The 226,728-nt window shown below is 43.9% G+C and overlaps 5 protein-coding genes, 4 long non-coding RNA genes, 1 other non-coding gene and 2 pseudogenes across 22 annotated transcripts; 8 read left to right on the top strand and 4 right to left on the bottom strand.

The window, feature by feature from the left end:
• The first annotated feature begins 6,755 nt into the window (after positions 1 to 6,755).
• POLR1B (RNA polymerase I subunit B) lies at positions 6,756 to 33,572 on the top strand. 2 transcript variants are annotated; one of them, XR_006703604.1, is made up of 16 exons: positions 6,756 to 7,033; positions 11,178 to 11,345; positions 11,598 to 11,744; positions 13,413 to 13,545; positions 14,632 to 14,768; positions 15,539 to 15,762; positions 16,504 to 16,675; positions 19,045 to 19,216; positions 20,312 to 20,593; positions 21,506 to 21,639; positions 26,138 to 26,308; positions 26,916 to 27,072; positions 29,940 to 30,136; positions 31,287 to 31,540; positions 32,184 to 33,144; positions 33,177 to 33,572. XR_006703604.1 is itself a non-coding variant. In XM_045446853.1 (15 exons), the coding sequence occupies exons 1-15, from the start codon at positions 6,857 to 6,859 to the stop codon at positions 33,064 to 33,066; spliced, it is 3,408 nt and encodes a 1,135-aa protein (XP_045302809.1). In that variant the 5' UTR covers positions 6,770 to 6,856; the 3' UTR covers positions 33,067 to 33,572. The 2 variants fall into 2 exon arrangements, 1 of the variants encoding a protein (XP_045302809.1); XM_045446853.1 differs by having other exon boundaries at positions 6,770 to 7,033; positions 32,184 to 33,572.
• Positions 8,394 to 9,217, top strand: LOC123581121 (annotated as a pseudogene).
• Positions 33,573 to 34,061: 489 nt separating the features above from the next.
• On the bottom strand, positions 34,062 to 41,862 carry LOC123581124. Of its 2 annotated transcripts, XR_006703612.1 has the most exons (5): positions 41,601 to 41,862; positions 40,226 to 40,272; positions 39,271 to 39,446; positions 38,414 to 38,470; positions 34,062 to 34,406 (listed from the first exon to the last, which is right to left on the bottom strand). It is a non-coding gene; the product is annotated as an uncharacterized LOC123581124 (long non-coding RNA). The 2 variants fall into 2 exon arrangements; XR_006703611.1 differs by lacking the exon at positions 34,062 to 34,406 and having other exon boundaries at positions 37,684 to 38,470.
• Positions 41,239 to 85,133, top strand: CHCHD5 (coiled-coil-helix-coiled-coil-helix domain containing 5). Of its 4 annotated transcripts, XR_006703606.1 has the most exons (6): positions 41,239 to 41,479; positions 42,550 to 42,690; positions 42,791 to 42,956; positions 50,939 to 51,097; positions 51,466 to 51,773; positions 84,398 to 85,133. XR_006703606.1 is itself a non-coding variant. In XM_045446858.1 (4 exons), coding segments are annotated over exons 1-4 (333 nt in total). In that variant the 5' UTR covers positions 41,246 to 41,477; the 3' UTR covers positions 45,837 to 45,989. The 4 variants fall into 4 exon arrangements, 2 of the variants coding, with proteins under 2 accessions (XP_045302814.1, XP_045302813.1); XR_006703605.1 differs by lacking the exon at positions 84,398 to 85,133 and having other exon boundaries at positions 42,533 to 42,690; XM_045446858.1 differs by lacking the exons at positions 50,939 to 51,097; positions 51,466 to 51,773; positions 84,398 to 85,133 and adding an exon at positions 45,813 to 45,989 and having other exon boundaries at positions 41,246 to 41,479.
• On the top strand, positions 49,842 to 49,914 carry TRNAK-CUU. The gene has a single exon. It is a non-coding gene; the product is annotated as a tRNA-Lys (tRNA).
• LOC123581123 lies at positions 69,973 to 101,727 on the bottom strand. Of its 4 annotated transcripts, XR_006703609.1 has the most exons (6): positions 101,623 to 101,727; positions 99,401 to 99,566; positions 98,237 to 98,505; positions 98,018 to 98,112; positions 84,346 to 84,431; positions 69,973 to 72,262 (listed from the first exon to the last, which is right to left on the bottom strand). It is a non-coding gene; the product is annotated as an uncharacterized LOC123581123 (long non-coding RNA). The 4 variants fall into 4 exon arrangements; XR_006703608.1 differs by having other exon boundaries at positions 98,018 to 98,505; XR_006703607.1 differs by lacking the exon at positions 98,237 to 98,505.
• On the top strand, positions 101,686 to 118,289 carry SLC20A1 (solute carrier family 20 member 1). Of its 2 annotated transcripts, none has more exons than XM_045446854.1 (11): positions 101,686 to 101,961; positions 102,415 to 103,028; positions 103,175 to 103,315; positions 103,502 to 103,587; positions 108,199 to 108,295; positions 110,973 to 111,092; positions 112,876 to 113,145; positions 113,267 to 113,825; positions 115,065 to 115,250; positions 116,233 to 116,317; positions 117,323 to 118,289. In XM_045446854.1, exons 2-11 carry the CDS (start codon positions 102,683 to 102,685, stop codon positions 117,476 to 117,478), a joined length of 2,046 nt encoding a protein of 681 aa, XP_045302810.1. In that variant the 5' UTR covers positions 101,686 to 101,961; positions 102,415 to 102,682; the 3' UTR covers positions 117,479 to 118,289. The 2 variants fall into 2 exon arrangements, with proteins under 2 accessions (XP_045302810.1, XP_045302811.1); XM_045446855.1 differs by having other exon boundaries at positions 101,756 to 101,893.
• A 50,623-nt stretch (positions 118,290 to 168,912) lies between these two features.
• Positions 168,913 to 180,423, top strand: NT5DC4 (5'-nucleotidase domain containing 4). The gene is given in 17 exon segments (XM_045446852.1): positions 168,913 to 169,510; positions 170,046 to 170,317; positions 170,402 to 170,501; positions 170,720 to 170,826; positions 170,936 to 170,993; positions 171,328 to 171,421; positions 171,709 to 171,762; positions 172,001 to 172,084; positions 172,679 to 172,711; positions 173,465 to 173,590; positions 173,817 to 173,883; positions 174,010 to 174,180; positions 175,139 to 175,190; positions 175,408 to 175,606; positions 175,701 to 177,052; positions 178,185 to 178,262; positions 179,689 to 180,423. Coding segments are annotated over 15 exon segments (1,641 nt in total). The 5' UTR covers positions 168,913 to 169,409; the 3' UTR covers positions 175,824 to 177,052; positions 178,185 to 178,262; positions 179,689 to 180,423.
• Positions 180,424 to 181,489: 1,066 nt separating this feature from the next.
• Positions 181,490 to 185,989, top strand: LOC123581115. Its single transcript, XR_006703601.1, has 3 exons — positions 181,490 to 182,524; positions 183,886 to 184,038; positions 185,766 to 185,989. It is a non-coding gene; the product is annotated as an uncharacterized LOC123581115 (long non-coding RNA).
• CKAP2L (cytoskeleton associated protein 2 like) lies at positions 183,676 to 213,177 on the bottom strand. Of its 4 annotated transcripts, none has more exons than XM_045446834.1 (9): positions 213,050 to 213,177; positions 211,034 to 211,100; positions 209,347 to 209,398; positions 200,469 to 201,724; positions 196,476 to 196,683; positions 191,621 to 191,776; positions 187,231 to 187,294; positions 185,668 to 185,857; positions 183,676 to 184,021 (listed from the first exon to the last, which is right to left on the bottom strand). In XM_045446834.1, the coding sequence occupies exons 1-9, from the start codon at positions 213,078 to 213,080 to the stop codon at positions 183,796 to 183,798; spliced, it is 2,250 nt and encodes a 749-aa protein (XP_045302790.1). In that variant the 5' UTR covers positions 213,081 to 213,177; the 3' UTR covers positions 183,676 to 183,795. The 4 variants fall into 4 exon arrangements, with proteins under 4 accessions (XP_045302790.1, XP_045302793.1, XP_045302792.1 ...); XM_045446837.1 differs by lacking the exon at positions 213,050 to 213,177 and adding an exon at positions 212,979 to 213,028; XM_045446836.1 differs by lacking the exon at positions 213,050 to 213,177 and adding an exon at positions 212,875 to 212,972.
• Positions 190,536 to 194,504, top strand: LOC123581117. The gene is made up of 2 exons (XR_006703603.1): positions 190,536 to 190,946; positions 192,781 to 194,504. It is a non-coding gene; the product is annotated as an uncharacterized LOC123581117 (long non-coding RNA).
• An 11,410-nt stretch (positions 213,178 to 224,587) lies between the features above and the next one.
• LOC123581111 lies at positions 224,588 to 225,475 on the bottom strand (annotated as a pseudogene).
• Positions 225,476 to 226,728: the final 1,253 nt, after the last annotated feature.

Below are 226,728 nucleotides of genomic sequence, written 5' to 3'. Positions count from 1 at the left end.
GAGGCTGGTCCTGCTTGCTGTCAGTAGCTGCCCCTTCTCCTTAAAGAAGCTGGGGTTATCCCATTAGCCCCAGAGGTTCAGTGATATTTTAAAGATGTCTTCCCCAAAGCATCCCCAAAGGCAGATTGAGTGTTGGTGTCCTCTGAAAATTGTCTCTCCATGAAAGCAATGGGAACACTGGCAAAAACTGTCTGGAAGTTAACCAAAGGTTTGCAACAATCCAGAAATATTTATTAAAGAAAAATGGTTGCACTTTGGTAAGAACAGCAAGTTTTGTGATGTTTTAAATCGCTCTATTTTCATCCCCCTTTTCCTAGCTTCATGGTAGCCTTGGAAATGAAAAGCCCCACAATCATGGTGAAACCCAGGAGTTTAGCAACCATGGGAGGGTACAGAGTGGGGTTGGAGCTCCTCCAAAGCCCCTTTCCCAGTGAATTGTCATTATTTGACCTGTCTGGCAGTTCCATCTAAGTCCTTATCTCAGGGCTTGTCTTTGACATTTCTCAAAGTGTGCTCAGTGTAAACAACCTTTTCCCTGGGTGAGTTTGTTAAAAATAATCAGCAGCAATTGTTTATTTAGCACCTCAATTTCCTGAGTAGACTACACAAGTTGGAACGAACAACAAGCCAAGCAAAAAACTTAGAAGGAAAAGGTGAGGAATGAGATGTCCATTGGAAGTTGTGAAAAGTTTCTGAAGACTATAGAAGGCCACACACATGTATAGGGCTCTGTGCATGCCTGGGGAGACCTAAATTGCCTCAGTTTATATGACCAGGAGGATCTTCAGAAGCAGGAAGGATTAATGCAGAGCTGTAAACTGCCTTCCTGGGCATGAAGGCATGCCCAATACACACACACACACACACACACACACACACACACACACACACACACCCTTGGCAAAGGCTGGGAGACTTACTAGTCCAAGTGTTTAAGGAAATCTGTCAATCATTAGTTAACCACTAAGCTAACAGCAGAGACTTCACTGGCCACACATCAAAGAATATAGCCTTTACAGAATTATTTCAGGAAACTCTAAAGAATAAACAGCAACTATAAACCCTGCAGAGGATAGAGTATCTGGCTTCCAAAGTTGCCCCATTATATTATTAAAATTTTCCGATATTCAACCCGAATTATGGGGCATGCAAAGAAATAAGAAAGTATGGCCCATGGAAGGAAAAGGCAATCAGTAGAAACCATCCCTGAGGAAGCCCAGGCATTGGTCTTATACACAAGACTATCTAAAATGTTTAAAGAACTGAAAGAATGATGAGAATGATGTGTCAGCAGAGAGAGAATATCATTAAAGAGATACAAATTGTTTTTTAAATAGAACCTGGTAGGAATTTTGACATTAAAGAGTACATTAGTGCAAATGAAAAATTCAGTGGAGGTGTTCAAAGGCAGGTTTGAGCTGGCAAAAGGAAGAATCAGTGAATCTGAAATCAATCAAGATCATCCAGTCTGAGGAACGAAAAGAATGAAGAAAAATGAACAGTGCTCCAGATATGTATATGTTTACCAACATATATATAACAAGAATCCTAGAAGAGAGGAAAGAGGCAGGAATCATATTGAAAGAAATTGCAGCCCAAAACTTTCCACTTTGATGAAAAACATTAAATGCATCCAAGAATGAACACCTGGGTGGCTCAGTCAGCCGAGTGTCTAACTTTTTTTTTTTAATTTTTAAATGTTTATTTTTGAGAGAGAGGGAGACACAGAATCTGAAATAGGATCCAGGCTCTGAGCTGTCAGCACAGAGCCTGACATGGGGCTCAAACTCATGAACCATGAGATCATGACCTGAGCTGAAGTTGGATGCTTAACCAACTGAGCCACCCAGGTGCCCCCCAAGTGTCCAACTCTTGATTTTGGCTTGGGTCATGATCTCAGGGTCATGGGATCAAGCCCCACATTGGGCTCCATGCTGACTGAGGAGCCTGCTTAAGACTCTGTCCCTCTCCCTCTGCCCCTCTCCCCCATTCATATATATGCTCTCTCTCTCTCAAATAAAAAATAAATAAAAAAAATTTTAAATGCATCCAAAAAGGCCAACAAACTCTAAGTGGGACAGACTCAAAGAGATCTACACCAAGACACATCAACCACTGAGAAAATAACTTTAAATATACAGTAAAAGAAACAAGGGACCTAAAACGTACCCTAGAAAATATCTATTTAACAAAAAAGGAATAATGAAGAAATAGGGGAAGTAGATATAAAGCATATAGAAAACAAATAGCAAAATTACAGACATAAATCCTACCTTCTCAGTAATTTCATTAAATATAAATGGATTAAATACTATGACCAAAAAAGCAGAGACTGGCAAAATAAATAACAAATCAACCATAATCCAACTTTATATTATCTACAAGAGACACAGTTTAGATGCAAAGATACAAATAAGGGAAAGTAAAAATATGGGAACTATGTTTTTTGCATGGGAATTATGCAAATAGTAGCTCAAAGAGAGCTTGAGTGGCCATGGTAATATTAGACAAAATAGACTTTAAGAAAAAAAATTGTTACTACAGGCAAAGAAGGACATTTATAATGGTTAAGAGATCAATCCATCAAGCAGGTATAACAGTTATAAAAATATGCACCTAGCAACAGAACCCCAAGAAACATGAAGTAAAAACTGGCAGAATTGAGGAGAGAAGTAGTTCAACAATATTTGGAATAGTTGGAATAGTTCCAACAATAGTTGGAATTTTCAGCCCCTCATTTTCAGTAACTGAAAAGCAAGTCAGAAGATCAGCAAGGAAATAGAAAACACTGTAAACCAACTAGATCTAAGAAATATCTATAGATGATAATTCCACCCAACAAAGTAAAATACACATTCTTCTCGAGTGCACATGGAACATTCTCTGGAATAAACCATATGGTATACCATAAAGCCTCAGTAAATTAAAAAATTGTTGAAATTAGGGGCCCTGTCTGGCTCAGTCAGTGGAATGTGCTACTCTTGATCTTGGGGTAATGGGTTTGAGTCACACTTTGGATGTAGATACTGCTTTTAAGAAAAATTTTAAGAAAAATAAAAATTACTGAAATAATACATATGTTTTCTGACTATAATGGAATAAAATTAGAAATCGTTAACAAAGAAATTTGGGAAAATCACAAATATGTGGGAATTAAAAACAGTCCTAAGTAACCATGGATCAAAGAAGTAACAAGGAAAATTAAAAAGTACTTTGAGATAAATGAAAATGGAAACACAACATACTAATACTTATGAAACTCAGCTAAAGTCATGCCTAAAGGGGGATTTTTTTTTAATGACCATATTTAAAAAATATCTCAAATCGGGATGCAGAAAAAGAGGATCTCTTCTGCATTGCTAGTGGGAATGCAAACTGGTGCAGCCACTCTGGAAAAAAGTATGGACGTTCCTCAAAAAATTAAAAATAGAACTACCCTATGACCCAGCAATTGTACTACTAGGCATTTATCCAAGGGATACAGGTATCCTGTTTTGAAGGGGCACATGCACCCAAATGTTTATAGCAGCACTATCAACAATAGCCAAAGTATGGAAAGAGCCCAAGTGTCCATCGATGGATGAATGGATAAAGAAGAGGTGGTATATATATACAATGGAGTATTATTTGGCAATAAAAAAGAATGAAATCCTGCCATTTGCAACTACATGGGTGGAACTAGAGGGTATTATGCTAGAGAGGGCATTTGTCAGAGAAAGACAAATATCATATGACTTCACTCATATGAGGACTTTAAGACACAGAACAGATGAACATAGGGAAGGGAAGCAAAAATAATATAAAAACGGGGGGGGGGGACAAAACATAAGAGACTCTTAAACATGGAGAACAAACAGAAGGCTACTGGAGGAGTTGTGGGAGGAGGGATGGTCTCAATGGGTAAGGGGCATTAAGGAATCTACTCCTGAAATCGTTGTTGCACTATATGCTAACTAATTTGGATGTAAATTTTAAAAAAATAAAACAAAAAAAATATCTCAAATCGGGGCACCTGGGTGGCTCAGTACGTTAAGTGTCCAACTTTGGCTCAAGTCATAATCTTACAGTTGGTGAGTTCAAGCTCCACATCTGGCTCTCTGCTGTCAACACAGAGCCCAATTTGGAGCCTCTGTCCCCTTCTGTTTCTGCCCCTACTCCACTCTCTATCAAAAATAAATAAACATAAAAAAAAAAAAAAAGATATGTCTCAGGGACCTTGGTGGCTCAGTCGGTTAGGTGTGCAACTCTTGATTTCGGCTCAGGTCATGATCTCACAGTTTGTAAGGTTGAGCCCCAAGTGGGGCTTGAGCTGGTGGTGTGGAACCTGCTTGGAATTCTCAATAAACTAACTTCTACCTTAAGAAATTAGAAAAAGAAAAAGAAAGAAATTAGAAAAAGAAGAGTTTAAATACAAAGCAATAATAAAGATGAGAGTAGAATTAAATGATATAGAGAATAGAAAAACAAATGAGACCTTTTCAAAACAAATGAAAATGGATGAGACCAAAAGCACAAACTTTGAAGATGGTCCTTCAAAAAGATCAACAAAATTGACAAAGCATTAGCTAGACTGACCAAGAAAAAAAAAATAATGAACTCAGATTACTAAAATAAGGAACAAAAAGGAGACATTCCTAAAGCATAGATAAAAAGGGATTAGGAGGATCTATGAATGATTTTATGCCAACAAATAGATAACCTACATGAAATGCACACATTTCTAAAAAGACACAAAACTGATGAACCTGACTCAAGAAGATAAAATCTGAACAGACCTAACAAGTAGATTGAATTAATAATAATAAATCTTTTCATAGAGAAAAGCCCAGTAACAGATAGCTTCAGTGTTGAATTCTAAGTGTTAAAAATGTAATGCATCCATACAATGGATTCTTAGTTATGAAAGAAATGAAGTATTGAAAGGTGCTGTAACATGGATAATCCTTGAAAGCAGTGGAGAGATAGGATGATCAACCCTTTTAAAACTTGTATTCTAAAGAGACTTGGTAGTTGAAGAGAGACAAGTGATCAGTGAGTTATTTTGTTGTTTTGTTTTGTGTAACAGCTTTTCCAGCAAATTTGTATGCTGATGCAAATGGTTGCCCCAGCAATAATCTCCTCCTTCTCTGGCCTTCTAGGAGTCCTTGACTAGGGGAGAGGAAATTAAGGAGAGTTTTCCTTAAAAGGAGCAGAGATAGTAAAGGGGAGAAGACAGAACTTAGGTTACAGCTGCACACATCTTGGTAGGTTTAATGGTGTCAACATAGAAACAGAAGGTAACTTAAAAAAAAAACAAAACTTTTTTTTAACGTTTATTCATTTTTGAGAGACAGAGCCTGAGCGGGGAAGGGGCAGAGAGAGAGGGAGACACAGAATCCAAAGCAGGCTCCAGGTTCTGAGCTGTCAGCACAGAGCCAGATGCGGGGCTCGAACTCACAAACTTCAAGATCATGACCTAAGCCAAAGTCGGATGCTCAACCAACTGAGCCACGCAGGTGCCCTAAACGGTAACTTTTAAAAGTGATATAGGAATGAAAACAACCAGCTGACCTAGGTAAAGGTGAAATGGACAGGAGGGATGGATTCCCAAGGGGCAGGAGGACATTTTTAGGAGGTGGATTAATTCATTATCTTAATTATGATGGTATTGCAGGATTTTTTACTACAATACCCAGGATTCATTGTCCTGCCACTTTGAAGAATGAAGAGGTGGAGGGGTGCCTGGGTGGCTCACTCGGTTGAGTGCTTTCCCTTCCCTCTTGTTCCTTCTCAGATTCTACCCTTATTGGTTTCATAGCTCTAGGTGCTGGGTTGTCCATTCCTAATTGGCTCCTCTACATTGTATGAGGGGTGGTCTATGGCCATACTTAGGTCTTTTGTCAAATTCCTGAGGGAAACCTGAGGGGGAGTAGGTAGGCTCTGTTACTTTTCTTAAGAGGAACCTCATGCCTGAGGGTGTTGCTGTGGTCAGACACTCCCAGCATTGTTCCAAAATATGTTTTTCCCCACTGAGGGACCTCAGGCCTTAATCTTTCCCTTTCCGCCTACTGAATCCTATCTTCTATCGTAATGGCCTCATGGGTTGTACACATAGGTCAAAACTTAACATTTACACTTGAAATGTATTTTATGTCAATTGTGTCGCAATACAGAATACAACTGTTAAGACACACACACACACACAAAGTTGAGAAACAACTGCAGGCATTCCTTGATAAACCCATATTCTGGGCTGGTAAGGGATTCATAGCACTCATAGAAACTTAAAGCTGGACGTCTCCTTGGACCTCCCCTTGGATGTACGGCCTCCCCCTCCCCCCAGGCCTCGGATCTAGATGTAGAGAGGGGGTAGAGAGGGCAGAGCACTCCTTCCCATTCACTGTGAAGAGTCTTCACGACTTCAGAGTTGGGTAGAGACAGCAGTCTGGTGCCCAACATCTGCTTTTTTCCTGAAGCCAAGGTCAGCATCAGGCATCAGCCTCAGAAAACGATCAAGGAGAATAGGAAGGGAATGAATCTCTGATGACAGCTCTCCTCCGGGCCTAATCAACAGTGCGAATTTACGTTGAACAGATCACACGCTGAATTGGGCTCAGAGCTAGCATGAAGCCGACTTCTGCCTTCCTTCCCGCGGTAGGGGAAATGGGTGGGGAGATCACATTCTGGCTCCGTACAGCTTTATCCCGGCCCGTTCACTCCAAGGTTTAGGTTTCAAGTCGGCGCAGGAAAATCGAAGGGCCAAGGCTGGCGGAACCAGAAGAACTACATTTCCCAGCAGGCCGTGGGCACCGGGGCGCCTGCCGTTCTTCCCGGCGCGTGCGGAGCCGTCGCTGGCGCCCGGTGTGCAGGAGGACACATGGATCCCGCCGGCCGGTGGCAGAACCTGCCCAAGGGGCCCAGCTTAAAGCATTTGACTGACCCGTCTTATGGGATCCCGCGGGAGCAGCAAAAGCCAGCGTTGCAGGAACTGACGCGGGCGCATGTCGAGTCCTTCAACTACGCTGTGCGCGAGGGCCTCAGCCACGCGGTGCAGGTGAGCGCGGCGTCCTTCCAGGCTGCAGTCGCTCTGCGATCTCCGGTGCCACTTGCTCCGACGAGGCCCCAGATGAGGCGAAACTCGAGGCGGGCACAGGAGAAGGACCCCGCGGGCTGGACGAGGTGGGTGGGTGGGAGGATGCTTGTGTGGCGAGGGGTGCGGGATAGATCCAAGATGCTGGGGTAAGTAGGGCAGTGGCCTTGGGTAGGGTTCCCAGAGAGATGGCTGGGAGATCACAGTATAATCCCAAATAGTTCTCCCAGATCGTGCCAGGCTCGGCGGGGGGCCTGGCACTTGTCGTCTAATCGACTGGGGGAGTACTAGATGTATTTGTGATTTCTGGATTTCTTTGTGGTTGGAACCTTAGTGTTTTGTAGCCAGTGTCTGCTTGCGTGAGAGTGAGGAAGGCGCTATGCTATGGTGGGTGTGCCATTCGCACCGCACATGCTTTCATGTCACTGAAGTTTTACCTCTCGGAAACTTACCTGAAAAGATTCTGAACCTATTTGTACATAGACTGTACATGTGAGGTCATCCTTCCACGGTGTTCTTCTTAGCTTTAAAGGGAGAAACTACTGGGCACCTGCTCTGAATTAGGTGGGTGTTGAGGAAGATATAAATGAGGCCTGAGGGGCGCCTGGGTGGCTCAGTCGGTTAAGCGTCCGACTTCGGCTCAGGTCATGATCTCGCGGTTCGTGAGTTCAAGCCCCGCGTCGGGCTCTGTGCTGGTGGCTCAGAGCCTGGAGCCTGTTTCAGATTCTGTGTCTCCCTCTCTCTCTGACCCTCCCCTGTTCATGCTCTGTCTCTCTCTGTCTCAAAAATAAATAAAGGTTAAAAAAAAATTTTTAAATGAGGCCTGAAAGCGAGACTGAGTAGTAGTGACACTTATTCAACATTAAGTGATTTGATCTAAAGGATACGGTAGCAGAGTTCAAATGAAGATGGTGGGGGAAGGTCTCATTTGGTTAGCATCGCCAGCATCTCCCAGGCAGTGGGCTCTGAGGGTGCCAGTAATACATAGACTGGAAGTTCTCAAAACTTTTTGGTTCCAGGACCCCCTTCCACTCTTAAAATTTTTGAGGGGTCCTAAAGAGCTTTGTTTATCAGTATTTACTCTATTAGATATTAAAATTGAGAAAATTTTAAAGGATGAATTCATTTAAAAGACAAACCAATGATATATTAACATTTTTATTAAAAATATTTTTGGAGAGGGGCGCCTGGGTGACTCAGTTAAGCGTCCAACTTCGGCTCAGATCATGATCTGAGGTCCGTGAGTTTGAGCCCCGCTTCCGGCTCTGTGCTGACAGCGCAGAGCCTGGAACCTGCTTCAGATTCTGAGTCTTCCTCTCTCTCTGCTCCTCCCCTGCTCGCGCTCTCTCTCTCTTTCTCTCTCTCTCAAAATAAATTAACATTAAAAAAAAATTGGGGGGGGGTGAAGGAGAAGATGGCAGTGACCAGGGCACAGGTCCTGGTAGTCCGATGGCTCAAAGGGCAGCTGGGACCCTGGTGCCATTAGGTGCACAGAGAGCCTCCCACATTACCAAGGACATGCTCCAGGGCACTATCCCAAGATCCCAGAAGAACAGGCTGCCGTTGCCAAGAAGGATAATATGTGGGTGGAAGACTACCTACCAACCACATCCGGGTGATGGCATGGGGTAAGGCAACTCCTGGAAGCTTCCTGATGGCTTGCAACAGGAGAGGGATCCATGGTCTGACTGGGACCACCCAGACCTGAGGTTGAACTGGGGTGAACCGATGCACTGGGGCCTTGACATGTATATCAGGAACCGTGCGGGCACATCCCCCCACGCCTGTTTCCTGGAATCTCATGTGTAAGCATTTCTTGGGCTTCATGGCCTTCATGTTGTTCATGTTTTGGGTTGGGGAAACCTACCCGACCTACTAGTCTGTGGGGCCAAAACAGTATCCTTAAAATAATTTGTAGGTGGAACGAGGCAGTGATACAGCCAAAGAGCCTGCTAAGCTGGTGGTTCGTTATGAGATCTGAGGAAGCTTCGTCAGCTTTGTGCCCCCTAAGTGACTCCCTTATTGCTAGAGACTTAACCTGAATAAATCCCTAATAAAACAGTGGTATGGTTAAAAAAATTTTTTCTAGGGGCGTCTGTGTGGCTCAGTCAGTTGGGCGTCCGACTTGGGCTCAGGTCATGATCTCACAGCTTGAGTTCGAGCCCTGCGTTGGGCTCTGTGCTGACAGCTCGGAGCCTGGAGCCTGCTTCGGATTCTGTGTCTCCGTCTCTCTCTGCCCCTCCCCGACTTGCGCTCTGTCTCTCTCTCAAAAATAAACATTAAAAAAATTTTTTTTCTAGAGCAGAAAAATTAATAGGTAAATGATATTTTTCCTGTTTTTTGAATGTCTGGCTTATTAGAAGACAGCTGGATTTGCATTTCTGCTTCTGTATTCAGCCTCTTGTGATAAGTTGTTTTGATTAAGTACATGTAGAAAGTGTGGTCAGCACAGATAGTGATGCTGCAACTTAGTATTAGTACCAGAATACTGTATGAAAATGTTGTTACATGAAACAGTAAAGTAAACGACTAACATTTATAAAGTCAAGGGAAAGATAGCCTTTGTCATATTTTGGTTTATTTACAGTTTTGCCCAATATGGGGGGGGGGGATATACTTCTTCATTCTGTGAGTCTAAATTGATAAGTCTCAACAGTCATCTTTTCAGAATACATTCGATCTCATTATTCAGGAATTCGTATTTGTGAATTGCCTAACTCATTAATATCTATTCATAGCCCACAAGTCAGTACATACCACCACGTGCAGAATGGTGAAAATTTTGAATAGCCCAGTGTGCACCATTTCAACTAAGGTCCAAGAAGGTGATGCTCTATTTCTTGTTTCAAGTTCCATACTATAAACAAGTATCCTTTTCTAAATCTGTCCAATTTTTCTCCTTCTGGTGCTTTTTGTTGGTGATTTCACTCTTTAAAATAGCCCTCAAGCATAGTGCTGAAGTGCTATCTCATGTTCTAAGTGCAAAAAGGCTGTGATGTACCCCTTAAGAGAAATATGTATTAAATAACCTTTGTTCAGTCATGAGTTAGTGCTGTTGGCTGTGAGTTCAGTGTTAATGAACAAACGATATATATTAAGTAAGGTGTCTTTAAATAGAAATGTACATAAAACAAGCTTATGTATTGATCAGTTGACAAAAGTGTGATCAGAGACAGGAACCTAACTTTCCCCTAAGAACAGTTCAGTGTTTGTGGCAACTTTATAGACCTTAACTATCTCAAATAACAAGATTGTATTGTGATATAGATAGTGTAGCTGCGACTTGAGAAAGAAAATCTTCTGATCTCCCTTTTGCAAATTGATGCTTCATCCTTAAATAAAAAATACATGAAAATTTTATGTTAGAATAAAATACTAAATCCTAAAACAATGCCAGCTTTAGATAACATTTGAAAATGGAGACAAGGTCAGTTGAACTGACATGGGGGTAGAGAACCTTCTCTATACTCTTGGCTCCATTTCTGGCATTCTTGTTCTAACGCTAAGGCTAGGAGGTTGTTCCTAGTTAATATGTAGGAGAGCTCAGCGATGCCCCTTCCTCGGAACAGGAGAGCTTCCCCAGGGAGTGGTGCAGAGAAGCAGCTGTTGTGCAACGGGAAGAACCACTGTGGCCACCACCTGTGAGGCTCTGGTTTCAGCATGAGGCCACCATGGAATGAAATGTACAAATATCAGCGTAAAGAATGATGGCATTAGAGTGCCCGGTCCTAAATCAGGAGGATGTTTCCGTATCCTCTCCTGTTAGGAGCAGTCCCATTTGTCTTGCTGTGCACGTTGCAGGTACCACGTACAATAGAGAAGTCAGGCACTTGGTTCACAGAACAGTTTTGTTCTGAACACAACTGTACCCTAGAGCCTACTACAAATGTGACGTGTTGCAGACACTCACAAGCTGAATTAGTTCATTGTAGTTGCAGGTACTTAGCGAGGGTATGAGTAGACCGGATGTAGTTTTAACCGTCTTTTTAGATATGTCATATTTGGCATTTTGGGCATCAGTGCTTGTAGAACACGTGAGCTTTGGAAGAATCTTGGAGAAAGAGGGCCTTGGAAATGCAAGCAGTTCATCGTGTGGATTGTATTTCAGGCTATACCTCCCTTTGAATTTGCTTTCAAAGATGAGCGGATCTCTCTTACTATTGTGGATGCTGTCATCAGTCCACCGATGGTTCCAAAAGGAAACATCTGCAAAGAGCTCAACATTTATCCCGCAGAATGTCGGGGCCGGAGGAGTACCTACCGGGGCAAGTTGACAGTGAGTACAAGTGACAGCGTGTGACTCTTAGGTTGTACGTTTTTGAGAATAAGGCTGGTGCCTAATAAAACTTCTACCAGAATTCTGCTTTCTTAGTACTGTCATTTAAAGATGCTATCTTTTAAATCCAAAGGATAAAATCATTTACCTGATGGTCTTCTTCTTTACTCTTTTAAAATACTTACTTCCTTTGGTAGATCCAGGTAGTTTCTTTTTATTATTAAGTAATTTTCTTCTCTCATTTTCATTTAGGCTGATATCAGCTGGGCAGTGAATGGCATCTCAAAAGGAGTCATTAAACAGTTTCTTGGCTATGTTCCCATCATGGTGAAGTCTAAGCTTTGCAACTTATACAACCTTCCTCCAAAAGCCCTCATTGAGCACCATGAAGAAGCAGAGGTAATTGCGGGCATCCAGGTGATGGTAGAAAAGGCCTGAGATGGGGGTGAGAAGATAGAAACTTGCCAGTGAGAGTCAGTTTTTCTTTCTCCGCTTCCAAGTTCTGGATAGGTAAAATGGGGCTTGGTATCTTGTGTGCTGCATACTTCGTAGGCTCAGAATGAGTCTCAGATGAGACCGTGTGTGAAAAGTGGCCGCACAGTTAGAGAATATTATTATTATGGGGGAAGTATTGATAGGTTGTTCCCCAATTTCCTGCATGATACACTTTCCGTATGAGATGCATGCTTTACCAACAGTAAGATTCCGTGAGCATATTGAATTGCTTCCTGTACCTCTCCTTCGGCATTGTTTTCATCTGCGATACGTGGTTTTGCGGTATTGAGTTGAAGTACTCAAGACGTATAGACTCTGCTGGCAGTAGGGAGACTGTGTTTTGTGATGGGATGAGGGTTATGGTGTCAGATCTGGGTTTGACACCCAAGTGCTCCACTTACCAGTTATGTGGCTTTGGGAATTTTCTTTTTTTTTTTTAACGTTTATTTATTTTTGAGACAGAGAGCATGAACGGGGGGAGGGGCAGAGAGAGAGGGAGACACAGAATCGGAAGCAGGCTCCAGGCTCTGAGCCGTCAGCCCAAAGCCCAACGCGGGGCTCGAACTCACGGACCATGAGATCGTGACCTGAGCTGAAGTCAGACGCTTAACCGACTGAGCCACCCAGGCGCCCCATGGGAATTTTCATCTTTCTACGCCTCAGTTTCCTCTTCTCGGCATAATAACTGTGCCACTTATTGTTAAGAGGATTAACGGGGCTGGTAACATAGAGCACCCAGCATGATATACCTGCTTCATAGTATCAATGTGTAGTAGCTTTTTATTTATTATAGAACTATGATACCAGAGGGGCACCTGGGTGGCTCAGTCAGTTAAGTGTCCAACTCTTGGTTTCAGCTCAGGTCATGATCTCACGGTTTGTGAGTTTGAGCCCCACATCAGACTCTGTGCTGACAGTGCAGAGCCTGCTTGGGATTCTCTCTCCTCTCTGTCTGCCCCGTGTTCTGCCCCTGCCCCTGCCCGTGTTCTGTCTGTCTCTTTCTCTTTCTCTCTCTCTGTCTCTCTCTCTCAAAAATAAATAAATAAGCATGAAAAAAAATTTTTTTAGTTAAAAAAAAAAAAGTGTGATATCAGAACTATGAAAAACAGTTTCCTCTTTAGCTAATCTGAATTTCTGGTTTCCAGAGTTTTTGTACAGTCAGAATTTTTTAACTTATTTGGGAACCATATTCACCTGGAAGCAAAATGGCTATTATCTCTTATCTCTTTCAAGTAAGGTTTGTTTTTTTTTTTTTTCTTTTTTTTAAATATCATTTGAAGACTAAATCATGAAATCATTTTAGGGGGACAGAAAGGCAAGTTAGTTTGAGGCTGTCTAGTAGAGGAAAGTATCCTGATCCTTCCATACTTTTCTGCCAGGTCCCTAGAACCTTTTTAGTGCACTTGAGAGAAGACTTAATTCACACACTGACAGTTTCCATGAAGTTTCCAGGGGACCTGTAGACCCTTTCGCCTCCGCATGCCTCTTCTGCACGTTGCACTGCGTCTGGCAGTTATCTTCATGTTGACAGTGTATCTTTGTTTAACAAATTATAATTCATCTGTTTGGCAGGAAATGGGAGGCTATTTTATAATCAATGGCATTGAAAAAGTCATCCGAATGTTAATTATGCCTCGGAGAAATTTCCCCATTGCAATGGTAAGACCAAAATGGAAAACCAGAGGGCCTGGCTATACTCAGTATGGTAAGTTGTAGTGACCTTTAGAATGTTCTTTTAGAAAAGTTTTGTTTTTCTAGTAAGCATTTCTGTTAAGTTAGTAAGCATGTTATAGCAGGAAGCCTGCTTTTATTATGTTTAGTTTTTTTCACATTGAAAGAACACATGTATGGGTCGCCTGGGTGGCTCAGTCGGTTAAGCATCTGACTTCATTTCAGGTCATAATCTCTCAGTTTGTGGGTTCAAGCCTCATATTGGGCTCTCTGCTGTCAGCCCAGAGCCTGCTTTGGATCCTCTGTCTCCTGCTCTCGGAAAAATAATAAACATTTAGCAACAAAGAAAGAAAGAATGCATGTACTGATGTTCTTATTTATGGAGACGAAGGCTGGCCTGACTCTACCAGAGGGGGGGTGTGGACCTCAGAAGTCTCCTATGTAGGTTTCCTCTTCCGTGGCATTCCTCTTGGAGTCCCTGGCTGACAGCCACCGGCCTCTGAGTGCTCACTGTGACAGAGCCTGGCTTCATAAGACAACATTTTCATTCTTTGGTAACCCTGCAAGTGAATAACTTGTTTTTATAATTGAGCTAAAAATCAGCCTCTAATGATAGCCATATATACTATCCCTAGAATAATAGCATCTCAGCAAGTCAAAACGGCTAGTCGTTTATTCTTTTGCATCACTGATGTGGAATGCCGTTCCAGGCTTTGTTAAAGCTGAAACAAAATCTAAAATTCTGCTTTTTCTCCATTTGGACTCTTGGATGAAGCCATTTTCTCTTGATCGGATTCCACAGAGTACAGGGGATATAAAGTGCTGTATGATGAGGCTCTGCAATATAACGTGTTATAACACACGGACCCAGCTCTACAAGGAAACTTTGAAGTTTCATTAAATTTGTAGTTTCAGTTACTTGTAGTGGTTTTCAGCCTAGGGAGATTGTGTGCCCTAGGGGATTTGGCAAGGTCTGGAGACATCTTTGGTTGCCAGTCTTGGCTAACCTTAGTGATTTGGCTCTATTTTTAAGAGGGTTAAAAATAATTTAGGGAAAAAAGTAATTATCAAAGCAGTTACAGGATTACTGAGTTTTTGACTTTTTGCTTTGTTTCAATAGGAGTTTCAATGCACTGTGTCAGGGAAGAACATTCTGCTGTCAACATGAACCTTCACTACCTGGAAAATGGCACGGTTATGTTGAACTTTATTTACCGGAAAGAACTGTTTTTCCTTCCTTTGGGATTTGCACTGAAGGTGTGACTTAACGAATGTGTTTCTTTTGCTATGAAGAGGTTCAGTGGAGGTCACATTCTGTGCAGAATGGATAGGTTCTCCCGAGTGGAATTGATGGCTGTATCAGCTGTACACTGCTCCAAAACAAATTACCCAAAATGCAGTGGCTCAAAATATCAATAACCATTCCTCTCTCACTATTTCTGTGGTCAGGAATTTGGAAGTGGCTGGGATTTGGGGCACTTGTGCCTCAAGGTCTCTGGAGGTAGCAGTGAGATGTCAGCAGGGGCTGCAGTCATGTAGAAGGCTAGCAGGGCCGGAGGATCCACTTCCAAGGTGGTCACTCATGGCTGGCAGGTCATTGCAGGCTGGTGGCAGCAGGTCCTGGTTCCTGTGCACGTGGGCCTTTCCACAGGCTGCTGGAAGCGGCTGTCTTCCCCGAGAGGGTTAGCCAGGAGAGTGAGGCCGAAGCCACAGTCCCTTTTGGGACCTGACCTTGAGAATCACACATCAACTTTTTTACCATGTTGTCTTGGTCACACAGGCCAGTGCTGACTTAGTGTGAGCGGAGACTCTACAAGGCTGTGAATACCAGAAAGCAAGGATGATGATGGGGCCATCTTGCTGTCTTACCATACAAGCCATGCCTTGTTTTGGAGAGTTCATTTGGATTTGCCAGTAGTGGAGTGCTAAATCTTCTCAGGGAAATAGAATGGCTAAAATTGTTTAGTTATGACTAGTGATTAAAAAGAAAACCTTGGTTGTTTTTTTCTTTTTTTCTTCTATTCTAGGCACTTGTCAACTTCTCCGATTACCAGATTTTTCAGGAGCTCATCAAAGGCAAAGAAGAGGACTCTTTCTTTAGGAACTCCATTTCTCAGATGTTAAGGATCGTAACGGAAGAGGGTTGTTCCACACAAAAACAGGTCCTTAATTATCTAGGTGAATGCTTCAGAGTGAAGCTCAGTCTCCCTGACTGGTACCCAAATGAACAGGCTGCAGAGTTTCTGTTTAAGTACGTGCTTTTGCCTAAACGGTTGTCTGTGGGGCGGGAGGTTGTAGTTAGGGCTATGAGTCATCTGGGAATCAGGATGGACCTGGGGGTAACATTCTGGTCTAAGGAAGCAGGGCCCAGCTCAGTTCCTCTGGCCATCCACACCTTTCTTTCTATAGTAGTTTCGTTTTATTTTATTGTGCTTTTAAACTTTTATTTTGAAACAACTCCAGACTTCCAGAATTGCTGCAAAAATAGTACCGTGGACACTTCACATTCACTAGTTGTTACCGTTTTTATTACGTTTGCTCTCTTGATTTCTCTTTACGTAGGTCAGCATTCTTCCTGTAACATTTGAAAGTTGTAGGCATCCTGTCCCTTTATTTCCCCAAGGCAAGGACTCTGTTATATAACCATGTACAGTTACTAGCGTTTAAAGTAGTATGTAGGCACAGGTCACATGTTGAGCACCTGAATGGCCAATGCCACTGAGAAACGGAATTCTTAATTTTATTTAGTTGTAGTTAATTTACATTTAAATAACCACATTCTGCATGTCATGCCATGTGGTCCAGCACAGCTCTAGACCCTGTGAGTATGTACTGTCCTTTTGCTAATGTTGCCAGTAAAGAGGAAAAGCAGTTGTCTTTAAAAATGAGTAAGAACTTTTAAGTAAACAGGAATCGGGAACCTGGGTTCGTAGGACATCAAGTTCTAGTAGCAGCTCAGTCGTTTTAAGCTTCGCTTTCTGTTTTGACACAGCCAATGCATCTGTATCCACTTGAAATCCAGTACTGAAAAGTTTTACATGCTTTGTCTCATGACCCGGAAGCTCTTTGCTTTAGCCAAAGGAGAGTGCATGGAGGAGAATCCTGACAGTTTAGTGAATCAAGAAGTCCTTACACCTGGTCAGCTCTTCCTTATGTTTCTGAAGGTAAACGCTTGCTGCTTTCACCCTTGGGCCAGTCGGCCCTCTTGTGGAATGGTGAGACGGTTTCCGGCAGCACTGTTTTCTGCATGTTTGCAATTTGTAGTTTCGGCACTTTACGTTAGCCTGCCTTTTTAATTTTTTGTTTGTTCGGCAGTAAGGATTTAATCCAAGATCTTAAGTTTATACCAAATTCAGAAACTTCTTTAATATTTCTAAGAGGTTAAAGGCAACATCAAATCTCGGTCATAACATTAATGATAACATGTAACTGGCCAAACGTGTGTGATTTCCGTACTTTTTTTTTTTTTAATGTTATTTATTTTTGAGAGAGAGAGAGAGAGAAAGAGAGAGCAAGCAGGAGAGGGGCAGAGAGAGAGGGAGACACAGAATCCAAAGCAGGCTCCAGGCTCTGAGCTGTCAGCACAGAGCCCGACGTGGGGCTCGAACTCACGAACTGTGAGATCATGACCTGAGCCGAAGTCAGATAGTTAACTGAGCCACCCGGGCGCCCCAGGTTTCCATACTTTTATACCAGCTTTGTTTTAAGCTTCTGAACCCCTGACTCTGGGACACAGTAAGAATCTTCCGGAAGGTACGGGACAGTGACATAATCCGGACTACAGACTTCAGTAGCCATTTCACTGAATATCACAGCAGAGATTGAGGTGTCCTGTGATTTCCGTGCTTGGTTCTGAGGGCTTCTTAATAGGGAGCGAGAGATACTGAAGAGCTGCCCTCTCTGAACTTTAGAACAGCTCTGGTGAACGCTGTTCATCGTCCTTTGTGGTGTCTGCCCTCCCTGCCAGAGGCACTGTCTGCTCAGCTTTATACCCCTGAACCTTTTACCAGAAAGGCTGGGGACCTCATAGGAAGGCTTCTTAGAGGCCTCTTCTCACTTCTGTTGCACTGTTGTGTGCAGGCCTTACATACAGGTCTCCAGTCACTCGACTGCATTTCTGAAGTCAAAAAGTGCTAGAACTCCAAAAATGCAAGTTGGGGGGAGAACCTGACCTGCACTGACGGGAGGCTATTTATAATTTTCATTTATTCTACTTAGTGTGATAGTTTGCCTCTCTGTAGAAGTGTGTTTGATTACAAGCCGGCACCTCAGTCTTCATAATGAGTTTATGTACCTGCTACCTTTGGAAAGTCTGGAAAATTCTTAAGACAGAAATAAATTGGGCCCAGGTCATCCTATAATGCACTGCTCTTTGAAGAAAAGTTTGTTGTGAGGCTTAAATAAATATGCAGAGTGCCAGCTTATAGTATGTGCCCCATGCTAGTTGCTCACCTTAGCAAGTTAACTACAAAGTGACAATAGACAGACCTCTTACCAGGGAGAGACCGTTTTGGTCCTCATTCCTCCGGTCTCCTGTCTCAGGTCACAGAGCTGCTACCTGGGTCTCTGGTCCTCAGGTCTGTGGCTTTTCTTTCCCGTTTTCTGACTCTGCTATCTCACTTCTTTTCCATTTTGCTTCAGACTTACAGGAGAAGAGAGTGTCACTCTTTCCTACCAGTTTGTCAGCTGTCTTGTGTGTTGAGCGTCATTTGGGGACTTGGACTCTTCTTAGTTGTTTTTACTGTTAAGAGAGTGGCTGCTGCTTTAAAGCTTAGCACTCGTTGCCTGTTTCTGGGGTTGAAGCTGTTCTGACTTCTTGATGAGAGCATTTTAATGAAAAACTTTTCTAAAGCCAAAGCAAATGTGATTTTTGGTTTTGTTTTAATTTTATTTTTTAATTTGAGAGAGTGTGTGCACGAGTGGGGGTGGGGGGGAGAGAGAGAGAATGAATGAATGAATGAATGAATGAATGAACGAACGAATCTCAAGCAGAGCCCAACGCGGGGCTTGATCCCATGACCCTGAGATCATGACCTGAGCCAAAATCAAGACTCTGACACTCAACTGACTGAGCCACCCAGGCGCTTCCTCCCAGAGCAAACTTTTGATTCTTTTCGTGAATGTGGATAATCTTTACTAGGAGCAGTTTTTGCCTCACTCCAAGGGACATTTGACTGTGCCTGGAAACATTTTTGGTTGTCACAGCTTGCAGGATGCTACTGGCATCCTGTGGGTCAGGGCCAGGGATAGTGCTAAATATCCTGCATGCAGGGTCTGGCCCCTCACTACAAAGAACTATCTAGCCAAAATGTCAGTGGTGCTGAGGTTGAGAAACCTTGATATGCAGGAGTTTGTGGCTTCTGCCTGAACAGGAATAGTGTGATGAAAGACTGTTTTTCAGGCTTATAGGCCAGACGTTCTCCATGTCAACTGTATAAATTAGTGGGCCTTTGTTATGGACATGGGATTATTATTTGGGAGTAAGTATGAAATGTGAGTAATTTAAATGTAATAGTTTCAATGTTTATTTCAGGAAAAAATGGAAGCTTGGTTAGTGTCTATAAAAATTGCTCTAGACAAGAGGGCTCAGAAGGCCAATGTGTCCATAAACACTGAAAATTTGATGAAGATTTTTAATATGGGAACAGACCTTACAAAACCATTTGAATATCTTCTTGCTACTGGGAATCTGCGTTCTAAAACAGGTGAAATTAAATAGATTGGCTTCAGGGGTTGTGGGAGGGGGGATGGGCTAAATGGGGAAGGGGCATTAAGGAATCTATTCCTGAAATCATTGTTGCCTACATGCTAACTAACTTGGATGTAAATTAAAAAAATAAAAATAAAAAATAAAAATAGATAGACTTCATTTTAGGTACAGTTTTAAAGTTATTTGATCAATATGGATTTATATATTGCTGAGAGAGGTTCTCTTTAAAAGTGAACTCATCCCTTGGGGCACCTGGGTGGTTAAGTTGGTTAAGCATCAGACTCTTGATCTCAGCTCAGGTCTTGATCTCGGGGCATGAGTTCAAGACCCATGTTGAGCTCTGTGCTGGGTGTGAAGCCTACTTAAAAAAAAAAAAGAAAAAAGAAAAAAGGCCTTTAAAAAAGTGCATTTGTCCCTTTCACTAAAGACGGATTTCATGTTGTAAATTTGACAAGTGTGCATCAGTGTGCATCAATCTGAAGGGCTTGAGACAAGGCATCTGTAGAGCTTAAATCCACTTCTTATCATCACATGCATCTCTGTGCCTCCTTCTAGAATTCTAAAGATAGCTTAGATCTGTGAGGAACCGTTACAGGTAGTCCGGGGGGGGGGGGGGGGGGGCGGGGGTGCGTGTAAACCCGTCCCTAAACCAGGTGCATCAGAAAGGCCTGAAAAACTTAAGTAGTCATTGAGGGCCCAGAAGTAATACTGTTGGCTTTTTTTTACACAGATAGTACCGATGCAGATTTTTTTTTACGACTAACAACTTCTTACATATTTTCCATCCCTCTCTGATGAATCCCGTTTAGTTACTTGCTGTTTCACACTCATTTAACGTTTCCCACAAAGGAGGTAGTAGTAGAAGGAGAGAGGGAACCAGTGGGGCTAATATAACTTGGGAAATCTGGTGGGGGGGTTACTGCCTTTTTACTACTAATTTTGTAAATCCCTCCCACTCGTCAGCGCTAATAAACTTTATAACTCACTCTGATTTATAGTGTGCTCTGAGGTTTTGTCCTCAGAGCCTCACATCGAAATACACTTGTTTTTTAAGTTTAGCCTGTTTTTGAATGACTTTTGTTTCGTTAAGGTCTTGGCTTCCTGCAAGATTCTGGACTTTGTGTTGTGGCTGATAAGCTGAACTTCATACGCTATCTCTCCCATTTCCGCTGTGTGCACAGAGGGGCTGATTTTGCTAAGATGAGGACCACCACAGTACGCAGGCTGCTGCCGGAGTCCTGGGGTTTCCTTTGTCCTGTGCACACCCCAGATGGGGAGCCCTGTGGCCTGATGAACCACCTGACTGCCGTGTGTGAGGTCGTCACACAGTTTGTGTATACAGCATCTATTCCGGCTTTGCTCTGCAGCTTGGGTATGTGATAGACAGTGATAAACAGTCTTGTTTGGGTGTGGGGGTTTTAACAGGTGCAAACTGTCAAGTTATGCTTCTTTGGGAACTAAGCAGGGAATTCCTGCAAGAATTCTGTTTACTCTTGTGTGCAGGAGTCGGGCTGGTTTCCTGGCTCGTCTGTAGGTCAGGTGCATTTTTTTGAGAATGAGTGAGGGAGAAATTAAATGCTATAGTTTTATTTTATTTTTTGCAAAAATAAAAATGTCAAAACATTTCAAATACACCAGCATTCAGCATTATCGTTAATGCATTAACATTCAGCAATATCAGAAATAACATTTTGGGTCACTCCCTGTATCTGGTGACTTGACCACTGCATCTTTAAGTAGGAAACAGTGTCAGTTTGCAGGAAGACCATTAAAAAGAGGTTGTCTAGTAGTCTGTACCCTGATGTCATAAGAGACAGAGCCTTTGTTCTGGGGGACTCACAGCTGCTATCTCTGCTTTGGCTGAATGTCCTGGAATAAACACAAAAGCACCACTAGTCTTGATGCTGAGGTTACAGATAAATTTTAGCAAGTAGGCAAATTCACAGATGTGGAATCCGCAAATAAGGAGGATCAAGTGCAGTTGAGGTTTTGGGGAAAAGTTTATCTATTTACATGGTTCTAATCAAAACATAGAAGATATACATAGGAAAGCCTCTCTTATACCCTTGTCCCCCAGCTGCTCTACCCCAAAGACAGTCCGAGTCACCAGTTTCTTGTGTATCCTTGCTGAAAGGGCTTGGAAACATGTAAGCAATATAAAAATGTTCTGGTTTGGAGGCAAGATCTCTAAAATGATGAAGCGGTTGTCGAGCCTATCTGGAGGGACTTTTTAACATAGGAGAAAGCACTCTGGTGTGAGCATTTGGTCTGTTCACTTCCCCAGGGGTCACTCCAGTTGATGGAGCGCCACACCGGCCGTACAGTGAGTGCTACCCTGTCCTGCTGGACGGCGTCATGGTTGGCTGGGTGGATAAGGACCTTGCTCCTGGTGTTGCAGATTCTCTCCGACACTTTAAGGTGATCTTGTGTCTTTGTGAACTATTCTGTCCCTTACTCCTAGGTTGTCTGTCCTTTTCTCGTTGTCGAGGTAGCCCCAGGGCAGCGTAGACTGGCCAGGGGGTCTGGAGGTCAGAAGCTGATTCCGAAAGTGCCTCCACATCCCCTGTAGTGTCACAGTCTTGTCTTGTGCTGGCTTCAGAGGTTAGGGTCAGTGACAGATACTTTGACCTGCATGCATTTTTTTGGTAGTTTCATTGAGGCCCTAGTCTGCTAATCTTACAAATTTTTAACTTTTTTTGTTTTGTTAATACTAGTGGCATACAGGGGGCCTCAAAATACGTCCTTTATATTTCAAGTAATGTTGAAGGTATGCAAGGTATAAGTCACACCCTGTTACCTTCTGGCTCTTAAAAGTGGATTTCTATTTATTTATTTTTTATTATTATTAAACAATTTTTTTTAAGTTTATTTATTTTTGAGAGACACAGGGAGGGAGAGGGCAGAGAGGAAGAGAAAGGATCCCAAGCAGACTCTGCATTCTCAGCACAGAGCCTGATGGGCTGGAACTCACAAACCGTGAGGTCATGACTGAGCCAAAACCAAGAGTCGAATGCTTAACCGACTGAGCCACGCAGGCGCCCCATGAAAGTGTGTTTTTAAAAAGTCAGGTATGGGTGCCTGGGTGGCTCTGTTGGTTAAGCATCCAGCTTCGGCTCAGGTCATGATCTCACAGCTCGTGAATTCAAGCCCCATACTGGGCTCCGTGCTGACAGTTCAAAGCCTTGGAGCCTGCTCCCGATTCTGTGTCTCCCTCTCTCTCTGCCCCTCCCCCACTTGTGCTCTGTCTCTCTCTTTCAAAAATAAGTAAAACATTAAAAAAAAAAAAAAAGTAGAATAACATTCTTTGACTAACTTATATTTGGAATTTTCCTAACAAGAGTTTTGGTATGAGACAATGGGCATTGAAGAATTGTTCTCTGGCAACAGGATGAATTACAGTTCGTGCTGTGGTTTATCTCAAACTGTACTCTGGTTCAGTTTTCGGTATTTTTAGTTTTCAAATTGTTCAATACAATTTTTTTTTTAATTTTTTTTACATTTATTTATTTTTTGAGAGACATAGAGAGACAGCACAAGTGGGGGAGGGGCAGAGAGAGGAGGAGACACAGAATCCGAAGGAGGCTCCAGGCTCCGAGCTGTTGGCACAGAACCTGACGCGGGGCTCGAACTCACAAACCGTGAGATCATGACCTGAGCCGAAGTCAGTCGCTGAACCGACTGAGCCACCCAGGTGCCCCTGTTCAATACAATTTTAAATGTAAAGGTGTTCGAACACCACAGAGAACTCCCATCTGCCCATTACCTAGATCCACCAGTTGTTAGGTTTTGCCCCACATGCTTTATCCATTTGTATGCCCTTTATAAACCTGTATAGTTTTTTCTTCTGAACCATTTGAGGGTGGTATCCAGACCAATCCCCTTTTCCATGAAGATTGCCACCATCAAGTGTATTCTTCCTGAGAACAAGGGCTTTTCCTCCTCAATAATCCCAGTACACTTTTCAACATCAGGGAAGGTCAGGGTGGTGGAGTCCACAGCTGGCACTCAGATTATGCCAGTTGTCTCAGGAATGACTTCCACAGCAATTTTTTCTCTATCCTGGTTTGGGACCCAGTCCAGCATCATGTATTACATGTAATTATCATGTTTCTTTAGTCTCCTTTAATCATGAATGGCCCTTCAGCTCTTTGTGTCTTGACTTTTTTAAAAACGACAGGCCAGTTATTGTATAGCTATCCTTTATTTATGTTGGTGTGTAGCTTTCTGATGATGAAATTCAGGATATCCTTTCAAGAGGCACATGATCTTGGGGCCCCTGGGTGGCTCAGTCGGTTAAGCGGCCAACTTAAGCTCAGGTCATGATCTCACAGTTTGTGAGTTCAAGCCCCACATTGGGCTCTGTGCTGACAGCTCAGAGCCTGGAGCCTGCTTCAGGTTCTGTGTGTGTCTCTCTCTCTGCCCCTCCCCCACTCATTCTCAATCTCTCTCTCTCTCTCTCTCTCTCTCTCTTTCTCTTTCAAATAAATAAGCATTTAAAAAATGAAAAAAAAAGAGGCACATGATGTTGACTTGTCCCGCAACTAGTGATGCTAATTATGATCGCGGTAAGGTTGTGTTCTTTAGGTTGATGCACTGTGCTGTTGCTAATTTTCTGGGTAATTAGTAATTTGTGGAGAGATATTTGGAAGAAGCTATGTGAAAGCCTCATCAAGTTTTTACCTGCAAGTTGGCGAATTCTTTGCAGAATTATTACTCTCCCATTGATGATTCTTTCCTGAGGGAATGATTATTGTGATGGCTGCCCTGTGATTGTTTCCTAGCTCTATCATTCCTTCTGTGTTTGTGAGTTGCTATTTTGTAAGGTAGAGTTTTCCTTTCTCTTCCATTTATTTGTTTTTTTATTCACAGCAGCATAGATTTACAGATGCCTGTTTTATTTCATGAGTCTTCTGTTGCTGTTGCTTATTTTGATGCTCAAATTGTATGATTTCACTTTTTCCAGAGGTCCCTGTGGTTTTGTTTTGTTCATAAATGCATATAACAGAATTTACCATTGTAACCATTTTTAAGCTTCTAGTTCAGTGGCATTAAGTATGTTCAGGTTGTTGTGCAACCACCACCCTCTCCATCTCCTGAAGTCTTCCATCATCCCAGACTGGAAGTCTGTACTCATTCAACAGGAGCTCCCCATTTCCTCCTTCCCTGGTTGCCACTGTTCTCCTTTTCTTCATGAACTTTGACTTTGCTAGGTACCTCATGTAAGTGGAATCATGCAGGATTTGTCCCTTTGTGTCTGGCTTATTTCGCTTAGCGCAGTGTTTCAAGTTCATCCCTGTTGCAGCCTGTGTCAGAATTTCATTCCTTTTTGGAGCACCTGGCTGGCTCAGTTGGAAGAGCATGTGACTCTTGATGTCACAGTCATGAGTTTGAACCTTACGTTGGCTGTAAAGGTTACATGGATAAATAAACGTAAAAATAATTGCATTCCTTTTTTTAAGACTGAAGAATATTCCATTGGGTATACTACCACATTTTGCTTATCCATTCGTTCATTGATGGACACTTAGCTTGCTTCCACCTTTTGTGTTGTTGTTGTTGTTTTTTTTTTTTAAGCTTATTTATTTTGAGTGACAGGGCTGAGGGACAAAAATGGGAGAGAAAAAATTCCAAGCAGGCTCCGTGCTGGAAGCGCGGAGCCCAATGCAGGACCTGATCCCACAAACTGTGAGATCATAACCTGAGCCGAAATCAAGAGTCAGATGCTTAACCAATTGAGCCACCTAGGTGCCCCAGGTTGCTCCTACCTTTTGGCTACCACGAATAATGCTGCTGTGAACATGGATATACAAGTACCTGTTTGAGTTCCTGCTTTCAGTCCTTTGGCGTGTATGCCTAGAATTAGAATTGCTGGATCATACGGTAATTCTGTATTTCATTCTTTGATGTGTTCTGGGGGAAATCTGTAGTATTTTCTTTTAGATATACTAAGTGTATTATATTACTTTATTCCCTGATCATCATTCTCTAGTACTAGTGATGAATAATGAACCCTCAATTCCTGGAATAAATCCCACTTGGTCACGGTGTATCATTTTCTTAATATTTAAGAAATACCAGTTAAATAGTAAAAATTTATTTTTTTCTTAATAGATACATTTCTGCTTTATAAAAAGAATTAGAAAGTTTTCCTTTGTTTTCAGTGCCCTGGAACAGTTTGTAGAAATTGGGTTATCTGGTCCTAAGTCTGCAAAATTCCCCTATGAAACCATCTGGCTCTAGTGCTTTCTTTGGGGATAGTTTCTAGATACGTTTATTTCTAATATGGAACACGATCATCTTTAAAAAGGTTTTCTACCTCTGTTGAGGTCTGTTTTGGTAACCTGCATTTTATCCATTTCATCTTGATTTCTTAGAGTAGACCCATGATTTTAAATTTTAGTTTCACTGGGGTTTTTTTTGTTTTTTTTTTTTGTTTTTTTTTTTCATTTCTTACTCCATACATTTGTTTCCCCCCCCCCTCCCCCCCCCCCCCCCCCCCACACACACACACACTGCCAGCTTTTTTTCTTGGTTAGGTTAAGCAGTGGGTATTTGAGAGAATGCAGAATTTTGATTTATTGCCTTGAACCTTTTTCAGTATTAATTTCAGGTTTTATCTTTGTTAACTTGTGGGGGTTTTGTGTGTGTGCTTTTTTTTGTTTTGTTTTGTTTTTTGGCCTTTGTGTTAAGAACTTAATCCATTTAGGGGAGCCTGGTTGGTGGCTCAGTTGAGAGTAAGAGAGTCAGAGCATGAGCAGGAGAGGGGCAGAGAGAGACAGAGACAGAATCTGAAGCAGGCTCCAGCTGTCAGCACAGAGCCTGACGCGGGGGTTCGAACCCACAAATCATGAGATCATGACCCCCAAGTGCCCACCCCTACATCACTTCTTAATTGAACTCTTTTTGTTGAAAACAGGTGTTGAGAGAAAAAAGAATTCCTCCCTGGATGGAAGTGGCCCTTATCCCCATGACGGGAAAACCAAGTCTATACCCAGGGTTATTCCTGTTTACCACTCCTTGTAGACTTGTGCGGCCTGTGCAGAACTTGGAATTAGGCAAAGAAGAACTAATTGGAACTATGGAACAGGTACACAAAGCATTGTGTTGGTGCCTGAACCTACTCGTGTGGTATATGAGTTCTGAAGACTTAATCACTGCTACTTTTTAAAAATGTTAGCGCTGTTTGATAACCATCAGGAGTTTGAGAGAAAATCAGAACTTACCTCTGTCTCCTCTATGATGAACACAAAGCCGTTTTCACATTTCCTCCCTCCGCTCACCTATCGAGAGAGAGGGTTGATGGTCATGTTACCTGCCTTCCCATCCTGCCCAGCTCCTATGCACCTGACTCTGCCTCAGGTGTGAGGTGGGAACATTCCATTAGACCCACTCACCGCCTTTGCCTCCATCTTTGCAGTTGGGAAACTGTGGGCTTTGTGCTACCAAAAAATTTCTTTCTTCCAATCTTCCACAGTTGAACCAGGGTGGATTTAGAGTGACACGGGTCAGGTAAGCGATATTTCTAATGGAAGCTTCCCCGTGCTTCCCAGTGGATCCTGTCCGTGTTCATGATGTTGAGTGGGGAAGGTTTTCGTTCAAGGCTTTGAGTCCTAAACTCTGAGAGATAAGATGAGTTAATATGCTAACAGTCAGTTATTTTGTGCCTTGAACTTCTCGCCCTTCCTTTTTTCCAGATCTTCATGAACATTGCCATCTTCGAGGATGAGGTTTTGGCCGGAGTTACCACCCACCAAGAGCTCTTCCCTCACAGCCTGCTGAGTGTGATCGCCAACTTCATCCCTTTCTCTGATCACAACCAGAGTCCTCGGAACATGTACCAGTGCCAGATGGGTAAGAGGGGGTAGAGAGTGGTGGTGGTATTCATACAGAAGAAAAGCACTTGTAACTTTTTTTATTTTGAAATACTTTCAAACTCAGAAAACTTGCAAGAATGGTACAAAGATTTCCTATAAACCCTTTATCTAGATTCTGTTAACATTGTGTCTCATCTGCCCTGCTTTCCATTTGAAGGGAAGTTACAGACACGATGCCCCTTTACCCCTAAATATTTCATTGTGTATTTCCTAACAGCAAGGATGTTCGCTTACATAACCAGGGGCAAGCGTTTAAATCAGGAAATTTAACATTGATGTTGTTATACTATTTTATAGTCCTTACTCAAATTTTGACTGATTGTCCCAAAAATATGGCTTGTGGCAGTTTTTTTTTTCTGCGTAGCACCTAGTCCAGGATAACAAGTTGCATTTAGTTGTCATGTCTCTTTAGTCTTTTAAATTAGAACAGATCCTTAGCCTTTGTCACTTTTGACATTGATGTTTTTGAACCAAAAGGTAATTTATTTTGTACAACATTTGTCAATTTGGATTTGTTTGAGGTCTTGTGATTTGACTTTTGAAGAATACAAACCATGTAGTCACCCACATCTTATCACTTGCAGTATTCTTCATTCCTGCCTGATGATTCCGTGTTCTGTTGAATACCTCCAAGTAATATCTCTTGAGCCTGAAAAGCTTCCTTTAGCATTTTTTATAGTTTAGGTGGCTGGCTACAAATCCTCTTAGTTTTTATTTCTCTGAAAATGTCTTTGTTTGATCTTCACTTGAAGGAAATAGATGTACATTTCTAAATTGAGAGTTATGTTTGTTCAGCACTTAAAAGGTATCAAACTGTCTCTTCTTGGTCTCTCATTTTTACTAGCAGTCAGTAGTTACGTGTATGGTTGATTGCTTGTAGATAACGTGTTCCTCCCCCCACCCCCCCACCCTCCCCTGTCCTTAAGATTTTTACTTTATATTTTATTTGTAGCAGATTGAGTAGATATGATGTTCTTTGTGCTTGGAGTGTATTGGTCTTCTTAAATCTGGTTTTAAAGAGTTAATCGGGGCGCCTGGGTGGCTCCGTCAATTAAGCATCCAACTCTTGATTTTGGCTCAGGTCATCTCAGGGTCCTGAGAACGAGCCCCACAGCCTTGGTCTCCCTGCTAGACATGGAGCCTGCTTAAGATTCTCTCTCTCTCTGTCTCCCTCCCCCCGCCTGCCCCCTCCCCCTGCTACCACTCTGTCAAAAAATAAATAAAAAATAAAAGATGTAATTAAATTAGTAGTTTTTGCCATTAATTGTAAAAACACTGCTTCTGCCCCATTCTCTCATACCTCTCCTGAGATTTCACTTATGTGTCATGTATATTAAAACTTTAGGTATTGTTCTATAAGCCATTGGTTTATAATCTCCTTTTCTATCTTTTTTTTCCTCTTCGGGTTGGATCATTTTGTTGATCTGTTGTTAATTTCACTGATTTTTCATTCTATGTCAGATATTTAGTTTTTTAGCCTAGCATTTCTGTTTGTTTCTTTTTTATAGTTTCTATTTTCTCTGAGGTTGTTGTCTTCATTGTGAACATATTTTCCTTTATGTTTTTGAGCATTGTTATTACAGGTTTTTAAAAATCACCGTCTTCTGATTCTAACATCTGGGTCATCTCAGGATCCATCTGCATTGATTACATTTTTCTTAAGTATGGGTTGTGTTTTCCTATTTCCTTGTATTTCTAGTAATATTGGATTGTATCCATGACATCGTGAATGATAGATTTTAAAGATTGTCGGTTCTATTATGGTCCTTCAAAAAGATGGGTTTTTAGATTTAATTGGTAGATAGCTGAACACAGCAGTTGAAGTATGTTCTTTTAGCCTCAGGTGGCCTGCTTGGATCTGTCACAGGCATAGTTTAGTCTGCCAAGGATTTGGACTCCGTTTATTTGCAGAATTTAAGGCTCTTCATGGTTCTTTCCTTTCTAAAATCTACCCCCTTACTTTCCAGTTGCTGTTGTGTTCTGAACTCTGTTCCTTGGTTCTGTAGGCTGGTAAGACTGTAGGTTTCTATCTAAGTTGTAGCCGCTACAGTGACTGAACCATCAGGCAAAAACATTAAAAACTGAAAAAGCTAGTAGTTCCCTCTGTACTGTTTCTTTTGTCCAAGTGTGAATTCCTCTCCAGTTTCTGACTCCAGTGCTTTCATACTGTGTGTGTTTGGGGGGGGGGGGGCTGTTTTGCATTGTTCTGGATCTTAATGTGCTGAGGTGTAGCTTTCTCTTACTGGAAGCTGGAAGTCTCCTTTTCTAGATTTTAAAATTCACTGTGTATGTATGCATACACATACGGTCTTATAAATCATTTTGTTTCAGGTTGATTCTCTGTAATGTGAAGTAGTACAAAGAAGAGTCTCACTTCCCTACCCTCTGTACCCCACACCCAGAATTAGCAGATACTGACATTGTGTTCTGTGTGTGTGTAAGGAAGTAATCTAAGTAGATAGATAATAGTTACTGTCTGCTTTTCACCCCGTCTGTCCCCCAACTAGTAATATCCTGTAATTTATATGCATCCTTTTTATGCTTTTCTTACATTATACACATGTCCATAAACTAGGAGTGGAATTATCTGGGATGTGTACCTAAATCGTATAATATTAAATGTCATTCTGTGCTTTTCCCCTCTCAGCATCGTTTTCATGGTCTGGCTACATAGATACACATGGTCTGCTTCATTTTCATGCTGTGTATTAGTCTGTAGTGAGCAGAACCACCATGATTGATTTATTCATTCCCTGATGATGAATGTTTTATTGTTACCAATTTTATATATGACCTTTATAGTCAAGGGGAAAACGATGCTAAGGGTTTTTTTTTCCTTTGTAGGGAAGCAAACTATGGGCTTTCCACTTCTCACTTACCAAGCTCGATCAGATAATAAACTGTATCGTCTGCAGACTCCACAAAGCCCTTTAGTGAGACCATACATGTATGATTATTATGATATGGATAACTATCCAATTGGGACAAATGCCATTGTTGCTGTTATTTCTTACACTGGCTACGATATGGAAGATGCCATGGTGAGTTCTGCCAAGAGAATGTAGTTTCATTTCTTTTTAAAAAAAATTTTTTTTTAATGTTTATATTATTGGGAGACAGACAGAGACAGAACATGAGCATGGGAGGGGCAGAGAGAAGAGTAGACACAGAATCCGAAGCAGGCTCCAGGCTCTGAGCTGTCAGCACAGAGCCCGACGTGGGGTTCAAACTCAACAAACCGCAAGATCATGACCGGAGCTGAAGTCGGATGCTTAACTGACTGAGCCACCCAGGCACCCCTCATTTCTTTTCATTTTAACTTTTTTGTTTACTGTGGGGTTACTGAAGGAATATTTTCATGTCCTGGCACCAGAGTGTTCTGTTAAATGATGAATTCCTAGTCTCCATTGAAAATGGCAAGCCTTGGGGCGCCTGGGTGGCGCAGTCGGTTGAGCGTCCGACTTCGGCTCAGGTCATGATCTCGCAGTCTGTGAGTTTGAGCCCCACGTCGGTCTCTGTGCTGACAGCTCAGAGCCTGGAGCCTGCTTCAGATTCTGTGTCTTCCTCTCTCTCTGCCCCTCCCCTGCTCATACTCTTTCTCTCTGTCAAAAATAAACATTAAAAAAAAAAAAAAAAAAAAAAGAAAGAAAGAAAATGGCAAGCCTTGAGGGATATTTACTAAATATTCAAATATGCATATATCATAGATATTTGAGTGCATGTGTGAGTAGATGCTGAGTGAATAAGGTCTTGGATAGGTCTACATTTCATATTTATTTATTTTTAAGTTTATTTATTTTAAGCGAGGGAGTGCACACATATGTGAGCGGGGGAGGGGCAAAGAGAGAGGGAGAGAGAATCCTAAGCAGTCTCTGTGCTGTCAACACAGAGCCCGATGTGGGGCTTGATCTCATGAACTGTGAGATCACAACCTGAGCTGAAATCAAGAGTCAGATGCTTAACTGACTGAGCCACCAAAGTGCCCCTATCATTTATATTTATGTATGATTAGGTCTGAAGCCATTTACAAGTGTCTGGGTTTTATTAGTGTAGGTGACTTGGAAAATTTGGAGTTTTAAAATTAGAATGGCAGTTATCATAAACCCAGTATATTAATTCTAACTAGTTTTAATTTTGAAAATCCCCATTTGGCCTCAGTCTCTTAAATTAATGATTTTTTTGACCTCACAGATTGTGAATAAGGCCTCTTGGGAACGAGGCTTTGCCCATGGAAGTGTCTACAAGTCTGAGTTCATAGATCTCTCTGAAAAAATTAAACAAGGAGATGATAGTTTGGTGTTTGGAGTCAAACCTGGTGACCCACGGGTTTTGCAGAAGTTAGATGATGATGGCTTGCCATTTATTGGAGCACAGTTGCAGTATGGAGATCCGTATTATGGCTACCTGAACCTCAACACCGGGGAAAACTTTGTGATCTACTATAAGTAAGTTCGGATACCCAATACTACTTTGTGAAGGCTGTTTCTCAATGAAATTGCTGGTGGTCAGTGAATGTTATCTTTTAACAGGAGAATTCTGGAGAAGACAGAAGTGATGGTTTTAGTCACTGACTCAGTCATAACTGAAGTTCGTTTCTTAAATGATACAAAGTTCTGTGTCTGCTGTATGGCCTTTGTTTTTCTACTTCTCTTGTCAGTCTCATAGTTTGATAAGTTACCTGTGATTGATTTCAAAACTGTATTATTCAAACTTGATCATCTCTCTCAGGCATGTTGTTAGGAATTTTCCTAGCTAAAATGTCAAGTTCACTGTGCCTTTTATTAAAATTAAAAATTTTTTAGCTTATTTTACATCCAAAAAATTGTTTCAACAGTAGGTCTTCATCATAGTTTTTCAGTTGCCTCTGTCGCCGTTCTTTCAGATGGGCATAGTTATGTAGTGAACGTAATCAGTAGCCCTGTTCGTAAATACTCGTAGGGACACCATCTCTATTTGTACTGGAGAGTAGAGGTAGGAATAAGTTTTGCAAATATCCTATATGACACACTAATTATATCAATAACACTTAAGTGTCTTTGTAAGTTTAAAGAACATAGTTTGACCTCCCGTCTGCTTATTTTTTCCTAGGAGTAAAGAAAATTGCATTGTGGATAACATCAAAGTGTGCAGTAATGACACGGGCAGTGGGAAATTCAAGTGTATTTGCATCACGATGAGAGTCCCTCGGAACCCAACTATCGGAGATAAATTTGCCAGTCGTCATGGGCAGAAGGGCATCTTGAGCCGGTTGTGGCCAGCTGAGGACATGCCATTTTCTGAGAGTGGGATGGTCCCAGACATTTTGTTCAATCCTCATGGTTTTCCCTCCCGCATGACCATTGGTATGTTAATTGAGAGTATGGCGGGGAAGTCTGCTGCTTTGCACGGTCTCTGCCACGATGCTACACCCTTCACCTTTTCAGAGGAGAACTCAGCCTTAGAATACTTCGGTGAGATGTTGAAAGCTGCTGGCTACAATTTCTATGGCACCGAGAGGCTGTATAGTGGCATCAGTGGGATAGAACTAGAAGCAGACATCTTCATAGGCGTGGTTTATTATCAGCGTTTACGCCACATGGTCTCAGACAAATTCCAGGTTAGAACAACGGGAGCCAGAGACAAAGTCACTAACCAGCCTATTGGGGGAAGAAACGTCCAGGGCGGAATCCGTTTTGGGGAAATGGAGCGGGATGCTCTTTTAGCCCACGGTACATCTTTTCTCCTTCATGACCGCCTCTTCAACTGTTCGGATCGATCGGTAGCCCACGTGTGCGTGGAGTGTGGTAGTTTGCTCTCTCCACTGTTGGAGAAGCCACCGCCTTCTTGGTCTGCCATGCGCAACAGAAAGTACAACTGTACTTTGTGTAATCGCAGCGATACTATTGACACTGTTTCTGTGCCTTACGTTTTCCGGTATTTTGTAGCCGAACTGGCAGCTATGAACATCAAAGTGAAATTGGATGTCATTTAACCTGATGTGGCCTTTTGGGTTAGGAAAACTATCAGATTAAAATAAGATGTAACTTCAGTTTAGTGAAGATATTACTTGGTTACTGTGGAGTTTTTCCAAGGGTGTTAGAGTTTTCAACCAAGACCTAGCAACTGAGAATTCAGGATTTCTGAGTCTATCCAGTATAAGAACTACTGAAGTTGATTTTTAATACATTATGTTCAAAAAATGATACACTGGTAAGTAGACGGATATACAGGGAAGTCTTTGTATCCTATTTTCAGCAGGCAGTGACCATCAAACATTTCTCTGGCTAGAGCAGAGCAGTCCAATGCAAATACAATGCAAGCCATAGATGTAATTTTATATTTTCTTCTATCTCCATTAAAGACAAAAGGTGGCTCTACTGAAATGTAGTTGTTCTACAAAACTGCACGTATTTAATGTATACAATCTGATGGGTTTGAACACATGCATACACCTGTGAAATGATTGTAATCAAGGTAATAAACGCCACTTCCAGAAGATTCCTTGTGCCCTTTGGGGTCGTGTGTGTTCATTTTTGGTAAAAACACTGAACTTGACATCCATCCTGACATCCATCCTCTTAACAGATGTTTATGTGTACATGGTAGTATTGTTAATGACAGGCACAACGTTGTATAGGTATCTAGAATTCACTCGTCTTGTGTTAAGTGGAATCTGACACCCGTTCAACAGCAACTGCCCGTTTTCCTCGGGCCGTCATTCTAGTTTCTGTGAGTGACTAGATACCTCGTATGAGTGAGATCATGGCATAGTTTGTGCTTCTGTGACTGGCTCATTTCACTTAGCATAATGTCCTTCAGGTTTACTTGTGTCGCATGTGGCAGAATTTTTTTTTTTTCTGAATAATATTCCATTATATGTAGATAGCACATTTTATCTGTTCATCTCTCGATGGACATTTAGGTTGTTTCCGTATCTCAGAAATAATGTTCATATACTATATTTAATGTAATATCATCAAAATACCATTTCCATATGTAATAAACTTATTGAGATATTTTACATTCTTTTTTCATACCAGTCTCTAAAATCCAGTGGCTGTTTTTCCTGTGGACAGTATTTCAGTGCATGGATATACTGTCGTCCCCTGTTGATGGGTATTTGGAAAATTCCATTCTTTGGCTATTATAAACAGTGTTTGCAATACATAACTTTGTTGTATTCACTTGTGAATGCATGCTCTTTGATGTTAAACTTCACTAATAATTCTTTCTTGAGTCTGGCTTTAGGTGTTTATTACTAACTGTAAGACAGATCAGGGTAGACTGAGAAGAATATCCATTCAAAGGATATCCTGGCTTTGCTTCATGAGACTGTTGGAAAAAAATAAGGAAAAATACATTGTACCTATTGGCTGATACTTCCACCTACTGTTAGTATCCCAGCTAAACTTTTTAGATTCATCACTAAAATTGACATTGGGGCAACTCATAGAGCTTAGACATATTTCACCAGTTTTACATGCATTCATTTGTATCTGTGTGTACAGTTTTGTTCCGTTTCATTCATGTGTAGGTTGGTGTAACCACCAACATAATCAAGACACACAACTATTCGATCACAAGGCTCTTTCAAGCTTTTACTTTATAACTACCTACCTCTGTCTCCCATCTTTAACCCCTGGCCACCACTAATCTGTTCTCCAGCTCTAGAATTTAGTTATTTCAAGAATATCAGAAAAAAATATATTGCATAAATGGAATCGCACAGTATGGGACCTTTTGAAATTGGCTGTTAACAGTCAATGCAATTCCCCTGAGATCCATTCAAGTTGTTGCATGTGTCTGTCAGTAGTTTATTCCTTCTTACTGCCACTCAGCATTCCATGATATGGAGCACAGTTCATCATTTGCTTTTGGGTTTTGGTGGATCATGCTTTTTGGTGTCCTAAGAACTCTTCAACCCTAAAGATGTTCTCCTATGTTACCTTCTAAACATTTTACAGTTTTATGCTTTACATTTAAATCTATGATCCATTTATCCATTTTGAGTTTTTGTGTAAGATGTGAGGTTCAGATCAAGATTCTCTTTTTTTTTTTTTTTTTTTTTGTGACAGGATTGGGTGATATATTCTGTATCTCTTGGAATGTTGGGTTGGTACAACACAAATCACTATATGCAGTGACAGGATACAGGTATAGACAAGATACGCATATGAATGGAATGTTGTTATAAAACAAGTGTCTTTTTTTTTTTCAAGATTAATATTTAGTTAAAAAGTTCATTCATTTTGAGAGAGAGAGAAAGCATGAGTTGGGGAGGGGCAGAGAGAGGGAGACAGAATCCCAAGCAGGTTCCACATTGTCAGCGCAGAGCCCGAGTGGGGCTTGAACCCAAGAATGGTGAGGTCATGATCTGAGCCGAGTCAAGACACTTAACCAACTGAGCCACCCAGGTGCCCCCCCCGCCCAAAAGTGCATTTTTAATCAAAGAGCTATACACAAGATGAAGTAAATTATTTGTCTCTGTCAAGAATGTTGATATAACAAAAATGAATTGCTCTGCTGTGGTCTTTGAAAGTAACCTGAGTTTTATTTAATGGACATGCCATACACCCAAGTGGTTGTAACAGGTACTACAAGATCTATTTATGAAAAAGCTTTCAAGTATGTGTAGTACATCTTTTGATGGTAAGAAGCATTCCTGTTGGGAAAATGTTACAATGAGGACAGTGTCAGTGGGAGCAGTACCCAGTACCCATGTGGGACCCACCAGGTGCCCCAGCCCAGCCCTGTGGTGTGGGTAAGGCAGTACAGGACTGGGGAAGAGACCACCGCACTGATGGAAGAGCTGGTACAGGCAGGAGTGCTTCACACATTCCCACAGGCTGTCCACACTGCCCTCGGCCTCTGATCAGTCTCAGTAAGTCTTTTGACAAAACTGCAAGTATTAATTACTGACAATGATACAGAGGGCGGCCTGTGGCAAAGGGATGTAGGGTTTTTGGCCTTGGTGTCCCAAGAGGAGAGGACAGACACACCCAGGTGATGCGAGTGGAGGCAGAGATGGGAATAATGCATCTACTAGCCAAGGAACTCCAAGGACTGCCTGCGACCACCAGAAGCTGAGAGACAGGCATAAAACAGATTCTTCGGAGCCTCCAGAAGGAGATCAACTGCCAGCCAGCACCTTGATTTTGGACTTCCGGCTTCCTGAACGTGAAAATGCATTTCCGTTGTTTTAATCCACCAGGTTTGTGGTAGTTTGTTATAGCAACCTCAGGAATCTAATCCCGCTGAGGCTCAGCTCCCTATGGAGCACAGGTTAGATGGCATGAGTTCTAAGTGTGCCGTTTCCCAGGGTGCCTCCATGTGGACAGAGATTGGTGAGGAAGCCCAGACTGGCTGTAAGGGAACCAAACCACTTAATTAATCCTTTCCATGCTTCCTTTTCCTTCCCAAGTGGTGTAGGGTCTTACTTGAAACATCAAATATCACTTTTTTTTTTTTTTTTTTTTTTAAGGGAGAGAGAGAGAGAATCTCAAACAGGCTCCTCACTCAGCACAGGGCCTGATGTAGGACTTGATCCAATGATCCTGCGATCATGACCTGAGCTGAAATCAAGAGTCAGATGCTCAACAGAGAGCCGCCCAGGTACCCCTCAAATACCACTTCTTGAAGGCAAAGCCAAGAAGTGAGGGCAATGTTCTCTAATCTAGGATGGGTTTCTGCACACTTCCCTTTCAGCCTGTGGCCCACAGCTCTGGAGGACCTGGAAGAAATTGTCACTGGGACCCATTCATCAGCTGCAGCTTCTGAATCTGTATCTCCTATGCCTCAAACCCCATGAATCTGCAGTGGATGAGGAAGGCACAGGCAGTGCTGAGGAGGTGGCCAGGCCCACTGGGAACCCCAGCACCAGGCAGCAGCCCAGGGCAGGAGGAAAGAATTGCCCTGAGTGAGCGGTCAAGGTCTTGCCTAAGACCAGTCCCCGGGAGGCAGAACAGAGCCCAGCAGACCTCACCACGAGGGCACCACACCCTCTGTTCTGCAGCACACCCATCATCACCTAGGTTGTTAAGCTAGTACTTGTCAGTTTCTCTAGGACAGAGCCATGACTTTCACCTCTTCCCAAACCCTCCCTCACCCAACACCCTTAATACAGGCCTGTGTGGAGCACGGCAGGACCCAACAAGTGGACCCTCTTCCAAGCCTCACTGGCCACTGTATAGACTGACAAATGGCTGGAATCCAGAAGCAAGAGGCAGGGATGGGATTCATTGCAGTTCCCAAGAATCCTAAGTCTTTGGGCTCCGGAAGAAAAAACCTGGGAGACATGGGATCCAGGAGACACTGGTGAAGTGAAAGTTAAGCTTCAAGGAAGGCATTCCTTTTTCTCCGTCTTTTTTTTTTTGTTTTTTTTTTTTTTTAAACTAAGGAGCTTAAGTGGCGCCTGGGTGGCTCAGCCGGTTAAGCGTCTGACTCTTGATTTCAGCTCAGGTCACGGTCTCAGTTTTCATCAGGGTCTGCGCTGACAGTGAGGAGCCTGCCTGGGACTCTGTCTTTCCCTCTCTGCCCCTCCCCTGCTCTCTCTCTCAAAATAAATAAATAGATCTTAAAAAAAAAAAACCTGAAATTATTTTTAAAAATATGGAGAAAAGAAGCCAGGAGACACCCCCCCACCCCGATTCAGAGTGTATGGTTTCCTCTAACAATTACCTGTGCCACTATTTCCAGAGGAGGAGTGGTCCTGAAGCTCTACGTCACTAGCCACCTGACCAGTGAGAAAAGATGTAATGTGGCTGGAAGAGCGTGACTGCTCACTGCCGTCCTCAGCCTGGAGATTTCACGTGTATTGGGCTTGTCAGGATCTGCCTCCCACCCACCATGTCCTATAAACTTAAGATCAAGAGGGAGAGCTTCTAGAAAAGGCAAAATAGAAAAGCCCAGAAGATGAAGGTGGCAGTAAAGCCACCTGAGGGGACAGAAGGAGCTCTCAGGAGTCCAGGAGACCCTCTCCTAATTACAGTGCTCTTCTCATAACTCCATTAGGAAATCACTGACACACTCAGGCACCATCCCTTCCTGCCACGTGGGCCCCTCGGGGGATCAAGAGTCAGGACTCACTTTGTTGCCAGCTCACAGATCATCTGGTCAAAGTTGTTTCTGTGCTGCCATTAGTGGTGGCTCTTACTCTGGCCAGGGATCAAAGCACTGAACAACTCCTTCCAAGTCAGTCACATTCAACAAGTGCACTCTCCCATCCACCACCCGGTACCCACCCATCACACTCCCTGCCTCTCATCAAATCTGACATGCCCTATCTGGAGGACTATATCCTCAGTGACATACACAGAAAGACAAACACCACGTGATCTCACTTACATGTGGAACCTGAAACAGCTGAACTCATGGAAACAGAATGGTAACTGCCAGGCCTGGGGTGTGGGGGAAATGGGGAGACGTTGGTCAAAGGGTATAAACTCAGTTGTAAGATGAGTCAAGTTCTGGAGACCTCACTTGAAGTCTGCTAAGAGATCAGATCTCAAATGTTCTCATCACACTTAAGAAATGGTAACTACATGAGCTGATGGATATGTTAATCAGCTTGAATGCAGTAATCATTTCACAATGCCTACGTATATCAAAACATCACACCATATACCCCCCTTTTTTTTTTTAGTTTAGTTTTTTTTTGAGAGAGAGCAAGCAAGCAGGGAAGGGGCAGAGAGAGAGGGAGAGAGAGAATCCTAAGCAGGCTCTATACTGTCAGTGTAGAGTGCAATGCAGGGCTTGAACTCACGAACTGTGAGATCATGACCTGAGCTGAAATCAAGAGTCAGACACTTAACCGACTGAGCCACCCAGGCGCCCCATTCCTTTTTTAACAGTATAAATTTTTGTCTATTTTAGTCGCTGCTGTTTCCCCAACAGCTAAAACAGTTCCTGGCACATAAAGCAGCACTTAATAAGTACCATTCGAGTCAATGACTGGGTCTCATCTTATCCTCACGCAATCCTGCGAGCATATGGTTTCATTCATTCCATCACTACTCTGCCAGACCCCATGCTATGGGTGGGTGGGTGGGAGGAAATCCAGTGGTGACCCTAAGATAGATACAAGGCCCCTTCCCTTGTAAAGTTCCAGGGTCTTAAAGCAGGCAGAAAATAAGAAAACAATTACAATACTAACAAATTCTGATAAGGCTAGAAAGGGAAAGTACAAAGTGCTCCATACCATCTGCTCTGCAGATGTCACTTCGGTTTCTGCTCACAAGGGCATCCTGAAGCAGCTGTTCTGGAGGAAACTGAAACCCAGAGAGCAGAGAGATTCTGTCCAAGATCTCTGATTCAAACCCAGGTCTGCTTCACGCCAAATCCCATCGTCACTTAGGTTTGCCTGACATTCGATCCCTAGAGAGAAATTTAGTTACACTCTTGTGCTATAGGCCAAAAACAACCTAGAAGCTTGGGGGCATAGGTGTCACACTCCCCAGAATGTATCTCTTGCTGGGGTCTTCATCTTCTCTACTTATGAACCCAGATCTTTGAACCCCTTCCCTTGAGGAAGCACATTACCCAGACTTCGAGATTAGACTCGAGAAGTGGCAAGGGACAGGTTAAGATTTCACTTAAATGTGAAACATGAGGATTCAGTCCACATTTGAAGCCAAAATATTCTCTGTCACTTATGGGGTTTCCTCCCCTTTTCTCCTACCAGAAATACACTTGGAGGTTTTTGCAAGTAAGGAGGGCTTTGGGTGAAAAGCTTTCCTCCCGTGCCCATGGCTCCAAACCTGTCATCTGAGGCAGGTTCAGATGGCCAGTGGCACAATCTTATACCAAGGGCCAACCAAGAGCAGCAAAACCGTAATAGCCTCCTCCAACAGCTCTCACTTTTCCAGAACTCCTGAGGGTCCAGGCTGTGCCCTAAACTGTTCACATGCACTATGCTCTATGTAAAAGATGTCACTATCATCATCCCCACTTTACAGATGAGCAAGTACACAATACTCCAAGTAATTGTCACTTGCTCACAAGTAGCTCTTGCTCCTCAAACACCAAGATGAAGTGCATTTTATGTTCATTTTGGCCAGAGTCTGGGAAGACCCCTACATATTAGACTGCTGGGCTGATGCTTAGTCTTTGCCCAAGGGATACTTGCGCCCAACCTCACAGGTGGGGAAACATACCATCAGGGCCCACACTGGAGGACAGGACAGGAGGTGGAAACAATACCCTGCCAGGAGAAATCAGAAAGAATTGCGCATTAAAAAAAAAAAAAAAAAAAAAAAAAAAAAAAAATTAAAAAAGAAAGAAGGGTTGCCTGGGTGGCTCTGTCGGTTAAGCGACCGACTTCAGCTCAGGTCATGATCTCACAGTTCGTGTGTTTGAGCCCCGCATCGGGCTCTGTGCTGACAGCTCAGAGCCTGGAACCTGCTTTGGATTCTGTGTGTGTGTGTGTCTCTCTGCCCCTCCCCTGTTCACACTCTCTCTCAAAAATAAACATTAAAAAATAAAAATAAAAGAATTACGCATGCCCATAATCACGTGGAGACATTATTAAAATCAAGTCCGGGGGCGCCTGGGTGGCTCAGTCGGTTAAGCGTCCGACTTCGGCTCAGGTCATGATCTCGCGGTCCGTGAGTTCGAGCCCCGCATCGGGCTCTGTGCTGACAGCTCAGAGCCTGGAGCCTGTTTCGGATTCTGTGTCTCTCTCTCTCTGACCCTCCCCCGTTCATGCTCTGTCTCTATCTCAAAAAATATACGTTAAAAAAAAAAAATTAAAAAAAAAAATAAAATCAAGTCCGGCCTGGCTCCTGGGCTTATACCTAGAAGGAAGGGGTCTGGTCTGGGTAACCCCGGTACAGCCGGTGGTTCGTCCAGGCCGGCTGGTCCCACTCTTGCGACCCCTATTCCCGCCGCTCCGTGCGCGCGCACGAACCAGCACCCCGAGGGTACAGGGAGCGCTTGTGCAAAACAGATGGTGGCATCGCGGCGCTATGCATCAGACTCCCAGCGCCCAGCAGCCCGCAGCCACGGTGCCCAACCTAGCCACGAACGGGGCCACGCTGATAGACTGCGGTAACCACTCTCCACCAAATCCCAGTGGGTGGCTAAGAGCGCGCGCAGTAGCGGCCACGCCTTACTTCCGGTGCATTGCGGCACCGCCCCCGCAATCCGGAAGTAGAAAGAGGCACAACAACCGAGTCAGACTGGGAGCCCGCGGTGGCTGCGCAGGCGCTGCCAATACAGGCGGGACCGGAAGGAGACACAGGGCGCCGCCATGACAGGTTGGTCCTAAAGGGAACGAGGCAACTTGCCGGTTCTGTAACCGGAAAAAACGAGGCAGGGACCGCTGACCTGGGCGCCGCCATGACAGCCTGCACCGGAAAAGGCGGGGCTCTTCTCCCTGACTGATTTCCCTCCGGCACCGGCCTCGAGATGTGAGTAGTGGGAGCGCCTACCTCCGATCTGCCGCTTCGCCCCTTCCCTTCCCCAGTGACCTAAACCTAGGCCCGCACTCCGGGAAGAAGGATTGGCCTCTTTGTTCCTCGGAGAACCTACCCTTAGGGCCCAGCGCCGTCTATTACAAGCTCCATCTCCGCGTGGAAGAGAGAGGGAGGTCCCGCCCTCTGAACGTTTAGGCTCCGCCCCTGTTTCTCGTAGTAACTGAGGACTTTCAGGCCCATCCCTAACACCCAGTCCCTGCCCCCAGGATCTAAGGTCTGGTCCCTCACTCACCCTGCAGACTTCAGGATTGTCTCAGGACTTTTACGGTTTTTATACCCGTTCTTAGAGCTGCGGGCTCGTCCCCCTAGCTCACCTGACCATACCTTTTTGAACCTGCAGATCTGTGCAGTACCCCAGATCTGCCTTGTAGTGCCCGCAGACTTTTTCTTAGATTTCTGATTCCGCTCTGGATTTCTAGATCTTGTTCCCAAGAGCTTCTAGGACCCTCCAGAGCTGTCCCAGAGCCCCATCTTAATCCAGGACTTCCACATCTCTAGAACTCTGAGACCCACCCCAGGATCCCCAAACCTACCCCAGGGCCTCAAGTCTCACCTTCAGTAACCCTGTCCTCAGGCCTAATCTTGAAGACTCTCTGGTCAAGAGACGCTTCCCCAGGACCCAAGATCTCACCACGTGGGCTTACAAACCTCTTTTTAGGACCTCCAAATCCTTTAGGGTTCCCAGGTTTTTTCCCCCTAGAATTCAGTATATTTAGGGCCCTGTTGAGGGATGCCTGGACTCCCAAGACCCTTCTTGCACGATCCCAAGGCTTGCCTTTGAATAATTAGGTCTTTTTTGGAAAAGATCTCCGCTCTCTTCCCAGAAGCCCTCCAACCTGTTCCACATTCCCCAGGGCTCATGCCTTACCTCTCCCTCCACTTCCCTGACCCTATCCCAGGATCCTTCAGACTCCCTAGTGTTCCTGCTTCCACCTCCAACTCAGACCAGAACTCCCTTTCTTGTCTGTTGCTTGGAATTATCCTCAGCCCATTATGTTCCACAGGCAGGCGGCCCTGGAGGTCACTGCTCGCTACTGTGGCCGGGAGCTGGAGCAATATGGCCAGTGTGTGGCGGCCAAGCCTGAGTCATGGCAGCGGGACTGCCACCACCTTAAGATGAGTATCGCTCAATGCACATCCTCCCAGTGAGTGTGGGCAAGTATGAGACAATGTGTGGCGGGAGGTAGGGGGCGAGGTGGGCAGTGGAATGGAAGTCTGAATGCCTGAAATGCCCTACCTCCACAGCCCAATCATCCGGCAGATCCGCCAGGCCTGTGCTGAGCCTTTTGAGGCCTTTGAGGAGTGTCTTCGACAGAATGAGGCAGCAGTGGGCAACTGTGCAGAGCACGTGCGCCGCTTCCTGCAGTGTGCTGACCAGGTGCAGCCACCACGCTCACCCTCGAATGTGGAGGTGAGGCAGGGGCTTATCAGTTCTAGTTGCTCTGACTAAAGACCTGGGAGTTATCCCCAGCCCCACCCTACCCCCACACAGACCTGCACTGTGTGCATCCAGAATCCAGAACAGGATCATTTCCTGCCCCTTCCCATAGCCCCTGCTTTAGTCCAGCCACTTTCCTGACCTGTTCACCTCCAGGATCCCTGCTCCAGCCTTTTCCTTGGTCTCCCTGAATCTCGTCTTACTTGCCTCCATACAGTGGCCAGAGAGAGCATAGAGGAACTAAAAATGAATCACATTACATGTTTGCTTACATGTTTGCTCTTCAATAGCTTCCCATTCACATTGAGAACAAAATCCCAGGTCCTTGCTGGGTTCTCTGTGTTCTTCCTCAGGCTTCCTTACCTGCTCTCTGTTCCCTTCCTCACTGCCCCTCAGCTGTACTGGGATGGGGGTGAGGGGGGTAAGTCTTACTCTCTTTAATGAATATAGTACATAAACAGATATGCAGTATAACTATGGTATTAAAATTTTGTGGGTGACTGCAATTTTTTAAAAAAATGCCTGTAAAGACCTCATGGGGAGCAGTAATAAAAACAAAGTTGAGGGGTGCCTGGGTGGCTTAGTTGGTTACGCATCCAGCTTCAGCTCAGGTCATGATCATGCGGTTTGTGAGTTTGAGCCCTGCATCGGGCTCTGTGGTGACAGCTTGGAGCCTAGAGCCTGCTTCAGATTCTGTATCTCCCTCTCTCTCTGCCCCTTCCCTGTTCCCTCTCTCTCTCTCTCTCTCAAAAATAAATAAATGTTTAAAAAAACAAAGTTGAGAAACACTACTTTAGATGTTCACTGTCTCCCCCCCCGGATGGACTGTGAGCTCCTAAGACAAAAGTCACATTTTGTACCACCTCCCTCTTAACACCCTCTCATTTGGGCCTCCATGGCTCTGTATTATCCCTTTTAATCTATTCTCTCTGATGATTCCAGAGCAGTCCCAGAGGAAATCTGACCATGTTCTGCTTCCCTTAAAAAACTTTTCCATGACTCCTCATTTCCACCAGGCCAGATCTCAGTTCTGGAACAGCTTATAGGTCCCTGCATGGTGTGGACTCTGGCCCCACCACTCCCTACTTTCCATCTCAAGCTCTGCGTTCCAGCCCCAGTGAACGTGCATTATTCGAGTGCATGCATGTCTGTCCTGCTGGCAGGCTGTTACCCAACTGTTTCCTTCTGCCTGGATTGCCCTTCTAGGCCACCTGGCTACTTGCTATTCCAACTTAGATATCACCTCCCTCTGGAAATCTCCCATGCTGGCCTATCCCCATCCCCAGGCACCCATGGTCTCTGAGCTCCCTCCATCATGGCTTATATCTTACTGCCTGTCACTGCTTCATTCCTATTGCCTGTTGCAGAGAAGTTCTTGGCTAAAGGTTGAGATACCTTTCTGACAGGCCCTGTAGTCCTTGTTTTGTTTTGTTTTGTTTTGTTTTGTTTTGTTTCATTTTGATAAGACAGCAATAAATGAAAAGTTCAGCCGACACTAGCACGACTTTTAATTGTTTTTTTTTTAATGAATATAATTTATTGTCAAATTGGCTTCTATACAACACCCAGTGCTCATCCCAACAAGTGCCCTCCTCATTGCCCATCACCTACTTTCCCTCTCCCCCACACTCCCACCCTTCTTCAGTTGTTCTCTGTATTTAAGAGTCTCTTGTGGTTTGCCTCCCTCCCTCTGTGTTTGTAACTATTTTTTTGTCCCCTTCCCCCATGGTCTTCTGTTCAGTTTCTCAAGATCCACATATGAGTGAAAACATACGATATCTGTCCTTCTCTGACTTACTTCACTCAGCATAATACCTTCCAGTTCCATCCACGTTGCTGCCAATGGCAGGATTTCATTATTTCTCATTGCCAAGTAGTATTCCATTGTATATATAAACCATATCTTCTTTATCAGGACTTTTAATTCTTAGAAAATATTTAGTAATTTCATACCGTTCACATAGTTTATTAGTCTATATGTTGGTCATACGTTAGCATTGTTTTTTTTTTTTTTTTTTTTTCTGAGTTGTTTGGGCATGTGAACAGTAAAGACCTCACCTTCCCATCTTAGGGCTAGTTGTTCCCTCCCTACATAAGCAGCCAGCCTCTCCCTGGTCTTCCCTGTGGCCATCCTGCCCCGCCCCCCAAGTCTACTCTCCCCTGGCGGCCAGAGGAACTTGTAAAAATGGCAATTAGGTCACATCTCTCCCCTTTACAGCCTTGTCATAGCTCTTCAGTGCACTCAGAATAATTACCACCACACCCGCTCCTCCTCCCCATCCTCTTCCTTCTGGGTAATAGCATCCCAGGTGCAGGTTTCCCCACCTGATTGCGGGCAGCGAGATGCCAGTCTCTTCTATTCTCTGGTCTGCAAAGTGGCAAACATGTAGCCAGTCTCATCTCAGAAAACATGATATAAGGACGTCTTATGTTCATGTAGCTGACAGAAGTGCTACCTCTACCTCCCCCTCCACACACCCTGATTTACTTTTCTTTGTAGAACTTACCCAGTTGACATATTTTTAGTTGTTTGTTTGTTGTCTGTCTCTTCCTTGAGTTAGAGATTTATGCCTGCTTCATTCAGTGCCCTGTAACAATGTTACAGAGGAGGTGCTCAGTAAATATAGTAATTGGAGCCTTCCCTGCTCCCAGTGACAATTCACTGTGTCTCACGCGTTCACATGGCAGATGGCATGGTCCTCACTTAATACTTTCCCCCTCCAGACTGTGGACTTGGCAAGGGCAGCCTCTGCTGCAATCTCCCCGGTGGTGGTTCCAGGGCTGGGCACAAAGTAGGTGCTAGTAGATATTGATGTGTTTTTTCTATAGGCACAGCCGCTTCCTGCCTCCTGAGGACTCTTTGAGCCATAGGAAAACTAGACGTGAGTGGCCACTTGATGCCCCCACCCCTGAAGAGTGGCCAGGTGAAGTCATGAGGACCCTGGATGTGGGTCTTGCTTCTCTGGACAGCAGGACTTACAATAAATAAAGACTCTATATACCGGGCTTTGATTCCTGCCTTCAGCACCTGAGGGGCCCCTGAGAGCTGGCTGGGCAGAAACCCTGCTCCTCTGTTCCCCAGCTTCACTTACTGTGCCAAAGAAGGACGTGTTCACCAGGGTTAAGCTGACTCCTCTTCTTCCCTTGTTAACTCTGCCAACGGCCACTTCCTGTCTCCTGCACAGACATGGGAAAAGGCTCTCTCTCCCTTCCACTTTAGCATTTACCAAGTCTTTATTGAGTGTTTACCTGAGGCTTGGAGGGCAATAAATATCACACTTCTTTTCCTTCTGAGTTTTGAGCCAGTTGTGTGATAGACATGCACACTAGGCAATGGGGCTAAAAATAGTGGCTTTATTATTGAAAACGGCTGCATTGTGGAATGTGGCTTAGAGTCTGCTGCCCTGGACTTCTGCCTTTGTTTGTGTTCTTCCAGAGTACAACCCTGAGAACCGGAGAGCAGATAGTATATTTGGAATGTGTGATTCCAGAAGCATTTGGAAGGGAGTGGGGAGGTGAGACAGGAAGGCAGCCAATAAAAGGTGCATTATCAGGCCAGTCACCACCATGGTCAGTGGGCTCAATCCAAGGGGCAAGGAAGTTGGGCTATAGATCAACTCCCCATCTGTCATTGGGGCTGTTACCATGGGTGTTGACCATCTAGCACCTCTGCCTGCCCCATGTGTTGTCATGTGCCCTGCCATCAAAAAAGCCCTGAGCAGAGAGTAGTGGAGAATCAAGTAAGCATTCAGGGCCCAGAAGAATGCTGAGTGGATGTGGGCAGGGACCAGCAATGGCTGCTGCAGCTCCTGAGCATTTCTCCTCAGGAGTCCGTGTTCTGTGGGCCCAGCTATTTGATTACACGCTCCCCAGTAGGGGCATGTCCTAAAGGACAGAAGGCAGACAGACACGTATGTAGGAGAAAGAACCCCAGGTGCCTAGTTGGTGTGCCCAGGACCTGTAGCCAGATTCATTCAGACATGTCGCTTCCCCCTGTGGGTGACTCCAGACTTCCAGAAATTAGAAGTGACTGACCAGTAATGACTGGACTGACTATTTGAAGCCTAAGTCTTGTGCTCTGGCTTGGAAAAATGAGCTAGAGTGTCTCCTTAGGATTTGATCGTTAAGACAAAGAAAGTTGTCACTTGGCTTGGGAGCTAAGGTAGAAGTCCTGCCATCAGGGTTGTAAGAGCTAACAGATGCCAGGAAGCCCAAAGCAGGGAAAACCCAGGTAGAGGGAGGATTGTGATTAGCTTCTGTGGTCCCTAAAAGGGCTGCTTGGGTCTTGCTGGCTTTCTGTTCGCAGCTCCAGTTTTCTTGGGCTGTGGATTGAGTCCTCAGATTCTTTGTATTCAGCCAACCCCACTTTGCCTGGGTAAGCTTGAGTGGGGTTCTGCTCCATGTAGCTAAAGGAACTGTGATAAGAACAGACAAAACAGGTCGAGACTATGTAGAACCTCTCAAAGTGGCCTCTCTCCCAATAGGCTAGACCAGCTTCCTTATCTGGTGGTATCAAGGGTCCAAGAGAGCAAAAATGGAACCGTCAAAGTCCGTTTTTACCACTTTCTGTTGGTCAATGCAAGTCACAAGGTCAACCCAGGTTAAAGGGGTAGGAGACTCCACCTCTTGATGGCATTTGGCTGCAAGGAATTTTGCCCACATTTAAACTACCATAGGAACTTTAATAGTTTCTATTCCTGTGGTGAATTGCGTTTAGGAATTTTTCACATGATCTAAAATTTCAAACTGCCATCGAGTTGTTTATAATAACCTCATATAATCTTTTTAATGTCTACAGAATCTGCAGTGAAAGCTGCTTTCTCATTTCTGACATTGGTTATTTGTACCCTCTTTGTTTTCTACTTATTCAGTCTTGATTAGTTTACCAATTTTAATCTACACAGAATTTACTTTTGGCTTTGTCGATGTTCTTTGTGTTGTGTATTTGTTTTTAATTTAATTATCTTCTTTATAATTACCTTTTTTGGATTTAATTTTGTTTTCTACCTTTTAAAGTTTATCTTTCTGAGAGGGAGAGTACGTGTGTGCGCACGAACACACGCATGCACACACACACACACACACACACACACACACAGCAAATGAGGGAGGGGCAGAGAGAGAGAGAGAATCCCAAGCAGGCTCTGCACTTTCAGCACTGAGCCCAATGTGGGGCTCATGAATGGTGACATTATGACCTGAGCTGAAATCAGGAGTCAGTCACTTATCTGACTGAGCCATCCAGGCACCCCTGTTTTCTACCTTTTTGAAATGGAAGCTTAGCTCACTGAATTTTAGCCTTTTTTTTCTTTAATGTTTATTTTTGAGAGAGTACAAGCGGGGGAGGGACAGAGGGAGAAAGACACAGAATCTAAAGCAGGCTCCAGGCTCTGAGCTGTCAGCACAGAGCCCAATGCGGGGCTCGAAATCATGAACAGTGAGATCATGACCTAAGCCGAAGTTAGATGCTTAACCAACTGAGCCACCCAGGCACCTCATCTTTCTTCTTTTCTAATGTATGTATTTAAATTTCCCACAAAGCAAGCCTTTCTGTTTTGCATTTTTCATTGATCCCAGCTTATTTAGAAATTTAAAACTGTATTTTTAAATTCCTAAGCATATGGGGATTTTTCTAGTTATCTTGCCTAATTGCAGTTGGGCTGGGAACACATTTTATATGGTTTCAATCTTTTGAAATATGTTGAGACTTTATGGCTTGGCATAGGGTCAGCTTTTGTTAATGTGCCATCTGTGCTTGGATCATAATCCTTGGTTCATGATGCACTATCTTAGGTTGGGTTCCCCCAGAAATAGACTTTGAGGCAAGGCATTGGGAGATGACCCCAGAAAGCACTGGTAAGGCTGAGGGAAGTGAAACAGGAAGGGAAAGCATACATCAAGGCTGCATTATCAAGCAGATTATCACTGGGCAACAGCTTAATTCTCTGGGGAACTCTGGGAAACAGTGGAGAACATACCTTCCCACTCAAGAGGTGGGGGGTATTTATACACTAACCCCCATCAGTCATTTAGTTCAGGGTCACTTAGGGGACTGGAGTTTCAAATTCCCTGCTGCTTCCTGTTTGTCAGATACAGAGGCAGAGTGGACTTTGGTGGAGAGAAAGCTCTCTAGCAAAGAGCAGCTGCCTCAGTGCAGTTCACTTCAGTGGTAGCCACCCTGTGGCCATTCATCACAATGGCCACCACCCATTGCCGCAGCCGCCATTGCCCCAGCCTGTCACGGCTGCCTTAACAGCAGCCACCATCATCTCAACTTCCTTTGCTGCCTGTCGATGCTGCTGCCACCCATCACTGCATCCTGTCACAACTGCCATTGGTGGAGGTATTGCAATAACAGGAATGCTTTCAAAATGCTTGACTAAGTTCACAAAGAATGACTACCTTCAACCAAGTAGGCCACCTAGAAGTGGTGGGCATGAAGGCTGAGGGAGTATTGAGAACAGTGTGGGGAGGGACAGGTGGCGGTGTATGGGGATGTGTGCAGATGCTGAAGTGGTTGAGTGAGCCGATGACCCTCAGGATTCTGAGGAGGCAGAAAATGGCAGTCAAGGGAGTGCAGAGGTGAGGAGGTAGGGTTTGTTAAGCAGAAAGCAGATGTTCAGCAATCTCCATTTCACCTTGGTGGTTGAACTGAGGATCTGTGCTTGCCTTCGAATACACTGACTTTGTTGATAAAGTCATCAGAATAAGAAATAAGTATTTCAGTCAGTACTTCCCTTCAGTGGGCAAGCAAGCACCTTATTTATGCTGTGAATAGCTTTCAGTCAGAATATGCACAAACAGAACCAGATTCTCTAAGGAAGTTTATAATCCTGAAAGAAAGCAAGTTGGCAGGGCACCTGGCTGGCTCAGTTGGTAAAGCATGTGACTCTTGATCTCAAGGTCATGGGTTCAAACCCCATGCTGGGCATAAAGCTTTAAAAAAAAAAAAAAAAGAAAAAGAAAGAAAAAAAAAAGCCAGCTGGCTTCTACCATAAAGTATGCTGCTTTTAAAAAGTCTGAGCCCACACCCTACAGCAATTAAATCAGAATGTCTTAGGGTGAGACCCAGACTTTGGTATTAAAAAATATATACCAAGGGGCACCTGGCTGGCTCAATCAGTAGAGCATGTGACTCTTGATCTCTGGGTTATGGATTCAAGCCCCATGTTGGGCATGGAGCCTACTTTAAAAAAATGTCTATACTGATTTGAAAATCTATTTCAATGTGCAGGCAAGGATGAAAAGCGCTGTCCTAGTGGAATTTCTCAATTTTGGTTGACTGTGTTTTATAATATTAACGTGCTTGGAATTAAGGTTTGAAAGCTGTTGAGCCTATCTGGAAGCCCCTGATGACACAGAGAGCTGACGAGTGTCACAGTAGTCTTTCTTTTTTAACCCAATAAATATTTGCCAGTGAGGTGGTGACGTGAAACAAGGTCAGACCCAAATAATTTGAATCCCTTCTTTCTTCTCTGATGGGCCAGACATTATTGGATGCATGGTATGTCAGGTCAGCTGGACAGAAGGAAAGAGTGTCACTTTGAAAAGTATTAAGAAGCGGCAAGAGCGTCAAGGATGTGGGGCACCTGGGTGGCTCAATCGGTTGTGTGGCTGACTTAAGCTCAGGTCATGATCTCATGGCTTGTGAGTTTGAGCCCCGCATCGAGATTTGCGCTGACAGCTTGGAGCCTGGAGCCTGCCTCAGATTCTGTGTCCCTCTCTTGCTCTGCTCCTCCCCCACTCATACTCTGTCTCTCTCTCTGTCTCTCTCTCTCTCAAGAATAAAAAAAAAAATAAATAAATAAATGCCAAGGACATGGACAAGATTGTGTAACAAAGGGATCTGCCCTCCTGAGGCTCCCAAGGGCAGATGCCTGGACGGTTGATGGAGCTGCTCTTGCTGCAGAGTGTGGGCAGATAGTCTAGTCCAAGGCAAATCTCGTACTTTCCAGGAGAAGCCACTGAGAATAACACCAGGACTGTGGAGGAGCAGTGCACAGTGCTGGTGAGAAAAAGGGGTAAATGCAGACCAGAAAATGAAGACCAGAACAACCCCAAGCATCTGTACCCAGCAGAGCACAAGTCCCATGGAACCAGGCCCAGGCAAACGTGTATGTTCTTGAGATACATAAATGAATGTTCATTTATTTTGAGAGGGAGAGAGTACACATGAGCATGAGTGGGGGAGGGAGAGAGAGAGAATCCCAAGCGGGCCCTATGCCGACAGAGGGTTCAATATGAGTTGAGTTTGGGGCTCACTCCCATGAATCACGAGATCTGACCTGAGCCAAAATCAAGACGTGGACACTTAACTGACTAAGCCACCCAGGCACCCCTTTAAATGAAAGACTTTAAAAAAGAGAATGTAAACCCAATGGTACTGATTAAAAAGCAAATTATCTAGGTTGAAGAAAAAATAACGACATATTTTTTTCTTCTGACAATACGGTAAGTTTGCTTTTTCTCTTTCCTTTTACAGTAAGAATTCTCTAAACTGCCTGCAGTCATGAGGACACCCTTCTTTTCTTCTATGTGGTGGTGAAACCAAAAATCCTAATTATTCCATGATCAGTGCTTTTGTCAAGAGGATACTGAGCTTGATGTCATCACATCGGACTGACACCAGGAATTAGTGCGATGTGGGCTTGCTGAGCTGCGCGTCAAAGCAGATTTTACGTAATGAAATAAAAGCGATCAAGTAAAAAAAATCTCATTAAATGCTTCTGTGAATTTTGAGGAAATGGAAATGTGACCAAAATGCACATTATGAACACCTCAATGTCACAGGTAAGTAAATTACATCTCTGTTTTAGCAATGTTGTGCAGAAGATGTCCAGGATGTCTAACAAGTAAGGTCTTTTCACTTTCCTTGCTAAGAAACAGAGACTGAATGGGATGGGTTGCATGCCCGCCAAATATGCAGAGAAATAAGGAAAGTCTAGTTTGTCTTTGGATAAAGGATCAGCAATCTTCTACGTCTTCTGTGATTGCATTGCAGTAGTCATAGGAGTTGAGAAAGTTGATTGAAACTCCATTTTTCGAATCGAAGTACCTGAGAGCTAGGGGGCACATTTGTTGTTGCTGCCACGCTGCAGTGGACTAACTATAGGAAGACTAACTATAGCATGAATAACTAACTATAGGAAGACCTGACAGAATCGGTTTTGCACCCTCAGGGGCCAACACATCTGTTTCCAGAATTTCCCCCTTTTGTTAGCCCACAGGACATTTGAGCTGCACTATCTGAATCTGGAAATGTGCAATATCTGAATCCTTAAGGGAAGGATACTGTATGATAATGCCTGCTTGTTTGTGTGGTGTGCCCACCCCAGTTCAGTGGCGGCTAGTTTCCACTGAGCATTGGTGTCTTTGGGGGAGACCGAAAAGCCCCCATTTTTGATAGATTTAGAAGTACTCGCCCATCTTATCCTGAACTTGTGAGATTCAGTCTCCGTGGGTGCTTTCATGTCTGCGCACTGTGCGCGAGCTCACATTCCTTTCTGCACAGTTGCTTTCCTAATCCAGTTATACGCATCCTCCCATTTGTCATCCACCTGCCTCAATCACTGGATCTGTGTTTCAGTGACATCTATGTCATGCTGGTGTTGTTACGTAATCATTCTCATTTTCATTGTCCGAACTCCTAGAAAACACAGTCACGCTACTCAAAGTGCTAAAAGTTAGACTAGTGTGGTCTCTCTAGAGAGCACAACAGTTAACCCACAGTCGAAGACAAACTGTTGGCGCACCCGGGGGGCTCCGTTGCTTGGGCGTCTGACTCTTGATTTCAGCTCAGGTCATGATCTCAACGTTTGTGGGATTGGGCCTGGCGTCTGGCTCTGCATTGACAGTGCGAAGCCTTCTTGAGATTGATTCTTTCTCTCCCTCTCTCTCTCTGCCCCTCTCCACACGTGCACATGCTCTCTCTCTCTCTCTCTCTCTGAAAGATAAATACACATTAAAAAAAAAAAGACTATTAACACACAACTACAGTGCTCCTCAGCTGCACACATAAGTCCTATCATTCAGAGTGATGTGGCCATGCATGATTCATTATTTTGAGTCACAAAATATAGACCAGGGGTGGGGTGGGGGTGGGGACAGCAACAGCAACTATGGAAAGTAGTCAACTTCTGAAGTTCAGTCTCCACTCAGACTTTTCTCCCAAACTCCATGCTTGCAATCGACTGCCTACCCAGTGTCTCTATTTTGATGTCTTGAAACTTCTCAGCCTTACCAAGTTCAGACCTGAGTCCCCGATGCTGCTCCTAGAACCACTCCACCTTCAGCCTTCCCTAATTCATGTGGTTCCATTCTTCCAGCTCTTCAGGCCGGCTTGGAAGGCTCCTTGATTCCTGTTTTCTCAGCAGCCAGTGCGGTAGGAGATCCTGTTGGCCCCATCTTCAAACAGAGCCACACTTCCTGTTACCAAATCCAGCACCAGCCACTGTCACTCTCCCTGGGTTTCTGCAGCAGCCTCCTCCCTACTCTCCCAATTTCTACTCAGCTCCCACCCCTGGGCAGGTTCTTAGTACGATGACCAGAGGGATCCCTTTGAATATGTAAGTCAGAATAGGGGCGCCTGGGTGGCTCAGTCAGTTGACCTTCTGACTTCGGCTCAGGTCATTATCTCAAGGTTTGTGAGTCTGAGCCCCATGTCGGGCTCTGTACTTTCAGCACAGAACTTCGGATCCTCTGTCCCCCCTCTCTCTGCTCCCCTATGCACGCATACACACTCTCTCTCTCAAAAATAAATAAACGTTAAAAAAATTGCTTTAAAATGTGTAAGTCAGAATAGACGTCACTTCTCTAAAACTGCCAAGGCACGTCATGTTACTCAGAGCAAAAGCCAAAGTCCTTACACTCACCTCTAAAACCTGTGTGATCTGGGCACCCTCCTCATCATTACTTCTGACCTCGTTTCCTTCCAAGTTCCTGGCCACATGGAATTCTTCCTGCTCTTTGAACACTGCAGACTTGGCCCTGCCTCAGGGACTTTGCATAATTGTTTCACTGGAAAACTTCTCCCAGATAAACATGTGACTGTCACCTCTAGGTCTTTTCTCAGATGTCACCTTCTTTCCGTCCGACTTAGCATAGACACCTACCTCTTACCCTGAACTTCTTCACCCCATCACCTCTTTTCATATAAGGCACTTATTTATTGGGCTTACTGTTTATTGTCTGTCTCGTCCACCAGAATGGGGCAAGAATTTTTGTCTCATTTGTTCCCTGGTATATTCAATGCATTTAGAATAGTGTCTAGTACATAGTAGGTGCTCAATAAGTGTTTTAGAATGAATGAAGAGGGTGGTCACCATCCTCTGTTCGGATTATATCCTGGGAAGTGCGGCTGTAGTTGTCGTGAGGTACAGGGTCCCCAGAATAGTGGTGAGTGGTGGGCTGAGGTCAGGGGCCTAGTGGTCACCTGCAGCTATGTCTCACCTCCTGCCCTAAATGGTGCTAGCCAGGTTGATCACGGTTGCAGCATTGTCTGGGGAAGAAGGTTCAGAGGAAATATAAGTATTAGAAGACAATCAGATCCCTCAAAGGTGGTCAGATAAGCGGAGTGATGGCAGAAGGTTGTGCTAGGTTGGGTGGTAGAGAATGCCCTTTGAGAAGATGACGTTTGTTTGTTTTTTAAATGTTTATTTTTGCGAGGGATGAGGAGGGGCAGAGGCAGAGGGCGGCGGGGGGGGGGGGGGGTGCGGGGCACAGAGGCTCCAAAGCAGGCTCTCCACTGGCAGCAGAGAGCCCAATGCGGGGCTCGAACTCAGGAACCCTGAGATTAAGACCTGTGCTGAAGTTGGATGCGTAACTGACTGAGCCACCCAGGTGCCCCGAGAAGATGACATTTGAGCAAAGGACTTGGCGACAGGTCCTGGGTGTGGGGTCAAATCCTAGTTAGGAGGGGGGAGGCAGCAATGGGATGTGGTAAGTTTATTTCTCTGCTCGACAAGTAATGCTCTAGAGCTCAGAGTCCTCCATGTGACCTTCTGTACCCATTGAGCAGATGAAGGAAGAGAGAGAGCTTGAGGACCACAGGGAGAATTTTTAGGGGCCAGCTCTAGCCGTGCTGCTGTACATCACTACTGCCATCAACCAGAGCTCAGCCCTGCTTCAGCGCAAGGCATGCCGGGAAATGTGGCCTACCTGTGTGCTCCAGAGGAAAAGCGGGTGAGCACTCGGCCTCGTCTCTGCCACACTAGAGACCTTGCACAATTCGGGGCTGATACTCAGTGCAAAACACATGGAACAAGGGGCATCCACTGGTGTGGATGGAGGAGATGTGTGGCCTAGAGCAGCCTTTCTGGAAGGGAATGTGGAACTGTCTTGCTCCATCTATCGGAATTTATGCGACAGAAACGTGCGTACAAACGTGAATGTACAGGAAAGACCTTGCAGTATAGATTTAATAATGAATAGTTGGAAACATTGGACAAATAATGGTTTGTCTATAAAATGGGATACATATAATAATTTAGAAATGAAGGTGGATCTCCTTATATTATCATTTGAACATATGTCTAGCGAAATGCAAATTATAATATCTCAGAATATTCATACACTAATTTTAAAAATGAGTAATACTTGCATGTGGTCCCAAATTCCAAAGGTACAAAAGGCTGTGCATTGCACAGTCTTTGCTCGTGCTTTGGGTCACTGAGTTCCTGTCTTTGCAGGCACCTAGTGCTACCAGTTGCTTGTACCAGTTGCAAAGCATCTTACACATACACCAGCAAACGCATTTATATGGGGGCACACTCCCCCATATATATGTCTGTGTATTTTTATTGCTCCCTTTTTTATACAAATGCTAACTTACTACACATGTTCTTCTGCACCTTCCTTTTATCACTTAAAGATTTAACTTGGCAACCATTCCATATCACTACATAAATAATTCTCTCGTTCTTTTTATGGCTTCATCATATTTCCATATATGGATATACAAAAGGAATTACTTTTAAAAATAAGTATTTTTACATAGAACTGTATAAAAGGTATCCTCAAACTTCATAGCTCTTGCAGAAGTCAAATGACGTCCATGTGGTTATACTTTTTCCGTCCTCATCCCTGCAGCTCTGGACGGCTGACCCCTGACAAGGACCCTCTCCTTGATCAAATTTTAATCAGGTTCCTCTGGGCCTCTCTTTGACTAAATCTCAGCTTTGACCCCCCCATCCTGTGTCTGGCCTTCCCAGCCCAGTCTCAGCAAAGAATTCTACGAAGTCGGTTTAGTGAGAATCTCCTCACCTTTGATATCTACTCAAATTCCTCACGCCCTACCTTTGATTCTGGGTAAAGGCAAGAATTGTTGATGTCCCCTCTTAGTAATTTTCCATCCACCGACACTGTTGGCTGCACATCCCCACTTGGCCTTGGATTCAGAGTTGAGCCAGATCTTGCTCCCCGGTTGCCATATCCCTATTGCAATAGCCCGATTAAAGTCTTCCTTACTGTTTTAACAAGCGTCAGATGATCTTTTCTTTAACTGCCCTACTACTTTCTTGAACCCCTTCTTCCTTTGTCTTTCTTCACACACACTCTGCAGGTCTCCTCCTCCTTCTCTGGCTGTTCCTCCTCCTTCTCCCACCCAGCCATCATGTGGTGGTATTTTTCAAGGCCTAAACCCCATCTCTTCTATTCTCTACTCTCTGCAGTGATCTCATTCATTATAGAGCATATTAAATCACTGGCTTGTAGATTGTTATCACTAGCCCAGGCCCCAGCCGTGGGCTTTCACTTGACTGCATAGACTTTTCCTTAGATTTCTTTTTTTTTTTTCTTAGATTTCTTGACGGGAACACTCAGCCCCAAGCTGTCTTCCCAAGCTTGTAATTTCCCTCGGCCGCCACGCTCTCTTTTGCTACAGCGTCGTGGACCCTGGGCCCGGGGTGCTTTTGCTCTCGATGGCTCAGTGTGCTCAGTTAATTGCTACTCATCATTCAGACCTGAGCTCAGTCAGTCCAGAGCCCCTCAGAGTCTTCCCTGTCCCTGCCCTCTTCACAGGCCCAGATTCCACTTCTGTGTGTTTTCATAGCAATACCTACACCTCTCATTCGTGACCTCCCTTGAAAAAGGAAACATCAGGCAGATCTGGGTTGAGAGATACCATGTGAAGAGACTGTTTTGGACTCTTCAAAAACATCAGTATCATGAAAGAAAATACCCACGGAACAGTGCTTGATTAAAAGAGACTGAAGAGATATTACCCTTGTGCGGGCAGTCTCTCAAAGCCATTATTTGGACAGTTGGGGACATTTGAATAAGGACTGGATATTGGATAAAAGTATTGAAGAAATGTTAAGTGTCTTGGGTTTGATAATGATATTGAGTTAACATAGAAGAATGTCCTTCTTAGGAGATACATATTGAAGTGTATAGGGTTGAAGTCTCATAACTTACTCTCAAGCAGTTCAGGAAAAAAAATGTGTGTTTATATATCCCTATACCTATATCTAAGTTTAGATATGTGCCTATACCTATCCTTCATATACATGTATATTTATACATAAGTACATGTATATATACACGTTACATATAAGCAGGTATCTACAGCTATGTCTGTCTAGAAAGAACAAATACGGAAAAAGGCTGAGAATTGATGAATCAAGGTGAAGGGTATGCTGTACTGTCCTTGCAGCATTTTGTAGGTTTGAAATTTTCCAAAATAAAAAGTTGGGGGGAAATGAATGATCACATAAAGTACAAGAAGCATTGGAGAAGAACTTCTTGATGACTGTTGTTCAGGCCATCATCATCCTCTTTTTTTTTTTTTTTTTATTTTTTTTTTCAGTTTATTTATTCATTTCGAGGGGGAGAAGGGCAGAGAGCGAGGGGGACAGGGAGAGGGAGAGAATCCTAAGCAGACTCGGCACTGTCAGTGTGGAGCCCAATGCGGGGCTCAAACTCACGAAACGTGAGATCATGACTTGAGCTGAAACCAAGAGTCAGACGCTTAACCAACTGAGCCACCCAGTCACCCCTATCATCCTCTTTGTTTTTAGCTACAGTCCAGAAAAATTGCTTTTTCTAAAAAAAAAAGAAAAAGAGAAAGAAAAAAAAATCTAAGACACAATATAAAGTACAATCCAACTGATAACACCTTAACTTAAATGGCTCAACATCATTGCAATCCAGTAGCCTTACAAACTCTGGATAACATCATTTTCTTAATCAAATATTCCAACTCTCTACTTGGCCAAGTACCACTCACACATTCGTCTTTCAAAAAGAAATTAAAAGGAAAAAGATTTGGTGGCATTATTGTTGCTGTCCAGTATCTTAACCCTTGACTGTATACAATTCCCCTTTTGTTCATTTTATTTTACTTATTTATTTATTTTTATTATTATGTTTATTTTGAGAGACACAGAGAGAGAGACAGAGGGAGAGAGTGAGTGGGGGAGGGGCAGAGAGAGAGGGAGACACAGAATCGGAAGCAGGCTCCAGGCTCTGAGCTGCCAGCACAGAGCCCCACGTGGGACTCAAACCCATGAGTGTGAGATCATGACCTGAGTCGAAGTCGGACGCTCAACCGACTGAGCCACCCAGGCGCCCCTCGTTTTGCTCATTTAAAAAAAATTTTTTTTTTTTCAACGTTTATTTATTTTCGGGACAGAGAGAGACAGAGCATGAATGGGGGAGGGGCAGAGAGAGAGGGAGACACAGAATCAGAAACAGGCTCCAGGCTCTGAGCCATCAGCCCAGAGCCCGACGCGGGGCTCGAACTCACGGACCGCGAGATCGTGACCTGGCTGAAGTCGGACGCTTAACCGACTGCGCCACCCAGGCGCCCCGACTCGTTTTGCTCATTTTAAAGATGAAACAAGGACTCTGTTAATCTTGTGCTAGTCTTGTCTGGGGTGGGACAATGCTTCACCCTTGCTGTGATCCCTCACACGGTTCCCATTTTCTGCATATGCAGCCATTTACTCAGGTGCAGATCCTGTAGCTTACATCATGTCATGTTTATGAGCTCTGCACACTGGTTGCATCCTTCAGGCTTTTAATTCCTTGCAGTTCACCCCTACAGTTTCCTGAACCATTGCGTGTGAAGAAGAGAGTTGGTTTTCTTCTTCTTGTTGGTAAGGGATTACCCACTCCCCACCCCTTGACTGCCATAGCACTGAATGGAGAATTCAACCTTCTTTCCCAACAAGATAGGAAAGGGGGAAGGCATGATAATAGGAGGACAGAAATACCACGTTTTTTTTACCCACCAAATTAAAATTTTATATTTCTGCTTTTTCTGATCAGATGCCTGTCCTCTATTCAATTGCATGTATGTACCTGTGACAGATCTTAATTTAACTTTTAAGTGTTCCTTGAGAATTTGGGAATTTTATGACAGCATTTTATTAATGTCCTCTAAGTCCAAAATTTTCATTAGAGGATGTTGGTTTTGTCTCTCATGAATTTATGGATTCACATCATGCACAGGAAAAAATTATGTGGATGTTCTTCCTCATGGGGAGATGCCTTTCCTGCCCCTGCTCCCCAGGCTGCCATGTGCATGGGGCTTTCCTAGGCATCAAGGCCACCTTGGTTTGGAGAAATGCCAGAGGTGGAAGCATCAGCTGGGCCATGCTTTCATTCTACTTGTCTACATTTGATTGAAGTCCAAGAAAATTTCAGTTCATGGAGAAGACATCTCATAATCTGTGTTCATGGAGAATAACACCAAGTGGAATCACCTTGAAACAGGCTTGTAATAGCTGCACAGAGCAACATGGCCTTCCCCCCACCCGCATTTTCACATAAAGGGGTCAGATTTCCAGAAGAGTAAGTCTGCCTATTGTTTTTAAACCACTTTAAACTCATTGTCTTGGTAATGTCCCCAGCCCTGAAGAGAGGCTGAAAGTCTACCTCAACTTGAGCAGATAGTGACCTGGTCTCATTAACTTCCTTTGGGAGAGCTGTTCTCTTACTTCCCCTTTAAACCATAGATCCTGAGGCACTGGGTGACTCAGTCCATTAAGCGTCTGACATCAGCCCAGGTCATGATCTCACAGTTCGTGAGTTTGAGCCCTGCATCAGGCTCTGTGCTGACAGCTCAGAGCTGGAGCCTGCCTTGGATTATGTGTCTCCCTCTTTCTCTGCCCCTCTCCTGCTCATGCTCTGTCTCTCAGTCTCTCAAAAATAAATAAATGTTAAAAAAAAATTCTTTTTTAATACAAAATAAACCATAGGTCTTATCCAGCATTTTCTACCTACCAGATTTGGCAAGGGGAAAAAAAAAGAGATTAATTGCTTAGATCACAAAGCAGAGTTAGGCAGCTACCAGCTAGCCCCCAACATTCGCAACCAAGGCAAGAGTGTAATGGAGGCCCTGCACCAATACATCCAATATTTACAAAGTCAAAGTGACAAGATGCTAAATGAAATATGTCTTATCCTCCTCCCATGATAAACACATATTTACATTAACAGAATCAAAAAACATGTATAGGGTGCCTGGGTGACTCAGTCACTTAAGCGTCCGACTTCAGCTCAGGTCATGATCTCATGGTTCATGAGTTCAAGCCCCTCATGGGGCTCTCGCACAGAGCCAGCTTTGGATCCTCTGTCTTCCTCTATCTCTGCTCCTCCTCAGGTCACATGTAGGCGCATGCACTTCCTCTCTCTCTCTAAAATAAATAAACATTAAAAAAAAACACCCCAATGTATAAAGCTGTGGCTATAGACGATAAAAGTTGACAGCATATCATAGGTGACTCCATTTAACATTTACGGCTCATGTCTGGGTGATCGATGATGGTTGGAGGAATAATAAAATAAAGACAAGTAGAATTCAGATTTATTAAATATTTTGTTAAATTATTTTTTGCCTTCATTTCAGCAAAATCCCTGACTTGTTAAAATCAGGATTTTTACTGAATTTGAGAAGAAGCAAGAAACTGGGTGCTAAGTGGGTGCTTTTCACTCTTGTGAAATACATAGTTACGCAAGAACCCATGGTAGTCACGGTATCATACATTTCTGGTGGGAATGTAAAATGGTGCCACTGCTTCAGAAAACAGCCTGGCACTTCCTCAGAAAATTAAACATGGAGTTACCATATGACCCAGCAATTCCCCTCCTAGGTATATTCCACCCGAAAGAGTTTAAAACACATGTTCACACAAAAGTTTGTGCAAGAGTGTTCATAACAACATTATTCATAATAGCGCAACAGTGGGAAAAACCCAAGTATTTATCAACTGATGAATAGACAAACAGAACGAGCTATCTCTGTCTGATGGAATATTATTCAGCCGTAAATAACGAGGGGTGAGGGGCGCCTGGGTGGCTCAGTCGGTTGGGCGTTCGACTTCGGCTCAGGTCATGATCTTGCGGTCCGTGAGTTCGAGCCCCGCGTCGGGCTCTGTGCTGGCAGCTCAGAGCCTGGAGCCTGTTTCAGATTCTGTGTCTCCCTCTCTCTCTGACCCTTCTCCGTTCATGCTCTGTCTCTCCCTGTCTCAAAAATAAATAAACGTTGGGACGCCTGGGTGGCGCAGTCGGTTAGGCGTCTGACTTCAGCCGGGTCATGATCTCGCGGTCCGGGAGTTCGAGCCCCGCGTCAGGCTCTGGGCTGATGGCTCAGAGCCTGGAGCCTGTTTCCGATTCTGTGTCTCCCTCTCTCTCTGCCCCTCCCCCGTTCATGCTCTGTCTCTCTCTGTCCCAAAAATAAAAACAAAAAAAAACAAAAAAAAAACCGTTGAAAAATAAATAAACGTTAAAACAAAATTTAAATAACAAGGGGTGAAATACTGCTACATGCTACAACATGGATGAACCTTGAACACATCATGTTAAGTAACAGGAGGTGGTCACAAAGGACTGTATACTGTATGATTCCATTTATATGAAATGGCCGGAGAATAGGCAAATCCAGAGACAGAAAAGTAGATTCACGGTTGCCAGGAACTAAGGTGAGGGAGGAACGGGGAGCGAATATTCATGAGTGTAGGGTTTCTTTTTGTGTGTTTGTTTCGTTTTCCCTTTTTATTTTTATTGTTTTAAATGCTTCAAGTTTTTATTTAAATTCAAGTTAGTTAAAAGTACAGGGTTTCTTATTGGGAGTGATAAACATGTTCTGGAATTAGTTGGGATTATTGTACAACTTTGTGAATATACTATAAACCAAATTAATAGGTTGAATTTTAAAAGGTTGAATTTTATGGTGTGTGAATACTATCTCGAAAAAGATTGCTATTAAAAAAGCCCACACGGGGCGCCTGGGTGGTTCAGTCGGTTAAGCGGCCGACTTCGGCTCAGGTCACGATCTTGCGGTCCGTGAGTTCGAGCCCCGCATCGGGCTCTGTGCTGACAGCTCAGAGCCTGGAGCCTGTTTCGGATTCTGTGTCTCCCTCTCTCTGACCCTCCCCCGTTCATGCTCTGTCTCTCTCTGTCTCAAAAATAAATAAACGTTAAAAAAAAAAAGCCCACAAATTTTGGGGTGCCTGGGCGGCTCAGTCGGTTAAGTGACTGACTTTGGCTCAGGTCATGATTTCGCGGTTCATGAGTTCAAGCCCCGCATCAGGCTCTGTGCTGACAGCTCAGAGCCTGGAGCCTACTTTGGATTCTGTGAGTCCCTCTCTCTCTGTCCCTCCCCTGCTCATGCTCTGTCTGTCTCTCTCAAACATAAATAAACATTAAAAAAAAAAACTCGCAAATTTTAAAAAGCTAGCTCGTTCCCTCCTTCATCCATTCAGTCTGTCAGTCAGACGTTTATTGAGCATCTATAAGGTGCTAGGTAGTGTTTTAAATGCTGGGATTACCTGTTTCAGTGAACAAAACAGACAAAATTCCCGGCCCTTGTGAAGGATATAAATTAGAAGAGAGCACAAGCAGAAAATTTTAGTTCAAGTGTTAGAAAGAGGATCTGGAAGAGGTAAAATGTTTGCAAGTAAGTGTGTTGTCAAAAATTGGTGGGAAATTTCATAACAGAGTCTCTGTTGAGTCTCTGTTGGGCCCAGAAAAAAACAAAAACAAAAAAAAAAACAATCCTCTTAGCGTTCCTGACAATTACAGTCATGTTCTCAGACTTCAGAAAGCATGGGAATCTCTGGAAAGACTGAATAAGAATGGAGATTGCCCAGAAGTCTGGTTCCTTAGGCCTCTACATTTAATTACAGTTTTCATTACAGAGAATTTATTTAAAAAAATTTTTTAATGTTTATTTATTTTTGAGAGAGAGATAGAATGTGAGTAGGGGAGGCAAGGAGAGAGAGGGAGATGCAGAATCTGAAGCAGGCTCCAGGCTGCTCAGAGCTCAGATGCAGGGCTCAGAGCCTGATGCAGGGCTCAAACTCACAAATGGTGAGGTCATGACCTGAGCTGAAGTTGGACTCTTAACCAACTGAGCCACCCAGGCGCCCTCATTATGGAGAATTTAAAACAAATACAAAGGTAGGCTAGAATGGGGAACACCCATCCAGCCCCAGTGACAACTCTGGAAGACCAACTGCAATAAGGGCTGAAGGGTCTTTCACCAAGGTTCTCAACCTCATCACAATGGACACTTTAGGCACTATAATTCTTTGCAGGGGCATGGGGAGGTCCCAGGCACTGTAATGTGTTTATCACCATCCTGGCATCTACCCACTAGATAACCAGTGGCATCCCAACCCTCAGTCATGGAAATCAAAAATGTCTCCAGACGTTGTCATATGTCTCCTGGACGAAAAAAATCACTCTTGGTTAAGAACCATCACTTTATTTTTAAAATTAACGTATTACTATTTTTTTTTTGATTGAAGTATAGTTGGCACACAGTGTTACATTAGTTTCAGGTGTATGACATAGTGATTCAACAGTTTTATGCATTATGCTGTGCTCACCACAAGTGTAGCTCCCGTGTGTCACCAGGCATTGCTATTACAATACCATTGACTACATTTTCTATGCTGTACTTTTCAACCCCCTGACTTATTCCGTAACTGGAAGTTTGTACCTCCCACTCCCCTTCCTCCATTTTGCCCATCCCCCCACCCCCTCAGCTCTGGCAACCATCAGTTGTTTTTCTGTATTTGTGAGTTTGTTTCTGCTTTGTTTTTGTTTTTGTTTTTTTTTTAGATTCCACATACAGGTGAAATCATATGGTATTTGTCTTTCTTTGTTTGACTTATTTCACTTAGCACAATACCCTCTGCATCCATCCGTGTTGTCACAAATAGTAAGATCTCATTATTTTTTATGGTTGAGTAACATTTCATTGTATATAACATCTTTTAAAAAAAACTTTAATGTTTATTTTATTTATTTTGAGAGAGAGAGAGCGAGCAAGTGAGCAGGAGAGAGGCAGAGAGGATCCCAAGCTGGCTCCACACTGTCAGCATAGAGCCCAATGTGGGGCTCGAACCCACAGACTGTGAGATCATGACCTGAGCCAAAATCAAGAGTCGGATGCTCAACCAACTGAACCCCCTAGGTGTCCCTATACCACATCTTATTTATTCATTCATCTCTCAGTGGACACCTAGGTTGTTTCCATATCTTTGCTACTGTAAATAATACTGCAGTAAATACAGGGTGCATATTATATCTCTTCTAATGGGTCTTTTTTGTTTTCTTTGGATAAATACCTAGTAGTGGAATTATTGGATCACATAGTATTTCTAATTATTGAGGAGCCTCCATACTGTTTTCCACAGTGGCAACGCCAATTTAGATTCCTACCCAACACGCACAAGGGAAGAACCATTGCTTTAGATGATATTCTAAGTCATGTTTTTTCTGACTCTTGGCCTGTCCCCAGTGGATTAGCCATCGGTTCTGTTAACTTAGAAAACTACTGACTCTTTGGGCTGCAGACTGAGAACAAATTGTAGTTAATGATTCAGCATACTGGACACATAGTAAGGACCCTTTCTCTGAGGAGACTGATTGGAGTCAAGGTGCTGGTCCACCCTGTGTGGTCCACATTGCCTCCTGAACCCACAGTCATACTGAACATGGCACTACATCCACCATCCTACATTGGACACAAAGTTGAGGACCCTGCTTCTGATGCAGAAGCCTCCACTACATGCAAGACTTGTGACTTCTGCCAAAAGTTGGCCCCTTTATTTAACAGTGAAGGAATCCACAGGACAGGGGCATTGGCTCTACCCATTCTTGATGGATTGCCTACATTGGACCTTTGACTCTCGTTTTTTTGGCTTCCAACAGTGCTTCACCATTGTTACACTTTTTTAGGTTATGATGTTGCTGGTCCAGTCTCATTAGCTGACTCTAGGCATACCATTGTGGTGTTTGAAACCAGACTATCATGTATTTGGCTTTCTGGATCATTTGCAGGTTGACAGTGGTGCGCCTTTTGTAACAAAGCCTGCAAAGCCACCCAACAAGGGACTGAGAGTCCAAGTATTCAATGAATCTATATGCTCTCTATCATCCACAGGCTTCTGGTATTGTTGAGCTTTGAAACACTCTCCTCGGAAATCAACTCACAAAGATTTCAGACTCTACCTCTCTCATCTCCTCCTTGTCTAAATACCTTAGTAAGGCAGTTTGGTCACTGTGATGTTTTTGTAGTATGTCAGCTTGGCTAGACTAAACCATATTTCTGAATTCCCATAGCTCAGTGTTGGCCTCCTCTGATGGCAGATTGGATACTCATCAATGTCATAGCATACCAGCCTTTGTGAGGGAAAAGCCATTCTGTTGAACCCAGGCATGGACTCCATTACCCACTATGGCCAAGCCATCTCATACATGGACTATTCCATGTACACTCTTCTCACTTGTACATGGGCCTACCGAGCATTGGCATCACCACCTGATTAAATTTGTGAAAATCTATCATCTGAATTTTGTGCAGGCCAAACATATAAGTTAAATGAAAATATGTTGGGGATCACCAGGTCTGCATCTTTTGAGCTTTGGATGGTGGTGGTTCTGGATGGTGGTAGCAAGAGATAGGGATTCCCCCAGGAATAAGGCATTGATTTTTGGTTGAGTATTTAAGGTAGAGGTGGGGAGGAGCAGTTCTAGAATCTTTCACTTGGCCTGTCCCATCACAATAGGCTTTATTCTTTGGGTCAGGAAAGAAATGTGGGGATTTCACCAGCTGGGAAATATATCTGATGTGACTGGGGAAATAACCACAAGATTAGTTCAAGGTCTCACCTGGCCCACTGTGAGATGGACTTCAGCCAAAACTCTATCTGCTGATCTCCATAAGCTCTTTCCTTTCCATTGGATGATGGGGCACTTTGGCTTTCCAAAGATTAGGTTCAGATATGAGGCAATATCCACAATATGGCAGCTAGTGGGATGAGCACAGCTTTAAAAATGACCAGAATCTGATTCTTGGCCTCACTTTTTTCCAGTTTTTTTTGGGGGGGGGGGTGGGGAGGGCAAGGGGAGGAAGAGAAGAGGCAAGGTTTTTAAGCTCTCTGAGCCTGTTTGCTTATCAGTAAGATGGAGCTAAAAATACTCATCAGATTGTTGTGAGGATATGGCAAGACCACTTACATCAAGTGTTTTAAGTGCTGCCTAGAATGTAGTCTAATGACCATGAATACCATTTACTTCTTTTTTTTAAATGTGTTTTTAAGTTTATATTTTGAGAGAGAGAGAGTGAGAGAGCTGGAGAGGTAGAGATAGAGGGAGAGAGAGAGAATCCCAAGCAGGCTCTGCACTGTCAGTATGGAGCCTGATATGGGGCTCGAACTCACCAACTGTGAGATCATGACCTGAGCTGAAATCAACAGTCGGACACTTTAACCAACTGAGCCACCCAGGCGCCCCCATTTACTTCTTTTGGAAGGAGAGTGCAAACCTGACTTGTTATCATTCCTTCATCAATATTTTGATAACTTACATTCCATAGCATTTTGATTTTTCTAATTTAATTTCAAAGGTTTTACATCACTTAATTATTCATAATATTTCTTGAAAGTAGATTTGAGCTGGTACAAACTCCCCTTGAGATTTTAGATACTTAGACCCAGAGAATATAGATGATTTGCTCCTTATTTTCACACGATGAGCCATACAATTTAACTTACATTTTGAAAATACATTTGTACTCCTATCCTAGAACTTAATTTAGCAAGTTATTTCTTTTAAAAGTTGGTGAGAGGGGCGCCTGGGTGGCTCAGTCGGTTAAGCGTCCGACTTCAGCTCAGGTCACGATCTCGCAGTCCGTGAGTTCGAGCCCCGCGTCGGGCTCTGGGCTGATGGCTCAGAGCCTGGAGCCTGCTTCCAGTTCTGTGTCTCCCTCTCTCTTTGCCCCTGCCCTGTTCATGCTCTGTCTCTCTCTGTCTCAAAAATAAATAAAATGTTAAAAAAAAAAAAAAAAGTTGGTGAGAGTGTAAGAAATTTTGCTCCAACCAGAGCTACTAGGAGTATAAACTGGGAAAGCATGTCTGCAAGATTTAATACAACCAAGAAAAATACCAGTAACTTTAATGCAGCAGTTCATCGTCTAGAAATTCATTTATTTTGTCCTTTTTGTAACTTAAGTTACTTACATGGATCTTTCACTTTTAGCCTTTATTTTTCTCTAACATGAGCATTTAGGGCTATAATATCTAGACAGTGTTTGTGATATGGTAGCATTATCATTGTTTTTCATTTCTGCATCCTAAGTGATTTCCACTTCTTCTTTGACACATGAATATTGAGAAGTTACTTCATAAGGAGATGCCTGGCTGGCTTAGGGGGTAGAGTCTGTGACTTGATCTCAGGGTGGTGAGTTTGAGCCCCACGTTGAGCATGGAGCATACTTAAAAATAAATAAAATAGAAGTTATTTCATGAATTTGCAAATATGGTGTTTTTCTACTTTTCTTTTGGTTAACACTTTCTAACTTAATTGAATTGTGGTCAAGAAGTGACACCAGTCCTTTGAGATTTGGTGAACAATGTTACGTGGGATCTTTTTTCGTAAAAGCTTGATGTGAAATTCAAAACAATGTGTGCTCCACAACTGTTGTTCCATTTTTGCCCCAAAGATAATGCCTTTGGCTGCCAAGTTTAGTCAATATAGTAACATCTTGATCAAAATATTACAGAAAGTGATGTGTAAAATATCCCAAGGATAGTAGCATTGTGAATTCCTGCTTGTAGTTCTGCCCATTTTTTATTTATATACAGTATTTTATGCTATTCAGTTAGGTTCACAGAAGTTTGTATTTATTTCATGTTCTGGTGAATTAAACCTTTTATCATAATGGAGTGATCCTCTTTATCTCTAGTAATGCTTTTTTGCCTTAAATTCTATTTGGTCTGATAATAACATAGCCACATCTGCTTTCTTTTCCTTAGTTTGTCTAAATACATCCTTTTGTATTCCTTTACTGTAAATCTTTTAAGTGAAAATTTTCAGTTATTTATATTATGTATATTCTATTATAATTTATATGATAATCAGTGACCCATTTGGAATACTTTGGTCATCTTCTTTTGTGCTTTATATTTTGCCTTTTCTTCTAGTTCTATTCATCTTTGGCTTCTTTTGTACTGGTGAAATACTGTTATAGAATTACTTTTTTTTTCTCTTTGTACAAGTGTGGGATTTCTATTTCTAGTCTAATAATTTTTACCTCAGGTATTTTGACATTCACAATTAACTTATTAAAGTCCAAAATTAGTGAATAGCTTTACCATCCTTCACATCATGCAAGGATATTTGAATACACTAACCTCACATCCTCTCCCCCTTATTTTGTTGTTCATCTTGTTATTTTAAGCCTGGCAGACATTTTTATTATGTTTTGCACCACAAGTGTTCTTCATTCTTTCCTTCGATCTTTTTTCTGGATTGCTTTCCATCTGTACTGCAGCTCTGTTGGAGGCAGACCCTCTACTTTGTTAGCTTGGAATGTCTTTATTTTGCTTTCATTCTTCAAGGGTACTTTTATTGATTACAAAATTCCAAGTTGACAGTCTGTGAAAAAAAAAGCATTAACAGGGTGGCTCAAGACCGCTATCTTTAGAAAGGACTGCTTACAAGGATGGTCCATGGCTGGCATGTGGGCCCTTGGATTTCAGAAGTGTTCCCATCATTCCCTGACTGACAAGAATGGCTTACTGTGTCGAAACTGTACCATATGGTCTATGTTGAACATCTGCTCTCCTACTGGGAGTCTGGAATTTTGATCTGTGCTAGACAGAGGTCCCTACGTTCCCAGTTCCCAGTACAAATCTTATACCCTGAGCCTCTAATGAGCTTCCCTGGTGGACAACATTTTACACATGTTGTCACAACTCTGCTGGAAGAATCGAGCGTGTCCTGTGTGACTCCCCTGGGAGAGGACTCTTGGAAGCTTGCACCTGGTTTCCTTTGGACTGTGCCCCACGCACCATTTCCTTTTTTGTTGTTTGTTTTTGTTTGTTTGTTTGCTTGTTTTTTGTTTTGCTTTATGTCTTTTTACTATAATGAATGAGTCCGACTATACGCTGAGTCCTGTGAGACCTCCTGGTGAATTGCTGAACCTGAAGGAGCCCTGACACACCGTCATTTCACCTCAGAACACTGGGTATTATTCCGTCATTTTCTGGCTTCCGATCTTGCTGGTGAGAAGTCAGCTGAAAGTCTAGATGCTATCCTGATACTCTCAGCTCAAGCACAGTGGCTGTCATACGGTGGGAACTCAAATACTTGCCCAAAAATGGTGAAGGAAGGGATTCTACAAGAAGAGGACTTAGAATGTTAAATACCCAGAGACGTTCCTGCTCATCATAACTTGTGACCCAGGCTGCCTGAAGGATTACTCGGGCCTGGAATTGAAGCTTTCTCCAGGAAAGCTTCTTTACAACACATAAATAGGGGCACCTGGGTGGCTGAGTCGGTTAAGCGTCCAACTTTGGCTCAGGTCATGATCTCATGGTTCGTGAGTCCAAGCCCCGTGTTGTGCTCTGTGCTGACAGCTCAGAGCCTGGAGCTGCTTCGGATTCTGTGTCTCCCTCTCCCTCTGCCCCTCCCTGCTTGTGTTCTGTCTCTCTGCCTCTCAAAAATAAACAGTGAAAAAAACATTTTTTTTAAATACAATACATCAATACATATATACATACAAAAAATTATTTTAGAGGAACTTGGGCAGCTCTGAGGCACCTGTGGGGTCTGCTGGACTCACAGGTCAATTGTGGGAGGCACAGGCTGAGAGCCTTAGAGGCTGAGGGTCAAGGATTCCTAAGATACCTGTGATGCAGCGAGTGGAGTTTAAGGGCCAACAGGTGGAAGAAGTTGGAGGTCCCTGCTTAGTTTTAGGTGAGAAAGAGCAAGTCTCTTGTTTGGAATGGCTGGGAAGGAAGGTACAATAAATGCAAAATCTGCAGGACGGGGTCAAAAAGTGGGCCAAGTTGGTCTTGGAGAGAGGCTAGGAGGCTTGTGGAAGTAACCCCTTTCATTGCTTCCAGAGGTCTCTTGCCCCAGTCCATCCTGAGGGAGGAAAGGAGTACCAGAAATGAGTACAGATTCCCAGAGCTTGTGTTCCAAAAGGGAGCTCAACATTATGTTGCATATGACTGCAATTCTCTGTAAACACTTTTAGTTGGTCTACTCCTGCTCTTCACCCTGCAAGATTTTTTTTTTTTTTTTTTTTTTAACCTAACCCAGACTTGCTCTCAGGGGTCCTAATTCCACCCCAAGGCATTTTTGACAACAACCAGAGGTTGGGAGAGTTATACCCTGGGGCAAGATTGTAAATGGCCCCTGATCGGGATGCAAAACAGCCATTTGCCAGATCAGACTGCGTACTGCATTCCTGATAGCCTGTTAAGCTCAACCAAGAAACATCTTCTGGATACCTCTCAGGCAAAGCCGTGATAACCAACCACTGGGGCTACCCTTTGGTTGTGTTCACAGTTGTCTACTTGCCTTCTGCTAGGATACATCTGGTTTGTGCAGGAACCAGATGTGATTTAAAAGGGGGTATGATACGCACCTCCACCTGCACATTCTTTCATCTTTATGGGTGACGCTAATTTGTTAGGCCAATCCCCCCTGGGATGGAATATGGTTTTTGACATACTATTTTGGTCAGGGGAGGCAGTTTCGGAGGCTTCCACTTGACTTTTCCCCCTACAGTGGTTCTTCCCCACAGGCTGAGGACCATATGGGGTTATTCTGATTGGGAAACATGTCCATTCCAGTGATCTATTTGTGGATCAGGGAAATGAGCATCCGGGGGATCTATGGGCACAGTGGGTCCACTATGACTTGGCCTGGCCCAGGATGCCATGTATGAGCTGGGCTCCATAATGATGATGTTTCAGGTCTCTGCTTCTCAGTGTTAACTCATCCTGTGTCCGACAGGCCTTGAAATATCTGGTTATTCTCCTTTCTTCTGAGGTCCCTTTAGAGGTCCATTTGGAGAGGGACCATCACTACCATATACATTTGCCATGACATTGTAGGATCCTTCCTTATGCAGCTCAGCCTCCCTTCAGTCAGAGGTCTGATAGGCAACTGTTCATAATTTTTTACTGGGATGGCTGCCTTGAGCCTTTATCATCCATCTGATTCCCTTTAGTTGTATAAATTAAGCTATATCTTGCCCCCTAGGAATACTATGTTCTAATACCATCTTATAATTCTCTATGGGAACAGACTCCTCTGGCTGCTGTGAATTACAACTGTTCTTGTCATGTATTATAGTAATCTTACCCACCTTGCTGCTGGCAGTGGCGTGCCATCACTGGCCTCTATTATTTTGAGATTCTGTCATCCTCATCAGAATTAGAAGCGTACTTCTTTCTGCATGGGCATCTCCCATCAGCCCTGGCCTAGAGAGGAGCAGCCACTGGACTTTTTACCCATGCTGGTGGCCATATTCACTAGCACATTCCTTATCACTTGGGAAAAATAGAATGTTCTTCAGGTCCTCCTGTGGACCACAGCCGCCTGGTGAGTTTTCTGTCCTCAGTAGCCTGTCTACACCAGCATGCCCACTTCTCTGAGTCTTTTGATCCCTTCACCCACTATTTGCCATGGCAGTGCTGGCAGTTCTGTTTCATTTAGTGCAAGCCATTGCTTTTTCTAAGCTTCCATGAGCCAACCAAGTAGAGCATTAATACCACTGCCTGCTCCTTGCCAGGGTGTTACATCCTGTACCACATAGTAGTGCTCCCGATTCAATCTACTCTCCTTCATCCAACTTCATGGTTTGCCTCCCTTGATGCAACACAAGGAGAATCCAGTCCCATGTCAATTCTCCAACTCCTGCTGGACTCACTGGCCATGTCCTGCAGTTCCACTGGTGTTTGATTTCTTCTCCCACTTGGTAGGCCTGCTGTCTTCCCGCTGTGGCCAAGAGGACTGCAGTGTGGTTGCTCCAGCTGGGAGGGATCAAGACAAGGTAAGGCCTGGCTGACGGGTTTAGCGGGCAAAGAAACAATGAGCTACTTTTTCAGATTGGGCACTTTATTGCTTATATAGAGAGTGAAAGTGTGAGCAGTCAGAAGTGCCAGATCCCTATGGCCCTTGTGCAGGGTGACACCAAAACAAAAGAGGCCAGATGACAGCAATGTGGATGATGGATGGCACTGTGCCAGACTGCGGCTAAGGATACGTGATGTGGCAAGAGCAGTGGTAGGCAGAATTTGAAGGTGGCCTCCAAGATTCCCACTCCTTGCCATAATGTCCTGTCTAATCCTCACCCCTTGAATGTTGGTGCCAACTCTATAAACTATAGCCAGTGTTTTATAGTCTGTGGTGGTCCTCATAGGAGGGTGAGACCTAAAGCCCCATGCCTCTCTGGAACCAGGGAGGCAGATGATAAACTGTCTCATGACAGCTCCTCAGAAGACTGCCTATCTTGCCATAGTTTAGGGGGTTAGAAGGTGTTCCTCCACGACATGCATCAGACTTCAGTTTAGCCTTGCCTACTTGGCCTATGTGGAGACATGCAATGTTGCCGGGGCACGATAGTGGAGATGTTTTACCTCACCACCTCTGGACCTCCATATATCATGGCTAAGAATTCTTTTTAGGGGCTCCTGGCTGGCTCAGTCAGGGAGCATGCAACTCTTGATCTTGGGGTTCTGAGTTTGAGCCCCACACTGGGTGTAGAGGTTACTTAAAAAACAAAATAAAAAGAAGAGAAATATAAACCACACCATCAAATACTATAGTTAGTTGTACTGATAAGAGCTTAGACCAAATCCTTTTTCCTTACTTTAGGCAACAATGAATGAGAATGGACACCTCCGTAACTCCTGGTAGGACAACCAGGCTGACTTACAAGAAGATGGATTGCAACCAGGCTTCCCTTCCAGGCCCAGGCCAATTTAACATGTCATTAATTTCAGTGCCAGAAGAGGTGTTGGTTATTACACATACCCTGACTTGACTGGTCAGCAGAAAATGCAGGCAATGTGATCATCCATCACCACTGACACTGGATAGTTTGGACTGTTTATGAGTGGCAGGTGATTATATACCTGATATTAACTGTGAACAGTACTATTCACTTGGGGCAAAGGTATATTAGCTATCGTAGCCCAGCCCAACCTCAATACTGTGTCCTGCCCATGGTTACTTAGATTCTGCTAATAGAAGGTTTGAGTCATCTCAGTAGCAGCATTTTACTTATGTGAGGTCAAGGTCTAATTCTTGCAAGGCCGGGGGGTTGGGAGGGGCACCTAGGTGGCAGGTTGGGTGTCCTCCAGCTCAGGTCATGATCTCATGGTTCGAGAGCTCAAACCCCACATCAGGCTCTCTGCTGTCAGTGCAAAGCCCACTTCAGAACCTCTGTCCCCCTCTCTCTGCCCCTTTCCCTTGCTCTCTCCAAAAAATAATAAATAAATGTTAAAAAAAAAAAAAAAAAGACTGGGGGTTGGGATTAGCCATGTAAAGGAAATTTAAGTACCAGAAAGAACCTATAAGAGAGAATACTTTCTAGAAGAATACTTCCAAAGTGTTCAAAGAAGGAACTCTCAAGCATCTATCAGCAGTGTCAAGAGGGTGAGACAGATTCAGCAATCCAAGGGAAGTGTGTGTGTGTATTTAGGTGGAAGAGGGAGATCAGCAATAATAAAATAAGCCTAAGTAGAGCCATAAGTGTCCTGAAAATTAATTTTTTTGATGTTTTGGGCAAAGATTCTCTACTTTTATAACTTAAGGTGTCCACTAGAATGGGTGTCCTGCAGTTAGGGCACAGGCAGTGGGGACCATGTGGTACAAAGGTTACTCCAAGATGACAGAACAAGCCAGGTGTTCTGCGGGCAGGAACCAAGAGGTCTAAGGTATTCCTTCCCACCAGCCCAGGTGGTTGCTCTCCTTTCATGGTCACGTTATTGGTATATCCAGTTCCTGCAATCCACTGGCTACTGTCCATGAATCAATAAAGATATAGCAAGGTACACTTTGGAGGGTTTACTCAGGACAAGCACGCCTGATTCCAACTCTGTTCACTGGGAAGAGTTCTCTTTTTCGTGCAAAGTTTTAAACAGCTGTTTTCTGTGGCTGCACAGCTGCAGGGGCCAAGCACATTCCACTGGTCTTTAACTTGGCTGATCCATCTGTGAACCAGGCCCAGGCATCCTCAGAGACCTTGGTGGACTAGTGCCCCCAAGAAGCTGGAGGCGCTGGCCCAAACTTTCCCTCAGGGATTGCCGCATCTGGGGATGCCTGGCCACATTTTTATGCAGCAACCTGACTCCTTTGATGCCTGGAGGCTCTAGTCAGCAGAGCAGTTAGTCACTGACTTTTATAGTTTCAAAGGCTTACTGGGACTAACTGGTCAGAGAGGGAGGGCAGGGTGGACAGCCCACAGGAAGGTGGTCAGAGGCACTCCTGCCTGTGTCAGCTCTTCCGTCAGTGCGGTGGTCTCTTCCCCATGTCCTGCACTACCTCACCCACACCACCGGCCTGGGCTGGGGCGCCTGGTGGGTCCCACATGGGTACTGCTCCCCCCAGCCCTGTCTTCAGTGTAGCGTTTTCCCCACAGGGCTTCTTACCATCAAGAGAAGTTCTACACATGCTTGAAACGCTGCGTATCCCCACACCATTGAGGGTGCATGACCCGGGGTGAAATTGTGCCCGTGGGCCAAGGTCATTCTTGGAAGGGGACTCAGCACTGAGCTACCAGCAGTTAAAACCCTGGCAGCTTGAGGAATGACCACCTTGGTCCTCATGGGGGATTTGGGGAGGCACCCACAGGTCTACTCTGCACCCTAAAGTCATTGTGTTCACATTGCCACTACAGCTGAGACTCCAGTAGGCGGTCACACCATTCTGGAAGCTGTCTGCTTCTAGGAGATATGGCATGTGGTAACATCAGGGAATTTCGTGATTTGGGCCTACTGCCCACATTTTTTGTCATAAAATAGTATCCCATGGCCAAATAATTTGTGAGACACCACTGTAATTGAATAAGCGTTTGTAAATCTATGAACAGCAGTGTTGACAGAAGTGCCGTGGGCATGTAGGCAAATCCACACCCAGAATATGTTTGCGTTCCCTTGCCTTCATTCCCCACCACCATTTGCCTTTTACACTCACCAAACGGAAGGTAAATGCAGATGCGGTAGAAATCATTAGTCCTGCCTCTTTCAAATCTTTATGGAACTCATTTCTGCACTGTTCCACAAGCACAGAATTCTTAGGTATTATCTTGGCTATAGGAGGCCTGTTCAAGGAAGGGATTTGGCCATTCTTACCATAATAGACCTATTCCTCTGGTAAGGGAAGGAAGGCTGGCAAAATAACCACACGGTGTGTCTGGGATCCCACTTGACCTTCTGTGAGATGGACTCTGGCCAACACTTATCCTCATACTGACCTCTAATCCTCTCTCCAAAGAATCACAGTATTCCAGGGATTAGGCCCAGATAAGCACCCGTATCTACAAATGTGACTTTCAGGAAAATGAGCACAGACTGAGATTAAAGCACCTGATTCCTGATCCTCTCTTTTGCTAGGCGTATATCCTCTCTTTTGCTAGGCGTATATTGGGCAAAATCCTTAAACTCCCTGAGCCTGTTTGCTCATCCATAAATTAAAGCCAAAAATATTCTTCTGATTGTTTCTTGTTTGTGCTGATGTGATAAGATTACACACCAAGTGCTTTACACGCTGCCTAGAATACAGCCTAACATCCGTCAATACTATCGGCTTCTACTTCTTCTGGAAAATGTAAAGAAGAATAGAAATATGTATGACTATCAGTATTTTAATAGCTCACTTTATGCATTTTAATTATTTCTCATTTATTTCCAATTTTTGTTGTTTCTTAACAACATAGAATCTAGGGATAGAAATTTAGGACTAGGTCAATCATCAGGTTGAATGGATGTTCTTATATGACAGACTGGATACTAAGGCCCAGAGAATCAGATGATTTGATCCTTATTTTCAAATAATTGAGTTGTAAGAGTTATCTTTTACTTCTTTTAAAAAATATCTTTGGGGCACCTGGGTGGCCCAGTCGGTTAAGCATCTGACTTCGGTTCATGTCATGATCTCACGGTCCGTGAGTTCCAGCCCCACATCGAGCTCTGTGCTGACGGCTCAGAGCTTGGAGCCTGCTTCGGATTCTGTGTTTCCCTCTCTTTCTGCCTCTCTCTCTCAAAAATAAATAAACATTAAATAAGTTTTGTAAAATACCTTTTTACTTAACATCTAATCTGTACCCCTAGTCTAGGATTTAATTTGGAAAAGATTTTTTAAAGTCTTAAGACTGTAGAAAATGTGTGCTGTAACCATAGCTTGTAGGAATGTGAGTTGGTAAAGCATTTCTTTAGCTATTAAGACTAACTAAAACAATGATTTCTGGACTCTACTCTTAGTTTACGATCCAGTAGAATTGGGGTGGAGCCAAATAATTTGCATTTCTGACAAGTTCCCAGATGATGCTGATCCTGATGCTGCTGGTCCACAGACCACACTTTGAGAACTACTGATGTAGAGTATTCTGGTAATATTTAATTAAAGCCAGAAAAATATTCATAAACTTTGACCCAGGATAAATGAAGATGAGCAGCCCGTGTGCCAACACCTGCCTTGGATGCTCCCCATCTGACCCCAAGGGCCTGCCACAGCCCCTCCTAGTCACGCGGGGCAATCTCCTCCCCCACCCCGCTCCCCCCCCCCCCCCCAGGAAGCACAGTGAAGGCATGATTCAGTGGGCAGGGAGCAGCCCCAGGTTTTCAGGGTGCAGCTGAGGCAGCAGAGAGGAAAGGCATTTGGGATCACGCCCCAGCCCCTACTAAAGTGTTTCCCATTGCCCATATCAGCATCTAACATATCACAGATTTGACTGATTTGTCTCATTTATTGCCCGACTCCTTTGCCCCTCTTCAGAGCGTTAGTTCTCAGCGCAAGAATTTTTGTGTGTTTTGGGCAAGAGCAATGCATGGATCATAGCAGGTGCTCAATAAGTACTGTTCAATGAATGATCGTACACATGCATCTGAATGCTCATAGTACTATTTCTTTTATTTTAATTTTTTTAATGTTTATTCTTGAGAGAGAGAGAGAAAGAGAGGAAGGGACAGAGAGAGAGGGAGACACAGAATCCAAAGCAGGCTCCAGGCTCTGATCTGTCAGCACAGAGCCTGACTTGGGGCTGGAACTCACAAATCGCGAGATCACTACCAGAGCCGAAGTCGGATGCTTAACTGAGTCATCCAGGCACCCCCATAATACTATGTCTATAAGGATCCACAAGAAAATGGCAGCAGACTTTCTGTGAGTAAGGGAAATGGGAAAAAGTGGAAGTGAGCATAATTTTCACTGACTCTGGTTCGCCTTTGAATTTTTGCTACCAATTGTTAGAAACAACACAATAGTCCCCAAATAAAGTTGTTCATGCTGAGCGCTGTGTCACGAAACCAAGATTAGATAGACTGTCACCTCTTCCAGAAAGGAAATACTAAACCAGTCAGGAGTCACCCCGTCAGCACTAGTTAAACTGTCTGCCTGGGAGACCCCAGCATCCCCTAAGGGAAAATAACCTTGCACTACCCAATCCACTTTTTTTTGCCTACTATGACTTTCATCCTTGTTCCTGCTCCCATCTGGCTATAGAAGTCTTTCATTTTGGGGTACCTGGGGGGCTTAGTCGGTTGATCATTTGACTTTGGCTCAGCTCATGGTCTTGCAGTTTGTGAGTTCGAGCCCCATATCAGGCCCGTTGCTGCCCTCTTGGAGCCTGCTTTAGATCCTCTGCCCGCCCCCCCCCCCCCGCCCCGTCTCTGTCCCTCCCCCACTTGCATGTTCTCTCTCTCTCAAAAATAAATAAAAATTAAAAAAAAAAAGGCTTTCATTTTGTATAGCTCCTCGGAGCTTCTTTCTACATGTTAGATTGTTAGAGACTGCTCCTGGCTTTGTTCAGGAAAACATTTATAGTTTATTGTCTCTCTTTCTGAAATTCTTCTAACAGACCTCTTGTCTGGGTCTCCCGATTCTAGTTGATTTTTGCTCAAATAAACACTTAATTTTTAATGTGCCTCAGTTTATCTTTTAAAACTATATATTTTACTTAGCTAACCAAAAATAAGTTAGATCCCTATTATTATTATTTTTTTAAGTAAACTCTGCACCCAATGTGGGGCTTGAACTCATGACCCTGAGATCAAGAGTTGCATGCTCTAACAACTGAGCCAGACGGGTGCCCCTAGGTTCCTATTATTGATTAAGAAAATCAAGTTGTAAGAGAAATAGGCAAAATGGCGAAAACCACAAGGACCACATACACACTAGGTATGGTTAGATCAATGCGTGAGGCTGCATGAGAATGCCCCAGACAGGCCTGAAGAAAAGCTCAGTGCTTACTGAGCATCCTGCCACATGGCCTGGACCTGAGGCCCCAGCTCAACCCTTCCCTGAGCCTGGCCTTGCCCCAAACTAATCCAGATGGTTCCCAGAGGTCCCTCCTGGAAACCAGAAGTTTCTAGCCCTTCCCACCCACCCATCTTAGCTGCAAGTGTCAAGTAACAGCCAGTAGTTAATGGAGAAAAGAGAGATTGCCTGTGGCTGCTTCTGGAAGGAGAGAATATCTCTAAGTCCAATGAACTAAAGTCCAAATGTGAATGCAGGTGTCGAGAAAGGAGACAGAAGGAAATACTTAGAAAGGAGAGAAAGTTATGCACTAGGTCTCACATGATTGGTAAGCGGCGCCGGGAGTGAGGTTAAGGAATTAGAGGTCCCTGAGACCAAAGGAGGAAGCCCAGGTAGGATCACCAAGATCACTAGGTAGGATCTCTTGGAACTGGGAGATCCAGACAAGAGGTCTGTTAGAAGAATTTCGGAAAGAGAGACAATAAACTATAAATGTTCTCCTGAACAAAGCCAGGAGCAGTCTCTACCTGCCTTCTAGGTGACTGCTGACCTAATTATTTATTCAATAATATTTATCAGGGGGTGCCTGTGTGGCTCAGTCGGTAAAGCATCTGACTCTTGATTTCGGCTCAGGTCATGAGGGATCGAGCCCTACGCTGGGCTCTACTAACAGTGCAGCCTGCTTGGGACTCTCTCTCTCTCTCTCTCTCTCTCTGTCTGCCCTTCCACTGCTTGTGCACTCTTTCTCAAAAATAAATAAATTAATTTAAAAAAATTAAAAAATTATGAATTTAAATTTTAAATTTTAAAATAAATTACAAAAAATATTTATCATTGTACCAGACCCTATGTCAGAATATCATTTTGATTTGACTAAATACAGAACACTTATATGACCTGAGACTGTCTTACTGGAGAACTATTAAGAGACCCTGATACCCAAGGAGACCAAGCCTTCCCTGGGAAAGTGTCAGAACAGCGGAACACCTCCTCGATGATGCCTATTGCCCTTCACAGGTGCACAGACTCTAGGAGAGGAGCCCCTCTTTCCCCTCTGGATCTTTCTGGTGCCTCTGACCCCACAGCAGTGTTTGTACTTGCCCAGCAGAGGGCAGCCAGAGCCCGGCCCCCACTTTCCTAGCCACCTGCTTAGGAAACTGGACAGATGGGTACCTAGCCCCCTCACTGCCCACTGAGGCTTGGGCATGATGCCCATGAGCTGGCAGCAGCAGCCCCAGAGAAACAGGATGCACCAGGAAGCTGTACCAAAAGAAAAAAAAAAAAGGCTGTTTTCAATTCTAAGCTGTGTCTGTTCTGCCCGGCAGAGGCTCGGCCCTGGCACTCTGCCACATTCACCCTCTCAAGGGTCCTGGGACGAAGGATCATTTCCTTCTCATCCCAGGGCAGGCTGCTTGCCCCGTTTCTACTCACTGTTCAAAATCTGTTTTTTTCTGAGGCATAGAATCCTAGGCCCCAGAGCTGGAAGAGACTTGGGAGCTGCTTGTCTGGGAGTTACCATTTTAAATAACTTCAAAGGCAGGCAGGGAGCCTACATGTGTCTCATGGACTCAGGATGAGCCGGTGGGGGGTGACAGGGGCTGTGTGAACTGGAGACAGACCTGTGCCAGAGCGCCTAGGTTCACTGGGTTTCTCACTGAGAGGAACAGACAACCTGGCCACTGGCTGAGCTGGGACGCTGGCTGCCAGGTCTCCCTTTCCTCTTAAAAAAATATGAGAAACTGAGGTCCAGGAAGGGAAAAAGACTTGGGCGAGATAGGGCCCGATTCCCTTTCTCCCCATCCTGGTCCCTTCCGTGTTGTTTGCACCGTGGGGACACGTGGTAATATCAAGCTCAACAGTTGAGGATGACTTAGACTTCCAGCTCTGTCTGCCCTGCGGCTGCTTCATGTTGGATTACTTCATTTCCCTCCTTGGCCACCATCTCCTGTTTGGAGAAAGTAGCCTCCCCCAGGATACAGGGCCCTCCTTTTCCTCGCAGTGAGTCACAGCCTCTGAGCTGACTTGCGGACAGCTTGACTCCAAGACAGAATCCTTCCCTCCCACTGCTTTTTCCAATGAATACCTCCAGCTGTGGCGCTCCACTTCCTCTGGCCACCTCCCTACTGCCGGGAACTTTTATTTACTCAGGTTTTTTCCTCCTTGAAATGAGGTCCTATGGAGAAGTACCCAAGAGACTTTCAACCCTGATTCCCCCAATCTCCCTGAGCAGTAATGACTGGAAGCATAAAATGTTGTTTTCCCATATTGTGTGAAGCAGGGGACCGGGAGGGGCGCCTGGGTGGCTCAGTCGGTTAAGGGCCTGACTTCGGCTCGGGTCATGGTTTCACGGTGCATGAGTTCAAGCCCTGCACTGGGCTCTGTGCTGACAGCTCAGAGCCTGGAGTTTGCTTCTGATTTCTGTGTCTCCCTCTCTCTCTGCTCCTCCCCCGCTCACACTCTGTCTCTCAAAAATGAATAAACATTAGAAAACTTTTTTAAAAATCCAGTCTTATACAATCGTGTGCTCTACTCAGGCAAGCTGGCACTGTCACCCTGTCCAAGAGAATCGGCAGGTTTGGTGGGGATGCTGCGTTAGGGCTCAGTCTCCTGAGTCACAGGAATGGGGCTGTGGCCCCATTACCAGTCGTAAAGACACCTTTGGGTCCTGGGGCAAGTATTTGATAGAGGCAGTCACATGAGGAGCACCAACATTCTCTCCCTGAGTAATCCAGGTGAGGAGCAGGAACGACCATCCCCTCTGTCATGGAGCACCCACTTGCAGCACCCCCCAAGCAGCTGTACAAAAGGTGACTACGGTCCTGAGAATGCCATCTCAAAAGAACAGTGTCTCAAGAGTATCATTTGGGGCGCCTGGGTGGCTCAGTCAGTTGGCGTTGACTTTGGCTCAGGTCATGATCTCAGTTTGTGAGTTCGAGCCCCGCCTCGGGCTCTGTGCTGACAGCTCAGAGCCTGGAGCCTGCTTCCGACTTCTGTGTCTCCCTCTCTCTCTGCCCCTCCCCTGCTCACTCTCTCTCTCTCTCTCTCTCTCCCCCTCTCAATAATAAACATTAAAAAATGTTTTTTAATAAAAAGAATATCATTTGAGGGACGTCTGGGTGGCTCAGTCTGGTTAAGTGTCCGACCCTTGATTTTGGGTCAGGTCATGCATGGGCTTGCAGTTAGTGAGTTCGAGCCCTGCATTGGGCTCTGCACTGACAGTGCTGAGTCTGCTTGGGATTTGCTCTCTCCCTCTCTCTCTGCCCCTCCCCTGCTTGCATGCTCTCTCTCTCTCTCTCTCTCTCTCTCTCTCTCTCCCCCCGTCTCTCTCTTTCTCTCAAATAAAACTTAAAAAAATAATATTGAGAGGAGGAAATAAGGGCATGTACCTATGTATTCAAGGGAAACGTAGAGAAAAAGTAAAAAACACCAACTAGTGACATTAGTTAGCTGGAGGGCAGAGGATGGAACAGGTTGGAAAGGCCAGAGGGAACGAGGCCGATGACAGGTCTCTGAAATATCTTCTTGTTCTGACTTGGCTTTTGGAACCATTTTAATGTTTTCCATCTCAAAATAAATGAAAACAAAACTCACAAGGATGGGGAAAACGCTAAAACTGAATATACTTAGAAATAAGCAAATAAGAAATTTTGATTTCCTTTCGATTTCCTTCGATTCTACTAAAAATAATTAATCCCTTACAATGTGTTAAACATTTCCCTGCAATTCACTTAATCTCTGCAACATCTCTAAGTGGTAGGTACTATTACTCTCCTAGTTTTACAAGGGAGGAAGTCATGCTTCACTGGGATTCAGGGAGCTGCCAAGGTCCCAGGGACTTGAATTCAGATTTTGTATCAGATTTGTATGAGGTCTCAGTTCTGAGATCATATTATATACTCAGCTCTGTGCCAGGCACAGAAGTATGAGTTAGAGCCCCTGGGTTCCAAGAATCTACAACATTTGTGATAAACATTTAACACCACGAGGCTATAAAAATAGGGAAATGAATGAGTCCCTTATCATTCACAAAGATTTAAGGGCCATAAGGGTTTCAGGGATTCTGAGCATTCCTTGTGGGTTGGCTCCTTGGAGGATGTGTGTGGGATTTGAACCAAACCTCATAGGTAGGACTCAGGTAGGTGTGGAAAAGGGGCAAAGGAATTCCAGGCAACAGAACCCACTGGGGGCAGAGGTGCAGAAAGGGGCTTGGTGTGTGGCGAGCCAAGGAGAAGACCAGCTTTTGCAGAAGAATGGACAACATAGACGGGCACATACATAACTTTCTTGGAGATCTGTTGGAGTTCAAAGTCAAGGTGAACATCAAGAGAGTAAGGTGTCCACAATGAGGTTGGGATGAGGTCGGTGAATACCCAGGCCCTAAACGTTAGTCCTTTTGTACATAGCTGCATATTGATATTTGATATCTGTCTCACCCCTTTCTGGTTACTGGGCTCAGAGAGATTACTGGAAAAGATAGACACTATATGCTGGATCTACAGATTAAAAACTCTTTTTGCATAAAGGGGAAATAAAATGCTAGCTCCTTTGGTTGCTTTTGCTCTTCTCCTCCGTGTCTACTTTCTCAGCGGAGATTTACAAGCAGAAAGAGGAGCCACTCCCTGTTCCTTGGCTGAGCTGAAAGTCAGACAGTAGCCTTGCAGATCTGTCTAAAGCCAACTTGCGGGCAGCCCCCAGGCTGTGCCAGGAGAGGTGTCAAGGGAAAGCACTTCTTCCCCTTCCTGTCCCCTCCCCAGCTGGAGGGTTTAGTGCTCAGCAGGGATAATGAGAGGAAATGAGAGGAGAAAGCAAGGAGAGGAGGAGGGAGGGAAGCAGGCTGAGCCTGGTGGGCAGACACCGATGCTGAGCTCTAGCTGGCCAGGAAGCAGAAACAGGAAGAAAATCAAAATATGGACATTTTTATCAGACTATCGGTTGGTTAACTGCCTCCAGGGTCTTCATCAGCACCAATATTCAGATAAACCTGAAAAATCCTTGAACAGTGGCTTTCAAATTGCTGCCCTCCATACCCTTTTGAAACAACAGAACTAATCCCACGTCTCTCAGAGGATAAAGTCATCATCCAGCCCCTTCTGATCTTCTCATTGCTGTCTGTCACCATTGCCCCGTTCCCTTCCCCGCACCCACACCCAAGCCTGGGCCGGGGCCACACCAGCCCCCCTCGCTGCTCTGTGTTCACACCCTCCCCCAATCGGGAACACCACTTCCCTTCTCCTCCCCAGAAGCCGCTCTTCAGGACCAGCCACACACCATCTCCTATATGGGGCCCTGAGGCGAAGCGGTGGCTCCCTCCTCTGAACTGGGAGGGGGGTGCACACCCTTCTGTCAGTGTGGTTTGCACATCCTGTCCTGGTGACATGTGTGTCTTCCCACCGCCAGGCTCAGAGCCTCTTAAGTGCGGGACCCAAGTCTTGCTTTTTTTCTTTACTAGAACAAGATACGGTTTTTGATAGTGTTCATTTAATATTTGAGGAATGGATATTTCCCTTAAAATAATGTTTCATACACTTTTTAGCCACAGCTCTCGGTAAGAAATACTTTTCACACCATGACCCTGTTTACACAGACTCTCACACACACATACCTAACCGAAACAGAAGGTTCGAGAAATAATACTTACTATGTTGGATGCACTCTGATATTTTCTCTTTTATTTCTCTCTTTTTTTTAAGTGCTCATTGGGACCTCAGGTGGAAAGCCGCAGTCCTAAAGTATAAAGAGAAGCTGGTAAAGCTAAAAGGAGAAGAGCTTCCCTTCCAAACCAGGATCCGATTAGGATTAAGCTGTAAACAAATGAGGGCCTCAGCCAGCTCTGATGTGCGGGCCATAAGGGTCTCGGCCGTATCATGAAGCAGAGGGCTAAGTGGGCTTTATTGACCATGTGATGGACCACAGCTTGGGGCACCAACGGCCCTTGGCAGCTTTCCTGTTCAGTCCCTCCTATCTTTCCTTCATTCCTGAACACGGCCATCCCCACCTTGCAAAGAATTCCTCGCATTGCACTTGCTGCCCCAGCTGTATTTTGTGCATACCTCTGTGACTGCTGTTACCGCGCCAGACCATATTGCAAGTCTTTTTGACGTGGCTGGCTGCTCACCTGAATTCCTGGAGGGAGCCTGGCCCGGGGAACCCTGTCAACAAGGGTTTGGTGCGTTGAGAAGAGACGAATGTCTGCTCTCTCTTGGGGTCTGCAGGCACCCATCTCTTCCAGATTGTGGCCTGGGTGAGGGGGTGCCGTGGGCTGAGGAGGGAGAAGCAGGCCAGGGCAAGCCACTTTGGAGGACGGGCAGGTACTGCCCAGAGGCAGGAAGCAGTGGCTGGGATTCAACAGGGAATTTACAAAACTCAGTTATCTCTTCACTTTGGATAGAAACCCCATAATTTAAGAAATGAAGACGATAAACCTGAGCTTCAGGGTGAACTTTGGCACTTGAAAGCAGGCTCCTGGGACTGCAGTTGCTAAAGAACTAATAATTAGAGGGGCGCCTGGGTGGCTCAGTCGGCTGAGCCTCCGATTTCATCTCAGGTCATGGTCTACGGTTCTTGAGTTCGAGCCCTGCATCAGCGCAAAGCCTGCTATGGATCCTCTGTCCCCCTTTCTCTCTGCCCCTCCCCTGCTTGTGTGCAGGCTCTCTCTCTCTCTCTCTCAAAATAAACATTTAAAAAAAAAACTAATTAAGTGGCAGGTGGCAACCAACTCAGGTCTGGGCATTGGGAGCCCAAAGGTGATGGAAGTCCCTCCCCCACTAGTTAATCCAACCCTAGGGCCTTGGAGCTTCGGCCTCTTCTCTGCTGTGTTTCTCATCCTGAGCGAGTAAGCAGAATACAGGGAAGGAGGGTGGTGAATGTTGTGTCTCCCCAACCCTGTCATACCAACATGCTAATAGTCCTGGTGGAAAATTGTCTTGTAACTGTCGGAAATGACACAGATCATGAAACATCAATAGCACATAAATCACAACATGACATTGGGAAAAGTAAGTTATTGTTCTGCTTGTCCTATGATAGCGGTGACCACACTTTCACAAAGAAAGAAAAAACAAACACTGAGAGCTCTCTTCTGTAGAGACACCAACACCTCAGAAAGGAACCTGGAATCTGATTCCAGAACATTCCAGCTGGTCTCTGCTTGCATCGGGGCCCCATTCCCTTTGTGTCTTTGTTCTTTCAACTTTATTGAATACCTTCTAGCAGGATAGCATTGTGATGTCTACCACAAGGGAAGAAGTTTAACTTGTAAAAGGATTTGAGCAACTCTGTAGGTTAAAAACTAAACAAAAACAAATTCCTCTTAACTATTTGCCTAGTTCTGCTTTCTGTTATGCACCCCAGCTGTAACCCACTGTGAGCATTATTTGTCACACGGGAAAGAGAACCTGGCCCTTATTCCCCCGAGCTTACCTCTTCCACGTAACCAAGGTAAAGTGAGAAGCCTTGGCCTGCAGAGGACAAAGGTCAGAGCTCAGACCTTTATTCACAAGCCCTGTGGTCTTGGGAAGGGACTCCTGAACCCAGTTTCTTCTTATCTGTAGAATGTGGATAACTATACTGCTCCCCAAGCCTCTGTGAGGAGGGAAGGAGGGGATATATGTGGCAACAGCTAACATTCATGAAGCTAATAATTTTTGAAGTTTTTTTTTAAGTTTACTTACTGATTTAAGTTTATTTCAGAGAGAGAGAGAGCACAAGTGGGAGAGGGAGAGAGAGACAGCTAGAGACAGAATCCCAAGCAGGCTCTGTGCCATCAGCACAGAGCACGATGTGGGGCTCGAATCCACAAATCGCGAGATCATGACCTGAGCTGAGATCAAGAGTCAGATGCTTAACCAACTGAGTGACCCAGGTGCCCCTTATTTATTTATTTTAGAGAGAGAGAGAGAGAGAGAGAGACAGAGAGAGAGTGAGCTTGCATGCACAAACTGGGGAAGAGCAGAGAGAGGAGAGAGGGAATCCTAAGCAGACTCTGCACTGTCAGCGCAGAGCCCAACCCGGAGCTCAAACCCACGAACCGCAAGATCATGACTGGAGCCGAAATCAAGAGTCAGATGCTTAACTGACTGAATCATCCAGGCACCCTGAAGCTGGTAACGTTGTGAGGTGACCATACAAGCACACTGGCTTCAGTGCACAGAAGGGAGATGGAGGTGATGAGTCAGACTGGGCAGAGTAGGGTTTTCCCTTTGCGAATCCGTGGAAAATAAAGCCGATGTTTAGAGGGCCCTGTCATGGAAAACCTCAGCCAGCTGGAACCGGCTGCATTTTGTTCTGCAGGCAGTGAGAGCAGGTGAAAGACTTCATAAAAGTAATGGTTTAGCTGATTCTTCTGGCCTAAAGTCTGCTTGGAAGTTGAGTGAGGCTGGAGGCTGGGAGTAGGGGTGAGCAGCTGGACTTTGAAGGCTGAGAGAGGAAGAGGCAAGCCCTAGGAGTTGTCAAAATGGGGTCTCTGCATGCTCCGGATGTTTCCTCCACTGCTTCTTTCTCCCAGTCTTTGCCCTCTGCTCCTGGTCCTTCTGTCTCCACCCCTACCCCCACCCCTTATCAGCCCTGTGTCCTTCCACCACCTAAGGAGGCAGGCAAATGAGGCTCAGCAAATGCTTCAGATGATAAAGATGCTGCCCGGTGGGTCTCCCTGGGTACAGCTGGTCTGGTGGGCATTGATTGGATCATGAGCAGGGAGGGCAGGCCCGCTTTTTCTTTAGTATGGGAGTGAGAAAAGCCGCTGCAGGTTAGACCTCACAGGAAGCTAGAGCCAAGTGACAGCACCTGACATCAAGTGCAGGACAGCTGGGTGGGTGAGAAGAAAGGTGACACCCTAGGGCTGCTGGGGCCCGCTGCTCCTTCTACTCCAGGCCAAGGAAATCAGGTCACCCTGTTCGCTTGCCAGACACTGAAGGACCCACTGCTGCCGTTGGGGAATGAACCACAAAGTAGTCATGGAACGGAGCACCTGGGGGATCGGTCTGCTAGGCGCGGGACTTTGGTTCAGCTCATGATCTTGTGGTATGGAAGTTCGAGCCCCGTGTCAGGCTCTGTGCTGAAAGCTCAGGGCCTGGAGCCTGCTTCAGATTCTGTGTCTCCCTCTCTGCCCCTCCCCTGCTTGCATTCTCTCTCTCTCAAAAACAAATAAACATTAAAAAAAAAAGTTTAAAAAAAGAAGTATTGGTAGAATGGGGTGCCTGGGGGCTCAGACTGTTAAATGTCTGACTCTTGATTTCAGCTCAGGTTCTGATCTCACGGTTGTGAGATCGAGCCCCACGTAGGGCTCTGTGCTGGGTGTGGAGCCGCTTGGGATTCTCTCTCTCCCTCTTTCTCTGCCCCTCCCCCACTTGTGTGCATGTATGCGTGTTCTCTCTCTCAAAACAAACAAACAAACAAACAAACAAACAAACCAACCAAAAAGAAGTATTCATGGAAGAGTGGCCAGGACAAGGCACCTGGTTGAGGATCTCAAACTGGTGACCCACAGGTCTTTTTACCCTGCATATGGGTTTTCTTTGGCCAACTCAGGCCCTCCCACTCTCTTTTATGTTATACTCCCCCTTTTCTCCCTCTCTACCTCATATATTTGCCTTCTTAGTCTCCCCCCTGAGCTTATGAATTTACCAACCCCATCCTAGAAGGCACAAAGAAATACAAAGATGTTCTGGGAGCTTCTGATATTGCTGGGAAAACAAGACAAATACACAGGCCAAGAGGCTGAGCCTGCCAGACCCAGTGTGTGGGGCAGACACCTGTATTTTGGAGCTGTGTCTACATAAGAGATCTTTTCCCACGGAGGTCATAAGAAAAGGGTGTGTAGAAGTCAGGGGCAACTTGTTGGAAGAGAGAGGTCTCGATGCAGATGAGATAGGGATGCTCCCAGATGGGGACAGGCCAGGGGAGTCAGCCTGGAGAAGGTGCGCAGGCAGCACGGGACCTCTGAGGTGTTTGCACAGGGCAGTGACGATGAAGGCACAAGACGATCCAGGAAAGGTAATGCGGGTGGGAGCTGAACTGGGGAGTAATCTTGAAGATGTAAATACTGGTGCAGAGTGGGAGTTGAAGGATCCAAAGGGTGCCAGGCTTCAAGCTTCAGAGCATCTTAGAGATGCTGCTCTAGTCACTGAGAGGGAAGTCACAAGAAGGCAGCTGCTTGGGGTGGGGTGTGAGAAGCTGACAGAAATTTTGGTTTAAATGTGTTACATTTGATGAAAGAAATATGCAGCTGGCATTTAGGACCAGGAGATGGAGGTGGTGATTTAGGGCTGCAGTGGATTAGATGGGACTCCTGAGGGAGATGAGGTGGGGCAGGGCGGGGAGAGTGGCGGAAGAGAAACCAGAGAAGGAGACTAAAGTGGGATTGGAGAGGTGGAGAGTACACAGGTGTGGGCAGAGAAGACAAGCGAAGATCGAGGTCTGTTAGTAATATCCGCAGTGGGAGCTTCAGGAAGAACAGAGCAGAAAAAATCCGGGAGGTTGAAGCTAGGAGGTGACAGGGATTTCTGCTGCTGTGGAGAAGGGGGTGACCTATTTCAGGGTCAAGGAGACCTGGTGGAGAGGAAGGTAGCAGGTGTAAACCATTATGTCAAGGAGTATGTACCAGATAGAAGTCACCGTAGGAGCAAAAGGAAATCCAGGAGACAGAGGTGACAGAGGTGGGGTGCCTGGGTAGCTCAGTTGGTTAGGCCTCTGATTCTTGATTTCAGCTTAGGTCATGATCTTGCGGTTTGTGAGTTCAAGCCCTGAGTGGGGCTCTGCACTGACAGGATGGAGCCTGCTCGGGACTTTCTCTCTCCCTCTCTCTCTGCCCCTCCCCCACTCATGCCTGTGCTCTCTTTCTCTCTCTGTCTCAAAATAAATAAGTAAACTTAAAAAAGAAAAAAGAAGAAGAAGGAAGGAGATAGAGGTGAGAACGGTACTGAGTCCCTCAAGGGGAAAGGCTAGAATGAAGACAGGACCCAGGAGAGGTGGAGGAGGTAGACAGAGATGCTCATCTTGGATTTTGCAACGTCTGCGTGTCCTTGTCCCTCAATCTTGTGCCAGGTCCTGGGACCCCTCCACTGTCCATGGTCCACATTCTTGTGGTTAGGCAGTAGACAGAAGTCGGTGGGGCCAGACTGGACACTCTCTAGGGATGGTGAGGGGGTTCTTCCCTCGGGAATGGGACCCAAAGCACCAGCAGTTACCCTTTCCCCTTCTGCCATGGATTCCCTCTCTTTTCTCTAGCACAGGGCCCTGGCAGACCTCGTAGCTGGATGCCATCCAGAGGGCTGTACAGAGTAGTGAAGCCTCTGGCCCCTGTTTTAGGTGCGTAGGCACCAGCAGGCAGACGGGAAATGAAAGTGGGGTAACCACGAGGAAGAGGGGGCGAGGACTGGGTTAATCATCAGAATTCTTGGCCGCAAGCTCCCAGCCAGCCTTTGCTGAAATGGTGAGTAACTACAGATTGAAAGCTTTTAGCGGCAAAGTCTGCGTCCCTTCAGAGTCTGGTCACCTACGCCGAGCACAAAACAACCACCAAGCCAGCAGGCCCTGGTTGGAGGTAGGAGCATCAACAAGCAAGGAGGTGGCTGTGGGGATGACCTCACCAGAAAAGCAAACACACACCCCGTGGGGAAGGAGGGGCTTGCTCCCTGCTGGGCTGTGGGGGGAACTGTTCTGGAGAGTGCAGGCTGGGAAGACAGACAGATCTCTGCTGGGAGGGATGGTGTGAAGGGAAAGAGGCCGATGCCCAAAGGAGGGGGGCTAAAGTGGAAGGGGGAAAAGCCCACTGCTGGGGCTGAATCGAAAGGTTTCATTCTGACTGAGCATTAAGAGGGAGGTTGTGTTGATGGTGATCTGGGGACATGTCATCTGAAGGAGATTTAAAACATCCTGAGCCTTGAAACTGGCATGTTCTCTTATATGCTGGGTTGGGCATCTACCTGGTATAGTTTGGCAACATCATAGAAAATGAAGGCAGACAGCCTCTCCTCTGTTGTCCTGCCCGCTGCTCTCTTGCACTGTATCTGTATTCAATAAACTTCTATCTCCTTAAAAAAAAAAAAAGAAAGAAAAAAAGAAAACATTCACATAGCCTATGACTCAGCTTATTCTACCCACATTAAGACACACATATTAAAAGATATTAAAAGAGGGCACCTCGGTGGCTCAATTGGTTGAGCATCCGACTTAGTCTCAGGTCATGATCTCATGGTTTGTGAGTTCGAGCCTTGCATTGGGCTCTGCGCTGACAGTGCGGAGCCTGCTTGGTCTCTCTCTCTGCCCCTTCCCTGCTTTCTCTCTCTCTCAAAAACAAATAAGTTGGGGCACCTGGGTGGCTCAGTCGGTTAAGCGTCCGACTTCGGCTCAGGTCATGATCTCACGGTCTGTGAGTTTGAGCCCCATGTCGGGCTCTGTGCTGATAGCTCAGAGCCTGGAGCCTACTTCGGATTCTGTATCTCCCTCTCTCTCTGCCCCTCCCCTGTTCATGCTTTGTCTCTCTCTGTCTCAAAACTAAATAAACATTAAAAAATTAAAAAAAAAACAAGTTAATTATAAAAATAATAAATAAAAGATATTAAAAGAAGCAAAATGACATGCAAAGGTATCTAAGACAATGTTAAGTGAAAAGAACAAGTTGTGTAATTGTGCATGGTAGTATTTTATTTGATTAAAAGAAGAAAAATGATGTATATTATATATTATAGAAAAATATAAATATCTTACATATTTGTGTGTATCACAAGCAATTAAAAAAATTTTATTATTTTTGAGAAAGACAGAGTGTGTGAGTAGGGAAGGGGCAGAGAGAGAGGGGACAGAGGATCTGAAGCAGGTTCTGTGCTGACAGCGGACAACCCGATGCGGGGCTCGAACTCATGAACCATGAGATCATGACCTGGGCGGAAGCTGGACGTTCAACCCACTGAGCCACCCAGGCACCCCAGGAATGTTTTTAAAAAAATGACTTTATTGAAGTATGACTAACCTACAAAAAGCTGTACATATTTAATGTATCCAACTTGAATTCAGAAGGAACTGGTAATAGTAGTTATTTTGAGGGTTAGATTAGAAAATTGGGGTCCTAAGAGGGGCACTTTTTAAAAAATGTTTTATTTATTTTTGAGAGAGAGAGAGAGAAAGTGCGCACGCAACTGGGGGAGGGGCAGAGAGAGAAGGGGACAGAGGATCTGAAGCAGGTTCCATGATGAGAGCAGTGAGCCCAACGCAGGGCTCAAACTCATGAACCACGAGATCCTGACCTGAACTGAAGTCAGACACTCAACTGACTGAGCTGCCCGGGTGCCCCTAGGCACTTTTAACTTGATAGTCTTCTGTGTTAAAAAACAAAATTCAGGGGCACCTGCCATACAGAGCTTGCTTCGGATCCTCTGTTCCCCCTCTCTCTGCCCCCCCTTCCCCAAAATAAATAAACACAAAATAAATCAGTAAATAAATGAATAAATAAAAATGTTAAAAAACCCACAAAATTCATATCACCCCTCCCATAGTTGGGGTGCCTGGCTGGTTCAGTCAGAAGAGCATGCAATTCTTGATCTCTGATCTTGGGGTTGTGAGTTTGAGCCCCATATTGGGTGTAGAGATTACTAAAAAAAAGAAATAAACTTAAAAAAATATTCACCTGGGGTGCCAGGTGGCTCAGTCAGTTAAGCATCTGACTCTTGATTTCAGCTCAGGGTCATGATCTCACAGTTTGTGGTTCCATCCCAGCATCGGGCTCTGCACTGACAGTGTGGAGCCTGCTTGGGATTCTCCCTCTTCCTCTCTCTCTCTCTGCCCCTCCTCCACTTGTGCTCTCTTTCTCACTAAATAAACGTTAAAAAATTCATCCAAATAAATGTAAAGATCAAACTGGCTTTGTTCAACAATTCATGAGTTGGGCTGCATCACATTTAGCAAATAGAAAGGAGCTCCAAGGAGCTGCACAAAATACAGCAAAGCCTTGGTTTGTGAATATAAATCGTTCCAGAAATATGCTTGTAATCTAAAGCACTTGTATATCAGAGGGAATGTCAAGAACCATTGGCTCAGTTGTGTTCATGTGACGTTCTGCATCACGAACTGCAAGACATTGCTCATTTACAAAGTTAAAATTTATTAGAAATGTTTGCTTGTCTTGTGGAACAGTCGCAGAACAAGTTACTCCCAATCCAAGGTTTTACTATAGAAGGATTTTATAGGCAGAAACAGGGTGGAAGGATGTGTGTTGGGGTGAGGGTATGTGGAACAATTAGCAAAAGAAAAGAAAGGATATTGTGAAGCAAGGTCATCTTCCCTTGGGGTAAGAGCAAAGGTCTTATTAGGTGGATTACCTCATCTTCCTTTGGGGGATAGAGAGGGCCCATGTGACAGATGACCTCATTGGCCCTTACCAGAAAATTCCTGACTAACTGGTTAAGACTACATTTCTGGGGAAAGTTATAAATGCCATTAGGTTAAGGATTAAGCCCCAGTTTGGTGACTTGGCCTAGCATAAGTGACTCCATTTTGGGCCTGGGTTTTCTTTTTTTAGTATCTGCATGGTGTGTTTTTTGTTTGTTTTTGTTTTTGTTTTTGCATGGTGTGGTTTTTAATAGGAGCGCATATTGTTCAGCTTGATAGTTTCAGTGACCACAATTTATGAACTAGTCAGAACATAAGGCTGACAGATATGAATTTTTATGGGGACAATGGAATAAAATATTTTCTAATTGAGGTCATCCTAGAAAGTGAAGTAACTCTCTTTTTCTTCTCTCCCTTATCTGCCTGAAAGCCTCACTCCTGTAAACAGCTTCTCTGGTTTAAATCTAGAGGGAAGAATATTGGCCTTTGAGTTATTCATTCATTGAATGCCTGCCAGGGCCCACCTTGCCGTGTTCCAGCCCTACTCTCCTACTTACTATCCGGCTGTGGGCTCTCAGTCTTTCGTATCCCTGTAAGATAGGGTAATGATACTTGCTCTGCCTATGAACCCTCCTAAAAGCATAAAGCTGAACTAAAATAAAAATGGCTGCACTAATGCTTCAGCGAAGCTTGATTTTAAAGTAAACCTTCTCTCTTCCAAAAACCTCCCTCCTCCCTTCTGAGCCTTTTCTTTCAGGAATCTGGTACCATCCTGAAAATCCGACTAAGGAGCCTGGGCAGCGCATTGCATCATTCCTGTGAAAACTGGCTAGATCCTATATTACCCTATAACTCCCACGCCTCCACTTCTCTCCCCCCACCCCCGCCCACCCTTCCTCAGGGCAGGCTTGCAGTCTTTGAAGGCCAGAGCCTGCTGCCTGCAAAGCAATAAAGATATTATCCTTCCTCTTTGTTCCAAACTCCATCTTTGCTGCGAAGCACAGAAGTTGGTTTTCACCAACACCTATATCACACAGATATAAAGATGAAATGAAACAATGCTTTTGAAGGTATCTGGAACCAGGAGGGTAAGGGCCCTACATACAAATTTGAAGTTTTTATAAATCATGGTTGGGGCATTATCCAAGGTCACAGGTAAAAAATTAAATTCCCACCACAAGAGACTCTCAATGGTAGAGAACAAACTGAGGGTTTACGGAGGGAGATGAGTGGGGGATGGGCTAGATGGTTGATGGGTGTTACGAAGGGCACCTGTTGTGATGAGCACTGGGTTTTGTATGTAATGATAAATCACTGAGTTCTACTTCTGAGACCAATATTGCTCTGTATATTAACTAACTAAAAAAAAAAAAAAAAAAAAAAAAAAAAAAAGTTTGATTCCCAGGGCATCTGGCTGGCTCAGTTTGGGGACTGTGCAACTCCTGATCTCAGAGTTGTGAGTTTGAGCCCCACATCAACTGTACAGATCACTTTAAAGTAAAATCTTAAAAAATCTTAAAAATCTCCCCCGCAAAAAAGTTCAATTCCCCCCCAGGAGAGTTCAATTTCCTGCAGTTAGTATCCAAAATATAAAAACTTATACAACTCAATACCAAAAAACCAAATAATCCAATTAAAAAAGGGCAAAAGACATGAACAGACATTTCTCCAAAGAAGACACACAGATGGCCAACAGACACATGAAAAGATGCTCCATGTCACTCATCATCAGGGAAATACAAATTATGACCACAATGAGATATCACCTCACACTTGTCAGAATGGCTAAAATAAAAAACACAAGAAACAACAAGTGTTGGCAAAGATGTGGAGAAAAAGGAACCTTGTGCACTGTGGGTGGGAATGCAAACTGGTGTCAGCACAGAGCCCAATCTGGGACTTGAATCCACGAACCATCAGATCATGACCTGAGCTACAGCTGGACACTTAACCAACTGAGCCACCCAGGTGCCCCACAAGACAGCATTTTTTTTTTAATGTTGATTTATTTATTTTGAGAGAGAGAGAGAGAGAGAGAGAGAGAGAGAGAACATGAACTGGGGAGGGGGGCTAGGGAGAATCCCAAGTAGTTCAGATCATGAGATTATGACCTGGGCTGAAATCAAGAGCCGAACACTTAACCAACTGAGCCGGCCAGGTGCCCCACTCTTAACTAGAGAGAACAAACTGGTGGTTACTAGAGGGGAGGTGGGTGGGGATTGGGTGAAACAGCTGAAGGGGATTAAGAGTACACTTATTATGATGAGCACTGAGTGATGTATAGAATTGTTGGATTGCTATATTGTACACCTGACACTAATATAACACTGTACGTTAATTATACTGGAAATAAAAAAAAAACATGGAAAAAAAAGTTCAGTTCCCTGCAGATGGCAAGTATGGAATAAATTAAATGGACAGTCCCGAAATGGATGTATTTTGGGGTAACAGGAAATTGCCCTCAGGAAATAAAGTCACTTTTGGAAAATGGGAAAGAATCTGTGCATAATAGATGAGACCATCAACTCCAGAAGCATTTCATCCTAAAAGACAGCAAATGTTGTGTGTCGGAAATTTGGGGACACCCAAATCCAATTAGTATCCAAATGTATTGCGTGCTTGCTAAATGCAGGGTGCCATGCAAACACTTTAGTTATTTGATCCCCATAACAACCCTATTATCTCCACTTTACAGAGGAGAAACGTGAGGCACAGAGAAGTGAAGTGATTTGCCCAAGGTCATCGCAGGGAAATGGTAGAGCCAGGATTCTAATTTCAGATAGTCTGACCTCAGAGCCTGTGTGCTGAACGGACTGCTCAGCTGAAGCGGTAGGAGCGCATGCTCAGGAAAGTAGGACTTAATATAGAAAAAAGGGGTGGCCTTTGAATATCCAACTGAAAAAGAATGTGTTAACATACTGTTTCTAAACTTACCAGGTAACAAGAATCATTATTCTTCCGTAATTGCTTCTCAAGCTGTAATGTACATATGAATCACATGGTGACCTTGTTAAAATGCAGATTCTGATTCAGTAGGTCTGGGTGGGGCCTGAGACCATGCATCTTCCCCTTTGCTCCTAGTCTGCAGACCACACTTTAAGGAGCCAGGCTCTGGGCAGAGGGCAAGAAGGTGCCCATCATTAGAAAAGGATTTGCCCACTGAAAATGAAGAAACTGGGTTCTGCTCAGAACCTCAGTGTCCCATGAAGCCACTTCCAACAGCTAAAGTCCCACTTTGAGGCTCCAAACACCTGAATTTCTGGGCCTGCCCAGGCTCTGATCTCTCCCCCAAGTCAGACAGCTTTTTCCTTCAGCTTTACCCATGGGGCCCTGTGGAGTTCTTGGAGAGCTTTCTCTTGCTGAGGCAATCAGAAGACTGAGGGGGCTCTGGGCCAGCTGAGCAGGGAGCCTATGGAGAGCAGGAGGCTATGCCGTGTGGGGTAGACTCTGGGATGAGTGGCCTGGCACTCTCTTGTACTCTGGAAATGTTTGGTGAGAGAATGAACGATAATAAGGGTGTACTGGAAAATAAACCATGAGAGTACAGTAGTGGGAGGTGTGCATGGTGGGGGCGGGGAGTAGAAGGTTGACTTTGCTTCCTTGGCTGTTACGTTCATGGCCGGGCCTCAGCATGACGTTCTAGATCTAAGGAGTTTGTGTTTTGTGAAGGCATGGGCTGGTCAAGCTTGCTGATCTGCCAGATCTATAGCAGACTATTTGTTGAGTGAATGAATAAATGAAGAGCTAGAGGGAGCAATGCAGTGCCTAAAGCCCTTCCCCTCTACCTTGTCCTTGGGATGGCTGTGTGAATGACTCACGTCCTGCTGCCCACTCACTTTCTTAGCCTAAAACCACATGTCCTGGGGTGTGGTGGCAGTGAGCTGACCTTCCCCTCCCAACCCTCCCTGTCTGCCACAGGATCTTCATTGTACACAGTTCCTAAGTTTCTAGCAAGTTGCCCTTCCTCCTTGCTTCCTGGGTAAGAGCTGAGAAATGTGGGCCTTGGAGAAAATGGGAGACACAGTTTAGGTCTCCAGAGAGGTCTTTCTGAACAAGTGTTCAAAAACACCGGGCTGTCCTGAAGCTGGCTCAAGGGAAAACCAGAGACTTCAGGACCATTTCAAACTCTAAGAACTGTCCTTCTGCCCCCTGTCTGGGTCCTAAGCCACATCACGCCCAAACATGTGAACTTAAAACCAAAGGAAAGAGACCAGGCGATGAGCAGTCAGGAAGGAACCACATAAAGTGTGGAGTGGGTGGCCCTGTCCCCCACTCCTTGGGTGGGCAGAGGAATGGACTGACCCATTTCCCTGATGCAACCAAAATCCAGCTCCTTATTGCTATGGGACACTGGCCTGAGACCAGTCTCAACCAGTGTCTCCACATCAGAGCTTGGCTTTCTGGGTGCTTGAAAGCACCCTCCCCAAACATTCCCTCTTTGTCTGGAACTTTTCCTGGACCTGGTGAGGGCAGAGCTGTGGATACTGGGTGCCCAGTCTTATTTGATGGGAAGTGAGGAAATGTTTGAAGGCAGAGGCCAGCCACATCCACAGCAGGTAGGAAAGTGGAGGTGGTGATGGTGATGTGTGGTCCTTATTATTTATTATTAATTAATTCTGAACCTATTGCCTATAGGAATTGACTACAGGTGTGTGGAAGACAGACTTCCTTTCTTGAGAAGTCTCAAGAGAACAGAGTTTTCAGTAACTCTGAGACATGGTCAGGCTACTTTATCAACTTTATTTTTGGAGAGACCATGTGCCCCTGACTTCCTGCCTCTTCTTGTGCTGGAGAAACTGGGGACAATCTTGGAGTCAGCTCTCCTAGATGTGCCCTTTCTATTCCAACAGGGTTTGAGGAAGCTTAACATGCTGGCTGTAAAAACAACAGAGTTAATAAAAATAAGAAAGAAAGAAGGGGGGAAGTAAATGTGTTAAGTGCAAACAACAGTTAACACCCTAGGGCATCATAGTTGCCTCTGCACTTACTGACAGCCGGAGAAAAGGCACCTACGGACTTGAAGTTTGTTAAGTGCTTCGCTCATTTAACTGTTGCTTCATTCTCTGGGCCTCAGTTTCTTAGTCTGCAAAACAAGGTGCATCAACCTAAAGTTTATTGAGAGTGTCGCATGATATGATACACACAGAGCACCTGAAACAGTGCTTGGCAAGTTGTAAACCATCAGTCGCAATCACAGTAATTTCTACCTCATTCATGTGTAAGCATAACCAAGTGGGAGTTGTGGGTAGAGCAGAGGCAGTTTCCATTTATTCAAAGGCTCCTGCCTTCTCTTCCCTGCTCCATCCAAATCCTAATGGACAGCCTCTGAAATTGCCTTTGAACCTGGTCTTGTTCCACAATGTTCCCATTCCACTGCAGTTCGTCCCCTCCAAGCAGACTATTTCCGGGATGCTTACTTCATGCTCATTGAACAATGACCTCAGAAACATTTCCTTGACTGCAAGTCTCTTGGGCTCTGAAAGTGCAGAAGTGGTGTTGCGTCCTCCTCTTGTCCCACTTCTTCAGGCCTGCAGGGTGTGGTGGGTCTGCTTTCCCAGATCTCAAAAGCTTAGCCTCCACCAAGTGAGTGAGAGATGGAAACACCTCCAAGAAAACTCCAAACCTGCAGTGCCCAGGTTAGTGTTTAGCAGCATGTGGTAGGTTGTATTGCTTTGTGCTCTTTGAGGATGAGGATGGGTGGGGGACCCTTGGGTTTGTGAGCTTAGTGGGAGTAACTCTGATCTACCAAAGATCCTGTGGGCAGTCAGGGCCAGGGCCAGGCCCAGGCCTCCCACCATCAGGCCAGTGAGCTCACGATGTGTCCTCTGCTACACACTGCTCCTCCGCCTGTGGCAGAAGGTCCCAGGTTTTTGTGGCCCCTCATTTTCTTTGAGCAGTGGGAGAAGTGTGAAAAAGCTTGGCCCAGATGGCAGCTCTGACACCTCTCTCTCTCTCACACACACACACACCCACCCCCCCCCCCCACACACACACCCACCCCAGGCCTTCAGCTAGTTTAAGAAGAACATGAATGCCGAGAGAGGACCATCCATGCGCGAGAACTTTAGAAGGGCTCTACATAACTTGAGGTCTCATAATGGCCCTGTAACAGTAGGGACTCTCAACATCTCCCCTTTACAGATGACGAAGGCAGAGAATTAATTTGCCCATGGTCACAGGACTAGTGAAGAGCAGAGCAAATAGTATGGCTTTACTGTCTGTTTAACCACTAGACCAAATGCTCTCTGCCCTCTTTCCCACGTCCAGCGATAAGGTCAGAACCAGTGCCATTTGTGTGTCAACTGGCGGTCCTCTTACCTCCTCCTTCCATTATCAAGGGACTGTAACTTCTCTCATAGGCAGAGCCTTACTTCTTCTCCCCTATGGGAGGATGAAGATTATCAGGACCAAGACAAGTCCAGGTCTCTAAGGGCCGTACTCCACTGATGCTCTCTCCCCTGGTGAGGTGGCCAGGACCCACCCTAATCTCCCATCTCTCTCTTCTTATAGTCTGGTTGGCAGAGGCGCTCTGTTGTCCTAAGGAAGAAGGATAGGACCAGCTTAAAGATGTTGGCAGAATTCATCTGTAATGACGAATTCTCTGAGTCTCTGCCCCAGGGCTCTCCCATTCTCTGCAAGCCCATCCCAAAGGGCCTGGACTGTGCTCTCTCACTGATGACTACTCACTCTGGCTGGCCACCCCCCCCCCCCCCCCCCCCCCCCGCCGCCCGCAAAGAGGTTGTCTAGCAAGTATTTGCCAACTTGAAGGGCTAAATACCACAGATGAGCAAAAGTACGCCCATAGACAAAATGAAAACAAAACAAAACAACAACAAAAAAAACCCAAAACAAAAAACACATACTGTGAAACAATTCCCTTACAAATAACTGCTTTGAAAATTGTTTTAAAATTTTTGTTATTTATTTTTTAAATTCAAGTACAATTGACATACAGTGTTACATTAGCTTCAGGTGTATGATGATTCAACAATTTAACACATTTACTCAGGGCTCATCATAAGTGTACTATTAATCCCCTTCACCTACTTCACACCCCCCCCCCAATTATTGTTTTAAATGGCAGAACACTAAGCACCTTTAACAGATCAGTCCTTTTATTCAATTTTTTTATAACCTTGAAATGAACTGAAGGTTGAGGGAGGAGTACATTTTAAGGTGCCAGAATTACATCAGAATTGCATTGTAGGGTCATTGCACCCGGACATGCACTTTTCTTTTTCAGACATGACCTTGGGACCAAGAGCTTTGTAACTCTGTAACTTTGTTACTCATAGAACTCCATCAGATGTTCGAGGTAGGTCAGAGGATACTCATGTGTAGGTCAGAGGATACTCAAGCCTCCATAGATGTCCCAGACATAGCAATGATTTACAGCATCTTTGTTTCTGCTATTCAGTGCCCTGCTGCTAGAGATGGCAAAAAGGTGGGGAGGGCTCCAGAACATTCTAAGCCTGTTAAGTATTTCTGGTGAAATTCTTCAATCTCACTACAACCCTGACAAGAAACCACGACTTTAATCTCCAGGCATGATTACTTTTGATCTTAAGCTGCACAACAGAATGCCCTCAAATGTGCACAGCAAATCTTATTAATGTCAAAACTACATTATATACCCTGTAGGAGACCAGAAATCAATTTTTATGTCAACAGAATAGGAAAGCTTCGGGATGCAAAGAGAACATCCCCTTTCACCCTTTCCTACATCCTAAAACAGGCATTTTTACATTAAGAGCAAACCGGAAATTGGAGTTCGGTGCCTACATAGCTCTGGTCTCATTCGCCCACGTTAACTCATTTAAATCCTGCCACAAGGTAGGTACTGATTGTTAACGTTTTACATTCGTGACAATGCAGTCTGAAAGATCTGGAATTTGCTCAAGGTGACACACTGCAGCAAGTAGAAGTCAGGATTTGAATCTGAAGCACTGTCCTTCCTCCCAGCGCCACAGCCACCACGCAGAAAACACAGGTCCACTAAAGGGAAATTAATGACCCACAGCCTTCCTGAGGCTCTGCGCTATAATCGGGGAGACAACCTGGTTCTCGTGACTCTTCACTCTTTCCGTTTTCTCCCAAGTGCATGACTGCGGGAGCAAAACGACCATGTGAGCTTTCCCCCCCTCCCCCCCAGTGCCTGTCTGGCCAAGGGCAAGTCACAGGTGCGACAACGTGCCAAGACTGGATCCAGAGCCAGAGGGCTCTAGCTCCCCCGCAGCGTCACTGGACGGGCGGGAGGGAACTCGGCCAGGTGTGGCCTCTGGACGCGGCAGGTCATTAAGTAAGCTGAAAAGAAGGCTTGAGAAGCGGTCAGCAATATGAAATGGCGCCCGCAAAAGGGAAACTAGGAATGACCTTGGTCGCCGCCCCTATAAGTCGGCCCGATGACCTCTGGCGGCACAGCTAGGGTCCCCCTACGGTCTCCACCAGTAACTAACCCGAGCGGCGAGACGCTACACGGACGCTAGGGCGAGGCTGCAGAAAGGGGGTCGGCCCTCCCCACGTGGACAAGCTCCCCGCCGGGGGCGTGGCCGCGGGCGCGGGTTTGGCCAATGAGCGCCGCCGAAGGGCTCACCCGATTGGGCACGCCGGGCAGGCGTGGGCTGCACCACCCCCGGGGGCGGGGCTCCGGAGCCGGGGCGAGGCGCTGCGGGTCACGCGGGTCGCGGCGCCGGCTATAAGTGGCGGCCCGCGGCGTGTGCCGCCAGAGTGATGGCTGCCGGCGCGCGCTGCGTGCTTTCTCTTCTCTGCCGCTGAGGCGCCGCGGGTGCTTCATTGGGTGGGTCGCCAGCCCTGTCGATCCATCCCCGAGCCTCCGCCCCAGGCCGTCTGCTCACCGACCACAGGTGCGTGCGTCCGTGCCGCCGCCGCAGCCTGCGCGTCTGGTCTTCCGTTCGGCCCTTGGTTTCCTCTGGTGAGTGGTGGCGCCACCTTGGAAAGGCTTTCTTTCCCGGCGGGACCAGGCGCCGACGCCGTCGAGCGGGAGGCGGTCTGGTGGGCCGGCGTGGGCGGCGGACTGGGATTCTGGCTTCCTTACCGTCCGCCTCCCTCCCCCATCCCGCCCGCCCGCGGGCCTTTTTGGCGGTCCTCGGGCGGCGCGCGCGGGAACGGCCCTTTTCCGGTTTTCGCGGGGAGGGCGCGCGCGGGCCGGCGGCGGGCGGTGGGGGTGGGGGATTCCGGGCTGGGCGAGCGCTGACGAGGAGGTCCCCGGCGCCACGTGCCCACCACCTCGCGCGCCCTGCTTGGGGCCGGGGCCGGTGGGCTGCGGCCAGAGGACAAGGCCGGAGCCCCCAGCCTCGTGGGGCGCCGCAAGGGTTCCCCCAAGGGCGCGCTGCTATTGTTATTTTTCTCCCCCCCCCCCCCACAGGATGAACTTGCGTCCTTTCTCTTCTCCGCCATGGAATTCTCCTTGCTTTTAGCCCTCCAGAGCCAAAGAAACCCCAGACAACAGATGCTCATACGCAGCGTATAGCAGTAACTCCCCAGCTCGGTTTCTGTGCCGTAGTTTACAGTATTTAATTTTATATAATATATATTATTTATTATAGCATTTTTGATACCTCATATTCTGTTTACACATCTTGAAAGCCGCTCAGTAATTCTCTTACAATTAATAAAAACCACTAGTCTAGAGAATGGCATTTACCGGGGCAACGCTGACTACCAGTACTATTGCTGCTACTGCTGCTTCTGGTCCATTGATGGACTACCTATGGATGCTGATCCTGGGCTTCATTATTGCATTTGTCTTGGCATTCTCCGTGGGAGCCAATGATGTAGCAAATTCGTTTGGTACAGCTGTGGGCTCAGGTGTAGTGACCCTCAAGCAAGCCTGCATCCTAGCTAGTATTTTTGAAACCGTGGGCTCCGTCCTTCTGGGAGCCAAAGTGAGCGAAACAATCAGGAAGGGCTTGATCGACGTGGAGATGTACAACTCGACCCAACAGCTGTTGATGGCCGGCTCTGTCAGTGCTATGTTTGGTAAGTTCTTTTTATGTATTACCCCTTGGTGGCGGGTGAGCAAGCGGGTGGTTCCATACTTGGGCTCTCCCTTTCAGGTTTTCTTCTTCGGAAGGCACTGCATTCCTGAGAATTTTGCCATTTAATAAAACTTGCCTGTGTTTCAGGTTCTGCTGTGTGGCAACTAGTGGCTTCGTTTTTGAAGCTTCCCATTTCTGGAACCCATTGTATTGTTGGTGCAACCATCGGTTTCTCCCTTGTGGCAAAGGGGCAGGAGGGTGTCAAGTGGTCTGAACTGATAAAAATTGGTATGTTTAATTTTAAATGGCTTTTTAATTTTTATTCTTGTCATGTGCTACCATGGCATTATATGAAATAAATGGTGTAAAATGGAGGGATGGAAAGTTTTGAAGATGGAATACTAAAATTTAAAGTTTTTTTGGTTCCTGATTTTCATTAGTTGACATTTTTCTTTTTAATGTGTTCTGTTCCAGTGATGTCTTGGTTCATCTCTCCACTGCTTTCTGGTATTATGTCTGGAATTTTATTCTTCCTTGTTCGTGCATTCATCCTCCGTAAGGTAATCTTTCTCTCCCCTCTTTTATGACCTTTGGTGGGTCACACTCAATGGTATTCAGACTGCTAGCCTTCTTGTAGATGTGATTAGTGTGGCCTTGGAAAGTTAAAAAATACGTCTGTGTTCGGTACACCTCTGGTATGTTGCTGAGCTCTCTGAAAAAGTCAAGTTTTCGATAGCCCAGAATGCATTCAGGAAGGAAAAATTGAATGAATATATGGTGTGCCAAGAAATAGAGGAGAAGCTGGGAATGAAAAAATAAGGAAATTTATTCAGGGTGATTTTGTACAGGTGTTTGTAGATTACTGTTTTCTCTAAATCAACAACATATATATGGACCATTTTGACTTATGAGCTTGGGGTTCGTAAGTCGTAATGTGTCTTGACATAATGTTTTTTTAGTCGACAGTTAAATTGAGTAGTTTGGGTTTCCACGCAGTTAACTTTTGTCGTGCTGATTAGCATAACCAGGCTATAAGCTTCAGGGTGGGGACTCTGACTTTCACAGTGATTTGACTCTAATTTCCCAGATGGGGTAAAAAGAGCCCGTAAAGGTGTTTTTTGTTTTTTCCCTTGGCCCTCAAAAAAAAAAAAAAAAATTCCAGACAGTCATTTAATTTCCTGTCCAATTGAAAATCCCTTTTGAGGGACCCAATAGCATTTCTTTTATCAAGAAGTCTGATGCTGGCTCCAAAATAAATGTAGACAAGGGATGTTGTCACTGGACTGAATTACTTGGTAAGAATAAATGCATTTTTCTGAGGAAACAAAGTTGTCCTTTTTCTGAGGTGAATGGCTCTTAACGGCCCATTGTAAGTTTGTAACATGCTCCTAAACTGTAGACATCTGAGTGAAGAGAGATAGGTAGCTTAGTCCCAAGGGGTAAGAATATATTCAGACCCACTTGTTCGGTCTAGTTGTAAGCTTTTGTAGGGAAGGGTTTGCGCCTTTGTAGAAACACTATGGTAAATTGATTCATTAATTGTTCTTTCCTATGGCCTGAGTCTGCCAGAATATAGCAGTTGAATACTTGGAAAATTGAAATATTTATAGATTGGTTAGAATTTGAGAGTAAATAGTTCATTGTTACTACTAATGGACTTGAAGTTTGATATCGTTTTATTTAGCAAGCAGATTTGATGAGCTACCCGCCGGATCCCCAGAATTGTTGTAGCATATGATAGATAACATGATGCTTAGGTTCGAGGCTTACTGGTAGTCACAGATCAGATTTTTCAGTATTTTTATTAGAGCCATATAGATTACTCCATACCAGAAAACAAGGAGAATACATAGGATCCTGTATTATGGATTCCTGCTTTATGAAACTTTACATTGGGTCTTTGTTGATTCTTTATTGGGAAGCAGATTGTTCTGATTCTGGAGAGGCTTTGTATGTCTCAGGATAAAACTTGTCTTCTTTCTTGGAGGGGAAATGGTGGTGCTCTGAGGTGCAAAGAGGGATTTTTAGGTGTTCAGTATCTCATTTGAGAACTGCATGGCAGGTATTTTTCTACCCACAGTTGAGAGCTGGAGTTAAATATATTCCCTTTGTAACAATATATTCTTTATGTAGGTATGAGGATGAGAGCATGATCAAGAATGATTGGAATAGTGTTTAGCAGGATTGACTTTGAGGACTTTTTTTTACCTCCAAACTCCTCTGTCCTCCCTGTGACCCATCATAGTCTTGTGTCCAGTCTGCTAATGAGTTTTTGGGTGATGAATGTGAATAGTTGTGGTTACTGTTCGATTTTAAATCTCAAAACATCCTTATGCTGGTAACCTTTGGGGGTACTGGCTGTTAAAGTCTGAATATTTGACCATTAAGCTGCTTTTCAACTTAAGATTCTGTTTTGGAAATTAACATTAAAATTGCTTTTTTAAAATTTTCTGTTTTCTGATGTCTGTGCCAAGGGTGTTGGGTAGTCTAGTAGGAAAATCCAGAGTGGAGATGAGGTACTTCTTAAAGGTTAGGGGCAATAAAGGAATGGGGGAAAAGGGAAAGTTATCCTATTATTTAAATGCTAGTCAGAGAAAAATGGGTCTTTGAGCAGTCTCCCTTTTGTTAGGAATCACATTAAATCTAGGACATCTTTTCAAACTGAGAGGAGCCTTTTTCTTTAGAGGCTTATCAGAACATCCAGTATGTAAACAATGAACTATTCTGGTTGGGGATGGGGAGTTACCAAGACTCCCCCCCCACCCCCACCCCCCTTCCCATCTCACATGACTGGATGATGAGATATTTACATTATTTCCAGATACAGTTCCAAGTGTGTAGTTAGATGGGTCATACAGTAATACAAATCTTATAAAGTTGTTAGCCTTGGTTATCTCTTGCAAGTGACCGAGACAAGTCTGGAGGGAGTAAAAGTTCCTAGATTTATGAACTTTGCCTTTTTTTAAAAGATGATGAGCTTGTGTTTCATAATAAACCACAAGTATCATTCATTCACTACCTTCACTGCTACTAATTAAATACTGGTTACCTCAGGGAATACATAGTTGGACTGTACAGAAAAATAAAACCCAGAAAAATAAAATAAAACCTATTATTTCTCAACTCTAATTAGTTTGATTTGATACCATATTACCAAATTGTATTTGAAAATCTGTTAAGAGAAGTCCCTACATAATGTTTATAGATCCCTAATGGGTTTTGATTTTGGGGGGATCTTATGAATTGATAGCTTATTGATTGCCCTTGGAGTGTGTCCCACACTGTTGAGTTATTCCAGGATGCTGAATAGTTCTAGGTATAGGCTATCATTTTTATTTTGGCTATTTCTCTATATGTAGCACTTATTTATTTGTGTATTTATTGATGTGTTTATATATATTTAAAGTATGGATAGGGAAGCTAAAATTAACTTTTTTTTTTAAGTTTTTGAATTTTTTTAAATCTTTATTTTTGAGAGAGACAGAGTGCGAGTGGGGGAGGAACAGAGAGAGGGAGACACAGAATCTGAAGTAGGCTTCAGGCTCCGAGCTGTCCGCACAGAGCCCAATGCGGGGCTCGAACTCACAAACTGTGAGGTCATGACCTGAGCTGAAGTCAGACCCTTAACCGACTGAGCCACCCAGGTGCCCCTAAAATTAACTTTTTAAAAAAAATGTTTATTTTGAGAGAGAGAGTGGGAGAGAGGGACAGAGAGAGTGAGAGACCAATCCCAAGCAGGCTCCCAACGGAGCCCAACTTGTGGCTTGATTTCAACCCCGGTAGGATCACGACCTGACCGGAGCCACATCAAAAGTCCTGATGCTTCATCAGCTGAACCACCCAGGCACCTCATGGGAAGCTAAAATTCAAAGTGTGTTTCAGTGAGGGCCCATCTCTACTGATTTTGAATGGTATCTTTCCTTTCTCTTCTGTTGTGTTTGTCTTCAGCCACTACCTCCCTCTTCCCAACTGTTGATTATCCTAGTTAGAAACTTTAGAAGCACTTTGGATCTTTCTCTTTCCCAAGATTTTCTTTTGGATTGCTATCCAGACAGCATTAAACCTTTAGGATAACATCTTCATAGTTTAGCCTTCCCATATATTCAAGTTTGTGTTCTCTTTAAGTGTTTGACCTGGGTGTTTTCCTGTAGAATTAATACACATTTGTTCTAAGTGGAGCTCTTTGTATTTCCAGTCACACTGGCCTCTTTGCAATTCCTGAGTTTTTGCCTCAGGGTTTTTACACTTGCTGATATCTCTGTCTGCAATATTCTGTGTCCCCCCCTCCCCCCACCCCTTATGTATGTACATGGCTACATGGCTTGTTGACTTACCAGGTTTGTGTCTTTGTTCCACTGATAATTCCCAGTGTGTTCTGCCTTCCATCACTGCCTCTTCCTTACCCTTCTTTATTTTCTTCATAGCATTTATTGCTACTTTACATTATTCTGTATTAGAATGTAAATGTTAGTTCTCTGAGGGCAGGAACTTTCTCATTCACTCCCATATTTTAGTGCCCAGGATGGTGTTTGGTACAGTCTGTTGAATGAGGAGGTAACTTAGTGTACAATTGATTTTTATCTTAGCTCTTTGGTAAGTCATTAATAGTGGTGTATTTGTTAATGTCTAGATAAGATTGTTGTTGCAGGTAATTCTACATGTTTTGATTTTAAGAAATCTTTGCAGGCATGGTGAGAAATGTCCTGACATCTCATAGTCTATTTCTTGATATCCTTTACAAATGTATAGTACATCTCAGGTGTATGCTTGGATTTACATCTGGACAATCGGGTACCTTAGGACACTGGGTATTGAAACATTATTTGAGACATTACCAGTCACTGGTGTAGGTGACTTTGTTAGAAATAGCACCCCCCCCCACCCCCCCTCCCCAAAAAAAACCTAAAACAGACACAAATTTAAATTCAGGTAGATGTAAAAGATGAGATCAGCCTTGGTAAGGAGACTTTCAGGAGCAAGGCCAACTGGGCTTTTCCTACTACTATGGATACCATTAACTGGCCTTATGTAATTCCTGAACCTGCCCTTTTACAAAGTTCTATGGAAATGAGTTAACTTAACCCCCCCCCCCTTTTTTAAAAATAAGTTCAAGTTAGTTAACATAATTTTATAACACCTTTCAAGATACTGATCTTGATAATCTTTTTTAGACAGATCCCGTTCCTAATGGTTTGCGAGCTTTGCCAGTTTTCTATGCCTGCACAGTTGGAATAAACCTCTTTTCCATCATGTATACTGGAGCACCTTGTAAGTACATATCAAAATATTTAAATGTGAATTTAACGTTGTTTATAAGACTTGCATTAAATGCCCAATTTACCCCTTTTTGCTTTACAGGGCTGAAATCTCCTAGAAGGTGGCTGGCCTGCGCCCATTTCAGAAGGCTGCAGGCTAGTGTATGCTGAGTTAACCTAGATAGTTTTTCAACCAAAGAGACCTGCTCAGATTCTAAATCACTACAGACCTTTACTCTTTATAGTCTTCACAGGATCCACCGATAATATGATCTTCTCCCTCCCTTTCTCCTTTCTGTGCTAAAAATAACTGGAATTGATACTGACCTCAACTGCTGAAGAGTAATTAGTTATATTTGGTCTCCAATAATCAGTCATTTAGGACTGGTTTGCTGGATATTCTCTTTTTTCTCTCCCAAATGGAGCTACTTTTGTTTCTAAGCACTAAATTTACTTCCCTGAATCTGCTTGAATGAGAAGAGTTGGGATGTTTAAACACCTGATCTAAGTGCACTTGGAAGAAGAAATTCATGCAGCTAAGAGGAAAAATAATTTGTGAGGATATAAAGATTCAGATGATCACTTTTATTTTGGGACTAAGGCAAAGCATGGATAAAAATATGATCCATGTTCAATTTAGCAACTGAAAAAGATTACTAACTTGTAACTTGACAGTACCTGCTTTTTATCAGTTCAGGTTCGCTCTCTAGGGTCTTTTGACTTGATGGTCAGGCGAGTGGCTTTTGATCTTTTGACTGTGACCCACTGGAAAAAATATACTGTACGTTGCTGCCCAAGACATATGTGCACGTAGAGACAGAGAGAGAGGGAAAGAAAACTAGAATAGTATTTAGAAGCTACTTACCCTTACTATGTGCTGTGTCCTCATGTTTTCAGATACTTCTCTTTAGCTTTTTTTAATGCTCGTTGGAGCCCACTAAATTGGTTTCTGATTAATGGATTGTAAATTGTTTCTTAAACTTCACTGAAGTAGTAAGTCACTGGCCAAAAATGGAATTAGCTAAGTATTTTTAACCTTGTCTTTATTCTTGGAATAATTAGGGAAGAAAATGGACAACTTTATGAGAATATTGATCTTACTTAGGGGATACCAGACTCCTCACCAAATGGTACAGGCAAAGAAAAGCTTGCATGCTACATTTGCAATTATGTTTTAAATTGAGTTCTTCATGCTAAAGTCTCCTGTGACACTCTAAGCACAGATGTTTTATCTGGTAGCAGCAAAGGTCATAGTTCAGTGAAATAAGAAACTTAAACTTGCAATCATTTTTGAAAAAGGAACTTGGGATATTTTTGTTCTGTTCTTTGTGGATCATTTACAAGAAAAATTTCCCTTTCTCATTTCCCCTTTTGGCTTGGAACATAGATTTAAACTGTGATAGAGATTAATTAAGCTTCATGTATATTTTAGTTTGTGTGACTACATGGTCAGAATTGATAGGAATTAAAATGGAAAGATTTGTAGTCACTATAGAACTTTAGTTTTGAAGGGACCACGGTTACATCTGATTTTTAAATATTAATCATTGGGGGGCAATAGATTTTCCATTTTATAAGTAATCTATTCCTATCAGAATAAAGCAAAAGAACTGCAGGTAGCCAAGCTATTTGTGGATGAACTACAGATCATTATAACATCTTACAGGCTTAAATAGAATTCTGTAGTGCTTTGCTTCTGTCCTTAGTATAGGCTAGTGGCTTGAAGCCTATTGGCATTTAAGGGGTAGGCACATGAGGACTGATATTAATGATCCCAAAGCCATGTGAAAAGTGGGCATGTCTCTAAGATATGCCTTGTTAATGAAATTACCACTAAACTATTTTTGTGAAAGATGGTCCTTTGAACTATCCTTATCTTTTAATAGATAATATTCCGGTTTTCTGTATCTTAGTTTGATAGTGTATCCTAAGAGATAATCTTGTTAAAGGTTTTTGCTGGAGGTTAGTACAATGGATTCGATTAACTTCCACAGAAAATTTTATCAGTATGACAAATGTGATTCTTAGGGTCCCTTTTTTTTTTAAATTTTTTTTTCAACATTTATTCATTTTTGGGACAGAGAGAGACAGAGCATGAACGGGGGAGGGGCAGAGAGAGAGGGAGACACAGAATCGGAAACAGGCTCCAGGCTCTGAGCCATCAGCCCAGAGCCTGATGCGGGGCTCGAACTCACGGACCGCGAGATCGTGACCTGGCTGAAGTCGGACGCCTAACCGACTGCGCCACCCAGGCGCCCCTAGGGTCCCTTTTTTAACATTAAAATCTGTATGCGCAAACATAATGTGTGGCAGCTACCATGTGGAGGCTAGGGAGTGGAATACTTCCTTTTTTTCATAGCTAGTTGCAGATCCTCAGAGTATAGTAATCCTTATCTTCTAAACAAAGAAAGGGAAAAAAGCTAGTTTTTGAAGGAACTTGGGGGACTTGAATCCAGCAGGTGTGGAGAGTGGGCCAGAGGTGGAGGTGTGGGTTTCAGATGACCATTGGATTTTTCTCCTGAATTTGTGTAGTCAGTACGATAAACCCTGTGGACCTAAGGCTGGCAGCAGTTGTAAAGGGTGATGGGCTGGCTTGGGGGGAACCCCAGAGTCCCCCTGAGGAGGGTTTACACGTTGTTGCAGGGGGCTGTCGCCCTGGGGTTTTCAAGATGCACCATTTTATCTCCTAGTGCTGGGCTTTGACAAACTTCCTCTGTGGGGCACCATCCTCATCTCGGTGGGATGTGCAGTTTTCTGTGCCCTTATCGTCTGGTTCTTTGTATGTCCCAGGATGAAGAGAAAAATTGAACGTAAGTAACAAATTGTAGCAGATCGTTTTAATTAGCAATGTGTCTGTTAACTTCTTGTGTACAAAAACTCACTATTTGGGTAGATTGGCGAAGTCACACATTTAAATGAGATTTCAGAATATGGGTTTATTGTTCTAAACTAGGTTTTTAAATTTTTATTAATTTTTTTTTGAGAGAGAAAGACTAGGTTTTTTAATTTTTTTTATTTTAAGAGAGAGAGCGCGTGCAAGTGGGCGAAGGGAAGCAGAGAGGGAGAGAGAATCCCAAGCAGTCTGACACTGGGCTTGATGCACAGCTTGAACTCACAAACTGCGAGATCATGACTTGAGTGGAAGATGGACGTTTAATTGGCTTAGCCACTCAGGTGCCCCTGCCCAAACTGTTTTTATTGACTTGAAATGACCTGAGACCTAGTTATAAGAGATTTTTGACATATGCTAGGGGCAAACTGGGCCTTTAATGTAATTTTTTTTTTTTTTTTTTGTTTTTACCGTACATCAGTTGCTGGTGACAGAAATATATAGAGATGTAGCTTACATTAATTGGGAAGTGTGAGGATATCTTAATATAAAATAAGGAGTAGATACAAAATATTTTCAAGAAACATTTATCTGAACTACTTCTGTGTGTAATTTCAGATTTGGGCCTGTAAAGCTAAGTCACATATTTATATCTGACTTTAGATTTGGTTAATTCTCAGAATTATAGCACAGATTCTAGAGGTAGACATTTTCCAGTGTTAATGTGAAGGAATCATTTAGATCATTACTGTCACATGGTAGTAGAGTATAATGAAATACAATAAATTTTGGTTAGCATCAGTCTTATTTAAACCTTGTATTCATTTCCTTACTGGCTGAGAGCTTTTAAAGTAATCTTCTCAGCCCTTTCTATCTGCAAATGCTTGGTTAGTGATTTCAAGTTTGTTGTTCGCAAGTGGACGGATGCACAGACTGCAGAGGCCTTAGGAAGAGTGCTGTGTCATGCAGCTGCACTGAGACACCTCTGAGAGGCTCTGGTCTTTGCTAGTCTGGTTGTGCTGAGCGCACAGTGGGAACGAGGCTTGCACCACTTTCTGACCTCGTTTTTCCCCCAGTCTGGGAGAAGATGATACAAGTCTTGATAATGTTTTATGTCCTAGTCTGTAGCCTAGTTGTGATGCCTGAATGAACATGTAAACATACTGGGCATCGGTAGGATGGGCAGAAAATAAATATTCCTGTGTAGTCATGGCATTTAGAACCATAAGGTAGAACCATAAGGCACATCTCTGTTTCAGGAGGTGGGAATTCAAGTTGTCATCTTTAGTTGCCTGCATTGAGCTCTGTTGCTTTACTTGAACTCCTGGACTGAAATTTGGGGGCATTCCTTTTTTAAAAAGAACATAAACTAGATGCAGTCTAAACTTTCAGTCTGTCAGCCTCATGCTTTGAGGTATCTTTCACCTCAGAATGGGTCAGCAGGGAACTAAGAATGGTTTTTACCCTTGTAAAACAACAATCTTTGTCTTGTGAAGGACAGGAATACACAACAGAGCCCACAAAGCCTAAAAAAATATTTTACGGTCTGGCCCTTTACTGAAAAAGCGTGTGACCCCTGAAGCATTGCTATATCTTTGCAAAGGAAAGATAGGAGATACGGCAAATGAAGTAGACAGTAATATTATCCAGAATTTTCACTGAAATATATTTTTGAGATGGATTTTTTTGAGGTGGGGGGAAAGGGGAGATGGGGAACAAGTTAGTTTGGTCAAAACCAAACAAAAATCCCCCGTTTTTTCTAGGAGAAATAAAGTCTAGTCCTTCTGAAAGCCCCTTAATGGAAAAAAAGAATAGCTTGAAAGAAGACCATGAAGAAACAAAGTTGTCTGTCAGTGATATTGAAACCAGGAGTCCCGTTTCTGAGGTAGGATCTGCCACTGTGCCCCTCCGGGCTGTGGTGGAGGAGAGAACAGTCTCATTCAAACTTGGAGACTTGGAGGAAGCTCCAGAGCGAGAGAGGCTTCCCAGTGTGGACCTGAAAGAGGAAACCAGCATAGACAGCGCCATGAATGGTGAGTGGTTTCGTCAGTGGGGAAAATAAGAGTTTTACTTTGTTACCTGTACTGGTGAGGGGGCTCACTGTTTGGACCCGATGGTCTTTGTATTTAATGTGACTGTTTTGGTCTTGGCCAGGAGCAGTTCAGTTGCCTAATGGGAACCTTGTTCAGTTCAATCAAGCCGTCAGTAACCAGATGAACTCCAGTGGCCACTATCAGTATCATACCGTGCATAAAGATTCTGGCTTATACAAAGAGCTGCTGCATAAATTACATCTTGCCAAGGTGGGAGACTGCATGGGAGACTCTGGCGACAAACCGTTGAGGCGCAATAATAGCTATACTTCCTACACCATGGCAATTTGTGGCATGCCTCTGGATTCATTCCGTGCCAAAGAAGGTGAACAGAAAGGTGAAGAAATGGAGAAGCTGACATGGCCTAACGCGGAGAGCAAGAAGCGAATTCGAATGGATAGTTACACCAGTTACTGCAATGCTGTGTCTGATATTCACTCGGCATCTGAGATGGACATGAGTGTCAAGGCAGAGATGGGTCTAGGTGACAGAAAAGGAAGTAGCAGCTCTCTAGAAGAATGGTATGACCAGGATAAACCGGAGGTATCTCTCCTCTTCCAGTTCCTGCAGATCCTGACAGCCTGCTTTGGGTCATTTGCCCATGGTGGAAATGATGTCAGGTCAGTTGACTTGGAATCTCAGCCTCACGCTTTCTTTTCTTTTCTTTTTTTTTTTTTTTAAGTTTGTTTATTTAAAAAAATTTTTTTTAATTTATTTATTTTTGAGAGACAGAGACAGAGCATGAGCAGGGGAGGGGCAGAGAGAGAGGGAGACACAGAATCAGAAGCAGGTTCCAGGCTCCGAGCTGTCAGCACAGAGCCCGACACAGGGCTCCAACCCACAGACCATGAGATCATGACCTGAGCTGAAGTCGGACGCTCAACCGACTGAGCCACCCAGGCACCCCTATTTATTTATTTTGGAAGCGAGTACAAGCAGGGGAGGGCCCGGGAGAGGGAGAATCCCAAGCAGGCTTCTCCTGGCCAGTGTGCAGAGCCCGACATGGGACTCGAACTCAGGAACCATAAGATCATGACCTGAGCCAAAGCAAGAGTCAGACACTTAAGGGTGCTTGGGTGGCTGAGTTGGTTAAGCATCTGACTTTGGCTCAGGTCATGATCTCACAGTTTGTGAGTTTCAGCCCCACGTTGGGCTCTGTGCTGACGGCTCAGAGCCTGGAGCCTGCTTTGGATTCTGGGTCTCCCTCTCTGCCCCTCCCTGCTTGAGCTCTGTCTTTAAAAAATAAAAACGTTTAAAAATTTTTAATTAAAAAAGAGTTGAACACTTAACCTACTGAGCCACCCAAGTACCCCCCACCACACTTTCTATTTTTATATCACGTTATCCCTTTTATAAGGCTCTGCTTGTGGTTGTGCTGCTCATACCACCCCGTGGGACACTAAATCGTCTAGAAAGGATGAGGTCAGAGGAGTTATTGACTTATTAAACAGGCAGTACAATTTTTTTCTTTAGAGAGATTACAAAGAATGGTCTTGTCTATTGAGATAGGATCCAGTTCTTTGATAGTAAATTCTCTGAGTGTAAGATGAAAAACTAATCACTGTCCCTAAGGAATGAATTTGTTAGTTGTTAGCCTTAGTCTTGTGGTTTGTAAACTGGCCATTGGAACCTGCGTTTTTTTTAGGCTACCTATTGGAAGATAGGCCACCAGATGCATGGGATTCTTCTGAGAGCAGCTTTTATTTTCTTCTGCTGTTTATGTTGGGGTTTCATTTATTTCTTTTGGATGAGCTTGCCAGCTTTGCTTTGAATAATCTAGTAGGTCATTTAGCAAACTGGATCTTGCGAAATTCTAGTTCTGCCTGAAAAATCATCTTCATCCTCTTTTTTTCTTTCAGCAATGCCATCGGTCCTCTGGTTGCTTTATATCTGGTTTATGACACAGGAGATGTTTCTTCAAAAGTGGCAACACCGATATGGCTTCTGCTCTATGGTGGAGTTGGTATTTGTATTGGTCTGTGGGTTTGGGGAAGGAGAGTTATCCAGACCATGGGGAAAGATCTGACACCGATCACACCTTCTAGGTAAGTTGGCAAAGCGGGTCTTAGAAAGATTAATGCTCATTTTCTTAAGGTTCATAGTACTGTGTAGTGTTACCACACAACTCTTCATCTAAAGTAACCCAAGCTTATATAAGTTCCTGATGTTACTCTCATTGTGTGAACTTTTAGGTTTTACATACTGTCTGGCCCTTAAACATAATTTTGGTCAAATATTCATTTCCAGTGGTTTCTTAACAGTACAGCTTTTCTGAGAAAGGTGTGTGTGGAGTGAATAGCTATGTATACTTTGTCTTTACTTGGGAGCTGAGACTGATTATTAAATTCTTCAAAATAAAAGTGCAAACTTTACTAACGAGCTTCCAGAAAACCTTAAAACCTCAAAACATTAGAGAAGAGGGAAGAGAACCTGATATATTTAAATTTTTTTGTAATGTTTATTTATTTTTGAGACACAGACAGAGCATGAACAGGGGAGGGTCAGAGAGAGGGAGACACAGAATCCGAAGCAGGCTCCAGGCTTTGAGCTGTCAGCACAGAGCCCGATGCGGGGTTCGAAATCACGGACTGTGAGATCATGACCGGAGCCGAAGTTGGATGCTTAATCAACTGAGCCACCCAGGGGCCTAAACCTGATTTATTTATTAATTTTTTTTAGTGTTTTATTTGAGTGTGAGAGTGTGAACAGGGGAGGAACAGAGAGGGGGAACAAAAGATCCAAAGTGGGCTCTGTGCTGGCACAGTACGCCTGATGTGGGGCTTGAAGTCACAAACTGTGAGATCACAACCTGAGCCGATGTCAGACACTCAACCAACTGAGCCACCCAGGTGCCCCGAGAGCCTGATTTAAAGTATATTTCAGGAGCTATAGCGAATTAAAGATCCGTTAGTGAAGGTTTTGTCACCGAGTATCAGAGCACAGTAAGATTGTGTTAACTTTGAGATAATGTTAGCTTATTAAAATATCAATTTCTATTCTTGACAACTAATCTTTCTATGTTTACAGTGGCTTCAGTATTGAACTGGCATCTGCCCTCACTGTGGTAATCGCATCAAATATTGGTCTTCCCATCAGTACAACGCATTGTAAAGTAAGTAAACATATTGTGTCTGTTGAATGGCTCTAATAATATGGAGAGAGTTTTTAAGTGTGAAACTGTGGTTTAGAAAGTTTTATACAGTTGGAGTCTTGTGAAGAGTTCACAAGTTGAGGACGAGACTGTAAGAATGTAAAGGCTTATTACATTTTACAATTTTTGGGTCTAGTATGCTTATTTAAGCAAATGATGTACGTTTTCCCCAAATGATGCAAAAGCCCTTTTTGTATTGGTTAGCAAGCCTGTGAGGCTTATTGGACATTGAAGGGCGGTTTATTTATGGAAAGAATATATTCAGAGACTCTCTGAATTGAAGTATGAAGAAACTTGTTGAATTCAGACTTTGCGTGATGGCCGTGCATTAACTGTGGGAAGAGGAAGAAACTGGCTTCCTTAAGGCAATTTAAGTTGGTTGATCTTAAAAAGATGGAGTCTGTCAGTTATCCTTTTTCTTCCAGGATATCTCCAGGTCACTGGCTATGAGGTCTAATATCTGCCTCCCTCTGAAATGATATTTGGAAAACCTAAAACTTAAAATAACTTCTTGTTAAAGTAGTTCAATATATTTTTTTAAGTTTGTTTATTTGGGGGGTGGGGACAGAATCCCAAGCAGGCTCTGCGCTGCAACTCACGAACTGCAGGATCATGACCTGAGGCTGAGATTGAGTCGGACGCTTAACCAGCTGAGCCACCCAGGCACCCCAAGTGGTTCAATATTATTAAAGTAGTTCATTAAAGTAGTTGATTAAATTCCAGTAGCTCAGAAGAGAAAAAGGAAGTGTTCTCCTATTTTACCCCAATTAGCACAGACTTAATGATTGGATTTTTATATTGTTTTTATCTTCTTATTAGTAATTTTCTTAATACAAACCATCTTTGATGGAATCAGTCTCATCCAGCAGTCTGGGGCTCCTTATCTATATAAATAAGGTCATGTGTCTGTTACCAAAATGCCATTGGCCTTTACTAATCAGTTTCCTTGATCCCTTTCTCTGCTAGGTGGGTTCTGTTGTATCTGTTGGCTGGCTCCGATCCAAAAAGGCTGTTGATTGGCGACTCTTCCGCAACATTTTTATGGCCTGGTTTGTTACAGTCCCCATTTCTGGCGTTATCAGTGCTGCTATTATGGCAGTCTTCAAATATGTCATCCTCTGAGCGTGAAGCTGTTTGAGATTAAAATTCCTGTCAATGTTTGGGGCCACCTTACACATTCCTGCTCCTTTGAAGAATGATCACAGTGTTACAGAAGACCGACAAGAGTCTTTTTAAAGTTTGGGAGCTGTGGGAGGGAAGTGTTACTTGTGCTATAATTGCTTTTGTGCTAAATATGACTTGTCTCAAAATTAGCTATGTAAAATAGCCAGGTTTCCACTGGTTCCTATTAAGGTCCCTTTTCCTTCTGGGCTGTGAATTCCTGTACATAATTCTCTACTTTTTGTATCAGGCTTCAATTCCATTATGTTTTAATGTTGTCTCTGAAGATAACTTGTGATTTTTTTTTTTTTTTTTTTTTTAAACCATTCAGAGCCATTTGACACAGTGTGCTCTGCTTTGGTGGTTTCACCAGCTTCTGCCCTAACATGCACAGGGACTTAACAACAGAAACATAACTGAAGCTTCCCTTGTAGTCTCTTAGAGAAATAGAGCCGTTTGTACTCTGCCCTCCTGTCCGGTAGTGGCAGGTTCCATTGGCATATGTGGGAACTTCTTATAGGGACGAGGTTCTTTGGACACGGTGAAGATTTAAGTTAGTAGTAACTTCTTTGCAAGCAATTCATTGACTATTATTGCTAAAAAGAAGTAGGAAGAAAAAGCCTTCTGGCAGTTGTGGTTATTTAAGATTTCTGGCAGTGTGGGATGGATGAATGAAGTGGAATATGAACTTTGGGCAAGTAAAATGGGACAGCCTTCCATGTTCATCTGTCTACCTCTTAACTGAATAAAAAAGCCTACAGTTTTTAGAAAATTTTGTTCTCATGGTTTTTGTTCATATTTGAAGCATCTGGGCTCCAAATCAGTTAGCCCTATGCCATTCTTAGCAGAGTGTGGATATCTTAAATGAGAACTACCGACCAACTTAAACTTCCCCACTCCTCCCTGTTAAGTTTCTTGGGATCCCAGAATATACATGACGTAACTCCATAGGCACTGTTTAACTATTTGACATTTTTCCTTTTTTTTCCTCCTTTTTTTTAAAGGTTATTTATTTGTTTTGGGGGAGGGGCGTTTGCAAGTGCATGTGGGGGGAGGGGCAGAGAGAATCCTAAGCAGGCTCTGGGCTGTCAGCACAGAGCCTGACACGAGGCTCAAACTCCTAAACTGAGATCATGACCTGAGCCAAAATCAAGAGTGGGTCACTTAACCTACTGAGCCACCCAGGTGCCCCATTTTTCCTTTCAATAGCACAACCTAGACACTTCGATGTTAGCATGTATAAATCTACTCATTGTTTTCCTGTTTGGATGGACTATTTTACCAAATATTTATTCCTAGCTTTGCTATTATGAAGGATGCTAAGACAGATGGGGGGTGTGGTGTGTAGCTCAGCTTATTTAAAAATTCTGTTCTTGAGTCTTGACCCTTTGTTTTACCCTTGGTCAGAACTGTTAGTGAAAAGTGCATTGCTTTGCAAACTAGGTAGATAGTTACTGTCCTGAGAGTTAAGTTTTAGGAGGATGCTTTTGAGAAGCTACACTGTACCAGATGAAGTTATGCCTGCTTGACCTATGCCTGAAAGAGATTAGATCACTGGTTGGATACATGCCATAGAATGGCTCAGTCAGTGTTCACCATTTAAGGTCGGGAACTGTGCTCAGCTTTTTATATACATTTAATCCTCAAGATTTCTTCAAACAGGTCTTAATATTCTTTCACAGATGATAGAATCTGTTCGGGGAACTGTATCTTTCCCAATATTACATGTTAGTAGAGAATGAACATCAGTTTAGCCTTTGGGACTGGGTGAAAGTCTTGAAACTTTTTGTTTGAGGAAGGAGGGAGGAGGCTATGTATGGTAAAGGGGAACCTAGCATTAATCTCTGAACTGAAGGTTTTGGAGGAGACCCTCTTGTGTTTTGGTACTGGCTTCCTCTCATGGTGCTATATGACCCTTACACAAGCCCAGATCCTATCTTCCCTGTGATAAAATGGAGAATAGTAACCTTCCTCAGCATTTCCCCTTGGCTCAGGAGAGAACAGTGGAAAAATACTTGAATCAAAAATGTGCTTCTCTAGGAAGAGCAGCCAGGTCTGGGGAAGAGGAACCCCAAAAGCTAGGAAGAAACCAGAGGGAGTTTGTATTTCCATGTATAGTAATGTCTGATATGGGCCAGGGATATGTGGTTGACAGAACCTTGGCCTGTGTTTCTTGAGAATAGATGTTGGCTTTTTTTTTTTTTCTTTTCTTTCTTTTTTTTTTTTTTTTTAAAGAGAGAGCTAGTGGGGAAGGAGCAGAGGGGAAGAGAGAATCTCAAGCAGGCCACATGCCCGTGACCTGAGCTGAAATGAAGAGTCAGAATGCCCAACTGACTGAGCTGTCCAGTCACCTGATGTTCCCCCCTTTTTTTTTTTTAAAGTTTATTTTGAGAGGGAGCAGGAGGAGCAAAGAGAAAGGGAGAGAGAATCCCAAGCAGGCTCCCCCACAGCACAGAATGTGGGGCTCGAATTCATGAACTGCAAGATCATGACCTGAGCCAAAACCAAGAGTTGGATGCTTAACCTGACTGAGCCACCCAGGTGCCCCCAATGTTGCCTTTTTTTTTTTTTTTTAATGTTTATTTTTGAGAGGGGGACAGAGGATCCCAAGTGGGCTTTGCGCAGAGAGCCCGATGTGGGCCTGGAGCTCAACCATGAGATCACGACCTGAGCTGAAGTCGGACGCTTAACTGACTGAACCACCCAGGTGCCCCATTGCCTTTTTTGAAAAAAAAAAAAAAAAAAAAAAAAAAAAAAAGTTTCTAGGGGCGCCTGGCTGGCTCAGTAGAGCATGCAACTTTTTTTTTTTAAATTTTTTTTAACGTTTTATTTTTGAGACAGCATGAACAGGGGAGGGTCAGCGAGAGGGAGACACAGAATCTGAAACAGGCTCCAGGCTCTGAGCTGTCAGCACAGAGCCCAACGCGGGGCTCGAAGTCACGGACCGCGAGATCATGACCTGAGCTGAAGTCGGCCGCTTAACCGACTGAGCCACCCAGGCGCCCTGAGCATGCAACTCTTGATCTCGGTGTTGTAAGTTTGAGCCCCACACTGCATGTAGAGATTACTTAAAAAAATAAAATCTTAAAAGATTTTTAATTTTTTTCCAACTTTAATTGTTTTTCAATTTTATTTATTTTTGAGAGTAAGAGACCAGAGTGAGTGGGAAAGGGGCAGAGGGAGAGGGAGACACAGAATCCAAAGCAGGCTCCAGGCTCTGAGCTGTCAGCATGGAGCCTGATGCGGGGCTTGAACCCACGAGCTGTGAGATCATGACCTGAGCTGAAGTCTCACTCTTAACTGACTGAGCCACCCAGGTGCCCCGAAATCTTAAAGTTTTTAAAATCAAGGCTGTATGTGTGCGTATTAAGGAGTCCCGTGATTCAGCAAGGCTAGTAACAGAAATGGGATTCCAACCACCATCTCTCCCTTTCCTCATGCTACTCGACTCTGTTCTTTTGTTGGAGTATTTGTGTGTAGCTGAATAATATACATTTGTGTAACCACTTGGCCCTTCCAGCTTTCAGTTCTTGACTTCCCATAGTGGAAAATGATTTGTAGTTCTACTTGTCTTCAACTTTTACCATACACAGACCTTAACCTCCCACCTTAACTGTATAATTGGGTCTTAATTTTGGTAAGAATAATATTCAGAGTATTTAAAAGTCGAGTCTTATAGTTAATATATTGTAATCACTTTTCCTGTACAAGTTTTTGTTTTTCTGTGGAGTGGTCTTTTCTAGGTTCTTGTCACTAATCCATTTAGTACCACTTGTCTGATTTCCTCCTAGGACTTACTGGAAGCACTGGGAATGTTACTAATTTATTAGGGAAGCCTCTCTCAAAGCTTATCTGCTCCAATCTAGACAAGTTTCACATCTGCATCCTAAAATTTCCCTCTTCGTTCTGGGAGCTTTACTGCCGTTGTTAGGTTTACTCTTTTCTGTAGTCCTGTGTTCGTTTTTCATTCATGCTTTATGCGCTTGTTCTTATGGAGAACACCCTGTAGCAACTTCCTGGAAAGAGTGTTGGGGAGGATTTTGGGGGGACTTTGCGTGGCTGGAATGTGTTTTTTCTTTTATTATATCTTCACATTTAGTTGATAATCTGCATATAAAACTAGGTTTGAAATAATTTCCTTTAAGAATATTGAAGGCATTGCTTTCAGTGCTGCTGTGGGAAAAGTCTGAAGCCTTTCTGATGTGTGTGTGACCCATCTTTCTGGAAGTTTGTTAGGATATTTAGTTCTTAGTGTTAGAAACCTGACAGTGAAGAGTCGGTTTGCTTTTCAGTGAACTGAGTACTTCACTCTGAAGTCCAGAAAATTACAGTTTTAAGTTCTAGGAATTTCCTGAATTACCTTGATATCCTTCTTGCAGTTTTTGTTTTGAGCTTTTTAAGCTACCCAACTAGTCCTAATTTCTAAGTGTTTTGCTCAGTACATTTTTGTTTCTCTGACCTTGTCCTTTTTTGGGGGGAGATGACCTCAACTTTGTTGTCTAATCCTATTAAAATTTCTGCTTTTTAATTTCCAAAATCTTAAAAGCATCCTACTAGTGGATGCAATCAGTATCTCTGAGGATATTAATGATAATTAAAATATTTTTCTACCTATTTTTCACTCCGGCTTTTCACTCTAGTCTCTTAATGCCAAGTGGCTTTTCTGTGCAACCTGGTGGTCTCTGGTCATCTCCTATTTGTAAGAGTGAAATACTAAGATGCTGGTGGGAAGCTCTGGGTGTGTAGGTGGCCCTTGTGAGACTGTGTGGCCTTTGTCTTGGGCAGTGGTTCTTCCATCCCCCCAGAATATATGGCAATATTTAGAGACTTTCTTTGTTGCCAAAGTAGGGGGTTGCTCCTGGCCAGGGATATTGCTATAAACATTCTACAGTCATAGGGGTGTCCCCCGACAGCAAAGAATTACCTGGCCTAAAATGTCAAAAGTCTGAGGTTGAGAAGCCCTGGTCTAGGCTGGTCTAGTTAGACAGTTTCCTTGGGAGAATCCCGGAGGAGAATCAGAAAGGTAAAGGCCTGACTGCTCAAAGTTCTGACTCTTCCTTGGGGTAAGAGTTCACTATGTATTTTAATCCTGTGTCCAGTACAGGCAGTCCTTGCTTTGTGTGGCTTAATTATGTACGAATTGGTTACCACAGTTTAGGTAAATAACACCAGTCCCCCTACAACATGGTTCAAGTTTCAGTTGCCATGGTATATTCACTGTGAGTGATTGCATAAAGTTACAAACTTGAACGCTTGTTCTTCAGTCTACAAATCACATTTACAAACGAAAGATGTGCAGCTCCATGAATGGCTTACCGGATCACTTCTTTCAAAGTCTGTTGGTGATTGGTTGTTGTTCATCTGTTAGTTTACTCACTGAGGACAAGATTCCCCCCAGTGGCAGAGACCCTAAGCTTTTAGCACTCCTGTTTGGTTATGCTCCAGATTCTCTTGGGGGTTTGAATGAAAATGTGAAAACTTTTTCTTTCTTTTTTTTAACCATCACACACAACGTTCATTAATCAGCCAGTGGACAGGTTTATTTCAACTTTTTTTTTTTAAAGTTTATTTTGAGAGAGAAAGAGTACCTGTGTGAGCAGGGCAGGGGCAGAGAAGCTCAAGGAGGCTCCACAATCAGCACAGAGCTGGACATGGGGCTCAATCTCATGACTCTGAGATCATGACCTGAGTTGAAACTAAGAGTTGGACCCAAGCTCAAAGGACTGAGCTACTCAGGCACCCCAGATGGGGGAGGTTGTCGGGAGGATTTCAGCAAATGGAATACATGAATGGGGGAGGGGCAGAGGAAGAGAGAGAGAGAGAGAATCTTAAGGCTCCGGGCCCAGTGCAGAGCCTGACACGGGTAGGGACTCCATCTCAAGATCAACCATGAGATCATGACCTGAACTGAAAGCAAGAGTCAGATGCTCAACAACTGAGCCACCCAGGTGCCCCTTTACTGGAGTGTTTTAAAACAAATCCCAAACATAGCATCTTACCTGTGAAATACTCGGGGACATGCCTAAAAGATAGTGTTTTGTTGTTTTTTTATTTATTTATTTATTTTTGGGACAGAGAGAGACAGAGCATGAACGGGGGAGGGGCGGAGAGAGAGGGAGACACAGATTGGGAAGTAGGCTCCAGGCTCTGAGCCATCAGCCCAGAGCCTGACGCGGGGCTCGAACTCATGGACCGTGAGATCGTGACCTGAGCCGAAGTTGGACGCCCAACCGGCTGAGCCACCCAGGCGCCCCTTTTTCTTTCTTTTTTTTTTTGTTTTTGTTTTGTTGGTTTTAAATGTTATCGTATTGTGCCCTAACAGCTTCTTAGACTCCTAGTCTTTCTGTTTTTAACCTCTCTCCCATGGTCTCTTCTGGAGGTACCATTTCCTCAAATTTCCTAGCTTTTTAGTGGCCGTCTTAGCTTCAGCCTTTTCAGGTCTGCCCTTTGCTGCCTTTGCTGCCTAGCTGCCGAGTTCTGTGGTTTTGTATCCACGGCTGTTGTGTGTCCCAACAGTAGTCCCTTACTACCACTTTGGTGGTGTTTCAGAGGGAATGAAGGTTAATATTTCAGCCTGTGTTACTTAGGAATTCTTGACTCATTGATACTTTAATTTTTTTTTTTTTAAGTTTGTTTATTTTAGAGGGAAAGAGCATGGGAGGGGCAGAGAGAGAGAGAGAGAGAGAGAGAGAGAGTGAGAGGGGGGAATGAGAATGAATCCCAAGCAGGCTCCGCTGTCAGCCTGGAGTCTTATGTGGAGTTCGAATTCATGAACCATGAGATCATGACCTGAGCCGGAATCAAGAGTCGGACGCTCAACCAACTGAGCCACCCAGGTGCCCCAATACTTTTTTTAAAGTGGAAAATTTATTGGAATGTTTAAGTTGAAAAGAATTCTGAACAATTAAGCATAGAAGGTAGAGAATGAAGTTCACTTGCTTTCCCCTTTCTCAGTCCCATTACCCAAAGGTAACTGTCAGTAGCTTGCATATCAGGAAATTGTAGTTAACTGTCAAAGGCTTGCATATTTTAGGCATTTCGCCTATGCATATATGCACAGGTGTGTGTGAGCGCACAAGAAAAATCTTTTTTTTTTTTTTTTTGAGACATGAAGCTGTTTATTCCTTGGTAAATCCCCCTTGGTGTCTAGAAGTTAAATGGTGTCATTCACAGAATAAACAGGGCAACGTTGAGTCACCTGATTAACCTGTTGTGCAGAGAACTAGTAGATAAATGTTACACAATCATTTACTTGTGTTTACTGGCAAGTTGTTGTGTCCTTTGCAAGCTGGGCTAAGCTTTAGGCTAAGCTAGTGCTTTCAACAGTGCATTTCCTGACTGGTAGGAAATAAAAGGATTTGTTCTCACCCACTCCTTCACCTTCAGGCAACATAAAACCTTTAGAGACACAAGGTGACAAAGTTAAGACTGTTGCTCATTAAAAGCTGGGTTGTGTTTGTTCCCTGTGAAATGTGTCAGGATGCCTGGTCTGTTAAAACCCTGTCTCCCACTGTGTGCAGTGCATAAGATTTTCATACACCTTAATTACCCATTGTTTTCCCTTGCCTGACGCCAAAATTCTGATCAGTGCCCCAGTTTTGGTAAGGTTATTGAGCTGTACCCATGGCATGAAACTGGTTTTTCTGTAATACTGTTCTCTTTCTCTCTCTTTTTTGTTTTTAAGTTTATCTATTTATTTTGAGAGAGAGGGCACGAGCAGGGGAGAGGCAGAGAGTGAGGGAGAGCTGTTCTCTGCCTTACTCTTCACCTCTACTTGGGAGATGTAAATTCTGTCCATTTTTTCACCTGAGACACAGATATTTGAAAAGCCGAGAGGGTCAGCTAGCTGGAGGTTGCTGAGGTGTTTACACCAAACTATTCCTTTTGTAACAGATGGAGACTTTTGAAAGCTTATGAATAGATTTTTAAAAATAACTACTAAAATAAAACACTGGAGCTGCTCATTGGCAGTAGTCCTTGCCTTTCTAATGATTGGGCTGTAGTGTAAACCCCTTTTGTTACATTCAGAGATGATGCTGGATTTCTCTCATCTGAACATACTGTGCGGTGCAGAATGCTATTTATTAGAAGGACAAGATGGTTATTTTCTGGGGATTGCTGATAGAGCAAGGTTTCCCCTCCCAGAGTATTATTGCTAAAGACCTAGATAGCAGGTTTCTACTTCCCCTTCATTCTATTTCTAGAAGCAAGCAAATGTTCTCTAATTGCAGGCTTGGGCTGAATGCCTCAATAGTGTTTCCCACTGTGCTAATTGGAAAAATATAATTCTCAACTAACTGTGTCCTGCTTTGCAAAATAATAGTTGGCAGCCGAGTTGCCAGTTTGGTTCCTAAAGTGAAGTGGTACTTTTATGTTAGCTGTAAGGATAATGGACCCTTGGAAATTCCAGGAAGAGCTTATGCTGTGTACAAGTACCATTAGAGATCAAACTTCGGCCCATAAGAGCTCAGTGCCTAATGGTATCTTTATCTAGGAACCTTTATTAAATTTAATTTCAATTAAAATTTTTTTGGGGGGGCAGGTTCTGTAAGTGTTAGTCAATATTTTCCATTAGTTGAGTGGTCCTATGATGGGCCTTGTGTGTGCCTTATTGATTTGGAAGGGAGATAATTTTCTTTTAGCTAAGGTCTCGGCCTCTGGCAGGCTCTCCGTCAACATCAAATATGGTTGGCCTTGCCAGCTTTTTGGAAATACTGTCAGCTTGTGTGTATAGAGTTGATGTGATACTTCTGTTTAGAATCTTTGGATTTTTGCAGAGTTCACTCTGTAGTATAGAGTCACTCTCTAGTATAGAGAAGGGCTTTAAATTCAAAGTTTCCATTGGAATCAGAGATCTTAAAGACAGTTGATTGCCTCATATGTACAGTATAGAATAGTGGTTAGGAACATAAGATTTGAGCCAGATTTATCTGGGTTCTAATCCTGACTCTAGCACTTGCTAGTTGTGTGTATCCTGGAGGCTGTTTCTAAGCCTCAGTTCCCTTGTCTAAAGATGGTGATAATAATGGTATTTATGTCACAGGATTTTCATGAGATTTATATGAAATAATGCAATGTGAAGTGTGCAATGCCTGGCACTTCATAAGCACTTTGTAAATAGGGTTTATTAACTGATCTCATCCTCCAAATAAACATATGTAATTTTCTTGACACGGTAATTTTCAACTTGACATTAATTCTGTAGATACCTTTCCTTGACTGGTGTGACAATATTCCTTGACTATCCCTTTATTTCTTAAGTCTGAAATAAAGGATTTAATTCTGGTGGAGTGTCTTTGAAGAAAAGTATATAGGACTCTGTATAAAAGGGAATAGGTTAAACTGAATGAAAGGAAATCCTAAGAACAGAGAAGAAAGTTTATTTTTTCCCCAGGTGAAAGAGGCCCAAGGACTGTTACAGTGGCATCATAGTCATCAGGGTAGAAAGACAGACTCTTTCTGTCTTGCCCCATCTTCAGCATGTGATTACTACCTCAGGACTTGAAGACCCAAACATATCAGTTTTCTCATTATTGGTAATATTTTGATCACTCAGTCCCGATGAGCAGGAAATAGCAAGTAGTTTAGATGCCTTAGGGAAGATATGTGCACATCCTGGAGGGTGGGCTATAAGCCCCCCTCTTGGTTCTAGTTTCTGCATCTGAATCCAGTCAGAAGAAAGAAGTCATGGGTGCTTTAACAGAGAATTTAATAATTCTCTGTGTAGAGTGTTAACTTGCAACTGAAATGGCAAAAAACAACTATGGTATCGTAGAAGCAGCAGCTACAGAGGCTGGGGCAATAAAGATAAGATGGTGGAATTATTAAAACTTTTAGAAGCTTGGAGAAGAGACCTTGTGAAGCTGAAACTCCGACCTCTGAGGAGGGGTTGCTATTGGCTGGTGCCAGGTCTGCACCAGTGAGGAGGGCATGCTTAGTGACTAAGGTATGTGAAAAGGTGGATTCTGTGAGGGCTGAAAAGCTGCAGACAGTATTCAGCTGCTGTACAGAAGGGAACTGCTGCTGTTGTAGTCAAGAAATGTGAGGGTGACCTTCACAGGAATAGGAAGCCAGCAAGAAGTAGGTTCCTTCACCTGTGGTCTTCTCAGCCCCCGCTAGTGACAGACTGCAACAGGGAAGCAGCTGCAAACATGCCTTCTGGCCAGTCCCAGCCCTGGTGTCCCCACAAAGCTTATAGGCTCTGAGGTGTGAGAGCTTAACCAACATAGGGGTGTCTGCCAGATATCTCCATTTGACTCGATTTTATTAAAAATACTTTTTTCTAGATTTTATTTTCAAGTAATTTCTACACCCAGCGTGGGGCTCCAACTTCCAACCCCAAGATCAGGAGTCGCATGCTTCACCAACTGAGCCAGCCAGGCACCCCAGATTTCTCCATTTTAAAAGAATCTTTGGAATTAATACCTGATCGCTGGAGTGCAAGTGAGATTGTGTGACTGTCTTGTGCCCTAGCAGTCTTTCACCCAGTTGCTTTAGTATTCCCTGGTGAATCTTGGCATCAGTTATCACTAAGATGGTTGTAAAATGGTAATTTTTCTATTTTTCTCATTCCTTGTGTGTTTATTAGTTGGTGTTCTTTGGTAAAGGAGAGCTTTCTCTTCTCCCTCATCACTTTCCCTGGGAAATGTGGTTTTCATTTGGGTGGCCACATACCCTGCTAAGAGCTGGAGTTGTAATACTAAGTAGGAGCTGGGATAGAACAGACACCGGTGTAGGCAGCTAGCACTCTGTCACAGTTCCTGGCCTAAGCAGCCTTAATACTGCAGTTGAATCTATAATTGACCTGAGTTGTAAAAGCTTCAGAAAAAATAAGAAGGAATTAGTGTTTTACATATGGAAGGATGAGGGAATCAGCCTGAATTCACCCATAGTCTCTGGTGTTTTCAGGGTCATTCCTCATTCTCCTGAGAGGACTAAATGGGTCAGTGGTTCATAGCCACAGCTGTACCTTGGACTCGCCTGGAGAGATGAGGCCTGGGTTCCAGCCAGGGGCATTTTGAGATTTCATAGGTATAGGTGTGACCTGGGCATCAGAATCTCTATTGGTTCCAAAGTGCTTCTAGAGTTGAGGGCTCTGAAACAGGCAGCCTAAATTGGTCACATGGGATAAATTTGTATTCTCTGTTCCATTCCATTGGATAAGAATGAAGAAACTGAACTAGGTATTGGCATGCCTTGCTTTCACATCAGCACTTTCAAAAATCTGCCCACTGTTCGCATTTGACCATGTGGTATATTTGTAATTTGACTTTTCCCCTTAAAAAAAAAACAAAAAACAAAAAAACGGCGGGGGGGGGCCCACCTGGGTGGCTCAGTCGGTTAAGAGTTTGACTTCTGCTCAGGTCACGTGGTCCGTGAATTTGAGCCCCACGTCAGGCTCTGTGCTGACAGCGCAGAGCCTGGAGCCTGTTTCGGATTCTGTGTCTCCCTCTTTCTCTGACCCTCCCCTGCTCATGCTCTGTCTCAAAAATAAATAAACGTTAAAAAAAATTTTTTTTTTTTAAAGTTGTCAAAATCCAACCTGACACGGCTAGTCCAGATCCAGGCAACCAGATTTAGAGTGATTCTTAGGACTTTAGTCACAAATTCATTTGAGCATCTTTAAAAGCGGAAACACCTTTTTTGTATCTTATGCACGGAGCGAAGGAGAGACTCCCAAAGGTAAGTACATATAAGGGGTGGAATGTCTGAGGAAAAATGACAGAAGTTGCTACTGTGTATGGAGCCTTTGCCACATCCCCAGCAACGTGCTACATATTCAATATAAAGTAGGTCTTTAAAACTTTTAAGGTTTGATGTGAAATATTTAAGACATGGAAAAGGTTCTGTAAAGAATGAAATAATGAATACTTTTTTACCCACAGTGTAGCTTAAGGTTCAGGTCCTTAGGTGCCTGGGTGGCTCAGTCAGTTAAGCATCTGACTCTTGATTTTGGCTCAAGTCATGATCTTATGGTTTGTGAGGTCAAGCCCCACATTGGGCTCTGTGCAGACACCTCAGAGCCTGCTTGGGATTATCTGCGTCCCTCTCTCTCTGCCTCTCTCTCTCTCTCAAAAATAAATAAAATAAAAAAAAGGTTCTAGGGTCTGGATTGTTTTCCCTTTGTTCCACTTAGAGCCACTAACTACTTGTGTTCATTATTACATAATAATAGATACCCAGAGCTACAGCTAAGATAGAAACTGAAGGGAAGACATTTCTTACCCTACGTGGATATTGACAAATATGTATATTTAATGAATTTCAAAATTTTAATAAAGCCACTCAATACTGCTGTTTGGAGTTCACTTTTCTCATGTTCTACGAATAGTACATTTATAAAATCAACTACCCATGACTTCCAATCTACTGTTTTCATTTTTCCATTTCTGTTCTAGTCCTTGCTATAACAGAACATTTATTTTTTACAATGTTTTGTTTAGTTTTGAGAGACAGAATGCGAGTAGGGGAGGGGCAGAGAGAGAGTGGGAGACACAGAATCCGAAGCAGGCTCCAGGCTCCAAGCTGTCAGCACAGAGCCTGATGCGGAGCTTGAACTCACGAACCACAAGATCATGACCTGAGCTGAAGTCGGACACTTAACCAACTGAGCCACCCAGGCGCCCCCAGAATATTTAATTTTTTTTTTTAATTTTTAATGTTTATTTATTTTTGAGACAGCACAAGCAGGCGAGGGGCAGAGAGAGGAAGGCACAAAATCCGAAGCAGGCTCCAGGCTCCGAGCTGTCAGGACAGAGCCTGATGCGGGGCTCAAACCCACGAACTGCAAATCATGACCTGAGCCGAAGTCAGACGCTTAACTGAACAGCCACTCAGGCACCCCTGGAATATTTAATTTCTAATTAAATATGTAATTATGAAATAGATGCAATTTAGATTTTCTGTGTCATAATCTTTAGAAGATTTTTTTCAAGGGGAAATCAATATTAGGGTAGTACAAAATTAGTCCTACCTCACATTCATTTAGCACTCATTTTGCTTTCACTCATTACAATAATTCAGGAATTTACATATTACAGATGAGAAGACTAAGACATTCTAAGGGTTAGGAAATAATCCAAGGTCACAGTACACTAGGGAATATGACATTATGGTGATGGAGAAAGTTAAAAGGGACATTTAATCTGGGGCCCGCAAAGAATAGATTCAACATGTGAGGCGGGAGCCTTCCCAAATCTGAGCTCAATGGACCACTAGATGCCAGTTGGACTGCTCCTACAGTGGAGGAGTGCTAAGAAAATGAGTGAAGGAGTGTGGAAATGTTGGCTGTGTGCTTTGGCGATAGCTCCTTCAGAAAATTGCAGCCAGCAGAAGATCTGGATACCATAAAGGCAATGCCACTGAGACTTCTGCATGTTCTTGGAGAAAAGAGTCCTTACTAAAACCTGTGACCTGTGCTTTCGGGGTCCTCAAGCCCATACAAATAAGTGAAAGAAGAAAACTGAAGAACCGTGAGGTGGTTGTTGGCTTAGTAGATGGTAGATGGAGATGCCTCTATTCCCCACTTCTGGGGTCTTATTGCTAGAGTCTTGTACCCTATTTTTTTTTTTCTCTCTCTCTAATGTCCGTTCATTTTTGAGAGCAAGAAAGAGCGTGAGCAGGGGAGGGCAGAGAGGGAGACACCCGATCCAAAGCAGGCCCCAGGCTCTGAGCTGTCAGCACAGAGCCCCATGTGGGGCCTGAAGCGTGAGATCATGACCTGAGCCAAAGTCACACCCAACTGACTGAGCCACCTAGGTGCCCCTGGAGTCTTGTACCCTTAATGAGGTCTTCCATATCAACCATATGAACCAAAGTGGAGTGTTGGACTAAAACAGTCTGATTTGTAAGAATAGTTACAATCATCTAGACAATGCTGCCATTTCCTGCACGCGGTGTGGTGCCTACAGCTCTGGCCTTCCTGTTACAAACCCATGGTCTGTGGCAGCTTGGTCTCCCCTGACCGCAGGAGGAAACTGTGATGGTGCCATGACAAGGCTGAGTTTGCCCACACCCTGCGTGAAAGAGGGGACTCCTCACTCCCACCTTGCAGAACTTTCTGTCAAATGGCAGAGTTCACTGGCCTACTTGATATAAAATTTCTGGTACAAGCAGATGAGAAATCTGCTTTGGAACGAGAGAGAGAGAGAGAGAGAGAGGCTGTTTCTGGAATTGCCTTTGTGAGGCTGCTGGGCTAATACTAGGGGCTTGCTTCCTGCTTGGTTCTCCCGAGCAGCCCTCCTGGCACCACAGAATAGCCAAGTACCTCAGGATGGACAGTGGCCATTAACAGGCAAGCCTGCATCACCAGGGCCCTTTATGCATTCTGTAACTTGTGTCCCAAGACACAAAACACTGCACACAGCCCCCGTTACTTAGAGCTTGTATGTGCCCTTTATTGAGGGACTGGCTGGAACAGGCAGTGAGAGAGAACCTGGCTTTCCCTGCTGTTGGGGTTCTAGTTCCTGATTAGGTCACATGTATTTCCTGGGCCTTTCTTTAGCCTTACACTGGGGTGGACAAGAGCTTTTGAATCGTGAGCTTGGGAAATATAAGAATGTTATAAAGACAAGTGATGTTATGGGTCCATCTAAGATTTAGGAGGCAAATTTCCTCCAATGACACAAAGATTTATCACCAGATTTCAAGATCTAGGCTTCAGGCTGCTTCCCTTCCAGTTCCTTCAGGAAGAGCTGCAGTGGATACTTTAGGACATCTCTGTAGCCATTCTCTCCTCCCTTTCCCCCTTCCCAGCAGCCCCAGATCTCTGGCGGGGGACATAAGTGGTTCCAGCTCTAGGCCAATGAAGACAAGCCAATTCTGTCTTCTTCTAGGATGGTCATGTGAACAAGTGTGGTCTAATCAGAGTGGATCTCAGGACTTTTGGGGGGGATTTCTGCTGTGTGATTATCACCACGATGCAAAGGGAAGCACGCAGCAGCGCCAGGTATCCAACCAAGATGCTGCTAGCAACAAGAAAGTGCAGAACCAAGGATAGAAATAGATCCTTGTAACATTGCTGAACAACTGAAGGAAGGCCTCCCTGCAGACTTTTCCATTACGTGGGTCTATACATTTCTTGTATTGTTTAAGCCAGTTTGAGTCAGATTTTGTTTCTTGCAAACTGAAACCATCCTAATTGGTACCTGTGAAATGCCAGTCACTACTTTGAGCTGTTGTCCTTGATGTAGAGGAGGGACAACTTGGGAATCATGGCCTAAGTGCTTCTGAGAATTCTAGAACCCCTGGGCTGCAGGACTATGGGAGAAGGCAGCCCTGACTTGTTCATTCCAATAGTCCTAGCAGAGGTGGACCCCTTCTTCCCAGAGGTGAGGAGGGCCTAAGTGACCTGTCATCAAGCAAGTTATGCCCACGTGGGTATGATTTGCCCACTGGGCTTAAAGGACTAATTCCCTATAGGGCTATATTGAATTACTCAAGATCAAGGGAAGTCTAGATACCCTGTAAATAATTACAAGTGTCCCTCCATCCTTCCTCTGTCCTTACTTAATACCAGCAGCTCAAAACACTGCCCCCTCTCCAATTTGTGTTTTCCATCATTCCTTCCCTTTGGGTCTCACCAGATGATCCTGGGGATGTGGCTTCCAGGTGCTATCAGAGGCCTTTTCTCCTATCAGCCTCAGGCAGTCGTGTGCCTGCCTGCCCCACCCAGTCTGGGACTCCTTGACCGGAAGGTAAGGCTTCCTTTGCGCCAGATTCTGCTTAGGTCCCTTTTGTTCCTTTCCCACCTAGTTGATCAGTTAAGATTAAGTATCCTCTGTGAAAGACAAACTTTTGACAAATGCATTTCTTTTTTTTTTTTTTTTTAAGTTTAAATTTTAATTCCAGTTAACATACAGTGTTCTGTTAGTTTCAGGTATACAATATAGTGATTGAACAATTCTATATGTTACTCAGTGCTCATCATGATAAGTGCACTTGATATCCCCATCATCTATTTTACCCTTCCCCCCATCCACCTCCCCTCTGGTAACCATCAGTTTGTTCTCTATACTTAAGAGTCTGTTTATTGATTTGTCTCTCTTTCTCTCTTTTTCCCTTTTGCTTGTTTTGTTTCTTAAATTCCACACAAGAGTGAGATCATATGGTATTTGTCTTTCTCTGACTGACTTATTTCGCTTAGCATTATACTTTCTATCCACCCAAGTCATTGCAAATAGCAATATTTCTTTCTTTTTTATGGCTGAATAATATTTTCCAATATATTCCATTATATGTATGTATACACCACATCTATACATACATGTACATATATACACATTATATTCCATTATATATGTGTGTATATATATGTGTGTGTATATGTGTGTGTGTGTGTGTGTATACGCACACATATGTATATATCTTACATCTTTTTTTATCCATTCATCAGTTGATACTTGGGCTGTTTCCATAATTTGGCTATTATAAATAATGCTGCTATAAACATAGGGGTACATGTATCCCTTTGAATTAGTGTTTCTATATTCTTTGAGTAAATACTCTGTAGTGTGATTGCTGGGGCATAGGGTATTTCTATTCTTAACTTTCTGAGGAACCTCTGTACTGTTTTCCACAGTGGCTGCACCAGTCTGTATTCCTACCAACAGTGTAAGGGGGTTCTTCTTTCTCCACATCCTTGCCAACACCTGTTGTTTCTTGTGTTAATGTTAGCTATTCTGACAGGTGTGAAGTGATATCTCATCGTAGTTTTGATTTGCATTTCTCTGATGGTAAGTGATGATGAACATCTTTTCGTGTGTCTCTTGGCCATCTGTATGTCTTCTTTGGAGAAGTGTCTGTTCATGTCTTTTGCCCATTTTTTAATTGGGTTATTTAGAAAACACCATTTCTTAAGTGTTTCTCTAAATTTGATTATTTTAGATTCTACATATAAATGATGTCATGCAATATTTGTCTTTCTATGCTTGGCTTATTTCACTTAGTTCTCCAAGTTCGTCCATGTTATTGCAAATGGCAGAATTTCCTTTTTTTTTTTTTTTTTTAAGTTTATTTATTTATTTTGAGTGAATGAGAGAATCCCAAGCAGGCGCCCTGCATTGTCAGTGTGGAGTCCGATATGAGGTCTGATCCCACAAACTGTGAGATTGTAACCTGACCCAAAATCGAGAATTGGTCCCTGGGACGCCTGGGTGGCTCAGTCAGTTAAGTGTCTGACTTTGGCTCAGGTCATGATCTCACAGTTTGTGAGTTCCAGCTCTGCATTGGGCTCGCTGTTGTCAGTGCAGAGCCTGCTTCAGATCCTTTGTTCCCCCCTTTCTCTGCCTCTCCCTAGCTTGTGCTCTCTTGCTCTGAAAAAATAAATAAAAGTATTTAAAAAAAAAAGTCGTTCAACCTACTGAGCTACCCAGGCACCCATGGATTTCCTTTTTTAACGCTAAGTAATACAGTATTCCATTATATATTTTATATATTATGTGAATATATTATAATAATGGAATAATATATATATCATAAGATATATATCACAGTTCTTTATCTAGTCATCTATCAGCTGACACTGGTTGTTTCCATATCTTGGCTGTTGTGAATAGTACTGCATGAACTCGGCAGTACAGATATCTTTTTGAGATGCTGATTTTATTTCCTTTGGATATATACATGGAAGTGGGATTGCTGGGGGCACCTGGGTGGCTCTGTCAGTTGAGTGACCAACTCTTGATTTCAGCTCAGATCATGATCCCAGGGTCATGGGATAAAGCCCCATGATGGGCTCTGCATGGAGCATGGATCCTGCTTGAGATTCTCTCTCTCTCCTCTTACCTTACCCCTTACCTCTCCCTCACTTGCTTTCTCTCTCTCTCTCTCTCTCTCTCTCAAAAAAGAAAAGAAAAGAACAGAAAAGAAAAAAAAGACATGGAATTGCTGGATCATAGGGTAGTTCTATTTTTAATTTTTTGAGGAATCTCCATACTGTTTCCCATAATGGCTGTACCTATTTACATTTACCATAGCAGTGCCCAAGAGTTCACTTTTCTCTACACCCTCGCCAACACTTATCTCTTGTCTTTTTTTTTTTTATTAAAGATTTTTTTTTTTTTAATGTTTGTTTATTTTTGGGAGAGAGAGAGAAGACAGAGCATGAGCAGGAGAGGGACAGAGAGAGAGGGAGACGCAGAATCTTTAGCAGGCTCTAAGCTCTGAGCTGTCAGCACAGAGCCCAGTGTGGGGCTCAAACTCATGAACTGTGAGATCATGACCTGAGCCATGGTCAGACACTTACTGACTGAGCCACCCAGGTGCCCCTCTTGTCTTTTGATGATAGCCAACCTAAGAGGAATGAGGTGATATCTCATTGTGGTTTTGATTCACATTTCCCTTGATGGTTAGTAATGTTGAGTTCCTTTTCATATATCTGTTGGCCATTTGTATGCCTATTCAATTTCTTTGACCATTTTAAAACTGGACTATTATTATTATTACTATTGAGCGTATGACTTCTTATGTATTTTGGATATTAACCCCTTATCAGATATATGGTTTGTAGAGCTATTCTCTGGTTCTGGAGGTTTGTGTACTCCAACTTGTTTATTTTTAATTTTGTTGCCTGTGCTTTTAGAGTCATGAGAAGAATCATTGCCAACACCAGTGTTGAAGAGCTTGCTCCCTATATTTTCTTCTAGAAGTTTTACAGTCTTAGGTCTTATATTTAAGTCTTTAACCCACTTTGGGTTGAGTTTTATATATACTATAATACAAGGGCCTAATTTCATTCCTCTGCATGTGAATATCCAGTTTTCCTAATATCATTTGTTGAAGAGACTATCCTTTCCGTATTGTGTATTTTTGGCACCTCTGTTAAAAATAAATTGACCAAAAATTAATTGGCCATTAATTGATCATATATTGGGTTTATATCTGGGCTTTGCATTCTGTCCCATTGGCCTATGAGTTTATTTTTATGCCAATCTCATACTGTTTTGATTACTATAGCTTTGTAATATAGTGTGAAATCAGGAAGTGTGATGCCTCTAGCTTTGTTCTTTTTTCTCAAGATTGCTTTGCCTATTTGGGATGTCTTCTGGTCCTGTACAGATTTTAGGATTGCTTTTTATATTTTTGTAAAAACTTCTATTGGAATGTTGATAGGGATTGCATTGAACCTGTAGATTATTTTGAGTAGTATGGACGTTTTAACAACATTAATTCTTCTGATCTATAAACACAGGCTATTTTTCCATTTATTTGTGTCTTCTTTAATTTCTTTCATCAGTGTTTTATAGTTTTTGGTGTACAGATCTTTCACTTTCTTGGTGAAATTTATTACTAAGTATTTTATTCTTTTTGATGCTATTGTAAATTATTTTCTTAATTGCTTTTTCAAATAGTTCATTGTTAGTGTATAGAAACACAACTGAGTTTTGTATGCTGATTTTGTGTCCCACAACTTTACTGAAGTCATTTTTTTGTTCTAAATATTTTGTTGGGATTTTTAGGATTTTTTAAAAATATTAATGTTTATATATTTTTGAGAGAGAGAGAGAGCTCGCATGGGAGGGACAGAGAGAGAGGGAGACAGGATTTGAAGTGGGCTCCACGCTGACAGCAGAGATCCCGATGCAGGGCTTAAAAACTCACAAACTGTGAGATCATGTTCTGAGCCGAAATCGAGAGTCAGACGCTTAATCGACTGAGCCACCCAGGTGCCTCTTGGATTTTTTATATATAATATCATGTGGTCTACCAACAGATAATTTTACTTCTTCTTTTCTGATTTGGATGCTTTTTGTTTCCTTTCCTTGCTCAATTGCCGGCTAGCACTTTCAGGACCATGTCGAATACAAGTGAGCATTCTTGTTTTGTTCCTGAGGAACAGTTTTCAGCTTTTCACCATTGAGTATGATGTTAGCTGTGGCTTGTCATATAAGGCCTTTATTGTGTTGCGGTGCATTCCTTCTATACACAATTTGAGAGTTTTTATCATGACAGTACATTCAATTTTGTCAAGTGCTTTTTCTGCATCTACTGAGATGATTGTTTTTATCCTTCATTTTGTTAATGTGGTGTATCATGTTTATTGATTTGCATATGTTGAACCATTTTTGCATCCCAGGGATAAATCCCACTTGATCATGGTATACAATCTGCCCTCCCCCCAACTTTATTGGGATACAGTTGACATATATGTATGATCTTTTAAGTAGGCTCTATGGAATTTGGTTTGCTAGTATTTTTTTTCTTGTGATGAGAACTTTTAAGATTTACTCTCTTAGCAACTTTCATATATGCACTACAGTATTATTAACTGTAGTTGCCATGCAAAACATTACATCCCCATGACTTATTTATTTTATACCTGGAAGTTTATACTTTTTTAAAGGCAAAGTCTTTTTTTTTTTTAATGCTTATTTATTTATTGAGAGAGAGAGAGAGAAAGAGAGAGAGAGAGAACAGGCAGGGGAAGGGCAGAGAGAGAGGGAGAGAGAGAATCCCAAGCAGGTTCTGTGCTTTCAGTGCAGAGGCTGACACAGGGCTCATTCACATGAACTGTGAGATCCTGAATTGAACTGAAATCAGGAGTTGGATGCTCAACTGACTGAGCTACCCAGGCACCCCTGGAAGTTTGTACTTTTTGACTGTCTTCACCCACTTTGCCCACTCCCAGGCCCCACCTCTGGCAACCACTAATTTGTTCTGTGTATCTATGAGCTTGGCTTTGTTGTTTTTTTTTTTTTAGATTCCACATATAAATGAATGAGATCATATGATATTTTGTCTTTCTCTGTCTGACTTATTTCATTTAGCATAATACCCTCAAGTTTCATCCGTGTTGTCACAAATGGTAAAATTTCATTCTTTTTTATGGCTGAATAATACTGGATACTGGTCTGTAACTTTTTTTTTTCCAGTAGTGTCCTTGTCTGGCTTTTGTATTATTCTTAACATATAAAGAGCTATTAGAAATAATGAAAAAAAAGATAATAGACTACAGTAGAAAAATGAACAGTGAAAATATATGACTAGGAAGGTTATTAAGAAAAGAAATATAAGTGGTCAATAAACCCCTGAACAATGTTTAATTTTAGCAATAAGCAGAGAAATACAAATGTAAGGGTAGGTACTTTGTTTACCCATGAAACTGGAAAAAATGAAAAGACGGTAAAACTCCATCCATGTTAGGAGAGTTGGAGAAATGGGTACTCTCATGTGTTGTTGAAGGAATGTAAAGTTACATCATTTTGGGGGGCAGTTGTCAATATTATAAGAAAAACTATCACCAAAGTATTCAAGAAAGAAAAGAAAAACCTACAAAACCTCTCATTGTAGCACTACTGTAATAGATATAAACTGAAGAAAAATGTCCATGCCCAATAATCAAGAGACAGTTAAACATCCACTCAGTGGAATACCATGGAGTCATCAAGGTAATGTAGCAATTGCAGAAAGGATAGTTCACTGAGATGAATATTTACTATTTACTCAGAAGGGGAAAAAATCACAGAATTTTTAGTAAAAGAAAAAAATCATGTATTTATTTGAAAATAGAAAAAAGACCAAGTAAAGACAGCAAGCAGTTGATGGGATTATCTCTGGTTGGGGGGAACTGGATTATGGGTTATTTTTTGTGTGTGTATTTTCAGATATTTCTAAAAGGTGCTACTTTGCGATAAGAAATGAATGTTATCTTAAAAAAATTTTAAGTTTATTTATTTTGAGAGAGACAGAGACAGCATGAGCGGGGGAGGGGTATAAAGAGGGAGAGAGAGAGAGCGAGAATCCCAAGCAGGTGTCCATATTGTCAGCAGAAAGCCTGATTCGGGACTCAAACCCACAAAACCGTGAGATCATTATCTGAGCCAAAACTGAGAGTCAGACTTGCTTAACCGACTGAGCCACCCAGGTGCCCCTGTTATCTTAAAAATATTAAGCAAAATGGTTGTAGAGTCCTAGCCAGGTGCTCTCCCAGGGGTTTGCAGTTCTTGGCTTCTGGTCTTTGGACCAGCTCCCATTCTTCCTCCTCTGTGGCCTTGGTCTTCTCATCTATAAAATGTGGATTGGATGAGGTAGGCTCTCAGATGCCTACAGTATCTGCTGCTGCTGTCAAAGGCTGATGAATCCTGTGAAGATTTTGTGCCAGAACATTCCCTCATTCTTATCCATTAAGAGTTAGCAGTGTGGGGGGCGCCTGGCTGGCTCAGTCAGTAGAACATGCGACCCTTGATCTTGGGGTTGTGAGTTCAAGCCCCAGGTTGGGTGTAGAGATTACTTAAAAATAAAATCTTAAGAGGGGCGCCTGGGTGGCTCAGGCGGTTAAGTGGCCGACTTCTGCTCAGGTCATGATCTCGCGGTCCGTGAGTTCGAGCCCCGCGTCGGGCTCTGTGCTGATAGCTCAAAGCCTGGAGTCTGTTTCAGATTCTGTGTCTCCCTCTCTCTGACCCTCCCCCGTTCATGCTCTGTCTCTCTCTGTCTCAAAAATAAATAAACGTTAAGAAAAATAAATAAAATCTTAAGAAAAAAAAGAGCAGTGTGGGCCTTAAAAGTTTATGACAGATGGGGCGCCTGGGTGGCGCAGTCGGTTAAGCGTCCGACTTCAGCCAGGTCACGATCTCGCGGCCCGTGAGTTCGAGCCCCGCGTCGGGCTCTGGACTGATGGCTCAGAGCCTGGAGCCTGTTTCCGATTCTGTGTCTCCCTCTCTCTCTGCCCCTCCCCCGTTCATGCTCTGTCTCTCTCTGTCCCAAAAATAAATAAACGTTGAAAAAAAAAAAAAAAGTTTATGACAGATAATATATAAAATATTTACAAATGTTTCTTCCATCACTCGGGTTTTGGCCAAATACAAGGTAGAGAGGTGTCAGGGCCCATTTTAGAGCTTAGCAAGCTGAAGTCCAGTGAGAGGGACATCATTTAGGTTTGATGCTTTCCTGTCCAGGGCCGCTTTAACTGGACTCTGCTAACCCCTGGGCCTTTGTGTGTACAGGGAACCCAGAGCTCCTTTATTATTAAGTCACTGCTGAGGAAAACTGGACAGAGTGTGAAGGGGAGAAGGAATCTGTGAATGACGGAACAAAAGTTTTATCAATGGAAAAGCTAATTTAAAAAAGATATTCAGAAGATGCTGCTGCAACCAAAAAGTCCCAAAACTCCTGGGGAAAGGATTGTCTTGTCCTGCTTGTGGATCATCAGGGGATATCATTTAATTTGCTTCAGGTTTCAGATTCTTTGTTCTCCTCGTTGTGGGAGGGAAGGTGGATTTGGACTACCTGACACATTTAGCTGAAAAATGCCCATGTTTTGTCTGACAGGGATTTTCTGAGCCTGCCTGGGTGTGCCTACAGGCTGTGAGGTGTAGGAGAAGGAAACAGAAGAAATAAGGTTGTGATAACTGACCATCTGAATAGCTCTTTACTGCACCTTCTTGGATTTCTAAATTAGCCCTGATAGAAGTATAATGGGAACTGCACATAACTGTGACAGGTCTAGTAGCCGCATTTTGCAGTGTAAAAAGAAACAGGTGAAACGAATTTTAATGACATAGTGAATTTAAGCAAATATCAAAAATATTATTTTTAAAAAAAAATTTTTTTTTTCAACGTTTATTTATTTTTTTGGGACAGAGAGAGACAGAGCATGAACGGGGGAGGGGCAGAGAGAGAGGGAGACACAGAATCGGAAACAGGCTCCAGGCTCTGAGCCATCAGCCCAGAGCCTGACGCGGGGCTCGAACTCACGGACCGCGAGATCGTGACCTGGCTGAAGTCGGACACTTAACCAACTGCGCCACCCAGGCACCCCTCAAAAATATTATTTTACCATGTAATCAATATGAAATTATTGAGAGATTTATATTTGCTTTTTGGTGCTGAGTCTTTGATATCTGGTGTATATTTTATACTTAGACCACTCCTCAGATCACACCAGCCACACCTCAAGTTCTCCATAGCCCCACCTGGCTGGTGGCTGCCATCCTGGGCAGTGCAGTTCCAAGCTCTACGAGGTAGGCAGGACTTATTCCCCGCCCCCCCCCATTCCCTTAAAGCAGGAAAAATAGAGGCGCAGAGGGCCCACAGGTGTGCCTGGCAGAACGAGGACAGACCCAGCCTTCCCTCTCCTCCTTAGCTGCTCCTCCCATGATACCTGCTGTCCTCTACAGCCCGAGGCACAGTCCCGGCCTCTTTGGAGCTCACAGGCAAGCAGGGGAGACAAAACCAATTCAGTTCTAGTGCAGTGACAAGCTGGCTAGTGCAGCAGGGTTCAGAGTAGGGAGGGGACCCTGGAGGCTAGAGGAGACAGGTCAAGTTATCTCTCAGCAGCAGGACAGCCTGGGCTGTGGGTCTCGGGTGAGTAGGTCTCCCTGACAAGCCGCTCAGATAACAGATTCCTGGAGACCTTCTTGAGGACCCACCTGCCAATCTTCCTAAACCTTGGTGTTCATCTGTGCACAGCATGTTGTGTTTCTGTGAGGCTTGGCCCCTCTAGAGAGACTTAAAATGCCCCGTAGAAAGAAGAAAAGGCATCCATAAAAATAATGATAGTATTAATATTATAGGATGATAATGTGTGTGCATTTATGATATGATAACATGTATATCTTATCATATGATGACAGTATGTATCTACCAGAGTACTATTTCCCCAGCATTCTTGGGAGGCAGGTTGGATACACATTTTTCCCTGTATTGAAGGACTTCCCCTACTGTTCCCAGGCCAGTGGGATCTTTAGGGGCCTGTCCCCATGCCAGGGTCCTGCTCTCTGGCTGGGGTCTACAGGCTGGTTTTCCCTGGACGTGGCCAACCCAGAAATTATTTGGTATGATCTATGAATTTTGGTGATTTTTTTTAACTATTTTTAAAATTTAGAGAGTGAGCATAGGGCGGGAGGGGCAAAGAGAGAGGGAGAGAGAGAATCCCAAGCAGGCTCCACACTGTCAGCACAGAGTCCAAGGTGGGGCTCCAGCACACGAACTGTGAGATCATGACCTGAGCTGAAATCAAGAGTCCAACGATTAACTGACTGAGCCACCCAGACGCCCCTCTAATGAACACTGCATTACAATAAAAGCAACTACCTACCAAACATGAACTCATAGCTCAAGCATGTAAGCCAGGAGATAGAGCAAGGTGCAGGTTACCCAGGCAGAGATAGCGCTGCTGAGCAGAGCAGGAGACCAAGAATGGAAACACCATGTGTGAAACCAGCCCTCCGCTCACCATAGAGACCTTCCACGATGTCTCCACAAGTGCCACAAAGATATCATAGCCAGTTCTATGACAGAGACACCCCTCTCTCTGTCCAAAGAGTTTTGTCTGTGAATTAGATCTTCAAAGTGCTTTTCTGAATTGGTATAAAATTTTACAGCATGACCTTGAGCCTGGAAAATAATGTTCCCTGTCTTGAAAGTTGCTGTGAAGATCAAGTGTGATGATTTAAGTGAAAGCGCTGTGAATCTTAAGGCTACAAATACACGTAGGTTGTCAATGTGCTTAATGAGCATTATTAATTTTCTTTTCACTTAGCTGCAACTGCCGTTAATCTTTGGAGCTTCTGAGAATATTCTCATCAAAAAGCCCTTGCAATCTTAAATTCCCTGGATAAAAATATGAATCTGCCCTTGGCCCAAAGCCTGTCTTCTTGTTCTAACATATATATCTATATATCTATATATATATAGATATATATATGGAGATATTTATATATATAGATATATATATATATATGGAGATATATATATATATATATATATAGATATATATATATATGGAGATATATATATATATCTATATATATATATGGATATCTATATATATCTATATATATCCATGTGGAGCAGCCAGGAGCTGGCTGGAGCTGGAACTCACAGTAACCTCTCCTTCTTGACTGCTCCTCTTTTACCATCAGGGTAAGAAAGGTGTTCCTCACATCCTTTTTAAAAAATTTTTATTTATTTATTTTTTAATGTTTATTTTTGAGAGAGAGGAAGAGAGAGAGCGAGTGAGCACAAGTGGGGGAGGGGCAGGGAGAGGGGGACGAAGGATCCCAAGCAGGCTCTGCGCCGATAGCAGTGAGCCCGATGCGGGGCTCGAACCCACTAACTGTGAGATCGTGACCTGCGGTGAAGTCAGACGCTCAACCAACTGAGCCACCCAGGTGCCCCTAAACATTTTTTTAAATTGAAGAATAGTTGAAATATTATATTAGTTTCAGGTGTGCAACATGGTGATTTGACAATTATACGCATTATACTATGCTCACGGCGATTAGTGTCGCTACCAACTGTTGCCATGCGAAGTTGTTATAATCTTACTGACCATATTCCCTATGTAGTACTCTCCATCTCCATGATTTATTTATTTTATAACTGGGAGTTCATGCCTATCTTTTCTGTACTGCTCCGCCTCTCTAGATGCGCTGCCCAAATGAGTGCCCGCACACCGTTTAGAAGTCAGGTGTTAAGGTCAGCTCCTGCCGGGCCGCCCTACCTCTCGCCCCAGGACCTGCAGATCAAGGATGATGGGTAGGGCCTGGGTGCAGGACTCTGGACCTCGAGCGAAGAATGAGTGAGTGAGTGAGTTAAGGGCAAGGGTCTGTGGCCTCCTTGGCTTCTCTCCCCACCCCGAGAGTGGGGTCAGGCCACTGACTGTACCGGGCGGAGGTGCTCACTGGGTGGGTTGCCCTGGGAGATGGAATGGAACGTGCAGCTGACGGCAGCCGTCACGATCATTACTTTCTTGGGTCTGCTTTTCATGATGTTGCTCACCGATTTCCCAGTAGGGATGAACAGCAAATATCGAAAATAAAATGGAAGCTCTGGCCAGCCCACACACCTGATGCTTTCCTGATGATGCTTTTCCCAAATTCAGGGCCAGGCAGTGGGCCCTGCTAAGGGCAATAATCAAGAACTGTCTCCCCTCCTTTCCTGAAGGGTGGGTAGGGAGAGGAGAGTTATTTTGCCTGCTCACGTTTGCCTGGTATCCTTTGGTGCCTGGGCCAGGGATGTAGAGAGGTGGATAGAGGCTCTGTTTGCTCTTCTCTCTGATACTTGAAAACTTTGCATCCATCTGGTCATGCCCTGAATCCAAATGGGCAACCACGGGAGTCATACGCTTCTATCATTCATTCATAAATACCACCAAGCACAAACACAAGAGGAAATATACCCCAGCACATCAGTTTCTCATTCAAAATCCCCTCCTCTGTTTTAAAAAATCACTTTTATGGAAGTATACTTTGCATACTATAAAAGGCCCCCGTTTTAAGTATGCAGTATGATGAGTTTTGACAAATGTATATGTCAGTGTAAATATCAGCTGAATTGTGGGAGAGCAAATTCCCATCACACCACCTCCCTCTTCCACCTTTTTTTTAAAAAAATAAAAACAATTTTTTTTTAATTTATTTTTGAGACAGAGAGACAGAGCATGAGCAGGGGAGGGGCAGATAGAGGGGGAGACACAGAATTTGAAGCGGGCTCCAGGCTCTGAGCTGTCAGCACAGAGCCTGACGCGGGGCTCGAACTCACAAACTGTGAGATCATGATCTGAGCTGAAGTCAGATGCTTAACCGACTGAGCCACCCAGGCACCCCCCTCTTCCACCTTTGAGGTCAGTCTCTTTCATTCCTGCTTTCTGTGACAGTTTTGCCTTTTCTAGAATTTCACATACATTACATCAGGCAGTGTGTATTGTTTTGTGTCTGTCATTCAATATGTTTGTGAAGTTCCTCTGTGTTGCCATGAGAATCAGTAGTATTTTTCTTTTTGTTGCTGAATAATATTCCATGTGTGGGTATGCCACACTTTTTAGAATCACTCTCTTATTTTTAACTGGGCCAGAGATGGCCTTTTCCATTCCCCCTTCTGGGCCTGTGGAGGCCTTCTCTGTAGGTTCTAGATCCTCATTTCCCACCTCTTCCTGCTAGCCCGGGCCCTTTTTCCCTTTTCCCTGCCCCCTCCTTTGCTTTAGGTCTGTTATAGAGCAAGCCACGCTTCTGTTGGTTGTTTAAGGTGATGTTAAAAATAATCATTTATTGCATAAGTAATATAAAGTAACAACCAGAGACACCAAATAAAAAACTAAAAAAACTGTGCAGTCCTGACAACCCACTAAATTAAGATTTTCGCCTGATTTTAGCAGGCTACCAAGTCCTCCCCATTTGCATCTTCCAAAGGCCACACTTTTTGCCAGAATGCATATTTTACTTTATCTTTTTTCTCATGTAGGCACTCTGATGTATTTGTGGATGCATCACATTTCTTTTTTAAGTGCTTATTTTAGACTGTAAAAACATTTAAAAATAATACACGAATATGGCAAAACCAGATTCAAACAGTACAGAAGAAATGTCAAATGAGAAGAAGTCTTCCTCCCCACATTGTCCTCATTCCTCAGGGCAGCCGCTGGGAAGGGTGGGGAGACTCTTGCCCCGCATTTGCAATGTCCAGTATGCATGTTGTCTGTAACCCAAATAACACCAGGCCTCCACCTTCTTGCCTCACCACAGAGGTATGTCTGTAAGAAACACAAACGTGGCCTTGCATGTGAAAATAGTGTAGGGCTTTACTGAAGGTCTCTTGCGAGCGCTGAGGAGAGAGATACACAGCACACACACGTCTCAGTCAGGATTCTTGGTTGTAAGCAAGGGAAATTGCTGTTTTCTGTCAGACAATCTTAGGTGCTCACATCGCCTCTGGAGAGCTCACAGCTGGGAGCCTCTGCAGGCCAGACGAGAATCACACTTTGGCTCAGATCATGATCTCATAGTTCTTGAGTTCAAGCCCCGCATCGGGCTCTGTGCTGACAGCTCGGAGCCTGGAGCTGCTTCAGATTCTGTATCTTCCTCTCTCTCTGCCCCTCCCCCACTCATGCTCTGTCTCTTTCTCTCTCTGTCTCATAAAAAAAAGTCTTCTTTCATCTGTACCCCAAAGTCTCTTTCTTTAAAAAAAAATTTTTTTTTTTTTAATGTTTATCTATTATTGAGAGACAGAGAGACATAGAGCATGAGCAGGGAAGGGGTAGAGAGAGGTAGAATCCGAAGCAGGCTCCAGGCTCCAAGCTGTCAGCACAGAGCCCGATTCGGGGCTGAACTCACAAACTGTGAGATCATGACCTGAGCCGAAATCGGTCACCCAACCAACTGAGCCACCCAGGCGCCCTAATATTTATTTATTGTCTTTGAAAGAGAGAGAGAGAGAGAGAGTTCGCGTGTACACATGTGAGCAGGGGAGGGGCAGAGAGAGAATCCCAAGCAGTCTCCACACTGTCAGTGCAGCACCTGATGTGGGGCTCAAACCCACGAACTGTGAGATCATGACCTGAGCAGAAATCAAGAGTCGGATGCTTAACTGCCTGAGCCACCCAGGCACCCCTCTCTATCTTTCTTCCAGACTCTGTCTCCTTAACTCCATCTTGCTCCTCCCTCTTCTCCCACTGCCTGTGGAGCTCCCTTCTTCTGAGGGGGCGATGGGAAACTCTGAACGCTTATACTTCAATAATTTTATCCTGGCCACATTTACATGTGAGGGGGACCAAAATATGTGTGCATTTTTTATACAAACGATGTCATTCACTGTGCAATGTTTGATGCATGACTTTTTGCAGCATAGATTAGAGATCATTTCGTTATAATACAAACAGAGAGCTGCCTTACGTGTTTTGATGGCTGACTGGTGAATGAACCATGATTTAAGATATCATCTCTTTATTTTTTTTAAGTTATTTATTTTGAGAGAGGCAGAGAGAGTGCGAGCAGGGGAGGGGCATTGAAAGAGGGAGAATCTCAAGCAGGTTCTGTGCTGTCAGTGCAGAGCCCTACATAGGGCTTGAACCCATGAAACCATGAGATCATGACCTAAGCTGAAATCAAGAGTCAGATGCTCAACTGACTGAGTCACCCGGTGCTCCTCATCTTTCTTTTTTTTAAAAAAAGTTTATTTATTTATTTTGAGAGAGAGAGAGAGAGAGAGAGAGAGAGTGCACGAGCAGGGAAAAGACAAGAGAGAGAGGAGAGAGTGATGGAGAGAGAGGATCCCAAGCAGGCTCTGCGTTGTCAGCACAGAGACTGATGCGGGGCTCAGTGTCATGAACCCGTGAGATCATGACCTGAGCCAAAATCAAGAGTCAGATACTCAACTGACTGAGCCACCCAGGCACCCGTAAGATATCATCTCTTGATGAACATTGAGTTGTTGTCAGTCTTTAAGAATTCGGTGCTGTGTCCCACGCTCACGTATTACTGCCCTGTGAGGAGGGACATTGCTTGGTCCAGCTGGGGAGGAATGCTAGCCCTTGGCTAGCCCTTCTCACTGCTGGGTATGAAGTTATGGTGGGCTGGGTGGGCCCCTGGGGGACTGCTGCCAGCGGGGTCTCCATATGTGTGCGGGTGGGCATAGACACTTGAGTGAGGCTTGGCAGGAAGTCTACAGTGAGAATGTCACTACCCAAACAGTAACCATATCCAGAGTGCTACATTTCTTGTTCCACTATGACCAGGGGTGTTGGCTGAAAGAAAGTCCCAGAAGTGCTATGTTACAGGAAGTGGCCGGGACTCGTTTGGCAATTCGGCACAGTATCTTTTGGACACTTAGCCACCGAGAAACTCAAATCCTCATTTTGAGGAGAGATCTGTAGACTGGTCCCTCAGAAGATTTTTCAGTTCCCTGTCCTCTCAGTGTTCACTCTTTTTTTCTGGATGCAGCAGCCCCATTTCCTTCCACGTGTCTGAGGTCATGTGTGTTCTAGGGGAAGCAGCCCTCACTAGCCAGGTGTGAGGGCAAGTGACTTCATCCGGACTTTGGCTTCTGCGTGGACTGAGGCGAGAGCCAAAGAAGCGTGGCTGGTGCTGACTCGTGCCAGAGTCATGCTGCCACCTGGCAGATGCTGGGTCACTGCTTGCTCTCCCGGTCCCCTCAGCTGCCCTTTGTCCCACCTTTCTGACTTTGGTTTCTGCTGTTTCATTCTGTGATCCCAACTTCTCATCAATGCCTTTTTCTGCTTGCCCTTGTTGGTTGCATTGCCAGAAACCAGCAAGCTTGAACTTGACGTCTGGCTTCTATACTGAGGCTGTGACAGTAATCACAGGAACTCCTGAGCCCAGCTCTTCAGGGTCTGTGATTGCCCAGCGTCCCCTGCTTTGGTCCAGCAGGGTCTGCGCTCTGTGTCTGCAGTCTGCCCAGGCCCGTCACCAATGCGGCTTTTCTTCCCCTCCGTGGGCCCTGCTTGACCCTCCCATACCTCCCTCACTCCTGCACCCAACTTGGGAGCTGTGGCCAGAGCCAGCCTTGGCCTTTCTGGTGCATCTTCTCCTGCCTGAACCCAACTTTGCTCTCCCTCCAGAGCTCCAGTGCCCTACCCAGATTGGATGCTGGAACCATCTAACCCCAAGATTGAGCTTCATTTCTCCCCAGTGCTGTGGCTTTCCTCTCTGGTCACCCTGAGGACAGGTAGGATGATTCTGGTGAGGCTGTGGGGAGGCAGTGGACGGGCACAGCTAAGAAGCGGGAAAGTGGAGGGAGGGTGAGTCACTGGGAGAGAGAGCAGGAGCCCCTAAAGAAGGAAATGATTCATAAACGTGGGTCTGAAGGCTCAGCTGGTGACTTCCGAACTTCTGTGATTTGAGGTCCTAGAAAGTACTCCCTACTTAGCACTAACTGTTTTATCAGCCTGGGTTAATAAAGGATCTTTGGATTCCTTGTGAAATGAAAATAGTGAAATCATGAACCCATTACAATCTGGACAGGGGCACCTGGGTGGCCCAGTCAGTTAAGCATCTGACTCTTGATTTCAGCTCGTCATGATCTCACGGTTTGGGGGATTGAGCCCCATGTTGGGGTTGGGATTCTCTCTCCCTCTTTCTGCCCCTCCCCTGCTTGCACTCATTCTCTCTCTCAAAATAAATAAATGTTAAAAAAAATCTGGACATTTGAACTTGTTTATCACTAAGTCCTAGCAAAGAGCAAGCACAAGAGAATGAGAAAAAGAGAGAAAGAAAGAAAGAAAGAAAGAAAGAAAGAAAGAAAGAAAGAAAGAAAGAAATATCAGAAAGTCTGGATTTGAGACCCAGCTCCCCACTTATGACTGAGCAACCTACACAAGGTATTTGAACTTTCTGGACACGAATCTTCTCATCGTAACAGGGGTGTGCTAATTACCTATGATCTCTATCTTACAGGATGCTTGTGGGGGGAAGGGGCAGGGAATCAAATGCTATAGGAGCTTTGAGTAGTAAAGCAGGGAATGGAGGTTAGTCATTGCTGCTACTTTCCTCCTGGGAAGAGACACAAGCTCTCTGCTACCAGGCAGGTGGGGGTAGACTCTCACCCCCTATTGTCCTGGTCTTTGGGCTTATAGCTGGGTTGGTAGGGGGAGCAGAAAGGTGGAGGAAGGCTTTTTCTGGGTGGGCTTGTTCAGACAGGGTTGAGAAAGAGTTGGGGTTTGGATTCAGACCAGGAGTCTGTGACTCTGTGACTCCTGTGATGCCAGGATCAAAACCATGGAAGCCGGGCAGGGGTGGGGGGGTGGGGGGTCTGTTTGATGCTCTCCAGATTCTCTGGTTTTCTCTGTTTCTAAGTTTAAGTTCATTCTGAAGCTTAAAACCTGTGAATGGACCCTGAGATCCAGAAGGGGAATGCAGGGGCACCTGGGTGACTCAGTCGGTTAAGTGTCTGACTCGATTTCACCTCAGGTCATGATCTCACTGTTCATGTGTTCAAGCCCCAAGTTGGGCTCTGTGCTGGTAATATGGATCCTGCTTGGGATTCTCTCAGTCTCTCTCTCTCTCTCTCTTTGTCTCTCTCTCTCTCTGTCCTCTCTCCTTTCTCTCTGTCCCTCCCCCGCTCAGGCTCTCTCTCTCTCTCTCTCTCTCTCTCTCTCTCTCTCTCTCAAAGTAAATAAACATTAAAAAAGGGGAGGGGGACAGGGGCACCTGGGTGGCTCAGTCGGTTAAGCGTCTGGCTTCGGCTCGGGTCATGGTCTCGCAGTTCGTGAGTTCGAGCCCCGCGTCGGGCTCTGTGCTGACAGCTCAGAGCCTGGAGCCTGCTTCAGATTCTGTGTCTCCCTCTTTCTCTGCCCCTCCCTTGCTCTCTCATAAATAAATAAATAAACGTTAAAAAAAAAAAAAAGGTGGGAGGGATGTCCACAATGTTGACATTAGAAGCACCTAGAAAGGCCCCTTCTGTTCCCATTTTATCTGCACCCCAGACAAACCCTTGCCTGCCTGCTGTCTGAGAGGAAGCCTCTATCTCTTTTGGGATAAGGTGGTGGCAGAGTGCCCATGCAAGATCTGGGAGGGGTCAGGGAAAGCCTGGGCCTGAAACAGGAAATAGTTGGTGGTTTCAAGGAATAGGAGGCCGGTGTGGCTAGAGGAACGTGAGCCAGAGCAGAAGGGGTGACAAGGTGGGAGAGGCCAGCAGGTCCCCGAGATGGAGGACTTGAAGCCTGCTTGTGGGGTGAAGCTTTGATGCACGCCGGCAGCCACAAGCTTTTCCCTGGGTTCTGAGGTCTCTCCAGCTGTGCCTGGAGAATGGGTGGAAGCAGGTAAAAGAAACACCGGTTGTGCCTGGTGACCTAGAAACGAAGCTGGGAGGGGAGGCAGCCCCTCACTCACTTCCCTGTCCCCAAAGAGCCCCTCCTCAAAGCCCCCACTGTGTCTCCATGGAAATTAGGTGTTGGGCCTGAACACAGGTGCTTTAGGTTTTTACTCCCACGTATTTGTGGTTATGGTTTAGACAGAGACCCAGTAAATTCGCAAAGCACTCGCCTCCCCGGAATATCCAGCCTGGCGGTAAAGTAGGCAGCAGGTGAACAGGTGAAATGAGGTAGGCTCCGGAGAGATCTGCTCATCCTCTGGGACACTCACGTGACCGAAAAGGGCTGAGAAGATGTCCTATTTAATAAGAAATCCGGTTGTTGGCTTTGGAAATCCTCTGGGCTGCTGGTGGGCCCCAAGCAGAGCCCCACTCTGAGCTGCTGTGGCAGATACCCGTGCTGCGCCGGGAGCCAGCTGGGCCTTGGGTCCCCCGCAGTTGTCAAGCCAGGGGGTGTCTTGGGTTCTGGAATGCCCACGGGGCCTGGGCGCCTGGGGTGTTGACTGTGGTTGGCGTGGGGACTGTGGCCACCAGGCTGTTCGATCAGGAGTCCATGCTTCCCAGGCTCTCTGCAACTTTCTTTCTTCCGTCTCCAGGAAGGCCTCCACTGATGGCATAGTTTTTTAACAGTTAATGCATTAAAAAAAAAAAAAAAATTGATCTTGTGCTCGATTAGGCAGCCCATATACTTAAAAAAAAAAAAAAAAAAATGATCCCTGGGGTGCCTGGGTGGCTCAGTTGGTTAAGTGTCCAACTTTGGCTCAGGTCATGATCTACCAGTTCGTGAGTTTGATTAGGCAGCACATATACTTAAAAAAAAAAAAAAAATGATCCCTGGGGTGCCTGGGTGACTCAGTAGGTTAAGTGTCCGACTTTGGCTCAGGTCATGATCTACCAGTTTGTGAGTTCGAGCCACGCACTGAGCTGGCTGCTGTCAGTGAAGAGCTCACTTCAGATCCTCTGTTGCCTCTCTCTGCCTCTCCTCTGCTCTCTCTCTCTCTCTCAAAAATAAATAAACATTTAAAAAATTGATCCCTGTCCTCCAGGAATCTGTAATCTAACAATAGTTTTAAGAAGAGAAAAATACTAGACTTCCTTGTTAAAACAAAAGAGTGGGATTTAAAAAATTCAATACCTTTTTAGTTATAAAAGTAACACACGCAAGGCAGAGAAATTGGAACCCTGTGTATCGCTGGTGGGAATGTAAAATGGCTCAGCTGCTGTGGAAGATGGTATGGCGGTTCCTCAAAAAATTACACGTACAATTACCATATGATCCAGCAACTCCACTAAGAAGTATGCAGTTAAAAGAATTGAAAGCAGGACTCACTTGGACAAATAGGCGTATACTCATGATGAGAGCAGCATTGCTCACGGTAGCCAAAAGGTGGAAACATCCAAATGTCCATGAACAGATGAATAGATAAAATGTGATATAGTCACACAAGGGGAGACTATTCAGCAGTAGAAAGGAATGAAATTCTTTTTTTTTAATAATTATTTTTAGTTTGTTTACTTATGTATTTATGTTAATGTTTATTTATTTTTGAGTGAGAAACAGAACGCAAGCAGGGGAGGGGCAGAGAGAGAGGAGGACACAGAATCTGAGGCAGGCTCCAGGCTCTGAGCTGTCAGCACAGAGCCCAATGCGGGGCTCGAGCTCACGGACTGTGAGATCATGACCTGAGCTGAAGTCGCATGCTTAACCAACAGAGCCACCCAGGGGCCCCTAATTTATTTATTTCCAGAGAGTGTGAGCTGAAGCAGGGGAGGAGTAGAGAGACTGGGAGAGAAAGGATCCCAAGCAGGCTCTGCACTGTCAAGTGAGGAGCCTGACGTGGGGCCTGAACTCACAAACCGTGAGATCATGACCTGAGCCAAAATCAAGAGTACGGTGCTCAACTGACTGAGCCAGTCAGGAGCCCCTAGAAGAGGCGAATTTATAAAGGCAGAAAAAAGAAGATCCCAGGGGCTGGGAGATGGAGGAAATGAGGATTATTTTTGAGTGGGTGCAGAGTTTCAATTTGGGGAGATGAAACATTCTGGAGATGGATGGTGAGGATAATTGCACAGCAATGTGAATGTCCTTGAGGCTGCTGAACTGTACGCTTAAAAATGGTTAAAGCAGGGGCACCTGGGTGGCTCAGTCGGTTAAGCGTCCGACTTCGGCTCAGGTCACGATCTCGCAGTCCGTGTGTTCGAGCCCCGCATCAGGCTCTGTGCTGACTGCTCAGAGCCTGGAGCCTGTTTCAGATTCTGTGTCTCCCTCTCTCTCTGACCCTCCCCCGTTCATGCTCTGTCTCTCTCTGTCTCAAAAATAAATAAACGTTAAAAAAAATTAAAAAACAAAAAGAAAAAAAATGGTTAAAGCGATACATTTTACATTATGTGTATTTGCCCACAGTAAAAATAAACAAGGTAAAATAAAAATAAATATGCACACGGTAAGCATAATTTATTCGAAAAAGTAAAGAGTTTCGTATTGGTTTTCCCCATCCCCTCACCCCAGTCCCCAATCCTGGTCTCACTCCTCAGAGTTACCTGTTGTTAGCAGATGCCAGTGGATCCTTCCAGACATTTTCTGTAGACACGCTTGTCCTTCATACATTTTATCTTTATAGACATAGAATCATGCTGTTCACTATACCACAACCTGTTTCTTGCTAAGATCACAGCTGTGTTTCGGTTTCACTATAGACATACCTCCATCATTCTGTGGAGGGTCGCATTTGAGAATACAGTAAAGCCTTGGTTTGCGAGCATATTTTGCTCCGGAAATATGCTTGTAATTCAAAGCACTTGTATATCAAAGCAAATTTCCCCATAAGACATAATGGAAACTCAGGTAATTCGTTCCACAACTCCAAAATGTTCATATAAAAATTATTACAACACTGTAGTATAATACAAAATAATAAAGAAAATACAAAATATAAAGCAAAATAAACAAATTAACCTGCATGTACCTTTGAAAACCTTTGTGGCTGGTGTGAAGGAGACAAGAGAGAGGAGGGTTATTGTGTAGGATGACTTTCACTGTCAGTAATGGAATCCCTGCTATCTATTGGCTCAATGGAATCTTTTTCTTTTCTTGTTTTGTTAAACAAGGAACCTATCCAATGACCTAGAATGAAGCAAAGCATTCCTAAGCTCACTCTTGGATGGAAAAGCAAAGGACTGTCCATAGGTGCTTTGAAATGACAAAAAATACACTAGTGCCAGTTGTGGGCACCTTGCAATGTTCTGAAAAATCACTGGTTTCTGCCAAACACTGTGGCCTGAGATGGAGCATCAGAGCATGGGAGATGATCACCCACAATCCTGCGGAGAGAGAGAGAGAGAGGGAAGAAAGAACCATTGGCTCAGTTGTGATCGCGTGACGTTCAGCATCATGTACTACTCATTTTGCAAGACAATGCTCGTTGATCAAGTTAAAATTTATTAGAAATTTTGCTCGTCTTGTGGAACACTTGCAGAACAAGTTACTTGCAATCCAAAGTTTTACTGTACTCCATAATTTAACCACTTTGTTGCTGATTTTGGTAGCTTCCAGCTTTTTGCTCTATAAACTGCTGCACTACATATCTTTATATGCCACATTAATTACCTTTTACATAGCCATGGGAATATATCTGTTGGGTACATTCCCAGAAAAGGGACTCCCAGGTCAAGGACATGTGTGTTAAGTGTAAAATTGCCCTGTGAAAAGGGTGTTCCAGTTTACGTTACCAATGAGCTCATTGGTCCTTCCCCCCTTCCTCCCTCCCTTCCTTCCTTCCTTCCTTCCTTCCTTCCTTCCTTCCTTCCCTCCCTCCCAACTGACATCCTTCCTGCCTGCTTTTCTTCTTTTCAGTCTTCCTTCCTCCCTTCCTTTGCTCCTTTCCTTCCTTCCTTCCTTCCTTCCTTCCTTCCTTCCTTCCTTCCTTCCTTCCTTCTTCTTTATACCTAAGAGACAAGCAAAAACTTGGCTTTTTCCATAGTAACAACAGGAATAGAAATGAAATGTACATCACAATTTCTCATAGTTTGGTGGTTCAGCTGGCTCTCTGGCATCTAACTGCTGGGTGTGTTCATCACTTTACTTTGTCATATTACCACACTCCATTAGCGTTTGGCATGTTTATACAGCTTAAATTATCTTGCAAAGTGTGGGTCTTATGCATTTGTCTTCTCCCCACTAAGTTAAAAATACATCTTTCCTTCTAATAATGACTTGTGCTCAGGGTATAATTTTATATCTGGTTGTAATCACACTTTCTTTCTATGATCATTTCCCTGTAGTTTTTAATTTCATCTTTTGAATAAGTAAGAAATTTACATGGCTCACCATCCAAAAATATGAGCCAATGTACTGTGAAAAATTTTTTTTCTCTTATTCCCCATCTCTAATTCCTCCCACCTTCTCTCTCCTCTAAAATCCTATTTTCAGTTTCTCATATCTTATTCCAGAGTTTCTTTGTAAAATACAAGCAAATACGAATATAGATTCTTATCTCCCTCTTTTTTTTTTTTTTTCACAGAATATGGTGCACTAATTGTTCTGCAACCTCTGTTTCCTCCCTAGTTATTGGTATACCTTGGAGATCTTTCCTTATTAGGAGACGGAGAGCTTCATTATTCTTTTCCATAATTCCACGTATATAAAGTATTCCATTATGGGAGAGACCTTATTTATTTAACCAGCCCTCTGTCGGCGAGTAAAGACTATTTATTTCATTATTACAGATAGCGTTGCAAGTCAATCTGCAGCCTAACAGTGGAGCTGCTGGGTCAAAGGGTTTCTCTTAATTTTGACAGGCACTGCCAAATGGCCTTCCCAAACGGCTGTACTTCTGGGTCCTATCACAAAGAATGTATGTAAGTTCCTCTTTCCCCACAGCCTCGCCAACGGGTTGGGTTGTCAACGTGTTGGATTTTTGCCGACCTGATAGGTGACAACTGGTATCTGCAGTTTTATTTAAAAAATGTCTTTAGTACCGTATGCGTATATTAATTTTATAACAAATGATAAGTATTTCTTTTTCTTTTCTTTTTTTTTTTGAGAGAGAGACCGTGCGTGCAGACAAGGGGGAGAGACGGAGAGCGAGGGAGAGAGAAAATCTTAAGCAGGCTCCATGCTCAGTACAGAGCTCGTTGCGGGGCTTGATCTCATGACCCTGGGATCATGATCTGAGTCAAAATCAAGAGTCATATGCTTAACCAACTGAGCCACAAATGACAAGCATTTCTAATGTGGTTTTAAAAATCATGGGCCTAAGCAGAATGAGGTGGATTTCTATGTATTTATGTAGAAGAATGTCCAAGTTAACAAATGATTTAAGTTACTGAATAGTGATACACATACCATAATTCTGTGAATATAATATGCATACATGTGTCTATGTAGTTGTACATAGGAAAATGTCTGGAAGGATAGATGGAACTTAACAGCGCTTACCCCTGGCCAGTGAGAATGGGGAGAGAACTTTTAATTTTTACAGTATATCCTTCTGTAGTTTTTGCCTACTTTTTAAGAAATTTAATTTATTTAAATTAAGACCACAAAAACAGTTCGCCCATTTCTCCCATCCCTACCCCCCACCTCTGGCAACCACCAATTTGTTCTCTGTATCTGAGCTTAGTTTCTTTTCTTAATATGTGTGTCTGTGTGTGTGTGTGTTTGTGTGTGTGTGTGTGTACTTAATGTTTACTTGTTTTGAGAGAGAGAGAGAGAGAGTACAAGCAGGGGAGGAGCAGAGAGAGAAGGAGAGAGAATCCCAAGCAGGCTCCACGCTGTCAGTGCAGAGCCTGATGTGGGGCTTGATCTCACGAACCCATGAGATCATGACCTGAGCTGAAATCAGAGTCGGACGCTTAACCAACTGAGCCACTCAGGTGCCCTGTAATATATATATTTTTTAGATTCCACATATAAGTGAAATTATATGGTATTTTTCTTTCTCTGTCTGACTTCTCTCATTAGCAAACTTCCCTCCAGGTCCTGCAATTACAAATCCTGTTTATTCCAGGGGTTCCCAAATTTATTCAGTTAGATCACCTTTGCTTCATGGAGCCCTAATAACATGCGGTTGGTCTCTGGTTCTGTGGGACACACCAGGGGGCCCAGGAGCTTGTGCCAGGCCACCTGGAGGTGGCCCCTGCACCAAGAGCTCGTGCAGGTAATCAAGCAAAGTGTCCCAGATCAGTGACACAGTGTCCTATGCAAATGTGCTGTGAATACAGCACTGCTGGCCTTTGGGGTTTTCCAGGGTGTGGAAAAGGCCTCCGAGAATGTGAGCCTCCCCTGATAATCCCAGTCATGGGTTCCTGATGGTGTGTAGAGCACCCTCACCACAGCCACTCAATGCAGGATATTCCAAGCACCTTTGCTTGTGAAACCCAGCGACTGCTGTGGGTTCCAGGCTTGTCTAGATGGCACCTTGATTTGAACTCCACATCCCATGCCCTCTAGAAATCCAAAGCACTCTCCAGACTCCTCACCATTTCCCTGGGGATTATGTTCTCCTGTTATCTCTGACTTCAGCTCCCGCCCCCGTGGGTTCTGTGCCTGTTCCACGCATCCAGATGGTAAATGTCAGCCCTTTATTTTATTTTTTATTTTATTTTTTTAGCCTTTTATATTTCTACAAAGGGGTCTGCTCACACCAAGCATGTCGGGTCCAGGAGGCTTTTCTGAAGATTTGGAGCACACCTGGGGATGTGAGGAAGACAGAGGAGGGGTCTTGGCAGCCAGGGGCACATTAGGCAGCCCCGTCTTTAAACTGCCCTATCTTGGGGGCACTACTGGCTTCCTCTGCAAATGTTGCTGCTTTCCCTCTGTCTCCTTTGCTCTCCGAGTCTCTCGGGAGCGAGACTCCTGACTCATGCAAGAGCAGTTCAGCTCTATCTTTTGATCTCACCTTCCTGGAAGGGGTTTCTCTGGTAGGCAGTCACGAGCGTGATCTGCACAACCATGTGAGGTGGCCTGGCCTGTTGGAGCTTGAACTTTTTTTTTTTTTTTTTTTTTTTTTTTTTGCTTTGTAACTGTTGCTATTTGTTTTTCTTGGGGTTTCCAGTGCTTTCTGGAAATTCTGCTTTCTGAGGCCCTAGGTGTGGGAGTCAGGGCATCCTAACGTGGGAGCAATTGGAGGAAGAGGAGTGACACTGTGCTGGGCGAAGGAGAAAGGATTGGAAAAGGGCAATTAAAGGCAATACAGATGCAAGGAAAACAATTCAAATGGTAAAGAAACGAATATAGAGTGAAAAGTAAGTCTCTCCCCTCCGCCATCAGTCCCTTGGTTCGCTTTCCTAAAATAACCACTGTTACCAGCTTCTTATTAATGTTTTAAAGATATCTAATGCATATATAAGCATAAATTATATGTATTATGTATTCTGTCTCTTTTAAAAATAAATGGTAGCCCTCTTTACATAAGGCTTCTGTTTACCTTTTATTTTTTTATATTTTTTTCAATGTTTATTTATTTATTTTTGAGACAGAGAGAGAGAGTGGGGTAGGGGCAGAGAGAGAGCAGGGGAGAGAGAGAATCCCAAGCAGGCTGTAGCACAGAGCCAGACATAGGTAGGGCTCACTCTCCCGAACTGCAAGATCATGACCTGAGCCAAAATCAAGAGTCATTCACTTAACAGGCTGACCCACTCGGGCACCCCACTTTTGCCTTTTAAAAATTTAACAATGTATCTTTACTATTTCCAATGGAGTTACCTATAAATATATAGACCCAAATACACACAAACATTTTTTTTTTTCTTGTATTTGCACAGAAGGCAAACCTAGGTGACCCCCTCCATCAGCCACCAGGGAAACTTTTAGGGTATGGGCATTTCCAGTATGACGAAGGATTCTGATTGCCGAACGTTCTTGATGTCAGCTTCAGTACCAGGAGGTGATGGCGCATACTAAGCATTGTTTCTGAGGGCTCATGGCTGTGGTCAATTGTAATTTTGTTCCCAGGTATTTTCTGTCCACTCTGTAGGGGATTCTGTACTCCCCAACGCACCTTCAGTGCGTCCCCGTGGGAAGAGTAGACACTTCACTTCATTGGCATCAGGCTCGATCACATTACCTCCCTGGGCCAATGGAAGCGAGTGGGGTTGATGCCTGCCATGTCCAAGTCAAGGCCATCAGAGCCAGGGTGGACTTCTGCTCAGTCTCTTTGTGTTTGGACATGAGAATGGAGACGGGGGTTGTTCGGTCAGCCTGGGTCCCAGAACAAGAAGAAATTTGGAAAAAAGCTGCAGTCAAACCACATCTTATGAGTCATGTGGGTGGGAAATAAGCCTTCCTTGTCGTAAGCCCCTAAAACTCTAGGATTGTTTTTGCAGCAGCCTCACCTTGTGAAAACCGACTTATGTGGGGAAACAGTGCAGGGCTGTGCTTAGTCAGAGTCCAAGAAGGTTGTGAGGAGCTGGTTACCTGGTAACAGTGCTCTCTGTGTTTGATCTGGATTTCCCACCAAGTGATAAAGAAGTTCTGGTTGTTCCTACAGGAGTCAAGATATGCCACGAGCAGTACGATATCCCCCACTGTGCTAGTGGCCGTACCGGTTCCTTCAAATGTTGAGAAAGCCGTTTGGCAAGGTATAATGAGGGTCCTAAAATACTTTGTCTTCTGGAAATCTAGGTCAAGAAAATAATCGGAGATGTGCAGGGAGGTTCATAATAGAGTTATTTGAAAAGTTGGAAACCACCTAAGTGCCCCATCACAGGGTGGTAGTTTATTCTATATGATGGATACTCTGCAGCCATAAAACTCAAGTAGCTGAATGTTGAATGAATGGGGGAGATGTCTGCATTTTGATATGGAGTGAAATCAACAGGATACAGACTATATCCATGTGACATTCCTGATTTATGTAACAAATATGAGATCATGCTCTTGATAATTTGGCATATTTTTTCACTTACATTATGTGAGTAAGCATTTCCGCCAAGTGTCAAGCATGTAAATGTGTATAGGACAAGACTGTGAGGAAATGAGTGAAAATAGTGGTTATCTCTGGATGGCGTTTTCTTTTCTGCACTTTCTGTATTTTCCACATGTCCTATGATGAATATGTATGACTTTTAATGTCAGAAGTAAGTAACAGCTCTTTAAAAAAAATAATTATTCCGGTCACCTCTAGGGCTGTGCCTGCGCGCTGTGGCTGCCCTGGGGCCTTAACTGGGGCTCCTTGTCTAAGAATAAGCCCGTGTGTTTAATTAGGTCGGTCTCCTGCCGACCTAGAATCTTTGCACAGAGCTTAGCTTGTGCTGCCCAGAACCCCAGAGACGCATCTGGGCTGCCGCCCTGGGCCTCGTGGGGCGCTGCTGTGCCTCGCTTAGTCTGGATGTGACAAATTTGTGAACTGTCACCCTGCCCTGACGGAGCGACCACCCTCATGTCTCTCCAACGTGTCCCTCCAAAAAGTAACGTAGACCTTGCGATTTTGTGGAAGAGAAAAGTAAGACTCAGGAAGGAAACACTGGAAGCATTTTTGGTTGATAGTTATTTGGAATGATAATGGCTGCTATGCTGGGCACCTATGGTTCGTGGCTCCCTGAGGCCTTCTCGGTGAGTCCTGTGTCATCTGCATGCAGGCCCTGGAGTGGCTGGCTGGTGGGTGGATGGAGGAGGGAGAATTCTCAGAAATCTCCTTGGGAGCTCAAGCCAAGGGTAAAAGGAGCCTGCTACCAGCCTGACTGTAAACGGGGTTGGCAAGGGCCGCTCCCCTCATATGGTGTCCCGAACACATCTGTGTCCAGGTTTGGCCCTTGTGAGGGTGTGCGGGTGGGGGGCGGCGAGCAAGTGGTGGTGGCTGCGGTGTCCACAGTACTGCCCAGCGAATGCTGCGGCGGAGATGGGGAGTCAGGCCTGGGCACAGTCCGGGTAGGGACGCCGGACAGCCTCAGTGGAGCGGAGCCCGTGAGTTAACCACTGCTGCCCAATCCACTTGCAAGAATAGTTCTCCGACCTGTTTTACAATCATCTGTGTAAACTAGCGAGTGATTTCTGTGTCCTCGGAGCACAGAGCTCCCTCCCCTCCCAAACTCTGTCAGGCTCCCTTGGACCTACTTTGGCTCCAGCCTGCAAGACAACACTTGGCCTTCTCATCTCCCAGACTGCTCCACCCCTGAAACCTTAAATTCCATCAACCCTAATTTTTTAAATCGAGGTACAGCGTACATAGAGTAAAGTACGTGAATTCTTCTGCTTCGTGTGTCTGTAAGATTCAGCCCTGCTAGTGTGGATGGCACAGTTTACTCTTCACTGCTAGTTCCAACAGGTGGACGTGTCCGTTCTGGTGCTGACGGGCGTTTGGGTTGTTTCCAGATTGGGATTATTATGGATAAAGATGCCATGAACATTCTCATCCACGTCTGTTGGTGGACACACATCGTCTCCATATCCCGCTTTCCTTCGTTCGCCCTCTTTTTGCTCACTGACACCCCAGTCTGGCACCCCCGCCATGTTTTCTGGCTTTGGCAGTTTGGCCACTGCGCCCAAGCTCATTTCTTCTGTGGCAAAGACTCCTGCAAAGGGGAGCCTCTCCCGCGCTGCTCCTGCTTCCCTGCCCTCTGCTCCCGCTTAGCTGCTGTCATCTTGCACTCATGGCTCACTGGTCCAGGTCTCCTATGACCTACCTTTGCCTTATGTAGGGGGACATTTGGGGCTTCTCTGACTTGGCCTTTCTGTGTCACTGTCCCTGCTCCCGGCTCCCTCTTTCCTCTTGTGGTTTCTGGGACAGCCCTTCCTACTTCCGTCCTACAAACCTGGCTGCTCCCTCTCAGCCTCCTTTGCTGTCTCCTCTTTCGTCTCCATCTCAATGTGGTTGTTTCTGGGGCTCCGTCCTCAGCTCTCGTCTCTCCTGAAGGGCCCGCCTGGATCATTAGCAACCACAGATACGGATGCAGCATCCTTCCTCTTCAATCCCTAGACCCCAACATGAAAGGGTTTCCCAAACTCATTCGGTGGTAAGCCTTGATTGGGCCCTGGCATGAACTTGTTTGTTGTCTTTTTATGCCCACTTCATGTGAATGAATATTTATATGTTGGCTGCAGGAACGTCAATGCGTTTGATTGCGGGCTGTTGTCTCAGACCCATCAAGGGTGTGATCATGCATATATACGGTAAATCATGTGTTACCTTCTTAAACTCAGGAAATACTGAATTCTGAAATGTATCTGGCCCCATGGGCTTCAGGTGAGGGTTTGTAGACCCAGAGCTCTCTCCCTGCCTCATGCTCTCCCAACAAGCCCCTTCATTTCCTGCTGCCATCTCTGGGTTGGTGGCCCCTACTGTGATGCCTCTTGAGTATCCTAGCTTCTTCCTTCCTTAGGATCACCCGCAGTTAATCGGTCCCCAGGCCCTGACTAACCCAGTGACTCTCTGGCCAGCCTTCCCCTCTCAATTAATTCAGGCATGCCTCAGCTCCTGCCTGGGCTACTGCAGTAACTTGCCAGTAGCTGTCCCTTGTCCTAGCTGGCACTGCCACCAGAGGCAGCTTTAAACTATGGGGGATCATATCCTCATTCTGCTCAAAATGCTGCCAGGGTTTCCCACCACCTACAGGGTCAAGGTCAAGTTCTTTAGTAGGACATAGGACCTTTCCTGATCTGGCCTTGTTCCCCTGTCCTACATCTTTGGGACCCCAGAAACAGTTGTGGGCTCATTGCACCCCTTCTTCCTTTCATTCCTGTAGTTGCTCTGCTGGGAATTCTTCACATGGTCTGCCTGGGGAGCTCTTGTTCTTTTCAAGAGGTGGGGGTCACCTTCTCTTGGAACTGCCCTCCCCGCTAACAAAGGTGTTCCCCTGTCCCTCTGGCTGGCTGCCTCTGGACCTCATGGGCAGCATCATGTTGTGCTCAGGATATGGGTGCTAGATATTGGCTTATACAGTGGGCAGTACTGTTGGGTTGCTTATCCCTCAGTGCTCAGTGCCTGGCTCAGGACAGGTGCTCATGGAATGCAAAAAAACAAACAAACAAACAAACAAACAAAAAACAACCACAAAAAACAAAAAACAAAAACAAAAATTACTTAAAGTATTAAATAGTAATTACATAACATTTGTATTCTGGTTTCATTTGGAGTTAAGTATTTCTTGAGTGTCCATGTTATTTTATGCAGTTTATTTTGTATTATCGAGTTGCATATCAGAAAATTTAGATACTAAAGACAAGAAATTAAATATAATCCTGCATTTTGGGGTGTCTGGGTGGCTCAGTCGGTTGAGCATCCAACTTCTGCTCGGGTCATGATCTCGTGGTTTGTGAGTTTGAGCCCCGCGTCGGGCTCTGTGCTGACAGTTCCGAGCCTGGAGCCTGCTTTGGATTCTGTGTCTCCCCCTCTCTCTGCCCCTCCCTGCTCACACTCTGTCTCTCTGTCTTTCTCTCTCTCTCAAAAATAATAAATAAACATTAAGAAAAATAAATATAATCCTGCATTTTAACCAGGCCCTAGATGATTCATATGCACATTAAGCCATTGTTTGTTTTGGGTTATTTTCTCCAGTGCTTTTGTGCGTGCATTGTGTAAATGGTGGGCACACCAGTGCAAATGCAGTTTTGTGTTCTGTTTTTTCTCTCCTTGGATGGCGCTATGTCTTCAGCAGTTTTTGAGTTCTTCTTCTTAACCACAGTTAATAAAGTTTGTTCAACAATTTAAAAATAACAGATTTGCTCTTGAACTGCACACTGAAGTGGCCTATGCCTCTTCATGAGTCATCTTTTCACATTTAGGCTTTTCTCCTTTCTATATGACTTTGTAAAGGATGGCTTCTCAGAACTGGAGGATTCAAAGGAAATGGACATTTTCGTGACTGGATCTGCATGAAGCCCGGTGTCCCTCGGGGCAGTGATTGCTTACTGCAAACACTGTGTGGAGAGGGGGTTGTCATTCTAGGAATGTCCCATGGGACCATGGGACAGGCCCAGGTCCCATGCTGTATACATGTCCTACGTGATGCAACAGGAGATAGCGGCCAGGCTTGCAGAGGATTTACGAGCCCAACAAAAACATCTGGCTGCTGACCCCTCCCTTCCTGCCTTCCACTGCTTTCTACCTGGAGCTGCTCCTGGCCCAGTGCAACTGTAGGGATTTCTATTCTCACCCCTGCGCGCCACTAGGCCAAGTGGAAGAGGGACCAATGACCCCAGAAGGGAGGTGACTGTCTCCCTCCATGGTCCCCACCAACTGGGATGGGGTGGTGACTGAGACTCGAGGGCAGAGTGCAGGGAAAGTGGCAGGAAGGGGATGTTTCCCCCGGAACCTTCCAGAAAGACGGTGGTAGTATTGTCTGTGGTGGCAGCAGGGCTTTAAGAGGAGGATCAGTGAAGGGAAAAGTGAAGGCTCAGGGAATGATAGAGGTTTCTAGAGCACGTCCCTAACCTGGTGTGGCCAGTTTCCATCTCTAGAAAGGGAAGAGGATGGTAATCATAATAATATCCACAGCACAGCGCTGAGATGAGAATCAAATGAGAAAAGGAACTAAAGACACAGTTTTCTTTCTTTCTTCTTCTTTTTTTAATGTCAGGCTTTTATTTTTATTTTTTAAACATAATTTATTGTCAAATTGGCTTCCATACAACACCCAGTGCCCATCCCAACATTGCCTCCTTCAATGCCCAGCACCCACTTTCCCCTCTCCCCCACCCCCTCAAACTCTCAGTTTGTTCTCTGTATTTAAGAGTCTCTTATGGTTTGCCTCCCTCCCTCTCTGTTTGTAACTACTTTTTCCCCCTTCCCTTACCCCATGGTCTTCTATTAAGTTTCTCAGGATCCACAGATGAGTGAAAACATACGATATCTGTCTTCCTCTGAATGATTTATTTCACTCAGCATAATACCCTCCAGTTCCATCCACGTTGCTGCAAACGGCAGGATTTCATTCTTTCTCATTGCCAAGTAGTATTCCATTGTATATATAAACCACATCTTCTTTATCCACTCATCAGTTGATGGACGTTTAGGCTCTTTCCATAATTTGGCTATTGTTGAAAGTGCTGCTATAAACATAGGGGTACAAGTGTCCCTATGCATCAGCACTCCTGTATCCCTTGGGTAAATTCCTAGCAGCGCTATTGCTGGGTCATACGGTAGTTCTATTTTTAATTTTTTGAGGAACCTCCACACTGTTTTCCAGAGTGGCTGCACCAGTTTGCATTCCCACCAGCAGTGCAAGAGGGTTCCCATTTCTCCCCATCCTTGCCAGCATCTATAGTTTCCGGGATCTGTCATTTTAGCCACTCTGACCGGTGTGAGTTGGTATCCCAGTGTGGCTTTGATTTGGATTTCCCTGATGATGAGTGATGTTGAGCATCGTTTCATATGTAAAGACAGAGTTTTCAATAAATACTGGGTGTTTCCATGAAGAACAAGATTCCCAAGGCCCAAGGATAAGGTGGCTTCAGCCTCTATGTGTACCCATTTATCTAGTGTTGGCTTGATTTGTTAAATGTCTTTTTTTAAAAACATTTTTTAATGTTTTTATTTGTTTTTGAGACAGAGAGAGACAGAGCATGAGCAGGGGAGGGGCAGAGAGAGAGGGAGACACAGAATCTGAAACAGGCTCCAGGCTCTGAGCTGTAAACACAGAGCTCGACGCAGGACTCAAACTCACAGAGTGTGAGATCATGACCTGAGCTGAAGTCGGACGCTTAGCCGACTGAGCCACCCAGGTGCCCCTGTTAAATGTCTTTGTAAAGCAAGATCCTGAAACTTTGTTGTACATTAGACTCACCCAGGGGGTAAAGTACGCCCAATGCTTAGGTCCATCTCTGGACCAGTTATATGTAAATCTCAGAGAGGGAGGGGGTCCACCTGCCACACTGTCACTCAGCACTAGCCGTGGTGACCCTGGACTTGAATGCCCCTCTACCTGCATTTGCCTGGCTGATTCTCACTCATCAGAAAGTTTATAGCTCCCCAGGGGATTTCCACGTGCAGGCTAATACTCCACTTTTGCCACTCAAAGGTGGTGCAGGCCAGCATCATGCTGGTGATGATCTGAGCACTTGTCGGAAATGCAAAATCTCGGGTACCACCCCAGACCTGCTGAATCAGAAGCTGCATTTAACCAGACCCCAGATGGTTCCCATGCACGTCACAGCTTGAGAAGCACTGACTAGCACACTGTTGGAAGAACATTTGTGGGGACCAGAGCACAGATGTTGGTGCCTGGCCTCTGGGTTCAGTCCCTGCTCTGCTGCTTGTTAGTTTTGTGACCCTGGGCAAGATGCTAAACTCCTTGGTGCCTTGGTTTGGTCACTTGTAAATTCAGAATAGCAGTAGGCCCGTTTTATGAGGTCATTATAAGGCCTGGCTCACAGGGATTCTTTATGGTTGTTCTGACAAATCTTTTCCTGAAGGGGCTCTGAAATGGGGCAGATGTCACAAGTGTGACAGTGGCACAGGGATCATGGCCAAGAGGGCTCTGTGACAGCCCCAACGTCCCTCCCCAGCTGGACCTACAGTTAGCTGAGGGGCTCTGCATGTCCTGGGATGGGAGCAGAGACTCACCACCTCAGCAGAGAGCAACACAAGGAGGTGCAGGCCCCCACCTGTGCCACTGCAGGTGCCACCAGGCCCCACGGAGAAGTGATGGACAGCACCAGCTACCAACTAGCAGCACGGCCAGGCGTAAACCCCACAATGTTCAGTCAGCCCTAGGAGATGGCTGAGAGTGCACTTGGAGAAGTGGCCCAAGAAAGTGCTGAGGTGACAGAGTGTACCTAAACATCACTGGATGACCTTCCTGTCCTCAGGTAAAAGGGAAGCTTGGGATGGAACCCTAAGTTCAGCTATAGGAAAAAAAAGAGTTTTGCCATGTTAACTTAACTCCCAGTGGGAGGGCTAGGAACTTCCCAGTGATTTCCTATAACCGGGTAGCCCTCCCTTTGTTTCTGACTAGACAGGAACCATGCAATATGGGAAAGGGCACTTTTTAAAAGGTTCCCCTAAGACGAGCAGAAAGCACAAGGTTATGAGTGAAGGGGACTCTGGAAGTCCTCCTGATTTCTAAAGCTTGATTTTCCTCCGACACTCTCAATAAAGCCTGCCATTTATGGCCCACTTTCTGTCCATCTGTCTGCTCATCTAATTGTCCATCCAACCATCCATCTATCCATCCAACCATGCATGCATGCATCCATCCATCCATCCATCCATCTACCCATCCCTCCCTCCCTCCCTCCCTCCCTCCCTCCCTCTCTCCCTCCATCATCCATCCATCCATCCATCCATCCACCCCATCCATCCATCCAGTGAAGGAATGTAACTCCTGTACCTCCATATTTTTGCTTTATCATTCTAATAGTTGTTCATCTGGCGTTGTAAAGGAAAGAACTACTCCTTTGAAATATGTTTTTTCCAGATAATTTTTATCCCTGTAAGAGTGTCTTATTTCCTTTGGTTTAGGCATTTTATTTATTTATTTTTAAAAATTTATTTATTTATTTTGAGAGAGAGAGTACATGAAGGGGGTAGAGGGAGAGAGAGGGAGAGAGAGAAAGAGAGAGAGAGAGAGAGAGAGAGAGAGAGAGAGAATCCCAAGCAGGCTTAAACTCATGAATGGTGAGATCATGACCTGAGCTGAAATCAATAGTCAGATGCTTAATCGACTGAACCACCCAGGCCCCCCAAGTGTAGTCATTTTATTTTATTTTATTTTATTTTATTTTATTTTATTTTTTATTTTTTTTATAAAATTTTTTTTAATGTTTTATTTATTTTTGAGACAGAGAGAGACAGAGCATGAATGGGGGAGGGTCAGAGAGAGAGGGAGACACAGAATCTGAAGCAGGCTCCAGGCTCTGAGCTGTCAGCACAGAGCCCGATGTGGGGCTTGAACTCACGGACTGTGAGATCATGACCTGAGCTGAAGTCGGACGCTTAACCGACTGAACCACCCAGGTGCCCCAAGTGTAGTCATTTTAGAGAGAAATTTAAGTGCATCATAAACTTTCCTTCCTTTTTATTTATTTTTATTTTTAAAAGTTTATTTATTTTGAGAGAGGGAGAGAGAGAGAGTGAGCAAAAGAGGGGCAGAAAGAGAGGGGAGAGAGAGAGAATCCCAAGTGGGCTCCATGCTCAGTCTGGAGTCTAACTCAAGGCTTGATCTCATAAACCATGAGATCATGACCTGAGCTGAAATCAAGAGTCAGACAGATGTTCAACTGACTAAGCCACCCAGGTGTCCCTTGTCTTCCTTTTTATTTTTATATATTTTTAAAATTTTTGAATGTTTACTTATGTTTGAGAGAGAGAGAGAGTGCAAGTGGGGAAGGGGCAGAGAGAGAGGGAGACACAGAATCTGAAGCAGGCTCCAGGCTCTGAGCTATTAGCACAGAGCCCGATGTGAGGCTTAAACCCATGAACTGTGAGATCATGACCTGAGTCAAAGTTGGATGCCTAACCGACTGAGTCACCCAGGCACCCCTTGTCTTCTTTTTTAAAAGAGGACATGCTACATCATATGTCTTTTTAGATAATCCAGACGAAAGTTCTAAATGGAGGCCTCAGTGCTTTCTTGTAAAATCAGCATTGTGGGCCCTCAGAGCTGTTTACAGCTCCACACTAAATGGTCTCAACTGCTCTGCTCTCACTTTTGTAATTTTTTCTGAGATTCTTGTCATCTGCCACTTCCTATAGCTCGTGGCATGCTTTTAAGCAATTATTCCTTCAAGTGGCATTGGCTGGGAAATTGATTGCCAAGTGTGTGAGAGTTGTGCATAGAGCAAGAGTCCTGAGTTCTTTATGTATTTATTAAAGTCTCTTTTATTAATATTTTAAAAGTTTATTCATTTATGTTGAAAGAGAGAGAGAGAGAGAGAGAGAGAGAGAGAGAGAATGAATAGGGAAGTGGCAGAGAGAGAGGGGGAGAGAGAGAGAATCCCAAGCAGGCTCCACACTGTCAATGAAGAGCTTGAGTCGGGCTTGAGCTTGCAGACCATAAGATCACGCCCAAACCAAGAGTCAGAGATTAACCGACTGAGCCCCCCAGGTGCCCCAAGACTTGTTTATTTTTTGAAGTACATGAGTCTCCTGCCTTTGTAACCCCTATGTTTGCTTCATCCTGGGTTGAAGGGCTCTAGGTGGTTGAAGTCCTTGGAGGCATAAGCCCTAGAAATAGAGGTGGTATAATATCGATGGATTGTTCTTCCTTGATCATAAATGCTTTCCTTTTTGAAGAAAGGAGGGGATACCAGAGGCTAACATGGATTACTCCTCCCCCAAAAGAGGAGATGGGGGCCCAGGGTGGGGCCAGCTGGGTCAGTGGTGTCCGAAGTGTTTGAGGGATAAGGAAGCTGCTGGCTCCCACTGATAGTGAGCAGGTGGCTGGGGAAGGAACCATTGCCTCCTGCTCGCTCTTCATGGTGATGGCCAGCGTGGATGGGGGAGAGCAAAGAGAGCCCCAAGGGGAGCCACAGCGCCTGGTCTCCTCTCAAGTCCTGAAGTAAGACTGGCACCAGCGGTGTCTAGATGGGCACTTGGGGTGGGGTTCGGGGGCATCTCAGCCCGTAAACACCCCATTTCCTGACATACTCCTCATTACACAGCACGGGTGACTCCTTTAAATACACAGATATGGTGACACTCAAAACGCTGACAAGCACCTGTGCTTGCATGGGGACCTCTTCTCTCTAAGTGGGCAGCGACCTGTTACCTGGAAACAGCAACAATATACACTCAGGCAGGGAGGGCGTGCCCTCCACTTCCCTCCCGTATGGTGACCAGGGCTGCCCATTTGTGACAAACACATCTCTGAACTTGGACATAGTGACCCCACTCAAAAAAGTGACACCCCAGACGATAATTGCACACCCACAGGGATGCCCACAGCACACTCCCGCATGGTGAGCTGCTCCTCTTCGGAAGCTCCCTGTCCACACTTACACATGCTCACACGCGTGTGCTCAGATGCGCTCAGACCCACTCAGACCCACTCAGACCCAACAGAGCTTGGAGAGCTGAGGGGCTGATTCCAACATTCTTCTTCCCCTCCCCAGGATTTTTGTCAATTGCAGGTTGGTGCTGGGGAAGATTCGCTGCTTTGGCTTTGACATGGACTACACCCTGGCTGGTAGGGAGGGAGGGAGCAGGGTATTTGGGGCTCGGGGAGCAGGGGGTAGGCACCAGCTGGCCTGGTTCTGCTTGGTTCCCACAGCCTACAAGTCCCCAGCCTATGAGGCACTGGTCTTTGAGTTACTACTGGAGCGTCTGGTGTGCATTGGGTACCCGGGTGATATCCTGCGCTACACCTATGACCCCGCCTTCCCCACCAGGTGCGGGAGCTTGCTGGGGTGGGAGGCTGTGGCCGGTAGTCAGCTCTGGAACCCCCATCCACAGCCTCTGCGCTCTCTCCCTCGGGGGCTGGTGTTTGATGTGCTCTATGGGAACCTGCTGAAGGTGGACACCCATGGGAACGTGCGGCTGGGCACCCATGGCTTCACCTTCCTCTCGGAGTAAGGGACCCAGGGAAGGGGGAAAGGATGATGGAGGAAAGAAGGCAGGGGAGGAGAGACTCAGGACACAGCAGAGGCTCAATAATGCCAGCTGGATAAAAGAGGGACAGCAGGGGTGGGCGGAGGTGGGAACGAGCAGGGGGTAGGCACCAGCTTGAGTGCAGGGCTTGAGTGAGCAGCTAGGAGGAACTAGGGAGGGGGCATTGACCTCACCCAGCCTGCTCCCTCCCCAGGGCAGAGATCTGGAGCTTCTACCCCAGCTGGTTCGTTCAGAGGGACAACCTGCAGAGGTTCCACATCCTCAACACGCTCTTCAACCTGCCTGGTGAGGGCTGGATAGGGGGTGTGGGAGGTGGTCCTCGGGGACACAGCTCTGGCCTGGGTGTGTTGCTCTGGATCCCTGGGCCAGCGACTGACTGGCCTCTCCACCCCAGAAATCTACCTGTGTGCCTGCCTGGTGGACTTCTTCTCTGGCTGCTCCCGCTACACCAAGTGAGTCCGGTGCACCGTCCAGCCCTGGGTCACCGACAGGACGCTGCCACTGCCCAGAGCCCAAGTGCTGAAGTGGGGTCCCTGCCAAGGAGCAGAGACCCTTCCTGAGGGGCTCTAGGAACTCAGTGGGAAGGCTTTCACTGCAGGCTGCCCCCCACACCTTGTAACTGGTGCCCTCCCAAGGGATGATGCTCAGCACAGGGTGATACCCCTTCCAGCATGGTTGGGACATAAGTTCAGTGTGGTTTGAGGGGTGACTCTGGTATAGGATCTGGGCTGAAGGGTCACCTCAAGCCCCCTTATCAGCCTGTCTTGTTCTCTCGGCCTGCCCCAGCTGTGACACTGGCTATCAGCACGGGAACCTCTTCATGTCCTTCTGAAGCCTCTTCCAGGACGTGAGTGATGCCATGGATAATGTCCACCAGTCGGTGAGTGCCCAGGACCCCAGGACCCTTGACCTGTCTGCCTTTGGCTCTGCTGGGTGTGGCCCAATGGCTCCAACCTCCACAGAATTTCCTCTTTCCTTCCCGCTGGGGACTATGGTCTGGGCTCCTGCACCTTGGACGCATGCATGCAGGTGGGCATGCATGCACACGCACATCTGCATGCACATGCATGTGTGCACACCCGTACACACACACACACATGCATGCACATGCACACCTGCACACACACACACACACACACACACACACAGCTCTGCTCCCCCCTGCAGGGCTGTCTGAAGGAGAAGACCCTGGAAGACTTGGACAAACACATGGAGAAGGATGTGAGTGGGTCATGACCAGGCCTGTCCCTTTGTCCCCCTCCTCCCCAGGGCAGTGGAGCTGTGTCCCTGTCTCCCCCGCTCAAGATGTGGGCAGAGCTCTGTGGCCTCGTCTTGCTCACAAACTTTCCTGCTTGGCCTGGAGCCCTGTGCCTGGGAGGCTGAGAGCTGAGAAAGGGATCCCAGGGCAGCTGGGGGAGACCCCACCCCTGGAAGTGACTGACCTCTGCCTCTGCTCCAGGTGCGAATCCCCATCCTGCTGGGTAAGATGAAGGAAGTTGGGAAAGTATTTCTGGCTACAAACAGAAGCTACAACTACACGGATGTGAGTGTGTGGATGGAGGGGTGGGACCCTCAGCCATTAGAGCCCAGAGGACATTGGAATCTGCCTTTCTTGGCCCCTGGAGGAAACCGAGGCCCTGTAGGAACAGTGAGGAGTAGGAAAGAGCAAAGGCCGTGGTACCCCCATGGTCTGGTTGGCATTTTGGGTTCCATTTCTTGGCCTTGAAAAAAATTTTTTTTAATGTTTATTTATTTTTGAGAGAGAGAGAGAGAGACAGAGAGAGAGAGAGAGAGAGAGACAGAGGACAAGCAAAGGAGGGGCAGAGAGAGGAGGACACAGAATCCAAGGCAGGCTCCAGGCTCTGAGCTGTCAGCACAGAGCCTGACACGGGGCTCAAACTCACGAGCTGTGAGATCATGACCTGAGCTGAAGTCAGATGCTCAATGGACTGAGCCACCCAGGGCTCAGTGGATTAAGAAATTTCTTGGCCTTTTTTAAGGTCTCAGTGGATTAAGAAATTTCTCCCCATCTTGCTCCTGTGGTCCCCAGCGTATCCTGTGGGGTGAGGGCACAGGAAGGCAGCAGCCCCTGGCGCAGCCCACCTGGGTGCTCTGACCCTTGCCCTGTCTCTGCCAGGCCATCATGACCTACCTGTTTGGCATTAGTGAGGTGAGTGCCACGTGCCGGGCTGGGGTGGGCTGTACCAGGAGGAGGACCAGGCCAGGCCACGGTGCTGGGGGCCTCTCCCATGTCTGGCCCTCCCCCTGAGGAAGAACCAAGCATGGGAGGGGGCATTTCACATGCATGGGCTTTGCTGGAGCCTCTGCAGTGGGTGGAAGGCAGTGACCTCAGCCAGGCCAAGGGGTCAGGGAAGCCACTGATGGCCTTGGAGAGAGCCATGAAGAGGCAGTCGGTTGTTTGGGGAAGGGCTTAATGAGGTGCAAGGGGGTGAGATCAGGTTGTGGCAGGCCCAGGGGAGGGGTGTGTGTGACATACCCTGTGGCACCATGTGTGACCAGGTGTCACTGGCAGGCAAACGGGTGAGCAGGACTCTAACTCAGCAATTGTGCTCATATCCTGACGCTGACAGGAGAGCCTGCACAGTGTCCAACACCAGCTTCCATAAATACCTTTTGAGCGCTTCCTTGTGCCAGAGTGGTCATGGTCAAGGATGCTGGGGAGGCAGACCATGTGGTTCTTGAATCCAGGGGTGTACAGGGCTAGGAGTCAGGACCAGGACGCATGGATGGGCATGTGACTTGAGGGCTGGCAAGCTTTCACCAGTCCACAGCTTGGTGGGTGGCCAGGGAAGAGCTGTGAGGTGTGTCGGGGTCCAATGTTCCAGACTGTGTGTGTGTGTGTGTGTGTGTCTGTGTGTGTGTCTGCGTCTGCACACGCTCCCATCCCTTCACAACCCCACAGGCTGAAGGCTCAGCCAGGCCCTGGAGGTCCTACTTTGACCTGATTGTGGTGGACACACAGAAGCCCTGCTTCTTTGCTGAGGGGACGGTGCTGAGACAGGTCAACAGGGTAATGGCAGGGGCTGAGGCCCCATCTACCTTGACCCATGGGCCACAAGGTGGGGAGGGACCCTGCTCCTCACGCTTGACCTGCCCTTGGGAGTTGCCTCTCTGCTACTCTGTCCCTGGAGGCCGGGAACCAGGGGACTCCTTTGGGACTCTCTGTCACCTCCTTCCTCTCATGCCCCCATAGTAATCCTGGCCACTCCCAGTGCTCTGCTCTCTCTGACCAGGGTGCCCCTCTCCTCTTTTAGGATTCAGGCAAGCTCCGCGTGGACACCTACATGGGGCCCCACCAGCACTGTGTAGTTTACTCTGGAGGTACCAGCTCCCACCTTGTCCCCGTGCCTCCATAGACACCCTCTCTAGACTAGGAACCCATGTCCCCAACCTGCCCACCAGGACAGGAGGGGCTCTGAGCAAGCCTGTCCTCCCATGGTGGGGCAGGCTCTTCGGACACGGTGTGTGAGCTGCTCGGGGTACGGGGGAAAGATATCCTGTACATTGGGGATCACATCTTTGGAGACATCCTCAAGTCCAAGAAGTGGCAGGACTGGCGAACTTGCCTGGTGGTTCCTGAGCTGTTCCGGGAGCTTGGCATCCGGGACCAAGAGAAGGGTGAGCTGTGTGTGTGTGTGTGTGGGGGCTTCAGGACCAGGTAGGGGGGGCACCGGCCACCAGTGCAGAGGCCTGCCCCTTCCTCATCTTGTCCTCTTCCCTGTTGGGGGTTAGTAGTAACTGTGATAATACTGTCCACTCTGTGGTTTATGAGAGTGGATCTACTTTACACAGAGGAAACAGAGATCCAGAGAGGTTAAGAAACTTGCCCAAATTCGGGGCGCCTGGGTGGCTCAGTCGGTTAAGTGTCTGACTTTGGCGCGGGTCATGATCTCACAGTCTGTGAGTTCGAGCCCTGCGTTGGGCTCTGTGCTGACAGCTCAGAGCCTGGAGCCCGCTTCGGATTCCGTGTCTCCCTCTCACTCTGCCCCTCCCCTGCTCTGTCTCTGTCTCAAAAATAAATTAAAACACACACACACACACACAAAAAAAAAAAAAAAAAAAGGAAACTTGCCCAAATTCACACAGGCAGAAAAGGGCAAACTGACTCAAATACCTGTGTCCTGACTCCAGGGTGTTGTGGTGGTTCTGTAGTCTGAGAGTTCCTTCCTCACCTGACTGTACCCTCCCCACTCACCTGAGGACTCTCAGAGAGGAAGGTACAGTTCCACACCTGGGAATGACTCGAAGTATCCTCTGGGTCAGGAGTAGCTGTGAGCCTAAACAATTTGGGTTTGTTCTAAAAGCTGGGTTTGACTCATTACCATGTGACCGTGGGTGAGTCACCTGACTGCCTGACTAGCTTCGTCACCGGTCCCGCAGGACCTTTGCTGTCTCTGCTTTGCTCTGAGCTGAGTCTCAATCGATGTAAGGAAGGGGCGAGGGACGTTATGTACACAGCTGGGGATGTGTAGACCCCTGGTGACCTGTCCACCCTCACCAGTGGAACTGGGCCTGGGGCAGACAAAGGTAGGCAGGGCTGTCCCTCATCCCCTGCTGTCCTCTGTCTACTTTTCAGAGTGGACGGAGGAGCTGAAGAGGCTGAACATGCACTTGGCAGACCTGTACCAGTGAGAGAGCCCTGGCCCATGCTCCCTGCTAGCAGAGGGGAGAGGGGTGGAGGGTCCTGGCCAGGGTAGTCAGGAAATCAAGATCTGTTCCAGGCTGGGCTTCCCTAGGAAACTGGATTTGGGGATCCCTCTGACCCCCTTGGGTTGCATTGTGACCTCTAGATCCTTCCTCCTTACCAGCTCAGCACGAACTCAGGATGCCTGCCCTCTCACACAGGTGTGCACACCCAGCCCGGCAACTCCACTGGGTGCCTGTGGAGTGTCCTCTGACCTCCATGGGGTCTAGGGAGGTTGTGCCTGGAGCTTGGAGGCACCGTTCCTTTTCTCCTGGGTCATGTGGCTGTTTTTGCACCAGTCACATGGATGGGAGCAGCTATAGGCTGCAAGTTATCAACTCCACCAAGAGGGAGATTCAGGTAAGAGTGGGAGCTGAGTGAGGAGACCCCTAGTGAGGGTTGGGGGGCCAGGGGTGTGCCTCCAGGCTGCCTGCCCTGATCTGCTCTGTCCCAGGTTCCTGAGCCCAGTTACAGGATTTTCCACAACCCCTGCAGAGCTCCACTTGTCCTTGTCTGCCAGCGCCCTCTGGTGGTCTATGCTCCGAATGACAGCAGCGTGCGGCTACAGGAGGACTGAGTTCAGGGTGATTTGTGGAGCGTGGCTAGACCCTCAATCTCCGTTAACCTAATCTCCATGAACCCTCCTTGAGACGTGCCTGCCTGTTGGGTCGGGTCCTCAACGTGCCGGACTAGCCAGCTGTGATCAGCGTCTGGGGGCAGCTAGATGAGTGGTCCCAGAAGATGGGGGTCCTGGGGCCCAGGGCCAGTGAGCTGACGGGTCCTGGGAAAAGAAGGAAGGAAAACACGCCCTGTGCCACTACCGACCAGCCACCAAAGCTGGGAGAGTCCCATAGCCCATGTCAACAGATTCAGGCCATTTGGCATTCACAGAGCCAGCTGGGACCAATGATGAAGGATCCCTGCTGAGCCTTTTGCAGGGTATAAAGCCCTTGCCTGCTATTTGATCCTTCCATAGCCCTGAGAGGTGGGCTGTGCAGGGACAGCTACCTTTATCTGACAGATGGGAAACAGGTTCGGAGAGAGGAAATTGCATGCTTTTGGTCACTTTTGGAGTAAATGTCCAGATTAGTTCTCTAGACGCTAAAAGCAAGGCCTGGTGAGGAGGTGGAGACCTGCTAGGTGGGCAGGAGTGGGGCCAGGTGTGTGGGCCTCTGCAAAGCCCTCTGTCGGGGCATCAGAAGCTACATTAAGCTCAGGGTTTAGTCCGGGTGGTCACTCTCCAGGGCCAGGCAGGTAACTGAGGAAAGCAGGAAGGGGGGTCTGTGGCAAAGTGGAGAGCTGCCCCACCTCCCTAAGCTGCATGTGCCACCTCTGGGGTTAAAGAACACAGCTCCTTCCCAACTGGGGGCAGACACCCTGGTGTCTCCAGGTGACAGACCCAGGGAGGGCAGAGCTGGCCCCAGAAGGGGAGGGATTTGTCTGTGGGTGATGCAGGTCCCGATGGGGGGGATCTCTTCTCTGCCAGAGAGTCACCAGGGAGCTGGACCTGTGCTACAGCGCGATGGGCAGCCTATTCCACTGAGGTTTCAGCCAGACGCTTTTCTCCAACCAGCTGATGGCGCTATGCAGACCTCTACACCAGCTGCCTGCCTCAACTTCCTGAACCACCCGCTCAGCTTGCTGTATCTGGCGGTCCTGGAGCTGGTGGGTCCCTGCAGAGCCTCTCTGGCTATCCCTGACCCTCTGCCCCAGGAGGAGCCGCTGGTCCCCAGCCCTGCCAAGAGCTTCTGAGGTCACCAGGCCCCATCTCCCACCTCCAGGCACAAGTGGGTCAAAGCCTTGCAGGTAACTGTGGGCAACAGAAAATATGCATGGGACCAGTTACAGATATAAGTTGCCTCTGCTGGGGAAGTTTCCCTCATGCCCAACCTTCACACCTGCTTTCAGTGGAGGCCACATTAACTCAGTATTTCCTTAATAGAAAGGATGCCAGTTGCTAGGAGGAAAGCTATAGTCCCTCTGCTCTCAGTTAACACGCAGTGACTGCAGAAGGAATGGACGAAGCCGCAGATGATGCGGTAAATGCTCCAGCTGGTTTTCCTCTGGAACACCTGGACATGCTCCTGGGTCAAGAGCAGGGAAGTGGCAGTGGTCGTGACGCCCCCCGGGGTTAGTGGAGCCATGAGACCGACCAGCGCAGTGCTTCCCTGAGCACGTGTGTCGGTTCTCCCAGCGGGATGTCATTATTTCCATCTTATAACATGTAGTCTCATGTCAAGGATCGGGACTTGAAAGTAGTTCTCCAGGGCTCCCTGCCTCCTGCTTTCCTTGCCACGATCAGCTAGCTGCCTTCTAGATGTTTGAGAGGGAAAACCATCTTCGGAGTGTCTCCTGTGTTTCCTGTATTGGGCTGTGGGACCTTTTTTTTTTTTTTTTTTTTTTTTTTTAACTGATTCTGCTTAATGCTTAGTATAACCTACCAAAGTTGTTCTTTTAAAAGTTTTTTTTTTTTTTTAACATTTATTCAGTTTTTGAGAGTGAGAGAGACAAAGCGTGAGCAGAGGAGGAGCAGAGAGAGAGAGGGAGACACAGAATCCGAAGCAGGCTCCAGGCTCTGAGCTGTCAGCACAGAACCTGTTGCGGAGCTCGAACTTACGCACGAACCGTGAGATCATGACCTGAGCTGAAGTCAGACGCTTAACTGACTGAGCCACCCAGGCACCCCCAAAGTAGATCTTGACCTTTACCCAACCGTGCTGGCCGGGAATTTTTGACAAAATGATGTCTATCTACCAGAACCTTCCTTCTCCAGCTCACCCTCCTGGGCTTCCTCTTCTATAGCATCATTGGGCAGGGAGCTGGCAGCAGTGGGCAGAGTGGAGTGTGTGTGGGGTTGTTGTCTGTAAAACCTGGGGGCTTCTGGGAAGCCTTACCACTGGAGGAACTACTACATCCCCACCTGCCTTTGTCCTTATAGATGCCCCATGAGTCTGCTGTGGAGCAGGAACGGGTTAACCAGCATCCCCTCTCCTGCCCTGTCTTCTACAGCCTGAGGGTGAGCTGCTAGGAGGTGGCAGGTTGCTGGCTGTGGGGGGGGGGGGTGGGGGGGAGTAGGGGAGGATGGGGAGGGTGGGGGGCTGGGGCTTAGCAACCTGGGGCTACCATGGGCTAGACCAGGAGGGCCCAATGGGATGGTATCAACCCAATGAGGCATTTTGAAGATTTGTGGAAGCTTTTTTTGTCTTCAAGTGTAATCACTCCTGAGTATTTATGTAGAAAGACATATTATTTTATCACAAATTGCTTTCCTTTTTCTTTCTCCTATGTTACAGTAGTACATTGATTTTGAAAATTGTAGAGACAATAATTATACTATCTATGAATTTCAATTCAGGATAGAAAAGGGGAAATTAAAGTGTTTTTATTTATTTATTTATTTATTTATTTATTTATTAATTATATATTTTTTAATGTTTATTTATTTTTGAGACAGAGAGAGACAGAGCATGAACGGGGGAGGGTCAGAGAGAGAGGGAGACACAGAATCTGAAACAGGCTCCAGGCTCTGAGCTGTCAGCACAGAGCCCGATGCAGGGCTCGAACTCACAGACCATGAGATCATGACCTGAGCCGAAGTCAGAAGCTCAACTGACTGAGCCACCCAGGTGCCCCAATGTTTGTTTTTAAAATGGGCATCAGGTCCTGTAGGGCTGGGAAGCGCTGGCTCTAAGCCCGGTTTCACAGGTTTTGTTGAGCAGAGGCTCGCTGACCTTACTGGTGCCTTGCACCTCTCCAGACCACTTCTGGCTGATTCATCTGACAAATCCGTTCCCACTCTGGGGAAGGTTGCAGAGCACGTGCTTTTCCAGGCTAGGATTCCTCTCCAGACAGCCTTTATAAGCACCGTGAGTAGGGACTCCACCTCAGCTCCTTTGTCACTTTGTGCTGCCTGGTCCCCCTCTGAGCTGAGACTCCAGCTTTCATGAGTGGCAAACGTGGCTCCCACCCTAGTTTTCATCCCTGAACCCTGCCTGAGGATTCCCATTTCTACCCTGGCTTTCCTGGAGCTTGATTTTTAAAATGTCCATACCATAGATTTCCTTTTGCTGGGTGGTTCCAGGCTCAGGGTGCATTTTTTCAACCAGTGTTTACCTGGTGCCTCCTGCACACCCAATAATTTAGAAATGGAGTCGTAAGCTACCTAATCCCTGCCTGGGAGCAGCTCAGAATTCAAGTACACTGACGATCTTTTATCAGTGGTCTTGCAACTATTTTTCCATCCCAGCCCGTCAGAGGGCTGGACGCATTCCCATCAGGAACTGTGGGTTCTCTGGGGATGTGTGTGGTTTGGCTTCTCTACCCCTCATCTCCATCCCAGACCAGACTAAGGTATTTGGACACATCGTCTACCCATGGTTGGGTGCTCTTGTGTGAGCTTGGGAGGACGGGTTCCATAACCAGATTTCTTTGTTTCTTATAAGGCTGAGGGCAAGGACAGAGTTGAGGACCAAGAGGGCTGCATGGAGGCCGAATGAATCCTGGACATGTGCTGGCTTCATGGTCATCTTCTACTTGAGATATTTTTCAGATAAATGGAAAAGTGTGGAAGAGAGAAAAAGCAATCCATATTGAAATCTCCCAAATGTAACAGATTTGGAGCCCAAGAACACATCTTTTAGGGAGGAGGGAGTGTTGTCATCCTAGAAGACATTCCCTATGGCCTTTGGGCCATTTGGAAATGGATGGAACAAGTGGAATTGCTGTACCCAGTCCCAGTCCCCCTGAGCCGCATCATGCTTCACATCCAATGTTGTTTCTACACATTTCTTTTAAGAAAAATAATATTTCCATGCACTTTTGATTCTGTTACGAGTAATAACAATACCTGATAGGCCATAGGTGATTTCATTAACTGTTCTTTCTTTCCAGGTCACTACGAAAGATTGATGAGTAAATGTGATAGCACCAACATCTTTGAGCTTGATGTGTACATGCATTGAAACATGTAAGAAGTCATACTTATGATTTAAGAACTTGGTACTTTATTTTGGTAGGAGCTGCCCTGTGGTACTGAGCCTGGGTCCTACATTGTTCTGATGTCACTCCTACAGCTCGTGTTTTGTCTGTTAGTGGTATCATCTGGCATTATATAGAGGCTTAGAATGAATATACATCTACATAACTGAAATGACGAAATAAACTCTTGAAGGAACAGGTCTGTGAAACAGTTCACTAGCTTCACTTTCTGTGGAGAAACAAGGCAAACATTTGGAATATCTGAGGATACATAAGGGACAACAGGCCATGTGCTCAGAGAGTTTCAGAAGCTTCTGGGTCTGACGTTGCTATGGCCTTTGTTTTTCTTCCTGGGCTGACTTGTGGGCCTGAGTCTGCAAGGCAGCTTCTCCAGGCAAAGACCAGGTGTCCTTGGCCTTGTGTCTTCACTAGATTCTTATTCAAGGGCTAGAGGGTAGCGTTTTGTCAGGAAAATTGCTCAGACCCTAGGCCCATACTTTTCTGTAAAGATGCTGAAATATGGCATGGTAACCAATACTACAAAAATTGGCCCTTGGAATTCCCTTCTAGGTTAGCGAGAATGCAGAGAGGGCTGGGGGATGAACAGCCCTCAGAAGAACGAGAAGTGTCTGAGGAAGAGAGTGAGGGAGGGGGAGGGGAAAGAGGTGGCCAGAGGGCCTTTCCCATGCTTTCCCTTCTGCCTGAAGCATCCCCTGACTCTTCTCCTTAAATCTGCTCTTTCCCTCAGCTCTCCAAGGGTCTCCCCACCTCTCTGACTGGATCAGACCCTTTCACACTTGTGTCCCTCCTGGACTCTTGGCTCCATGGTCAGCTCATTTGGCTCGTTGCTGCTTCTCTGGCATCTACAGTGTCCTGTAGGTTTACCAAGTGAATGACATCACCTGCTTTATTATTACATTGCAGGGGAAAGGGCAGGGCAAAAGATGGATTGTAAGATAAGAGGACATGGGAAAAAGCTAGAAAACCGTGGATTAGAACACTTCTAAACTCATAGGAACCCAGCTGGGGCATGGTAGGGTACTTCTATCTGGGAGCTATTCATTTAATGAAGTTTTTTTTTTTTTTCTTAAAGTTTATTTATTTGAGAGAGAGAAAGGGAGAGTGAGAGAGAGAGAGGGAGAGAGAATGTGAGTGGGGGAGGGGCAAAGAGGAAGGGAGAGAGAGAATCCCAAGCAGATTCAGTGCTGTCAGTGCGGAGTCTGATGTTGGACTCGATCCCGTGAACTGTGAGATCATGACCTGAGCTGAAATCAAGAGTCAGATGCTCAACCGACTGAGCCACCCAGGCGCCTGAAGTTCTGTTTTTTAAGTCTGATGTTACCTCTATATCATTTACCTACATTGTATTTGGGAATGTACTCCATTATTCCTAAGAATACCATAGATAGTGATAGTCATACCCCATTTCTGGAAGAATTTTTAGCTGGGCATGTGGCCATCCAAAATAAATTTCCCAGCCTTCTTTGAAGATAAGTGCATGTGCCCAATGACCCTGCGATCCTAAGTAGAAATAACGTGTCCAGCTTCCAGGTTGTAACCTTAAAAGGAGAGGGGCGTGTCTTCCAGCTCCTCTCTTCCCCGATCCCTCTGGCTGGAATGTGAAATTCCAGCTATCCCAGGCCATATGGATGAGGCTGCACGCCGGGGCTGGTAGAGCCATGAGGCAGATGTGGCCTGGGCCTGGCACCAAACACTGGACAGCTTCACTTGGACTGCCGACGTCAGAGAGAAGTTTCCCTCTGGGACTAGTTACAGACTCTGAATCCATCCCCTAATTCGGACACCCAGCCCTGAGCAGTCAGAAATGGAAGGGCTGGAAGCATCATCCCGGGGTCAGTGGCCTGGTGGTAAAAAATGTGATCGAGTCACCTCATTTGTAGAACAAATGACAGTACTTTGGCTGTCACAGTGAGTGATTCCTGTTTAGTAAATGGGGACAGTTCAAGAAGTGCTCTTTCCTCATCACCATCCGAGTCCTCATTTCCGTACTTCAAGTAGAGGCAGGGATCAAAAGCTCTGGACTTGGTGCCAGACAACCTTGAGTTTGAAACTTCAGCCCCGTCACTGACTACTGTCCCCATACCTATGTCATAAGGCCATTATGAAGATGTAGTGAGATAAGATGCACAGAACATGGCCAGAGGAAGCACCAAATCAGAGTCCTACACTATTGTTTGTGTGTAGGACTTTTTCCCTAGCAACCGACAGAAACCTAATTGAAGCTGGCTTTCACATTTTGTGATCTCTAAGCAGCATCCTGGGCATTATTGGGCTTTGCAGGTAAAGTGAGTCCATCCAAAGGGAAGGAAAGGGCTGGCTGTTTGGATTCCTGCATCATGGTGGTGGTGACCATCTATTCGTATTGAAACTTAGTGTATTAACTTTATGGTTTTATAAACCCTATTATAAACCTGACCTAGAGAGATGGTGCTTCCCTCATTGTGATAAAATCTAGTTCTTGGGTGAGGCTGATGGTCAGACTCTTGATCAAGGTGAGTTCTCCATGGTAATGAATGTTCCCTATGAGGCCTCTTGAGATAGTCTATCAGTGTTTCCCTGGACAAAGCCCTAATTCTCTAGGCCAAGCCATCATCATTGTTTTTTATAATAAAGAAAATAAATGAATAATCAGGAATGAACAAAATTTATTTTTTTTGTTTTAGATAATACTTAAATATTGAGAAAGCTAAAATTAAAAAATTCAAAATATGTTGGCTAGGTTTTTCTATACATTATATTTAAATAATGATTCTGATTTTACCTTCCCAAGAACAGTTGCCCAGGAGGAAGGAAAGGCAGCCTAGAATAGTCTCTTGGGGCTCGTACAGTCTGCTCAGGCCAGGTGCCCCTTAGCAGAACAAAGAACTGAAGAAACAAGTGTCCCTCCTCCTCCCCCCTCCTTGTCTTTATTTGAAGCATTTCTGAATAACAAATGCAAAATGAGATTAGAATATAAACAGCTGGGTAACGCCCCCAGTTCAGAGTTGTGTTTCACCGGAGGAGCCCTGGCAAGCTCAGGAACTGCCCTTCATCTACAGGGACCATGTGACCAAAATCAAAGTTGCACATGATAGTCATTTAAGATCTCTGAAGGAAGGCACAGCTAAGCATCAGCTCCAGAATGAGGGCCTCCGGTCGGAAGGTGAGCATCTCAGCTCAGCTCACCAGGCCTGGGAGCTGCTAAGGCGGCTGCAGGAAGGAAAATCTATCATACTGTGGCACCAACCTTCTGACATACAAAAGAACTAAGTTGAGAGTAAAGTAGCCCAAAAAAGTGAAAAATTTTACCATACTTGGGGAGTAAATTAATATTAAATAGTTTAAAGTTTATGCTAGAAAACTGTGGCAAACTATAGTCTTAAAGCAGTAAAACAAACAGTCCCATGGGGATATTAAATTGGAGAGTAAGCCCGGCGAATTATTAAATTCTGAGAGCCCATAATCTGCCTGTATGTTATACAGTTTTTTCCAGGTCACCCAGAGAAGGGTTGTTTCTTCTTTCATGGAGGATCTGAAACATCTTTTTTTTTTTTTTTTAAGGCATTAAGAAATTATGACTCAAGGATTTTAAACCCTAATGTGACAGGCAAAGCCTCATTTTTACGGAATATAAAACACTCTGTTTCTTCCACTTCTAACAGCTCGTTAAGAGAAGCCACCACCAAATCGTGTTCCTGCAGCATTTCCGGGTAGCGGGACACTGCTCGCTCAATCCTCGCCGACCGCCGCACGGGAGTGATCAGCTTCATGTCGTGCACTTCTGCTATTCCACTTATCCTGTGAGACAGAAAGAGGTGCATTCCAAGTCTTATTATGTCTTTTGAAGTTCTACTTATTATTCTTAATTTTTTTCTTATTCCCTGATAAGGCACGGTAGACATTTCAATGAAAGCTGATGTAAGAGGATGTGTAGAGCAGCTCTCGTACCAAGATGGCTTTTCCCTGATTGTCAGAATGAACGGGGCGGTGTCCATCTGCTCCTGGATAGTAGAAGCATAAGGATTTCCTGAACGAACCGTTAAGTGTGGTTTTTACTTGAAGTCAAATACGTGGCAGTTGGTGTTTGTTTATCCCATAAACTTTCAAAGAGTTGACAGGTTTTGAGGAAATTGGGCCTTACACCAAATGGGGTTGGACTAATGAATTCTAAGATTCTTTCTAGCTCTGACAGAAAATTATTCAAAAAACACCTTTTAAGATGGTGGACGAAACCACAATTTGAAACTGGAACAAATTGGGCACCTTCCTCGTAAGCTTTAATGCATTCCCATAAAAAGGAGCCCAGAGGCTAGGTTGCAGAGAGCTTTCCGTGCAGTGAATCTGGTCTACACCTCACAGACCCACTGATGATGTCAGCCTAAGCAAAACTAGTCTATCAGTCTACTAAAAACTCTCCTAATAAATTCCAGATTCAGCAAAAGGTGGTTTTCAGATCAACTGCTTGCCTCCATTTGTCCATGAGCCAAGTGTAATGCCGGGGCCGAGAGAGGCCGGCTGTGCTTCCCAGGGACCGACAACACAGAACTGTGTGGTCCTGGTACTTTTTTTTTTTTTTTTTTTCAACGTTTTTTATTTATTTTTTTGGGACAGAGAGAGACAGAGCATGAACGGGGGAGGGGCAGAGAGAGAGAGGGAGACACAGAATCGGAAACAGGCTCCAGGCTCTGAGCCATCAGCCCAGAGCCTGACGCGGGGCTCGAACTCACGGACTGCGAGATCGTGACCTGGCTGAAGTCAGACGCTTAACCGACTGCGCCACCCAGGCGCCCCGGTCCTGGTACTTTTGTTTGGGATTCGCTTTTAAGATCATGAACAGAGACTGATGTTATATTAATGTTTTAGAAAATGACATTCATACCCTGACACAGTTCCTATGGATTCTACCTTAAACTTAAACTTACACACTCTCAATAAAATGAGCAACTTCTGTGTAGTACATCCTCGACTGCGCTCCCTGTTCTTACAGGGGGATTTGCTGTCCCTTCTCTCCCACAGCTAGGGAGGTTGCCCCTGCTTGGCACTCGGCGTCCCCTCCCCCTGGGGCTGGGAGGAAAGGGACGTCAGATCTGTAAGCGCAGGACAGATGAGGGTGAAGAGGTAGGATGGGATCCAGGAGGGAGGGGGGAATCCATTCCAACAGTTTCCAGACTCCTGCAGCACCTTCCTCAGGGCAAGTCAGGTCTCCCTGGGAGTGTGTGAGGGGGATGGTGTGTGTGCACAGAAAGCACACAGATCTTCCTGTCAGTGGTCCCTCCCCTCCTCAGCTCCTTCCCTTAATGCCAAAGATGGCTTAGACCGCCTGCTCCTCACATGAGGCAGAGGGTCTCCAAAGACGGCTGGTACTCTGGGTCTGTGCAAGTCAAACTGAGAACAGGGCTTGAACTAGGCCCGTGGACACAAAGCCCGCTGTAGAGTCAGCTTACCTAGGGATCGGGGCCACCTGTAATTTGATACCAGGATGGTTATCCTGCTCTGCCTTGGTTATTTGGGGTGTTCCTGTAACCTGTTCTCTCTCTTTTAGAGAAAGACAAGACTTTTCAGATTCCGTTTTATTGGCCAGCTCTTCTATTGACGTTATATTCGTCTCGGCAACCGAAGAGTCAGAGGTAACTCCTGTGTATGCAAGGTCAAGAAGGAAAGTGAGGTTTAGCAAGTTAATACTGAAACTAAAAGTCAATAAAATGACAAATCAATATATACAATGATTTCTCAATTAAAATAAAGAGGAATTGATTTGAAATGGGACATAGAACTAGTTTTTCCTGCTCAGCCCTCTAGCAATGTCCTGCTACATCAGGCCATCTTTCTAACCTGCCCTCCAGGCAGTCTTTGGGCCTTCTTGCCACTCGAGATGGATCCTTGATACCTTTTCAACATTCTGAACACATACCCCCCCCCCCCCCCCCCCCCACCGTCTCTTATTCTCTCTTGAGAGAAGTTCCCTTAGGGATAATCATTGGCCTTTTACCCTTATACCATATCTTGGGTCAATTTTCTTGACTCACTAGGGTTAACATCCCCTCCTACCCTGGGATGAGATACTATTACTCAGACCTTAATCCCCAAAGTAATGGGTTAGTTAGCTATCATTCCACATGACTTGATTGTTTCTCAAAGTTCAATCTGTCTTTTTTTTTTTTTTTTTAAAGTTTTTTTTTTTTTAATTTTTATTTTTGGGACAGAGAGAGACAGAGCATGAACGGGGGAGGGGCAGAGAGAGAGGGAGACACAGAATCTGAAACAGGCTCCAGGCTCTGAGCCATCAGCCCAGAGCCCGACGCGGGGCTCGAACTCAGGGACCGCGAGATCGTGACCTGGCTGAAGTCGGACGCTTAACCGACTGCGCCACCCAGGTGCCCCTCAAAGTTCAATCTGTCTTAAAGGAAAATATTTGGTCACCTTCCAAGATCATAAAAATAATCTATTTTATTTTCTCAAGGTAGCTTGTTTTTTCTTGCTACTCATAGAACAAATGTAAGCAATTATAGTGGGCCGCTCACTGTATTTGGCACAGTGTTTTTCATAGAAGAGTTCTCTAAATGTTCTGACCAATGGTTAACTAAGTGAAAAGATGCCTGCTCTGGCCATTGTTAAAGGTGATAATGTGAATTTGGGTGTGTAAGTGCTGGGGGGTTGTTATGACGGAACGTGGAACTCACTCCGAGGCATCTCTCCCTTCTGCCTCAGTCTTGTCTGAGAAAGAGCTGCTCGTCTTCTCCCACCTAGAAATCCAGGGAAGCAAGACACCCTCCTCTAGGCTGCTCTTGTGAAAACAACCTTTGTTTGGTGTTGAGCAGTACATTTACTTATAATAATAGAAATAGATCAGCTGATGATGATGGCTGAAAAAAACAGGCCATGGAAACCAAAAAGTGAGAGGCATTTCAGGGGACTTTTAATTCATTTCTTTTTTCTCTATGTGTTCCTCAATGACTTTTATGTGAGTGGCTGGAGGGAGTGCATTTAAATGCAAAAAATACCAATACCTTCTGTGGTTCTGTTTGTGTCTTGCAAAATATTAAGAACAACTTCACGCAACTCTTGTATTGGCTGGAAGGAAGAAAATACATAAACAGTATTAAAAACTTGCATGGGGAAAATGATCCAAGCAACTTTGCTTAACATCAAATGAACTTATTTTTATAATAAAAATGTTTCCTTTTTTAATCTCTTGTCTAACAATAAATAATATTTAAAAAATTTCAGATTTATAGCTTTAGGTGAAAAATGAAGGAACAAAGAAAATGTTGGCTAAATGCTAGCATGCTTGACTTTAAAGAAGACATGTGCTTATGGAAAGTTATCTATAATGACATTTCTCTAAATTAATTAATTTTCCTATTGTCTCATATGATCCCACTAAAGATGTGTTCCCACATAAAGATTCTGGCCCAAAGATGTAAAGTTAGCTATACAGAAAATGCAGCATGCGTTTTTAGTGTTCTCTTAACTGAATTTTTGTTTTTAATCATAAAAGGCATATACCTCACTACAGAAAAATTGAACAATAGTCAAACTTAAAAAGAAATCACCCATAATGCCATCACCCAAATATAGCCACTAGTTAGCATTTTGGGAAATTTTCTCCAGCATTTCCTTTCTTTCTTCTCTTATTTAGTAACATAACATAAAAAACATAACATTAAATATAACATATAAAACATAATATTAAACATAGCATAAAAAACATAACATTAGGAAAAAAAACCACAACATTAGGAAAAAACCATTACAGAAAAGTAATTTTCTGGTAAAATTATCTGAGATAGCCTTCCTTTTTCAAAGTATGTAAACCATGCCATGAGCCATAACATCATAAATGAACTGTAGTTTCTCATAGGAATATTCTATTTGGACATTGGTCTTTCTGATCTGGGATTCTGTATCAAAGAAATAATAGATATCAACTAACAATAGAGCATAAAAGCAAAGCTATTTATACAATTTTCATAAAGTCTAATGTGCTTTAAGCTTAAGGGAATGGGAATAAATGTACAGAACATATTGCAAAAAGTCTGAATTATATAAAAAACTTATCAATCGTATTTTACATTTTTACAGGCTTCTAGTTAAAAATGATAGACTGAATATACATTTATTTCTTAAATGTTTATTTATTTTTGAAAGAGAGAGAGTGTGCATGCGAGAGAGAGAGGGGGGGAGGGACAGAGGAAGAGGGGGACAGAGCATCCAAAGCAGGCTCTGTGCTGACAGCAGAGAGCCTGACGAGGGGTTCCAACTCACAAACTGTGAAATCATGACCTGAGCCGAAGTCAGACACTTAAGGGACTGAGTCACCCAGGTGTCCCTGAATATATATTTATTTCTAATCCCTGTTGAAACTCTACTGAAATGGTAATGGGATTAAAGGAAGCAATGACGGCAAAGAATAGAAATGGCAACAAGATTTGGAAGCTAGAAAATAGAAGGAAGAGATAACCAACTTAACCAACTTGAAAGAGCCAGATCCTAAACTGGCAATGTAGCTGAGAAACAACATGATTCAACCCCAGGGCCTTTAAAGGCTCAGGAATGAATGGTCAGGTCCAAATCAAGAGGACTCTTGAGCATCTGTCCAGCAGTCAGACCTCCAACTCTTTACCCTAACAGAAAACTGGGGATGTATTTTCCAAGTCTCTGGGGAATATCATGCATGACTGAGACTGAAAAAAAGGGATAAATGAAAGTTTCCATGCTGAAGGTTGAGACTCCCAGATCTCTTCTCCCTCACAACACTGGTAGCCTGGTTTCCAGCTCCCAGGAAGAGATTGGAAGATCCTTCTTTAGAGAATATGATCAATTTTATCTATCTATATATCTATCATCTATCCATCCATCTATTTTTTAAGAGAGAAAGGGAAAGAGACAGAATCTTAAGTAGGCTCCACGCCCAGTGTGGAGCCTGATGAGGGGCTCGATTTCATGACCCTAAGATCATGACTTGAGCTGAAATCAAGAGTCAGATTCTTAACTGACTGAGCCACCCAGGTGCCCAAGAATATGACCAATTTTAGAGGAAAGACCTGAAGACACTGATATTGAGGGTTCTTCAACCAATCTGCTCAGCCAGATCACCCTATGGTAAAACCTCATCCATGTTTTCAGAACGTTTTAAAAAATGTTTATTTATTTATTTGAGAGAGAGGGAAAAAAAAGTGTGAGCAGGGGAGGGACAGAGAGAGAGAGAGAGGGAGAGAGAAAGAGAGAGGGACAGAGAGAATCTTAAGCAGGCTCCATGCTCAGTGCAGAGCCTAACTCAGGGCTTGATCTCATGGCCATGAGATCATGACCTGAGCTGAAATCGAGTTGGATGCTAAATGACTGAACCACCCAGGTGCCGGAGAATATGACCAGTTTTAGAGGAAAGACCTGAAGATGCTGATATTGAGAGTTCTTCAACCAATCTACTCAGCCAGATCACCTTACGGTAAAACCTCATCCATGTGTCCAGAACTTTTTTTAAATGTTTATTTATTTACTTATTGAGAGAAAAAAAAAAAAAAAAAAAAAAAGCAAGAGTGGGGGAGGGGCAGAGAGAGAGGGACAGAGAGAATCTTAAGCAGGCTCCATGATCAGTGCAGAGCCTAACTCAGGGCTCAGTCTCACGACCATGAGATCATGACCTGAGCTGAAATCAAGAGTTGGATGTTTAACTTGCTTAACCAACTAAGCCACCCAGGTGCCCCTGTCTAGAGCTTTTACTAAGCTTTTTCAAACCCACCTCTTGGTAAACAGCCCAGTTGTACTGACATCTGAATAAAGCTTTTAATGAATAGAGAACAAAACAAAATAAGACCACCACTATCACAACCAACAACAATAAAAGATAGAGAGGAAAAACAGACAATGTAGGAAGAAAAGAGAATCTGAGGATAATGGTGAAAGGTCCCAGTATGACAGGCAGCAGAGACAGGTTAAAGAGAAACCTGATGAGCTTGGAACATGTCAGAAGGGCCTGGGAGAAGGGTCTCGAAAAAGAAATCGATAGGATATCTGATGTTTTGAAAGTAGTGAGAAATGTAGACAATTAGAAATGAGTTTGGGAATTAATTTTATAGTAATAAATACTCAGGAAAGTAAGCAAAGGGAAAACAAGACAATAATTAACTTCAGAAATAAACATTAAAAAAAATTAAAAATAAAAAAAGGGGGCGCCTGGGTGGCTTAGTTGGTTGAGTGTCTGTCTTCGGCTCAGGTCATGATCTCGCAGTTTGTGAGTTCAAACCCCGTGTCGGGCTCTGTGCTGACAGCTCAGAGTCTGGAGCCTGTTTCAGATTCTGTGTCTCCCTCTCTCTCTCCCTGCCCTTCTCCCACTCATACTCTGTCTCTCTCTCTCTCTCAAAACTAAAAATTAAAAAAAATAATTAACTGCAGGAAAAGTAGAAAGTTGTGCATGAAAGGCAACGTAATCATAGTATACACCACATGGCTCAAAGCAGTCATGTATTTCTTATATATTCATAACAGTGTAAACACAGGATTATTCATAACACTAGTAACCAGGATTTCCATAGGACTCTAATGGAAATATGGAGGATGGCAAAAGAGACACTGCAGGCATGTGTCTCTTGGGGATCCATGCAGGCGTGTGTGAGAAAGGGGGTGAAATCCTCATCCTGCACAGCTGGAAGTCTACAAGTCATGTCTAAAACTGAAAAATCAAGAAACAGAAAAACAAGCACACTATGTGAAACTATTCAAGGTAAATATGAAAATAACCAGTTTGCTCCAGGAGGTGGGAAATGGGAGAGGAGGGGCACAGAGTCCTCAGGGAAAGAACCTTATTGAACTCTTTTGACTATTTATGTGCATGTACAACTCTGACTTTGAACTCTCATGGGAAGAGGTATGGAGAAATATAAAATGACGCTGGTAAGTGACATTTAAGTGAAAAGAGTTATAAAACTGCTGGATGCAGTCTTTGTTAAAAAAAAAGTTATAGAGAAATGATGGTTTTACTAGGTTTTAGAATTAAATTTATTTTTCAGGCACTGGCTCTGAATTGTTGCCATGTGAATATTGATGTAGTGGGCTTAAGGTATTTTTTGGTTCTTCATGGTGAGGTATGACTTTGTAAGTACTGCATATCGATGTTATAACTTTCCATAAGTGCATATTTCTACAGTGAGTGTAAAGTGAGACACAATCACTTGACAAGAACAGTGATTCTGTTGGTTTACATGTAACACTATTTTCTACCAAATAAAATTTTAATTAAATGTACATAAAGGACATGCTGTGTTTCATATTCTGTGCATAACTTTATGATGTGAATTAGAAGTTTCACATGGCGTTGTATAACTGCCATATTGCAAACAACAGAGAACTCACACGAGAGAATTTGCAGGAAATCACCCACCCGAGACAGATACTCACTGTTGCCCCATTTCGAATGGCCTCTTCATACAGCCCAATGACATCAAAGGTACCTTTACTGGCCAATAACTTTGCTTTGCAGATCCAGAATTTAGCAAATTTTTTGGCCTCAGGAATACTGGACAATATGGTAAATACTTCATTAGAAAGTATACCCTGTAAAAAAAAAAGCCAGAGGTAATTATTACCATCTTGCTGTTATTCTCACATCTAATATTTATCAGAGAAGTTTGGCAGGAATCAGTCTGATCATTTTTTCTTAATTTTAAAAAATTTCAATTTTACTGAGGTACAATTTACATATAATAAGAGGCATCCATTTAAACAGTATATTTCAATGCATTTTGACACTAGTCATTAAATTTTAAGAGTTACATGAGACCAAATAGGAAAATGTTTATCATAGCTGAAGGTAAGGAATATCTTTACATTTTTATGCAAAACCAAACCCAAACCAAACCCTAGAGTAATCAATATTCATATACTTCTCATATATGCATAATAATTTCCATATATCTCTAATGGAACTATGAAGAATGGCACAGGTAAGCAAGGGTCATAGGGGTGTATATATGTGTGTGTTGAGGACCCATGCAGGTGTATATAAAAAGGGCTAAATCTCACAAAAAGTAACTTTATTTATTTATTTATATTAAAACATTTTTTATATAAAAAAAAATTGAACAATAGTCAAACTTAAAAAGAAATCACCCATAATGCCATCACCCAAATATAGCCACTAGTTAGCATTTTGGGAAATTTTCTCCAGCATTTCCTTTCTTTCTTCTCTTATTTAGTAACATAACATAAAAAACATAACATTAAATATAACATATAAAACATAATATTAAGCTTTAAGCTTAAGGGAATGGGAATAAATGTACAGAACATATTGCAAAAAGTCTGAATTATATAAAAAACAGAGCACAAGTGGGAGAGAGGCAGAGAGAGAGAGAGAGAGGGAGACACAGAATCTGAAGCAGGCTCTAGGCTCTGAGCTGTCAGCACAGAGCCCAACATGGGGCTCGAACTCACGGAGTGCAAGATCATGACCTGAGCTGAAGTTGAACGCTTAACTGACTGAGCCACCCAGGTGACCCTCACAAAAAGTAAATTTAAAATTGCCTCACTGATTTGGTGTCCTTCTGGCCTGTACCCAGAGCAGAGCGGTGCCATGGACCAGAAGGAATATGGGGAGCTACCATGTCTTGGCACACTCAGCCAAGCAGAACCTCCTACTCCTCCTGCGATGGGGGAGACCCAAAGGTAACCTCACAATCAAGAATCATCAGTGTTTGAGAAAACCAATACTACACGAGAGAGGCATAAACCTCAATGGGGTTGACGAGGAAATCAATCAGCTGAAAATTTGGCTGTGGAATTCTCCCAGAATCAATTAAGACAGAACAAAGAAATGAAGAGTATGAAAGAAAATTTAAAAGAGTTCTGGAGGATACATCTATTACTCAGGAATTCCAATATCCATCTAAGAGATAGAACATTCACTAAGACTGATTAGACATTAATTTCAACATATTCTATCAAGCAGAACACATACAGGCTACATTCACAATGCAGTATAATTAAAAGCTGGAAGAAAGACAGGAAAAAACAAAACAAAACAAAACAAAACAAAACTCTGTCTGGAAGTTAAAAGATGTTCTTCTAAGATAACTTTTGGGTTAAACAACTCAAAATGGAAACCTCAAACTATTTAGAAATGAACAACAATGAGAACTTCTGTCAATTATTAAGCTATGGTCTCCTAGCTCCAAACCCACCTTGTATCTATCCTCTGCTGTGACACTGAGGCTGGAATTCTGTAAATCACGTTTTCACAGCAGCTCTATGCTGGGCTCTGCCAGTATGCGGGGCTAGAGGGAGATGGTGGGGATGGAGAAGAGAGGGACTTCCTCTTTGCCATTTGCTTTCGTCACTCCAGCAATGGTCCTTCACTCTGGCAACAATAGTTGGTTCTAGCCTCAACCATTTTTTTCTGGCATTTACAGATCCTGCCTCACTGCGCTCTTTCAGAGGCAAGAGCACCAATTGGGTAGCATCCTTTCCTCAAGGTCTGAGATCCAGCCCTGCTGGGCGCCTCCTCCAGTTCCTGTGGTCCCAGTATCAGCTGGGTAGTATGCCTTCCTTGAGAGTTGGAGTTTGTCTCTCCTAACTTCTAGGTTCGGACACCCTCAACCTCTCTTTGTTCCCCTAGACCCAGTGGGTGCTAGCTGCTTCCTGAAGTTATTGCCACTGTTACCTTAGGTTCTCTTTTGCAGTCAGCCCTGTGTGTAGTACCCATACTTCTCCTGATGGTCCCTTTACCATTTTTGTGCACACAGGCTCAGAAAGTGCTTTCAAGTCCAACAGCCAGCATCTGCTCCTCTTTGTATGTGTCCAGAGAGTCAAAGTGCCTGGGAATTTTTGTCCGCCCCTTCCCCGCCCGCTCCCCCCATTAGTCAATGACCATGGAGGTATTACTACTATAGCTTCTTTGCCCCTGATCAGGATGACTCTGAGAGGTCTGGTCCATAGTCTCCAGAGCTCCCCTGTGGGATTTTGCCAGTTATAGTCGTTGGATTTTGCTTGATACCACATCCTACTTGGCCTCCTGCCCTTCCTAGCCCCACATCCCCACTCCCCTCCCAGTTTTCCCTGGGATCCTCTTCCTAATAAATTACTTTCACACAAATTCTCCTCTTAGATTTGCTTCTAGGGAACTCACATAAGACACTGTGAAACCAACCTTTACATTACCTTCTTTCTATTAAGATACCTGGTGCAGTTTCTGTTTTTCTGACTTGACAATGACTAATATAGAACATGACCTAGTCAAACATAAAGGATATGACCAAAGCTAAATTCAGAGGCAAATTTATAGCTTCAAAAAATTTTTTTTAAATGTTTATTTATTTTTGAGAGAGAGATAGAATGTGAGTGGGGGAGGGGCAGAGAGAGGGGCAGATGGAGACACAGAATCTGAAGTAGGCTCCAGGCTCTGAGCTGTCAGCACAGAGCCCAATTTGGGGCTTGAATTCTTGGACTACGAGATCATGACCTGAGGCAAAGTCTGATGCTTAACTGACTGAGCCACCCAGGTACCCCAAATTTATAGCATTAAATTTATTTTTCAGAAAATAAGAAAGACTGACATAAATGATTTCAGCTTTCAACTAAAAAGGCTAATAAAAACCAGTAAACATAGAAATAGATGCAGACATTGATGCAAGAGAAAAAAAATCAATAAAACCCCAAGATGGCCTTTTAAAAAGATTAATAAAGAAATCTTTAAATAAAAGGCATTAAATTACTAGAATTAGCTCAAGAAATACAAAACCTAAATAGATCAATGATCACAGAAAAAATGGAAAAGATATACCCAAAATTATCCCATAGTCCAGATAACCTTATGGGCAAGTCCTTACCACACCTTCAAAGAAAAAAGTAACTCTCATGTTGTATAAACTATTTTTAGAGTACAGGAAAAAAGGAAAATACCCAACTATTTGGCAAAGCCAACATGATACTAATATTAGGGAAACACAAGAAAAGACAACAAAAGAACATACGTAAAAATCTGGAATAAAATAATTGCAACTCACAAAACTATATACTTCATTTCTCTATGTATCTACATGGTATGTACATACATAAAAGCTGTCTGGATGGATAACTGGCAATAGTGGGCATCTTTTGGGAGAAGCCTGGGATGCCTAACTGTGTGTGTGTCCCTGTGCGTGTGTGTGTGGGCATGCTCAGTGGGGAACACTGGTCATTTTCTACAGTGTTTGAAAGGTTTTTATTTTTTAATTTAATTTAATTTTTTAAGACATGTTTAATTATTTTTGAAAGAGAGACACACACAAAGTGTGAGAGGGGGAGGAACAGAGAGAGAGGGAGACACAAAATTCATAGCAGGCTCCAGGCTCCGAGCTGTCAGCACAGAGCCAGATGCGGGGCTTGAACTCACAAACCATGAGACCATGACCTGAGCCAAAGTCAGGCGTTTAACTGACTGAGCCACCCAGGCATCCCATAATGTTTTTAATAATAAGAATGTATTCATGCATTTTCTTTAATACAATGAAAATACAAGAAAGAGCAACAACAACAACAAAAGAATGGAACTTTAATTCCATAAAGGAGAAATAATTAACGTTTAAGTGAATTTTGTGAGAAAATTGCCTGGAGTGGACCTAAACTGAAGGTTTCCTTTTTATGTTTCTGTCCAACACCACCAGCCAAAGCACAGAATTGGGTTTGCTTCAGGCAAGGACCTTAGTGTAGACGTCTATCCAATTATTTTTTATTAATATAATTTTCCTTCAAGGCATCTCCTGAGGATCATACCCTTTGCTTACCATCTCCTTTATCCTTATCTGCAGAATCCAAGATACAATTTCAATGCCATTTATAGCCACCCAGTCTTTAGGATAATCTAATTTTACACATGACCTTGACTTTGACTTCAGCTTCATATCCAAATGTCAAATATTTACTTTTTTGACCTTGATGGCGAAAAAAGGCAAAACTCCTTTGGATCCCTCCAGAGGCAGACTGCTTGGGTTAGTTTTCCAACTTCTTTGTGCCTCAGTTTCATTTGTAAAGTGGGCATGGTAATAGTTATTATGATAATTGTATGAGATAATATAAGTAAAGTGTTAGAACAGTGCCCGGCATACAAGAGCTATTGTTTAAATGCATGCCATTATTATTAGTGCTATTCTTCTTCTATATAAAAAGAGCAGCTGAATTTCTACTTAGACGGAGGTTATCTCTCTTACACCGTATTTAAGAAAAATGTTTAAAAACTCTAAGACTGCGGGCCAAGCTTTGGGAGCTTACTTATACTCACCCTTTCAATGAACTGCAGACATTCTGTCAGAGTGTTGTTAATTTTATTGGACAGTTCAAGTTGTGCTTTCTTTTCTTCATCTTCTTTTTCCATACTCTTCCAGAATGAAATATTCATTTCCTCTATTATTTTTCTTTTTGTTTTAAGTTCCATAGGAGGCCGTTTATAGATTTTCCCCTTAGATTTCTGCCATTCTTCCAGTTGTTTCCTGTCATAAAATTAAAGGGGTGGGGTGGAGTGGAGAGGGAAAATGCTTTAGGTTTCTTTTTGTATACAGTCACACTTCCAGAGTATAAGGTATGCATGAATGGAGTACCACTACATACCTTCAACAACATACAGAGTCAGGAGAATGGGATTAAAAACAATTTACAAAGGGATAATGGCAGCATTGGTTGCTCCTACCCTTCAGAAGGCAGACTGCAGAGGGATTACTAGGATTACTGGTGGCTAGTATCTCAGTCTTCAAATTCCTCAATTTCATGATTATTCTTCATTCTTTTTCTTTTTTTTCATTTTCATTAGTTTTCTCTAGAAATTTTCATTTCTCCTGTACATTACCTCTGGCACTAAGACATCCCTCTAGCTCTGAGATGATGAACTCAGCACTCCATTTCTCTTACCATAAGCTCTCTATCAGCCAGTCAACCTGACCCACCAAACCTGCACTCTGCCCTCAGTAGGGTCTTGGCCAGAGTGACCCACTTTGCCCAGTTCCTTAGCCCTCTCCTACCGCACATGACCCCCTTTGTTCCTAAACAAGATCACTAATTTCAGGACTCTTAAGTAGCTAGTCTCCGATGGTGCCATGTCTGAATCCTTGCTCTCCTTCACTCTCCACATTCTCTGCTCCTGCTTCTAAGCAGCCAACAGACTGCTGTTGGGGGAGGCACCAAGACCTTAGACTTAAGCATTTGAATGTAGGCTCTTCAGCTTCTTTACATTACTACATGTTTATAACTCACAGATGTACATTTCAGCCCAGATGTTTACAAACAGCCCCAAGCTTGGTAAAACCCAGTGCCTAGTTGCTATTTTGTATTTGATGTCTGGCACGCATTTCAAATTTAATGCTGTCCAAAACAAAGCTCTTGATTGTCATCTCCAAACCTATTCCTGAACAGTCTTTTCTACATTGATAAACAGTGCCCCAATCTGCCCAGTTGCTAGGACCTAAAACTAGGAGTGGTCTTTGAGTGGTCCTTTCTTCCCCACACCTGACACATCATGGTACAGGCTTCTAGCTCTACTACTATCATCCTAGTTCATATCACTTTAACCTTTTGCCTGAAAGGCTATAGCAGCCTCCTTAACTCATGTCCTTGCTTCCACTCTGACCCTTATCAAATACATTGTGTGCACAGTAGCCAGAGTGATCTTGAAAGTGTGAAGCAGACTGAGTCACAGCCAGGAACTTCCTATGTCTCTTGGAATAAAATTAAACATGCTTTCCGTGCCTCTCCAAACTCATGTCATACCACTTTCCCTCTTACTCTTCCCCTCCAGGAGCTCTGGTAACCCTTCAGTTACCTGACCCATGCTCATGCCTGCCTCAAGGTCTTGTAGTATCATTTTTATTCAGTCCTCTGCTCAAATGACACCTTTTTGAAGAGGTAATTATCTCTAATTATTCTGTTTCATCAATGTGTTGATTTTCTGTCTTCTCCACTAGGATGCAAGTTCCATGAAGGCAGAAACCTTGGATGTCCCAGTGCCTAGCGCAATGTCTAGAACACACAAGTGTTCAGTAACATACAGTAAAATGCACCTTTTTAAATGTACAGTTCTGCGAGTTCTGACAAATGCATATGGTCATGTAAACATAGCAACAATGAAGATATAATACCTTCAAAAATGTCCTCATGCTCCTTGGTAGTCAACCCTGCTCTTCATGCCCAGCTCCTGGTAATCACCGATCTGTTTTCTGACCTTATGGTTTTGTTTTTCCCAAGTGTCAGTAACTAATTAACCTTCTTGTTTCCTTGACTCCAGAGCACAATTCATAGTGCTTGTTTCAGCTCCAAACCCGCTTCACCTACATGCGAACCACCTACTTAATGACAGAAGCTGAGATGTTTGGCATGTGCTTCCCTTATGCTCCTGGCATTCTCCCAATCTCAGCCTTCCTCCCAATCATGAATGAACAGGGAACTTACCTTTTTTAAAGTCACCTTATTCCCAGGACCTCAATGCTATGATTTTATTATTCTAGCACTTTCCATAGATACATCAGAGAAAAAGCTCCATTAAGGTAGACCTGTGACTGTGTGGTCACCACTGTATCTCCCAATGCCCAGCACATGGTAGGTGCTCAAGGAACACTCCAGCAATGAGTGGTGATCTATCGCTCTCCACAGATTCCTCTTGTATAATCAAATGTGGTCAGCATTCCACACACTGTCTTAAGACCCATCATCTATTGTCTGGTCTAGACTACGAGCTGCATGGGAGGGACCCTGACTTCCTCATTCACCAGCTTGGGGTCTTTGTACTCAGTTTTCTTTTTGCTTAGAAGGGTCATCCTTCTTCTTTTTGTCACTATCCTTTTCCTAGACCAGACGTCATTGTTGAAAAGTACCTCCTTAACCCTTCTCTTCTATCTAAAGAAGTCAGCCCAGTCTCACTCTCTCAATCGCATCATCCTAAATTAAGCTGTTTATTTTCTGTCTCTTCAGGAGGGCAGAGAGCTTGTTGGTGGTGTTCAGGGCTGTATTCAGAGAACAGATCCTGCCCTCACTTTACCCTGCTGTACTCTTTGGCTACCATCTAATTTTACATGTTCTTTTCACCCTTGTCAGTCAGGAATCTCCCTATTTTCTACTCCAACCAAGTTGAAGTCTACTCCAATACATAGGTGCTTCTCCTGGGAGGGTCACCACATTATGAGACTATGTCTGGTCCTGGGCAGGAAGTGTGAAATCCTTTGGCTTGGTTTCAAGCATCACGCATGTTGATGTTAACCCCCAGCACCCAGAGATACTGATTTCTGTATGTGAACTGATTTTCTTCTTTGTCTTAGCTTACTTTCCAAAACTTGGCCTGCTCACACTCATGGAAGTTTCCTGTTCCTTCTTCCCTGATAACTTTTCTGGATTTAACCACTGGTCTGCTTCAGAAGGGACTACCAACTCCCCGCTTCCTAGCTATGTAAACTCACTACTCAGGCTCCTCCTATTTTGCCCTCTTCTATTGTTGTTCAGTCCCTGCAGGCTACTTGTTGAGTAGGCTACATCTGCAATTCCTATTTCTTTCTTTCTTTTTTTTTTAAATTTTTAAATTTTTTAATGTTTATTTTTGGGGCGCCTGGGTGGCTCAGTCAGTTAAGCGGCTGACTTCGGCTCAGGTCATGATCTCGTGGTCCGTGAGTTCGAGCCCCGTGTCGGGCTCTGTGCTGATGGCTCAGAGCCTGGAGCCTGTTTCGGATTCTGTGTCTCCCTCTCTCTGACCCTCCCCCGTTCATGCTCTGTCTCTTTCTGTCAAAAAAATAAAGTTAAAAAAAATAATAAAAAAAAAATGTTTATTTTTGAGAGACAGAGTGTGATGGGGGAGGGGCAGAGAGAGAGGGAGACACAGAATCCAAAGCAGGCTCCAGGCTCTGAGCTGTCAGCACAGAGCCTGATGCAGGGCTTGAACCCATGGACCATCAGATCCTGACCTGAGCCGAAGTTGGAGGTTTAACCAACTGAGCCACCCAGGTGCCCCTGCAACTCCTATTTCTTATTCAACCATTTTGTTTCAATATCTTTTTAAATTAAATTATTTTCAAGTATCAAAAAAATTACAGAGAATAATTTATAACACCTGTATATACCACCCAGCTCTACCAAGTCTTAGTACTTGTTGTATTTGCTTCTAATCTTTTTTATAGGGTTGTAGCTAAAAATTACTCAGAAGCCATTATTTATGGCCTATGTCCTGACTGACTGAGTATTCCTGATGGTCAATATGCTTAATCATCTAAAACTGCAAAATCATGGACATAAAGCAAAGTACCTTCGGTCCTCTGCTGTGATCTTCTTCTTAATATTTGGATTAGTTTGGGTCCCATTTGGGACTCTTCCTCCATGTATCGTTTTGTTACCAGCTTGAGTTTTGGGAGCTGTCTTATTGAGAAAATGGTTCTGGGGAAGAGTCTTTTTCAACTTGGTGTCCAAAATCTGTGCTTTTTGTTGACAGCTGTTGCTGCATTTATTCCCATTGGTTCCATTTGCTGTTATGTTAGGGGTGCTTGGAACGACTGAATTGAAACTGCCAACTATCAAATTAGGCCTTTGGCTTATGGCTTTTGATTTTTGTAGTGCACATGATGTCCAAGGTCTACAATAAGGTTGAGTGGATTTCTGATCTTGCCTAGTGTTTGGATGTCTGTTGTTACAGCCTCCCGGAAGCACACTAGGGCATGTCCGGGGTTTGGTGTGTTTTACTTTCTGTTCAGTAACAGTGTGTGACTGTACCTTAGTTTCATTTGGTCTTTCGTATTTATCCCTATTAACCTTTATATCCTTTATGTCCTTGACCACTGGTTTCCTTGATGCTTGAGTCCTACTAAGGGTCTGAACGTAGTGATAGGGAGCCGTCTTTGGGAGTTTTTCTCCTGGTCTTGCAAGGTTTGTTCCTCTAGAGAGTTGCTGTGACTTTACTGGTGGAATCCTAATTTGTGTTTTTCCAACAAATTGTTTATTAACTCGGTCTTTCAGAAAAGCACTATTCCCAGAACTTTTGCCCAAGGCTTGTTTAGGAGCCAAACTGCTCTTGGTTTGATTATAAGACTTAGTCTTTGGTTTACATATTGTCCATAATTCAGGATTTGACTTCCTTTCAGAGTCTAGTAAGGTTTGGGGCAAGTTTTCTTTGTTTATCTCTTTTAGAAAGCTATCTAAGGATTCATTTTCAACATGGTTACAGTCCACAGAGTCTGCACACTTAGTATTTCCTTGATCTGCTACCTGCTGCTTTGCAGTTTTCAGTTCCTGTATATTAAGTGACCCCATAGTTTCTGTAGGCAGTTGGCCAGTAGTGGATGATCCCTCTTCATGGTGTTGTTGACTATTGCTGGAAGGCTTACAGTTTAAGTTAGAAGAAATGCATCCTGAAGTCAGCCTTTTGCCCAGAAGTTTTGGTGGCTCCAACTTTGGCTTCTGGGATCCTGGGCCTTTGGCAGGTCGGGGCTGGAGTTCAGTGCTGATGGGTCTTGTAGCTTTGACAGGCAAAGCAACATAATTGGTAACATTCTTTTTGGGTACAATAGTCTAAAAAGACAAAGAAAAATATAAAAAAGTAAATTTTATAACAATAGTTCATTGCTTTTAAAATTAAAAAAAAAATAGTTATTTTACTTAGAATTTCATTGAAGAAAGCCGAATCTGGGAAATAAAGTCTCGCTAATAGATGATCTTTATAATTTGAACTCCTATTAGAAATATATCAGAATATTTTAGCTTGATAGAATTAAGCAGAGATGCAGTGAACATACAAAAATTGCTGTTTAAAAAACAAATTTGCCTCAATTGAACAAGTACTTGCTGGATGCTCATTATGTCTCAAATGAAGTGTCCTTCTAGGGACTCTGGAAAAATACATACATAATAAACTTATGTTAGGGTGTCTCTCAACTTCCTCCTAGCAGTAGAGTGTATTGCTATACTTTTTTTTTTTTTTTTTTAACATAACATTGCCTTTGTAAAGGTCACAGTGTTACTCAAGAACCTTTGTTTTGTCCCTGGATATCAGTGGCAAGGATAGGTAAGTGGTAGATGCTGGGAGGCCGGAGACACTTTGGAACAGTTTTCAATTAAATCTAATATCTCAGTAGAAAGTCATATTTGTAAAGTCAGGACAGGGTTTTAAGGTTAGATTCTACATTATTAACAAGTAAATGTTTCAGCCATGTGATTTAATCTTGGATAAGAAAGGCAGGGATAGGTTATAGAGAACTTCAAAAACAAGGGAGGGGAGTTTAGAATTGATATGGTAGGGGCGCCTGGGTGGCTTAGTTGGTTAAGCGTCCGACTTCGGCTCAGGTCATGATCTCATGGTTTGTAAGTTCGAGCCCCACTCTGGGCTCTGTGCTAACAGCTCAGAGTCTGGAGCCTGCTTTGGATTTTGTTTCTCATTCTCTCTCTGCTCCTCTCCCACTTGTGCTCTGTCTCTCTCTGTCTCTCAAAACAAATGAATATAAAAAAAAAAATTAAAGAATTGATATGATAGATAATAGGAGCAAGCCACTGTGGATTCTAGAGCATTTGCATTGAAAACAAGTATTCAGAAAGGAGAATTTGGCAGAGATTTGTAGATTATACTTCTCTAGGGGAAGATATGGGAGTGATAGAGTTACCTACCACTCTTTATTTTTGATTTGGTAATATTGTTGATAATTACTATGTGAACTTTGTGAGTGTGTAAAGAAAGTCTGTAACCAGAACCATGTGGCATTAAGGGCAAAGAGATGTTCACTCTAGAATGGTATGTGTAGGGCAGTGTTGCTGGGGTGAAATAGGGGAGGGTTGGAAGTGGGAGCCAGAGAGATGGATGGTATATGCACATGGCTATAGCTGGGTTACTCCTTGAGCCCCAACAATTACATCCACCCCTGATCTCTCCATTATTGCTTACTGAAGAGGCAGGGATATGGTATCAATGTTTCCAAACATATGCTATTCCTTAGTTGTTCTCTTTTTTTTAATTGAGATATAATTTGCATCCCCTAGAATTCATCATTTTTATTTATTTATTCATTCATTCATTCATTCATTCACTCATTCGTTTGAGAGCGCAAGCGAGGGGAAAAAGAGCAGAGGGAGAGAGAGAGGATCTTAAGCAGGCTCCATGCTCAGCACGGAGCCTGATGTGGGGCTTGATTCCATGATACTGGGATCATAACCTGAGCTGAAATTGAGAGTGGGACACTCGATTGACTGAGCCACCCAGGTGATCCTAGAATTCACCATTTTAAAGTGTATAATTCAGTGGGTTTTAGTATATTCACAAGGCTGTATAACCATCATCACTGTCTAGTTCCAGAATATTTTCATTACCCTAGAAAGAAATCCTATGCCTGTTAAAAGTCACTCCTCATTTCCCTCTCCCTACAAACTGTGGCAAACACTAAAATCTCCTTTCTGTTTCTATAGATTTGCCTATTTTGGACATTTCGTGTAATGGGATCATACAACATGTGGCCTTTTGTTTCTGGCTTCTTTCACTTAGCATAATGTTTTTGGGACTTACCCATATTGTAGGATGTATCAGTCTTTGCCACTTTATTTTTCAATAATAAACTTTATTATTTATTTTTTAAAATCTTTTTTTTTTTACAGTTTATTTATTATAAAAAAATGTTGCTATCAACATTTGTTATAAGTTTTTGTGTGAACATGTGTTTTCAATTCTCTTGGGTATATACCTAGGAATGAAATTGCTGGGTTCTATGGTAACTCCTGTGTTTAACTTCTGAGGAACTTCTAAGCTGTTTTCCAAAGTGGCTGTCGCATTTTACATTCCACTAACATTGTATAAGGGTTCTAATGTCTCCACATCCTCCCTAATCCTTGTTATGCCTTTTTTGATTTATGCCCATCCTAGTAAGTACGCAGTGGTATTTCATTCTGGTTTTTACTTGCATTTCCCTTATGGTAATGGTATGGAGCATCTTTTCATGTCCTTATTGGCCATTTGTATATCTTCTTTGGAGAAATGTCCATTCGGATCTTTTGTCCATGTTATTATTATTATGATTATTATTATGATTATCCTTTGTCCATTTTAAAGTTGGGTTGTTTTTTAATTGTTGAGCTGTAAGAGTTTGTTATATATCCTGGATAGTAGGTCCTATCATATATATGACTTGCAAGTATTTTCTCTTTTGTTCAGTTTTTATATCTTTATTTTAGATTAGCTTGGCCTTGCTAATTTATTGTAAGTGGTAGAACTGGTCTGCAGTTTTAAGTACTACATTGAGAGAAAACCTAGGCTTAGAAGAGTCATCTGGCTGACAGAAGAGCCAGCAATCGGTATGCAAATACAGACCATTAAGGTCAGAATTTTACTTTATTATTATTATTTTTAAGATTTTATTTTTAGGTTGTCTCTGCACCCACTATGAGGCTTGAACCTATAACCCTGACATCAAGAGTATCATGTTCTACCGACTGAGCCAGCCAGGTGCCCCCAAGGTTGGAATTTTAGAGATCATTGAGTTGAGCCCCTTCACTTGAGAGGGAAAGTGAGTTGCCCAAGGTCAGGCAGGGTGTTAGAGGCAGTGCTGGAGCTAGATCTTCAGTTTATTAACTCCTGGTCTCTGACAACTTACCTCAGAATTGATGGATCAAAATGATAAAAAAAATTAAAGAATGTACAAGAAGGAACAATCGATTCAAATTGAATTTGGTCACTTTATTCAGGACATATGAAGCCGGGGAGGGAGAAAATATACAACATACAATATATGACAAGGGTTTAAATCAAGACAGACTTATGAATGTATACTAGGCACAGTGCCAGACTCTAAGGGGACACAAAGATGAGAGGAGAAGACACCTGTCCCTGAGGAGTGCTAATAGAAAAGATACACACACAAAAAATGATGATATGATGAAATAAGGGCTATCGTAGGGCTGGGAGAAATTGTAGAGCTTATCTCATCAGTGTTTTTCATGCATTTTTGTTCATACATGCCCAAAATAATTAAAAAAAAAATTTTTTTTTTTTAACGTTTATTTATTTTTGAGACAGAGAGAGACAGAGCATGAACAGGGAAGGGGCAGAGAAAGAGGGAGACACAGACTCTGAAACAGGCTCCAGGCTCTGAGCTGTCAGCACAGAGCCCGACGCGGGGCTCGAACTCACTGACCGTGAGATCGTGACCTGAGCTGAAGTCGGACGCCCAACCGACCGAGCCACCCAGGTGCCCTCCAAAATAATGTTGACAAACTCTGTACCCTTTCATACTTTTTAGAGTTAACATCTAAAGTTTTTCATTGTTAGTTTAAATAGTTGCAAAAGATGCAATTTCAGGCACAGTGTCAATATTGACATCTTAAGATAAAATGAAATTTGATACTATAATCCCTTTAAAAAATTGTACAAACATACTTCTTTAAAATTGAAAATGTAACACGTTTCCTTTATTCTCTTGGTATATTTTCATTCCAGGTCACCACAAAATTTCTTTCCTAGATTTTTGTGCTTGGCAGTATATAGTTCATTATCCTATCATACTTCTCAACAAATATGCATATGTTTATAAATTTATAAATCTTATAAATATGTTTATAAATCTTATAAATATGTTTATAAATCTTATTTGTACTTGCCATAACTAGAAATAATTCAGCAAAAGAAGATAAATGTTACTGATTTTGACCACTAATTATTATTATTATTATTATTTTTTTAAAGTTTATTTATTTTAAGAGAGAAAGAGGGAGAGAGCGTGTGTCAGGGAGGGGCAGAGAGAGAGAGGGAGATGGAGAATCCCAAGCAAGCTTCATGCTGTCAGCACAGAGTCCAATGTGGGGCTTGAACTCACAACCATGAGGTCACGACGTGAGCTGAAACCAAGAGTCAGACCCTCAACTGACTCACCCAGGCACCCTGATCACTAATCATTAAACATGAAAAGGAAAATATTTTTTCATAAAGAAATAGAAATGTATCTCTTAATGAGTTGGTTGGAGCTCCCCATCCCTATAATTAGTTTATGTGTTCATTGGGAGACATTTGTTGCTGGAATGAGACAGAGGTCTGTATCAATTTTATTCCTTTTTCTTTTTAAATAAAAACATTGAGAAAATTTGTTCACATTACCAAGTAGATGGGTTAGTATCCAGAATACATAAAGAACATTTACAACTCAACATCAAAAAACAAATATTCCAATTAAAAAAATGGGCAGAAGGTATGAACAGACATTTCTCCAAAGAAGACACATGGCCAACAGACACATGAAAAGATGTTCAATATCACTCATCATCAGGGAAATGCAAATCAAAGCCACAGTGAGATATCATCTTAACCTGTCAGAATGGCTAACATAAAACAAAACAAAACAAAACACAACAAACAACAAGTGTTGGTGAGGACGTGGAAAGAAAGGAAACTTCACACACTGTTGGTGGGAATGCAAACTGGTGCAGCCACTGTGGAAGTCAGTACGGAGGTTCCTCAAAAAATTAAAAATAGAATTACCATATGATCCAGTAATCACACAACTGGGTATTTACTCAAAGAATATGAAACCACTAATTCAATAGGATATATGCACCCCTATGTTTATTGCAGCATAAATTCCAAAGCCAAATTATGGAAGCAGTCCAGTGTCCATCAATAGATGAATGGATAAAGAAGTGTATATAAATATAATGCAGCCATAAAAAAGAAAGAGATCTTGCCATTTGCAACATGGATGGATCTAGAGAGTATAATGCTAAGCAAAATAAGTCAGTCAGAGAAAGACAAATGCCATCTGATTTCACTCATGTGTGGAATTTAAGAAACAAAACAAAGGAAAAAAAAGACAAACCAAAAAAAACAGACTCTTAACTACAGACAGCAAACAGACGGTTAATGGAGGACGGTGTAAGGAGGGAATGTGTGAAATAGGTGAAGATTAAGAGTACACTTGGCTTAATGAGCACTGAGTAATATATAGGATGGCTGAATCACTATATTGCATACCTGAGACTAATTTAACACTGTATATTAACTATACTGGAATTAAAATTTAAAAAATAAGTTCATGAGAATAGAAGATGTTTTGTCACAGCCAGTAAGTAGTAGTCAATTCTTTGAACTCATCTAGAGGCATATGCTAAAAAATCACAGTGATCTCTCAGCAAAAAATTATTTTTAATGTTCTACTAGATGACAATGTTGAATGCAAAAAACTGGAAGCCACCTGAATTGAAAAAGACTTTCTCAACATCGACACCATTATTTCACTATTGTCCCTTGACGTTGTACTCTGTAGGCATTCCCATCTCAGGGCAAAGCATCATATTGAGATTAGGGATGAAGGATGAGTGGTTTGTCTAAAACAGCAGAGAAAGAAAGAACTGAAAAATGGTAGAAGGATGATATTGACAAGGGAGGTGGGAAAGGAGCAATTGTATGTGAGGCACATTCTACAAATCAATTTTAGGCAAAAGTGTATGTGGAAGTTGAGGACCTGGAAGCTGATTCTGTTAAACTGTGAACCCACTGGAGATACTTTATGTACCTCCAGAGGAACATATATCCCAGTCTGCAGACATTTCTAAATGTATTTCAATGTATACTAACTCAATCTCTTCAAACAACTCTATGAGATATCTCCTATTATTTCCATTTTACAGATAAAGTTCAATAATTTGCCCAAGGTCATTTAGCTGGAAAATGAAGGAGTTAGCATTTGGACCTAGGCAGTTTTTAACAATTACACATTACTATTTCTCAGTAAATTTAAGAGCATGGCTCCAAGGAATCCTTTCAAATCTTGGTTCAATATGTTAGAACTGCCAGAGACGAACAGAAAATGAAAAACCTTGTGTGTTTCTTTAAGTAGAAGCACTGCAGTAAGAGTGTGCCGGAAAAACTTTGTTCAAGTCTTAAGTCTGACTCTTACTGGTTATATAATTTTGGCAAAGTACTCAATCTCCTTGAGCCTCAGTCCTCTCATTTGTAAAATGAGAATAATGATAATGATATGTATCTTCTGGGAAGGGTGTCACAACGTCCTGTTTTTCACAAGATAGTTTTTATTTATGGCTGTTGGCCCAACATAACAGTACCTCCTTTTACTCTCAAAGGTAAATGGACATTAAATCATAAGGTCACCTTTCTTATAGGGTTGTTTTGATTATTAATTACGATGTTGTGTATAAAGTATCTTGCCCAGTATCTGGATAATAAGCACTCAAATGTTAGCTATTACAATTAGGTATAAACATGTTTTATAAATTGTAAGGCATTATACAATTGTCATGATGACTATTATTTGCCTAGTCCTTTTAGCTTCTCCTATTTCATAATTGCCTTTCCCACTTAATTTTTATCTTCACAACCGGGTAAAAAAGATAGTTAGGTATACAGTATTGTCAGCTTCTAGAGAAGCCTCTGGGAACTCTGAATGAGGTTTTTTGTTTTGTTTTTTTTTTCCTTTAAGATTTGCATGCTACACTAACTCAATCTGCATAAAGTAGAAGTCTAACCCAGTGGCTCCCAACTGTTCACATCATGATGTACCAATTCTGCCTTATATACATTTTCTTTCCTTCACAGGGTCTAATGATGTTATACGCAGCCTTTCAGAAGGCTAAATTCTCCCATTTAAACCTTGGAAATTTGAGAATACTTTACTATTCTATCCATAATCTAGCTGCATTGAACCGTTTGGGAAGCATATCTTGTTAAGTAGCTTGGAAGATACAATAAGATGGTCCCTTTTAATGACTACAGAGCCATTTAACTTCATGGCAGCATACCAAAGTGGTTAAGATCACAGGTTCTCACTCTGTCATGTAATAACTATGTGACCTTGGGGAGTTACTCAACCTTTCTGTGACTCAGTTCCCTCATCTGTAATATGGGGCTACTAAGTACCTACCTCATAAGGTTGTAAGGACTCAATGAGTTAATGTAATGCTAGATGCATAGTAAATATTCCATTAATGTTAGTTATTAAGAGGACCAATGTGCACTTGAGAAAAATAACAAAGCCGAACTATAATATGCTGTACTTTTCAAAAAGTGGTTCTGTCTCTTACTAAACCAAATTGATCTTTTATTTATGAGAAATATCTTTGCATAACATAGTCTTTAGGTTGCAAACATCTTTGTTATTTTTATTATTAATCATCCAAAATGATTATTATTTAAAAGACTAATTTCTACTTACAGATTTAGAAGGTGGAGGATTCAGACAATTATTCTTGGCTTTTAGGTAAGGCCTGTAAAAGACAAAATAAGATTAATTCTTAGTCCTGAAGGATCAGCAATTCTTGGGAAGTATAGTAATTAAAATTTATTATGATTATGGGGCGCCTGGGTGGCTCAGTCGGTTAAGCGTCCGACTTCGGCTCAGGTCACGATCTCATGGTCCGTGAGTTCAAGCCCCGCGTCAGGCTCTGTGCTGACAGCTCAGAGCTTGGAGCCTGCTTCAGATTCTGTGTCTCCCTCTCTCTCTGACCCTCCCCTGTTCATGCTCTGTCTCTCTGTCTCAAAAATAAACATTAAAAAAATTTTTTTTTTAATTTATTATGATTAGAATTTTAAATCATTGGAATTTCTGTAGATAGTAAAATATTTCAAAATTATATCCAATAGTCTCATTATCCCTTCGTTAGTCCCACTATTCTATTCCTCAGACCACACCACTCTTACCCATGTTTTGGTAATCATTTTCAGAGATGTCCCACGCATAAATATAGCATTCTAACTAGATTAATGAAATGTAGGTGTTTTCTTCATATTTGCATAGTCTTGTTCATTTGAACTACAATCCTTGAACAGTGCAATGTGCCAGGCACTAGAGATACAATGTCAAATAGGGTAATTAACAGCTTCTTTAAAAAGTTTAAGTGTCTTCAGATAATGAATATTCAGAAGTGAAAAAAGAGATACAACTAAAAAAACAGGAGCACATATGAAATCTAGCCAGTGAGACAGAAAATGTAAAAAGGCATAGGAAAATAGAGGAGCATTTAGAATGATTCAATCTGCATGGATCAAAAATAATTCAGACTAACAGGGACTTTGATCATGACTTGCTGTTAGTTTCCCCCATCTTGAACATAAACCCTGGAGATGCAGGGGCCTCTTTGTTTTGTTAAGCACCAGATCTCCAGAACCAAGAGTGACTGATACATTACAGGTATTAAATAAGTATTTGTTGAATAAATGAATCAGATTTATTTAATCGAGGTAACAGAGTTAAAACCCCAAAGTAAAAGGAAACTAAAATAAAGGGTCCAAGCTAGCTTTGTAAAGATTCATTTCCAAATAAAAATTTAGCAACACGCCGGGGGGAGAATATATCAATGCTAAGCAAGAGGGACTAGTAACACCACTACGGTAGCAAGATGTTGACAAAAGACAAAAGTGAACAGTCCTATTCTGTCCACCTCAAGAGTAAGTGCTAAGAGAATGACCACAGAGGTCAGGCTGGAGGATGCTGGTGTGAGCTATGGAGGACTGATTATAACTGGCTCTCCTGCTTTAGCAAGGAACAACAGAACCACGGTCACGCAACTCTTCGACCTTTTCTAGCCTTCATGAGAACCACTTTCCCAGGGGGAAAAAAAAAGCAGGGACAGGGACAGAAAAAGTATTGTAGGTAATACTGTGGACCTTCTCCTCTTCCCTTTAGAGACTGCCACAATAATAGTGCTTTAGTCTTGCCAGTGTACTAGATACTGGCCAGGGTTTTTGTCATGTCTGGACCAACATACCCTTTCCTGAGTTATCACAGGATCTCAGTGCAGTCTGAGCAGACTACACACAAAAGGGCAATGTTTTGAAAGGCTTTAAATTGCTATGAGCAACCAGGGCAACAAAACTTGCATAACTGGGTGAGACACACTCACTTGGTGTTTTGGCACTTCAGTTTTCCCTTGGCTGCTAGGTACTCCTGGAGCTTTCTCTGCCGCTCTTCTGCAAAACAGGCAAGCCAACAAACAACAGAACTTTAGCTGGAGATTTTAACCAGGTCATCTATCTTCTAAAAGATGGTACTTTTCTATAGTGCTTTTGGCTTTGGATCATGTATGATAAAGTCCCTCGTCCCGTAAGTTTGCCTCCAAGTTAATGTCCACATCAACAACATCATTTGTATGCTGCGTCCTACACTGAGCTCTTCACACTTACATTGCTTTCTTTAATCCGCACAACAATTTTCTTAGGTATTTTACAGTCTGAAATCTAAAGAGGGTAAATGATATGCCCAAAGTTACCCAGCCAGTATGTAGCAAAGCTAGGATCTGAAACTAGGTTTATCCAGTGTCAGAGCCCTTGCTCACGGCCACTGTTCCAGCTACAACATATTATGCTTTACATGAAGAAATCTATTACTGGCTCACCTGAGCTGGTGAACCAGGCTTGGTCTTATTAATTATGTTTTTTCTGACAGGGATGATGAATTTTGCCCACAAACCCTTACGTGGTTTCCTTTGGGCCTCAGGCCAAAATAGGCCAGGTTAGGGGGTTCATGGAAAACATCGATTGTATGGCTGACTTTCTAATAAGCAAGGCATTTGTGAGGGGATGAAAATTCAGTATTTCTGTCTTGAAGAAGTTTCAATGTAGTAGTGGGGATAAAACAAACACAACAATAATTACAATGTAAGGCAAAAACTAGGTACCATAAGAAAGCGTCAAAGAAAGAATTATGGGATTTCAGAGGCAGGGACTGAGTGAGGGGAATAGGCGGTTGGAAAAGGCTAAAATTTAATAATGGCAAAAAGAAGGGGTGCCTGGGTGGCTCAGTTGTTTAAGTTTCCAACTTGGGCTCAGGTCATGCATGATCTCAAGGCTTGCGGGTTTGGGCCGGTGTTGGGCTCTGTGCTGACAGCTCAGAGCCTGGAGCCTGCCTCGGATTCTGTGTCTCCCTCCCCTGCTCACACTACCTTTCTCTCCTTCAAAAATAAATAAACGTTAAAAAGAAATTTAAAAAAAAATAATGGCAAAAAAAGGCTATAAGGGTGCAAAATTACTCTTAATTTGATCTAAACTGCGGTGCTGTGTGTTTTGATATCTGGCTCTGATGATTCCCTAGGAGACAGCTTTGAGAATTAAGCATTTTACGCCATGCCAGGCAGTGTAGAGAGCAGGGACTGACAGACCAGGTTGGAAACCCAGCTCTGTGACTTCTAGCAAGTTAGCAAACCTTGCTGCCTCTGGACCTATAAAAATGGAGACAGAAATGCCCAACTTTAAGAGCTATTATGTAAAGCACCTAGGTCAGTGCCCAGGACCTAGCAGACAGTCAACAGGTATTATTACTGAAACTATCAAAAACACTGTCTGCACTGGGGAGCAGGTGGTGTCTGAGTAGTATTTGGAAAGATAGCTAAGGCCTCTAGGTACATTTAAGAGATCAGGGAACCCAGGACCCTCAGCTCTCAGTGCAAATTTAACCATCAACTCCCAGTGCCTCCTGTTAGGGTCAGACTCAGCCTCTTGGTAGCTGTCAAAGCTCAGGACGCAGCACAGAGGACCACGCCCAGGCTCTGGATCCAAATCTGGATCGCGGCAGGAGCGGTTGGCTTCCTTCTGGAAGTGCGACCCGGGAAAGGGGCCTCAGGTTCTCTACCTAAACGAGGTGACAATGACATCATCTTGCAGAGCTGCTACAGGAATTACTGGCAAGATGCCTCTGAGGCATCTGGCCCCTCATCCACTCTCCTCTAGCCACGGCCAGATGTCTCACCCTGGGCCAGGGCCGGGGCTCCCGTCAGCTCTCCCTGGACTGGAAACACCCAGGCGGAGACCGAGGCAGACAGGCGAATGTTTCCATCCGCGAAAATAACTTACTTGGTGGCCTCCTTTCTTCCCCGCCCTTGCTTGAGCGCCTGGGAGACGCGGGGGTCCACGGTCATACTCACCGGCAGCTGCGGACGGTCGCGGTGGCACCATGACTCCTCCGCGACAGTTTTTCTTCAAAACCCGCGCCTGGAGCTACGGCTGGAACACAGCGCGTCCGCTCGCTCTCATTGGCTCCCGTGGGTTTGAAACCCGCCAGTCGGAAGCAGGGGAGGGCGGGACAAAAGGAAATAGACGCCTTGCGGTTGGCTCTGCCCTTTGATTGGAAGAACGTGCAGCTCCCGGGGCATAAAAGATGGCTGGTGGGACCTGCGACACACTGGCTGGTCCTTTCAGAGGAGCGGTGGGAGGGGCGGTTGTGGAGTCGGTCACGGAAACCTGCTTGGCCCGCGTAGACAGGACCGCCCTACTCCTCTCAGACCCTAAGGTTCACAGGAGCTCTGAAAAAACAAGGTAAACCCCAAGTCTGATGAATTCGGGGGTCCACACCAGTATATTAGCTCTACGTGTGAAAGTTCTCATGCATCTAAAAGCCCTAAGTTCTTAGTACTGCAGGGTGGCTGCTGTTTTTAACTGGTAAAATATCCGTCACAGAAGTTACCATTTTAACCCTTTTTAAGTGTACAGTCCGATGGCATTAAGTACATTCACAATGTTGTACAACCCTCACCACCGTCCACGTCCTGAACTTGGTCATCCTGCCAAATAGAAGCACAATACCCATGAAATGGGAACTCCCCCTTGCCTCCTCCCCTCACGCCCTGGCAAGTACCATTTCACTGTCTATGTGTGATTCTGGTTACTCTAGGAACCCCATTTAAGTGGAATCGTCCGGTACTTGTGTTTCTGTGGCTTATTTCACTTAGCATTAAATCCTCAAGGTTCATCCATGTTGTAGCATGTGGCAAGAATTCCTCCCCAATTCTTTCCTTTCTAAGGCTGGATAATACTCCATTGTATGCGTTGCTACAAGTTTTCGTTTATCCATTCATCTGTGGGTTGCTTCCACCCCTTAGCTGTTGTGAATATCGCTGCTGTGAACATGGGGGTGCAGCTGCCTGTGGAAATTTCTGCTTTCAGTTCTCTGGGGGTAGATATATCTAGAAGCAATATTGTTGGATTATATGGTAATTCTATTTTTAACTTTGGGGGAAGTGCCACACTGCTTTCAAGGTGGCTGCTTTTTATTATATATGTTTTATTTGACCTCATCAGCTGGGTATATGCCTAACCGAGAAAGGGATGAGGGGGGCAGGCCCTCCTGAGTCATTAGACATACCTCATTCTTCTTATTTCAGCCCTAAAACATTTTCTTTCAAAGCCTGCCCCCTGTTTTGACTCTTCCCTGGTTTCATGAAGCAATCTGGGGAATGTTTCTGGCATTCTGCATGTCAGGGTTCCTCGATTTCCTGGATGCTGGTGAAATGTTCTGGGCCAGCTATGGGTAAAGAGGGACAGCTATGTCTGGGCCTCTGTTTGCCATGTTTGCTTCACCGGTTGGGTACTCAGCTGGGCCTGAAGCGATTGCAGCAGTTCTTTGACCCCAAATGGGGAGTTTAGCAGGGAGCCATACTGGGGTTCCTGGATTTATGCATTTTGACATGTATATTACCTGTATACAAATATGCTTAAAATAGGACACCTATCAATTATTTTAGTGAAAATTCTGGACTCTTTGTCTAGGACCATGAGTCCACCTAATGGTTAACTCTAGCAGCTGGGCAAGAGCGTTTGTGGTTAATGAGTAAGAAAGGGGCTCCTGTTATCTTGACTGATCTCTACTCAGTGCTAGAGTATCCTACAGATCCCATGTAGGTATTGCATCTTTGCAGGAACCCTGCTGGTGTCAGGGAGCCGCCTTATGTTGTTGGAAAGCCCTGATTATTATGAAACTTTCTTTAAAATGGGCTCAGGGGGTGCCTGAGTGGCTCAGTTGGTTAAGCGTCCGACTCTTGATTTGGGCTCAGGTCCTGATCTCATGGTTTGTGAGTTCGAGCCCTGTGTCAGGCTCTGTGCTGAGAGTGCAGAACCTGCTTGGGATTCTCTCTCTCCCTCTCTCTGCTGCTCCCCTGCTTGTGTGCTCTCTCTCTCTCAAAATAAAGAAATATTAAAAAAATATAATTATAAAATGAGCTCAAGTAAGCCTCTTGCTCATCGGTCCTAGTTCTTTGGAGCAACATAGGCCAGTTCTGCACCCTTTTCTACATTCTTTTTTTTTTTAATTTTTTTTTTCAACGTTTTTTATTTATTTTTGGGACAGAGAGAGGCAGAGCATGAACGGGGGAGGGGCAGAGAGAGAGGGAGACACAGAATCGGAAACAGGCTCCAGGCTCTGAGCCATCAGCCCAGAGCCCGACGCGGGGCTCGAACTCACGGACCGCGAGATCGGGACCTGGCTGAAGTCGGACGCTTAACCGACTGAGCCACCCAGGCGCCCCAACATTCTTTGGATAGTTGAGGGAATATTCGGTGGAACACAAAGTGTGGAAAGAAAGCTAAATAGGTTTAACAATTTTCAACTTATCAGGCAACATATCCACTGTAGTTCTCCTTGTGGCTTTAATGGCTTCACATTGCTCTCACACTAAAGTCCTACAAGCTCCCGAAGGGCCTGGCCTTTGTCTGCTTCTTCAGTTTCAATTCATACTGCTCTCTCCTTGCTCCCTGTAGTCCGGTCACACTGCTTTTTTCCCCTTCATTTCCTTTCCATATTTTCCTGTCTGGGAGCTGAACTCTTCCTCCCATTTTCCCCTGGTTTCTTCTTCTTATTACTGTTACCATAACAGCTTTGTTGGGATATTCACATACCATATGATTCATCCACTTAGAGTATACAATTCAATTTTAGAACATTTTCATCACCCCCTAAAGAAGCCCCATAACAATTAGCAGTCACTCCCCATCATTCTTCCCTCTTCCTAGTCCCTGGAAAATGCTAGTCTACTTCTTATCTCTATAGATTTGCCTGTTCTGGACATTTCATATACATGAATTATACTGTATCTGGTCTATGATGGGCTTCTTTCGCTTAGTGTAATATTTTAAAGGCTCATCCATGTTGTAGCATGTGTCAGTACTTCATTCTTTTTTATGACTGGATAACATTCCACTGTGTGAATAATATACCACTTTTTGGCTATTAAGAATAATGCTGCTGTGGGGCACCTGGGTGGCTCAGTCCATTAAGTGTATGACTTGGGCTCAGGTCTTGATCTTGTGGCTCATGGGTTCGAGTTCCACACTGGAATCTGCTGTGAGCGAAGAGCCTGCTTTGGATCCTCTTGTCTCTGCCTCTCCCCTGCTCTCTCTCTCTTTCAAAAATGAGTAAACATTAAAAAAAAAGAATAATGCTGCTATGAACATCCATGTTTATATTGTGGACATATATTTTCAATACTCTTGGGTATATGCCTTAGCAGTGCAATTACTAGCTCATATGGTAACTCTATGTTTAACCATTTGAGGGACTGCCAGACTTGTTTTCCAAAAGCAGCTGCACCATTTTACATTCCCACAAGCAGTGTATAAGGGTTCCAGTTTCTTCACATCCTAACTAACTAGTTACTGTCCATCTGTTTGATTGTAACCATCCTAGTGGATGTGAAGTGGCATCTTATTGTGGTTTTTATTTCTATTTCCCTGATGGCTTATTGATGTTGAACATCTTTTCATGTGCTTATTGGCTTTTTGTGTATCTTCTTTGGAGAAATGTCTATTTAGATCTTTGTGCGTTTTTCAATTGGGTCACTTGTCTTTTTATTATCTTTTAGTTAACTCTTTATCATCCTTTAGTCTCAGGCAAGACATACCTTTTTCAAGGAAGTTTTCCTGAGATTCCCTTGGTAATTAGCTTGATTATTTGTTTATCTTTCTCCCTGCTAGTGTGTAAGTTTTATGAGAGCAGACCATTATAGCTATTGTGCCTGGCACCAAATAGGAACTAAATAATTATCTATTGAATGAATAGAGCTTTCTCCCTTTAAAGGCTTTCCATACAGGGGTGCCTGGCTGGTTCAGTTGGTAGGGCATGTGACCCTTGATCTTGGGGTAATGAGTTTGAGCCCCATGTTGGGGGTAGAGATTACTTAGAAAGAAAAGACTTTCAGTATAGTAACCATACTATGTAGAAGTAGCTGGGGGAATGGGGAGGGAGGCAAGAAATGTATCCACAAGAAAGGTAAATAACCTTATAGAACAATTTCAAATAAGTGAACATGTCAAGGGCAGGGTTGAGAGAGGATACCAAAAATAAGATACTTTGCTTGCACAAAAGAAGAAATGGAATAGGGATACTTTTTCCTTTTGTAAATGAAAAATAAAACAAGCCTTTTTATTAAGGCATAATTTGCATATATCAAAATACATTTTATGTATAGTTCATGTTTTTAAATCATACATACTGAGATAAATGAAATAGAAAAACTATTAGCTAGGCTTACTGAAGAGAGAGAGAGAGAGAGAGAGAGAACTCAAATAAATGAAAATATAAGTGAAGAGGAGGGGCTCCTTGGTGGCTCAATCAGTTAAGCATCTGAATCTTGATTTTGGCTCAGGTCATGATCTTATCATTGTGAGATTGAGCCCCTTGTTAGGGTCTGTGCTGGGCATGGAGCCCGCTTATGATTCTCTCTCTCCCTCTGTCCACCCCCTGCCCCCTTTGCACATGCTCTTTCTCTCTCTCAAAAAAAAAATTATGAAGAAGTGAAGAGGAGACATTACAACTGATACGGCAGAAATACAAAAGATCATAAGGGATTGCTATGAACGATTACATGCCAATAAATCGAGCAACTAAGAGAAATAGATAGATTCCTAGAAAATAGACAATATATCAAGACTGAATCATGAAGAAATAGAAATTCTGAACAGATCAATTACTAGTGAGGAGATTAAATCAGTAATTAAATCCGCCTGCCCCCTGCCCAACACCAAAAAAAAAAAAAAAAAAAAAAAAAAAAGAAAAGTCTAAGACTAGTTGGCTTCACTGGTGAATTCTACCAAACATTTAAAGAAGAATTAATACCAATCCTTCTCAGACTCTTCTGGAATATACAAGAGGATGGAACACTTCCAAACTCATTTTATGAGGCCAACATTACCCTGATACCAAAACCAGACAAGGGCACTAGAAGAAAATAAAATTACAGTCCAATATCCCTGATGAACGTAGATGCAAAAATCCTCGACAAAATATTAGCAAACTGATTTCAACAGTACATTAAAAGGATCATAAGCCATGATCAAGTAGGATTTATTCCAGGGATGCAAGGATGGTTCAACATCTTCAAATCAACTAATGTGATATACCACAGTAACAAAAAGAAGTATAAAACTCATATGATCATCTCGATAGGCGCAGAAAAAGCATTTGACAAACTTCAATATCCATTCATGCTAAAAAATCTCAACAAACTGGGTATGGAAGTGTATCTCAACATAATAAATGACAAGCCCAAATCATACAAGTATAACATCATACTCAGTGGTGAAAAGCTGAAAGCTTTCCTCTAAGATCAAGAACAAGACAAGGATGCCCACTCTCATTTTTATTCAACATAGTATCAGAAGCCCTAGCCAGAACAATGAAGCATAAATAAAAGGCATCCATGTCAGAAAGGAAGAAATAAAATGGTCTCTATTTGCAGATGACATGATATTGTATATAGAAAACTCTAAAGAATCTACCAAGAAAACTGTTAGAAACAATAGATGAATTCAGTAAATTTACAGCATAAAAATCAATATACATAAATCATTTGCATTTCTATATACTAACAATGAACTCAGAAAGATAAATTAAGAAAATAGTTCCATTTACAATAGCATCAATGAGGTGCCTGGGTGACTCATTTGGTTAAGTGTCCAACTTTTGATTTTGGCTCAGATCATGTTATCACAATTTGTGAGTGTGAGCCTTGCGTTGGGCTCTGTGCTGACAGTGCAGAGCCTGCTTGGGATTGTCTGTCTCTCTCTCTCTTTGCCCTTACTCTGATATCTCTTTCTCTCTCAAAAAGAATAAATGAACCCTTAAAATTTTTTTTTAATGTTTATTCATTTTTCGAGAGACAGAGAGAAAACAGAGCATGAGAGGGGAGGGGCAGAGAGAGAAAGAGACACAGAACCTGAAGCAGGATCCAGGCTCTGAGCTGTAAGCACAGAGCCCGATGCGGGGCTTGAACCCATGAACCATGAGATCATGAACTGAGCCAAAGTTGGATGCTCAACTGAATGAGCCACCCAGGCACCCCAATAATCACCCCCTTTTTTTTAAAAAAGAGTAAAATAGGAATAAATTTAACGAAGGCGGTGAAAGATCTGCATGCTGAAAACTGTAAGATATTGATAAAAGAAATTGAAGAAGACACAAATAAGTAGAAAGATATCCCATATTCATAGATTGGAAGAATTAATATTGTAAAATTTTCACATTTTCATTTCAGACTACAATACAAAGCTATAGTAATCAAAACAGTATGGTAGTGGTATAAAAACATATAGACCAATGCAACAAAATTGAGAACCCAGAAATAAACCCATACATATATGGCCAATTACTTTTTGAGAAAGGAGCCAAGAATATACAATGGGGAAAGGACAGTCTTTTTAATACCTGGTGTTGGGAAACTAGACCCCTATCCTATACCATAAATGAAAATCAACTCAAAATGAATTAAATACTTAAATTTAAGACCTGTAACTGTAACACTCCTAAAAGAAAACAGGAAAACAGGAAGTAAGTTCTTTGGCATCAGTGTTGGAAATAACTTTTTGGATATGACACTAAAGCAGAGGCAGCAAAAGCAAAAATAAACAAGTGAGACTACATCAAACTAAAACTGCACAGCTAAAGAAACCATCAATAAAATGAAAAGGCAGCTGACAGAATGGGAAAAAATATTTGTGAACCATCTACCTGATAAAGGGTTGATATTTAAAATATATAGAGAGCACATACAACTCAATAGCAAAAAAACAAACATTCCAATTAAATGGGCAGAGGAACTGAATAGACACTTTTCCAAAGATATACATATGGTGAACAGAACGTGAAAAGATGCTCAGCATCACCAATCATCAGGGAAATGCAAATCAAAACCACAAAGAGATATCAACCTCACAGCTGTTAGCATGGCTGTCATCAAAAAGACAAGAGAGGGGCATCTGGGTTGCTCGTTCGTTAGGCATCTGTTGATTTTGGCTCAGGTCATGGTCTCACAGTTCTGTAAGATCAAGCTCTGTGCTGACAGCACTCAGCCTCCTTGGGATTCTCTCTCTCCCTCTCTCTCTACCCCTCCCTCTCTCTCTGGCCCTCTCCTGCTTGCTTCCTCCCCTCTCAGATACTGAAAAGTAAACATTAAAAAAAAAAAGACAAGAGAAAACAAGGGGTTGGCAAGGATATGGAGAAAAGGGAACCCTTGTGCCATGCTGTTGGGAATATAAATTGCTTCAGCTGCTATAGAAACCCATATAGAGGTTCCTCAAAAAACTAAAAATAAAACTACCATGTGATCCAGGATTTCCATTTCTAGGTATATAACTAAAGGAAATGAAACAAGATATCAAAGAGATAATCTGCACTTTCATATTTATTGCAGCATTATTTATAATAGCAGGATATGGAAACAACCTAAATGTCCATCAATGGATAAAGGAAACATTTTATATAATGTGGTGTATATAAATTGATGTATACCTTTCCATAATTATTTAAATACAGATTGTAGGTATTTTAAATGAAAATAGGATCACACTGTAAAAATGTTTATTACCTATTCTTTATACTCCACAATACACTATAAACAAAAATCTGCTCACCAAATGTCACAAATGTCTGTTACAAATGTCACAAAACTAAGAGGAAGTGCCAGTATATTAAAAAAATTAGAATCTGGAACAATCTAGAAAGAACAAGCTAAATTAACAAGAATAATTTTAACAGGGATACATTTAAAGTTTTGAATTTAGGTTGAGGACCTATAGGTATGAATTGCCTACAAACACTGAATCAACAATGTCACTTGCTTTCCAACAGCTAATGTCAATTTCTAACAAAACCATGGTATCTAAAATAGGAAGGACAAGATCCCACTTACAGGCTGTGTTAGTCTGACCATATCTTGAGTACTATACTCGATTCTTGGCAACAAATTTTACAAAAGGTATTGACAAACCAACATTGCTCAAGACTTAGGAAGATAATTTTGACAAATGAATATAGTTATAAAACACAAGGAATAAATAAAGATATACAAGCATGGGGCGCCTGGGTGGCGCAGTCGGTTGAGCGTCCGACTTCAGCCAGGTCACGATCTCGCGGTCCGTGAGTTCGAGCCCCGCGTCGGGCTCTGGGCTGATGGCTCAGAGCCTGGAGCCTGTTTCCGATTCTGTGTCTCCCTCTCTCTCTGCCCCTCCTCCGTTCATGCTCTGTCTCTCTCTGTCCCAAAAATAAATAAACGTTGAAAAAAAAAATAAAAAAAAAAAAAGATATACAAGCATTTTTTTTAAATTTTACTTTTATTTTTTTTAAATTTACATCCAAATTAGTTAGCATATAGTGCAACAATGATTTCAGTAGATTCCTTAGTGCCCCTTACCCATTTAGCCCATCCCCCCTCCCACAACCCCTCCAGTAACCCTCTGTTTGTTCTCCATATTTATGAGTCTCTTCTGTTTTGCCCCCCTCCCTGTTTTTATATTCTTTTTGTTTCCCTTCCCTTATGTTCATCTGTTTTGTCCCTTAAAGTCCTCATATGAGTGAAGTCGTATGATTTTTGTCTTACTCTGACTAATTTCACTTAGCATAATACCCTCCAGTTCCATCCACGTAGTTGCAAATGGCAAGATTTCATTCTTTTTGATTGCCAAGTAATACTCCATTGTATATATATACCACATCTTCTTTATCCATTCATCCATCGATGGACATTTGGGCTCTTTCCATACTTTGGCTATTGTCGATAGTGCTGCTATAAACATGGGGGTGCAACGTGTCCCTTCGAAACAGCACACCTGTATCCCTTGGATAAATGCCTAGTAGTGCAGTTGCTGGGTCATAGGGTAGTTCTATTTTTAGTTTTTTGAGGACCCTCCATACTGTTTTTCAGAGTGGCTGCACCAGTTTGCATTCCCATTCAGTATTTCATTATCAAAGATTGAGCCCCTATTATACTTTTAAAGTTTTCTTGAATTGGTATTGCTTGCTCAGTGTTATGTACTTTTCTGTTTCTTAAAATATATCAAGATACTAGTCTTACTGTAGCCAGACTTAGTATGGAGACTGCAGGAAAGTTGTGGCAGCTAGAAAGCACCAAGTGAAACAAACAGATCAGATTTTTTCCTTTTCTTTCTGTTCTTTCTGTGGTGCTGTGTATCAGTTACACTGAGTTTGGCTGTGAGTAATAGGAAACCAAATGATAATGGCTTAAAACCACAATCATTCATTCATTCATTCATTCATTCCTTCTCTCTCCCTTCTTTCCTTCCTTCCTTCCTTCCTTCCTTCCTTCCTTCCTTCCTTCCTTAATTTCTTAATTTCTTTCTTTTTTTAAAGTCTGGTAGTAGGTTCTTAGTGCAACAACATCATCATAGATGCTGGTTCTTTTTCTCCTGTCATTCTATCTTCCTCAGCATGTCTTCACAAAGGTTGCAAGTTGACTACCATAATTCTAAACTTCACATTCTCATAGACCATATCTCATGTAGGTAGGATGGAGGAAAGGGAGTGTCTTCTATCTTTTGTCAGGGCAGTAATTCTTTCCCAGAAGTTGCACTCAGCAGATTGACATTTCATTAGTCAGGACTAACTCAGCATGACTCAGTCATGTGAGGGTAGAATGGTCATGATTGGCTTAGATCAACTGGATTCATTCTTTGGGTCAACACTTTTCCTTCTGAATGAAATCAGGGTTCTGTTAGTAAGGAAGATGGGGGTTTGGCAGCTGAATGAACAACAGCAGTGTTCACCATATGCTTATCTTTCTCTGATGTCACTTTAGAACTTTACTTGCTATAAACCTACTGATGCCTTCAAAATCTATTATCTAGTTCTAACTTCTCCTGAGTTCCAGAAACGTTATCATCTGCCCGTTGTACACCTGCAGTTGGGCATCATGCCAGTAGTTCAAATTATGTCTAAAAGGGTACTCACCATACTGCATCCTGGAACTGAGAGAAGAACTACATATTTCTACCAAATATATTGATTAAGACACCACTACTCACTCATTCTACAGTACCAGGAAACTGAGAGTCATCTCGGGCTATTCCTTCCCCATTTTTCCTACATTTAACTTCAAGTTCCCTTGACTTTAGCTTTTTTCAACTCAACATATCTTGTATGCATGCTTTCCAGATGGATCCATTCTTCTTCTTATTTTTTTTTTTTTTTGGTCTTGGAAAATAAACTTTATTGTGAGAACAATTGTTTATAAGTTTGAATATATATGTGTATATATATAAATACATATGTATACATATAATACAAATATATAATATACATATTATATATTTGTGTGTGCTTTGTTTGTTCTTTTTTATTAAATCCAAGTTAGTTAACACATAGTGCAATAATGGTTTCAGGAGTAGAATTCAGTGATTCATCACTTACATATAATACCCAGTGCTCATCCTAACAAGTGCCCTCCTTAATGCCTGTCACTCATTTAGTCCCCATCCCCACCCAACACACCTCCAGCAACCCTCAGTTTATTCTTTGTATTTAATAGTCTTTTATGGTTTGCCTCCCTCTCTCTTTTTATTTTATTTTTCCTTCCTTTCCCCTATGCTCATCTGTTTTGTTTCTTAAACTCCGCATGTGAGTGAAATCATATGATACTTGTCTTTGACAGACTAATTTCGCTTAACATAACTAATTTCGCCTAACAATCCCTATGTGATTTCAGTCCATAAAAAACAGTATTTGACAGTCTGTGCTGCCTTAAAAACCCCAACTCAGGATACACCTAGGAGAAAAGCATTTCTTCTTTTAAAAAAAAAATTCCCCTTTGTCTTTCTTCCAGTTCAACTTCTACCATTTATTCCTAGAACACCCAGAAAATAACCAAAAACAAGACCTAGCTCACTTGCCGCTCCCTATCTGTGAAGGCTCACACAGAGGATTAGTTCTTAGGAATATTCATCCCTAAATTTCTGGGCACTTGCAAACTGTCCTGCTTCTTTCAAGGAGGCGCTGGAGGGCTCGGGGAAGGATCCAGGAAGCAGTGTACTTGGCCAAGAACTGGAATGCCAACCCGGGCAAAGGAGGGCCTTGCTAAATGAACACACCCAACACCTTACAACCCAATGTCTAACCTGCCAGGTAAAAAAAGTAGCAATTAGCTGTACCACAACGGTGCTTCTGTCCCCTTTCCCCCTTTACCATAAAGGTGACAGAGAAGAGTCATCTGGAGTATTTGACCTCCTCTCTCTCCCAAATACTGCGATGGCATGTTTTAGGCCAAAAGCCATGTTGCAAAAACAGACATATGGCCCCAGGGCCATATGGCCTTTGCTGCTTCTGGCTGGATAAAGCTGCAACTCTTGGCAAACACTTCAATAGCAGCTTCTAGAAAACCACCTGGAGACAGCCTTGTGGTTCAGGGTCACAGACTTTTCCAGTTGATGGGCTCCTTGCCAGACTTTTGCAGCAACTCCTTGGTTTTAGAGAAATGTCTATATCCAAAGAACCCTCTGTACACCGACAGCGGTGTGGGGTGAGCAGTCTGCAGCACATGGTAGCCTTTCCTATGGATGGCACTGCCTCTCTCTGAGCCTAAGAGCCCCAGAGCAGGAAGACAAGCCTCCAGAGTTCTGACTTAGCCAGGACACAAAACACCAGTGAATTGCTCCCATCTTCTCTCTTTATGAGAATTAGCCTGATGTGCCCGGAATGTGAGGACAGCTTAGAGTAAGAGAACAGCACCTTGTCTGGCCCACCCGGATAAATCTCTGTGAGCAGGATGAACAAAACCATCTCTGTCTGTAGACAGCTCTTTATAAATGTTTTCCAAACTGGGTGGCGGTGGGACGGGTCTTTGAACACCAAAGCAGAGCCTGTGCGCTTGATTGGGTCCATGATACCGGTCTTGTCCCAGGATGACAACCTTCACATGTCTTATGTCACACATTTGGGTCCAACTGAAGATTTGATGTGGGAGTGGGTAAATAGTGTAATGTTTTCATTTTTCTGCAACAGATCCCATGAGCTTTATAAAATATGGTTTCCCAAACTCTGTGCTAAGGTGCTTCTTCCAACTCTTCACCAAAATCCAAGGGCATGCTGTGCATGGTGAGTCTGAGCAGGGCAGCAGCCTTGCTCCTCTGGACGCAGACCAACTGTTCGGGGCTCAGCGGTGAGGAGGGTGGCATGCAGTGGTTCTCCTGCCTGGCCTGGGCCTTCTTGGAGGGGCTGGACTGCAAGTGGTGCCTGCACCGGGCAAGCGGGCTGCCCAGGCCCCCCACAGCTGCTGCCCCCAACCCCATGGCCCATTGGCGCACCATGCCCATCTGCGGGGATGCAGCACCCAGGGAGCAAGCCGCAGGGAAACAGGACTCTGGGATCCCAGTCTGGGGAGGCAGGCCCCTGCCCCCAGTTTTGGGCTGGGCACTAAAATGCCACCGGGGGCAGTGAGCAAGGCCCTGCTGGACCCCCACCTGTGGTGAATACTTCTTTTAATGTAATGTTGGATTCTATTTGCTAGTATCTTGTTGAGAGTTTTTGCATCCATGTTCATCACGGAAATTGGTCTGTACTTCTTTAGGGGATCTTTGGTTTTGGAATCAAGGTAATGCTGACCTCATAGAATGAGTTTGGAAGTTTTCTCTCCATTTCTATTTTTTGGAACAGCTTCAGAAGACTAGGTATTAACTCTTCTTTAAATGTTTGGTAGAGGGGCACCTGGGTGGCTTGGTCGGTTGAGCATCCGACTTCGGCTCAGGTCATGATCTCACGGTCCGTGGGTTCAAGCCCCGCGTCGGGCTCTGTGCTGACAGCTCAGAGCCTGGAGCCTGTTTCAGATTCTGTGTCTCCCTCTCTCTCTGCCCCTCCCCTGTTCATGCTCTGTCTCTCTCTGTCTCAAAAATAAATAAACATTAAAAAAAAAAAAGTGTATTTAAATGTTTGGTAGAATTCCCCCGGGAAGCCATTGGTTCTGGGCTCTTGTTGGGAGATATTTGATTACTGATTCAATTTCTTTACTGGTTATGGGTCTGTTCAAATTTTCTATTTCTTCCTGTTTCGGTTTTGGTAGTTTATATGTTTCTAGAACTTTGTCCATTTCTTCCAGATTGCCCAATTTATTGGTGTATAATTGCTCATAATATTCTATTATTGTTTGTATTTCTGCAGTGTTGGTTGAGATCTCTCCTCTTTCGTGTGTGATTTTATTTATTTGGGTCCTTTCCTTTTTTTTTTTTTTTTTTTTTATCAATCTGGCTAGAGGTTTATCAATTTTGTTAATTCTTTCAAAGAACCAGTTCCTGGTTTCATTGATCTGTTCTACTGTTTTTTGTTTTTTTTTTGATATCATTGATTTCTGCTCTAATCTTTATTATTTCCCTTCTTCTGCTGGTTTGGGGCTTCATTGGTTTTCTTTTTCCAGCTCCTTTAGGTGTAAGGTTTCTTCCTTCTTTAGGAAAGCCTGGATTGCTATATACTTCCCTCTTATGACTGCATTTGCTGCATCCCAAAGGTTTTGAACTGTTGTGTTTTCATTTTCATTGGCTTCCATGTACTTTTTAATTT

This window comes from Leopardus geoffroyi, chromosome A3 (assembly GCF_018350155.1).
Source record: "Leopardus geoffroyi isolate Oge1 chromosome A3, O.geoffroyi_Oge1_pat1.0, whole genome shotgun sequence".
NCBI lineage: Eukaryota > Metazoa > Chordata > Mammalia > Carnivora > Felidae > Leopardus > Leopardus geoffroyi.
Note: the sequence above shows the minus strand (reverse complement) of the source record. Positions and strands in the feature narration are given on the sequence as shown.

Bases quoted from the DNA above. Each gene is read 5' to 3' on its own strand.
- CHCHD5 (XM_045446857.1), top strand. From the start codon at position 42,539: ATGTTCCACAGGCAGGCGGCCCTGGAGGTCACTGCTCGCTACTGTGGC. The intron at 42,691-42,790 runs GTGAGTGTGGGC...CTACCTCCACAG, and splicing joins GCTCAATGCACATCCTCCCA to CCCAATCATCCGGCAGATCC. The intron at 42,957-45,812 runs GTGAGGCAGGGG...TTTTTTCTATAG, and splicing joins GCTCACCCTCGAATGTGGAG to GCACAGCCGCTTCCTGCCTC.
- SLC20A1 (XM_045446854.1), top strand. From the start codon at position 102,683: ATGGCATTTACCGGGGCAACGCTGACTACCAGTACTATTGCTGCTACT. The intron at 113,146-113,266 runs GTGAGTGGTTTC...GGTCTTGGCCAG, and splicing joins CATAGACAGCGCCATGAATG to GAGCAGTTCAGTTGCCTAAT. The intron at 115,251-116,232 runs GTAAGTTGGCAA...CTATGTTTACAG, and splicing joins ACACCGATCACACCTTCTAG to TGGCTTCAGTATTGAACTGG.
- POLR1B (XM_045446853.1), top strand. From the start codon at position 6,857: ATGGATCCCGCCGGCCGGTGGCAGAACCTGCCCAAGGGGCCCAGCTTA. The intron at 15,763-16,503 runs GTACGTGCTTTT...GTTTTGACACAG, and splicing joins GCTGCAGAGTTTCTGTTTAA to CCAATGCATCTGTATCCACT. The intron at 30,137-31,286 runs GTGAGTTCTGCC...TTGACCTCACAG, and splicing joins ACGATATGGAAGATGCCATG to ATTGTGAATAAGGCCTCTTG.
- CKAP2L (XM_045446834.1), bottom strand. From the start codon at position 213,080: ATGGTGCCACCGCGACCGTCCGCAGCTGCCG. The intron at 201,725-209,346 runs GTAAGTAGAAAT...TTGTCTTTTTAG, and splicing joins ATCCTCCACCTTCTAAATCT to ACTATTGTACCCAAAAAGAA. The intron at 187,295-191,620 runs GTGAGTATCTGT...TCTTCCTTCCAG, and splicing joins CCATTCGAAATGGGGCAACA to CCAATACAAGAGTTGCGTGA.